Below are 265,633 nucleotides of genomic sequence, written 5' to 3'. Positions count from 1 at the left end.
CACATCATCACCAGAGACATCTCTCTGTTGCCCCAGCTTTACCTCGGGGGATGGATGCCCCTGCAAGCCGCTCTGCCCTCACTGCTGCTCTCATGACACTTCCCTCTCCCTGGCAGTGTGAGGAGGGCTCAGTGGCTTTAGAAAACAAAGGAGCTAGAGCCACAAAAGCCCTGCTACGCTCCCTACCCACACAAGTGTCCATGGAGATCTGCTTCTGTTAGCAAGCCATGGGTTTCCAGTCCTTCTGCTAACAGAGGAAACCTTGCAAAGGTAAAAGAAATACAGCCTGGAGGCTCAGGAGCTGGAGATGAAATAGAAGTCTCCAAACTTTGCTTTTTTTTTTCTTATTTTTTTTTTCCCTGTGGTTGTTGTTTTGTTTTTTGTTTGTTTGACTGCTTGGTTTTGGGTTTTTTTTTTGTTTGGTTGGTTGGTTGGTTGGTTTTGGGTTTTTGTTTGTTTGGGTTTTTTGCTTGGGTTTGGGTTTTGGTGTTTTGTTTTTAGTGTCATTGTCCTTATGCCAGTGTTTTGCTTTCTGCAGGTCTGGCTTCCACCCCAAGGTGTTCAAGAGCAGCACTGTGCCATGGGTCTCCAGGACAGCTGTTTCCCCTCCTGCAGCAAAGATGCTTTCTCAGCAGAGTGGGTGAGCCAGGCTGCAAGCACCCATCCCACCCTCCCTGTGCACGGCTGGGCTGCTGCGCAGGCTGCTGACCCCCTGCTCTCCATTTGACTCACACCAGAGGATGCATCCTCCTCTGCACGTCATGCCTGGAGCTGCTGCTCCTCTCCAGGACGTCTCCCAGCGAGCCAGTCTCCCTCCCCTTGCTTCTTCCCCGAGGCAGCCGTGCTGCATGGCTCCATGCAGACACAGCAGGAGGACAGATCTGAGCAGACAGGAGGAAAATGAACTCCCTTAAACGTGATGGAGGCGACTGCCTGGTTCTGCCAGCCATCGCTCCGCCCTGAACCCAGCTCGTCTTCTGCCCTTTTTATCTCTCCCTAGGTATAAGATGTCCCAAGGTTGAGCCCCAAATCTCTCCTTTGATGCTGCAGCTTGCCCTCTATTCATCTCCTGAAGTCACTTTGGAGCCTAGTTCCATCCCCTCCAAACTGGGTGTCAGCTGCAAATGCAACCACAGTGGAAATTGCACCCTCAAAAAGCTGGGTGCAAGCAGACTTGGAGCTCAGTTGTCATCTCAAGAGCAAACCCTTTAAAAAGTCGTGGCCCAGTGACCAGCTAGTGTTGTCACTGGAAGAGGGATGCACTGCTCACAGAGCCAGCTGGGCTACAGTGGGACTGCATCCAAGGCAGGAAGACAAGCTCAGACAGAGCCCTGCCTCCAAACCCCACGAGGTTTCCTGCGGTGCCAAGGCAGAAGTAGGAGGTGTAGCCAGATGTAAGCCCACAAAACATGGTGCCCAGGCAGACTAGCCTGAGCCATGCTGGCACCATGGTCACAAGGTATGCAAGAGCACACAGCAGAGCACACTGGGACTTGCAGCAGAGACAGACTCTGTGTTTCAGGAAGATCAGTGTCATTTTGGGGTCACTGATGTCGAATGCTGTTATGGCCCTGCTGTCAATAGATGCAAATTCTGTGGTCACTCCTGGTGTTCCTCATTCCCTTCCTGAAACAACTCAACAGGACCATACTTGCCTCTGATGCTTCAGGGCCAGTCCTGCCACCCTGTATGCAAATGACTGGGACTCTCTGGATTCTTTTCCTGCTGCCCCTTTCTTTTGTGCATCTGTCTGCCCTGGCACACTGCCTCTGCCACTGTCAGGGTGGCCACCTCCCTCCTCACTGTCCTGGGAGACGGCCCATGCTGTCCAGATGCGTGGCACCGCTGCAGCAGGGCTGCCTTGCTACCAGGCTTTTCACGAGGAGCTAATTGCAGATGACACTGCCTGAGCGGGAGAGATGTCTCCTGGGTCTCCAAGTCCACGGCAGCATTTGTCCAGGATGGAGAACAAGAGGAGGGAGAGTTGGTACTTGCTGGTAAATGTACTCCAAGACAAGCAACGAGGGAGCAAGGGCTGTGGCATCTTTATTCCCTCTTGACCCATTTAAAGCAAGCACTGGTGACTAAGGAAGCCGTCAGGAGGATAAAAATACCTCCCACATGTTCCCTTGCAGGCCAGGAACAGAAATAGGGGTGCTATCACCTCTCTAGAGAGTGGTTGGGGTCACACAGCATTTTGCAGTCCCAAAGGTGCAGCCCCACAGTGCCCTTCATAGCAAACACAACCACGTCAAGGGTCTCCTGCCACACATGATCCCAAGAGCTGACTCCCTTGAGCCCTCCTTTTCCTTCCTTAGGGATGGAGCAATTGGGAAATTCCCCTCCAAAGCAGCAGCTCCCCCTTACTGCCAGCAAAAGGAGGAAAGCATAGAAGAACGTGCTGCTGGCAGGCCTCAGCCACACAGGTCACCACTCTGCTGCCAGAATGCCTGTCACAACACTGCTCACCCCACTGGGCTGCATCCCTGCATGGGCTGTGGTGGATGGAGGGACAGATGCTGGGGCCCTGCTCACCTCCCTGGCCTGAGCTGCTCCAGGTGCTGCGTTGCCATCTCATGGGAGAACACGCTGAATTTCCTGTGCCTCTGGGCAGAGCTATTTTTAGCCCACTGGTGCCTTTCAGTGAGACACCCTGTGCTCTGCGTGGTGACCTGATCTGGGAGGCAAGTCAGGCCGGCCCAGGTGCACGGGTGCACGATGAAAAACAGTGGTCTGGGACTCATCCTCCCCATTCCCCCAGCACCCACTGGCAGCTGGCTGGGTGGGTGAGCTGGCTGTCAGCCTGTAAGGTGCTGGCAGTGGGATGTGCCATGGAGTGATGATCATAGGTCCCACACTTCAGCTGAGAGCTGCTGTGGAAAAGGCGGTTGCTGGCCGTGCGGTGAGGTGGCTCAAAACATGCAAAGCTTGCTGCTGGATTGCTTCACAGCCCTTGACTAACTGCTGGGTTGGATCTGGGGACCAAAAGGGTATCCCCAATGCTGCATTGCCGAGGAGACTTGTCTGGACAAATAAAACCCTTCCAAACAACTCAGTTATGAGCAGGGCACTATGCCCACCACTCCCAGACAGGAGTCTGCTCCCTCCCTGTCCCACCATGCCTGGCGAGGAAAGGCAGCTCTGCACTGGCAGCAGAGCAAAGACTGGGCTGGTGTGCAGACCCGATTCTGCCTTCCTGGCCCCTCTGTGTTGGCTTTTGCATTTGGAGTGAGCTTAGCAGACCAAAGCTTTGCAAGCAAGATGATGGAGATCACCAGCTGCAACTGGTTCCTGGTAGTTTATTTGCTCTTCAGGTCATGCAGCAGCTTTATTAAACCTTAAAAAACATCTTTTGCAACCAGACACAGTATTGAATGAACCTGGTTTCTTAGCAAAGCAGAGGGTCTTAAACCAAGCAAGAGGCTAGCAGTTGCTCCAGCCACTTAACAGCAACTAGAAGTAGTTCAGGGAGGAGAAAAAGCCTGTGAAAGAGGAAGCTGTGGCCTTTGGACAGGCTGCCCAGGCTTATGGATGGCAGCAGATCTCCTGGCATGGGGTAGTGCAGAGACATGTCACAGGCAGACATCAGCCACTGGTGGGTGCAGAGCCCAGTGGCCAGGCATGGGAACAAGGGCTGGCAGAGTACTGGGCATGGTCTCTGAGAGACCTGAGTTCAAGAAGAAGACACTCAGCCCTTGCAGGGGTTTCTTAATAATCTGTCCATAAAAGAGCTGAGGGCTCACAGGGCAAAGGGGTGAGTTACAGCAAGGAGCTGGCAAGCTAATGCTCTCCCCTCATTCCCTCTTGGCACAGGCTCCCTGCCAGGAATGGAGAAGGTTTGTAAAGCAGAGAGCAAACAAGACTCTCCTGCCTACAGCTTTCATGGACCAATATATCTCCGAAATCTGAGTGAGTGCTAGCAGGAGGCTGAATGTCAAGGCAGAGGTTTATGGATGCTGGCTGGTTGCACAGTGTGCTGAGCAGGCACCACCAGGAACCCAAATATTGCTGTCCCTGAAGGACTTGCTCACTTAATATATCCACCCAGATGTAAAAGCAGACTGTGTAAGGCAATGCCTTAACGCTAGTGAGGGTGTAAGTTGGTCTCCTGGAGTGTCAGAGTTATTGGGAGAAGCAGTATATGCTGAAACAGGCAGTCCTGCTTACTAAATCTGTAATTCCAGCTCGGGTTATATTTTTGTCTTTCTAATAATAAGTGCAAATATAGTAAGCATGAATCACAGGCTGCAGGCTGCAGGGTTGGGTTTTTTGGTGTGTTTCCCCCCCCCCCCCCCTTCCTTCTCCACAAATCCATCATGTGGGGAAGAGAGGATGGCACAAAAAAGGACCTTAGACCCGGGGGGCAGATCCTGTCCCAAGTAAGACTAAACTCATCCCTTTTGCACCTCTGTGCAGTGTTGATCCCAGCCAGGAGCCTGTGGTCCCTCCCACTCTGATCGCCTCCACAGTTTCATCTCACCAGCAAAACACTCCTGCCCAGGGACGTTTCCTTTCCAGACCATTTCCAAACGAATGGACCTGCCCTATCCCTGTCTGCACCCCATAGCTCATACACCCCCACATCTGGGTGGGTGGACACCGCTGGATTTGCCTGCTGGGTTGTTTTTTTTTCTCCTCTCTTTGTTGCAAGGACCTTTTGCAAATGTTAATGCTTTCCTTTTGCTGGAGAGCTCTCCGGCTGATCTGCCAGAACACATTTCACACGCTTCTCCTAAAATTATGCCCTTTGCTTTTCCCGGCGTTCAAGCTGAAGCGGCGCCCAGCGTGCCGGCGGCATGCGGGGACTGCAGCTCGCTGGCTGCGTGCGGCTCCGGGGGCGGCGGAGCGAGGGGTTAAGCGCTGCCCAAGTGAGCATTTGTTGGCTGGTGGCTCCCAGGGCAGAGGAACGGCAAGGTGGGAGGGCTGGGAAATGCAGAGCTGGGCAGATGTGGGGTGGCAGCAGGGGACTGTGCTAGACCTCATGAGTGCACTTAATGGGGAGAGGAGAATGGATCAGAGCATCCCTTGAAGCAAGACACGTTTCAGTACTTCCTTAGCCATGGTGCACATAAACCCGAGTCAATCACAAGTTAGACACGAGCATTTTCACTGTGGATAACTCCGGATTTAGGCTGAAAGCAGAAGCTGAGCTAAAGATAAGCATCTCTTAAGACCTCTCAGGCCAATGGTCCCCCTCATTCCAGGTGCACATTCGGGGTGCACATGCTTCTTGCACAGCCCCTAGCCATCACCTGCATTGCCACTGACACTGAGCCAGAAGCAGGGGCACAGGAGTCCCTACAGCTGAAGGAGCAGAGACACTTGGCTGTGGTGCAAGAAGCGACAGGTGGAGGGAAGGTCACACAGAAAGTGACCCCCAGGAGCAAGGGGTTCTCTCCTGAGCGTGGAGCCGTGCTCAGCTGGTTGAGGCAGACATCCACCGTCACAGGAAGGTGTTTAGGAGGCTCTTTCACTGCTGCCCCCCTATGGTCTCTCAACATCAGAGCTGGGATGGGGCTTGGGTGAGCAGGAGAGTGCTGAGGAAAGATTAGTATTGCTCCCAAGGAGCTGACCTGACACACATCCTACTGCTCTCAAGAGCTTTGGAAAGGGCTCTCAGCAGACCCCTGGCACAATGTGCCCAGGCACGTGGGCATCCTTGTATCCCCCAAGTCCCCTCTATCCCCTGCACCTCTGCAGGTACTACATCCCCTGCACCCTTCACCTGCTACCACATCTCTGCATTCTCTACATCTTTCTCATCCCTCACATCCTTTCACCCCCTGCATCTCACCACTGTCACCCTCCTACATCTCCACATTCCCCTACTCCGAGTGTGTGTAGGTTACGAGGAGCTTACAGCTCCCCCCAAACAACCCTAAACTGTAAAGGAGCATGGTCAGGGTTTACCCTGCAGTGGCAGGACTACCTCAAACATCCCCATCGGGAAGTGCCACCAGGGAACGCAGATGCAGCCGTGCCACTGGATGTCCCCAGCCGACGCTGGCAGTAAGCTATCACCTCTGTGGTTACAGCTGATTAAATAAATCTTAACTGACTCACTGGGGAATTCTAGTTAGTTATTTATATTTTAATACCTCAGGGTGTCACTACAGGGCACGAAGTTTGCTTCACTGAGTTTGTTTCCCCATTTCCTTGCAGAGATAAATAATTGAGGACCTGAACAGCAAACCAGAAACCCAGAGAGGCTGTTACTGGGAATATGTTGGGAAGCATCATCCCAGCAGAGTTTGTAGATTTCATTTTGATATTAGGAGTGGGGGGAGCAGAGACAAGAAGGAATTTGTCAGGAAGGGATTGAGGGGGGCTGGGGTTGTGGGAGAGTCTCTGTGAGTGGCGACAAACCTGCCCTTTCCTCTCATCTCTCTCACCCTAATGCACTGGTCCAGTCCTTTCTGCTGTTCTCCAATGGGATTGACCAGCATCAAAACGATGTTTTCTCTAGTTTGGAATGGGAAGTGCCTTCAGCATCTCCCTCTTGAAATGAGCCAGGACCACCCTCAGAGGAGGGCAGTGACGGCCATGAGAGGCCAGCGAGAGTGTCTAGCCGTGGCTGTCCCTCTTGTGCCCATCCTGTGTCCCTGTTCTGCTCCTATCCAGAACGGGGACTAGGTCCACTCCATGAGTGCTGTGGTCCTTGGTGGGCACCCTGCAGGATGCTCGTGGAAGATGAACATCTCAGCAAGGGGAAGCAGCATTAAAAAAAAAAAAAAGAGAAAAAATACTCAAATATTTGCATTTATCCTATACACCAAAGTCCTGTGTTTAAAGCACCTGCTTTGAACTTAACCTAACATCATGAAGGAAATAAAAGCCTTGTAAATTCTGACCAAAAATTACCAAAGGGTTAGAATTGCATGGGGTTTTGGAGGAAGATGATGCTCTTCTGCATGTCACCCCTGCTGTAAACTCCTGTTTAAATTGCTGCCTGAACTTGGCCTCAGCCACAGCTATTGGCTGGAGGTGCCTTCATCCTGGAGGTTTGCTGCTCCTCAAATCAGAAAGCAGCATCTGGGTAGTAAGACCCAGTGAGACTGCAGCCCTCATAGGGAAGGAAATGAGAAAGACATCTGCATCATCGAAACCTTTCGGGATGTGTTGGAGGGAAAGGATGGGGAAATCTCCTGAAAAATCCCACCTGCTCTTCCCTGCCTGCAGCCCTCCTCCAAACATGCCTCCCAGGACTGTCATCCAACCCCCCACACTCACCCATCGATCTGGGCTCAGAATAGCTCCTGCCAGCAGTCAGTGAGCCATAGCCAGCCGACACCAGAGATGCTGGATGAAGGACATGGGCCCTCGCTCCCATGGCACCCCACTGCCAGTGACTCCCTTCTCCCTGCACCCTTTCAGCTGCAACACAGGCTCCCAGCACAGCCCCACACTCAGGTAAAGGGGGAGAGGGGGAAACGGGAAACAACATAAAGTAAGTGGAAGAGGGGAGGATGCAACACAGGCTTGTAGCTGGGTGGGGTGTGCCATGTGCTCCAGCTCCTGCACCAGCCACCTGCCTGACCCATTCTTTTTCAGAGGGGTCCAAAACTGAACCCTCACTTCTGGGCATCTTCCACATCCCATGTCTGCTTCCACAGCCCTTTGGGAATGGTGCAGTGGGGCAGCCAGTCTCCAGGCAGGAGGATATCCCTGCATCCCTCAGAGGTGTCCCCGGTGGTGGTGGGGGAGTCAGTCCCTATCACGGCAGAGTCTTGACAGGAGTACAGAGGCTCTCCCTGTGCAATCTGCCTGTCACCACCAATCACTTCAGGTGTCAGATGGGGTTTGTGTCACTTGGCAGGGCTCTCCTTGCCTCGCCTTGCTAGCTAGGACTGGGATGAAGAGTGGATTTTAAGTGACCCCATTTGCTGGGGGCGAGAGGAAGTCCCCTTGGAAGCCCAGGGAACATGCAAGTTTGCCCTGCCCCTGCCTTGGAGCCTGTTCTTGGAGCACTTTCTGAGCAGGGCCAGGCTGATGCCATGGCATAGGGCTCAGCATCCTTTTCCTCGAGGCTGAGCATCCTCTGCCCTGGCATATCTCTGTCCCTGCCTCCCTGGGTGTGATGTGGAACAAAGGCCCTGGCACCCTGAGAACATTTGGGGCAGCTTCTGGGGACAGGAAGGGGGTTTCCCTCACCATCTCTGTGTTCTTCTCTAGTCCCAGGTGCAGCCTGGGAGGTGGCTTCAGAGGCAGGTGTACTTGCCCTGAGCCTTGGTGAGGGGCCTGGGTGAAAGGGTTTGGAGTGGTTTGGCTGCAGGTAGGGTTTCTCCAGAGGTGAAGCTGAGAGCATTGTAGTCCTTGTCTGACTGCTTTGGTTCCCGAGGTCAGGTTTTGGGTGCTCCCCTATAAATGTGGAGGTTGTGGCTTTGCTCCATGCTGCCAGGGAGAGCGTGAGGCTGTCCCTTGGCCAGCTCTTTCTGCCAGAGGAGCTGCTGCCTGCTCACCACAGCTCCTCAGGCAGTTTTTTTGTCTTTCCCCTTACCCACCCTGGGAAACCACTCGCCGAGCACACCCATCAGCACGGGGAGCAGAAGGGGTGGCCCCAGGGGAGAGCATCGGCCCATGAAGGCAATGAGGAACCCCCCCCCTCCACCTCAGGCAGCCAGTTGGGCATCATGGCCCTTATCACCGCTCCCCCAGCACCTTAAAACACCTGGAGATGTTGGGAGAGGAGGCAGCCAGTGCCACATCTCAGCATCTGCCTGGTGTGCCCATGGACCCAAGCCATCTTGACACTAAAGGAAGGGAAGGGAGGCTGATGGAAGCAGAGTGGCTTTTTTCCCCCTTCCCTTTTCTTTCTTTCTTTCTTCTTTCTTTCTTTCTTTCTTTTTTTTTTTTTAATTTTAATCTCTCCTTAAGTGCTAACACCATCTGGCTCTCCCAACTCTGTCAGTGCTTCCAGTCCTCAGGCAGCTTTGCTCTTCCTAATTACTGTCATTAGGCAGTGGGTAGCGATTAGGGAGGGCTGCTGATGAGCGATATCAGGAAGGCCGTGGACTCTGACAGCCTCATGCAGGGGGCTGGGTGGGCTCTTCTCCGCAGCCTGGGGCCTTTTGCAGCCGGGTAGCTTGGCAGGTGTTAGGGCAGCTCGCTTTGTGGTAGAGAACGACAGCGACGGGACGGAGAAGGGAGGTGCTGGCTGGCAGGTCTGAGTCCCGGTGCAGCCTGGATGCGGGGCTGCTTCGGGGAGCAGGATGGTGCTCAGTGCTGCTAGGGGAAGGAGCAGCAGCTTGCTGTGTCCTGTTCTGCCTCTGGCCGTCCCAACACTCCGTGTGGTTCTGCCCGCAGCTGTCCAGGCGCCAGTGACCGCCTCTCCTGGCCAGCCGAGAGGCGACGTGCTGCATGGCTAGACGGAGTCAGGCCTAGCTGTGACCCCTCTGTTTGACCAAAGCGGGGCTGGACACCAGCCTGCACGGCCCTCCTGGGCTTGCCTTGCGGCATGGCATTCACCCTGCCGCGCATCTCCCCTGCGGCGCTGCAGCCACGCAGGCGGTGTGCGGTGTCAGTGCCACCTCGTGGCTGGCACCCTGGACCTGCTGCCCTCTCGTTCTCACCCGTGGCTGCCGGCGGTGACCTCGGAGCTTGCAGGGGCTCCCACTCTGGCTGGCACCGGGAAATGAGTGGTGGAGGTTTCCTCCGGGATGGGAGGACATCTGTGCCCCGCGGGTGGGTGAGGAGGTGGCCATGCAGCCCCAGACTTACTGCAGCAAGTGGGGGAAATAGGTCCCCATGGGGCGTTTGCCTTCCAAATACTGCTTTGTGCATGGGATAAAAGGTGTCTACCTTACTCTGCCTGCCTGGCCTGGTTTGAGGTCCATCACCCCCAGAAAGACCATGGAGAGGCAAGATGGGTCCATGGGGGTGCTCTGGGCTGAAGTAGCTGGGCCCATGTGTGAACTATCAGGAGACTAAACTGATATACTCACCAACAATGGAGGGAGAGAGGGGAAAGGGCCCAGGTGGAAGAAACCCAAGAACTGTGGAGGCCAGGGAGCTTGTGAGATTGAGGAGGATTTGGCAGGTGTGACCAGTGGCTGCAGAAGAAGACTTTCAGCCAGGGTACACCCTGTCCCTGCCCTCCCTGTTCCACCTCATTCCTTTGGCCAGCTGGCTCCTGCCTTTAGGAATGGGGATGAAAACCACCCTTCATCCCTAGGAGCACCAAGGCTTCCATCCTTTACCACCAGCGTGGCTGGTGGGACTGGGCAGGAGCTCAAATACCCGCGTTACAGTGGAGTCAGGGGACCTGAAATGGCTAGGCATAGGCCTGAGGTGATTTTGCAGCAAGAAGAGTTTTAGCCCTGGCTCCTTCCTCCTGCCCTAGGATTCCTTCAGACTTTTTCCTGGTTCTCTCCAAAACCTCATGGCCTGTGGCCAGGTGAAGCCTGACCTCACCACCCTTTCTAAGGTGGGTACCAGGCTAAGGAGGAAGCAGAGCTCATGACCTGCACGGGAAAGTGAGAAACTACTGTGGAAAGTCAAGGAGGGATCACACACACACACAAAACCACTTGCCCCACTCATTGTCCTGTCAGTCAGCTCTCACAGGGAAATGGAGGTAGCCAGGTTTGGCTGGTCCCCAGCCATGCTGGTAAAGCTGGTGCAGAGGGAGCCTCTCTGGCTCAAGGCTGTATGCTCTGCACCACTGTGCCAGGGATACCCAAAGCCAGAGGAACGGGGATCAGGAATGTGCCTCCTCATTCAGAGCTCCGAGTGTGCAGCACTGGTAATGGGGTACTTTTATTCTTTAATTTTTACAACCACATTTTTAATCTCCATTCCCTCTTCTCTATGCAGATAGGATGAGTAGCCCTCTGCCCTGTACATGAGGATGAAGAAGCACACACAAGACAGGGCTGCAAATCCCTCCTGGGCCCAGGGCAGCTGGCCAAGCTGGAGGGCACAACTGCCCTGCCATGGCTGGCAGTTAGGCAGGCAGGATGCAGGGAAGATGCCCTGTATGCCACAACAGAGAGGAGACCCAAGGGGCACTCACTGGCTGAGGAATCCAACGTGGATCAAAATGTTGCTTCTGCAAACTGCAGATGCTGGCAGTGCCCTACAGAGGAGATGCCTGGCTGAAGCTCTAGCAGAAATGAGAGCAGAAGATCTTTCCCAAGCAGAAAGAGGGGCTTTTCCAACGGGATTTATATGGGAATTTCTTTTTCAAATTGCCACTGGTGGGTGGCACATCTGCAGGGCTGAGCTGTGGCAGTCGCCGGGCAGGAAGCAAGAGATGCTCTTGACAGTCCTGCTCCATCTCCCTCTCGCCCCAGTTTCCCATGAAGCAGGCCGCTCTGCCTCCCACGAGCAGCCCTTCTTCTAGCATCAAAACATTCCCCAGCTTGGCTTCAGCTCATTTCCCCACTCCAGATGCACAAAGGCTTCTGGAAGTCACTTCACACGGCCAGGTGCAGAACATGGGGATGAGGAGATCCTGTGAGGGTACCCTCCCTGTGATGTGCAGCACTGCTGCTGCAGATAACTGTCAGCCCCATGCTGAAACCTGCATGGTTCCTGCCAGTAAGCCATGGGTCTGGAACACCTGGAAACAGTCACTCCACTATCCTCAGCCCTAAGGCTGAAACAGGAGACCTTTCCATTCTGGGTCATGCAGAGCTTCAGATGGATAGAGGTTCACCTCTGCCAGAGCATTTAGATCTAGGAGACAGACCATGGTGAGGAATTTGGGCTTTGGCATCTGTGGCAGTACCTGTAGCTCCTGTTATGGGATGGGTGCCGTGAGTCTGACACAGGCAGAATATAAGGAGAGTCACTCTTTAACAGCAGTGTCTGGTCCTGCAGCCCTAGAAGAGAGCTCAGGCTTGGGCAAGGAGTCACTCACCTTCCTATCACGAGGGAAATCCCCTCCACACAGTGCCACCAGGTGACCCTACAGTGAGCTGTGGCCCTCAGTTGCCCACTAACACTTGGCAGCAGTGCTTCCACACCTTGCTTGACCACCTCTGCTCAGTCCCCTAAAGCCTCCATCTCAGCAGAGGAGTAGACTGAGGCTGCCACCGAGATGGTGCCTCATGCAAATAATGCCCCCCTCAAAGGCACTTTTAATTTCCTAATCATCCCCTCAAAGCCAGCAGAGATTCTGATCCAAGACACTGGCCTGGCTTTGTTCAGCAAGGGGAACTGGCTGCTGTAGTTGCTCAGGAACAGCAGCCCCATGATAAGGAGTCCATTTTTGAAGCAGTAAAGCTACTTGTGGGTGGGTGAACAAAAGCACCAACAGAGAAATGCCTCGGACCAGAAAAGGATGGCCAGCTCACACTCAGGCAAAGCCTTGGGGACACATAAATCAAGTCATCCTGCCTACGCTCACAGCACTCCCTGCCTGGTTTTGTGCCACCTGGAAACATCCATCCCAAGTGACATGTATTTCTGCAGCCACAGCAAGCTGGAGTGATGCTTGTCCAGGGCCATAACGACAAGCTCACAGAGCTCCTCTAGACCAGCAGTCTCTGTTGCCTGCTCCTGGTACTGCCTGACTTCAGAAGGTCAGAGAAAAAGAGAGATTTTCTTTTCCCCTGTCCTGCTCCCTGCTTTGAGGACTGACTTGTTTCTTGTTCCTGGGGCACCTGCTGAGAAAAGGGTTCCCACGAGCCCAGAGGAAGCAGAGATCTGGCTATGACATCATGCAGAAGATGGGGGGGTAGGACTGTAAATGGAGCAGATGCTGGATGTGTCTTGCTCCATATGGCCTCAGCCCTCCTTTTATTGGAGTAGTGAAAATCAAATTAATGGCAGTGATGTGGCATTTGGTCCTAAGGTAACTGCCCACCTTTCTCTCCATCTTTCCCCTTCTCTTTCTGCCATTCTAGCCCCATGTCCCCAGGAATCATCCATACAGAAACAGACCCATAGTGGCACAATGGCATGGCAGCCTCTGCCACACTCCATCCTCACCAGTCATGGCTTCTCCACCTCCTTCCAATGTGGCAGCTGTTGGCAGTTGGGTGCAACTCAGCATAACTCCTCCAGTGCTTGACAGGCATCATTTGGGACTCAACACAAATGGGAAAGTGAAGAAAGACACTCATCTTAAAAGGCTGATCTTGCTCAAGGCAAAGCCAGTCCTCAGCTCACATCTGTTCGAGGTTTTTCCCACTGTGAGGACAGGCTCTGGGTAGAGTGCTCTAACCCCGTTCCCCCACCCTCAGGTTCTCTGTTCTCAGGCACAGTTCTGGGTGGTTTTGGTCGTGACCAGGACCGTGGCACCCAGCTCAGTGGCAGGCAGTGGGAAGCCGTGGTGGCACTCCTCGTGCCGGGGGTACGCAGCGGAGAGCAGGACGACGTCACCGTTGGCATCACCCTGGCAGCATGGGCTCTGCTTCGCCGGGGCTTTTCTGGGTGGCTCCATCATCTTCAGGCCTTCATTGAGATGTGGATACGGAGTTGGTGTCAAGGTGATATCTCCCTCCACCATGGCAGGGTCCTGGTAGCTTGGACTAGGCAGAGTGCTGGTGGCATCCATGTTTCCTGGAAGAGGATAACAGGGTTCACAGAGTTGAGCCATGTGGGTTCCAGGGAGATGGTCCTGTCTCTGAGGACACACAGAGGGGAAGATAGAGGTGGATCAGATGAAGCCTTCAAGGTCTCCAAACACCTCTCCTGCTGGAGCCCATCCTGCTTACAACTGATGAGTTTTCCACCCCTGATAAAACAGTAGGGAAAGGCAGGAACTCACAGTTGCATTTTGAACCCTGCCAGCAGCAGATCAGCCTTTGGTGGCTCACTCTCCCTGACCGCCTCTCACTTAAAAATAGACTTGTTTATGTGCCCTGAGCACGGGCACGAGCTGCCGGATCCAGCCTCCTGCTGCCTTCCCAGGGTGGGCAGAGACAGGGGCACGGGGCAGAGGGGCAGACAAGGGGTGCCTCTGATGCTCTCCATCATGGCTGGGCCTCTCTAGCCACTGGATTTCTCCCTCCTGTTCTGTTCTTGGTAATTTTCCCAGGCATGTGAGTCATGTGCTGTCACAGCCATGCTCCCTTTAGTGGAAAGGCCCCAGGTAATGTCCCCTCAGGTCTGAGTCACCCAGCCGGCACTGCTGGCAGCATGCAAACAAGCTGGGGTGTGAGTGTGCCCCTGGCCCCACTGCCCCCTGAGGGTGCCAACTTGGGCAGTCATGGGTGCCAGCATTCCCAAACCGAGGTCCCAGAAAGGCATAACCCCTGCTCAAGGACAGGGAGGGGTGAAGCCAGGCAACACCATTTCTGAGAAGAGTGGCCAGAACTGAATCAGTGCTAGGATAAGGGTCCCCAGAGGAAGAAACGGCCTCCTGGGCACCAGCTGATGCCCCAATGAGATGGGCCATCATGGGGAACCATGGCTGTACCCGACCAGGAAAGGCTCAGCCCCATCCCTCACCATTCCAGTCCTATTTTTGATGCCTCTGGGGACAAACCTGTGCAGAGCTCCAGTGTCCTGCTAATGAGGCTGGGGCCCTAACACCACTGAAGTCTTTGTGGCATGCATTAGTCAGCACCAGGCATCTCAAGTGCTAGGCCATGAACACTGATCTCCATTTGCTGCTCCTTATGGAAAGCCTCCCTCTAAAGCTATCCCCAGATGTCCAACTGTCACCTCTGCAGCCCCTGCTCTCTCTGTGGAGCTATGGAGAGAAAGGCTCTTTGGCAGTGCTTTGCACATGTTCCCCATGGAGATAGGACAGTGTCAGCAGATGCTTTAAGCAAGTGAAGGCAGAGGAAGACCCAGCAAATGGAGGAATGGTTCAACAAAGGCACACTGGCAGTCACGTGCAGCTGTGGGCTCCCAGGGGATGCAGGACACCATCACTCAGGGAGCTTGGCTGCCCAAGATGATCTGGGGTGCCCATGGAACACCTTGTTGATACGGAGGCACTGCCATCAACAGCAAAGCAATGTGCATCCAAGGAGCCAACAGCAAGTGATCCCATCTGCCTTGGAGTGTTGTAACAGAGAGAGAGGTCCCTTACCTTTGGCCTCCTCGTCCACTGCTTTCCTCTTCCTTCTCTGCTTCCGTGCCTTGCAGGCCAGGAAGACCCAGAGAGCAGCCAGAGCCAGGATGATCACCACTGCCACTGGGATCCCGATGACCAGGACAGTGTTGGGCAGGTCCACTGAGGGGAGGGTGGGCACCAAAGTAGAGGTGGGCACTGTGCAGGTAGGCTTTGCTGTGGGGCAATATGCGGCAGTGTCAGGAGAGGGAGAGCTGGCATGAGGGAAGGACGGCAGCAGTGTCACCCACCCATCTAGCCTCAGGACTGCAGTGGTAGAGAAGGAGAGTGGCTCTTCACCACTGCCTGCCCACCCCTAGCAATGAACTGTCACTGCTTGCTGGGACCCCCAACCCACCTGCTGCCATTCTCATGGTCACCCCTGGGGCAGGTTGTGACACCCACACTGGGCTGGATCATTCCTCCTCTCCCCAGACTGCAGCAGGAACTGGTTGCCTTCTCCCTCTCCTCCACCCGATCCTCCAGATAAAGACAGCACTCTGTGCTCCATAACCACCCTCACTGACACCACTGAGGCAAAGACAGCACTCTGTGCTCCATAACCACCCTCACTCACACCACTGAGGCACAGACAGCACTCTGTGCTCCATAACCACCCTCACTCACACCACTGAGGCACAGACAGCACTCTGTGCTCCATAACCACCCTCACTGACACCACTGAGGCACAGACAGCACTCTGTGCTCCATAACCACCCTCACTGACACCACTGAGGCACAGACAGCACTCTGTGCTCCATAACCACCCTCACTGACACCAGTGAGGCACAGACAGCACTCTGTGCTCCATAACCACCCTCACTGACACCACTGAGGCACAGACAGCACTCTGTGCTCCATAACCACCCTCACTCACACCACTGAGGCACAGACAGCACTCTGTGCTCCATAGCCACCCTCACTCACACCACTGAGGCACAGACAGCACTCTGTGCTCCATAACCACCCTCACTGACACCAGTGAGGCACAGACAGCACTCTGTGCTCCATAACCACCCTCACTGACACCAGTGAGGCACAGACAGCACTCTGTGCTCCATAACCACCCTCACTGACACCACTGAGGCACAGACAGCACTCTGTGCTCCATAACCACCCTCACTGACACCAGTGAGGCACAGACAGCACTCTGTGCTCCATAACCACCCTCACTGACACCAGTGAGGCACAGACAGCACTCTGTGCTCCATAGCCACCCTCACTGACACCAGTGAGGCACAGACAGCACTCTGTGCTCCATAACCACCCTCACTCACACCACTGAGGCAAAGACAGCACTCTGTGCTCCATAGCCACCCTCACTGACACCAGTGAGGCACAGACAGCACTCTGTGCTCCATAACCACCCTCACTGACACCAGTGAGGCACAGACAGCACTCTGTGCTCCATAACCACCCTCACTCACACCAGTGAGGCACAGACAGCACTCTGTGCTCCATAACCACCCTCACTGACACCAGTGAGGCACAGACAGCACTCTGTGCTCCATAACCACCCTCACTCACACCACTGAGGCACAGACAGCACTCTGTGCTCCATAACCACCCTCACTCACACCACTGAGGCAAAGACAGCACTCTGTGCTCCATAACCACCCTCACTGACACCAGTGAGGCACAGACAGCACTCTGTGCTCCATAGCCACCCTCACTCACACCACTGAGGCACAGACAGCACTCTGTGCTCCATAACCACCCTCACTCACACCACTGAGGCACAGACAGCACTCTGTGCTCCATAGCCACCCTCACTGACACCAGTGAGGCACAGACAGCACTCTGTGCTCCATAACCACCCTCACTCACACCGGCAGGAGAAGGTCTCCTACACCTCCCTCCCCTGAGGTGCCCACAGTCCCCTTGGCCCACCACCATCCAACCCCAGGGAGCTGGCTCCTGGCCATCCTTCTCCCCTTACTTGTGTTATCCTTGAACAGTTCAGAGCACTCCACGCAGGACCTGGTGAGGAGGTCGAAGCACTGGGAGGAGAGGCAGGAGAAGGGAGCCGCAGCCTTTCCTGGCGGGGGCATGGCGGCGCGGGAGTGAGATTGGTGCTCCCGCATGGCGCAGGGGCCAAGGGCCGCCCGAGTGTGAAATGGCAGCGCCCTGGGGCCCGTGGCAGAGGGAGATGCAGCCTGGCAAGCTGCGTTGTGTCCCCTGGGGCCTGTGAGAGCTGTGCTTGCCCCGGGGCGGATCTTCGCCGGGGAGGAGGAGAGTGAGCACCCGAGCGCTACCCCTGCCTGAGCACCGCGCTCTCGAAACACCTCTCCCCGCCAGAGTGTGCCTCCGAACCCCCGCGGCCCTGGGGTGCCGCAGCCATGCAGCACCCTGTGCCCAGCGGCCTGACACCCGGCCCCACGGTGTCACCTCTTGGGCCCTCATCCTTCCCCAGCCCACCTCCGCATTGACCCTAACCCAGCCGTGTCCCAGCCTGCAGCCGCCTTTGCCGGCTGGTGGAAAGCCTCCTTGGCATCCTTTACTGCCTACAGGAGTCTGTCCTGTGCCCAGATCTCCACAGCCCCCTACCCCAGCGCCAGGGATTTGGCTTGAATGGAAATGGCAGAAAGGGACTGGAGGAGAAGAGTGCAGGAGCACCAAGGCGTCACCTTCTGTAAGCTGCCACTGTCCCCAGGACACGGCCTGTTAGTGGCTGCTGCACAGGAAAGCCACCCGTTGTGTGCCTTCCATCACTCTGCTCTCCCCATCCTCTCTGTCCTCTGCCTGCGCCTGTGACAAGGAAACTCCTAACCCATGGCACCAGGTCTCCTTCTCTTCAGTTCAGATCTGGCTACACAGTAGCTGCGGGGACCATGGGCAAAGCAGGTCACACCAAGAAAGTCTGATCCCTGTTAGATGGGACTAAATAAGCCTTAATAGTCTTAGATGCTTCTGATCATCAGCAGGAAAAATATCTTTTCCCACCAATATCCACATGGCAAAGCCCAGTGTTTGATTCCAGTGCTGTATGTGGCTCTTCTCTGTCCTTACCAAAAAAACCCTTATGTCACCTTTTTTTCCACCTCATAGAAAAGAAAGGGACCAGTCACAGCATGCCTTGGCCACAGGAGCCCTAAGAAGATGTCACTGCAGTAGTCCTTTCCTCACAGCAGCTATAGTCTCCAATCTCTTTCTAGTCAGGTCTCTGCCACTCACTGTCCTAGACTGAGGCTAGGAGAAGAGGAGAGCCAAAGGATGCTCTGGCTTGAGGTGACAGAGTTGTCCTCACTGGGCAACCAAGCTCCTCTGAGATAGGCCAGAGAGCCTGGTCCTTAGATGTGCCTTCCCCTCTCCAGTGGCTTTTGTGCAAGCTGAGTCCACAGCTTCTGCAGCCCACCCCCCTGAAGCCCCAAGAGGTGGGATGCAGTCACCAGCTCCCTGTGCTGGATGTCAGCCCAAGCACACCTCTCCAGTACCCCCACACCTCACAGGGTAGGAGCTGCTCTACAACAAGGCCCTCCCAACACTACAGCCACATTTTTTCCCACTGCCAGCAGCATCCCCAAGGTTGCACAAGGACAATGCCAAAGCAGTCCCAGCATGTCTCAGTCCTCCCTACCGGGCACTGCTGGGCTGTGGGTGAGTGAAAGTTGCGACCAAAACCAGTCGCTGCCCGCCAGCTCCACGCCTGCAGTGATTTCACTTCCCTTCCCAGCCAGTGTGCCCAGCCACTTGCTCCCTCGACCCTCACACACGTGCACAGGTGCCTGGCTGCTGGGCAGCACCTGCCTGGCTATGCTGCCAGTGACAGACATATCAAGCCCAAGGAGCCCGTGGGCTCCACTGAGGATCTGTGAGAGCGTGGCCACCATTTCTGTTCCTGTGACTCAATTATTCCCCCTCTATCTGAGTCAAAATAAAACTCTCTGAGTGAGCAAGGGCATGCCAAGTACTTTCCTCTCTTGATGTGGCCCCAAGCTTCAAAGCCATGAGAAGCGTGGCCGGCTTGGCAGTGGTCAGCTGCACTCCCCACTGTACAGGTACCTGCCAGAGGACATCTCTCTGTGTCCCATCTCACCCAAACCCCTGCCTCTTGTCCACCCAGGGTGAGGAGCATGGCTGTAGTACAAGCACAGGATCAGGAAGGGCTGTGCATCCAGTGCTAGTGTGTGCTGGCAGCTTCTCTGGGGCGAGAGAATGCCACAGCAGGGAGGGCTGAGACGTCAGGTGAAAAGCTCAGTTTCACTTCAGGCCACATCTGAGCTCCATGACAGAGAGCTCCAGAGAGACAAGGACACCTGGAGTGCTCACATTCCCAGCAGGCAGTTCACAGAAGTGTAAGGGTAGGGACTAGGAAGCAGAAAGCATCCTGTTTTGTGAGCTAGTGAGGCTGGAGCCATGCACAGAGGCAGAGGACCCCCACAAGACAGCCAGTGTTCTGCCAGGATACCTGCCTCTGAAACACCTCCCTGCTCCAAAGGCTTTGCCGTTCCTCCTGCCCCGAGGTGTTTCCATCTGCTGATCTTTCTCCCAAAGGGGGATGCTCCTCTTGCTCTCCTCCCTGAAATCCTCCTTGCTGTGCTGCTCCTGCGTCAGCCATCTCTTGGCAACCTCCATCCCCTATTCCCATGGGTCCTACTGTAGCACGGTCACCCTTCCCCCCTGCTTCCCCTCATCCCTCTCTACTTGGCTTAATGCAGGGGGAGGGAATGGGTCCTGGCATCTGCTGTACCCCACTGAACAGGTTAACTCTGTGACCCCTCCAGTCAAGTGCAGTCAAGTAAATGCACCAGGGAAAGCCCAAACCAAGGTACCGACATTTGCTTTTGAGACAGAGTGAGGCTTACAACAGAACTCAGTAGCTTATGGCTCCTGTTTTAGTATATGGAGTGAAATTCTGAAGCTTTGAATACATGGCAGGGAGCCCAGGGACAGCAACAACAATGTCCTGCAAACAAAGTCCTCCCAAGTCTTGTTATGTGGAAGGCCATTGCAGCCTCACTGCCACACCTGATCTTACTTTATTCCCTCTCATTTTCTAACCCTTTTTTATCCTCATCTACAGCTTCTCCATGTCCCCTTCCCGGCCTGCCTGCTTCCTCCTGTGCCAAGAAAACAATGTTTGAATTCACACATGATAATGCTTACTCATGGAGAAAATCACCGCTGACTTCCCCAGTGGCACTCACACGTGTGCCTGCTCACCAGCGTGGCCCAGGCTGCCCACTCGGCTTGGGGCATCAGCTGTCCCACTCTTCATCTCCCCATCTTTGCCTCCCCTGCCCTTTGTAACAGCTGTCAGTCGTTTTTGGAGCAGAAAAAGTTAAAGCTCGGTGAATAGTTTGAACTGTTTGCATCCAAGAGCTAAATATGCTGGATAATAGCACAAATACATAATTAAAGAGCAGAAGAAATGACTCACTGGATAAGGAAATGTACTTCTCTTATCTCCTCTGCAGAGAAAGAAGAGCCCCAGGAGCCTGGGACTCCAGCTAAGTAAGTGCTTCTATTAAACAAATAAACCAGCAAAGACACCAAAAGAACTACTTAAACATTGTGTATTAATCCCAGAGCTGGAGAGCTCCATTTCCAGTGCTCCAGCTGTGCGCTGGGAGGGCTGGCGCTGGCTAAGGGCAGCTGCTGGCATCTCCGTGGCAGACAAAGCAGCAGCGGTGACCCCCGGAGCACGGCGGAACGGTGCTGCCTTGCGAGCGGCGGTGCACACATGAGTGACTGGGCTGGTGTGAGCCGTTCCTCCGGCGCCAGGGGTGGGCGAGGTGACTCAGGCACACACTTGCAGAGCCGCCGTAGCAGAAAATACCCACCCAAAGTGCACCCTGTGCTCGTGAACGCCGGAAACCCAAAGGCTCACCGAGCAAAGCAGCCTCGGCTACCGCCGGACAGCCTCTGCGAGGATGCACCCAACGCCCCGGGAGCGCCTTGGCACAGCCCAGTGTCTGCCCTTCCAGAGCTGCCACTGGAAGGCCTTTGCTGGAGCCGACCCTTGTGGAACACAAACCCTATGAGGAGAGGCTGAGGGAGCTGGGGGTGTGCAGACTGGAGAAGAGGAGGCTCAATGATGACTTCATTGCTGTCTACAGCTACCTGAAGGGAAGCTGTAGCCAGGTTGGGGTTGGTCTCTTTTCCCAGGCAACCAGCAACAGAACAAGGGGACACAGTCTCAAGTTGTGCCAGGGGTGGTCTAGGCTGGATGTTAGGAGGAAGTTCTTCAGAGAGAGAGTGATTGGCATTGGACTGGGCTGCCCAGGGAGGTGGTGGAGTCACCATCCCTGGAGGTGTTCAAGAAGAGACTGGATGAAGCACTTAGTGCCATGGTCTAGTTGACTGGATAGGGCTGGGGGATAGGTTGGCCTGGATGATCTTGGAGATCTCTTCCAACCTGGTTGATTCTATGACCTCAAAGTTAGGCACCTCTGCCCCTTCCCAACACCCTTGTGCTGGATGGTGGGATGCAGCCCTTCCCAAAAGGTCCCACTATGGCTCTCAGGAGCCAGTTTTTCAGGATTCCTGCACAAACCTCATCCTTGGGATTCACTGGAATGCCCCAGCCCTGCTTTGTGCTCTGCCTTCTCAAAGACAGATAGGCCTAGGGACAAAATGGGAGAAGACTTTAGGAGTAACAGTGAAAAACAAAGGCTTCCAGGGATTCACCATCACTTTAAACCCCAGACCCCTCTGCAGGTGCTGTGCTTTTCACCATGAGTTTTGGTGGCACTGCTTAACTACCTGCACAGGGAGTTTGGTGTGGGCTGGTGCCAGCGTGGCACTGGCTCTGCTGAACATCAGTCGTCTGCTTTCTGTTTATTTCGTGTGTACCTGGAGTTGTGCTTGTCCATGAAGTTAGGGAAGAACAAGCAGGTGTCCTTGGCTCCCTCTGAAAGCAAGCTTGGACCTCTCCAGGGGTAATGCTGAGCACACAAACCAGGCTCCGACATTTGGCTACCCTTTGAAAACCCTTTCAGGGTTACAAAGTGGTGGGTCAGCACTGCTTGGGCTCAAGCTCCCTTTGCCCATCCCTTATCTTTTCTGCAGAGAGCCTGGGCAGGACAAAGCAGAACAGCATGGAAGATGTGTGGGAAACTCCCCCATCTCTGAATGTGTCCTGATAGAGCTGGGCCCTTGGCCTCTCCCAGCAAGAGCAGGCAGTAGAGGAGAACAAGGGCTGTTTGCAGTCAGTGTGCTGCCTGCTTTTGCCACTCTGCAGAGTGTAGTGGGACTCTTAGCAAGGCTTGGGCCCCTAGACACTGCCCCAGGCTTTCACAAGCCTCACCATGTCATGAACGACACAGCAATAGATGAGGTCATCTCTCTGTCTAGCCATCCCTTTGAAAAAACAGTAAGAACATCCTCCCACCCGTTCTGCCTGAAGCAGAACTGAGGGTGAGTGGGAGCTTCCCCTGCCCTGCTTGAGTGGCTTCACTTGGGGGAAGCCAAGCACTTCCCCTCCATCTTTACCTGCAGCTGCTCATAGGGAGCATCCATATGCCCTAGAAGGGCCAGCACCAAAACAGAAACCAATGGCTGAGGGTGATGTGCTGCCACACCATAAACCTCTGAGTAAGTAGGTCCAGGTATGTGTACACCAGGGCAGAAACCTCCCTGCCCCTTGCCATGAGGTCTCCAGCAGACAAGGCCAAAATTGAAGGCTGATGAAGGCAAGCAGCTGTCCTCCATTGAGCCTTCACTTTTTGTAGATTGCTCCAGCAGCAAGGGACAGGAAATCACTTTGGTCAGCTTGGAAGTCAAAACTAAACTGAGCCACCCCAACTGCATGCTGCATAGCGCGTGGCAGGAGAGCTGCAGCTCCAGCTCGCACATGAGAACGGCTTGGTGAATATATTTGAGCAGGAGGCAACCTGAGAAAGCACAGAGGTGCTTGCAGGTGATTCCAGCACAGAAGAAAATCTAGTTCTCCTGACTGCATGGACTTACTGCAATTACTCTGCTGCCTGCTGTACAACTCCCCACCACCACCACTTCCCTGTGCAAAATAACACCTCACTGCCCTCCGCAGACTGCAGACCAAACCCAGCACAGCTGCTCCACAGCCACAGAAAACATCTCAACAGAAATCCACAAAACCAGCAGTGTGCCTGGTTAACTTTGAGCAGAGCTCAAATAAGGCACAGAGCGCACCAAAAAATCACCTAGAACTCCTGCAGAACCTGCAGATTGCAAGAGCTTAAGCAGGACTAAGGTTCCAGGAGCCTGCACGGTTGCCAGAACTACACATTGCTCTTAGAAGTGGCTACCTGAGCTGGCCTTTGTAGGTGACCTGTTTTCCTCACTAGGAGCCTCCAACCACCCTAGGCATGGACAGAGACAGGGCCACGTCCCTCACCCCCACTGCCAGGGAACTCAGACTTTTCCTTTCATCACTGCTGGATGAGCACCTGAGCCAAGAGAGAGCAGGGATTTTGACTGCAGGCTGCTGGCCCCTAGGATGCCAAAATCAAGCTGGTTTCAGCCCCACAGCACTGAGAAGGGACTGCAGTGCTGCAGGAGGAATGAGTGGCACGTGTTTAGACATGAGTGGAGCCCCACTCTGGGATGAGAAGCAAAGAAGTGTGTTTCCACTGAGCTGAAGCGGGTCCCGTGGCCGGCTGGATGCCTCCGGCAGCGAGCTCGTCACTACCATGCTGTCGGCTGCGAGGCTCTGGCTGACAGCCTCCCCTCTCCTCCCTCCCCAGCTTAAGCACCTCTGTGCCAACAGCATTTCATTAGTCTGCGATGGCATTGCCATACTCGCTAGTCCCTCCACTACACTGTTCTCCAGCTTCTCATGGACCTTTAGGTACCAGCATGGTATAAAAAGGCTGAAGTGATTTCATTTAATGGGCTTGAATGCAGAATAACGTTATGAATTTCAAAAGCCACATTAGGGATGCAGCACAGGAGAGAGCTGACAGGCAGATTTGGCCTGTGCACCTCCTCTGCTGGACAGCATCTGGGTGTGATGCCTTGGCTGTCCTGCCAAAGCCCAGAGAAGCAACGGAGGAGTGATGTGTTGGTTAGGAGAGGAGAGAAAGGGGAGGATGCAGGGCTGAGAAGATGGAGAGGGACTGCCAGTAGCCCTGTAGCATGCTCACAAATCAAATGGACCTGTAGACAAAGCCCATCAATTCCCTTTCAAAGGGATGGTCCTACCCCTAACTTTTAGGACATCCCTCTGTAACAGCCCCAACAAATCCCAAGCTTTTAGGGCCCTAAAAGCTCTGGCTGGGAGGACAAGTTGCACTGGCACAGGCTGCCACAGGAAGGGAGATGCTGCAGGTGCAGTGAATGGTTCTGCCAAGGCAGACAGACACAATCCCCTGCTCTAACATTTCTCTCTCCATTTCCCATCTCAGAGCACCCACAGGGGAGGTCTTGCTTTCTGTCACAGCCCACCACAAAGGCTGCACACTCACCTGCAAGGAACATCCACCAGCCAGCATGGCTCCCTGGTTTGCACTCATCTTCCCCTTTCACATTGCAGCCACAGCACCGTGGAGGGCCAGACCATCAGAGGATGCTTCCGAGGGACCGTGCAGCAGCCTAGCATTTCCTATCACCCAAGCTAAGAACTGCACATTAGAGGCTGAGGGCAGATACAGCTTCATACCCTCTAATAATCTTGTCTCTAAGCTAGATAACCAGGACTGTAAATCCCTGGTGATAATCACAGCCACCATGCCTGCAAGCTCTCCTCCAACCCATTCATTTGGCTTGATGATGCTTTAAAGAGACATCTAATGAGGATAATCTGATTCAAATCCCCTCTGCTTTTGGGCAGCAGAGCAATTCAGTCCCCCTCAAACTCCTTCTTCCTCCATGACTGTCTTTATTTCCCCTTCTCATATGAATCACTCTGGGATTTCCTTTGCTTTCACATTACTGTTTTGATTCTTTGATGTGACCACTGCAATCAAGATTTTGCTCCCTTTAGGACCTAATTAGTATGAAATCAAACTTGCTTTTTACTCATAGTCTCATAAACAGATGCTGGCCTATGCTCAGCTCTCACTTCGGGTGCAGGGAACATTGCAGCCTGCTTTAAAAAATTCCCTCTTTACCTGATTCAATCAGAACCACTTACGGGAGATAGGCACACATTTCAGGCTTGGCAAAAGAGCCAAGCTTTGGGAAGCAGGGAAGGTCTCAATCACACTCAGCTTTCGGCGCAGAGCAGATGGTGAACAGACCGACTATATAATTTATAGGGCACCATCACTATGTATTAGTCCCATGCAGAGGCTGAGCTGAGCCAAACGACGGCCCAGGCGCAGAGCGGGGACTTGCGCAGGTGATGATGCTCCACGTGCACCCCAGGCAGGAGGCAAGGGCCAGGTCCTGAGGAAAGCACACGCTTCGTGTTTCATCTCCTTCATCACGCAGAGCAGAGGACACAGTGCAGCAGCCCTCGCCCCAGAGGGGCTTTCTCTTCCCCGCAGGCTGGGCAAACTCTTCCTAGCCCACGAACTTGTGCTGGAACTAGGTCAGTGTTATGCAACATCTGTGCGCAAGCAACTCCCCTTCCCTGGGAGCAGCTCACACACTGGCACAGAGGATGCCAGGGCAGCATAAGGCCAGGTGTTGGGGTTTGTTTGGACTTCTTCAGGGTCACTGCACTGGCACAGCCTGGCGTGCAGCTCACGGGGGTCCTGAAGCTCAAGGTAGCCATGCACCGCCACCGCAGCTCTATTTCTGTGGTGCGTGGATCTCTCTGCCCCTGCCTTTCACCCAGACACACACTTACTGCTTATCACAGCCAAGCTGTGACAGTGTAAAGAACACACGGGTAAGAAAAGGAGGCAGAATTGCTCAGGACAGCCAAGTTGGGTTATAAATGAGTAACAGGACTGAAAAGACCAAAAGGGAAAATCAGGTAGTAAAAATACTCTCTGTAGACCAATGTGAAGGCAGCTCCAGCCCCACTTTTAAGGTAACAGAGCTTTCAGCCTTCTGCACAGATAAAAAGCCCTGGAGACAAGCATGCAAGACCAAGCCTGTAGAGGTGACCAGTGTGCAGGCACAGATTGGCACTGCGTTGTCCCAGGGCTTCCAGAGCCTTTGATTCTCTGCTGTTCAACACAACAGCACAAGGCACTGAGTCACCCCTCAGTCCCACGGCAGAATGAGGATTAATTAGTGGATGTTGGCACATTGCTTTGAAGAAAGGTGCTCCGCTGCAGCACAAGTCACAGGTTGTTAGATATCAAGCTGAGTCAAACACAGTCCTGGCTTCACTTCTGCCACCTCTGGAAGAGCAAGAAAACAGAACACAGCACTGTGGGATGAAGAATGCTCACACTGGGGCAATGCCAATGCTGCTGTCGAACCTAGGAGAGTGGCCAGCACAGAGGTTCAGGAGAGATTTGGACTGACCAGTGCAGACAGCAGTAGTGTGTCAAGGACTGCTGACCCTCAGCAAACACCCAAGGGGTTTTGCCAACCCAAGAACTGTGACACCATCGCCAGTGTGGAAGGAGGAAGGCATGCCCAGCTGCAGCACAGCACCAGCACCCATCACTACAGGGGGGGCACGGGGTGGGACCAAAGAGCTTCTATGGAAAGACAAAAAAATATTCCATGATGCCAGAAAATGGGAAGAAACCTCCTTAGCGTTTTTACCACTAGCTGAGTTTTGTAGCTCTTTCCAAGGGCTCACCGGTGTGCCTCTGCCTTGATACTGCATGTGCACCACTCTAGAGCTTCAGCTGGTCTTGGCACAGGTTACTGTAGCGCAGGGAAGGCGGCAGGAGCCCGGACTGAGCCCTGCAGGCCAGGTTTCCCAAAAGGAGGTGGCTGCTTTGTTTTTGTCCTCGCCCCACCTCGGTGCCCCTTCCCGTGACGCGCAGCGCCCGCAGGGCCCTCGCCGCCAGCCCCGCGCTGCACCTGGGCCGGCCGCGGGACGAAGGCTGCGCGGGCGTAAAGCACAGGCTCCGTCACGCCCCGACGGCTTCCCGGCGAGGCAGGCTGCAGGCACGCCGCTTCTCCTGGCTCCCCCACAGCACCCCACCACAGAGAGCTCGGGGGGGGCAAGGGACATCAGCGTGGTGGCACATGGCAGCTCCTGCAGGAGCCTGTGGCAAGAGAAACGTGTCCCGGTGCGGGCCAGGAGCCTGCGCTGCTCAGCTGCCAAGGAGTCAGAGCAAGTCACATCACTCCCAAGTCCCCTGTGCCCAGCCTCTCTCTCACGCTGGTTCTTCACAGCCAAGACAGCCTCTCCTGTGCAGAGCCGACCCGAGGGGATGCCTTCCTGCCCTCGTCATATTAATATTAAACAGTGGGGAAGAGATCCAGAGACTTTGATTTCTCCCACAGGCTAATTCAAGGATAATTGAACTGTGCAGGGAATTTCAGCATTTCAGAGGCTGGTTTTGTTCCAGTTCACAACAAAACTCAATCTTGCCACAATGCCTTCCTTACGAGAAGGATCACAACCCAGTTTTAAGCAGCCTTCCTCACTGCCTGCCCGCAGCAGAGTCAGGCAGGTAAGCAGCAGAAAATGTGGCCAATCTCAGGAGATAACCAGGGGGCAGGCCCCACCAAAACCCTCCTTCCCCAGGAACTGAGGTCTAAGAAAAACAAACCAAACACACACAAACACCCCCCACAGCTCTAATTAGGAAAAAGTTTATTCTGAACATTTCCATTCAATTCCGAATTCGTGTCCCCAAAGTGACATCAGTTTGCCCTCATCACACCCCTCCAGTGGAGGCAGCTCCTGCTGCAAAGGCAACTGAGGCACAGTGCATTTTAACACACATGCTCAGGGTCACACAAGAAATCAGCCACACAGGCAAAACGAGCCCAGCATTTCTGGCTCCCAGCTCTGGGATGTGCCAGCTACTGCCTTCCCCTGCATATAAATCACTTTTTCTCCACCAGTGAAGGACAGCTGGTCACTGAATGGGAAGTGGCAGTTGTTCAGCTGCCCACAGCAACACTGCACATGAGCTCAGGGTGGGAAGTGGAGAACACTCAGTGTGCAGAGGAGACTGCCAGGGGATCTGGGCCAGCTGAACAGAAAGAGCAGCTGGAATGTGGCCAGAGCAAAGCCCAGTGCTCCTGCAAAATCAAGACAAGTTAAAAACCCCACAGAAGAAAGCAGCTCCTTTGCTTTTACCAGTAGAGCAGGTACTTCAGCCACAGCTCCGCAGGGCAGCCCCCAGCAGCAGCAGTCCCTTCTTCTCCATTGCTCCTGTGGATAGCAGTCACAAGAGCTACTATGCAGCTGTTAAAAGCATGACTGCCACCGCTGAACTAACCCAGCCAGCCCCTCTGAACCACAGATCTTGGCAAGTACAGATATCCTTCTAACCAGTCTCCAAAGCTAATATTAGAGATGGCCTTGAATGTAAACCTCTACTACTAGTTTCAAGATTTGGAGGAACAAATAAAACCCCAGGGCTGGGTTTAGCTCTGATCTTTGTTGCAAGGCAGAGAGACCTTTTCACTATAGGGACCATACCAGTACACAGACTTTTCTCTCCTGTTAGCATAGACTAAGTTATCACACTTAAAAATTTGGTATGACAAAACCAGCAAAACACGCCCCAAACCCTTCCCTTGGAAAACCTGGACTGGCAGACAGCCATAATCCCAACAGGTAATGCCAAGCAAGCTGATCTGTGCTGAAATGTCTCACAGATCAGCTTCACAAGCAGCTCAGCTAGCAGGCTAAGGATACAAACATTTTTTATGTGACTGGGCTGTATGTAAAACCCCACAGGTCAATCTGCTGTAGCAGAAGAGCCCTTACTACAGCCTCTTTCAGTTCCACTCAAAAAACCCCACTGCATGACCAAAGCTCACATCAGTGCAATTGGTACAAAGTCTTCTACACCAATCAAATCACTTTTACACTAATTTTGCTGACACAGATGACAAACAAAAGCATGTCCACAAACTGAAGAAGTCAGACCAGCAACACTCCTGGGGTATTTCTGCCACAGAGTGAGGGATCTGGATTTGTAAATCTCCACAGGGAGAGTCTGCTGAGGCAACAGAGCTTGGAAGAGAAAGCACACAGCTCCAAAATATTTCAGCTAGGTTCGATTCCAGTCAGCTTAGCAAGCTCTCTTGCAACATCTCAACCCAATGGAACCCAAGTCACTAGCTTTAATTCAGCTCCAGGCCTTCCATGTCTCTGATCCCAATCCAAGTACTACTTTCACAAGACCTTTATCAAACATCAGCCCTGGCTACTCCATCCAGACAAAAGACATCCTCAGCTGCCTCGTCTTCTCTGGTAGGGGCAGAGTTATGGGCTGTCTAAACTAATAGCTGACAGTTCCTAGAGGTATTTACATAGCTGAAGCTGTAGCTTTAGATGTGTCCCAACTACTTTCAGTTGTTAAACATGATGGACCCAAGACACAGTGTCATATTCTTAGATACGCTCCACTTCCCCTGCCAGTTCTAGTGAAGACTTTTTCTTAAGAGTAAGAAAAATATTAGCCTCGAGGTGAAGAGAGATTCTGCTCTTAAGGAACTAGATTCTATTTTGTACCAGCTGGGATTTGGCCACCTGTAGGAAGTACAAACAGCATCTTTCTTCTTTGAAAGTAGTAGAAGGAAATACTGTATCTGAAACATAGCACTGGGGGAAAAAAAAACCCACACCACACCAACCCACCCTCAGTGTTTGAAGGTGCCAGAACGGACAGTGGCACGTGTGGGTTGCTACAGAGAATTCTGGGTGAATGAAAGGAAGTTTCATTTTCACTAGTTCAGAAAGCACAGCAAAAATCACTCTTGAGACCAAAGGGATTTTACCAGAGTCCAAACATTATCTGAGACTAGCAGAGAGCAGCAGAGGAAGTGTCTCCTTACCTCAGAGCAGTTGTGGAGGACATGAAAGACTGGTTCATTTCATGCCGCAGCCCTTCCTTCCCTCCCCCAGACTGCACCTGCACATCAAGAGCAAATCGAAACCAGTCTATTCTAAACCTTGGTCTCGTTTATTTTTGAGGGACCCAAAGCGAGAGCGAGGCTGAGGCAGCACAGCCAACAGAGAAACTTGCTTCTCAGCATGGTTGCCCCTCTCTGCTGGCAAAGCCCTGGCTACTGTCTTCAGGATCATAAAGCTAGCTGAAAGTAGGACATGCCCATTAAGCTTCCAATCCTCCTTACACGTCCATAAGAGTTTGCACATGTCTTTCTCCTTTGGGTTTTAGCCAGCCCAGCCCTTTTGGGCACCATAACACAGCTGAATGGTTTAGCTCCTTTTGTTCTAGCTGACAAACAACCTAGCCCTCCCCCGCCAGCAACAATACAACTGGAGCTGGGATTTGTGTGTCCTCTGAGCAAGGATACAGGCTTTGTGCCTTGCTGAGCTGTCTTTGCAAGGACTGCCAGCACACAGCTGACTGAGCCTGCAGTGCTGCTTTCTGCTCTTTCCTGCTCAGACAGATGTCAGAAACAAGCTAAGCAAAGCAGCACGAGCAGCTAGAGCTCTGCACCAAGGAACAGTAAAGCACACTATTAGGGATTAAATAAATTAAACCAGAGGGGAGCTTAACACATTCTTGCTAAGCATCATTTCTACCTGGCACACCATTCTGACGTGAGAAACGTCCCAGTTTCAGGCAACGCTGTTCTGGAAGGTGATTCAACTCAGCATACAAAGATTGCATATGGAAAGGTTTTGCCACCACCACGTGGCTGAAACCATGACTGCAGCTCCCCAGCTAACTGGGAAGTTCAAACTGCCACCAAGGACCAGCCTCGCTGCCAGGGTAAACTGAGGCAGGCATTCGTAGGTTTAAGAACTTGTGCCACCTACCAAGACAAAAAGCATACACCTAATTGTTAAAAACAGTACACATTATTAACTTACAACTCCAAAACAACACTACTGACTTGCAGAAGGATAAAGGTATGAACTACTGCTGAGAAGAATCTGTCAGTAAAGGAATTAAAGACAGCATACACTCAACCTGGAGGAGACAACAGATGTTTTCTCTATGTGTAGTCCAGTCTGCTGTTTCATCTCTGGTTAGCCCTGGGGGGCTGGGCTGACAGACTAGGGTTGCTTTTTATCCTGGGCTTGACAGATGGAGCTGTTTTTCTTTAAATATCTAAAAGGAAGCTGAAGTGCTAGATAACCTTCTTTAGTCCCTTCCTCCCCAGTTAGGTATTCAGGCTTGGAAATTCTGAGCCCTTTACTGGGCAGATGCTCACACAGCTGGATCATTAACTGCCAGTTGCAGCCTGTCTTGAAGCTGCAGGACAGCCTTCCTTCTCCATTCTTCTCTTGGTAGGGAGACAAAACTTGGCAGCAAGGCTTCACATTAGTCCAAGGTGTATTTCAGCTGAAGGAAAGCATAAGCCTGCTGCCTCTACTCTAGTACTCCAGTGACTTTGGAACTGTGAATGTGACATCTGGGCTAATGGCCTGTTCTGATGTTCTCAGTAGAGCACAACTCCCAGCTGCTGGCAAACTGAGTGAAACTCCCACCTGAACACGAAATGGGACTCAGATGCAGTATTGAAAAGGAATGCCTGGTTCAAACTGCCCACCACCCCTCAGCATCTATACATTATCCATTAAACTTCTCCTGAGCGATTAGCAGCAGCTCTGGATGAGCAGTTATGACAAACCAGGCAACAAAAACTTCCCAAAGCAGTTCCAACTGCAGCAGCTTGAATGCCCAAAGTGAGAAAACTGATGAATGTGGCTGAAATCTCACAATGAGAAACTAGTCATCAGCAGAGTTTCTCATCAGCGAGCCAAAGCACAAGGCAGAAACTCCTGGTACATGACCAGCACAGATCTGTAACATCCGGAGAAGTCGCTGAGCAGTGGCAACTCGTATCCCATCCAACTGGAAACAGAATGGAGAAAGTATTCCATCAATAGGAGAAAAACTGTGCTAAGCTGTGGTGAAAGGAGCAACTGGAGCAGGCATTAAGTACAGTTCAGAATGCTACAGAAAATCCTAAGGAAGCCAATTTACTCCTCCCCAACGTTAGGGAAGGTACAGCATTGTCAGCTAAAAATCCCTGAAGGGGCTGCCAAAGGCACAGATATTACCTGCTGGCAGGGAAGCAGTCTCCAAGGGTGGGATGATGAGTACACGGAAAAGTGAAGTGTGCTACTGCTGAATGCCAAACTCTCCCTCCAGCTTTCCAGACCATGCAGGTAATTGGAAAAGAGTGCCACATCAGATGGCAAGACAGTCTGTGAAGCAGCAAAGTCTGGCAATCAGGAAGCATTAGCGGGGCAGTCATATGACAAATAGCACAGGGGCTCCCAGGAAGAGAAAATGCCTCAAGGAACAAGTAGATCAAGGCTTTGTCTATCAGAAATGTCTTTGTTAATTCAGCCTTGGCTTCCCGAGGAAGCACAGGAAGCAGCCATGTAATCCAGAACACTCGTTTCAAGATAGGCTCTTGCACCTCTGCTTGTTCTTTAGAAGGGGTCTGGTCTCTGACACTTATGCAGGACAGCAGTTAATGTATGCATATTTATTGCTAATGTAATGGTGTTCCTAAGGATCAGAGAACAGTTGAAAGAGAAGGCTCCAAGAAGCCCTTATTGTGGGCCTTACAGTATCTGAAGGGGGCCTACAAGAAAACTGGTGAGGGACTTTTTAGGGTGTCAGGTAGTGATAGGGTTAAGGGGAATGGAGCAAAACTAGGAGTAGACTCAGACTGGCTGTTAGGAAAAAGTTCTTCACCGTGAGGGCGGCGAGACACTGGAACAGGTTGCCCAAGGAGGTAGTGGAAGCCTCATCTCTGGAGGTTTTTAAGGCCAGGCTGGGTGGGGCTCTGATCTAGTATGAGGTGTCCCTGCCCATGGCAGGGGGGTTGGAACTGGATGATCTTTGAGGTCCCTTCCAACCCTGACAGATCTGATTCTGTGAATTCACAAATTCCTTGAGATACCAAAGAAGCACCTTACCTCCAGCTCACAGAACAGCACAGGACTGCAGTAGACTTCACCCAGTTTCCAGATGGCATTCAGCTCTACACTGCAGTAATTCACCCTGCCAACTAGAAAAAAAGTTTTCCCACATTACAAGCCTCATAATCAATAATCAGTGGAGAAAAGTACCAGCAAAAAATCCACATCTGCAGAATGATCCAGAGCTAACCTTAAGAGTACTACAGAAGGTAAGGCAACAGTGAGCAGCACAAACAGAATGGTGCAAGGTTTGTGACAGAATTGAAAGAGAAGTCTTTCATAATACTGACAGCAAGAATTGTATTGCCACATTGCTAAGCAGTGCAACACTAGCATTTTGGATAAGGGACCAGTACACCATCAGCTTGGGTAGAATCTTCCAGACTAATCAAAGTCCTCCTGGCTCATGTGATATCACAGGGTGGTCATACTTATGAGGAATTTACTCTATCAAGAGAGCTATAGCACAAAACAATGCTAAGACTCCTTCTCATGCCAGAATCAGGCCCTCTGGTATCCAAATTCCAGGGACACAGCAACTCTGTACCAACACTAGAGCAGTACAGCCTGATCCTTCTAGTTCCACAGATCTGAAGTGGGATGGGTACACAGGAAAGCATCCTTCTGCTCAAGGCAGGGGGAAGAAAGATAGAGCAGAGACACAACCAGGCCAGGCAGCACACAGCAGGGATACCAGTCTTATGTTAAAACTATACTTAATAGTTTAGCAGCTCAGCCATTTAGAGTCATTTCATTACCACTCTATCATATGCTTCTCACTGCTCATTAAGGTTATCATTAAGACAGATCTGCAAGAGCAAATAGAACAGACTTCTGCAGTGCCACAGGAAAAGGCATTAAAAAAAATCAATACACAAATCACATTTAGGAACTAGGGACAGAGAAATGATGCCTGGCTGGCAAAAACAAAGAGGAGAAAGCAAGTGACTGTGAAAGAATTGTACTTTATCTAGGAAAACAATAAAGAAAAGCAGATGAGGTCAGATAGAATTTAAACAAAGCTTCCAACAAAGCCACTGCTTTCCTTTAAGTCATTGTCCTGTTTTCAGGAAAGCAACAGTGAGTCGTGCTGCTCGGAGAGGAGGAAGAGGGATGATGCTGTACGTACCCCCGGTGACAAGGAAGCATACTTTCCCCAAGAAGAAGCTGGCATCCACATGATCTAGGCAAGCTTCAACGTTCTTCAAGCTGCCAGAAAAGCACAGACAACCCAGTTGGATGAGGAAGTAAACCCAGTGCAGCATTAAGGACAAAAGGAATAACTTTCAGAAGCACAGTTTGGACACCAATGATGTTAACGTCTGCTGCTCTGTGAGCTGGCAGGTTTATAATCTATGCTAAAAGCATGGCATCAGAGACCTCTGTAATACCCACAGCTGTTTAATAATCCATAATGAATCTTTTCTACCCCACTCAACAGCTAGACTTAGTTAGAACAGTGTCCTCCATGACTTGCAGACACCAAGAGTCCAAATTCATTACCATCCAACAAGACTTCAGCACCACTTTGGCTCTTTCAGAAGAGCTAGCCCACACATTTCTGCAGCACCATCTGTGCTGTAAGTATGCAGCTGGGCCTGTCATTTTTGGTAAATGAGAGCCCAGGATCATCAGTTACAAGTTAAGCAAGTAAAGAAAAAATGCTGACTTGTGTGCATCAGCAAGTCTTCACTTATGGCCTGAGGACACAAATATCATTCCTACGAAGATGAGAAAAGGGATCAATGCCTGCAGACCTTTCTCTTTTGCCTAGGCACACCAGTAGTGCTGATCCCACTTGACCAGCAGGATCAGTGAACTGGGGGCAGATGCAGCAACTGGATGGTTATCAGATATTACTTCCTAGTGCATGTCAGCCAAACGCTTATTACAGAATTTAACAGCACCAAAACTCAGTTCATACCATCCCAAATCCAGGAATAAATTCTCCCATAAGCTGCTGTGGCAGCTTAGTGTCTAACAGGCATGTTATTGGACAGAGTGGTTCAGTTCTAATCCATTGCTGGAAGTCAGAAAACCTCTGTGGGTATTACTGGGCTATTCCATCCCAACAAGATTTGTGTTTGAAATTCACAATTCAGCAATTCTGACACAGTAAAAAAAAAAAGGGAAATCAAAATGCAGATTTAGCCAGCGACCCTAGGAAGAACATTACTTTCCCCTCTCATTTTCACCCTTCTTTTACCTGTATTTGCTCTTGATGTCACACATAAACACAATCAGATCTATCCTGGGCCGAAGGTGATCCCTCTCTGAAGGCAAGGGGAGCGATGTAGCAAGGTGACTGAAAGGTAATAAGTTTGCCAGTTGAATCAAACAGCTCGGCAAAGGAGTATCTACTTCACCATAGCCACTGCAGTTCACTGCCTAGCAAGTTACCAGGAAGCCCATCAATTACTAAACATGTAGGCACTGAAGAGGCACTGTGATTCTTTAATTGGCATTCTCATAGCTTAAGCCTACTCATAGCTGCTGACAGCCACAACAATACTTGCTAGACAAGGCTGGTAATGGGAAGCTTATTAGAGCATAACAAGATTCACAGAAACATTTTCTCTGCACAGATCTGTGTGGCACTCATGTTAGTTAATTGTCAAGAGTTAGCTAATTGTTCAGAGTCCTTTCTGAAGAGGTGAGTCCCAGTGCTTTACTGGTTGTGGTGGGTTAGGAACTCCCTCCTTTCTGTTGGAATTTACCAGACCAGCTCAGACAGCTTGGAAGTAAGATAAAGCTACATTTACAGCAAAGCAAAATTTACAAGCATCTATACACAATGTATTTACAATTATGTACAAATTGAAAATACAGAAATCCAAACTCCCTCCTGGACAGAGAAACTGCCCAGAAGGGCCTTAAAGCCACCTTCTCTCACTCCTCCTCTTTCCCAGACGGCAAAGCAAACCAACCAGCAAAGCTTACTTGATCTCTGTTAGCAGAAGATATTAGAGCAGAGCAAAGGAGAAGTGAAAGGATGAAGTGTCCTGGAGCAAAGAGAGTCAAATTATTTACATTTTGGGTTTTGACACCTCTCAGCAAACCAGTGAATGATATGGACTTTATCATTATTTTATTTTTACAACCAATGATCTAATTTCTCTCATTAAGATATTCCAATTAGCCCTGGACCAGCACATTGGTATGTTCTGTGGGCAGGTTTCAGCACTTTCCTGTCACAGTCCAGACACTGCTCACACAGGAGAGGCTGCCTTCTCAGGTGTCCATGTTACAGGTTTGTTGCACCAGAAACTTATTACTGTAGCTTTATAGGCTCATGGAATTGTTTTGGTTGGAAAAGACCTCTAAGATTGAGTCCAGCCATCACCCTAACACCGCCACAGCCATTAAACCATGTCCCGAAGTGCCATGTCCACATGTTTCTTGAATACCTCGGGGGATGGTGACTCCACCTCCCTGGGCAGCCTGTTCCAATACCTCACCACTCTTGGAAGAAACATTTGTTTTTCCAAATACCCAATCTAAACCTCCCCTGGCACAGTTTCAGACCATTTCTTCTTGTCCTATCACCCAATACTAGAGAGAAGAGACTGAACTGAACCTCACTAGAACCTACTGCCATGTAGTTGTGAGAGCAATGAGGTCTCCTCTCAGCCTCCTCTTCTCCAGACTAAACCATCCTACTTCCCTCACGTGCACTTCACAAGACTTATTTTCTAGACTCTTCACCAGCTTTGCTGCCCTTCTATGGACATGCTCCAGCAACTCAGTGTCTTTCTTGTAGTGAGGGGCCCTCAGTCAGGGTTGGAAGGGACCTCAAGGATCATCTAGTTCCAACCCCCCTGCCCTAGATCAGGCTGCCCACAGCCTCATCCAGCCTGGCCTTAAACACCTCCACTGGGACCTCAACCACCTCTCCCTGGGCAGTTCCAGGCTCTCACCACTCTCATGGTGAAGAACTTCCTCCTTACATCCAGCCTGAACCTACCCATCTCCAGCTTTGCTCCATTCCCCCTAGTTCTGTCACTCCCTGATATCCTGAAAAGTCCTTCCCCAGACAAGATACCATATTTCCTGGTAATGTGTATGGTCCCAAAGCAATACAAAAAACTGCCATGGACTACTTCTTCCCTACTGATACTTATCATGGTCTGTAGCACAAGCACAAGTTTCCATGGTTTGGGGCAGATACCCAGCTGTAGTACCAGTAGCCACCCAGTTACAGCAATCCACATCTCAGCAAAGGCTGCAGGAAAATTGAGTAGTCAATTGTATAAGCTAGCACAAACATCCAAGATGATGGCATGAGAGCAGAGATAATCAGAGTAGTAAAACTGCTCTAATTGGCTAGCAGAGCATTAGCTTGGGTTTGCCTTTACTGCGCAGCCCTGGATAACAGCAGCAAAATAACACAAACACCTTCTGAAGAGCTGACTAAACTCATTTGATCTTGGCAGGAGAGCTGTCAAGGACATTATATTGTAAAAAATTAGTTAATCAAGCTTAAGACAGGACTTGTCATACAGCTAAAGTTAAAATTCCAAATGCCTCTTAATAGCTGGAGGAGGAAAACCACATGCATGGACACAAACCATGTGGTGGTTTGGCTGTTACCTGCCCCCCACGTACTTTGGAAATCACCCAGACTAGACTCAGTCGGCTCTGGAAATTTGAATGAAGCTTATATTTACAGCTAGCACAATATACAAGCAGATATTTACAGTATATACAGTTATATACAGAAATATACAAGGTAAAAGGTAATACAGAAACACAACAGCCCTCCCAGAAACCAGAGTCCCCAGGAGGGGCTCCCAATCACCCTTCCACCTTCTCCCACGGCTCAACCTTACCCCAGACATTGCCTTGTGCCCCAAGGAAGAGGGGAGGGTCGGCCAGGGGGGTTGGGAAGCAAAGTGGATTAATCAGAGAGACGGAGGGTGAGGTTAGAGAGAAAAATGCAGCCCAGAGCTCAGGCAGAGAGCATCAGCTTTATCTATGTTTGGATTCTTGCTCTTATACCTCTCAGCAAGCCTATGAGTGAAGTAGACATCACTACTGTTTCTCTTTCACAGTCTGTGATCTAATCCTTCTCACCAAAGCATTCTAGCTAGCTTCAAACTAGCACAAACCAGAAAGCAGCTATGAAGAGCACCAAAAGCCACAGACAGCTTCCAGGAAAATCTGTTGGCTTACAAGCAATTGCAAGCATTGTAGTTGTTCCCTTTTGTCCCAGGATGTTTAATTCCTGTGTATATTTGCCTGCCAGGACAAGGACAAGCTGTTCTTCTCTTACACCTTGAAATTTAGTAATCGAGCATTTGTGCAACACCCGAAGGGCACAGCGAACATGAGAAGTGTGATAATTACTTTCACCCCCATTTCTCATCGCGGCCAAACTGCTTGCCCCGAAGGCAGGGCGGCTTGCCCCTGCAGCCGGCGGCCGCAGCGGCGCAGGCAGCGCCCACCGGAGCCAGCTCTATAGCTCCAGCTGCCGCCGCTCGGGGGAAGCTGCGCTCCCGAGCCGTGGCGGTGAGCGCATTTCTGCGGCGGAAACCTCCCGAGCTCACGCCACAGCCGCTGCTTTGGCTCCATCTCATGGGCAAAGCAGCCGAGGGCCTCTCTGCCATCCCACCGCAAGCCTGCAGCCGGCGCATCTCCCTCTCCATCACTCACATATTGATCTTGAAGTTCTTCTTCTCTTGAAGGATCGCCTTTGCCAGCTTCTCCTGCAAGCCTTCGTCCGAACCCACCAGCTGCGGGAACGAAAGGGAAAAACCCGGTCACGGCCGCTCCGGAGAGGGCGTTCAGGCAGGGGCCGCTCCACAGCCCGGGGCTCGCTGCCGAGGACTCGGTGTCCGAGGCGGGGCCAGCCAGGCAGCCCGTCCCCGCCGGTAAACGCGGCCAGCGCGGCCATAGCCCCCGAGACGCGCTCTGCGGCACGGAGAGTGAGGGACATGCGGGCACCCACTGGAAGATCAAACCCTAGAAAGCGAAGGCGAGGCCGGCGCAAGGCAGGGCTCGGCCGTGCTCACCAGGATGGTGGCGGTGTTCAGCGCCGGGAGCTTGTCGAAGGGCCGCAGCAGCGCCATCCGCGCAGCCCCCGCGGCCGCCCGCCCGCCCGCCGCCGTTCAAACCGCCGCCGTTCAAACCGCCGCCGCTGCGCCGCGTCGCGCTGACGTCGGGCGCCAGGGGAGGGCGCTGAGTGGGGACGCGGCGGCTGGGCGGGGCTAGAGGCGAGGGCGTGGTCGCCGGGAGGCGGGCCTTGGGCGCGCGTGCGTGCTGCGGGGCCCGAGCGGGGGCGCGCTGCTGGGGCGCGTCCGGGGCACGGCGGTGGCTGCGGCGGGGTGCATGCCCCTTACTCTGCAGCCCTAGGGTACCGCAACGCCTGGCTGAGCACCAACAGCCACGCCACTGGTTGCTTACTACTGAAAAGCCCTGCAAAGCAACGGAGACCCAGCGGCGTCGTGCCCCCGGGGGCTCATTTGTGCCAGGAGCATTTAACAGTGGCTGCAGCCCGTGTTTGCGGGTTGCAAAGTTGTGTGACGGGGGCAGGGTGCTGGCATAACCTTGGCTGTCAAGGGGAATGATGGACAGCGCTAAGCTCCCAAGACACAAAGTCCACATTTCTAGGGCTGGGCTGCTCACCTGGTTCACGCAGTGAGCTGGTATCCATCAGTTTGTCCTAGCCTGAGCAGTCATAGAAATGCTGGGGTTGGAAAAGCCCTGTAAGGTCATCGAGTCCAACCACAAATCATCGAGGTTAACAATACCAGAGGCTCCAGTAAAATTGCACTATTACTTACATCACAGTGTATCATGTGAATGAATCATAGAATCAACCAGGTTGGAAGAAACCTCCAACCTATCCCCCAGCCCTATCCAATCAACCAGTCCATGGCACTAAGTGCCTCATCCAGTCTTTTCTTGAACACCTCCAGGGACAGTGACTCCACCACCTCCCTGGGCAGCCCATTCCAATGCCAGTCACTTTCTGTGAAGAACTTCCTCCTAACATCCAGCCTAGACCTCCCCTGGCACAACTTGAGACTCTGTCCCCTTGTTCTGTTGCTGGTTGTCTGGGAGAAGAGACCAACCCCACCTGGCTACAGCCTCCCTACAGGTAGTTGTAGACAGCAATGAGCTCTGCCCTGAGCCTCCTCTTCTGCAGGCTGCACACCCCCAGCTCCCTCAGCCTCTCCTCACAGGGCTGTGCTCCAGGACCCTCTCCAGCTTTTTCGCCCTTCTCTGGACATGTTCCAGTATCTCAACATCTCTCTTGAAGAGCCCAGAACTGGACACAGCACTCAAGATGTGTCCTGACCAGTGCTGAGTACAGGGGAAGAACAACCTCACTTGTCCTACTGGCCACACTGTTCGTGATACAGGCCAGGATGCCACTGGTTTAGGATAGAGTCCAAACATTAACCCAACGAGACCATGTCTGCTGCTAAACCATGTCCCTCAACACCACATCTACACATCCTTTAAAATGCCTCCATAGATGGTGACTCAACCACTTCCCTGGGCAGCCTGTTCCAGGGCTTGACAGTCCTTTCAGTGAAGGAATTGTTCTTCATGTCCAACCTGAAACTCTCCTGGCACAACTTGAGGCCATTTCCTGTTGTCCAGTCTCTTGTTGCTTGGGAGAGGAGACTGATCCCCACCTCACTCCAACCTCCTTTAAGGTAGTTTTGAGAGCCAAAAGGCCTTCTTTCATCCTCCTGCAGGATAAACAACCCCTTGTATGTTAACAAAGCTAAAACACGTTCATGCTGTAAAGACTGCTTGGATACAAAAAGAAAGGGAATTTCCCTACAGTGTGTAGCAGCAGTGCTTGACTTTGCACACCAAATTGTTCTCTGTGACGTTTTGTGGCAGCTGCAGCATTCCCAACCTCCATCCTCCCCTTTCCTGGGCACCTTTTCCTCTGCTCCGCTGTCCATGATACAGGCAAGAAGGAGCCCATGCAGCAGCACTGCAGTAAGAGAGGTAAGCTAAGATTTTAAGGTCAGTGGGAGGATGACATGCAGTGATGCAAAGCCCTCAGCAGTCCAGTGTCCCTCTGTGGCCAGTGGCTCACCTTGATGGACCTCCCGCTCCTGATTTTGGCTCCAAATTGGTGTCGCCTGCCTGCTCAGTTGCCTGCTGGAGCTGGCTCTCCCTGCCTTTTCAGCCAGGGCACCTCCAAGTGCCAGGAGATGTGCCGGGGGGCGGGAATAAGGTCGTGGGAGGATGGAGACACGTCTGCCTTTCTGCAGCCAGCCAGAGAGGGAAGGCGGAGGGGTGAGGGGGGCGGCGGTTAATGTAAGCTGACATCACGTAGCCATCGTGGCTTTTTTGATCTTGACAAAGGCAGACGGTTTCGCTCGTTGCCAGCATCAGACAAATTACAGGTGAAGCAGAAGAGATTACAGGATATTTCTGGTTGTCGAGTTCGGCAGGGGGAAGGGAGGACGAATCCAGGGCAGACGTGCCCTACAAATGGCAGGCAGGCAGATGCAATAAACAAGAGCCAGCTCCTGAATTAGGGGGGCATGAAAAGCTTTTGGGTTGCCAAGGATGTAGAACTATGCTAAAAGCTGCAGCACCCACCTAAAAGGTGTTCATCCTATTGCATCTCCCTGCTACTCCCCACTGCCTGCTTTCCAGCTCTGCAGAAAGACCTGGGTGGGGACATGCTCACTGTCCTCTCTGCCAACACAGGCTTCTGCTGACACCGGTGCCTGATGAGGTTCAGGATGTCTAGATGAGCTACCACTGAGCCCACAGTTATTTTTACTTGTCCCCAGAAAGTTTCTTGACTGTCCCCTGGCAGACTTCCCTCTGCAGGGCTGACCCTCACCTTCCTATGAGGACACAGACATTCACCCTGCTCCCTCCTCTGCATGTCCCACTCTCACTATGCTCTTTCACCAGAGGGACAACTCGCCCTTAGTTCCTTACTAATGAAGCACTCTTGAGTGTGGATGCCCCACAGGAAGCTGACTTGAAAGGGGGCAGTGGTAGTGCTGATGGTCCTTGCCTAAAAGTTCAGGCTTTGGCACAGCCAATTTCCTCCTGGGGTGCAAAGCCATTTCTCGACAGCAGGCACAGCAAACTGCACCAGGCAGATTCCCTTTGCTTACCTTCCTCTTTGAAGCACAGTCAGGGATGCTCTGCAGGGGATGCAAAGCCTGCAGAACAAACTCTGTGGGGAGCTAGGGAGTGAACAGAAGTTGCTGTCCTACACCATCATTGGCCAAGAAGTGTAAATCAGATCTAATGTCAAAGTGTATTTAAAATTGTTTTTTCATGGTAGACGATGACATAAGGAGGTGGAGACTCAGGCTGGCGATGTGCCTGCAGCTCTTGTCTAGATGTGTAGCTCTGCAAGGAGAGGAGAGAGATGATATATGGTTGGCATTGGAGGCTGGGGTGTATTTTACATATCACTGCATGGCTGTGTCAGGCTTCTTCACCTCTCTCTGCCCTGTCTGCAGCTGAGGTGTTTCCATGCAGTTCAGCTGTACGTGGCACATCGATGCCTGGAGATGTCTCAATGCCACAGCTCTGCCTGGAAACCAAAGGATGTGACAGTACCTGAGAGCTCTGTCACAGGCAGCAAGCAGCTGCCACAGCATCAGAGGCAAGGAGGTCTGCAAGCATGTCCCAGCTCCAACAGCACGAAGCCCAGTGCTCATTTCCTGTTGTCTTCAAGGGAGCTACAGACTCACCTAGGGGGTTCTGCTTGAAGCAAGTGAGGTTGCAGAAAAAGGTGATTCTTACTCCTCACTGTGTCTTCTCCATGACTGCGTGGCAGGGGAGGGAGCCAGGGTTAATAAATGACCCTGTGAGAAACAACTTTTGCTGTTCTGGGGTTTTGGCTGCGTGAGCAGCATGCTAGCATTAAGTCTGAGCTTAACCCTGGGAAGAAATTGCAGCTTGATGGACACACACTGGCTCTGGTGTCCCCCTGGGGTGACCTCTGGCAAGAGAGCTAGCTGGGCAAGATCTTAGGCATTTCAGCATGATGTCTTTCAAGGATGCTTGGCTCCACAGGTCCTATTAGGGTCATCTGTGGCTCTGGTTCTAACCTGGAGAAAGGAATGGTCTCCCTTGTGCCAGCCACTACTTGTATCCCTCTTGTTTTCCTTCGCAGAGGGATTAGTGAAGTAGATTACCATGCTGATGGTCAGGGTGAGCATCATGGCTGAACTCCAGTAAGGTTAAATTAAGGTGTGATTGCAGGCCTCTCTCTGGAGACACGTGACAATCATCTAGAGTGCCCACCTTGCTGTAGCAAACCAAGCAGCAGAAAGATAATCCTAATGGATTTGATCCTCCATGCAGATACTCTGCTCGGTTCAGGGGGATTGCAAACCTATACTCAGTGCTTGTAAGCAATTAGAAAGCTTCATCAAGCAGAAGCAGCTTGGGAGGACAAAAGCAAAATGAGGAGGAAATCATGGATCATGCCAACCAGGTCCCATGGCTCCCAGTACAGCTCTGTCTCTCCATTGATGGATGAAAACTCAATGCAGACCAGGTGACAGATCCCTTGGGTGCATTGCCTTTGGAGCCAGCAAGCACACGTGGGCTCTGTTAACATCCACAGGTTGGCTTGGGGAGGGAGAAAATCCATTTGTGCCTGAAACCTGATCTACTGGGAAGTGAAACCTTGCAACTCTCAACTCCTGGGGCATGTAGTGGGCATAAATTCTGGGCTCAGATAATTTGGTGGATATTTTTGGTCCTGCAAAACTTGACAGCAACACCCTACAGCATACCTGGTCTGGAGGAGGGACTAAGTGGGCAGAGCTGGAGAGTGCAGGCAGGAGAACAGGCAGCTTTTGGGGCTGGAACCAGTTGTTTGATTGATTTCATTATAGCATTTTTGTGTTAAATGACTTCTGGGTCATGGTAAACATGGTAAACCCAGACACTTTGGTTGTTCCTATTCCTATCCTGCTGAAAAGCTGGAAAGGATTTAACAAAACCACTTCTAGCAGCAGCAATGTCAGAGTGAGGTATGGAGCTAGGAAATGAGGCATTTCATGGAAAGCAGAAGTGTTACTTCAGACAGCAATGTTTTTCTGCCTTCTGCTGTAAGATACTTTTGGTCAGAGTTGTGATTGCTTTATTTTTGCACAGAATCCTTAAAGGGAATATTAATTTCCCTCCTTCTTCCACCTCTCCCTCTCTGTGCTCCATCCCACTGCTGACAAGCCACTAGCTCCCAGCTGGGCACACCACCAAATCCGTGGAGCCTTAAAATCCCATAACTCAGCCCTCGCTCACACACGTCTCCCCCAGCATTTTTCCTCCTCCACAGCCCTATTCTGCCTTCTCAGCCTGGCAGAGAACAAGTCCTCCAGCGCTGCAGCCCAGACTGCAGATGATGCAGGAGGAGGGAGAGCATCCCTCGGCCCCCTTTCCCGTGGCTCTCGCCCGGGTACCATGTGCGGCTGAGCTCGGGAGGTTCGTTGCCATAACAACTGCTGCTAAAATTGGTTGCAGCCCTCCCTCCTTTGGGGGGGACGCTGCTGGTAGGGTGCCCTGGGGGGGCCGGGAGGGGGCTGAGGCTGCCGGGAAGGCGATGGGGGAAGCCCCCAGGAGCCCCGGTGGGAAATGAGGCCAGGCTGCCGGCTGCGTGTCATCCCTGCCCAGTCCCGCCGGCCGCGGCTGCTGCCGCCACCCCTCCCTCCCACCCCGTGCCTGTCGCCTCTCACTGTCGCCCTGCTTTCCCAGAGCAGAGTCCCTTCTCCTCGACACTGCCTGGCTTGGAAAGGAGTCTGACTCATCCCGGCTGGGCCTCGGCAGATGCCGGAGGGAACAGCCTCGTCCCAGTGCCCTGTGCCTGTGGAAGGAGGTAGGTGGCAGGTAGTGGGTGCTTGTCAGGGATGTAACGCATGGGAGCAGGGTCGTGTCCAGGCCCCCAGCCATCGGCAGCTCCTTGCCCCAAGCTGCAAACTGTCCTGGAGTGCCCAGTCCCTGGGGGGGAGGGATCTTCTGCGGTTGGGGTAAGCCCATGGCTGGTAATGCAGCAGTCTAGTTTGTGCTCTTGACCATGTACATGGGAGGATTCACCCCCCAAAGTCACCTGTTCCCTGACACTCTGCACGGTTACCACTTCTGCCTGCTCACCCCTGCCTGTCCCTGTCTCCTGCAGACCCCCTTTCTCCGTGCAGTTTCTGCCCTGTCACTTGGAGCATGCTCCCCTGGGTGCCCATCACAAGTGTAGCCATGGCTTCTTGGGGAGCAGTGGGAGGTAGCACCAGGGATCTAGAGGTGACATTGAAGGGGAGCAGCTGGAGTGACGTGTGTAAGATGGGTTTAAAAGGGGGCAGTTGGCTTACCTCTAGGAGATGCTGTCTCAGCTGAAAGACCTGGGACTCCTTTGTGTCTTTGAGGAGACGCAGATGTCCCATTGCAAAATGAAGTGCTGACATCAGCTGGCCCAGCAAGGGTTAAGGCATGTTTAATATCTGCAGAGCTGCTCCAGAAAGCTGGGATCTTTGAATGAAACTCTCTCTTCTCAGCATTTGCAGCCAAAATCTGCTCACCCAACTGATGACCTACCACCAGGCTGGCCCTGCAGAGGGTTGGTGGAGGGCTCTGACACCTCCCTCAGTGCTTGGCTTGGCCATAGCAAGGTCCCTTTGTTGAGGGGCAGGGATGGGTGAGCAGTGGGGGGATGCAGCCTGAGGTAAAGGCTGCATAGCAAGTAGACTGAAGAATAGATTGCTGGCAAGGAGCTAGGGAATGCTGGCTCTGGAGCCACTGAGAAAGAATAAATGGCCAAATCTGTAGGACTGCTTTTTATTGTGGTGCCTTCTGGATGGCAGCTTCACTCCCAGGTTTGGAAAGCAGAAGATCAAGGAAAGGAATGAGATTGATAGTTTTCCTCCTGCCACTCCAGGGAGTCCAAGCCAGTGTCACCTTCCCAGGCTCCCTAACCATTCCCTTTGTTGTGACCAGCTGGGGACAGTATCCGCTGCTGGGGGGAGGGTCTGCAGTAGCCTTCACCCCACAGCCTGGCTCTGGCAGCAGCTGGGGGAGTGCACAGGAGCTACTTCTGCAGAGCATGTAGGAAAGCTGTGCTGAGTGGCCTCGGGTTAAATCTGGTTAAATCTCAGATCCAGTTTCTGTCAGGGAGGGGAATTTGTGCCTAATTCTCTCCAAGGTCCCTCAGGATGAGTTGAGCAAGGGAAACCCCACAGTGGGATCCCTGTTCCCCACAACATGTCTATGACATTACTGTGGGCTAAGGCAAGAGGGTTCCTTCCAAGTTATTTGCCTGTGGAAGACAGAGATATCCATGAAGAGGCAGGAGCAGCACTCAGACTGCCCCATAGATCGTGGCCAAATGATGGCCAATGCTGAGCTTCCTGGTCCCATTGCTCTTGATCAGCTAGAGGCAAAAAGGGGATTTGACTCACTGAGAAGGAGACAAAGTCCTTCAGGACTTAGCAATGGTAGGGTCAGCACCACAGGTAGCAAAAACAAGGATGCATGCCAAAGATCATGGTTGGTGGAGGCAAAATCCACTGAGGTCATGCACTGCCATGCAAGGAGAACAGATAAACACCAACATTCCTGCCAGCACCTGGGAAGAAGTCAGGTGTTTCCTCCCATGCTGGCTGGGTTTTGCTTATGTTAACAGGAATTTCAGATCTAACCCTGTGACAAAAAGAAGGATGTTATTATTCACAGGGTAGAGAAGAACCTCATACTTCATGCTACTAGTTTCAAGTGGAGCAGACAGGGATGTGCTCTCCTGCTGTGAGAGGCATCCAGCAGATAAATGCTGCTGGGCACGTTGCAATCAAAAAATAGTGTGGGAAAGAGTAACAGCCTTATGGGCCAGGGGCAGGGAAGAGGATGGAGATGATCCCAAGCCCTCCTGTTCCACACAAAGGAGATGGGGAGCATGGTTATTGCTAGAGGGGTGACTTGCAGGGCAGCTGCAGGTGGCAGCTTTCAGGTGTCTGGAAGAACAGGAGCTCAACACAGACACAGCCCTGCCCTTACTCCATTGCCGCTGAAGTCAAGGGGCACTTCATCACCCCCACACAGGGGCAAAGAATTTGGAAAGCCTCCCTTCAGGGCTGCTTTTTTGCTCCATTATGCTTTTCCAAGCCTGAGGGCACCCAAAGCCTGTTACAAGGAGCATGCTTACTATGCAGAACCAGCACCCCTGGTGCTTGGGTGAGGCCATGGCTGTATTGGGAGGGTGGGTTTTTTTCTATGAGGGTTGCCTCTCAATCTCCTTTTCTGCCCCTTCATGACCCATATCCTTGTGGATAATTCATAAGAGTGGGCAGCTGGGAGCCAGATAAGTTGGACACTGCTGTGGGTTGCAATGTGTGTTGCTTCCTCCCTCCCAAAGGATGAGGATAAGAGATAAGCACAAACATGGCACCATTACAGCAATTAAATGCCCCCAGGTCAAGAATGTATGCCCTGAGCACAGCATCTGCAGGGCCAGGATGCCAGCAGGTTGTGAGGCTGGAACTCCATCTGTCCATCCCTTTTGAAATCCTCATCCCTGCTGGGCAGGCAGGGAGATGCCCACTCCTTCCTGCTCACTCATGTTGAGTGCTGTCTTGGCAGAAATTGTGTGGCACTTTGCTTTGTGTTCCCCAGGGTGGCTCTGCTGTGGACTCAGCACTCCAGGCTTGGGTGGCAAGGGGCTTCTGGCAAGACATATCAGCTGCTCCTGGTAAGCTGCTCTGAACCAAGGACCACAAGGTCCCTGAGCCCTGGCAAAGCAGGACACTAAATAGGGATTCAGCAAGTGAGGGCTCGGCCCTGAGCTAGACCTGCTCAGACTGGGAATACAAAGCGTTTGTGGCATGTCAGGGGAAGCAGAAGAGGAGCAGCAGCTGTGCTTACCTGCTGCCTGCCTTTAGTTAGTTGCTGGAGTGGGTCTGGGGGTGCAGACTCACCTCCCTTTGTGGGGAGAGAGCATGCCTGCCATGCAGTGAGGGGGGTCCCAGTGATGAGCCAAAGGGACTGCTCTCTCCCCAAGGCTGAGACGCTTTGCTGTGCAACCAAGTACAACCTGGGATGCAGCAGAGCTGGGTGCTGCTGATGAGGAAGGTACCTCATAATGAACCTCTGATGAGGTGTTTCTGGTGTCCTCACTGCACAAGTGTTCTCTTTTCTCTGGCAGCCATGCTTCACTTCTTGGATTGGTTTGTGCCAGTGTATCTGATGATCTCCATTCTCATCCTGGTGGGCTTTGGAGCTTGCATTTACTACTTTGAGCCAGGACTCCAGGAAGCCCATAAGTGGCGAACCCAGAGACCGATCATGGAGCGAGACCTTCGGAAGACGCTAATGATTCGGGACAACTTGGCCTTTGGGGTGCCTGAGGTATGACATACTGCCCATCAAGGCCAGAAGAGCCTCTCCTGGGTGGGCAAAAGTCCACGGGGCAACAGTCCTGCCCTGCATAAGCTGGGCTGATCATCACTTCGCTCTTAGCTGATCTTTTTGCCCCTTTGCTTCTTAGGCAAGATTTGTGTGACACTGTAGACCTGGGGCTTCCCTTGTACTCACAGCCCTTCACCCAGCCAAGGACTTCTACACCTCCCCATGGCCAAGACTGATGAATCACTTAAATGAAAAGTCCCTTGTTAATGAGGAACTTGAGCTTGAGCTGCCTGGCACCTTGACAGGACCTTCAGTAGGAAAGGTCTCCGCAAGGATGCCAGGCTTGCAAAGGGATACAGAGCCTTTTATTCCCATTCATTTGGTTAAATCTAACCCAGAGTGGAAGTCCAGAGGGTATTTCAGGGGAAATAAATTGCATTTCAACCCAGATCATTACTTCAGTTGAGCATGTCACAGCACCCACCCTTGGTGCTGGGATGGTAACCTTGCTGAGGCTCTGTGCAGAGGGGCCAAGGGCTCAGCAAGCTCCACAGACTGAATGCCTTCATCCCTGATGAAGGCTCACTGCTTCTCTGTGTCTGTTTGGGAGATGGAGAAGATCCGTTCCAGATGTACCACATGCTAATTAAAGATCTTTACTAAAGAGATCCAAGTCCTGTGTCAAGCTGGGAATATTTTGCAGCTCTCCATGAAGGGGTGCTGCCAGACTTATCACATAAGCCTCTCCTGATCTGCCTGACCTTCTGCTCGTCTGTTGCAGAGTGAGATGGCACAGTCTGGGAGGTAGCTTGCAAGTGTTCAGTCCTCTGCAGGGTCCTATGGATGGTATGGGTGGGCTCTCCCTGAACTGTCATCCCAGTGAAAGCTGTGGAGCATCCCTTGCCCTTCTTTCCCTGCATGTCTTTGAGAACAGACACTGGGGCTGGCAGCAAGGTGGGCCTGTTACAGCACCTCTGCTTTCTGGACTAAAGCCATATAACGTGGGTCTGGCACAACCCCCATCTTTATAGACTACCTGCACTTTCTGCACTCCCTCAAGGCCGATTGGCTACCAAAGTGCTGTGTAAAGGTGTGATGCTAGGGCCAAAAGGGAGAGACATCTTCTCCCTCCCTGCCAACCCAGTGCAGTGCCCAGTGTGTGCAGAGAGGCTTGGCCAAGCTTTGCACCTGTGGCAGGAGGTTGTGTCAAGGAGCAGAGTACACTGGGCTGATTTTACCAAATGATGCTCCATGGGTAATTCTCTGGTGATTAATTTCTAGCTCTAAGAGTTTTGGCTGAGGATGTCTTGTAAATATGCTGGGTCTTTCTGGGACATTTCACCAGATTGCAGTTCTGTCACCATTATCTTCCACACCAAACCCAGGCATGCTAACAGGAGCTTTATGCCTCTCTTTCAACCAGGGGAGTAGTCAAGATGCCTTAAATTCAGCCAAAACCCAGAGATTGTGAAGTGAGTAACCTAACTGGGGAGTCTCACTCAGGTAGGAAATACAGTAAGTGGGATTAGTCCCATGCCCAAAGTTACACTCACCCTGGCAAGCGAAGGCTCAGACTGAAAGGGCAGCCTGAATCAGGTGAATCCCATTTATTTTTGTGCCTTGATGACTTGGGCTGTGAAAGGGAAATGCTGTGGGGCTGGGCTGCACAGTCTGATGTCCAGGGAAGGGTGACAAAGCTGGTGAAAGGCCTGGAACACAAACCCTATGAGGAAAGGCCGAGGGATCTGGGGTTCTTTAGCCTGCAGAAGAGGAGGCTCAGGAGTGACCTCATTGCTGTCTACAACTATCAGAAGGGAGGCTGTAGCCAGATGGAGGTTGGTCCCTTCTGCCAGGCAACCAGCAACAGAACAAGGGGACACAGTCTCAAGGTGTGCCAGGGGAGGTCTAGGCTGGATGTTAGGAGGAAGTTCTTCACAGAGAGAGTCATTGGCACTGGAATGGGCTGCCCAGCAAGGTGGTGGAGTGTTCCAGAAAAGAGCGGATGAGGCACTTAGTGCCATGGCCTGGTTGATTGGGTAGGGCTGGGTGATAGGTTGGACTGGATGAGCTTGGAGGTCTTTTCCAACCTGGTTGACTCTATGATTCTATGTGCCACCCTTGGCTGCATGGCTCACATTTGGAATAACACAGCCATATTTCCAAGTGCCAGCTTGGAATCTTGCTTCCTCACCTCACCTCCCTTGTAACTGGGACTGCACTGTAACCAAACCCCATCTATGCCACGGGGCAGCAATAAAAACCTTGGTACTGGAGCTGAGAGGCTTGGAGCAGTCAGGGACAGGTTAGACTACTACCCCTATGGAAAGGGAAGCTGAAACTTGAACCTCCCCCAAACCCACTTTCACCTGCTGAGTCAAAGGAGGAGAGAGAAAACCACAAGCCTGGTAAATATGAAAGGCTCAGTCTGCCACCACTGCTCTCTGGCCAAATGGCATCCATGGTGTGTACGATTGGGCTCCCCTTGCCCCTTTGTTCTCCTCCTTGTGCTGTCCTGCCTGTTTTCACCTCTGCTCTCCCCACAACTCATCACAGAAACAAACAAAAAGAAGACAACAAAGAGGCCAGGGCTGAACTAGAGAGAAACTAGTCATTAGTTTCCTCTGGCTTATGCTTCATGCCATTTATTCCTGATGCAATCAGGATTAAGCCAGGTATTGTCCATGGCTATGAAGAACTTTATTGCCAACAGTGTCAAAATCCTTCCTAGTGAAATAAACAGGTGACAAAGTGTATGGCTGATGCTTTATTTTCCTGTTGCCCCTTCTGGAAGGTGCATCCCTCCAGGTCTGGGCAGGCAGAAAGGACCAGTGGGAAGCAAGGTATCCTTTGAAACAGGATGGATCTTTATCTACCTGCTTTCTGTGCTGGCTACACCACAGGGATGTCTGGGACTAATTAAGCAAAAGGCAAATGCTGCCTGAAAGCTGAGACCTTTCTCCTCTGTGGGACCTGTGCAGCCAGAGAGACCTCAGGGGAAAGGGAAGTATTCATAGATACTGAATTAAACCATGTAAAGCATCAGAGAAGGTGCTGCACAGGTGATAGAAATACTGCATGCTATCATGTTGGTCTTTTTCACCTTCTCTGTACTCTTGTGTTTAAGGAAGCAGAGAAGTTACGTTGCCCTGAGCCCTGCCTTCCCCAGGCACTCCTCATGGCTCACAGGATGGTGGTTCCCCCCTCCACCCCTCATCCCTGGCCTCCCAAAGGCAGGCAAAGTTCCCCCCTGCTGTGCTGCAGGTGTTACGAGTGCCTGGGTCTCCTCTTTGCTCTCATTTTCGCACCAAACCAAAAGTGCTCTCATCTCACCCCACTCAAACATATTTCTCCCCTCCTCCTTAGTTAGTGTGTTGCACTTTGAAGTGCCTTTTATAGTGAGGGAGGTGTAGAGCATCAAGCTGCCTCTCTCTAATGGATGTCCTCCTGACCCTGAAAATGCCTTAAGGCTGGCAACGTGAGGAGAGGATCGAATTAACAAAGAAGTAAAAGAAAAGCAGAATAAGGGAAGAAAGCATTAACCTGGACAAGCACTCAACAAGCAAACAGTGACTTACTCAGTGGGGTATAAATTGTTGGATCTGGAATTTGCCATTTGGAGGGGGAAAATGGGGGTGAAACAATAAAAAAAATAAGAGAGAGAAAGAGAAAACCTTTACAAAACCCAGAGATTGCCTTCTTTTTTGTTTTGAATTGCACCGATTTTCCTCAGGAGCAGAGGGCGTTGGCCTGACCTGGTGGGTCTGTTCTCCACCCCCTCTGCCTCCTACCGTGGGAGCGGGGCAGGGGGCTGCAGCGTGGGGCTGCCCTTGGCATGGGGTTGCCCCATGCGTGCGGCTGCTGGCGGCAGCGGCCGAGAAGGCACCGGGGCAGGGGGCAGGAGCAGCCATGGCGCCAGGCGTGGGAGCGCGCTGGGCAAGCCACAAGCAGCTCATTGTCCCGGCCAGAGGTGGGTTGGCTGTCCCGGCGGGGCTGCTGGCGGGGGCAAGGGCCCCTGGACAACAGCGGTTCCGGGGAGCGCTGCGGCCCGGGACGCCCCGGTCCCGGCAGAGGGAAAGGGCTCGGACCGCTGTGGCCTGGCCCAGCACCGCCTGCCCCCTGCCCTCACGGCTCCGCTTCCAGCCTGCTGCCCCCCGCCATGGACGAGGACGTCCCCACTCGCCGCAGCCGCCTGCCCGTCCCGGGTGGTCCCACCAGCCCCAGCCGCATCCCGGCCCCGCCGCCGCGACGGGACAGCCTCCTCGGAGCCCCCTCCACCCCCACGAAGCGGAGCTGCCTCTCGGTCACCCTGCGCCGGGGCTGTGGGGGTCCCCCGTGGGAGCGGCTACGGGGCCCGGCCCTCGTCACCCTCGTGCCCCCTCGGCCCCGGCCGCTGGCAGCTGAGGGGCCCCAGCGATGTGGCAGCCCTGGTGGGGCCGAGGCTGCCCTGGCAGTGAGGATGGGAGTGCCCAGCTCCCCGCCACGCTCCGGTGGGTCTCCGCTGCGGGGATGGGCTGGGCTGGGGAGAAGGAGGCACCGAGGAGTCCCTCTTCGGGGTCTCCATGGGGCCCTCTGGAGGCGGTGCTGTGACCCGGGGCAGGATGAGGGCTTTCTGCCCTTTGCCTGCACCAGGGGTGTGGGTGGGCAAAGACATGTGGGAGGCGCGGGGTGAGCCCGAGTGGGGTGAGCCTGGTGCCCAACGGGGAACGGGCAGCTGTGGGCACCATCTCAGGAGATAGTGCAGGTGCTGGGATGCCAGTCTGTCTGTTTGCCAGGAGACAACCAGTCTGTTGAACACAGCCTAGCTTGAGAAACGGCCAGCAGTGATTTCTTAGCTGTTCCATAACCCACAGAAGGTGCTGTTTCCTCAGGTGCTGCCTAAAGAGGTGCCCAAACCCCTTGCCTAGTCTGGCAGAGGTCTCGCAGCCCAGCCCCACCAAAGGGGCTGGTGTGTGCCGGAGGTACCCTTGGGGACCCATAGTCCACTGAGCCGACAGTCAGAGCAGTGCCATCACAGCATGGTGGGGCACGGTGCCTTCTGCAAATGTAGGAGGAAAGTGTGAGACTGGAACAGGTTGCCCAGGGAGGTGGTGGAAGCCTCATCCCTGGAAGTCTTTAAGGCCAGACTGGATGTGGCTCTGGGCAACCTGATCTAGTGTGAAGTGTCTCTGCCCGTGGCAGGGGGTTGGAACTAGGTGATGCTTGAGGTCCCTTCTAGCCCTGACAGTTCTGTGATTCTGTGAAAGACAGAGGAAGGAAAGCTCATGCCCCACCAAAGGTGTCAGCAGCTGGGAGCATCTACAGTGCTCTCCAGCTGCGGGCACATCCACCAGACACAGGCAGGTGGGTGCTGCCGGGCACATACAGCTGCCAAGGACACACAGGGGTATGACATGCATACCCCAACATGTGCCCCCGGGGGGCACCCAGCTGAGCACAGGCGTGTGTACACGCACAGAGAGGGGACCAAGCTCGCCCTGCCGCTGCGCCGCAGGCTGGCGGCCGGGAGTCGCCGTGCCAGAGGAGAAAAGGTTTCTCACGCCTCCGCAAGTGGAGCTGAAGGGCACATTGCTTTTGACAAGCCAAAATAGTCCACATTTCCTCCCCCCAGGAAAGCAGCAGGAGGCCTTGCAGCCCCCCCCCCCCCCAGCCCCATGGATATCGAGGGAGAATGGATATCGAGGGAGAAGGAGCACCCTTCCTCAGCTCTGCTGGGGTGAAGCTGTGAGGGATTAAATCTCTCTCCCTAACCAAGCAGAGATGCTGAAAATGATGGGGAATTGGGAGAGGAAAGACCAAGAAAAGGCCTGTGTGGGTGTGTAAGTGGGGGCCCTCTGGGACAAGGTGGGGGCTCGTTGGCAGTGACCTCTGCCTGCCCACAGCCGTGCCTCCCTAGGCAAGGGGATTGGCGGGGGCCTGCGAGGGAGCCGGGGGAGGGAGCGGGGGGAGATTTTGCAGCGATGTTTAATATTCAGGTCACATGACAATGGCAGAAGGAGCAGCAGCAGCATCCCCGCTCCGCTGAAATAGCCTCTGGAGAAGGAGGGGAAGGAGACAAGGGGAGAAGAGGACACAGGGAAGAAAGAGAGAGGTTAAAGCAGAGCCTCATAGCCCATTGTGCCGCACCGGCAGCAGGCTAGGAAAGTAGGGGGAGACCCACCCCCTTGAGAGAGGATTCGGAGACAAAGGAAGCTTCATGTTCAAAGGTAGGATGCTCTGGGCTTGGCAGGGCTGGGCGATGCCGGACGGATGCTGATGGGGATTTTGTGCAGGCGCCTTCTGCAGTGTCCCCACGCTGCTCAGCGCTGGCCACGGGGCTGGCTTTGTCTTTCCTCTTTTTCGGTGGTAGCAGTCTGCCATGAAGGAGAACCAGCAGGGCTGGTTGCGGTGCTGATGTGGAGTAGCTGGCGCCAGGGGCTGGTCTGAAAGAGAGAGATAATCTCAGCTGGTCCAGGGCTGGGGAAAGCCCACAAGCTGCTCAGCGACTGGTTTGTCCCTTGCCAGTGACAGGCAGTTGCTGCGGGGGAAGCGGGGATGTCCTGTGCTGCTCCCAGGGCATCTGTGCAGGAGCCAGCAGTTAGGCAGGCAGGGGAAGAGGCACGGGTACCCTGCTCCAGGGATGCTCAGCGTCTTCTCGCCTTAGGATACAGCTGTGCTGCCCAGGCAGAGAGCTGGGGTATGGGTTAAGGACTGCACGGCCCAGGAGAGGCACCAAGGGTACAGCAGAGGCTGAGGAGAGCATGTAACTCTGCGGTGGCTGGGCGGGGGATGTGTCCAGCCCATTCACCTCCAGCTCCTGCATCTCCAGAGAGGCTTCAGCACATGCTGCCCTAGATTTCACTGCAGCCTCGGCAGAGCCAGGCTTCTGCCCAAGTCCTCTGCAGAGCACTGAGGGGAAGGAAGGTTGCTGCTGAGAAGCTTGAGGCAGCCCAAAAGGCTGGAGTGGGTTTCCCTGCCTCATTTTGAATGCCTGATGACTTTCAGGCCAGGCAAAAAGTTCTGGTAAGAATAGGGGCTCTGTTCTGCACCCTGAGGTCAGGTGGTGCATCTGGCACTGCTTGGACTTTGACTCAGACACCTGAGAGATATGACCTGGGGTCATCATGGGAGCTGATGGGGAGAAGAGATTTTTCCAGTGGAGAGATACTCAACTCAGGAGCTCTGCAGATCTGAAGGAGGAGCAGATCCCAAAGGCTGCAAGCTTGATTTCCTTCCTAGGGATCTGGCTTCATTGTCAGAGGGTCCACTCTTGCTGGCTACTTTCACATTCTGGACCTGTACCTCCTTGTTCCATATCTGCAAGGAGTAGGATCATGGGTCTGGGTCCACACAGGTGGAACAGGCTGAGGTGAGATATGTATGTGAGCCACGCATGTCTCACCTGCCTCCAGCCAGAGCAAGACAGCCTTGTGCCACACAGGAGGAGACCCACAGCAAGACTGTCCATGTTTTATGTGGGGGGTTAAACAGCTTTTCCTTGCTGGAAGCTGGGTTGTGGTGAGTGACTGCAGCCCTCCCTCTTGCCATTCAGACAAAGGATGGGAAGGCAGGGGGAGGGGATGTGACTGTATCTGGGTTATCGGGACAGAGGAGATGCTAATCCCCACTACCTGAGCCCTTAAAGACCTGCAAGGCCACCTCTGTCCCCAGCTGGCTGTTGTGAATGTCAGAGTCAGGCAGACATGAAGGTTGTGCTGCAGTAGTGGTGTCCACTGGTGGCCACGTATGCCAGCCTCCCAGGGAGAGGTTTTGAGGTGGATCAGTGGGTGTCAGAAGCAGGAGCTAGATGAGACCACTGGGACCTCTCCCATCACTGGTTGCCCCTCTGGCCCTGCCTGCCAGATGCCACTTCACTCCCTGCTCCAGAGCTGAGTTTAGCATCTTCTGTGGCCAGTCTGGGCCCCCTCCCACAGGGAAGCAGCCAGCAGTCACCCTCTCAAATGAGTTTCACTTAGCACAGAGAAGAAAGCAGCAGGGGAAAGGGTGGCAATGCAAAGAGCGGATGTAAGTGGTTAACCTTGGCTAACCCTCTGCTCATTATCAGCTGTCTCTGCCGTAGTGCCCTGCCATGTATTCATTACAGGGCACAGCTGGAGGGGCTATGGGATGTGCCCAGGATGCATAATGCCACCCCTTGACCAGAGTCAGAGTACTAATGAGGCTTCCTGGCAGCATTAGCATTACTGCATGTAAAACAGAGCCATTCTTAGGAGGCAGGGTAGCCACTTTTCACATCTCAAAGTGCCTCTCCTAGCTCTGGCCCTGGTTTTGCACACCCTGACCCAGGCTGGGTCCTTGGGTTTCTCTTCTGGAGTCATCAGATGGAAAATCACATGCAGAAGGCTGAACCCTTGGGTACTTTGCATAATGGAACTTCCCTTACTAGGGCTGTATGGGAGGATAAGAGGGCTTGGAGCACCTACCCTATGGGGACAGGCTGTGAGAGTTTGGACTGTTCAGCCTGGAGAAGGCTCTGAGGAGACCTTATAGCTGGAGGAGGGACTTGTTATGAGGGCTTGCAGTGATGAGCAGGGATGGGTTGAAGCTTGAGGAGGGAAGATTTAGACAGGATATTAGGAAAAATTTTTTTACAGTGAGGATGGTGAGACATTGGAACAGGTTGCCCAGGGAGGTCATGGATGCAATCTCTTTGGAGGTGTTCAAGGCCAGGTTGGATGAGGCCTTGAGCAGCTTGGTCTAGTGGAAGGTGTCCCTGCATATGGTGGGAGGACTGGAACTGGATGATCTTTACAGACCCTTCCAACTCGAACCATTCAGTGAATCTATGTATCTTTGAAGGCACCCCACAAAGACAGAAAGAAAAGAGAGGCTGTGTACCCTGAGATCTTGAATGTCCAAAATCAAAATGCCCAGGGTGACATCACTGATACAAAATCCAGGAAACATTTAAGAAGACTTCTGGAGATCTTATCTCCTGGCCTCAGGGCTTTTTATAGGTTCTCAGGAACCTGACTGAAATATCTGCTTCAACCAGTACAAGCTCCTGGCTCCAGCTGTGAAGCCTGCAAAGGGATGGCCATGTACTGCAAAATCCACAGCAGAGGTAGCAACATCTGCTGGCTCTGGGCAAAGTGTCCCTTGGTAAGATTGAGGGATGAATTATGAATCTCACTTGGAGCCTTGATGTTAGCTGACAGCAACTGCCCTCCTTCCTCCTCCTTGTGTAAGAACAAGCTGTTGAAGGAATAAAAAAGAGGTCAACAGACATCCTGAGGACAAGCTACTGCCTGGGCAGCAAAAGAGTTGCAAGTCACATAGCCCAGGTCCTGCACCCATCCCATGCAGCTGCTCAGATGGGATTTCTTCCCACCTTGACCTGTTCCCTGTCCACCTGTGGGAAGGTGGAGGATGATGCAGCAGGATGAGGGGCATGGTACAGTCATGCAGCTGTATTACAGGTGGTATAGGGCAGCCCAGGAGAGGATGAGAGAAGGGAAGGGTGCAGGAGAGCTGACTGGCTTGGTCCTTCATGCTGTGCCAGAGAGATGGGCTTTTCTGGCTGACAGCAGCTTTGAGAAAGGTGGAAGGAGACAACAGGAGCCCCAGGGGATGCTCTGTCATCAGGAAAGGCAGAGAGTAGCTGTGGCAGGTGTAAGAGCGGATTGCAGCTGAGATGTGCTCAGCTCGGCAGGCTGCCTTCTCCAGCAGCTGCCCGGCAGCATGAGGTGCTCTGCATTGCCAGCATGGCTCAGGCCAACAGTCTGTCTTGTGCTCTGATGCCCACAGGGTGCTGCTCAGTGCTTCAGGAGAGAGTGATGATAGCTCTGAGTGCCCTTGCCCAGTGAGAGAGAGCAAATGCAGGAGCCATCCTCTGGCAGACTGCTCCTCTACGGGCAAGGTGGAAAGGAGGTGGTAGAGGACCCTTCAGACGCTACCCACAGAGCTGTGCATGGGTGGCTGTGTTACCATCCTGTCACAAGGAGGGAAGATCTCTTCTCCCATTTTAACATGCAAGCCTTCTCAAGCTGTGTAAAATGAGTGGGTGGAGGCACTCTTCTCCCTGCCAAGGGTAGCTCTTCCACAATGTCTGTCCTCAGCCCACTATGGCTGTGTAGAGCAGCCCATGTCCCTGCACAGGAGCTTTGATGCAGGAGTGGTAGACAGGATCACCAGCCAGCCATACGGCCTGTTGCAGCTGGCCTCTGTCCTTGAATAAAACCTCTCCCCAGCCCTGGTGTCTCCCTGGCCTGTCTCAGCTGTCATGAGGACCCTTGACTGGAGCTGCCAGTGACTTCAGTTTGGTGACCTCTGAGTTGCCTTCCTCCCCAAGAGACATGTGTCACCTACCTACCAAATAGCAACCGCCTGCCTGGCTGCTCACATCCTCCTCTGCAGCCACTGGGTTCTGCTGAGAGGAGCAAAAAAACTCTGCCAAAATGATGGAAAGGGATAATTTAGTGTGAGATGCTTGGACTGAAGTGGCATCCAAAACAAGAGGAGTGCTTACCAAGCAAATATAGATGCTGTCCCTGTCCTGGAAAAATAACCATCTAATGAGACAAAGCATGAGGGCGTCAAGTGATTAGAGTGGGAGAGGCTGAAGTTTGCAGCTGCCTTGTAGATGAAAGGTATTTGATTCCCATCCCCTTCATCTTCCTTACTAGATTCATCCCTCATGCCTTCCTTCCCCAACAATTACAGCTTTTCTTCTGTGCCCTGTTCTTTTCCCAGCCTCCAGCTTCCTCCCAGCGGGTAGGAGCTGCTCACTAATGAGACAAGCGATGGAGATAAATGGATGAGGGCTGCCCTAGGCAGAGTGTGCCATCACCCAAAGACTCAGGGAGGCTGCAAAGCCTGCAGTGCCTTTCTTTGTGCCTGTTGGTTTTACATGAAGTGTTGAGGGGGAGGAGAGGAGGGAAAGGTACAGATGATTAGTTTCTTGATCACGATGATTAGGTTCTTGAGCGTGACAAAAATCATTGACCTGTGGGTGGGAGGCAAGTGTGGAGGTTGTAGCACCACTGCCTTCCTCTGAGAAGCTCAGCCTGCAGAGTATGGCCAGTAACAGAGCCACTGCCAGCAAGGGCCAGGCTTCCAAATCCTCTTCATAAATCCCAAACTCTGTTTCAATGCCAGAACTTGACCCCTGGTAATTTTCAGAGGTCTGTTCCATTGTAAATTTTATGCTACACTTGGGGGGTTCAAACACCTCCCAGGGAGGTGGTGGAGTCACTGTCCCTGGGGGTGTTCAAGAAAAGACTGGATGAGACACTTAGTGCCATGGTCTGGTTGACTGGATAGGGCTGGGTGATAGGTTGGACTGGATAATCTTGGAGGTCTCTTCCAACCTGGTTGATTCTATGATTTTATGATTCTGTGATTCAGTGATCCTGGTGAGAACTGGGAGACAAACCCAAGGAGACATGCACAGAGCTTTGGGCACTTGGAGCCCAGCCAGCTTCACTGGGCCTGCTCCTGCTGTTTGGCTCTGGCCCATCTGTTGCACTCAACAAACTTCACTTCTATACCTCCTCATCTGGAGTGATGCATAGAAAAGTGTGCTGGAAACTCAAGCACATGTTGTTCCATGAAAAGCCTTACTGCTAAAGACTTGCCCTCAGTCATCCTCAGTGGCCCTGGAAATGGATGTGCAAAGTTGCTCTCAGCGCCTCTGGCAGGTGGGGAGGGAGGTCCTTGTTACGTATCAGTGATGATATTCTTTAATCTTTCTTCCTGTGCAGGGCCAGTGGAGAGCAAAACTGAAGCAGCCATGTCTGAGCTGGTGCCAGAGTCACGACAGAAGCCAGTTGTGCCAATGAAACCCATGGGCATTAACGCTAACTTGCTGGGCTACATTGGGATCGACACCATCATCGAGCAGATGCGCAAGAAAACCATGAAGACAGGTTTCGACTTCAACATCATGGTTGTAGGTAGGCAGGGACCAGCTGAGGTACTGGAAACCATGGCCAGGGACTGTCCTGTGAGGTCAGATGGGAAATCTTTGCAGGGAGGGCATAAAGAAACAGACAGTTCTTGCTCTGGGGGGAAGGAGAGCCTGTACAAGGCAAGAAGACATCTACAGCCCCTTTCCCTGTCAGCCTAGCTCCACCTCCGGGGACTGCTGACACTGCTGGGCTGTGGCAGCACTCACAAGCTTCCTCTTCGTGATTCCCAGGTCAGAGTGGGCTGGGGAAGTCGACGCTGGTGAACACCCTCTTCAAGTCCCAGGTGAGCCGCAAATCTTCGGGCTGGAACCGGGAGGAGAAGATCCCCAAGACAGTGGAGATCAAAGCCATTGGGCACGGTAAGAGCCAGGCTGCTGGGAAGGAGGCAGTGCTGACACTTCAGCACAGTCTTGCAGCAGACCCCAGTAGTCTATGCAAGCAGTTCTTTGGTGTTAAGTACCCTTTCTCCACGGGAAGCTAAAGGACAAGTGCCAGTTTTAGATGGCCTCAGATCCAGACAAAGCCTTTCTTAAACAGCAATGCCACTGATGCCACAGCCAAAAGTGAGGGGTGGAAAAAAGAGTTATGGATACTTCTTTTGCCAAGACATTAGTCCACAGGTGTGGATTAAGCCTTGCTGTAAGTCATTCCCACCTGCAGATGCTTAATACTCCATACAAAGTGCATTGGTGGGTTCCCTCCTAGGCCTAGTAGAGCACATTGCTTCATGCCAATGCATCAGCAGAGTTTCTGCAGTGGTGTACAACACTGAACATTATCTCAGATTCAGGATGATGTGTTCCAGGCAAGGACAACCTGTGTAGGGTAAGCACTGCCTTTGGGCCACAGACTGAACACAAATCCATTTTCCTGTGGCAGATTGGTAGAAGGTGGCTTTTGTGCAAACATCACCAAAACTTGGAGTCAGAAATGCAACAGGGGGTCACAACCTGTCCAGGAAGGACACTGAGATGCTTGAGCGTGTCCAGAGAAGGGCGACGAGGCTGGTGAGAGGCCTCGAGCACAAGCCCTACGAGGAGAGGCTTAGGGAGCTGGGGTTGTTTAGCCTGGAGAAGAGGAGGCTCAGGGGTGACCTTATTGCTGTGTACAACTACCTGAGGGGTGGTTGTGGCCAGGAGGAGGTTGCTCTCTTCTCTCAGGTGGCCAGCACCAGAACAAGAGGACACAGCCTCAGGCTGCGCCAGGGGAAATTTCGGCTCGAGGTGAGGAGAAAGTTCTTCACTGAGAGAGTCATTGGACACTGGAATGGGCTGCCCGGGGAGGTGGTGGAGTCGTCGTCCCTGGGGCAGTTCAAGGCAAGGTTGGATGTGGCACTTGGTGCCATGGTCTAGCCTTGGGCACTGTGGTAAAGGGTTGGACTTGATGATCTGTGAGGTCTCTTCCAGCCTTGGTGATACTGTGATACTGTGATACAACTGTTGAGGCATGACCTAGCATGGCCTGGTCATGCTTACTGGGCAGGCGTGATGGCACAGTGACGTGATGGCACAGGACACAGAGATGTGTTTCCTGACAGAGCAGATCCCTAGGGAGATGTGTGACTGTTTGTAATTTCTTTCCCAGTCATTGAAGAAGGAGGTGTCAAAATGAAGCTGACAGTGATTGACACGCCAGGGTTTGGGGACCAGATCAACAACGAGAACTGGTGAGTTTCACACGGTCCAGGCCTTGTGCCCTGGAAAGGCATGGAGTTAAAAGGGTGTGTGGAATGACTCATCTGCTTGGCCTGGACCTTAGTCTGGCATCCTGTTGCATTCAAGGGGCTGATAATGGGGATGTGAGATTGTGAGCACCATGGGTATGTGCTCTTTGAGGAGTTGGCACACATTACATGGTGAGTGCCTCTTTCTGTGCCCAGTTACAGAAACTCTTGAACATCTCTGCTGACAGTGAGGTGCCTCTGCTGGATGTTTTTCGTGCCTGAGCCTGCTTTGCTGCTGTCAGAGCTGGGAACACTGTATGTAGGAACATGAGGAGATTTGTACCTGTCTATTCATTTCTCTCTCCCACTTTCACAGCTGGGAGCCTATTGAGAAATACATCAATGAGCAGTATGAAAAATTTTTGAAAGAGGAGGTGAATATTGCAAGGAAGAAACGAATTCCAGACACACGAGTGCACTGCTGCCTCTACTTCATCTCCCCCACAGGCCACTCGTACGTACACGTCCCTCATCCTTCCTCAAGCCCTTGTTGCCTCTGTGCCAGATATATACCTTCTGCTGCCCCGTCTCAGCCACAGACAGTGGGGTCCTGCCTGCAGCCTGACCACTGCTGAGCTTAACTTTAGGTGCTGTGGGGCTTGAAAGGGTCTAGGATAACAAGGGAAGGAGAAACACCACTGTGGTTTTTGGGAGAGGGCAGGATGGATAGGAAGAAGGAGGTCAGAGCACGGCAGCAGCAATTGGGGTTCGTACAATGGAGGTTTCATTGATGATGTGGTGCTGAGAGTCACTAGCATGAAAGGCAAGGTGGATAAATTGACCCCTTCCACATTCATTGTTCCTTCTTGGGATGCAGCCTGCGACCTTTGGACCTGGAGTTCATGAAACATCTCAGCAAGGTAGTGAATATCATCCCAGTTATTGCCAAGGCTGACACCATGACCTTGGAGGAGAAGACCGAATTCAAACAAAGAGTGAGTATCAACTCTTCTGTGTGGGATCCTTCCCTGCCCCAGCTTGGAGGTGGGGGAAACAAGCAGTGTCCTTCCTCCTGGCATTGCAGTGCAGTCCCCAGGGCACGCAGAGTACAGCAGTGGGGTGGTGGGCAAGCCCTGGAGTTGCAGATGTCTGTGGCTCTGAGGGCATGTGCTGGAGGGGAAAGAAATGTCTGCATCCCTGTGACATCTCTGTCACTGGAACTGCAGAGCCAGACATGCAACCAGGATTGGGGAAGAAAGACTCAGCATTGCTGCTGTGTTTCCTCACTTCACTGAACACTTCCCTAGGGATAATACCTCCAGCCTCTTCTCACTGGAAAAATGTCCCAGATGTGTTTGCCCTGCCATCCTGCCTACCTTTCCTTTAGGTCTGTGTTGCTTTGCACTCCAAAATGTCTCTCTGACCAGGTGCGCAAAGAGCTTGAAGTAAATGGGATTGAGTTTTACCCCCAGAAAGAATTTGATGAGGACTTGGAGGATAAAACAGAGAACGACAAAATCAGGGTAGGAAACATTTTATTGTGGGTGGGGAAGTGGGGATGAGGGCTGGTCATATTTAACAGATGTAAACCAGATGTGTCACTAGAAGGTTTTAAGTGTGTCATGGCCCCTGACTGAAAGATACCATGCATAAAAGGGATCATCATTTCCCCTCCTCAGCTTCATTTGTCCCTGTTGTTACTGCAGGGTGATATGAAGGCTGAGGGAGGAAGCATTGTGTGTCACCTCCTCTTGCTGAATGCCGTTTGGCCAGCACTAAGGAACAGGAGGGCCTGGTGTGTGGCTGATCATAGGGTCATAAAATCACTGAATGATAGGGGTTGAAAGAGACCTCTGGAGATCATCAGTCAAACTCTCCTGCTAGTGCAGGTATGCCTAGATCAGGTTGCACAGGAACTTGTCCAGACAGGTTGTGAAAGTTTCTAGAGAAGCAGACTCCACAGCCTCTCTGGCAGCCTCTTCTAGTGCTCTGTTGCCCTCAAAGTAAAGAAGCTTCTCTGTAAGTTCAAGTGAAACCTCTTGTGTTCTAGTTTGTATCCATTGCCCCTTGTCCTGTCAGAGGGCACCAATGAAGAGCCCAGCCCCATGGCCTCCACCCTTTAGATATTTATGTGCATTTATAAGATCCTACTTATGGATAGCAGGGTATCCCTGTGCTTAGAGATACCTCAGGTCCCCAGCAGCCTCACCTACTGTCTCACTCCTACTCCATTTCTGGCCCTTCTCAATACAATCATTTTGGCCATTACCTTTGTTGCATGTTCATGTGTCTTGTCAGGACAGATTATTTGAAATCCTCTTCTTCTGCTGGTGAAGAGTTACAAAAACCTGATGAGAAATACACACCACACACTATCAATATGAGCAGCCCTGGACTGACAAAATCTCTCCAGGTTATGCCAAGCTTCTTCTCTGGTCATCCCCCTCTTCAGAAATGCTGGAAATAAGTACAGAAAAACTCTGTCCCCAGCTCCAGAGCCCTTAGCACTGCTGCAAGCTACCTGTTAAGCTTAGGGGATGAAAGGACACCTGTAAGACAAGAACCAAAAATGCTAGGGATAGCACAAATGGATGGAGAGTTCAGCTCTGGAGAATCTCTTGCCTTGGAGAAGGCCTTCTGTTTGGTGAGCTGAGGGGAGGGAAGGTGGATGAGGAGTAGTGATGGTGCTGATCTCCAGAATGGGTTCAATAGGTCTCTCCACATGTCTCTTCCCAGCAGGAAAGCATGCCCTTTGCTGTAGTGGGCAGTGACAAGGAGTACCAAGTGAATGGCAAAAGAGTCCTGGGCAGGAAAACACCCTGGGGAATCATTGAAGGTAAAAAAACCTCTTACTTCTGGAAGCTGAAAGTATCTCTGCAGGCCCCAGTAATAGACAAGGGTCTGGATAACACCTCCCATGGCTACCTTCCCATCCCTTTTGCAATGAGCTTTTTGAAACCAAACAGGAGGAGGATTCTCAAATAGCTGTGCTGGGAGGAAACTGCTGTGGTGAATGCAGTACCATTTCCACCAAGTGGCAGAAGCTGGAGCCACTCTGAACACCACAGTGTATGAAGCTGAGCTCCTGATGTTGCCTTTGTTTTCAAACGTTGTTTCGGCATGACTCAGGACCTGTCAGTGTGAGAGGTCTTCTTAATGCCTGATGGTGTGGCATTCAGACAACTGCCTGTCCTTTCTGAAGTGTGCAGGCTCTGCCCACCTGCAGCCTGCCCCATGGCAATGACCTTCCCATGCTCTGCAACAACAAAGAGGTTCTTGAGGAAAATCAAACATAACTACCACTTGCTTTCTTTTCAGTGGAAAACCTCACTCACTGTGAATTTGCCCTGCTTCGAGATTTTGTCATCAGGTAAGGCCATGCTCATGCACCAGTTTGCTCTTGGTGAGGAGAGAGTCTCTGTGAGACCCTCTTAGAGTGAAATAGCCCCTATGGAAAGGAGGATAGAGTACACTTCAAGCAGTGAAAGCTTCTATGGTGGAGTTGAGGTAAGATGTACCCTGCTAGAGTGCTTTAGTGCCTTGCTTATGACCTCACCTGTCAAGTAGCTGCTGGTTGTCATGTATGAACTGGACACCTGGAGAAAGCAGGGTACTACCACCTTCCTTATATCCTATTATGGATATTAGGTGACAACAACTTCTGTTTGTTGCTGCCAACAGGTCTGTTCTGGAGCAGTGATAGGTAGCCAGTGATAGCTGTATCCTAGACCACGTTTCCTGACAAGCTGAGAGACATGCTGGAACATATGACCTGAAAGTCAAAAAGCTCCATATGTCATTCAGCATTCATTGTGCTTATTTCTACTCTATTTCATGAAGTTGTCTCACCGTAGGTGGTATCTGCCCTAAATTCTGTAGCAAAGCTACAGAACTGTAGCTTTCTTCTTTTTGATGTTGTTTTAAAACTGTATTGTGTTTATGGGGAACAGAGCTGACCCTGGATCAGGGTCTGCTCTGTTCCCCATAAACACAATACAGTTTTAAAACAACATCAAAAAGAAGATAAGGGAAACACTTCAAAGGCAGAACCTTGTGGTGCAATCCACCTGTAGGTATGATGGTACTGAGACTCTTGGACAGGTACAATGCTTTGACATCACCACACTGCCCTCTTTTTGTTCTGTGATACCTTCTGCAGCAGGTGCTTTCCCAAAGTCTTCCAGTAAAAACATCTTAACCAAATGACCATCACAGAGCATGCAGCAATCCAGTCCCAGGACCTTTCTATGAACGTTAGGGGCAATGCTCACAGCAGTGTTCTGCAGGTTATGGTCTGCAGTGGCCCTGCCACACTTTCCTGATGCTTTCTTGTCTCACCACCGCTTCAGGTGAGATAAACCCATGTCTGCTCTGACATACGAGGATGGCCAATAGCTGTCCCAGTGGCACAGGGATGAGAGGGGCAGGAGAGACAGGAATTTTAGACCACATCCTGTGTCCTGCCTATGGATCCTTGAATGCTGATGCTCCAGCTGTCAGCTGTGTATGGTGGTACCCGTGTATAGGTGCAGAAAGAGGGGTATGCCTGTTAGCTAGACTGACTGGAGAGATCTTCCATTTATCTCAGGGAATAAAATGATCACCAGAAGATCAATACTGACTGCCCTGGTATTAGTTATTGTAATTCCTTCACTTTGCTCCCTGCAGGACCCACCTTCAGGACCTAAAAGAAGTGACTCACAACATCCACTATGAGACCTACAGGGCCAAGCGGCTGAATGACAATGGAGGGCTGCCCCCCATGGCTGTGGAGACAGAGGAAAACCACGAAAGTAACCTGTGAATGACCCCTCCCCCACTGTCACACGGTGTCTTCTGGATACAGCAGCCCACCCCTGCTACTCCTGACTCTATCTTGGACCTGTCTCTGGAGCATGTGGTGCATCCTCCGCGTGAGTGAGAGGATGGGAGTGTGAGTGTGTATGTGAGTGCCTGCCTGTGTGCCAGAGAGGGGCCAGAGGTGTCTCCCACGTCCTTCCCAGAGTGTCCTCCTTCCTGGTTTGTTTTTTGCACAGTGGACTGTCCATCGTCTTCCTTTCTCTCGTGTCTGTGTCTCAGCTGTGTGTCTTGCCTGGGGGAAACAGGGACTGGGGGGAGGGTTTTCTGGGAGCAGGAGGGCTTTGGAGGTGGAAGGTATGGGGCATGGTATGGTGCTGTTTTTATCACGTGGAGACATGGCAAGGAGAGACTCCAGGAGAAATGGTGGAGTCAGTGCATGCAGTGTCTTAAAGTGATGGGAGCAGGTTCCTCTGGGGTGCTAGGTGGGTGGGAAGGCAGATGATGGGTCTGAGGACATGGTGGCTCAGCATTTTATTCCCATCCTTGCTGCAGCTTCCCAAGGGGAAATGTTAGCTTGTAAGTGCATAGATGGGAGGCTGACATGTTTTGTGGTTCAGAGGAAGTGACCAGTGGGAGGAGACAGAACTAGTTCTTGGGCTGTAGCATCTAACTGAGAAGCATCAAAGTACTTGGGAAAAGTGAAAGAAACAAGTCCCAAAGCAGAAGAAAGTGCTCCTGCTGCAGAGGGTGCCTTTGCCCCGTCCGGCGCTCGTATCGACAGCCACGCTCCAGTGTCATGGGCTTTTGATCCTGTGCAGATCAGACCAGGCTGTCCTGAGGTCATCCCACCTCATCCCTCATTGCAGTGGTCTCTCTCCAATAGCACTGAGCAGGTCCCAGCCAAACCTCTCTCCCATAATATGGCCCTCTGCTGTGGGAGCGCTGGGAAGACACTGTCACAGACAGTCCCTGTCAGGAGGTCTACTAGGGACAGCCCTGCTCAGCATAGGGGCTTGGGGATCATGGAGGAGTGTGAAGAGATGTGGATTGAGAAGCAGTGGACCAGGATGTCTCCCTGGTCTCCAGTGATGGTGGGAGCACAAGAGATACACCCTCCTCCTCCTCACTGAAATGATTGCATTTGGTACTCCAGCAGTCTCAGCTGCTTCTCTGCCTTCCTACTGCTCTCCCAGCTTCCATGTACTCCTCTCCTATGCTTTTGTCCTCATTCCTTTTTATCTTCCTTCATTTATTTCCCCATCTCACTTTCTCTGTCTCTCTTTTCCCGAAGTACTTGAATCTCTACCAGGCTGTTTTCTCCTTCTTCCAGCTCTCACACCTCCTCTATCAATGTGCTTTTGTTGTGTCCAGTTGATAAGTTGTCATTTTACCTTCCCCTGGAAGGGGCAAGGAGTGCAGGTAAAGATACAGGAGCGAAAAGAGGCACTGCTTTACCGAAGACTGAATGCTCATGTCTAGTCAGTATCAGCTCTCTCCCACATGTCCCTGAGCCAGGCAGAAAGCATCCAGTGCTGTTTGGACAGAAAAAATGAGAGGAGAAAATCATAGATGTCCTGAGTTAGGTAGTCTTTGCCTGTCACCTAGCATGTCACACATTTGGCAGGGGCTGACACTTCGGAACAGCCAAAATGCACATGCAAAACACAACGGCATGGGTTGACAGCACTGTGAGTCAGGGGAAGAGCTGTGGGTTTGGGATGAGAGGAAGAGGTCCCAGTGTGAGAGCAGCAGGGTAAAACTCAAGCCAAGCCTGAGGTTTGTTGACAAAACTCTACAGAGGCCAGGGCTGGGAAGAGGATGCTCCAAGCCTTAGCAAAAATGTCTACAAGCTTATGTCCATTTCGTGGTGCTGTCACTGCAAAGCAAAGGTCTCTTCACTCCTGCTCCCCCTTGTCTGCACAAGTCAGCCATTCTCAGCACCATTAGAACGTGAGGGCCATGCTGGCCCTTTGCAGTCTTTCCACCACTCACATTCCCAGTCCTGGTGTTCCTGTGTGCAGTGTGTATACGTAGCCTTCCATCCACCTTCCCACCTGCTCCAGGCCTCCTTGGCCCCATGGAGAACAGAAGCCACACCTCTGGTGCCAGCATCCATACCACAGGCTCTGCAGAAACTACCCTGCTACACTGCTACCTATCCTGCCACCCACACTGGCCACACACAGTTCAGTGCAGGGTCAAAACCTCCTCCCAGTTTACCTCCACCAGCCAGCCAGGAGCGAAGGTGTCCCCAGCATCACCAGCTGCCAGAAGCATCCTCTCAGCCTACTCTACTGCGACTGCTCCTGCCTAGCCTCCACATAATGTTTTAAAACCAGTGCAATACAAAAGACTGTCCCAGGACTCCTCTTCTTCACTGTGCTAAAGCATGAAGCCATGCTCCATCGTCTTTACCTGGGGTGTGTGGAGGTGTTCCCTGTTCTTGCTTTCTCACGCAGCTTGTGACCACTCTAGAGGAATTCTTTCCACTCTGCAGCATCACCCAGGGCTGCAGTATGGTTATTTCTACTTTTAAGCTTGGAGAGCAAACACTACCCTTCTTCATGAAAGCAAAGCAGATGCCACACAACAGAAGAGAGAGAATTACCTTTGCCTGTAATGTGGATGGCAAGGACATGGCTGTGTTTCACCCTATAGGTTTAGGAATTTTGTTTATTTGTAGTAAGGTGATTTTAAAGCCCTGCTCTGCAATTCCTGTCAGATCATGGACTACTTCTAAAGGATCCATAAAAGCTCACCAAGAAAAGCAAGCTCAGGTATTCCTCACTGCCATCTGCTCATACAGACATCCCGTTGGTATCAGTGCATCTACCAGAAAGTTGACAAATATCAAACATAAGAAATGTCCTGCACAACAGTTGGGGGAAAGCCTGAATGGATCCTAGCTCTCATGTGCTACCAGCCGAGTCCCAGGATGACCACAGCAAGTCTGATGTGTCCCCCACCATCATTTGAACACTATCACAGAGGAGCAGACTCCAAACTTTATACCCACACGGTGCAGAGACTCACAGGCTCTTTGCTGCACAAGCCATTCACCAGGTCATTGTGGCAGTGTATGGTGAATGCCAACTTTATTTAACGTGGAAAAAAAATTCCGTTGAGGCTAAGACAGTGAAGTGTGGCCATGCTGTGAGCTGAGAGCAAGAAGTGCAAGCAGCGCTGCGTGTAGACGCTAGTACTTGTGGTTAGTTGTGAGAACGAGTTAGTTACGGTTCAATGCGGTTTACAAGCCGGCGTCGCGGGGAAAGGGCTGGCCAAGATATGCTACCAACACCTGTCTCACACCGGCAGAGGTCTCGGAAACACGAAGCGGTGCTGCGAAGGCTCTGCAAACAGAGGCCAGCAGAAACCGCGCTTCAGCCAAGCACCGGAGCGGGAGGGTCACGGAAAGCGTCGTGCCCGGCCGCCTCGGGCCCAACTACGAGCCGGCTGCAGCCAGAGATGGAGCCGCCCAGCGGGCGTCAGGCGGCAGCAGCAGCCTCAGCGCTGCCCCGCGGCCCGCCAGAGCACGATGCGGGGCAGTGGGGCAGACAGTGCTGCTGCAGCGTCCCGCCACAGCATGATGCGGGGCAGTGGGGCAGACAGTGCCGCTGCAGCGTCCCGCCAGAGCATGATGCGGGGCGGGTGGGCAGACAATGCCGCTGCAGCGTCCCGCCAGAGCACGCTGCGGGGCAGTGGGGCGGGCAGTGTCGCTGTACCGTCCCGCCAGAGCACGCTGCGGGGCAGTGGGGCGGGCAGTGTCGCTGTACCGTGCCGCCAGAGCACGCTGCGGGGCAGTGGGGCGGGCAGTGTCGCTGTACCGTGCCGCTGTACCGTGCCGCCATAGCACGCTGCGGGGCAGTGGGGCAGGCAGTGCCACTGTACCGTGCCGCTGTACCGTGCCGCCAGAGCACGCTGCGGGGCAGTGGGGCAGGCAGTGCCACTGTACCGTCCCGCCAGAGCACGCTGCGGGGCAGTGGGGCGGGTGGGCAGACAATGCCGCTGTACCGTGCCGCCAGAGCACGCTGCGGGGCAGTGGGGCGGGCAGTGGGGCAGGCAGTGCCGCTGTACCGTCCCGCCAGAGCACGCTGCGGGGCAGTGGGGCGGGCAGTGGGGCAGGCAGTGCCGCTGTACCGTCCCGCCAGAGCACGCTGCGGGGCAGTGGGGCGGGCAGTGCCGCTGTACCGTGCCGCCCTCCAACGCCATTAAACTCCGTGTCGCCGACAACCGCAAGTGCCAGCTTCTTTTTGCGTGCGTCACTTCCGCCTGCGTCGCCGGGGCGGGGCGCGCCGGGGCGCGGTGCGTGGCGCGTGGCGCGGTGGTGACGCCACAGGCCCGGTGGTGACGCCAGAGGCTCGGTGGCGGCGGTGGCGCAGGATGGCGCTGAACAGGAGTCACTCCGGCGAGGGCTGTGTCGTCGTTCCCCATGGCGAGAGGTACCGGGGGGCGGCTGCAGAGCCGCGGGCGCCTGTGGGGCGGGGGTGTCCTCCTCATCCTCTCATCCCGACCCGGCTGTGGGCCGTGTGGGAGCGGACGGGGACAGGCGGTGGGGAGCCGTCAGGGCTGTCCCGCCCTCATCGCCGGAGCGCGGCCGTCCTCAGTCCCGTCCGGCGGGCGGCCCCGGTGAGGAGGGAGATGCCCTCACCCTTGACGGATAAAGAATTGGCTTTTTTTTTTAATCGCCTGCAATTAATGACACCAGAGAGGCAGAGATCATTCCAGGTTGGAGTCTTAATCGCTCGGAGTAGGGAAAACTTGTCGTTAGAGGGGACGTGTGAGGAGAGCGATCCCTTCCGCGGCGCGGGAAGAGACCCTCTCATCATCGGGGTGCAGCCAGCTGCTGCATGCCTGCCCTCACCCCTAATGGAGATGGACAGACCAGCTTGACAGGCTTGGGCTGCGCTTTGGTCGTTTGGGCACTCCCAGCATCCTGGCCGTGGCTTAGAAACCAGAGGCCTGGTAAAGGATCATCAAGTTTGGGTTTCGGTGGTGAAACCCAGGGAAAATACACTCCGAAAATATGCACCAAGTAGTGTTGAGTTCATAACCGATTGCTGATTCATCAGTCAGGGAAGACCTGTCTGGTGAAAGGCCTGAAGCACAAACCCTATGAGGAGAGGCTGAGGGAGCTGGGGGTGTGCAGCCTGGAGAAGAGGAGGCTCAGGGCAGACCTCATTGCTGTCTACAGCTACCTGAAGGGAGGCTGTAGCCAGGTGGGATTGGTCTCTTCTCCCAGACAACCAGCAACAGAGCAAGGGGACACAGTCTCAAGTTGCACCGGGGGAAGTACAGGCTGGATGTTAGGAGGAAGTTGTTGCCAGAGAGAATGATTGGCATTGGAATGGGCTGCCCAGGGAGGTGGTGGAGGCACCATCCCTGGAGGTGTTGAAGAAAAGCCTGGATGAAGCACTTAGTGCCATGGTGTGGTTGACTTAATAGGGCTGGGTGCTAGGTTGGCCTGGATGATCTCGGAGGTCTCTTCCAACCTGGTTAATTCTATGATTTGAGAGCTTTCGCTTGGTTCAAAGGTCTGTGTGTGACCTCAAGCCATTCTTCGAGGTGCTGCTTAGTCACAGGTGGATGCAGCGTGGTCTCTGTGGTGCACAGCTGTGCCGGAGCAGCCCTGGCGAGGCATACAGGTGCAAACCAGCTCAGCAGCTTCGTTGCACCCAGTGGTGGTGGCTGCGTATTGCTTGTTTGTGTGAGTAGCTGTGAAGGAATAAACATTGAAATGACTATGTATAAATTCTTCAGGGTGAGGCAAACTAATGTGAAACATTGCCCGAGGACATGAGGATGTGTTCTGGTAAGACCCAGGCTGTCAAAGAGATGATTTTTATTCAGCTTAGAAGAAATGTTTCCTCTTTGCATCTTGGAAGTAGGAAGAGCTTTGGTGTCTTATCATTCTGACCCTCCTCACCAGTCTGAGAAGCTGCATTTGGCTCTGCTATGAAATAATGTCCCAGTAGAATTTCTTGGGTCAGGTTGTTTGTGTTTTTCTTGGTAAAGGTAAGACTTTTTAATGGCCTCCTCTTCGGATAGCTGCATTTTGCAGATGCGTGGATACTGTTAGGTGTTTCTCTTCCCTAAAGAGCACACAACTTGAAGCTACAGTGCATTTGTTTCACTATATGATGACCCTGCTGATTCTCCCCTTCCCCTAGAAATTTTGCAGTTTCCTGACTTGTAGACTGTACTGATCAGAAATCATAAAGGATTGCTTTAGGTCTGGCCTCTTGAGGCTTGTGTTAGGTTAGGATTCTGTGGTTTATTTTTCTATGCTCTTGAACCATAAAACTCCTCAGATTCTTCTGCCTCCGTAACACATTGCAAGCTTCTCACCCTCAAGACTTTCTTTATTCTGCAACTTTTCTTGCTGGGTGGAATGTTTAGGATCTGCCCTGAGGATTCAGTGGTGTGCTTTCCCAAGTTGACTCTCTGGGGTTTTTTTTTCCTGAAATTATATTTTATTTTTCAGGCACCCCATGCCCCTCTCACTCTGCAGTGTTCAAAGTTCTTGTCTTGCTCTGTGTCACTGACAAACGTTGCTAATCTTCCCTTAGATAGCCAACAATAATAACCTTATTGTTGACATCACTGGCTCCTTGTTTTGTTCCTTAGCATGGTGCTGTTTATTACAGATATTTCTGAAGCAAGGTCAGCAGTGAGGGTATTAGTGAAGCAACTTCCTCAGTTTGCACAGTGGGTGCAGTGTTACAGCAATGCTGTTTTCACGTGGCCAGCCCTAGATTTGAGCAGGGATTTGCAGAGAGAGCCTTGCCCTGAGGTGATACCTTGGCTTCAGAGAGATGGTTTCACCTCAGCCCTTTCTGTGCCCTAGCCTTTAAGCTGAGCCTCTTCCCATGCAGAGAGGAGGAGTCCTGGGCCTGATGGCTTTGGAGGGAGAAAAAGAAACTGTCATTTAAAGGTACTCTTTGTGAAGGAGGAGCAGGGGTTGTCACAGGTAAGAGGGTGAATTCTTCCACATAAATCACCCCTCTGTGTTCAAAGGAAAAACAGCAGGGCCCATGTCAGAGCTGTGCCTTTTGGGATAATATTTGGGATTTTTGGTGTGCTGTCTCCCTTCCTCTGTGGTGGGTGTGTGTTAGAGCTGTGGCTGAGCTTGTCTCCAATTTGTCTGATTTCCTCCTGTAGTGTTCTCAAACAATGTAAGGATGTGGAGCTCTCCTTCAGTGACATGACAGGCAAGCCTGAAGCTTTCAAAGGCACCAAGAAAGGGATGCTGTACCTCACCCCTTACAGAGTAAGTGTGATGCCAGCAGGGCTTAATCATTCTTGTAGAATCTTGCAGACTTCAGACCTGAAACCTAGTTGTTGTATAGAAGATTTTTTTTGTTATGGGAGGAAGCACTGAGCATTCTAGGTGAGAGAAGGGAAGGTGGAAATAGGCTAGCTCGTGCCTGTGTCATGATCCAGATTCCTTACACGGGCACATACAGTCCTGGACATCATTGCCTAGAGTGTATATTTCATACAATGTGTCAGTCATTATTGCTTTCTTTGAAAACTCACAGCTTATCCCTAAAAAGCAGACCAAGTAGAACTCTGTAAATCTATTTTGCAACACAGCTGTGTCAGGCAAGTGAGCTGAGTGCCATCGAATCTGTTTAGGATCCTGGAGTATCAAAGCTGTGAAGCAACAAACTGATACTAGCAGTTAAGTTACCCTCTTTATGGATGCTGCTGCAACTAGAAGTCCGTGGTCACCCTTTGTATCTAATTTGGGTAATTCAGAGGTGTTCCCTTCTGTCTTGCAGATGATCTTTGTGTCAAAGGGCAAGGACCCGATGCTGTCTTTCATGATGCCCTTTTATTTGGTGAAAGGATGCTCAATCGAGCAGCCTGTTTTCTCTGCCAATTACATCAAAGGGCAAATTCAGGCTGAGGCAGGAGGTAAGTGCCTGTGCTGTGTAGACTGAACTCTTCCCAAGTGTCACAAGTCCTTTTGGGCTGAACTTTTGGTAGATGACTCATGGACAGTGTAGCTAACATGTCTGTGCTGAGGTAACCTGTGTCTTCTGAACTTCGAGGCACTGCTGCTGCATTGCTTTCTCCCCCCACAACTACTAACTAACTTTCACAGGATGGCTGTTTAGTTCTGTGACTTCTGTCTTGCTGTGTATGTCCTGTGTATGTGATTTCTGTGTGTGCTTGTTTTCTTCTGCTGTTGACCTGAAAGTGAGGGTGAGTGACCAGGTCACCAGTCCTTGTTCTTAGTGGGCTTCCTGGAGGTTAGTAGGCATTTACCAACTTGAGTACATCTGGGGTGCTGCTGTATGTCATTGGTTTAGCTTTCTTCTCATTCGGATGCTGATACTCTCCTAAGACTTACAGTCACAGTCATGACCAAACATGGGGAATTGCAGAAGATAAACAGGGATTAAAAAGAAGGCTTCTGGTTTAAATTTCTTTCCTCTTCAGCCCTTGAATTAGCTTATGTGCATTTTGAAGGCATCTAGAGAGCTTATGCTGTTGCTTTCCTTTCATAACAATGTTTGAAAGTGACTGGGTCCTCTGGGGGTTGTGAATCAGCCCTTTTTCTTAGGCTGAAATCACATCAAGACAATGGTTTGAAAGAGCTGCATCTCCAGGGAGATAACTTGAACCATCATGGATTGTTCTGTTATATTTCTGTACTTGACTTTTGCTTCATCCCTAACAGACTATTTCTGCTTTTACTAACTTCATTGTTAGACAAGGAAGAAAAAATTTATTTTATGAAATCTTTTGTTTAGATGATGTCTTTTTTGGTAGTTTTAGTTTAAAAAAACCCCTCAAAGCACTCAAAATAACCCCCCAAAATAAAAAAGCACTCTTACTTACATTGCATTATCATTCCCTACTTGAGTTGTTTTTTTTTCCCCTGAAAAATTGCTAAGCATTTTTAATCTGTCTGAGCTGCTGTGGGTCAAAGAGATTAAAATTGTTGCATTTGATTGATTTAAATCCTAGCTTGAGTTGCAGATCCTGATCTGTAGTCTACCAAGGTCAGCAATAAAACTTTGAGGGCTTTCAGTTGAAATCCTCAGTGAATTAATTGCTCTTTCTTTACACTGTATTCACTATTAGGTTCTGCTGAACCTTTCAGGAAAGCACAAAACAATATCTAGAGCAGGCTGCTTCTAGATAACTGTAGTGAGTATTGTCCTTTAAATGATACAGAAATAAGTTCCTGATCTTCTCAAGGTACTGTTTTGAAGGACATCTGATAGCAACACATGACTCTTTCTCCCTGACAATAGGACACAAAACAGTTTTGAACTCAAAAAGAGAAGTTCTGTTTTGCTGTCTTAACTACTACTGAGGAGGTTAATGGTCTGTTTCAGTTTTAATGTTTTCTCTTCTAGGTGGCTGGGAAGGGCAAGGGACATTTAAACTGACTTTCAACAGTGGAGGAGCCATTGAATTTGGACAGCTGATGTTCAAAGCTGCCTCTAATGGTAAGGGATCTTCAGAGCCTGCAGATCCCCCATGGTTGGCTGAGCTGGTTAAGAATGCTCTTTGTGAACTTCATAGGAAGAAGGGTACCTCCTGCACAGCAATGTATTTTTCTCTTTCCAGAGGAAGTTTTGTTTTCCCTTCTGATTGTTTTTCTTTATTTCATCTTAGTGCTTTATGCACTCAGAATGTCTGAGATTTGAGCTGAGGTGGACCACTTTTTTCTACAAACCCTTATTCCTTCTGGAACAAAGTTAAAATATATGATGGTGAAAAGTTGTTTCACTTACCTGCCCTGAGCTCAGTTCTCCAATAGTAGTGTAAGGTGGAAGAAATTCATACGCACATTTGAAGAGGGGGGAAAAAACAACTTCTGTTGTATTAAAAGCTATTAAATGGGGGGAAATGTACTCTTTTTTTTTCTGCTAAGAAAGTTTTCCTTTTAATGACTACACATTTGAAAATTTACTGCTTTTTTGTTATAAGAAGAAAATTTATGAAGAGGTTAAAACTCACCATCCTTATACTTGCTTTAGAATGGTCTTTTCTTCCAGCAGTGGGAGCTCTGTGATGAGCTCAGTGGTACCTGAGAACTGGTATTTTTGTATGTGGTTTCCCTTAACACCCAGTATCACAGTATCACCAAGGTTGGAAGAGACCTCATAGATCATCAAGTCCAACCCTTCACCACAGAGCTCAAGGCTAGACCATGGCACCAAGTGCCACGTCCAATCCTGCCTTGAACAGCTCCAGGGACGGCGACTCCACCACCTCCCTGGGCAGCCCATTCCAGTGTCCAATGACTCTCTCAGTGAAGAACTTTCTCCTCACCTCCAGCCTAAATTTCCCCTGGTGCAGCCTGAGGCTGTGTCCTCTTGTTCTGGTGCTGGCCACCTGAGAGAAGAGAGCAACCTCCCCCTGGCCACAACCTCCCCTCAGGTAGTTGTAGACAGCAATAAGGTCACCCCTGAGCCTCCTCTTCTCCAGGCTAACCAATCCCAGCTCCCTCAGCCTCTCCTCGTAGGGCTTGTGCTCAAGGCCTCTCCCCAGCCTCGTCGCCCTTCTCTGGTCATGCTCAAGCATCTCAATGTCCCTCCTAAACTGGGGGGCCCAGAACTGAACACAGTACCCTGTGAACTTGCAGTGAGGAGACTGATTTTCAAGTGCAGTGTCCTGTGCCAGGACTGTATAGTGAATTTAGATGAAGGGAAACAGTGCTGCATGAACAGCATTGTTTTCCTTTTATTCTTACATTTAATTGTAACAAAAAGATGTCTGGCTTACTAAACATGTGCTGCTTAGCTTCCAGTGGTGTTCCTCTCCAGAACCCTGGCTATGGCTATACACCTGTGCCCGGAGGGTATGCACCCACCCCGCCTGCTTCTGGGGGCTACTCGCCTGCAATGGGGGGCTATGCTGCTCCTCCACCACCAAACGGACCATATCCTTACACACCACCTCCAGTGAATGCCTATGGACCTGCTCCACAGCCCATGGGATATCCATATGCCCAGACTCCAGGTATGGAAATTGTGGAATGGTGATTGGCAGGCTATGTTTGGTGTTAGTTGTAAAGAAATCACAGTTGTGCTGTGGGGTTCCTGTAGTTTTGTCTCATCAAGGGTCCTTGTCCCTGCACAAATCTGTTGCATGCCATTGGTCACGCTTGTATGTCCTTGTAGTTGCAGCTGGATGGGAGGTGAAAATGCAGCTCGTGCTGCTGCTTGGCAGAGAATTGTTTCCTGCTGGCATGGTGGGCATTAGCAAAATGTCAAATCCCTGCCAAGCCTGCAGGGTTTTCTCACTGCTGCTTCTGTTCAGGGCTAAGTGGGCTTGTGAGCTCTCTTCCCCTCTGCCCTGTTGCTGCAATCTAAAGCATCAATCGGATGTTGTCTCTTTCAGGTATTTACCCACCACTTCCAAACATGAACCCTGTGTATGTGCCACCTCCTCCCCCCTACTCTGGGCCATCTCCTGCAGGACCCTCAGCCCCATCAACTCTCCCCGGATGGGCAAATTCTGGGATGCCAGGTAAATAGGACCAGGAAACTTACAGGGTCTGCATGTGAAAGTGTGCTTGTGGACTTGGTCTGTGGGTGGCATTGTGGGCACAGAGTGGGGTGGGGAAGCTGTTACTGCTGAAGATGAAAGTCATTTTGATCTTGTGATACTATTATTTGTAATAATGGAGCATGGAAGGAGCTGCTCAGCTGTGCACTGCACAGCTTGTGGTCATCTCTAGCCAGCTTGCAGCTTTCCTGAGCTGCTCTGAATTAAAACCCAGCCTGCTGTAGTTCCTGTTGGATCTTTGGACCTTTGTTGCCTCCTGAAAAGAGCTCTTGAGTGGAAAGCAAGCTCTGTGATTGGGCCACTGCCTAAGTCATGTAAGATTACTTCTTTTCTTTCTTCTCTAGGGGGCAGTAAGGCCATGGAAGCTGCGTCCAGCGCGTATTACAACCCTGCCAACCCACACAATGTGTACATGCCCATGGTAAGTACCGAGGCTGCGGCCACCTGGGCCTGCTCCCTTTTCTGTGACTTGCAGAGACGTTGGTTTGCTCTCCTAGCAAAGTTCAGAGTTGTCTTCGTGTGGCATGGAACATGCACAGCAAGACTCTGTTTTCTTGGGAGGGAGGCAGGGATGTTGGTCCCATGAGGAAAGCTTGTTAAATCCTTAATTAGGAAAGGAGGAGGTTCATCCAGTAACAGCCATTCAGGGCTTATCTTAATCTTAAAAGTGTAACAGATTTGCATGGACACAGAGGACACATAGAGCTCTCTGCTTCTGTGGAGCCTGGATGTGGGGAGAGTTAAACAAGAGCAGGTTGCTCTTAATGCTGAGAGCAGAGCATGTGGATTTCTTCTTATTTTCATTTGTTTCTGGGCTGCATGGAGACAAGGAGATCTCTTGACCAGTCAGTGGCAGCCATCAGGTAGGCTGTAGCTTACATCTGGTATGTTACAGCCAGTCTTCCTGTGCCCATCACTGTCTTCTGTAGCCCTGTGGTGGGCTGGAGAGACATGGATCAGCAAAGCTGGCTCTCTGTCCAGAGGCTTGCTTTCTGCTGGATTAGAGCTATGAGCATCAACAGAGACAAAGCCCTGGCCATGAAGGGAGGATGGTGATTAAAGCAGAGTAAATGGTCTATTTACAATAGGCTATTTGTTACCTGGTTTTGAGGGGACCTTCACTAGAAACATTGTGGGAGGCACCATATATCATGGAGCATAACTGATACTAGAGAGGAAGGGTGTGATGAAGTGACAGCTTGAAACACAGCACCTGGCTTTGTCTGTAGCTCACTGAAGAGCCCTTATTTCTTGTAAGCCAAACTGAGGAAGGGCTTATCATAAAATAAACAGGGTTGTTGACTCTACTGTGTCTCCTTCCAGGATCAGCCACCTCCTTATACGCCTCCTGAGGATAAGAAGAATAACTAACAGATGGAAATTGCAAACGGCCTCCTCTACTCTCTCTCCCTGGAGCAACTTGGCTGTTGCTACATGTCGGCTTAGCGTATCTCTAGGTCTCTGTATAGATAACATATATGTAGTGCTGGGCAGCTGAGCACCTGCCCTTCTTAAGCATTAAGTCAGTGGCACAACAAGGCAGAACAACAGCACTTTCCTGCTTATTTATCTCCTGGGGCCACAGCACTAACCTTTTGCTCTGCCATTGGCTTGAGGAGAGAGATGGACAACTTCTTAAATCACCAGTAGACCACATCACTGATTTAGAACTAAAATATGAAGGCTCTGGGATCTTGGAGAAAATCTACTTGCAATGTCAAACTTTTTACTTCCCCTGAAGCACCATTCAAGGGGAAAGGTATAGAGAGCCATGAGGTTCCTTGCATACATCCTTGGGTGCCCCAGAAAGATGTTAAATTTCCTTAAATTCTGGTACATCTCAGTGTGAGATGGGACTTTGGGAATCCTATATTGTGCTGGAGGCATGTTTCATGTTCTGCACTGATAGTCATGGTGTGACAAATTTGGAAAGTGCACCCTAGGAGACACTGAAGCACTTTGCTGTGCAGGACAGAAGGGGCTGAGCCCCAGTCAGTCTGCCTTTGTAGACATTAGAAAAGCAAGCAAAGGTGTGCCACAGGGCAGTGAGCAAATCTGGCAGGCACGCAAATCAGTCTTCCTTTTCCCTGTCCTAGAAGCAGGCCCCATACCTGTGCAGTGATCCTGTGTCAAGCAGCCATTCTTCAAGCACAATGGAGCCAAGTGCTGCACGGGAGGCTGCTTTCCTGGGAGCAAAATGTATAACGTTAGGAAGGTGACCTGGCACTAGCCTTGTCAGGAGATGTGTCCCACAGCCCTGCCGCCCTCTGCTGAGCAGCCTTGTGCCACATGCTAGCTCACAGAGGAAAAGCAGCCTTCATCTCTTCCCTGGGCTGCTGCAGCCAGCATCTGCACACCCACATGCCAGTGGCATGGGAGGGCAGGCACTGCCATACCGGAGCTGGGCTGCTTGGTGCAGTGCCCTCTCAGCTAGAAACCACTGTCTGGTGTGGGTGTTACTCAGTTAGCTCTCTTGCAGAGTGGCTGCTCAGCCACAACTTCCTTAGGACATAGTGCCATCAAACCTGCTCTGAAGAGGGTCTTTCCAGTCTGGTGGAGACCCTTGTGGTTATTTGCATATGGGGTGTTTGTTACAGCCTTCCTACCTTCACAGTGAAGGGGAAGGAGTGTTTTCCTTCTTCCCTGTGTGCCAGGGCTTTCTTCTAAGTCAGGCTTGCATGGCTCGCAAGTGTGAATTCCTAAGGCAGCCCTCCACGGGGGAAGTAAATTTCCTTATCTATAAACACTTTCTGAGTTAGAGATATTCTAATAACTCTGTATTTAAAAAAAATATTGAGGATGAATGTTTGTAACCTTTTGAATTGCACTTTAATACAGGAGTATTGATACCTTTAGCTGCCTGCTCACTTGTGTGTGTTGTGCTGGCCTCTGTTCTGGCCTACTGCCCAGAAGGCTGGAACAAAGGACAGCCATGGTGGGCTCTTGGCCTGGCTGTAAGCCAGTTCTCTCCCTCTGATGCATGGCTAACCTGGATTTGGAATCAAGTAACTAGGATAAGAGAAGACAGAGCTCATCCTCTTGGTGCAGGGGACGGACAGATGGGTTTGTGCCTTTGCTCTTCCCCAGATACCTGGATCTGGGATGCGTGCATGTCCATAGAGCAGGCACAACACTGCATTTACCAGAGGCCATGTCCCCAGCCTACTATTCACTTCCTAACACCTCTCCTGTGTACATTTACTGCCAGAAGGAAGGTTTGACTTTAAAAGGAACTCCTTGCTAGCCATTTTCTTTCCAGTGAGGGAAAAATAAGTGCCATTTTCCTTCAACATATACGTACCCGTGGACTGGAAAATCCATTTCTCCTTTTGCCAAAGAAAGCTGTTGACCTGCTGAACATGATGTAGTCTGCTGTAGGTCTGCTCTGCACCAGTCCAATCTGACTTGAAACCAGTTCTGCTTCTTAGCATAGTTGTTCATGTTTCTACATTAACCAAGGAGCTATAGCAACACCGAAAAAACATGAGGCAGAGAGCCTGTGGTCTGCTTCCCCTTTATTTCAGTTAATTTGTACCAATCTTCCCAAGGGTGAAGCCAGCTCCTGCATACAAACATGAAGTGCACTTGTCCTCTTGTTAGCACTGCAAGCACTATGTTCAGTATCTTGCTGCTGCACTCAGAGGAATCAGCCATTTGGTACTGCAGAAACCAGAGGGGAGCCCTTCAGCAGCTGAATAGAAAGGGAAAACTGCCTCTTATTTTTTTCCTACCTAAAATGTCATTTTCCAGTCCGGGCTGCAGTCTTAAGAGACCATTTTCATCAATGCTGCACCCCTCTGGGGCAATATGAACAGGCCCTGTCTTTCCTAAAACTCCTCCACAAGATGTGTGCTGTATGAAGGTGAAGTAGTTGAGTGGGTTAGTCTGTCCTGCCACTCCAGTTTATTAGTGCAGGCTCCTCATCTTGATGGAGCTGTGGATGTAGCTGTTCTTGAGTAGGAACCATTCCCTGAGAAACCTTGAGTATTCCTCCTGCTAGAGCAAGAACAGGGCATGGGACAATCACAAAGGGCTTTACAATCACCAAGTAAGTGTACTCTCTACCCCCTTAGGAGTTGGGTAACACAAATTCCTGTTGTAAACAGACCGAGTAGACATCAACAAGCCAGTACCAGAGGAAATGGTCACTTGCCAGTGCTGCTGGAACACCAGTGAAAGGCACTTGTGAAGAGCAGTGTGCCACAGGGTTTGGTGCTCACCCAGACACTGAGCCACGTCCCTCTCACAGGAGGACTGTGTGGAAATCCTTGCTTGCGGCCTGATGTCCAGCAACATGCCAGGGCCTCTCTGGATGTGCTGTGGGGTAGAGATACCACATCACCACCCCTGAGGGGTTAATAACGACCGTGAAATTGTCTCCTGTCTTTAAGCCACTGATGATCTTCCCACTGTACACATCTTGTACCTAGAAGAGAGAGAGAGTGGCGGCCAGGAGTTTCACAGACCTTTCATCTTGAGCTCCAACTGTGGTCACTGGCATGGCATGGTGGGACAAGGCACAGCAGTGGCCAAGAGCGGGTCAACCCTCTAAGCAGCTGCTCCTTAGTGCTCGAGGCAGGGAGTAGGAGCCCTTTGCCCCCTAAAAATGGAAAGGAGGGATCTGGGTGGCACAGGGCTGTCTCACCAGGCAGTGTTCAGTGATGCTTACCTCATACGTGGCATCCTCGGGGAACTGGAGCTTGGCCAGGCTGGTGGTGTAGAAGAAAGGCATGTCTGTCCTCCGGCTGAAGAAGACGAGGGCGCTGGCGGCCTGCGACAGTGGGCGCAGGAACACCTCAATGTGTGATTTCTCCTGGAGGTAGGGAGGGCTGGATGAGGCAGAGCTGCTGGGGCCAGAACTGCTCTGTAACGTCTGACTTTGCCGCGTGGCATTGCTGTGCCAGCAGGTCCCCAGCTCCCACAGCTTCCCTGGTCGTGTTTCTCTGCATCACTTCCCTCTCTGTCCTTATCATGATGCCCCATCCTGCTCCTGCTTGCCCTCCCAGATGCTTCCATCTCCCCCCTAACCTTGACAATCCTGCGCCCTTGGATTCCCAGAGGGTCCTGGTTGATCCGGATCATCAGGCGGTTCTGCAGGATCTCCTTGGCACCCGGGGAGATGGTGCGGAGATCGGTGGACATGAGAAGTGGGGCTGCCATCACTGTCCACAATGCCATCTGGGAGCGAGACTGCTCATAGCTGAGGCCAAAGTTTCCAATGATCAGCTGGAATGGTGAAGGTGGAAAGATGAGAGAAGCAGAAAAGAGTTAGAAACTTGTCACCCTTTGTGATGCTGGAGTCTACTGAGAGGAAGCACACGCACACTTTCACTTCCCCTTGAGCAGCCTACCACCACCAGGACATCTCATTCCTGCTGGGTGCTGAGCCCTCACCACCCACTGCTCAAATGCACTCATGAACAGCCTTTGTTTCACCACTCCTGCTGCGCAGGGAAGGACAAGGGCTCTTGGACAAGAGGACAGGTACGCTGCAGTGGTGAAAGTGTCATTGTAATCAGCAGATTCCCACAGTGTAGCCAAGGGCAACGCAAGCTTTGTCTCTCTGCAGCTACAGGTTGCCTGCTCCTGGCACTCTTCCTTTGACCTGCCTGTAGAAGGAGATCCCTTGTCCAGGTTCATTGCACCCACCACCCAGCCGCACCATGTCTGGGTCGTTCCAGTGGCCAGGTCCAGCTACTGGCTGCAGCACGTCCTGGTTTGCAAAGAACCAGTCCAGGATGGAAAGTACACTGTCCCAGGAGTCCTCAATGTCATCGTAGTTACGCCAGAGGTTGCAGATCTCTGCCAGGATGGTGTAGTTCACCTGGAAAGGAGCAGAGATTCAGACAAGGGAGAAAAAAAGAGGTCTGCAAGGTTGGGGAGAAGGGACAGCCAGACTTGTTGACAAAAAGTGTGTGAAAGGTGGAGCTGGAGAACATCATGTAATGAAGGATGAGAAAGTCCTATCTCAATGTGACTGAGCATGTCCCAGTGTAGTAGGATGTCTGACAAAACAATCACAGAGGCCATGGGGAAATATGGTCAGCTGCAAGAACAAAGGCAGCTTGGAACTGACTCAGAAGGTGCAAGAAAAATGAAATAAATGCAATTAATTCTCAAGACACATTAAAAGAAAGAACATCCTATTTCAAGCACTTAAATCAGACAGAGCCTGCCTCAGACACCCTGCTAAGTGGGGTGAGAGGGCATGCCCCAGAGCCTTCTTCCTTCAAACTTGCATCACCTAGCCATGCTGGGAACCTTAAGTGTCTCCACGTGCCTGGCAGGGAGGCCATGTCTGCTTTGGAGGCCTGCAGCTCCATACTACCAGGGGTAGATCAATAAGCAAGGTGGGAAACAGCCACCAGAGAGGACAACTCTCACCTTGGGCGGGAGGCCCCCCTGATATGCTGGCCAGCTGCACGAGTAGACAATGGGGCGGCCTGTAGCATTCAAGGCCTTCGCCATTTCTGGGTAGCCTTAGGGAGAGAAGATGACAACTGGTGAAGAGCACAGCAGGCAGCAGCCTGCGTCTCAGCCAGGGTGAACCCCAAGCCAGCCTGGTATTCTGTTTTCCCCAGCTCTAGGGCACCCAAATTCCTTTGTCTTTGCCCAACAACTGTACCAGGAGATGCGAGGGAGGAACTGGCTGGCCAAGCATTTCTGTGGACAGCCAAGCACCTATCCCAACCGAGGGCAAAACCACCAGTCAGGGAGCCTTTACCCTCTGCCTGCTCCTCTGCTGACGAGTAACACCCATCCAGTTTCAGCATGTCCACACCCCATTCAGCAAAGGTCTGGGCGTCCAGCTTCACACGGTCCAACGTGGTGCCTGGGTATCCCCCACAGGTGAGGGTGCCCAGGTCGCCATAAATGCCCAGCTTCAGGCCCCGGGCATGAACCTGTGAGGAGAAGACTGCTGCAAGGAGGGGACGAGAGGGAGTCCAGGGTGTCTCTCAGAGGGATTAAGCTCCTCCATCCCCTTCCAGCTCTCTTGCCATGGTGGCATGGGGACACAGAGATCCTAACTATCCCCAGCAGGCACTCACATAGTCAGCCAGAGCCTTAATCCCGCTGGGAAACCTCTCAGGGTCAGAAAGCAGCCGTCCCGACGCATCCCGATGCTTGGCAGACCAACAGTCGTCAATGTTGATGTACTGGTAGCCCAGCTCCCTCCAGCCATCCTCTGCCAGGCGGTCTGCCATCTCGAAGAAGAGCTTCTCGCTGCAGGTTGTGGGGATGTGGCACACACTGACTTCCATGCTCCTCCAGCTGAGGTAGCCAGTAGGACTTTGGGGGTAACTGGGTCTCTGGAGGGTCAGTCACCACAGAGCTGGCCTAGGCTACACGGGAAGGTCTCCAGGGCTCCCGTTTAAACCCTGCCCGCGTCACGTTCACGGATCTCACCGGGGGGAAGTGTTTCCCCAACATCCCACAAAGCCTGTCCACATCCTTTAATGCTGAGGAATCTCCAGCCCCACACCTGAGCCTCCAGCTCCCGTACACCGTTCCCCGAGATGCTGCTGCAGCACGGCTGGCCCCAGGGACACAGACCCGGCCTGACGTCCGACCCCAGCCGTTCATCTGCCCTTTCCTGCCCTGTCACCGCCCCGTCCGCCCTCTCGGGGCAGACTCTTGACACCAGCCTGGCCTTGCAGAGCAGGCTGCCTACGCTAACGGACATACCGGACAAGCCGTCCCTGGCAGGGACCCCCGAGAGGATGGGCCTACTCCCGCCGCTCCCTGCCCCACTGACCTGATGCAGTTGTGGGGGTCCTGCTGGCAGTTCACGTTGCAGCGGAACCTCTCCCAGGCCAGCCAGCCCATGGGGGGGGTGAGCGCCAGCCCGTTGTCCAGCGCCACGGAGGGCAGGGCCAGGGTCAAGGCCAAGGCGAAGGCCAACTCGCTTAGCATCACCGAGCCCATCGCTATTACCGCCGGAATACAGAAGGCCTCTTCCCGGGTCCGGCCCAGCCCTGCTCACATGATTCAGCCCGCATGACCTGACCGCCCGCCTGCCTCCCTGCTCGCCTCCCTGCCTCCTCCCTCCACCCAAGCCGGCGCGGCACCGCGTGGTGTTATGCCCAGCCCGGCTGCGCCTCGCAGCCGCCGCTCTTCGCCGGTACCGCAGCCCTTTGCTGCTGCACCCTGCGGCCGTGCTACCCCTTTGGTAACGCCTTCCTGCGCTGTTGGACACTATCAGTGCTGCACCACACTGCTGCCGCACCCCATCGCTGGCACTCCATCAGCACTGCGCCCGGTCGCTAATGCACCCCACGGCTGTCGCACCCCACCGACACTGGCGCCCCGCTGCTGCCGCACCGCACAGCGGCCCCCCTCCGCTACAGTTACGCTAGAAGGAGGAGAACAGGGACTTTATGTCTCCGAGGGGGGTGTCGGGCGGAGTGACGAGGACTCCAAAACAGCAGGTCGGAGCACGCTCCGCAGCTCCACGCCGCCGGCGGGGCGGTGCTGCCGGCGGGGCGGGACGGCCCCGGCGGCCGCGGGACCACTCCCCCGCTCAGCTCCGGACGGCCTCCAGCCTCTTCTCGCCTCCCACCTCCCCGCCGCGCCTGGTGCACCGCTGACCAGGAAAGGCCTGAGGTGAGCCGAGCCAGAGTCCTGCGTCCCGCCGCCGGGGCGAGGCGCTGGGCAAGGGCTAGGGGGGCGGTGGGGGTCGGGTGTGAGCGGGCAGCGGGAGTGAGCCGGGACCGCAGGAGTCCGCGGGCACACGGCAGACAGACGGAAGGACACGCACGGAGGCACACACAAAGACACACAGCTCTCCTCACGCACACAAAGACACGGCCTCCACACTGCCCTCCACGCGGGACCCCCAGAGTCCCCTCAGGCCAGGGCTGGCCCCGGCCCGAATGTGCTGGGCTGGAGGTTCTTCAGGGAGCCGCGCCAAGGGCAGAGCACGCCCCAGGGCCGTAGCGATTCCTCAGACTGACGACATCGTCTGCTTTCCAAGTAGAGTCCGTGCCCCCTTGTCTTCAGCCCAGCTCCACAAAGCCCCGATGGTGGAGGAGGGCCCCAGGAGGCATACTGGAGATGGTTGAGCAGTGGGGAACTTCCCCCGCCCGGCCCTAGCCAGAGGGTGGTGGCTGTGGTTTGTTTTCTGCATATTCCTTCTCTGCAGAGCATCAGCGGTTGGACATCCATTTGCAGCTGTGGCATGACAAAGGCTGCGCTCGCCCTGCCCTTAGGTGGGACCTGCTGCTGTGCGGAGTCGCCTGCCGCAGGGTCTCCACGGGCGGTGCAGCAGTGGGCTTCGACAAACCCTCTGGGTTTTAGTAAAGCCAAAACAATCCTACAGGAGCCAAAAACCAAACCCGCAGAAGTGCTGGCCTGATCTGGGCTGGGGCTCAGGCTTTGAGGCCAATCCAGGTGCCCCCAGTTTTGCCAGCTTGGTTTCTAGAGCCACCCGCCTGCGTGCCCACCCCTGTCCGCTCCTGTGAGCCGAGGGCCCTGGCTTTCTAGGCTGGGAGTGACCCAGCTCTTTGCTTTTTCAGTCTCAGGTTGTTCTGGTTTGTGACCTCCCTCTTCAACCCGGGATGGGACTTGGCATAGCGAAGCTTTGGAGGTCCTCAGCAAGGCAGCAGATTGCCCAAGGAAGACAGCAAGGACTTGTGGTGTGACCCGCACAGCCGGTATGGCACCTCACCCCCTGCTGCTGGTGAACCTGCTGGGTTGGGGTACTGCTGCCAGAAGAGCTGGTGGGGACAGGTGGTACCGTGTGGAGACGAGGAGTGGGGAGAGAGTGTTGAAACAGAGGTCCCAGAGCCCTTGGGTCTGAAAATGCACTCCTTATTCTGCCCTATAATAGAGAAGGGAGTAAAATGAATGCCTCACAGGCACAGATGCAGATTTCTTTAATGTGCCCCATAAAAAGCAGCCAAGTAGGTCACCTGTGGAACAAGAAAAGAAGCAGCAGTGGCGGTGTCCCCAGAGAAGGCAGATGTGTCTGTGGTGGAGCTCTAGTGAGGGCCTCCTTTCTGCAGCAGTGAGGAGGCAGATCATCATTTGCAGGGGTACTCTCTGGGTTAGACACTGTCCTGTGGTATTGGCTGCTGGCACTGGGGCTTCTTTTTCCCCCATCACTGGCTCTGGGCAGGATCAGACTTCTCCTGGTGGGGTGGGTGAGATGTTCCTCACTCCAAGCCAAGTTCTTACCCTCTCTTCCTCTGCTCCTAGGCAAGGCGATGAAGCTGAACGAGCGGAGCGTGGCCCACTATGCCACCTGCGACTCACCCGCTGACCATGCCGGCTTCCTTCGCAAGCGAGTGGAGCGGCACCACCACCATGCCCACCACCACACCACCTCCTACCAGCGCTGCTGGTTTGTCCTCAAGGGCAATCTCCTCTTCTACTTTGAGGAGCGTGAGAGCCGAGAGCCTGTGGGGCTGGTGGTGCTGGAGGGCTGCACCGTGGAGCTGTGTGAGGCTGCTGAGGAGTTCGCCTTTGCCATCCGCTTTGATGATGCTGGTGCCAGGGCTTATGTGCTGGTGGCTGATGGGCAGGCTGCCATGGAGGCTTGGGTGAAGGCACTGTCAAGGGCCAGCTTCGACTACATGCGGCTGGTGGTGAGGGAGCTTGAGAAGCAGCTGAAGGAGGCCTGCAAGAGCTTGGCCGCTTGCCGTAAGTCTCCACAGAGGTCCTCCTCCTCTGGCAGGAAGAGGCATCTCACCAACCCTGCCTTGCTGCCTCTCCAGGAGAAACCCATAATCCTGGAGAATGGTTACTCCATGTGGAGTAGTAGTGGTGGTGGTGGCACCCCTGGGGGGGCTGCCTGCCCTGACCGTGATGGGGGATATGTGAAGCCCCCACCCCTCCCTCCACGCCGGCGCTCGGCCGCTGGCAGCACCACAGGGTCTCCAACGCCTGGCTTCTCACCAGCCATGCCAGAGAGCCCAGTATCACCTGAGACAGCCTGCTTCTCCAAGCTGCACAGCTGGTATGGGCAAGAGATCACGGTGCTGAGACGAGAGTGGCAGGAGAGGCAGAAGAGAGGACACCCATGACAGGGTGTGGGGCATGAGCCGCTGGCCAGCCAATGCCCATGTGGAAGAGTGAAGCACAGGGGCAAAGGATGTCGCTTGCCTCCTGCCCTGGTCAGTGGCTGAGTCTGTGGTACAGGTGCACATCATAGGGCAGTTCTTGCTCTGGGTACATCAGTGCCCACCTGTCCTTCACCACTCTTTCTTAGTTTTGCTTCTCAGTGGGGGAGTTTGCACAGCTCAGCATTTATTATTGGCTGTAGTCATGCACCCAAGCCCTTCTGCTTTTGCTTTTTCGCCATAGATACAGCTGGGCTCTTAAAAATACCTCCAACAGGCCACTGGCCCTTGGCAGGTGCCTCCAGCCTTGTACCTCTCTCACCACAGGACACATGTGAGCCACCCTGGCTGTGGCTGGCCCAGCAGCCAGGGTAACAACAACAGGACTCTTGTGCTGGTTTTGCTTATTTTTTTTTTTTACTTTCATCTGCACGTACCCTTCTCCTTGGTAAACCCTTCAGGACGTGGGTTTCACAGGCTTGCATCCGTTTGGGCACCTGAGCTCAGCCGTGAGGCTGAAATGGAGACACTTAAGCCTCGTGTGAAGTAACGGCAAGGACCAGGAGCTCCCCAGAGTTGATCTGGACTATACTGAGTGGTAGCCAAGCCTGTTAATATCTCTAGCTCAAGCCTTCAGTCTTCCAAAACAGGGATGCTAAAGCCTCTTTGCCAGGCCGGGGTGAATTTCTCAGCTCCTGCAAACTGCCATATAGGGCTTGGCTGTCTCACTGGGCAGTGTGCCCAAGACAGCATCCAGAGCTGCATGCTCACAGGGCCTTTTTTGCTGTTGTGGCCCTGCCCAGCTCCTGACAGGGATGTGCTGTTGAAGAGGGGCTGTGGAGGAGTGGGGAGGACAAGAGGGCTGGTCCCAGGAGAAATGAAGATGTAGGAGTGAGTTGCAGGCAGCATGGACTGCCTGTCAGCAGTGTCTGGGCTTGCATCTGGCATCAAAGCCATATCATTGCCCTCTACCAAAGCCAGTGTCTGATCTGCTGGCATTTCTCTCCAATTTAGTGTCAGCATCTTTCCGGCTGATCTCCATTAGCAGGTCCCCTCCCCACAGCAGGCAGGGAGGCCTGTGGGGAGGCATGCCTGTTGCCTTGCTACAGAAACAGACTTGTCCTTCATTAGGTCAAAAGCCTGGGCCACTAGGCAGATGGTACACTTGTGGGTGCCGGAACATCTTGGCAATGGGATTTATAAACTTCTCCCTTACCATCTTGGCAAGGGCTGTTTTTCAGAGCTGAAAAAATATGTGGAACAGTCCTGTGCTTCCTATCTAACAGTGTTAAACCTGGTTTTATTGCTCTGTTTTATTAAGGAGCCTTGCCAGGAGAACAAGAGGCCATTTCAGGTCATGACTGGTAGGAACCTTTTTGCCTTTCTGGAGTTAAATGCATTCAGCTTAATATTTTGCAATAGCTAGTAGAGATTGCCAATGCAGAAATCAAATTACTTCCATTAACTCTTTGTGCCTTTGAAAATGTATCTCTGGTAGTTTGGGATGATGAGCATCCAGCCTCCTGCCTAATTAAGCTTCAGTGGTATATTAGTATTAGAGAAGTCTTGAATCACGTCTTACAAACACGACTTTGGGCAGTGGGGGTGTTGCTTTCACATGCAAGTGGTACAATCTAGTCCTCTCCAGTTTGTGCCTGCAGTCCTTCACAATAAGGACCTTTGAGTTTGGGAGGATTATGTTTCTTCTGCTTTTTAAATTAAAACAGGTCAGAAAAAAAACAGGAGCAGGTGGCCATGAGCCAGTGCCCAGACTCCTTCAGCAGCACAGCTGGCTGGACATGTGGGCCAGCTCTGCCTTACTAACTTCCACTTGAGAATTTCAGTGCTGCAGCATTCCCAGCTGGGAACCTGTCCTTTTCCCCCTGCTGAGGCAGCAGGAGAGGGTGACACTACTTGGTGCTTCTTTGCTCTGCGTGAGTATTTTGTGGCCAGGGTCAGATTTGACAAGCATTTTTTTCTGTGATTTGGGTTGCTGTGTTTTGGGGTTTTTTTATGTAATAGAGAGGAATATTCTTGACATCTCAGACTTGCATGAGGCAGTTTGAGGGTAAAGATTTAACTTCCAATATAAATCAAAATGTAGTGGCAGTTCCTCCGTGAGACCCAAGAATTGGAGTGACTTGAAAGGGAAAATAAATTAGCAAAGCCAGTTGTGTCAGAAGTGGAACTGAAACAGCATTATTCATTTAAGGGCAGTTTTCACTTTTAAGAAGCTTAGTTTGTTTTAATAAGCCAGGATTGTGCTAGTAACACTACTAAAGAGCTTATATTTAATGCTTTAATCTGTCCCATTCAAATGACACAATTTCCATGCTACCTGCTTTTGCATTAGCACATAACCCAGCTAAATCCTAAATCCTGCAGATGAGGAGCTGTGCTCTGTTTTCTGTCTTGATCGCATTTGGAGTAATTTTGTGTTTTATTCTGCAGCATGGAGGAGAAAATGGCTGAATCCTGAACAGTATTTGTGCTTGACTCAGCTGTCCAGGCCTTGGTTCTTTGCTAGGTCTCCAAAACGCTGCATGACTTTGGATGCGATTGCTCAGAGCTTCCTCATTATTGTGCTCACATAGCAAGAATGGTCCTTTTTTTGAGCAAAGAGAGGCAAAACTGGAACCATGGCCAAATTTGTGTGGGAGTGCAGGTTTTTTAATGACCGCCACTGCTTGCTTCATTCATTAGACAGGAAGCACCTCTGTGTTCCAACACCTCCTTTGAGGTGGAGGCCATCAAACCAGCTCAGATGATGATCAGTTGTGTTGGCAGCACCTTTGAAGCAGCCCGTGGGCAGAAGGTTGGGATTTCATCTTCCTGAGGTTGCACCAGCAGCCGGCTAATGGGGCATCCTGTCTGTCTTCTCTGCAGGCAGAGAGAATTACAGGAACAGCAGAAAGTTCTCACTGCACATTGTCCCTGACAGCAAAATAACACTAATTGCCACACACTGCTTTTCTCCAGTCGTTCAGGTTTGGACTGTTTCCTTTGCTTTCCCTTATTTTTTTAAAAATAGAAAATGTCTGGGCAGCACAAAACAGGTTCCCCAGCCAAGGGGGGACTGAACGCTAAAGCTGAACGGCTAATTTAGTACTCAAGTGGCTAATTTAGTACTGAAGCCAAATCCTTTTCTAAGAGTTTTCTTTAGCACAATAATGCAAAGTCGTGAGTGAAAAATGCTTGAAATTGAAGACTGAAAGAAAGGAGGTTCTGATGTGCCTTTGTAAGCTGTGCCAAGAAGGGCTCCCAGTCCTGTTAAAGCAGTTGATGAAGTTCAGTTTTTCTGAGGCTACGGCTTCAGATTCATGCTTATAATATGTTGTTTTATTTCTGCACGTTTACCTCTTTATAAAACAACTGTAGTGATGTTTTCTGATGAATTCAGGTCCTAGTGATGAGAGTAACCTGAAGGGTTTAGCCCTTGTCTCATCTAGTCCTTGGGTGGATATTCACGACCATGATCAGATGTATTCTGTTACGACAGGTCCAGCATTACTAGTTTAGGGGCAGGTAACCCCCGAATCTTACCCCTCTCTACGGTCTTTACAGAGAAACTTAAAATAACCCCGGCTGAGGTACAGGGGCAACACGTGGAGCTCCCGTGCCGGGGGCATCTTGCGGAGCAGCACCGAATGTGCTTTTCCAGCCGCACAATGACAGGGCAACACCGCGAGCAGCCTGCGGGAACGCTCCTGCTCCTCCAAGTGCTTCTATTTTAGGCAGACGTGTTCTTTCTTAGACAGGCGGGTTTGCGTGTGCCGCGGTTTTACATACGGAACTTGTATGATGCATTTGAAGGCATCGTTAGCGCCTTTATTGTATGCCGTGACACCGAATAAAACCGTGGCGATTTGTAGCCCGTGTGCTGCCCGCGGAGCTGCGAAGCCCTGACACATGCGGGACTGTCCGCGGACGTGGCCATTCTCGCCCTGCCCGGCTATAGGGCCACCCCTCCCCGTTTTCCTCTGCCGAGCCTTAACTTGCTCTCGGCGGGAGGTAACCCAAGCCCACCCGGTTCCCCGCTCCCCTCGGCCGGAGCGCGGCGGGGCGCGGCCCGGACCCGCCCCAGTCATGAGCAATGGCCCCTCAGGGCTCGCGAGAGCCAGAGGCTCCGCCTCCCCGGTGACGTCTCGGTCCGGCCGCTACGGGAATCCGGAGAGGAGTAAGAGGAGGGAAGATGGCAGCGGCAGGCGGGCGGCTGCTGGCGGCGGCTGCGGCTTATTCAGGGCGGGCGGCTTGGGGTGGGCCGCGCCGCTCCCCGGCCGTGCCTTTTCTGCCCTCCCGGAGCGCTACCGTCACCCGCAGCGGTGCCATTTTGCCCAAGCCGGTTAAGGTGAGTAAGGGGCGAGCGGTGGGGAGCAGTAGCCAATTGCGGCGTAACGGACAGCAGCTGTGGCCAATCAGTGGGGGTGCATCTGCTGAGGGCGGGGCTGTAGGAGTGAGTGACAGCTAAGGAGCCGAGGGGCCGCGGGGAGGAAGGAGCGGCCCTGAGGGGTCGGTTGCGGGCAGTGCGTTGTTACCTGCCGAGCCGGTGGCCCCGGGATTGAGCTGTGCGCCGTAAGGAGGAGATAAACACCGGCTGCACACAGCCGTTTCTCACCGGCAACCGCTTTCCGTTCTAAAGCCACCAGTGAGCCCTGTCCCGAGCTCCCCGCGGCCCTGCTCTCTGGGTGCTGAGATGGCAGTGATGGGGGCGGTTGGCTCTGAAGACAGCTCACTCTGCTTCTCGTTGCTCCCGGGCTTCCTGCGCCCCTGCGGAGACGGGGATGCGTAGGTTCAGATAAAGTTCAACCTGCTGGCAAAGATCAGTCTTTCCCATCGACGCCTTGCAGACACCCTTTGGCCTCCTCAGAGTGTTCAGCGTGGTGATCCCCTTCCTGTACGTCGGGACTCAGATCAGCAAGAACTTCGCAGCCCTACTTGAAGAACATGATATCTTTGTCCCAGAGGATGACGACGACGATGATTAAAGGGTATGTCATGAACATCATCCGCAGTCTATTTATTTGACCTTCAGATTGGGAAATAGAGGCAGCAACACCTTTAAAGATGCAGTTAAACACAGGGAAGATGCAGCATTGTCTCTGTCTGCAAACCTTTCTGCTTTTCTACCGTACAAGGTATCTGGACGTGACATCTCCACAACATACATTTGATAGAGATTGAAATAAACCGATGGAAATTTAGATCTTGTGATTTCAGTCAAAAATAGACTGTGATCAGTGAGGGTCTGTACTGACATTATTTAGTCTGCTCTCTACATCTACTTGAAAGGAGGTTCCAGTGGTAGGACATGAGGAAACAGCTTAAAGTTGTGTCAGAGGACATTTAATTTGGCTATTAGAAAAAAAGATCTTCACTGAAAGGGTTGTCAGGCATTGAAAGGCTGCCCCAGGAAGTGGTGGAGCCACCACCCTCAAAGGCGTTTGAAAGATGTGGCAGATGTAGTGCTTAGGGGCATGGTTCAGTGGTGGTCTTGGTATTGGTACCTAAGTATTAGGTTAAGGGTTGGACTTGATCTTAAAGGTCTTTTCCAACCTAAACAATTCTGTGATTCTTTTCAACACACTTCCGTGTTTAACAGGCTACTGCTCACAGGATGACTATTTTAAAAGAGAATCACTTGCCATATAAAACTCTTGTAACAGAGGTGAACAATTGAAGAGAATTCCTGAACTCACCAGAACAAAGTATCCAGTGTCATTATAATACAGATCTCTGGAGTAGTTGGAGCATTCACACTCATTGGATAAAGGAAAAGCAGAAATCATTCACTTCTATCTGCAGTACACTGCGTTGCTTTGCACCATTCTTGTTTGGCTTGCTGTTGTGCAAAGATTTTGAGTTTGTGTGTATTTGCTTCTTTACAGAACAAAGAAGCTGTTTCAAAGAAGTTGTTGTAAATAGTGTTGCTTTATAACCAGTTTGGTGGATATATTCCTTTTGATAAAGGGATTTTCCAGCATGCACAGTGCAACTAAACCCAAGAAACGTAAGAGGCTGTAGAGACTGCAGTGGCCTATTGGAACCTCCTCTTAATGTATACCCCCACTGTGTGTGGTTTTGGTGGAGAGAGTGTGAGCTGGAGCTGTGTATCTGAAAAGTTGTTATTCTATTTGCAGAACTGTAACAGAAGAACAAGAGGGAGAAAACCATTGACAAATGGTTCCAAGATCTGTCACCTCTGTTCTGTCCTTCCTGAATGCGACCGGGGGCTCTGTATCCCCTTTGCCAGTGAGTGTCCTGCGCATGTCTGCATGGCAGAAATCAGTAGATCAAGGCTGAAGGAAGTGCTTGACAGGCCCTGCATCCTTGCACACACACGTGTTCACCTCATCAAAGACTGCTTGGGATTCCTTTTATTGGCCAGATGGGAAACACTTGATTAAAGATGAAGCGATTGAGATGGATGACCTTGGTCTTCTATTGTCATAGATTATGTGCCTGTGTCTGAGCAATTCTGTCTTAACCTTTCTCCTCCATATGCCTGTTCCAGTAAGGAGGTTTTCTTCGTATTTATTTCCTCTTATGAGGCCATCCTGCAATTCAGGACTAATCTACAGCACACGACAGGAATCCTAGAGGAAGCAGGAGCCCCACAGCACAGCCTCATTAAAAGAACGGGGTGCATACTGCCACTGCAATTTACAACCTATCAAGTGCTGTCTGATGGAGACTCTGTCATTAATTCCACCTCTCTGAGGATTAAATCCAAAGTAGTATCATCACAGAGTTAAAAGTTTTGAGTAGCTCTGGTGAAAGGTCAAGATCTTGAGTGGCAAACTAACTTGCTGATGCTTTTTATAGCATTTCATCTCTGAACACTCTGGCTCCAAGTACCCAGTATTTCCTGGGTAGTCCAGTACTTCCTCTTAGTTGAGCCCAAATATAGTCTCTTAACTGTGTGAACTTCAGCTCTTCATAGAAGTGTTTACTATAGCATTTTCATTTTTGCATAATGGACTTCAGAGGTTTGTTTTTACTGCTAGGGCTTGCATGGACTATCTTATAATCAGACTAGATGTTTTCTCAAATGCCTTGCAAGGTTAGTTAACTTTATTTTTGTAAACCAGTAGTGCCCCTGTGTCTCTGTCATAGTTCCTGGTCACTGGTTCTGGCCTCTTTACAGGCCACTTTGCCTTCAGTACATGTAAGTGTGAAAATGTTGTGTTTTTTTAATGCAGGCTATGTAGTTCAAACAGCCACATTTGCTCCCTTACTATTTGGCACTGCTTTTGATACTTGCTGTGTTAACTCTCCATCGTAGCTAGCAAGAGAAAAGGGAGCCTGTAACCTGAGTAACCCCAAGTGCTGTAGCTGAGCACAGCTGACAGGTTCTCAAGTCATTTGCTATCTTGAGTTGCCCCCTCCTTCTCCAAAGCTGCCTGAGAAGTGGTTGTTTCAATTCATCTGCTCTTGGGAGCCAAACATGTCCCTGCTCCCATTTTCTACAACAGCTTCCTTACCATGGCTTTAATTCACCATCTCTCCTGGCCCTGTCCTTAAAAACACCCCACTCCTGAAGCTCCTAATGGATGCAGATGGACAGATTCCTGAGGAGTACTGCTTTACAGTCTTTGTATGGGGAAGAAAAGTCCTACATTTAGGCAAGGGTGAACAAAAAAGTTTGCAAGTGCTATGAAGATTCAGTGCTGATCACACATGGGAGAGCACTAAATTGCCTGCTGAAAACTCATTCTGGCTGGTGAAAGAACAAAATTTCCTTACACTTCTCAAAAGGGACCTCATAATTCCTGATTCATTTAAGGAGCTGATGGTAGGACACCATGTTCTGTTAAGTATTGGAAGCTCTTGCAGAACCTCCCTGTTCAGACAACTGCACAAACCCCTATTTTTCCAGCTAATTTCATTTTACAGCAGGAAAATTCACTCTGCTGGTCTTTTTATTGTACAAAGGGCTTTATTTGCCTATTAGATTTTAGGCCATTCCTCACAAGGAAGTAAACAGTGTCCAAATGAAAATCACCAGGTCAACAAAGTCTCAGCATAAAACTGCAAAACACTGCAAGAATACAGATAGGCCTCAAGTACAAGAATATCTGTACAACTAAACTCTTTTTTTCTGAAGGCCTGGTCTTTGTTCCTCAGAGCCAACACCTGCACACAGGGCTTCAGGCTACGCTGAAAGCCCCACAGCTAGGTTGTGCTGTGGTTATTCAGCAGATGCTCCTGGGCGAGTGATGGCACAAACTCCATCCACTGAAAGCACACATTGGCAAAGCTGGGAAATCACAGCTCTTTGTACAGATCACAATGGCTTGCACATGCTCTGGATTCACAGTAATCAGGCTCCTAATATGCTTTCTGTTTTCTTTTTTCCTGCTGTATAGAGCTTTATTTGTGATACAGAGGAGGCAGACACAGAGTCAATCTCTCAGGGGTCGTGGCCTGCATAGAATTTGGACAGAAAGTCATTAGGTCTTGGGGTTTCCGTCTCATGGAAATACCTCATGACGTGAGTCCTCTGCTTCCACACATTTATGGTTTCTTGAAGTTCCATTTTCCCCTGCACACAGACAAAAGAATTTTAGACTGGTTCCAAGTTACACTCCAAGTCTAAGTATACAGCACTACAAAAGGTATTTGAATGAACTTAGAAATGCCCTTAAGACAGCTGCATCAAATATTCTCTACTCCTAAAGGCTGTTTCAATCACCTATACTGTGACACAAATATATATACACTGTTCCTGCCTTATGACTTTATTGCTTCATGTCCTGTATTAAGTCATTTGTCTCTACAACAGTTTCTCAGCCCTGTGAAAATAGGCAAGGCACCCTTCTTCTTTCTTGCACCCTGCTTTGTTTCTCTTGTGACCAGCACCCACATAATATGCCTAACATCTATTTATTTATTTATTTACTAGCAGCAAGCTACCTGTTAAACCAAGTAAAACTGAGTGCTTTGCAGCAATAGCACTACCATGGAGATATTAAACACAGACTTCCTCATGACTCCAGTCTATCAGTTATTGTTCTGGTTTCAGAGGACGGCAGCATGGGGCAAAATGAGACTTCCTGAGATTGTCACCTAGGACACGTTGCCTAGGAATTCTCTTTCCAAATGTTTTTCATCGTGTAAAGACAGAGTCACTCTTTTCTTGAAAGGCATGAAATGTAACAGGTGAACAGGGCACTCCTTGCTTGGAAACTTTCTAACGCAGGAGAATTGCAAAGGTTTGTTACTGTTGCTCAGAGCCATTCTGCAGCCTTGCCCTACTCTAGGTATGCTGATTATTGCTTTCAGACAGGTCTCAGGGCTGAGACAGAACGAGATGTATTGCAAAGGTGAGGTTTCACCACCCAAAGCCAGCTTCCCACCAAATTCTGCAACTTTAGTTTTCTTCACCAATTCTGAAACTTAATCTGAGGAAGGACTGTAGGGAGTAGAAAGTGCATTTTTAACGGTAAATTACCTAGCTGCATGTTTTTGCCCTTTCTTTGACCCTGTTTTCTTAAAAAGCCTCACAACAAACTTATTTCAACTATCATTTTGTTTGCCATACACTTCATCTTTTAAACATCTGCAAACCAGAACAGCCAGTACAGTCAGTGACAGAAATCCACATTCTAACAACTCTAACTTACATGAGTCAAGACCCTGCTCCTCTGTGTGCCAGCCTTATCAACACATTTCTTGACAGAAGTAAACCAGTCTGGGTTGCAAGAGACAGCTCCACAGCACAAGCTGAAACTAATCCATCCCTCTCCTTCACCTCACCATCAATTATCCACTCACACATTCTCTACAGCTTCAGCTTTACTGGAAGAATGGTGGGGCACTTAAACAGGCTACCCAGGGAGACAGTGATGGTGTTAGCATCCTTGGAGGTCTTTGAGGGCAGGGTGTAGTGGTCATGGAGATACCGGGTAGAAGTTTGCACATGATAATCTTAGAGGTCTTTTCCAACCTTAATGATTCAACAAATCCACCAATAACTTGTTTGTACCTTAATAACCAGCATGTCTATCACCCGTGGATCCGTAATGTGGGCGTTCTTCATGAACATCTCCCGCACCTTGTTACGCCCCTGTTTCACTGTGATGTCCAGCTGGTACAGATGTACTACAAAAAAAGCCAGAACACAGATTTCATCTACACTGCTTCTCATTTTTTCCACTGACAACGTGCAGTTCAACCCCACAGCACACTACGCGGTCATTTGCCCTCGCAGTGTCTATCAGCTTCACTAACAAAGCAAATAACCAATGCAGCCAGGGGACCACTCCCAGCGCAGCTTTAAGGAAGCAGGCAACCATGCCACACACACTCATTCTGGAAAATTAAACGTAGATTTCTCTTTTGCTTAGCCGGAACGGAGAAAGGGCAAGCAAAGCATGAGCAGAGGCCAGCGAGCCTGTGTTGCACTGGGGAGCGTCCGAGAGGCCGCAGTCTCGCCGCCGCTGCAAGGCCTTGAACACCTGCGTTCGCCTGCCTTAAAGGCAGAAGGCCACGGCGGGGAAAGGCCGCGAAGAAAGCCGAGACAAGACCCGTTGCTCCCCGAAGCAAGCGGCACCCCGGGACAAGCCCTCCCCGCTCCAGCGGCCGCGGGGTGGCCGCCACGACCTTGAGCCTGGCTGCCCCTGCGCATGCGCGCGGCCGGCCCCGCGCCCCTCACCCGTGTTGGGCACCTCGCGGTACCAGGCTCGGTACAGCTCTCTCACTCGCCGCTTCGCCTCGCCCAGGTCCCGGCTGAAGATCGGCTTCACGGCGGCTGTCACCGCTCCTTTGCCTGCTACCGCCATCTTCTCACAGCCACCGCCTCCGCGGCAAGCCCTCCCCTCCGCTCCGCGCCTCGCGTCCCGCCCCACCGCCAGCGGGGGTGACGGGCACGGGCACGGCACCACTCTATTGGCCGGGAGTGCTGCCACTCCGCTCCTCGACCTATCAAATAGCGGCTACCCTGGGACCTCCCATCGGATTGGTGGAGAGAAGCACCAATCGCCGCTGGATCGGGAGGAGGAGCAGTCCGGGGGCGTTCTGTGTGCGGGGCTGCTCCGCCCGGGGCGGGCCGGGCCGGCGGACAGGGGTGACCCGATGAGTCCGAGGTTCACAGGGAAAGCTGAACTAAGTGTGCGAGGTACGGGACCGATACAAGGACGGGTGGCTTTAATTCCGCTGGTTACACCGAGCTGTGGCTTTCAGGGGGCACGGCCTCCTTACAGGCTTCGTGGAGCACAGGCGTGCAGGCCCTGAGTGAGCCCCACCTAGGCCTGGCGCTTCCGAGTCACTGCAGGGGCAGGCCCCGAGGCGCTGCGTGGCCAAAGGCCTCGTTTTCGCAGCAGGCCCCTGCTGTGACTGCGCCTGGCGTTACCCTCACACCAGCTGCGCCGCTTGGCTTCAGTGGGCAGTTTTGGCTTGGAGAACTTGCTCTCTCCCTCCCAGTTACCAGTGCTAAATCTCTATTTTGCAATTATCTGGGTGTGTTCCCATTTGCTTCCCAAACGACACGTCAGTTTATTGGTTGCCTTTCAATGCATACTAAAAAAGACAATCCTTACTCTAGAAATACCCAGGCTTTTTATCCAAACACATGGGTGCCAGGATCCTCACTGGTCAGAATTTAGTTCACTGAAAGCTTTGTAAAAACACTCACCTATGTGCTGGTCATTGTAAACTCAAGACATGCTTAACCACGGCACAGTAATGTGCCCTTGTGGCCAAGAAGGCCAGTGGGATCCTGGGGCGTATTAGGAAGAGTGTGTCCAGCAGATCAAGGGAGGTTCTCCTCTCCCTCTGCTCTGCCCTGGTGAGACCTCATCTTGAATACTGTGTTTAGTTTTGGGCTCCCCAGTTTAAGAGGGTCAGAGATCTGCTGGAGAGAGTCCAGCGGAGAGCTATAAGGATTAGACGGGATTTGATAACGTTTTAAAGTATCTGAAGGCTGTCCAGGAAAGGGAGGGGACAGGCTCTGCTCACTTGCTCCCTGGGATAGGACAAGGAGCAATGGGTGTAAGTTGCAGCAAAAGAGGTTCCACCTCAACACAAGGGGGAACTTCTTTGCTGTAAGAGTCACAGAGCACTGGAACAGGCTTCCCAGAAAGGTTGTGGGGTCTCCTTCTCTGGAGACTTTCAAGGCCTGTCTGGATGTGTTCCTCTGTGATCTGTGTTAGATAGTATTGTCCTAATCTATCAGGGAGGTTGGACTTGATCTCCTTGGGACCCTTCCAACCCCTAACATCCTGTGATGCTGACTTCAGTGTTACCAAAGCAACCAGAAAAATAACATTGAAAGTGTCTTGAAAGAAACCAGTTGGATGCTGGCTGTAAGGATAGAAACGTCAAGTGAGTAAGACTTGACAGCTCAGGCCTGTAAGACAGCCAGAAAGAGGAGAGTACAAGAAAGACTTTTCAGATCACTTTTATTCTTTCAGGTTATTCTGTAGGTGAAAAGCATAAATGTGCAGTTCCCACTGAATTAAAAACAAATCTTAAGAGTATTAAGTATTTGCATAATTCAATAGCTTGCATAGCTTCCAAAATTAGAATGGTAGATGTGAGTGTGTGCACAGGCATGCAGTCACTTGCAGGGATTTCTTTTTCTTGTGATTAGCTGTAGAAGCTCCTTTATGCTATGGTCTTGTCATCCATGTGGTCAAAAGCTACAGGTAATCTACACATGAACATAGCTTAACACTTTGCAAAAGAAATTCTCAGGAATATTCACTCTCCAGCCCTAACACCAGAGGTGCTTGAAACCTGAAGCTGAGCCAAGTGAAAACCTCAAGTACTGACACCTCAAGTACTGGTTTGCATTTTGGGACCCTCACTATAAGACATTGAGGGGCTGGAGCGGGTCCGGAGGACAATGAAACTGATGAAGGGTCTGGAGAACAGGGCTGAGGGAGTATTATTGTTCAATATCCCAACCATCTGGGATTGTTCGTCCTGGAGATAGGAGGCCGAAGAGAGAGAGACCTTCTCATTCCAGAGTGGAGGTTGGAGCAAGGTCAGAAGTGGTCTCTGCTCCCTAGTAACAAGTGATAGGACAAGAGGAAATGGCCTCAAGTTGCACCAGGGAAGGTTTAGGTTGAATGTTAGAATAAGCTTCACTGGAAGGGTTCTCAAACACTGGCACAGGCTGCCCAGGGAGGAGTTTGAATCCCCATCCCTGGAGGTGTTTTGAGGCAGAGATGTTGTGTGAGGGCCATGGTTTAGCACCAGCCTTGGTGGAGTTGAGAGTGGTTGGACTGGATGATCTTAAATGTCTTCTAACTGAAATGGTCCTATGCTTCCTATGCTTTTAAAGGGAGCTTGGAAATCTACAGCCATACAGTTTCAAACTGTAACTCCATCCCTTAGTGAGTTCCAGTCCTGCCCAAGAGCTGCATTTATGTCATGCTGAAAAGTGCAAAGCGGGTTTTAGAAGCTAGTTAGAGGGGATGGTAAATCTAAGCCCCAGGATTTCTCTTGAAGTGTATTTACAGGAGTTTCAGTCTTTCACAAGTGACCTGCTTCTGTAGCTGAAACACCACCTGATCACAGAATCACAGGGGCTGGAAGGGACCTTGAAAGCTCATCCAGCCCAACCTCCCCTTCAGAGCAGGAGCACTTACAGCAGATCACAAAGGAATGCGTCCAAGCGGGTTTTGAATATCTCCAGAGAGTGAGAGGCACCACATGGCAGCCTGTTCCTGTGCAATACGTGTGCAAGAGCAGGGAGTTCTCGCTCTCTGCAGGAGACAAGATGCATTGGATGGCCAGATTTTTCAGCAGCACTGCTCTGAAACTGCCTTTAAATGTCACTTTGTGGTCAGAGCTGAAACTCTGACTGTGCCCCTCAATTTGGCAAATGCCAAATCAGCCAAATAGCCCTAGACTGTTTTTTCAGAAGCTGAGCCAGAGCTGGGTTCCCCTGGGCAGCAGGCAGAGGCACAAACTGCTATGGGATGGCTCTGCATGGGAGGCAAAGCATGACTGGATGTGCAGTGGGTCTAAAAACGAAGACAGTGGAGAGGTCCAGCAGTACCTCACAGGTTTTCTTCTGAGTTTTTTTTTTTTCCCTTCTAGAATTGGCAGGACTGATGGGTTGTCTTTTATCCAGGATACTCTTGGACTTAATTAAACTAATTCAGGGCTGACAAATCTTCCAGTATCTCTGTGCTCAGTGGACTGCTGGGACAGGTGAGACGTCCCCAGTGCCACAGAGATGGCTGACTAGGCATTTATGTAGTCACACACATGACCATCATTTGTGGCTTGTTATGGCTGGCTGATTCAAGGTTGGTATTAAGCTAAACTAAATATTGGACCAGATCCTTACTTTACAAAGCTGGGAGCATCTACAGAGACTTGAGAAGTCGTGAGTGGAACCTAGCATGATCCTGTCTAGATCTGCAACATTTGTGATGCATTTGCTTTGATGATAATCTGCAAGTGAGAGTGGTGTGCCCTTATCTTGGAACAGCTTGCACAAGGTATGGGTGTGGGGAGTTTGTGAGGGCAAAGCGACCATCCTCTCGTGGCCTGGGCTGGTCCTTGGGGAGCACAAAAGTGAATTTCTGTAGGAGAGAGGTAAAGAAAAGAAAGAGCTCCATTCTGGCCAGCTGTTCCCCCAGGCAGACACGGCGACCTGCAAGAGGGAGGAGAAAGCATTTGTGAAAGAGGACATTAAATCACGCTGGAGTCACTCTGAGGAAATGAGCCCCTCCTGCTGTGCCTCTGACTTGCAGCTGGATCCTCCCCTCAGATTTACCTGCTGAGAAAGGCAGGAAGGCCTCTCGTTTCACAAACTGCCCATTGGCATCCAGAAAGTGTTCAGGGTAAAACTCATTTGGCTTCTCCCAGACTGTCGCATCCTTCAGCACGGAAGACAGGTTGGTGATGATCGTTGTCCCCTGCACTCTCCCAGAAGAGGAAACAACTTCCATGAGAACAACAGCATTACCTTGGCACAGTGGATCAGTGCTGGTCCTGCATTAGGACCCCATCTTTGTCTACCATTAAATAGTAACCATCCTTTGGTGCTTCAGAGTAAGGCACTGAGCTCTTCTGCTGTACTTTTCTCAAACCAGAGGTAAAATAGGACTCCTTTCAAGTGGTGCATGATGCCTGCCCTATGCTCTGAGGTATCTGAACTGTTGCAATTTGTATCCTTAAAAAGGCCATTGCATGCAAGTGCCAATTTCCTGGTTACACAATGGAAAGATCCTCTGCTTTACAGACCCTTCTGGACTTGTTTTACAGCTAGAGAAAATAAAAATGAGAGCCATAGGACACTCCAAAGCTTTCCCACTCCACATGTTAATGGTCTAAGCTAAAGGAGGTATCAAAAGGCTAAATAAATATCCAGGCTTGCATTGCTACCAGTGCTGCCAGGGCAGCTGCCAGTCACAGTGGCATTGGACTGAATGCCAGTGGCATCTGAATAGCTTCAAAGATGAAAGGGTTGACTGCTGTGATCTTAGTCAAGCCAGTAAGCTGGTGTGATGTGGCTTCAGAGAGCCTGTTAGGCTCCACTGCTTTCTCCTGCTACACAGTGGATGTAACAGCTCATCAAGACAGAAGCAGACTTCTGCGCTGAGCTGCCACTGCAGTTGGGTTCCCAAATAACCAGCACAAACCTAGAGCACAAAGGTCTGCTGGGATTTAGCATTGCAAAATGTTCTGCTCCAGTGTGGTTAGCCACACAGGGAGAGGATGCTGCATTGCCTGTGTGGCCACAGTCACCTTGGGAATGAAGAAGCCTTGCAGCTCTGTGTCCCGGTACGTCATGTGAGGTACTCCAGCAGGAACAATGTCTCCAAAGCGTTGCACTTCATGGATCACAGCATTGGTATAGGGCATGTTCACTTGGTCTGCCATGGTGGGCTGTCTTTCTCTGCCAATCACCTTATCAATCTCATCTTGGACCTTACCTGAAAGTTAAGGAGTTAGAGCATCCTTAAATAGACAGCAGGGGCTGGCACAAGCTGTAGGAAGGCTGGCAGCCTGAAACTAAACACTGGGTGAGAGCAGGACAGGCAGTTAGAGAAAGGAACAGGAACCAGAGATTAAAAGGTACCTGGGCATGCAGCATTAGAGAGTTAGAACAGATTAGCATCTATTTCAAATACTTGAAAGGGGGTACTCTGGCCACTGAAACTCCCTAAGTGTCTTTCAAAATGATGGTGAGACCAGACTTGCTCTTTCAACTCCAGCATTTTTATCAGAGCTTCCCCCATTGCCACTGGTCCCTGCCAGAACAGCTGTGTTTGGGAAGTGTTTCATGTGATTTCTGGAGACCAGCAATCACCAAAGCTGTTCCTCATTGCAAAAGCCCCAAACTATAAAAAGGTGTTCAATCTCACTGCAGAAAAATGAGGGTTGAAGATGCTTTGCTGACTTACTCTGTATTTTTGGATGTAAAAGCATGTACAGAATTGCCCATCGGAGAGTGGTAGAGGTGGTCTCAGAACCAGCTGTAAACAAGTCTGCGGTCACCAGACGAAGGTTTTCGTGACTGAAGCCATTCTCTTCAGCATCCTTACCCTGTGGACAGCAAACAAGTGGGTGATGGGAACTGGGTGATTGCTGAGTGAGAAGACTGTTGTTCCAAAGCAGTACTGAGAAGCACTAGAGCCATTCTTATTGACCAAAAAGTTCACTGGGAGAGCAGCTCAAAAGATAGGCAATGGTCTGTGTATGACTGATGTACTTCAGTTCCCACCAGTATCCTGAGTGGTGAACACTACACCTGCCTTCAGGACAGAAGTGAGCAGCTTGTGCTCTGACCTCAAACAGATAGCAGACCTCTGCCACTTGCTGTAGAATCCTCTCCAGAGAAGGTGGAGCGCAGTTGCTCGGGTTTGAGCAGCTCGTGAAACCCACACAGCAGACGAGGCAGCACTGATGTGGCAAATACAGAAGCAAAGTATTATGAGGGGGTCATCTGTAGATGTGCACTACAGATTCTCACTGCTTCTGCCTTGCTGTTTTTTTTACAATTACAAATCAGGGTATCATTGCTGGCTACTAAATCTGCAGCACCAATTTCAGCAGAACTGGTCTCTCATCCAAATGTTAATTGAGCACAGACTTGTTAGCACATGAGATATGACAAGCTCTCTGCAGGAACTCATCTGCTTGTCTTTTCTAATCCTCTTTATACTTTCCTTTCTGAGGGACTAGCTTCTGTTAAGTTATTCTGTGTATTTTGATGCTGCTGTAATAAGGATAGCAATTCATAAGGCTCAACTCTTATGCAATAAAAGATCTCTGGCAAGGCAGCTATGGGGCTGACCTGATCAAAGTTAACCTGGTCGAGGGGTTTATCAGACTGGCTTATCAGAAAACTTTTTAAATAGAAGAGAGATATGAACCATGCAGCATAGTCAGGTTCACATCCACCCCCACATAGTACTGCTCAGCACAGAGCAACAAAGGTCACATTACTGTGCCCATGTGGGTGGGGAGAGGTGTAATGCATGGGCTGGATGTGCCCAGCACCCACAGCATGGCAGAGTTAATTCTGCAGAGCAGCTGTGTGGCATGAGGACTTGGATGGCAGAAGAAATTCACAGCCACCATTTGCTGCTTTGCTCATCTTGCACCTGAAATGCAGTGAATCCCTGAGCAGAAGCATATGGTGGATGGATGGCTGGTTTTATAATGACCATGTGCCTGACTGAATCAAAGCAAAGACTCCTTTACTTCGGTGAGGTTCAGATTTAGGCCTTCATCTGATCTGTAGGAAACTGGTTCTTAGCAGCAATTTCAAAGACACGTCCTGGAGAAGAAGCTGTCTTTCCAAGTCATAAGTTGGTTTAAACACAGGCTCTGGACTGGACAACGATACTGACTAGCTTGTCTGTTGCTGCAGTTTTGTGACTGGTTTTGAGACATCGACCATAAAGGCAGTGACATACACAGAATCATAGAGAATGGTAGGGGTTGGAAGGGACCTCTGAAGATCATCCAGCCCAACTCTACTGGTAGAGCAGGGTCATCTAGAGTAAATCACAAAGGAACGTGTCCAGGCACGTTTTTAATTCCTCCAGAGATGGAGACTCCACAACCTCTCTGAGAAGCTTGGTCCAGTGCTCTGACACCCTCAAAGCAAAGATTTTCTGGTTTGCATTTACATGGAACCTCCTTTGTTCCACTTTGTGTCCATTGCTCTTGTCCTGCCACTGGACACCACCAAGAAGAGTCTGCCCCGATCCTCTCAACACTTGCCCTTTAGATGTTGATAAGCACTGACAAGATCCAAGATCATCAATTCCAGCTGTCAACCCAACACCACCATGGCCACTAAACCCCCTGAGGTCCATGGTCTCTGTAGCCAATGTGGACATTCAAAGTGAGACTCATTGCAGTAGTTTCAAGTCCCATGGCCTTGCAGGTCCAGATGGGAGGAAGGTGCTGGGACCAGGAGCAGCCTCAAAGCTCTTGCTTTCTGCCAGCTCTCAGCACCATTTGCTAGCAAAGCTTAAAGTGAAGTTCATTAGAAGTAAACTTTGACACCAAAACCATCTACAGCAATAGACCATGCAATGAGGTGCAGTCAGGCTAATTGCTTGTTGACTTGCATGTGGACTTGTCCACTGGCACAGGCTTAGAAATATTAGAGAATTCTCCATCATTGCCTTTTAAATGCCTGCCAAATAGTCTAGGCTGGAAAGAAGGGAGTTGCTAGGCTGAGAGCATGGGAACAATAACCTTAGCAGGTAAGATGATTTCCTAAGACAATAAAGATGGTTACAGTATGAAGTTAACACATTTCTTCTCCAGATAAGAGCATAAAAGGAAAAAGTAGGAAATTAATAAGAGGTTTTGTATAGCTTTTTGAGGAAAGTCAGCTTCTGTCAACAAGCTTAAACAGAAACATTACCCCTGGACACAAGGCTCTGCTGGTATCATCCTACCTTCATTTCCTTTAAAAACACGTCCGTGAAATCTCTAGTGTGATCAGGATCCCAGGTCTTCATGTGCTTAGTTATGAGCACGTCTATGTAGTCCATGAATGCCTTTTGTGCTCCAAAGAGTTTCTTTGTCACTCCAGGGATGCGCAACAAAACGGGCACCACGTTAAGAAACTGAGATGTCATAACCAGAGAGAGACAGAGAGAGAAAATACTACGTGATGCAAAAAGCAAAAGTCATGACAACACAATGCTTTCAGAGGCAGCTGCCTACAGAACAAGTTATGCTCCTGGTTTACCTGAGCCAGGAATCCAGTTTCTTCATTCAAGGAGTTTTCAAACATGTCTAACAGCTTCTTGAACATCTCATCGCCGTAGTCAAAACGGTCTCCGAAGACGGTGGTGCAGATCACGTTGCAGACTGCATTGTTTACCAAAAACCGCAATATGAAAGGACGACCTGAAAACAGAAAGGGAGACCAGGCAATGGAGCTGAGCACTGCCCAGCTGTGGGCACTCAGGTGTCAGCAAGGAGAATACACAAATGCCTGCTTGATGCCTGTAAAAGTCCCCAAAGCACCCAAAGTACAAATGCATAGTACTAGCACGTGAAGATCTTATCTTCTGCTACTATTTGGTTGCTCCTCACCTTGAGTACTGTGTCCAGTTCTGGGCTCCTCAATTCAAGAGAGATATTGAGATACTGGAACATGTCCAGAGAAGGGCAACAAGGCTGTTGAAGGGCCTGGAACACATACCCTATGAGGAGAGGCTGAGGGAGCTGGGGTTGTTTAGCCTAGAGAAGAGGAGGCTCAGGGGTGACCTCATTGCTGTCTACAACTACCTGAAGGGAGGCTGTAGCCAGGTGGGGGTTGGTCTCTTCTACCAGGCAACCAGCAACAGAACAAGGGGACACAGTCTCAAGTTGTGCCAGAGGAAGTATAGGCTGGATGTTAGGAGGAAGTTCTTCCCAGAGAGAGTGATTGGCATTGGAATGGGCTGCCCAGGGAGGTGGTGGAGTCACCACCCCTGGAGGTGTTCAAGAAAAGCCTGGATGAGGCACTTAGTGCCATGGTCAAGTTGACTGTCTAGGGCTGGGTGCTAGGTTGGATTGGATGATCTTGGAGGTCTCTTGCAACCTGCTTGATTCTGTGATTCCTCAAAGGAGAAATCTCCCCAGAAAAGCAGAGCTGCAGGGCTGTTCTGTGACTTGACAGATAACACTTTGCTTCATGATTCTCTGCCTAGATGCCAGGCTGTGAAAACTCTTAAGCTGCACTTTAGTTGCATGTGATAATATCATTATGTTCTACTAAGCTTCATAAAGGTAATGGTTACCCAGCTCTGGGAATAATTCTGTTTCAGTTCTTTATTTCTATTATTTCATGGAACCTGTTTATTTCACAGAATGGTAGGTATTAAAAGGGACCTCTAGAGACCCTGGAGTCCAACCCCCCTGCCAAAGCAGGGTCACCTAGGGCAGATCACACAGGAAGGCGTCCAGACAGGTCGTGAAAGTCTAGAACAGGAGACTCCACAACATCTCTGGGCAGCCTCTTCCAATGCTCTGTCAGCCTCACAGTGAAGGCATATTACCTTGTGTTGAGGAGGACCTTCCTGTGTTCCAGTTTGTATCTGTTGCCCCTTGTCCTATCATGGAATACCATTTAAAAGAGCCTGGCTCCATCTTCTTGACACCCTTCAGGTATTCATAAACATTAATAAGATCTCATCTCAGCCTTCTCTTTTCCATCCTCTTAGCCCTCCCTTGGACACTGTCTACTATATGCCTGTGCCTGTTGTACTGGGGAGCCCAGAACTGGACACAACACTGCAGATTCACAAGGGCAGAGTAGAGGGGCATGAGAACCTCCCTTGACCTGCTGGCCATGCTCAATTTAAAGCACCCCAGGATACCACTGGCCTTCCTGGCCACAAGGGGACATTGCTGTCCCACAGATAATTTATCATACCTCTGGACTCTAAGCTCCTTCTCCAGGGAGCTGCTTTCCAGCATACGGACTACAAACACAGCTTAGGAAGAGAGCACTGCATGCACACCAGCGTGTCTGTGGTATTGCTGCTCTCTCTGCATCACTGTGTTGCCTTTTTCTAGCATTACCCCATCCTTCTGGACCGTGACAAACCTTCTTCAGCGTTGACTGCAGAGCACAGAAATCTTGCTTCCTCCAGCACTCGCTCCTCCAAGGTTTTCTTTCCCATTCCAAAGTTCCTCAAAGTAGTAAGCGTGAATCTCCTTTGCTCCTTCCAGATGTGTCCATATCTTGCCATAACAACCCCTAAAATTATGTATGAGCAAGAAATGTCAGCAGCTCTTTACTGTCCATCAAGCAAAGTTCACTGGAAAACAGCAAATGTGAGTTTGGAGTTACAGGTCTGTGTGGATGGGTGGAAGACTCTGATCTTGTGCAATCTCTTCATACAGCACTTCTGAAAACAGATTACTGCACCTTTAATGCCTGTGCATGGCCGCTGGTTGTGGAGGGGGAATTCAGTGAGAGCAACAAGTGCTGCTAAGGATAAAGGAATCACCCAAACCATTCAGCATTGCTCCCTTAGCTTCGGTGAACTGGGCAGCAGCTTGTGCCACAGCACAGGAGCTGAGGATGAGAGATGTGGGTTGGATGCTGACAGATGCTCTGTCTTGGAAGGGAGTTCTCTTTTGCATGTGTGTTTTGACTACAACATGTACATAGTATGTGAGCATAAGCACACATCACTGGGTGTCAGGAGCTACCAGCTCCAGTGCTGGCAGGAAAGCTGTACCACTGACTGTCCTAACAGTGCTGAAGAGGTGTGTGCTAACACCTGCAGCTGTACTACAACACCAAAAGGAGCCCCATGAAATACTGGAACATGTCCAGAGAAGGGCGACAAAGCTGGTGAGAGGCCTGGAACACAAGGCCTATGAGGAGAGGCTGAGGGAGCTGGGGTTGTTTAGCCTAGAGAAGAGGAGACTCAGAGGTGACCTCATTCTTGTCTATAACTACCTGAAGGGAGGCTGTAGCCAGGTGAGGTTGGTCTTTTCTGCCAGGCACCCAGCAACAGAACAAGGGGACACAGTCTCAAGTTGTGCTGGATGGTAGGAGGAAGTTGTTGCCAGAGAGAGTGATTGGCATTGGAATGGGCTGCCCAGGGAGGTGGTGGAGTCACCATCCCTGGAGGTGTTCAAGACTGGATAAGGCACTTAGTGCCATGGTCTAGTTGCTTGGACAGGGCTGGGTGATAGGTTGGAGGTCTCCTGCAAGCTGCTTGATTCTGTGATTCTATGAAAACTGATTTTATCACCACCAAAGGGCAGCAGACATACAGGGAGACAGGAGAAGGTGGCAGTGTACTGAGAAAACCCTTCTGTCTACCCAGTCCTCCTAGTGCCAGCGAGGACTGTGCACTCCCCAGGGACTTGCCTTGGTATTTTTTGCTGTAGCCCATGTGGTCATACATGGGGAAGTGTGGCCGGTCAGCAAAGTCCTCGGATTTGTGCACCAGGGCTTCCTTCACCGTTTTGTACCCGTTCAGCACCACCACGTTGGTCCAGCAGTTCTGCAGGGTGTAGATGTCTCCATACTTCTTGCGAAGCTGCCAAGGTGAAAAAAAGCACATCCCTGAAAACCAGCTGAATGGAATGTCCAAAATGTCACCAAATCCTTCCTTGGGGCCTCTGCTTTTGAATGATTTTTGAGGTGCTTTTATTAGGAAACCTTCAGCTCACCTTGGATCTTTATCTTTACAGCACAACAGCTCGCAGCAGTGCCAAACAGCAGCTGAAGAAGGGCTCGATGGTCTGTGAGTGGAAAGATTTAGGGTACAGCCATCCCAGACAAACTGTTGCCAAGACCGTTGTGTAAGGATTTGGGATTTTGTCTGACAACACAAGGTCAGGACCTTTGGGGGGATTTTCAAAGGCTGCATGCTTAGCAACAAATTATTTCCTGCTATGTTTATTTCCATCTGAAAGCCTAGACAAGTTTTGAGCTAGTCTGCTTCTGCTAGAAGGAAATATTGATGATAAGGTAGTGTGTAATTACTTTTTAATATGCATTTGTTCCTAAAGATCTATCCAGAGCCCAGCTCCCAGAAACACAGATGGAAGAGGCAAGTCCACACAGGAGTTTCATAGAATCATTAAGGTTGGAAAAGACCTTTAAGATCATTGACTCCAACCATAACCTAACTATACTATATCCTCATGTGCCACATCTACACACTTTTTTGAACACCTCCAGGGACAGTGACTCCACCACCTCCCAAGGCAGCCTCCTCTAATGCCTCACCACTCCTTCAGCTAAGACATTTTCCCTGATATCATAGAATCATAGAATCAACCTGGTTGGAAAAGACCTCCAAGATCATCCAGTCCAACCTATCCCCCAGCCCTATCCAGTCAACGAGACCATGGCACTAAGTGCCTCAGCCAGGCTTTGCTTGAACACCTCCAGGGACGGTGCCAATATCCAGTCCAATATCCAAACCTCCCCTGGCACAACTTGAGCCCATTTCCTCTCATCCTATCTCTAGTTACTTGTGAGAAGAGACCAACACCAGCCTCACTACAACCTCCTCTCAGGTAGTTGTGGAGAGCACTTTCTCTGTATCTGGTAAGACTGCTTAGTGGCACACCCCCTCCATCTGTGGTTATCTCTGAGAGACATAATGCTGATGCAGGATAACTGTTCAGGTAAGAAGCCTGTCAGCAATGAACTCATCATGGCAGCTTGCCACAGAGGTTGTTTCCCCCAGGTAAACAAGGCCTTTGACAGGACATAGATTCCCGGGGAGGCAGCTTGAAGCTGCCATGTAAATCAATAACACTGAACAAAGTACTCAGGAGCATGTTTTCAGAAGAGTGTGGTAGTAGCAATGCCCCACAGACTCTGCTCTGCTTTCTTTTTTTCTGTCTTTCTTGGTTGGTTTTGTTTTACAAAGTTAACTGCCTTCATTTCTGCTCTGTAGTGACAAAAGGAACTGAAGTACTTAAGACTCTGTTTGCAGTGGGTTTGGAAAGGGAATTAGCACTTCACTGGCACTAGAAATGCATCATTACAAGTGATTACTGGTCAAGATTGTGGTTAACATGACTCTGACATGATGTGATTTGGAAATGGCAATCTTCTGGAATGTATGTGAGCAAATAACACAAAAGCTATATTTAGTCTCTGCACTTGGCAGATTTTGGACAGGCAGCTGAGCAGTGGCATCTCCTAGAGAAAAGGCCCTTAGAGTTTGCAGACTGAAGAACAAACCCCTGTGATATATCTGCTGCAAGCTGTGCTGTGCATTCCCTTTGAGAGAAGCTAAACCCTGACTTTGAGTGGGAAAGCTACTGAGATTTTGGGCACTGCTGCTGGGGCAAAGCCTGCCAACTGATCCCCTTAACTGAAACTGTCACATGCCTGGAGGCATGCTTCATTAACTCCAGGGAAGTCTGACGTGCCTGCAGCCACATCCCCAGCACACAGATGCCTGCTTGTCTTCCCCTATTTGTATCTTTCTGTTCCCTCGTCCCCGCACCTGTCCACAAGTTGATGGCAACTCTCCAGCAGGTCAAGCATCACTCATCAACTCCCGTGTTGCTCAGGCAGAGGTCAGGAGAAGGAGGCTGACAAGTGTTGGGGCACAGTTGTCTATCTGTATGGAACAGCTCAGTGTCCCAAGGCAGTGACTTGCTGTGACAGTTTGGGTGTTCCCTGCCCCTCCACTCTTATGAAATCACCCAGACTAGGCTCAGCTGAGCTGGAAATTAGGATGGAGCTTTATGTTTACAGCTTAGCAAATATACAAGCAGATATTTACAATCTGTGCAGCCACAGACAGAAACATACGAGTTAAAAAGTAACACAGAAACACAACAGCCCTCCCAGAAACCAGTCCCCAGGAGGGGCTCCCAGCCACCCTTCCACCCCTCTACCTTATCTCAGACTTTGCCTTACAGTCAAGGTGAGTTTGGAGAATTGGCCAAGGGGTTAGGAAGCAGATGGATTAGTTACACAGACAGAAGGTTAGAGAGAGAAGGGAGGCAGCCAAAGCCAGAGAGCAAACTGTGTTATCTGTATTTATGTTCTTGTATCTCAGCAAGCCTATGAGTAAAGTAGGTGTCAGCATTGTTTCCTTTTCACAGCCTATCCAGTTCTCACTAGAATATCCCAGCGAGGCTCAAACTAGCACACTTGCTTACTCCTGGGCTATGGAGAAGGCTTTGGCTTTGTGCAAGGGCAGATCATGCCATGGCATCCCTGACCTTCCAAGGTCACATCAGGAGCACTTCCCAAGGGGACCAGCACTCACCTGGTTAAAGGAGATGTGAGGTTTGCTGAAGTCAACATGCAGCATGGTCCCAATGAATGGCAGTGAAACTGGTCCTGGTGGGTAATGGCTCCACTTCTTTCTGCGCTTCAGGAAGTCAAGAAGTAAAGCAAAGACTGTAACAAAAACTCCCACTACAGAGATATTGTTCCAGCAGGATAATAGTTGGGACCCCAGCCACAGGAGCAGTGACATTTTGTAGCCTGTCTACTCCTCGGTGTGCTTGTCCTCTGTTCACTTCACTTCCTTCCCCAGGCACCTGTCCTTTTTTGCCTTGCTTTCCTCCCCACACACTTCCACACACTCTCTGCAGCTCCTGGCCTCTGACTGTGAGCCTTAGCTCAGACCCAAAGCTCCTCCTCTGCTCAGCCTTGTGGGAGTGTTGATGAGGTTCATCCCTCCTCTTCCTTCTCTTCTCCAAAGCTAGAGCTCAGAGGCCTGTTGCTTCCTCCACATGGTGGCAGCTCCTGCACTAGTACATTCTATGAGGCAGTGCTGCATGAGGTCCCACAGCCAAACTGGAATTGCAACTTGCTTCATTCTCATGGGGTGATTGTGAAAGAGTTTGTATAAACCTGTGTCACCTTATTCTTTGTCCAGACAAGTCATGGGAGAAGCAGCTCCTGAATGCAGATCATCCAGCTTTCTGTTTGCAGGGATGAGGATTTGTTCCATTGGCCCTTAAGAAAGCTCAGGTTAGGTTAAGCTTTCCCTTACAGAAAGCACTTGTCACAGAAAGCAGCCTAAAATGGTGATCTGAGGCTTTCAAAGTCATGGGAATAATAATCTTGTGATCTAACTCCAAATATCAATCAGTGCAGTGACTTTGGTGTTTGCAGAACACAGCTCAGCTATAGGGGAGAAAGCACAACTATTGCAAGGAGCCTCCAATTCCAGCCTTTGGGGCAGCAGTGGTGCAAAGGCAATTATGGAGATAGCCCAGGTATTTCCTAAAGCTGCTCAGCTCTGTGCTCCTGGCGCCTCTGCCATCAGAGATCAATAAAGCTCCCTCTTGCCACACTTAGTTGGAGCTAAAGAGAAGCAGTAAACCCATCACGGTTTGATCTGTGATCTCAGCGTGATCAGAGAAGAGCTCCTTATGGAGCAATTGCTGCAACGATGATGGAAAGCTCAGGCTGCAAAGCTGTGCTCCTGCAAAGAATTGTGCAGTTGGCTCTGGAGTGTAACCAAGGCCCTGAAATGCCCAAAAGAGCACCTAAACACTCACTGTCTCTGTGCAGAGGGCCCCTCCCGGGAGTCTGCAGCATGATCCTGCAGGCCCCTCGTGAAAGCATCCTGACTCAGGGTGTATCTCAGGTGCCTGTAAACAAGCATGCAGCATGGACCTACCAGCCCCCACACAACTGCACAGTCAGGGTTCCTTTGGGGTTACAGAGACATGGCAGGATGGTTCATGTGACCAGAGAGCTGCCACAGGTGGACATAGCCTGTTCAGGAAAGATAGGCAAGAGAGAGGAATGGCGGTGCTTTATGCAGAGGAGAGCTCAGGGGTTTGCCTTGGGACAGACAATGAGCCAGCTGAGTGCTGGTGGGCAAGGAGAAGAGGGCAAAGCACCACAGGCCATGTTGTGCTAGGCACTCACTACAGACCAGCTGATCCAGGACAGCAAGTCATTGGGGCAGCCACGGAGCAGCAGGCATTAGAACTGCCTCATGGGTGTACTTCATTATATGATTTGGTACAGTCCAGGTGGTTTCTAGAATGTGCTGAAGACAATTTCTTGACACAGGTGATCAGGGAGACAACCTGGGACAATAGTTTGCCCCCAAAAATTGCTCCAGGACGTGAAGGTCAAATATAAGTTTGCTACAGTCATCGTGAACAGCTAAATCTTGCCAGAAGGCAGCAGGGCAAACAAAATTCCTGCCTGTGGATGGAGAGAGACTGCTTACAAATGGCTGTAGTGATAGAGGGGCAGTGGTTTCAAGCTAGAGAAGAGCAGATTTAGATTGGATGTTAGGAATAAGTTCTTTACTATGAGGGTAGTGGAACACGAACAGGTTGTCTGGGGAGGTGGTTGAGGCCCATCCCTGGAGATAGTCAAGGTGAGGCTCCACAGAGCTCCGGGCAACCTGATCTAGTTGAGGATGTCCCTACTGACTGCAGGGGGCTTGGGCTAGATCACCTTCCAACCCAAGCCATTCTATGATTCTTTGCACTCAGGAGAGCAGTGTTCACCTCATTCAAGGATCTGCTTGGTAGCAGCCCAAAGGAATCTGCCCTGGAGAGCAAAGGGCCGCAGGAGAACTGCTTATTCATCACCAGCAGCCTTCCCAAACTGTGAGCAGTGCATGCCTTTTATTGCCTTGAATTTGGCAATGCTTTTAGCACTGTCTCCTGCTATATCCTTGTAGCTAAATCAGTAAGCTAGACTAGCAAGGTAGACAATCAAGTGGGTGGATGATTGTTAAGATCATGGGGCTGAGTTTGGGGTGAGTGGTACAGAGTCCAGCTGCTGACTAATGACTGGTGATGTCCCTTAGGTAGTCGTACTGGGTCTGATAAAATCGGCCATATTTACTGATGACCTGCATGGTGGGGCAGAGAGCACACAGCTCTACTCTGAGGCCTTAGAAGACAACTGTGACAAGTCAGTTAGTTGAGCACAGACTAAGTAGGAGATGACTAAATGGTGGTCAAGGACTTCCTCTCACACTAAGTGTTCGTGACCCATGCACTTACATGACAAGGGAAAAGATGTGCAATATGGTCCCCAGGATGTCAGTGAACATGTCCTGATCACCCTACTGGTAAAAAAAGATGTTACCCTGCCCATTTCATGTTGAGCTTCACCTTTAGGAACTCCACCTGAAAAATATCCACCTGGCTTCTATCAGTTTTGCTCATCTTGTCTAGAGCCAGAGGCTTTCAGACTGCCATCGCTCACCTCTGGGGTGTAAGAAGGATGCTTGCTTGGGATCTAGGAAGCAGATTTACTTTTCATGAACATCACTCTGGAAGGCCATCAGAAGAGTAACTCCAGCTGCTCTTCTTCCCGTGGCTCAGCGTTGACATGAGGCAACAAAACTGCTACATGAGAAAGGCACCAGATACTTTAAAAAATACTACATGCCCACCCCCCTAAAAGTACACCCTTCCAAAAGGTCTCTGGCTCCATGCTCCTTTCCTCCACGCTCTTCAGGCTGCAAACCAGAGAGCTCCTCCACTTCTGGCTCGTGGCATGGACTGCAGAGGACTGGAGCTTAGGGAATTTCAAAGGCAGGGTTTTCAAAGCAAACACAGAAACAGCAGACAACAAATCTTCTGAGAGAAAGAGGAAAGAGTAATTATCTGTCTGAAGAATGAAAGATGTTCATTTGCATTTCTTCTCAGTAAAGCAATATTTTGTATGATTTTCAAGTCAGGGGAGAAAAACCTCCAGATCCCTATATATTAGTTTTACTTAGCCGCAGCCCTGCTGCGTGTCTTTGTGTACAGTCAATGAAGAGGTGAGTTAAGTGAAGTTGCAGAGGTTGCATGTGGCCATCTGCAGTGCAAACAGAAAAGCAGCTTTAAGCAAAAGCTCATTGTTTTTCGAAACAGAGCACTCAAGGTACCTGGCACCTTCTTCTGGACACCCACCCTTCAGGTGTTTCATTGACAGATCATTGAGTCCAATCTAACACCTTCTAATTAACTAAACCATGGCACTCAATGATCTCGAAGGTCTTTTCCAGCCTAGTTAATTCTGTGCTTGTGTGTGATTCTGTGAAATACCTGAAGGGTGAGTGTGCAGAAGAAGGTGCCAGCGGTACCCTGAGTGCTCTGTTTTGCAAAACAATGAGCTTTTGCTTAAAGCTGCTTTTCTGTTTGCACTGCAGCTGCATGATCTGCATTCAGGAGCTGCTTCTCCAGCCTCCTTTTAAACACCTCCAGGGATGGTGGCTCCACCACCTCCCCGGGCAGCCCATTCCAATGCCAATCACTCTTTCTGTGAAAGACTTCTTCCTAATGTCCAGCCTAAACCTGTCCTGGCACAGTTTGAAAATGTCTCCTCTTGTTCTGTCCCTGGGTGCCTGGGAGAAAAGACCAACCCCACAACCTCCTTTCCGGTAGTTGCAGAGAGCAATGAGGTCTGCCCTGAGCCTCCTCTTCTCCAGGCTGAACACCCCCAGCTCCCTCAGCCTCCTGTCACAGGGCTGTGCTCCAGACCCTCACCAGCCTTGGTGCCCTTCTCTGGACACATTCAAACACCTCAACATCTTTCTGAAATTGAGGGGCCCAATAGACATTAATAAGATCTCATCTCAGCCTTCTCTCTTCCAGACTAAATAGTCCCATGTGCCTTATCCTCACAGCCTCCACTGGACACTTTCTGCTATATCCCTGTCCCTCTTAAACTGGGGAGCCTGAAACACGAAGGTCACAGGTTAGTGCCTGTTCATGGAAGCTGCTTCTTAGTAGTTACCCACGTCACATACTTATTCCTTCACAGAGGTGCTGTGAAAGCTTTCAGTGGCCAAAGAAATCCTCTTCTTTCTCTCCCCTTTTGCTTTATTGCTGTAGCCAGCCAGGAGGCCCTGGTCACATAATGTGAACCTCTCTTTGAGCTTTCAGAAGTCTTTAATCCACATCCCAGCAGGCTGACTGATTTCCCCCATCAGATGGGTCCAAATGTCAGCAATGTTTCATTCTGGAGGCACAAAGCCTCTTGGAGCAGCGCAAATGGTCAGTGTGAAGCCTGCTGTTCTCATTTCCTGGCTGTCCACCTCCCAGGCCACCTTTCCTCTTCAACGGCCTCTCCTGAGCCAAAAAAACCCCATGAACTCCCACTCAGTCCCAGACAGTTTTGTTCCTTCATCCCTCCCACTCCTTTTCTCAGGCCACTGTCTCTCTTTCGCCTGTTTAGCCTTCCTTGGGCGGCTCCTCCTCACCACCATTTCAGTGCTGGAAGAGGGCAAGAGGAGCGTGGAGGAGACCTGCTTCACACTTGTCATTTACCCTTGCCAGCCTCCAGCAGACAGCAGCAACCACCACCTGCTCTGCTCAGACATCTCTGGGGGATTTTAGCTGACAAACTGAGAGCTCTATCAGCTGGGTTTCCAAGAGCACCTAACACAGCCAAGTTTGAGCACAGTTTTAGAGAGCTGCTGCAATGTGTCTTCCTAACAGAAAGCCTCCTGCTGCCAAGTTTTGCACGTAGGGCTTCAAAGCATTAAACTGAGAAAGGAAAATATCACCAGAAATTTTTCTAAGGGGTTAGGAGAGGGTCAGATAAACAATGGATTTCTAAGAGCCCTGTCAGCCATTAGAAAGGGATTAAAACATTTTTGGCTGAACGTTCCTAAACACATTTACCCTGCGGGCACAACCCCGACCGAGGAAATTTTAAGCCTTGGCCAGTTCATTGTGGCTTTTTTGGCCTTCAGATGGGGTTTTGTGCATTGAAAGTACTTCTCTAGCCTTAAGATGGACTCTGCTAGCAGCTTGTTTATAATAAAGCAGTCGGCAGAGCTGAAATAGCCAAGTCTTTCATAGTTACTGTTACTATGACTTGCTGCCAGCTTTCCCACATTGCACAGAAATCTGTTCTTCAGGCTTTTCTTCTTTAAATTCCCCTTGGCTTCCTACCCTTTCCCTTATATCAATTACAGCAGCTCGCTTGTTACAAAAAAGAGAGTCTTAGTTGGACTTTGCTTCTTTCACCCATCCCATCCCATTCCATCCCATCCTCTTACTGTTCACTTGTACTTAATGCACTTGTTGAAAGCAAGGTGGGTATTGGGGCTCCTCTTTCACACCAGAGAAACAACTCTGTGCCGGTGCTCTGTGACCCTGAGGAGCCAGGCTTTGGTGATTGATGCAAATGCCTTGACTGTTTGAACTGTGTAGTCACTGCAGGCCTCAACATCCAGATGATCAAAGCATGAGATGAAGTTACTCCCAGAGAAGCCTTGGATACTAAAGGCAGACTGAAAAGCCAAAATTGTCAGAGCAGAATGGCTTTATCTTGAATTGATACTTCTCAGCAGCTTGAGGTGATAACTGAATTGAGCTCATACCTAAACATAATGCTGCCCACTGAGGGCTTCACCGGTTCAGCAACTGGTGGGGTTTAAGGATACCTGTACTTACCTGATTTGTAAGTGCATAAAGATATGGCTGGATCTAGGAGTACAAAGGGTTCAGTAGCTGGGGAAAAAGCTGGCATTCATTGACCAGCTTGCATGATGTTGGGTGGGAGTAATAAAACCTGCAGCTAAAGTATGTGACGAGCTTAGGTTAATCTTCTTATCTGTTGTTAGAGCAGAAATCAGAACAAGCTGGCTTGGTTTTAATCTCCAAACTCAACTTCTGATTCTCCTGTAGGCCTTCATTCCTCAGGCTAAAACATTCTCACTGTTACTGCAACCGGTGTTAGCCAAACAGAGCTCAGCTGTGCAATTGCTAACCCCAGCATGGAGAGGTAGCAAATCAGCGTGTCATCTCACATGGGCCATGGCACCAGCACTGGTCTAAAATGCCTCCTGAAGATACTGTTAAACCTCTGTGATGTGGCTGGGCTCTGGGAGGATGCCTGCTCGTTCAGAAAATGACTGGAAGCAGTTGCCTTGACTCACACTCTTCTGCGAAGCTGTCAGAAAAATATGGCTCACGCCCCCGACACCATAGGCTGTTGATGTGTCTCAGCTGCTGGTTTTGGTTTCTTGTTCTTCAAGCTTCTCAAGAGTTGTGAATATATTGCTCTTCTTCTGGTTTTTGGTTTAGTACTGATCCCATGGGCTGTTCTGTAACAAAGGCATCCAGGAGACTTTTGGACAGAGGTACTGTCTAAAATCTTGGGGCTTGGGTTTGTTTCTCTCCCTAAGATATGCACTTAAGCCATGGTTTTAAATTAGAACAGGATAGATTTAGGGTAGATGTAAGGAGGAAGTTTTTCACAGTGAGGGTAGTGAAATGCTGGAACAGGTTGCCCAGAGATGTGGCAGAAGCTACATTCCTGGAGACATTCAGGGTCAAATTTGAAGTGGCCTTGAGCAGCCTGATCTAGTTGAAGATTTCCCTGCTCATTGCAAGGGTGTTGAACAAGATGACCCTCGAGGGTCCCTTCCTACTCAATGCCTTCTATGACTCGGTAATTTAAATCCACATGGGGAAACTCCTCCTGTTTTCCCTCTGAAAATAATGAGGTGATCAAATCTGAGGTTTGGATGCCAAGCAGACAAAAGCAGCATCTTGGTTTAGTTTCTGCCACTGATTTGCCCTGTGAGTTAGAGGGGAGCACTCAGCCAGCTGGAAGCTGTTTCCTCACTTATGAAATGTATCATGGGGCTGTTTACCCAGGTGTGATAAAGCATCTGGCACAAAGTACATTAATGAGGACTGATAGGGTAATTATTACAAAACACAGAGGTGGGTTGCCACAGATCTCAAAATGGAAGCTAAAAAAGATAAAAAGTTAGTTTGAAGACTCCTTCTTGTTCCAGAAAGAGAAAAAAAATCTAACTACAGTCTCTCTTCTGGCACAGAAGGTATTTCACAGGGAACATTTTGCTGCTGCTTCCATGTGTTGGAAGGATAGTTGAGGATCCTCTGTTTTCATAGCTAGGTTCTCAGTTCAGTTATTTATGAATAAAAATTAAAAGGAAAGGTGATCTGGCTAAAAAGAGAATGCATTTTCCTCCTGTGCTTATGTCACTCAGGAGTGGAGGGAATAACCTCGGGTGATGCAGAGAAGTTAAATTTCAGTTTTCAGAGATAATTCTCTCTCTTTTCACTCCAAGCTCCTCATCCTGTTTCTGATGGCCCCTGAGCAGCCCAGGAAAGCATTAAAAACTCTGTGTGTGTGTGTGTGTGTGTGTTCAGCACATCTCAGAAAGATTAGTTACTTCTAAAACATACATGCTGTTAATATTTCCTAAGAGCCAATAAAGGGAGAAGTGACTTATCTCTGTCGCCATCACCTTCCTCCCAGCTTGGTGGCTGTGATAGCTGCAATGGTGAGAGTAAAAATCCTTTTATCCCGGTAAAGTGGCACAGTTTCTGCTTTGCCCATTGAAGTGCACACTCAGTAATGTCACAGTGCTTATTCTGGTGCGTGCTGTTAGCTGCTGCCTCACTGAAGTGACACACTCCCACACGGCGAGCATGTGCCGGCGCTCCGCTCAGGAGCCCTTCTCGCCACCGCCTTTGCACGGCTGCTTTGTGTGGAGAAGCTTGCATTAGCTGACCTCTCAGTCTTCTCTTCTCCAGACTGAACAGCCCCAAGCCTCTCAGCCTTTCCCCTTCCAGTCCCTTAGTCACCCTTGGAGCCTCCATTGGGCACTCTCTAGTGTATCACTGTCCCTCTTCAACTGGGGAGCCCAGAACTGGACACAATACCGTGTACAGCTGCCAGCGTACGATAAGGTGCACAAACATTGGCCTCTCAAACACTGTCGTCTTGTGTGTGTGCCTTTGGTTAGGTCTGGTACACCCACTGGGGCCATACCTAGTTTGGGGCCCTGCTGTGCTAGTCTCTACAGAAGGACAATAGCAGGTGTCTGCACCCCAGGACTTAAACTAAGACTAAACTGAAGAAGAACTAAAACACAGGACACCAAGCACAAGTAAATGCCTGAGCAAACTGAGCCCAGTGACTTCCACCAGCCCAGGCTCAGACTGCCAACATGAGGTGTGCAGTCCACCCTCTGTGGCACTAGTGGAAATGTAGTGGGCAGAAGTGACACTGCTGTTTCCTCAGGTTTAAAGCACAGTGAACGCAGGCTCAGTGCATTTCCATGAACTTGGATGGTTGCTGTAGCTATTGATCAACCTCAGACAGCACCAGGTACAGGCAGTCTGCTGGGGCTGTGCCTCTCAGGCAGTGGGAAGTACCTGCTGGATGGGCACTCACAGATGTGTGTGAGTTGCATGGCAGAGATGGCGCCAGGGACATGGTTCCCACTGCCACAGTACAAGTGACATGATCCCACCTAGCACCCACAGGGGTCACAGAATCATAGAATAGAGGTTGGAAAGGACCTCTGGAGATCATCTAATCCAACCCCCCCTGCCAAAGCAAGGTCACCCAGGGCAGATCATGCAGGAATGCATCCAGGTGGGTTTTCAAAGGCTGCAGATGAGACCCCACAACCTCTCTGGGCAGCCTGTTCCAGTGCTCCATCACCCTCACAGTATACATTTCCCTCATGTTGATGTGGAACCTCAGTGTCCTGACCTGAAGGTTCTCCATGCCTGCAACAGCCAACAGCAGGCTGCAGTCAGCTCCTTCTCCAGACACTAAACCCCACAAGGCTTCTGGCTATCTGTGAAAACCAAAAGACAGCTTTGCCTTTTCTCACTAACAAGCCAGCACAAATCCCAAGAAACTCAATGCTCCTCTCTTACTTCCAGGCCCTTGAGGAGCTTTAAGTGGCAGGAATTAAGAGAGAGAAAAATTAGTGGATGACAGAGAAATCTAAGGAGAGAAGGGAAGCAACAGAAAAGACACCATGGTCTGGAAAGCAGACTGTTACTGGCCAAGGGACGTGTGCCAGCAGGCCAGGCTTAACCACCATAGAAAATATAACTGGTGCTCACTGGGTACAAACTGCTGATTGTGCTGTCCAGCCATTAATGATCTCCTGAATCCTGCCCTTTGTTCATCACTCCATTAAGGCAGCAGCAGCAGCAGATGAGCTGAGCTACTTACAGGGATTCTGTCAGGCAACGCTTTCAATGTTTTTTTTTTTTGCTGCTAAATATCCTTAGCAGCATAAATAAACCACACATTTGTCCCAGCACTTTTTTTTTTTTTGCACACATTGTTATTAACCCACTTTAAAGGACAATACTCAAATACACAGTTTTGATGCTCTAAACCCTCTGTTAATCATTTGTGAGAGCACGGTGTGCATGCAGCCGGAGTACAGAGCTTATGATTTTGCTGTTTTCATGAATAACACAGTGTCAGGCTCTCATTAGCAATTTTTCATGGGTTTATCTGCACTTTTCCTGTCAGCATACACAATGGCTGGAATACAAGTCAGCACTTACAAGGCTTCATGTGTGCTGGAAAGGCAGAAGGTTGTTGTGTTGTTACTAGAATGCCGAAACAGGTTGCTTATGTTTGATTTCTGTGTGGTGCTCCCAATAGTAGTTTATGCTTCACAAATCCAAATGTGCATTGGAAATCAGAATGTGTATTTTTACATAGAGTTGAATTATATATTAAAATATTATTAATAGGAACCCCATTAATAACTGTTCTGATTTGAAACATTGGCTCAGTCATGCCTAAAGCTTGATTAATAACAGTGGGAACATATGGAGCGAAACAGAAATTAGTAATGATGAAAATGCAGATCTCGCTATGGAGTGCTTAGCTGCTACCTTTGGTGCTCCATCCCAGATGATCTGTAGCTCACTTTTGCCAATTGCAGCACGTTCCCATAGTAACTGCACATAACAAACTTACTTTTCCATGCTTGGTTTTGTGTTTTCTACAGCTACGTCATTGTGGTTTTGTCTTAACAAAACCAAACCTACTCCTGCGCTTCTACCCGAGAGGTATCCAGGAGCAGTGATCTTTCCATGGCAAGGAGGAAGGAACAGAGGTGGTGGCTACAGGGGGAAATGTTAAAGGAGAATGTTTTTTCTGTGATTTTTAAGCTGGCCAAAAGGCTGAATGGATGGCTAAAGAGGCGACTGCAGGTTGTAAGCGGGAGAGAAAGGACGTGGGAGGTGTCGGTGCTTCCAGCGGGCTGACCCTGCTGCCCTCTTCCTGGCAGCAAAACACTGAGCTCCTCGACTTAACCTCTCCGGCTGCAGATAACACAGGGTTTAATGTTCTGCCTCATCTGCTCTGCCTCTGCCCTGCAGATTACAAAAAGCGGTTTCTCATCAGCCTGCAAATGCGAACTGTACTCAAACAGACCTCAGCCGAGCCCCCTCTGTGTTTCTCCACCGGAGCCAGCGGAGCAGCCGCAGGGCTCACCGAGAGCAGGGCAACCACTTGCTGCAAAAGGCCTTTGGATGGTTCCCAGCGCCTCACTCTCTGCCTTCCAGCTTAATCCGGGATGGGATTTTTGGAGCACGAATTCAGAGAGCCTTAAGGTGGCAGCAGCAGACAGCCCTCACGGCTGGCACCCCGCAGCGCAGCTCGGCTGGGTGATCGGCAGCACCAGAGGGACCACAGGCTGGAAGGCAGCAGTCACTGCAGAGCCGGCAGAGAAGGGAACGTGGTGAGGTCAGGGCTATCAGAAGAAAAGGTAAGTAAGGTCCTTCACACCCAGCAGGACAGGGTGAATTTTGCACAACAAAACATTAGGTAAGCAGGGACCTGCGGTGTCTGCCCCAAGTTGAGATGGATCTCCAGTCTGAGGAGTGCCCATGAGATGGAAAGCTACTGCTGCCTGACATGCTCCAGAGTGTGGGTGGCCTGGGGTTTGAGTCCTTCTTCCCTCAAGCAAACTAGGCTTGACTGAAGTCAGGCTAAGACCTCTGGTCTGCAGAGTATCAAATCGAATGTCAGGTTTGCTAGAAAGCAGAAGAGTGAGCAGGGGAACAAGTGGGGAGTTTCAACTAGAAAGAAGGTTCAATTAGCACAAGTAAGGCTTTGAAGAGAGAAGCTCTGATAACTCTTCCAAAGGCTTCATGCCAGCAGTGGTTAACTCCCCTTTGATCCTGGCTGGGGAGGAAGGGATCATGGCAGTTCCCTGCAGGAACAGGGTCCAGAATAACCACGCTCTGCTGCTGCAACTCCTTGAGCTTCCCTGGGCAGCCACATCAAAGCTCTGCAGGTGTGTTGGATCTGGGGTTTAAAACCACTGCCAACTATTTTCAGGTATGCATGCAGCCTGCCTGCCCTCATTTCTTGTATCACCATGAACTGCCACAGTTCAAGCAGTAGAGTCAGATTCTTCTCTGAACTGTATGGCAGCAGGGCAAGTGGCAAGGAACAAGCTGCAGCAATGGGAGTTGTGCCTACAAGCAAGGAGGAAGTGCTGCTCCAGGAGAAGGGCTTAGCACAGGAACAGTTACTCACTGAAGATGTGGAGTCTCCACCCTGAAGGTTTGCAAAACTTGACTGTCCAAGGCCTGGAACAACCTGGTGTAGTTCAAAGGATTTCCTTCAGTGAGCCAGAAAGTTGGACCAGAGACCTTGCAAGGTTCCTTCCAATTTTTTCTATAACAGGGTTTCCAGATAGCTTTTATATTTTAAAGTGGATGACAGGTAAAAGTTCACTTGGGTCCTTGAGTAAGAGTCATGGTTGCTGGACCAGTATCACACACAGAAGTTAAGTTCTTATTAACCTCTTGATTTAGAGCAGGTACACATTTGAGAACATCACTGACTTCCTCAGTTGTGCTAAAAAAAAGACCAAAGCCGAAGACATCTGGAATAAATTTGCTAATTCTACTAAAAAGAGAAGAAGAGGGCAGAATTTTGGGGCTCTGACCTGCCCAGACGATGAGGACATTTGATAGGCCAAAAACCATTTTGAGAAGTTGCTGAAATGTACTGCAACAGCCACCAGATTGCAGGGGAGCAACCTATGGGCGAGCCTGGAGGCTTTCTGTGCCAGCTGATGAACAGAAATCAGCTACAAATGCCGTTGGTTGCACCTCAGGGTGAGAGGGAGGGCTTGGAAATGTGACGTCCTGCATCCTAAATCCTTTAGGCTGCAACTCCAAAACACAACCTTGGAATGACTCTTAGATGAATTGTGAAAAGCAGGATGGTTTACCTGCAAGCCAGACAGCTACTGTGCAACACACAGAGTAGCTGAGAGTCATGTAAAAGAGAACTGTAGTGATGGAGTCTTCAAAAAGGCTCCCACAGTCAATGGAAATGATACTGAAATGTCTCTGCCTGTTAATAGCTGTTAGGAACTCTCAGGTGCTTTTTGACTCATAGTGGCACAAGGCTTTTCAGACTGACCTGGGATCCTGGTTTGCTCTGGGAATTATCACAGCCAGGCTGCAGTACAAATCAAGCTTAAACACTGGCTGTCAGTTGAGGCAAAGAAGAGAAAGCAAAGAGGAGAGAGGAGTTAGCTTTTTCTCTGGCCCCTATCACGAGCTGCCACGGTCTGTGGCCGTTGGAAGCTTATTTCATGGATGAACACTTAGGAAGTTGTGGCCTGCAGATGCAAAGCCTGCTTACTGCAAGGAAGGATTTTATTCTTTCATGAATGGTGCCTGTTTGCATGGTGCAGAGGTGAGCATTCTGTTCTTTGAGACTCTGAATCATGACATTTGCTTTAGTGCCCCCTGAACTCATCACATATTTAGCTGTGGCTTTTATTACCCCCAGCCAATGCCATGCAAGCTGGTCAATGAACACCAACGTTTTCCCTGGCTACTGAACCCTTTGTACTCCTAGATCCAGCCATATCTACTTGATTTGTAAGTGCATAAAAGAAGTAGAGGTATCTTTAAACCCCACAAATCAATACATTCTTAATGCATCAGCAAAAAAAATGAAGGTCAGAGGGCTGCTGCAAGCAGACAGATAAAAGATTGTTCACACAAGTCCTTTCTCTTGCATTATGAAGGACAAGAAAGTTCAACCACACCCTCACTGAACACTTGACTGCAAACTGGGAAGGGCTAAGTTTTGATCAGCTGCTTTCAAAGTTCAACTGAGCCCAAGAAATGCTGAAACTAAGGAGTCTCTGCAGAAATGGTAAAAGCTGCACAAACTTCTTGTGTCTCCCTGTCTCAAGAAACTCATTTAGCTCAGATAATACCCTAGAATATGGACATCAGCCTTTGTGTTCCACAGCTTCTGTGGGTTGCTGTTGGCTGGAGGTAGAAAAGCAGGATGAAGTATGTGTGCTTAGAAGAGTGACCACTTGGCCCAGTGGAGCTAGACAACGTTCCCTTTTTAAGCACAGCAGAGACTGTCCTCTACTTGGAACAACTGCCTGGATGCAAAACAGTTGTTCTAGGTTGAGAAGTTGATTTCAGGGCCTGTTGCCATGTAGTATTAAAAGGCAGGCACGGAATGAGTCTGATATGGTACCTGGATGGTTCTCCCAAAACTCTTACACATCCAGTTCCACACAGAAAACGTCAGCAAGAGTAGCCACCTCCAGTGGGGAGGACTTCAGGCCTTTTAAGTGCCTTTCCAGTGGTCTTAACTCTTTCCTATCTTCACAGTCCCTAAAACAAGCACTGTTCTTTCTCCAGAGCTCTTTCACATGATTAGGCCACTTGTAGAAGGTTTTCTCACCCCTTCATATTTTTGAGAGGAACTTTGGACCATAAAGCTGCAGTTCTGACCCTTGGCTCTGGGGTGAATCCACCAAAAATGAGTGAAGAGCAGTGTCTGAGGATAATGGGTCATGTTTCAAAGTGGGATTCATCCCACTTATTGGCAGAATCAGTTTGCAGGACTAGCCTGAGTGCCTCTTCCAAGCACTTTTAGCATGTCCAGGGCAACTGCTACACTCAAGACAGCACAGATAATGCCTGATGCAGTATTATTGGGCGTGACAGCTTAGAAAGTCTATATTCAACTCAGCCTCAAAATGCTCTCCCTGTGCTTGCACTGGTTTAAAGTGCTACCCTCCCTTATGTACCCTCTTAACTACGGTTCATATTGTGCACTAAAAGAGCTCACGTAGCAGCTGTCATTGAATTGTCTAGATCTTGACAAACTAACTGTGAAAAAGCCTCACCAAAGATGCTTTTCTTTAGCTTGGCATTAGGTGCACTGCTTGAACTAGATATATGATGTTCTTTGACAGCTGCTGTGCCCTAAACTCTTTTGTCTTTCTGGAACTTCAATAGTTACACATCATCACTTTGCCCAATCCAAACATTCAGGAACACCTCAGTCCCCACTCTCACCTAATACACAGATTAGCAAGGAAGGTCACCATCTTCTGCAGCTGTAGCTGGGACTGAGCAGTGTGCCCTGTCTTGCACAATCTCATTTTTAAACTCCACAGTAGTCTGTGCCTTGGATTTCCAAGTGTGGATTTCACATGCAGTACCAATTCATGACAACTACATCAATCAGCAGCTCTCGGTATGGACATATGCTTGCTGTACACATCCCAGGGCCTCCACCAGTTCCTGAAGGAGGAAATCCTTTACCCCTGTCGCCAGATGAACACCCATCAGCTCGTATCATCCAGACATCCTCTGCACGTTGGATCCACTACATATCCTTTACAGAAAAACGTTGCTGAAAAAAAACCAAAGACGATGTTGACTCACTCAGGTTGGCTGCTGGAGCTCCCCTTGCAAGCAGCAGCCGTGCGCTGGAAGCGCTGTTAACTCATCGTGCGCATTTCCCAGCCCCCTGGTGTCATTCAGAGATCCTGCTGGGAGACAGCGTGGTGAAACACTCTGAAAATGAGCTGCCACATCCAAGCTCTCCCTCGTTCATTCCTCATACAAACAGGTTAATTCCCAAGTGGCAGACCACTCATTTTTCTTCTTCGCACCATCTCAGTGTTTTGCTTTTCTGCTGCAGGTCATTTCTGCTTGAAAAAAAACAGATTTTAAAATCCTTTGAGTTTGGAGTATCCACTGTCAGGCTGTGAGCTGCCTTTGCAGGATGGAGCTGGCAAATGCTTTGTACAATGACTTTCAGAATCCACTCAGGTGCTTTTTATCTTCTGAGCCCAAAGAAAAGTTTATTTCCAACTGGGTTTTATGATTGCTCTGCATGTCCAGGTTTTCCCAAGAAGCCATTACACATTGTTTTTAGATTCCTCCTGGCTTGGAGAACTGTGGTAGCTCTGATTTCAGCAAAGACTTGACCAATGAAGATGACCAACTCGCAAGACTATAGAGCCAGACGCTCTAGTAGAGAGCACAGCTCTTACCTGCAACAACAGCACTGATGAGGGGGCAAGCAGCAGTTGAAGGGTCTTAAGTACTCTCCACTGAGAAGTCATTTATTTATTTAGTTGGTTTACATGACTCTCACCCTTTTCCAACCATAGTGCACTAGGAGCCATTAATCTCCACCATGCTACGAGCTCCCTCCGAGACTCCCTCCCAGCTACCCAAAATCCTTCTCCCTCTGCTGCACACCACCACCCTGAAGAGCCACAAGTATCAAATTCAGCAGTTTCACCACAGTCCAAAGTTGATTCTTCACCAAGGTAAACGAATTCAATAATATTTTCTAGAACAGGTAGAATAGAACAGACACTAGGAAAAAAAAAAACATTTTTATTCAGTTGAAAAGAAGTCATTTACTCAATCACATTAACTAGGCTAAAAATGACTTTTTTTCTGACTACACCAGCAGTTAAATATTTTCAGCACCAATTCAGGACACATTAGTGACATTTATCACAACAGGTCTATTTCTTAATGTAGAAGGACATACTAACTTCAGTAGCTGCTACTGGGAAAGGAGTTAGCAGAAGACTGCCCTTTCTTTCCAAATACTTAGCAGTGAGAGTAGCAACTTCTAGAAATAAATAACTGCCAAATTATCTCCCAAATCTTTAAATTGATCTTTTAAAAATAGAGTTAAAATAGATATCTTAATATGAGCTATCATAGATTTCTTATGTGCTGAATACTCCAAAATGCAAGTAGTTGAGCAAGCATCCAGTACATAACTTCTTTTAAAATAGTTCTTCCCTCCCCACAATATCAACCCCATTTTGTTTCATCCACGTCATGCTGGTTAGATCCTTATCTCTAGTGACTTCTCAGTCAACACCACACTGTTTGGTATCACCAGGACAGGCTACTATCCTGCGAGCAAAAGAAGTCAGTGACCTGGTGAAAGGCCACCAAGTGGCACGATCAGAAAACTCATCCAGTCATTGGCTCACTGAACACCAAACAAACCCTAAGCTTTAGGTTTTTAAAACCTCTCAAGGTCCTTCCTCTTGCTGGGCCAGTTCAGAAGGTCATCACTGAAGGCAGAACTGATGAAGGCAAAGAAATGAAAAAGCAGCAGATACTACTGTCTCTCTGTCCTTTTAAACAAATCAAGTTCACACACACAAAAAAAAAAGGAGACAAGGTTAAAATGAAGTTTATTAGGGTTTTTTTTTGTTTTTTTAAGCTTTTTTTATATAAAACTGTTTGTGAAACAGCTATTTTATTCCCATGGCAGAGTGACCCCTGAAAGATGCACTAACCCCTTTCTTAAGGCCTTAAGAAAAAAAAATAATAATGTGATTTCATTTGTTGTTGCTGTTGTTGTTCCTTAAACCCAAATGTTTAAAATGACATAATTTACAAAAAATAAACTAAAATGAAAACAAAACCAAGGAAAAAAAAACCAACCAAACCAAACACCCAAACAAAAAAAGCACCCCAAATAACCATATAGTGTAGGCTGTTATGCTGACATTCCCTCTTCCTTCTTTAGGAAAAGCAACACAGAAAATGAAAAGAGGGCTCTGTGGGTTCTCCTGATCAGTTTGGAGATACATTGACTCTACCGACATTCAGGCTTCCCTTCCAGTTCCCTGGTTCGGCAGGTAAATCATTACCTTCCCCTTCCCTGCCTTCAAAACTGAAAGCAGATCCTTGGAATGATTTGGGGGTGCCACAAAAGGCAGATGCTCCTTTCCCTTGTGCGGTACAGATGTTCCCACACGAAAAAGGTGGACGGGATCTAGCAAGCAGCAGCTACCTCTTACTTCATGAGTCTCATGAGCTAAGAGTCTTAAGATGATTTGCAAAGCTTCTGCTATTGATACAGAGTGTTTCTCAAAAATGGTTAACATCCCTACCCCACTTGCACAAGGACTGACACTCAATCACCTGCAGTGATCTAAAAGCTTTCCTCCCACGCTCTACAAACAATTTAAGATGATGATTTTTATGTGCCTTTTAAAATTGAGCTTCCTTGGATGTTCTGAGAAAGAAAGCAAGAGGAAGGGAGACAAGTTCTGTTTGGTGTACTCCCAGTTCTGTTGTTCTTTCCCACAAAATGTTAGGCCTCATGAGCCTTGCTTTGTTTCTGGATTTGAGATTTGCTTCAGCTACAGTTTTCTGTTTTAATTTATCTGGGGTTTGTTGATTTTCCTCAAAAGCATCCAAAGGGATATAGCGCACCTTTCATTTAAAACAAAGTCTTTCAAGACTAAAAAATAGATCTTTATATATATATATATTTATCCCTCCCTCTTTAATTCCCCCCACTTGTTTCCTTTTTCCCCCTCCCCTTCCCACTGTCACTATGGAGATTGTGTCCATGGAAACAGCTGGTTCAGACTCCTTGGTCAGATTCTGTGATGTCATCAGTCTTGAGTGTGATGTAAGAATTTATGAAGGAAGTGCTGGCATTGGCAGGCACGTCGAGAGGGGGCATGGCTGCACAGTGGGACAGATTCCATTCAGTCACGAATGTCCACCGCTTTTTATCTCAACAGCCTTACCTGAAAAACAGTGTGAAACAAACAGTAAGACTGGGGTGGCTCCTTCCCTCCCTCTGCCAACACCTCCCACCTGGCTTCAGAACAACCCACTCGGCAGCCTACCACAGCAGCACCACCAAGAGCTCTTGAGTTGTGTGAACTGGAAACAGACGGCAGCACAACGGCGAGTTGCTCACACAAGCTAATCCAGTGGTTAAAACGCTTTCATTTACAACCAGCAGAAAATTAAACGAGCCCAGTTACAGAGGAGGTCCAAGGTGACAGAACCTGTGCCACAAGGGCACAGCACTCGTAGAGAACAGCTACCTCCTGCAGCCATAAATGAGCTTCTTCACCTCACATTCTCTCCTCATCTTGACTAAAGAAACTGGAAGTTGGGTCCAAGCACATTCACATGCGATGACAGATTCTGTGATGCCAATACTGCTGCCCCTCAGGGCCTGGTCCCAAGCATCTCAGGTCACCAAGCTACCATCAGTGAATATGTAAAGGGTAGTGAAGGTGGTATAAGAATTACAGGAGTTGAGCTGCAGGAAACAGACTTAAGAGATGGCTGGACTTCAGCAGCTAAATTCAGCTGCAGTTAAGCTAACAGGAGGGTGGGTAGCATTGCTTTCTTTTGCCCTTTTTTCCCTCTGAGTGCCAGTTAATTGAAGGACTAAGCCTGTGATGTCTTTCAAGAGACATGTAGAAATGTCCAAGTGCATGGCATGTTTGTTTTCCCCAGCACTGAGGCAAGAAAATGAACTCGAGGAGTTTGCTAAGCTGGTGGAGCTCAGTTCAAAAGAAAAACTGCAGGCAAAGTTAAAATTTCATTTCTCTAAGATACAGGCACAGCTGAGAAAGCAAAGCTTGAAATATATTCCCTCCTTCCCTTCTCCCATAACACAAGTGACCCCAGAAGCAAGTTGTTTATTTAGTAAGGTTACTTATTTCAGGGTAACTTAAGAGAAGTGCTTCCCTCCCCACCAGCTAGTGAGCTTAGGAAAAGGAAAACCTCACAACATAAGCGACGCATATGGGAAGTGGTTAGCGGCATCAGAAGCGTGCCTGGGAATGCAGTAACACCCATGTTCATTCAGAGCTGGCAATTAGGCTCCAGGAACCCCAACAAAGTGTGACACAGAAGTCAATGCTGTTCTGATTATCAGCACACCAATTAGATTACATCCCAGCAAGCCTACCTCTAGGCTGCAAATATCCCCTGTAGGGGGGTGCCAGGCTAAGACTGCAGAAAGAATCAGGCGAGTAGGTATGAAAAACACATGGGTAAGCCACAGAGCTACAGCTACAGAAGAAAGGAAGGAGGTTCCTAGAGAGTTCAGGCAGCTGACCTTTGTGGTATTCACTGCTGTGCAACTGTGAGCCCTTGCTGAAGGAGTGTCAAGGCTGTGTTGCTGTTTCTGGCTCCTGTACAACTGCAGCTTGCCCATGCCTGGAATCTGTCCAGAGCATTAGGCACTAGCTCAGAGAAGAAACAGGCTCAGTGCACAGAGAGAGTCCTTGCCCATTCCTGGACAAGATCCAGAGCACCAGACTCACTCACAGTCACTCTCCAGATCTGGATTTGATCCAAATGTTCTAGAGGCAACTGGCTCAGGGAGAAAGAAGCAACAGAGACAGAATACACTGACTTGTCTGGATGATATCCAACAGGGAGGATTTCTCTTAACTTGCTGGGCCTAGGAGTGAACCAGGACTAGAACAGCCCAATATAATCCAACAGCTGAGCACCCATCCCATCTTACACTAAAGGCTAGCAGAAAGGCAGCTCCTCTACTTATCAGGACTGCTACACAATTCCAGTAAACATCTTTAATCAGTACAGTAAAGCATCAGTATACTTTTAGGTTGGTTTGGGGGCTGGGGTGGGGTTTTTCTGTTAAGTAATTGCATCTTTTAGATTTGCATAGTCTTTGAGATGGAAGGTCAGGTTGGAGAACTTGATTTTTGAAGACATCAAAAAAGGAAGACTAAATAGAACTTCAGATAAGACTATTACTTAAGGGAAACATAGATTTGGAAAGAAATGATGCCCTAGACCACTAGAGCAGAGTGAACATGGTGCAGAGATTCCACAGCCTGCAATGTTTTAAGCCAAGACGTTCCTATGATAGGTAAGAAAAGAGTTTGCACTAGAAAATAATGCAGGAAACAAAGTTGTGTAAAGGTCTTTGGGATACAGGACCTTAAAGAAGCAGCCCCAAAGAATCACTGGGAAAACGTCTCTCCTATTAAAGAGTGGCAACAGACACCTGGTCTGTGAGACTATCCTGTTTCAACATTCTGAGTTGTATTGCCTTTTACACTTTAAGCAAAAGACAAAAGCTTAAAAGAATCCAAATGACCTTTACTGTGGAAGGAAAGTTACTCAAACAATGAACTTTAAATGCTGTTTGCATGGTAACTGTTTTAACAACACCCCAAAGCCAAGAAAGAATGTTCTTAAAAATGAAAAATCACAGGACACAGCAGAGCTAAACCAAGCCAGGAGTCAGTCTACAAAGTGTTTATATGAAACACTACCTCTCTTCTGCTACTGCACTAAACCCCAGAATTCTCTGATTAACCTCTCACCCTTCACAAATACACCATGAGAAGTACTTCACAACTAACTTGAGAAACAGGTAAGATTTAAGGTAGGGGAGGTGCTTGAGAAGCAGGAGTATGGCAGTGAGGGAAGGGGACCGTTATTATCAGCTCAGAAAACAGCCAAGGAAGGACAACTTCAACAGCATCATAGCAAGAAAGGCAGAGGAACAACAATAAGAAATACAACCGAGCAGTGACATCAAAGCAAAAGACCTTCTTGGGCTGCACTTTAGGGGAAAAGGTACCAGCAACGGTGTTCATTTGAAACCAAACACTGACTTCGTTTGGACATCCCTGTTGCCTTCAAATGGCAATGCACTTGGTGGAAATAAGAAATTCCAATCTCATCCTTTCCCCTGGGTGCTAATTTCCAACTCTGAGCCCAGGCACACAGTGAACCAGATCAGGAAAAGGCTCCACCTCAGATGCTGACATGACAAAATGCAGCTTCTAACAAACTGAATTGCCCACCGAGTTCACACGTGGCTGTATGAATGTCAGGGCTGTAGGGAGGAGGCAGGAAGGAAGAGCAGCAGCTAAGTTGGATTGCGAGAGCACAACTGCAGCTTTCCACAGCACTGCTGCATTATGGCAGCTACAGTCCACCCTGGATCCAGGAGGAGGAGAGGTGAGAGACCAGAGTAAGAGTCACAAACTCAGAAAGGTGTAGCCACTTGTGTATATAGTGCCACTTTCTACCACCCACACCTGGCTTGCACAACAAGAGGAAAATCCTCTTCTGAAATTAATGTAATGGACTCTTGGTAAGATTAATTTACTTACCCCTGTATTTAAATTTCCAGAAAACAGGGGAATCAAGATTAATCTTGATCTCATCAGCACTGTTAATTCTTCCTCACACACAAAAATTAAGCTACTTTGATAAATTTATTCACTTATAAGGAATCTTACTGTTAACTGCCCTAAGACTTACAGAAAAGAACCACAACTCAGAGCCATATGGACATGATCACAGCGATATGAAAGGAGATTTCTGCCACTGGTTTAGCTGAGAGGGCAATCAGACAGGTGCAACAGCTAACAAGTTTTGCCTTTCCCCACGAGCAGAAGGAATTGTTCCAGAAATACAAAAAGGTGAAGTCACTAGCCTGAAGAGCATGGTAGCAGGAGGGGAAAAAAGTCATTACACATTGTCTGAATATACACAAGAGCCCCTTGATTTCTCACAGAAGTGGCGAAGGCACTGGAGACAATGAGCCACGCAAGGCAGGTGGAAACTGGAAGCTCTCCCCAACTCACCTGTGCTTGCTTTTATTTCCATTCCCAGGAGTACACTTCCCCCCTCACCCCCGCTCCGACTGCTCTGTGCTGAGGCTGCCTTTCACCATCTTGTTCTGCAAGGAGGGAAGAGAGCAAGGAAGGAGGGGCTGACGAACCAGCAAGCCAAAAGGAGGAGGGAAAAGAAAAAAAAAGGAGAAGAGGAAGACAGGGATAGGGAAAGTAAACATACAGAAAGCAAGAGAGAGAAAGAGAAGTCAGTATTGGAACCAGACACAGATTTTTCAGACAGATTTCCCCATGACAAAAGCAGGCAATTCAGCAAAAGTAAAGAGTCTGGGATACAAAAGCCTGGTTAATTTTAAGGAGCACAGAATTTAACACAGAGAACAAGCTGAGAAACTTCACTTAAAATTGCCCCACGGATGGCTTAAGACAATCCAAGAGTGCAGTGCCACCAGAAGGTGAGGTATCCCATCCCCTCAGCGCCTGGGCCCATGCTGCGTGGTGAGCACGCAGCTGGCCGGGTTGGCGAGAGGACACAAACTCTCTCAGAGATGATTTGCTTTCAGACTGCCTTTTCTCTCTAATAAAAGCTGCTCTTTTGCAAAAGTAGCACATTCAGGGCATGGATGGTTGAAGCATCAATGCTGACAGAAGGAAATGGGAAAGCTCACTGGGGAGCACAGGGAAAGGCAGGACCAGTCCCTCTGGACTTGGCTTGCTTGTGCTTGAAGTGTCAAGCACAGTTAATGAGGCAAGAAGCACCTTTGCTCTCCGGGAGCCACTTACGATGATGAGGTGTATTTACCTATGTGAGGCACGGGCTGGAAAGGGATGAGAATCGCTCTACTGGGGGACTTAGGGTTAGTGGATTTATAAAGTTAGTTCTTCCACTCATTTTAATTACTGAACAGCAGAATGAGGTATTAGACAGCTACTAATGTGAAACTGCTGTTACCTAAAAGCATAGTTTTAAATCTAATGTCTAAAAATCTTCCTCTCAATTGATCATGTTCATACTATGCAAAGAATTGACACAATTTGTTATCCAGTCGTTCCAGAGAGATGGCTTTCAACCTCCCTGTTCCTGCCTCACAACTGGCTGGAAGTCCCTACAGTGGAAGAAGTAGGGTGATCCTAGATTCTGCTCTGCAGAAGGATTTGGAACAAACCAGCAACGATTAATGGACCGTGGGGCAAGGGCAGAGTCATAACCAAGCAAAGAAAACTCTGCTTGACTTCTAACAAATGATTCATCCCTTTAATAAGCAAAAGCCAACAAACTTCAGTTTGTTGGTGAAGTTTCAGGCTGTTGGTGTTGAATTGGATACAACACAGACAATAATCTGCAGTGGGACAGTTTTTAAATGAAATTCAAACCTGTATTGCCTCAGGAAATCTCTTTATCAACTTAATTGGATGTTCCCTCCCCTCCTGCCTTCCAAGATTGCTTTAGAAATCAGTATCTTCTCTGAGACACTGGCTTCTGCAAAAGGGCTCTTTGCTTTCACTGCTTGATCACCATCACTGCAAGTACTCATGAACAGCAAAGTGACCCCAACCAGCTATGAAAAACTTTAACACTGCATTTCCCCTACAATCCTTCAGGCAATGAGCAGCAACATTAAAATAGTCTCCAAAGATGTAACTTTCCAGTTGCCTTGGGTCAAGTACCCAAAGTCGGACAGAGGGTGGCACTTAGGTAGTGGCATTCCACAGTAAAAAGGAGCCCACCCTTCCCACTTTTTGTTTGGCAAGATCTGCAGGTTTGTAGCAAGAATGCATCACATTTGAGCTGGCTGAACGTTTTCAACATTATTGTGAAGAATAATTGTGCAGAATAATTGATTTTCTCTTACAGGATGAAAAGTAGGCCAGTTCTAAGTAACAGCCTGAGTGTCCCCAGAATCTTCCAGCACATTTTAAGTACATATATATAAATACATCACATTGTGGTAGAACATCCAGAAAGGAACATGAGACTAATTCTTGAATGTTTACAAAAGACAGATTAAAGATAATCTGTGAAGACAAAAGACCACCAGATGTCAGTCTAAATCTAGGCAGAGAAGAGATCTGCAGGCAACAACTAAATGGAGACTAATCCCTGCTGGAAAGCAACCCAATTCCTCCCTATTACCATTTACTTTCCAACAGAAACCATCCCTCTCTTGCACAATTTCTGTTGTATGCAACTGGCCACAAGAAAAGCCATTTTTCTGGATACTGCTGAGCATTCAAAACTGGTGGACTGGTATCCAAAGCCTTCTGGAGATGTATCCTCCCCTATAGGCTGGGAGACAGGCCCCCAACACTGTAGCACATTGTTTAATCTGCACAAGAGTAGGTAATGTCTATCTTGTCTCCTCTTTCCATGCAGACAGCTTTTAGCACTACTGTGTGTGCAGGCTCCGGAGACATTCAATACGTCCAAAACCCCAGGCAGAAGCAGCATGCTCAATTCATCACCTAAATCTGAAAATGATGGTAGTTTTTTTGTTTGCTTTCAAAGGTTCAAAGATCCTACAGAACAACGAAACAGATATACTGAGAGGCAGGACTCATTGTGTTGCTACCACTGAATGAGAACAAGGCTGAAGTTTCAGGTTCATCACTATGTAGGTTCATGACATGGTTTAACTGCTTCCAAGAACTGGCTGGAACTCTTTCATGAGCCATTTTAATTTGTCCTTGCATCCTCAGTAAATCCAAGGAGAAATCCCACTGCCCATTTCAATGTAGCACTCAGAAACAGTGAGCAATGTACTGATTGTATCACAGAAGACAGGAAATGAAGCTGGGCTTTCAAAAGAGTCATCAAGCATCTAAAGAACAACTGAACAGATAGGGCAAAACATTATTAATCTTCTTCAGCTCTCTGTATTCTTCTCAAGTTTTCCCCCAGAATGTACCACAAGCACACATGACAGAAGAATTTATCTGAAATCAACTCTGACTACAGATGGTGTCCAGGTGTAAAATTACTAATCCAAACGTAGATACCAGAAGAGGGCAGCAAGAAACAGATTTAATACAGGAAAAGATTCTTACCTTGTGCTTGGGGCACCTCACTGAGAAATTCTCTTCGTTTAGTAAACAATCTAGAGGAGGAGAAGATAGCAACTTATTACTTCTTAAAATGACACCCAACATGAGTAATGTATTACAAGTGTTCATCTCACCTGACAGGTATAATTTTTTCATTCTGAGATCTCTTACATGGACACTATCTAATTAGCAGGTCCACCATTTCCACACTCAAAATGTTAGCAGATGAAACAAACACCACAAGTGACAACATGGTTGGATTAACAAGCCAGGGTGAAGCATCCACAGTCTCCCTGCCCCTCTGTGTAGAGTAAGAATCACAAAGGCGAGTCCACAAATCCTAGGATCCCAAACTCCTTCAGCTATTCCAGCCTTCCTTGCTACAATACAAGGACACAGTCATCTAATCTGAACAGATGATACCTGCTTTATTCTTCACAGTGAAATTGCTGCCCTTCATACTTACCCCAAGGCCCTGACGTCAGGGGGAACAGGAGGTGAGTGTGTCGCTAGGTAAGGGTGTATGTAACAGTTGATTTGCAACCCCTAAGCCTGATGATCAGTTGGCACTTTGACACCATGTCTAAGTAGTAAGTCAGGACACTCAGTTTGTTCCTAAACCTGCTTCCATGACTCAGATATATGAAACTCCTATGATCTTAGAAATATTTTAATTAATGACTTAAACCTATTACAGAAAGTGGAGCACATACACAGAACTGCTTATTTAGGACTGAATTCAGCAATACTGTCATTGGAGAGTGTTTCTTTAGTGACACTGCAACCATAAGTGTTTCTTTCCCTCTCAGACTGTGCAGACTCAGCAGCTCTTGGAACTTCAGTGCTATGCTCACAGCAGTAGCACCATCCACCAGCTCTCTGCCTTCCTTCTGTACCCTTCAGATAGTCCACATTTCACTCTCAGAGCCATGTGAAAAAGCAGCACTCTCTTGAGAGGATTCAGTTGTCTTCCCTGGACACTGCAAACTGCAGGGCCCCCTCTCAACCTGCCCAAACTTCTGACAACTGTACTTTGTGATTTACTCATGCACCAAAGACAGGCTGTCCACACCAGTAGGACAGAGCATTGCCATCACCATCGGTGCAACCAACGCTGTGAGAATTCAGCAAGGTCCTCATGACCCCCTGTCTGCTGCAACCCATCCAAATAGCTAGCAAGTGAAGAAACACACTGGTAAATAAAATGTGCTAATTTAAAACACTCTTAAGTACGTAGCATAACCAGCGCTACCTGCTGTTTCAATCTGCTGGAAGAGTTTAGCAGACAGCAGGAGACTGCAACTAAAGCTTGAGGGAAAAGCTTTCTAGACACCCAAGCTTTGGCAAGAGCATCCCTCTGCTATGAAACGCTTATGTTTCAACATGAATGCCTCTGGCCTGAATCAAAGAGAAGCAGCATGCAATAGGCTGTTACTTGAGAGATTTTAGCAAAGGGGAGTAAAATCCTTAAGCTTGCCACAGATACCAATTCCAAATGCAATATTAGCAAGTAACAGGCAAGAAGTAAAATACTGCCTCATCATAAAGGCAGGAATTGCACATTTAGACTACAGCATGAATTATCACTGCATAATACAGCAATCATCAAAAATATACCAAGCAATCATCAAAACCACACACAGTATGTTAGAACAGAATGGAGTTTTCTTCCTTCTTGGAAACTCAGCACTGGTAATGAATGCACTTTTCTAGCTAGTACATCAGAAAGGACAAGGATCAAGATGAATTGTCAGAAACCTTGTACCTTGAGCCTGATCTGCACATGGAGCTCCATTTCTTACCAAGGTTGGAATTTTTTGTGGCTAATACTACCCAAAAAATGGCATTTTTTGTTTGTTTGTTTCTATTAAAGGACAACTAGGAAAAAAATCATCAGCTCACTGCAGAAAATCAGTTGAATACCAATCAGGCAAAAATTGTTCATCATTACAAAGCTGGCCTGGATTTCAGTTAGCAGTTCCAAGCACTCTATGCCACAGATTACAATTCATCATGAAGACACCAGACACATAGCTGTGATCAGCTCGTTGTGGCAGAAAGGGAAAAAGAACCGAGACTTGTCCTTGTTTATACATATTTTTCTCCATAAAGTAGTCAGGGAAAACCTAAACCATTTTTAATAGAAGCAATTATTCTTCTGTAAGCTTCACACTTAGTCTCGCCCTCTGTGTTCTGCCTGTTACTCATCTTTAACGATGCTTGTGAAGACACAGGATTTCTGTGCTCTGAAAATGCATTTTATTTTGCTGCTAGTCTTTTCCCACTTTGCAGTCAAAAATCTTTTGTATGTGAAACTGCCTACGGTACACGTTGTGGGGACAAGTGTGCTCCAACAATCAGGATCTGACTCCAGGTGGGGAGGAACAAGCAGAGGGAGAGGATACAAAATTTCAGAAAACAAAGATCCTGTTTCCATGGCGACGTCCGTAGGACTAAGTTATCTTGAGACATCAGAGGCTCTTCATAAATTTGGACAGATGAAAGCCAAACACAGACAGTATTATCCACAGTCATTTCTCTATAAAAATTACTTAAGTGGCACTACTGATCTTGACTTTTATGCAAATGGCTAAGCGGAGTCCAGCTCTTTTGCACCCCATATTGCCAAAGATTCCCTTCTGTGAAAGGAGATGAAAAGGAAAGCTGAATTAGGCTACAGAAAAACATCCATATGTACTAACTGGCAGCTGACGAAGCCACGTGCCTCACATAGCAGCCCATTAGCAACAGCGGTGCAAAACCTGGCTCCTCACCAGGGCAGGATTGGAAATGGACCATGGGAGCAGAAGCCAGAGCACAGAAAGTGCTACAGGGCCAGCCTTCAGTGCTGCAACTAACCCAAGCCATTTTGAGATACTCCACCCTCCAGGCTTTTCCAGAAAACACACTGCCTTTCAAACAAGGCACAGCAAATGACAGGCTGCTAACGTCCAGCCTACACCAAAGCAAAGGTAAAAACAGGCTTCGGCTCACTGTGCAAGTGCCTAGGAGGCATGACAGGCACGCTTCATCTCAACTAAGGCACAGCCACTTCCAGCGATGCCACACTAATTCAGACACCACATGGTTATATCTTGATATACCTTAAAAAACACTCCAGCAAATGTTGTCTGGTTGGTTGTGATTTGGTTTTTTTAAGGTACAAACTGAGTACATATTCCAAAAGCCTGAGAGCCCTTGTAAATGTCAATACAAACTTCTGAGGATTCAGGACAGATCTGTCCTAGATCCTCAATAAAGCAAGGTGGCACCATCCTTCAAAGCAGGATGGTTGACTTCAAATGGAACTACCACAGAGCTCAAGGAACTTGAGAAATAGCTGCATCTGATTCACTACAGGAAAGACAGCAGCACTGCATAACCAATAAAAAGGGTTTATAGGCAGCCAGCAGGCTGAGGAAAGAGAGAAGAATGCTGATTCGTTTCTCAAGGAAGCCTTCATTTTCTGCTTGGGTATAAATGAAAATCAAGTCCTGTTCCATATAGCTTATTTCTTTTATACAGATTTATTGGAAGAGTGGCTATAGATTAAGACAGCTTGATTACACCCACGGATAAAACCAACTGCAAACAAAAGTCTTTTACTGCCATACCATCAGGCTGAAATTCTGAATGCTAAGAATCTGCTTCAAGCTGGGCTCTTTCATTTGCTAAAGCAGCCTAACTATTTCCTTAAAACTCTTTAAGAAAGACAAAAGTTATTCTGCCCATATTTTTCCTCTGAAAATCTCTATCAGACTTTGATTTTCAGTAGGGCCTAAAGCTTACCTATGGCGTGTCCTTACCAGCTTACCACAAAAATCAGCAAATAGAACTCTCTGAAGGGAAGATTAATGTAGATTTAATCTGCACATCCTCAGGAGAGGCATCTTAGATTTTAGTATTTGGTTCTTTTGAAAATTCCACCACGTAAACTTTTGTTTGAGGGTTAGCAGCTCTTTCCAGTAAATTAATCTCTGGCCTCAGATTTAAGTGCCAGATCCAAAAGCACAGAAGCTGTTAGGGGACATTTCTAAGGCTTGGGGTAGCATAAGGGAATAAAGTGACCATTTCAAAACTGCAAAATGGGAAACACTGTTCCAGAAGTGAAAATATTATCATGAAAGGTGATCTGGAACTGAAGAAAACGTGGAGTCTAGCAGGATGAGGAGATCAGTGCTAGCAGAGATGAGGAGCAGGGAACTAAGGATCAGTGTGAGCAGGAAGCTAAGTCTGAACCAATACTGATTATGTCAGATGTCTGGAAAGTGAGAACAAGTGGGACAAGGCACAGAAAGATGAAATAGAAGATCAAAGATGATATACAAGAATAAATGAGGACTAGCACTGTTTAAGCGTGATAAGGAGCTAAGTTAGGAGAACCAAACAGGAGCCCAGAGAGAAGAAATAAACCAAAAGCAAGAAAGCAGAAGAGAAGGTCTTTTAGAGTAGTGAGGAGGAGGCCAGAATGACAGCTAAAAAACTGGTACAAAGGACAAGTTAGAAAGGAGCAGAGAGAATTGGGTCCTTACAAAGACACCTGAAGAAGAAATTTGAGAAGAGGAACCTGAGATCAGCTAGATAGAGAGAGTGTGTAGCTGGTATGGAGAGGCGGAGTGGAGAACAGATCAGACAGCACAAGCTGACAAGGAAAACTGAAGAAATGAGAATGCATAAAGAAACCAAGAGAAGTCTTTGTTCTCACTAACCCATGTTTCCTGGAGTAAAACCAGAGAGTTCCTGGTTTTACTAACTTCCTCCACTCTTACTTAAATGTTTGAGAAACTTGCAGTCCAAGTACCCCATCTCCACCCAGCTCCTGAAATTTATTACTGCTGTATTAATCAAAAGGAGGGAAATTATCTTGGAATGGTGCACACTGACAGATGGCCACATGACAACATGATGCCTCATAACAAAATTAAAAGAAATTGAAGTAAGCAAAGCCTTGGAACTTAAACATGAAAAAGCTAATATAAAAACCCTCAAAAGTTGCAAAGTCAAGACAAATGCAAGGAAAAGCTGGATTTAGTGTAGCCCACTTCTATATATTATATGGTAAACATATTCTATTGCATTTCATATAGATCAATTAGAATCATAGAATAAACCAGGTTGGAAGAGACCTCCAAGATCATCCAGTCTAACCTATCCCCCAGCCCTAGCCAGTCAACTAGACCATGGCACTAAGTGCCTCATCCAGGCTTTTCTTGAACACCTCCAGGGATGGTGCCTCCACCACCTCCCTGGGCAGCCCATTCCAATGCCAATCACTCTCTCTGGCAAGAACTTCCTCCTAACATCCAGCCTATGCTTCCCCTGCACAACTTGAGACTGTGTCCCCTTGTTCTGTTGCTGGTTGCCTGGGAGAAGAGGCCACCCCCCACCTGGCTACAATGTCCCTTCAGGTAGTTGTAGACAGCAATGAGGTCACCCCTGAGCCTCCTCTTCTCCAGGCTAAACACCCCCAGCTCCCTCAGCCTCTCCTCATAGGGTTTGTGTTCCAGGCCCCTCACCAGCTTTGTTGCCCTTCTCTGGACACATTCCAGCACCTCAACATCTCTCTTGAATTGAGGACCCCAGAACTGGACACAGCACTCAAGATGTGGCCTGACCAGTGCTGAGTACAGGGGCAGAATAACCTCCCTTGTCCTACTGGCCACACTGTTCCTGATGCAGGCCAGGATGCCATTGGCTCTCTTGGCCAAATTAGTATGACTATATAGTAGTTTTTATACAGGACACTTCTGTTTGTGACACAGAGCTTCTCTTGGGAATCAGCCATGATTGCTCAGTGTATTTGTCACCTGAAGGATCCTATTGCATTTGCTGAAGTGGAGCAGAGTTAATGAGGGAAGGTGTATCTGGAGAGAAAGCAGACTATACCTTGATTCTGATGCCTGTATTTAGAGCATATTGTATGCAGTATTTTCTATCTAGTAACAGAAGAATTCAGATTAAGCACCCTAAACTATTGGGAAATTTCACTATAACTGATTTTGTTGTGGTTGTGGGTTTGTTTTTTTTCATAGTGTTTAAAAAGGGCAGGTCACAAAACAGAAACAAGTTACTAAACAGAGTATGAAGGTAGATCTGATGATTCTGTCTTTGAAATGTACTGTAAAAATGTTAGTGTTCATGAAGCTCTTAGAGATGAGCACCACAGAAAATTTCACGGTTCCACTTTTCTGGAACAAGCTGCCCAGAGAGGTTGTGCAGTCTCCTTCTCTACAGACCTTCAAAAGCTGCCTGGATATATTCCTGTGTGACCTGCCCTAAGTGGTCCTGCTTTGCAGGGATACTGGACTCTACGATCTCTGTAGGTCTCCTCCAATCCCTAGCATTCTGTGACTGAAAACTGAGATGGAACCACTGACTGTTAAGTAAGACACAGAATCAGTGAGGACATCCATTCTACAGGCTGAGGTAGGGTCTTATGGAAAAATATGTCAGCCCTTAATTAGGCAATTACTATCTTATAAGATGCATTTAGAAGCAACCAAAATTAAATTCACGTGGACATCCTTATTTCTGGAGGGTTTTTTGAGTGGGTGATTTTTGTAATCTGAGCAATGTTTCCTTGACATCTTATTTAATGTAAAATCAAGGATTCTCCATCTCTGCTGTGGCACCAGTGATATTCCACTACAACATTAATTCCATGTAAAACATTTCTATTAGAATAAAAGAGTGTTCCAGCAGGGCAGGATTTCACAGCAAGAGGTGCACTGCATATCTACATCAAACACTGGAGTATTTGAAACCCAGCACAAAATAAATGGTGAAACAAGTGGGCTGCTGTGGAAGTGGGCTAACAAATAGGAAGTCAGCAATTATTTGCCAGTCAAGAGTTATAATCTTGTATCCCTACCTGCTTGTTACCAGGCTAGGTTTTATATGACAAAAAGGAGTTGCAGAGGACTGAATAGCAGGACATTATTCATTCTGAGCTGGGATTTTTTTTAACCCAAGAACAAAATTTATGTCTATGAAAAACTTTAACTACTGTACATGAAATGCCCACTCACAACCCAGGCTCACAGCTGTAGATTATGCCATTAAGCTGTCCAGTGATGAAAATATGACCTACTCAAGAGACTGGCTGAAACGCTTAGAGAGGGCAAAGAAAGAAGGTTGTGCCACAAGTGGTACTAACAATTCTAAAAACACTTTGCACTTGAAATTTTTACTATGACTATCCATAGCAGCACAGCCCTGCAAGAGGCACCTCTATCACAGAATCAAACAGGTTGGAAGAGACCTCCAAGATCATCCAATCCGACCTACACCCAGCCCTATCAATCAACTAGACCACGGCACTAAGTGCCCTATCCAGTTTTTTGACCTTCAGGGACAGCAACTTCACCACCTCCCTGGGCGGCCCATTCCAATGGCAAATCACCCTCTCTGTGAAGAACTTCCTAACATCCAGCCTGTACCTCCCCCAGAATAACTCAAGACTGTGTCCCCTTGTTCTGTTGCTGGTTGCCTGGGAAAAGAGACCAACCCCACCTGGCTACAGCCTCCCTTCAGGTAGTTGTAGACAGCAATGAGGTCACCCCTGAGCCTCCTCTTCTCCAGGCTGCACACCCCCAGCTCCCTCAGCCTCTCCTCATAGGGTTTGTGTTCCAGGCCCCTCACCAGCTTCGTCACCCTTCTCTGGGCACGTTCCAGCACCTCAACATCTCTCTTGAATTGAGGAGCCCAGAACTGGACACAGTACTCAAGGTGTGCCCTGACCAGTGCTGAGTACAGGGGAAGAATAGTAACTCTTTTAACAAAGCATTTCTATTTTTTGCAAGAAAGAGTGGTCAGTCCTCATATCTGAGCTGAATTTCACTCAACATAGCTTCATTCCCCAAAATCAGGCCTTTCCTGCATTTTCAGGTAGATTTTCTTCATTACAAGTTCCAGCTTGTCCCGATGTATTATCATACACTGTTTATCTGATGCCAATTCTCACCTTTTATATGAATGTATCCTCACAGCAGGTGAAAGAGGGAACACATTTGTAAAGTACCTCAGAATTATTTAGTGTCACATGTATAAACATGAATGAGAGTTAGCATGTCATCTGTTATTACCTGCATCGATGGCACATGGGTAATGGTATCGGAAGGAGCAGCCTTTGTTGTAGCAGCCTAAGGTGGCTCCTGGTTCCTGGCAATGGGAACATTTCTGAAAGGGAAACCAAGAAATGGGAATGAAGACTGCAATCATCTTCTCAAATATCTGTATTTTCCTGCACATTTTATCAACCACATTCCAGCACAAGTATCTCAAGCATCACAATGTTAGACTGTATCTTTCCACACCATACAAATGTTGAGTAACCAATGTTAAGTTCTGTCAAACAACAAACTTTTCAGCTGTGCTAACCAGGCAAGAGATACCAAATATTCAGAAAGAACTTGAAACACTTCTCGGATCCATTTCACTGACCCTTGTTTTAGCACCTGACAATGACATCATTGTTAAAAACTGGAGGAAAAGAGCTTTTTTGAATCTACAGCTGCTTTAAGATGAGAATTAGCATGACAAGAAATGATTTAGAAGACACCATTAGTGTAAAAGTAATTTAGTTACATCATCTTCATTATCACTAACAGTCCAAGATCAAGGCCAAGTTGAACATTTTTTTCCCACAGGTGATCAAAAAAGGTTTATCATCTAGAGCAGAAAAAGATACTAGCAAAGAAAAATACCTCACCATCATGGAAATGGCACATGTCCAAAAGAAGTGCCTGCAGTCTCATATATTTATTTTCAAAGTAGTTAAGACTCATCTGATGCCCGTGTTCAATTTTCATTACTTAAATCCTATTATCTCAAATGGTCAATGATTTATTTAACCATATTAACAGACAGATGTGAATGCAGCAGAATGAAAGCCACTCACCAATTTACTCCATCCTGAAGGACTTAAGGAATGACCTAAAGAAAGAGAGCTGCAGTGCACCCCATTCAGACAGCAATTTTGTTTCTGGGATGTATACTGTAACTAATCTAAGATTTTGATGAAAGCTGATTTCTGACAGGTTGGCTTCTTTCCCTTTTAACAAGAAAACAAGCCACATCAGGTAAAGAATCCACCAAAGGCTAAAAGTGTACTACTATTTGAAATTAGAACATGGACTACTTGCAGAAAGAAACAACCTACGGTATTTTGAGTGAAGAAACATAGGAATCCAGGTTTTGTTGATAAACACAACCAACACCACAATAAGGCCATACTTGTAACTGGAACAATTTGCTGCCAGTCTGGACTATGAGAAGTTGCCTTTGGTCACAGATTGCACAGAGAGAGATGATGACATGATCTAAAAGTCCCCTTTTCCTGTTGGAAAAGCTAGTGTCAAACTACACGTGCTCTATTAACACTACCAGCAAGCTGCACCTGTGCAGCAAACACAACAGATGTGGCTTTAAGCAGCAGTGCACCTGGCACTGCACAAAAGCACGTGTTTTTTTTCAGTGTATGGCAAGGCTCATATGCCATGGTGGCCACATCAGCTAGACCTCACTTCCTCACATCCCTAACATAGATGGTGCAGTGGGGAGGTCTGCAGAACAGATGCAGCCAGAGAACAGCCACAGTGAAGTTCCTCATGCTGCACAGTGAACAGGGTTTGATTAGAGTGTTTCTAAAAACACTGACAGCTACTGCTCTTCCTACTATTCCATGCTATGCTGAGATGCCTATAGTTTCTATTTAAATGGCTGAATTAGGATGAAAGCAAAACTATCCCCAGTCACAAACCAGGTGGCCCTCCTCAAATCAAAGGAGATAAAACTATCAGAAAAGCCTGTATATGTCATGAGAACTGACATCTCTCAACATCTACAACTGCAGTCTTGAATACTGCCTTCTCTTCACAGTTATGCCAAAGCATCCCGGGCCTGATCTTGGGTGCTTCCTGTTAAATTCTGTCTTCTAAGCAGAGAATGTGTATCATGACAAGCCACCACACTATTTATGATGTGAGGGAAGTGTCCTCCAGGCCTGGTGAGAGACATCCAAGCAGCTTATTTCTGCCTGTCAGAGCAGGAATGCTAGTCTCCAATGATGAAAAATTCTAACCCAATATCTAACCGCACACCTGGCTGTAGGGCCCTCTAGCCAAACTGCAGTGTAAGTCACTCTCTCATGGGAGTAAAACTGTGCTTTGTGTACAGAAAATGCCTTTTTTTGGCTACAAAATAAACCCTAGAAGAATACAATGTACTAGCAATAGTCCCAGATTCACCTATGCCAAACTGTAGCTTGAGGTGCTCTGAACAACAGCTCTTTACCTATGTGCTTTATTCTTGCCTTTACACATGGCTGACTGAGATAAATTATTCTAACAGGACAGAACACAAATTGACTATTCTTTTTGAACACAGATATGAATTTCTAGTTTTGTTCCTCAGAGGCATTCCATCCTCCCCACTTTACCTCCTCTTTGAAGTACCATCACACTGTTGAAACAGAAGAGGTCATTCTTCCCTGGAACATTGCGTCCTGTCCTGTACAGAGCACTCAAGAAGACCATAAGAGCTACAGTGGCAGAGATTAAACCACAGCTCTGTGAAATATTTCTAAACATTAAAAAGGCACAGCTTAAAAGAGTGTGCTGTGTGACAACTGAAAACAAGAAGACCCCCAGCAAAATTTTTGATACTTTTCCAAATGTCTTTGAGCTTATTCTTTGCTGTATCTAATGTGGTTCATCTCACTATTCTGAAACTCGCAGCTGAAAGACTACAGGCATTTTGACAAATTCTGAGTGTGCCTGTAGTGCTCAGCTGAGAATGGGCATGGAATACTTTCAAATCGGTTGTAGTTAGGACTGATTAGATGGGAAAAGTGGGTAGTTAAGATGCCAGAGCATGAGCATCCAGCCTTCATTTCCCTTTTTTCAGTCTGCCAGACCAACAAGATTATTACCAAGGTTACCTGCAGCTACGCCCACAACAGTAATTCCCCAGTGGACTACTATACCATTGACTGCTCAAGGCAGAGATCATCTGCTGCTGCTGGCTCCCCTGCTGCTGAACAAGTCTCCATTCTGGCAGATGCTTCTGCTTTTCACAAGCCACTGACAGTCTAATGGCCCCATTTCTTCTACCTCCTGGGACCCCCGACCATCTGCTTCTTTCAGGGGAAGCTGAGGGAACCACATACACAATAACTACTCTCTTCTTTCGAGTTCTTCCTTCTTGACACACCACAGAGTGACTGAACAAAGCAGACACCCTACAAAGGCACATGGCTCTGAAACAACTTGGGAGTCTATTGCTTAATCTTTGAAAACAGCTATCATGTAATGCCACGTGGTTTCCAAATATATCTAAGTGTTTCTAGAAAAACAGAATAAAAGAGATTAAAACATTTCTGCATGGTCTCAGGTCTCCATTTGCAAGCTATCACAGCTGTGCCTTTAAAAAGACACATAGTCCTTGTTGGTACTTTATGTGGCTTTTGGTAGGACTCTTATCTTAGGTATGTATGTTTCAATAGGAAATAGAAGATGTACACTACAGTTAGAAAATATTCTAAAACAAACAAACAAAAAAAATCTCAGAGCTTCATACAGGAAATTTGTGGACTTGGCTTAATGACCACTAACTGCTCTCTTTGGTCCAGGAGCAAATTTCCATCCAAACTGTACCATCCCGCAGCTATTCACCAGCAGATGGTAGCAGCCTGCTTGTCACTTGTAAAGGAATTATAGCATTCTTAGCCAGGGAAACAGCACTTGGGCTCTCAAGGGAAGAGAAATTCCTTTTGCTCAAGTAAGCAGCCTGCTTAACCTCCCCTGCTTGAAAGAGCTGAAGGCTGGTACTTGGAGTGTGCTCCCAATGGGAGGTGCCAGTGGATAGTAATCATTGCCAGGCATCTAATCAATTCCTGGCTTAAATTAAAGAAAAAAAGGGAAAAGGGGGGAAAAAAAAAGAAAAAAGGGAAAAAAAAGACCACACAGCTAAGATTGATTCAGAGGTCCTATCTCCACAATTCATCTCTGGCCACAAGGCACATATATCTCACTTAGAATAGGCTGTGAGACTGAAAAGTGCCGTTTAGAAGAGACGCTCCATCCCTTGAACTAAATTATCAATAGTATTAAAGCCAGACACATTGTCTCTACCTCTCTATGCTATTAGCAGCCCATTTCTTTCTTGCTACAGCTCATCATTCTCTGTCTACCAAAATGAAGTGACACCCAACCTGGAAGTGTGAAGAGGTGGGAGACAGCTACCGCAGCAGCAGCAGAGCTGGCCTCATTCATTCAAAATACTACACCATCCACTGGGTCTATTTATTTTGCTTGAAAATTTGGGTTGTTTCCCCTACCTCACTGCATTATTTTGTTAGTACAAAACTCTTATGCTCTAATCATAATAAAAAGGGCTGTGTATTTTGGGTACCTTTTTTTTTTTCCTCCCTCAGATTTGCATCCAACTCCACATTGGTGTTATTACATAAACATCTTGAGCTACCTACCTTCCTCCTCTCAACCAAGCACAAGCTCCAGGCTGGTGAAGAAGCAAGCCCCAAGCTGCTCAAGTAAAACAAATACCTTAACTTTTCTTTTTGGCTTTGCACTGAGAGAGATAATGTCTTTGTTTAGGAGTACAAGAATCTCACAGTGGACAGGAGTAGGATGGAAGCTGCCCAACTAACTTCCTTCTAGGAAGCAAAAGGAACAGTTGCTTAGAAGCTGAAATGAATTGCTTCTGCCTAATACTAACAGAAGGTATTTTGAGGTAATTCCTTCACTACCTTCTTGTGGAACAATGACCAGAGTAGTTTAAAAGCAAGAGCATTCACAAGTGATGCAAGTGTATCATATTTTCTATTATCCACAATCTTGTCTATTATCTATAGAGTCTTTTCTTACTGGTCAGTTGTTTCCTTCAGTTTGCTCACCCGTACCCCACACTCAGGCCTCATTTTAACTTCCTCCCTTCCAAGCACATTTTTCCTTTGCTGTTTTCCTCCCTTTCCCAGAAAGCTCAGGAAGTTTTCTTGTTTTTTCCATTCTTGCCCAGCAGCATCAAGAATGCATCAACAGAATAAAACTGAAATTAACAACTGAGAGTTACTAACAACAGGAAAAAAAATTAGGTGTGGCAATTATTGTACAGGTACAAGCCTTCATTTCACATGTTACATGCATTTTTCATACCCTCTCCTTCACCTGTTTAAATTACAAGCTTTAAGGAAAATAATTGCTTCTGTATAATTGCACAGCACAAATGCAGATGTAAGATAATGAGGATTTCAGAGTCAGCTGCAATATTAGGAAGGAGTGCCTTCTGACTATTTCTGATTAAACAGTTGGCAGGCTAGGCAGAGGCTCATATTTAATATCCAGGCAAAAGGGCAACAGAAGCGGCAGGCAGCCGCATTCTCTTTTCCTGGAAAGTGGGATGCAGAGAGGCAACTCAAGCCAACAAGCCACAAGAAAAACTAAAAATAAGAAAAAAAAATTAATTGCACTCTTTTCTCTAGGAGAAAGGGATAAGTGATTTTGGAGGACTGCAGCAAAAAGGGATTGAGATAAAAAAAAAGCAGAGTGGGCAGCCATTTTTAGCAAACAGGAGAGGAAACAGCACTTTCACTGATTCACAGACACTGCACAATGTAAGTTGCCCAAAAAACAGGCAATATCAGAGAATATCAGAGAAATCAACCCCAGAACTAAAAAAAAATAGACATTCTTTAAACCTGCATTATTAGGAAGTACCTTTGCTAATGATGATATACTCCTGTAGCAAGCAAATCAAAGAGTAAAAGAGAATAGTCACTGAAACAAAATTGTGCAGCTATCTTCAAGTCAAGAAGCTACAGATGAATTTAGATTTCAAGACTTCAGCAAACAGACAAATCAATGATCTGGAAGATGCCATGCTAATAAAACTGCATTAGGAAGTACAGTAAAAAGGCAGAACTGCAGCGCTGCACGGGCTGCTGAAGCACAAAGGGAAGCTGCAGCTCAAAATGGATGGCACAGGAGAAAAACAACCAGAAGAAATACAAGAACTGAAAAAATGTCTTTAAAAAAGGAAAATCCTCTTCAATGCATACCAAACTGGTTGAAGTACAACAATAGCACCTGAAACGAAGAACAATGCATTCTATTTCCATCAATTTCAAGCAAAGAGAGAAAATAACAAGTATAGAAATAAATGGTTTGTTTCGACAAGGAATGGTTTGCTAGCAAAAATTTCTAAGGTCCTGTGCAGACACTTTAAGGTATTCAACTACACTTAGAGACTCTTGAAAAAAGGAGAGTGAACAATAAACTGTAAAAACTTGTGAAGTCTGTAAAATTATCCAAGAAGTCACATCTCAAACTGTTCAGACAGATACAAAAACATCTCACAGTTCTGGCTACCTATAAAAGTGCAGATGTTGTTAATGCAAAGTGATACACAAAGGGAAAATACTTCCACCTATGCAGATATGTTATGGCAGACTCCAAAGCAGCATTTAATACCCATGGGTAGGTATGGGTAGTAATCCATATGCAGTCCACTCAAACTGCAAAAAGAAGACAGTCAAAACATAGCAAGTTATACTGAAAAGAAATTGATAATAAAACCTAAATCTTCATTATGTCTGTCTGCCACTCTTGCAGTATCCTAACAGCTTCATGTTTTTCTGGTCACACTCTTATTAAAAGAATGTAACAAATCAGGAAAAATCCAGACCGACCACAAAAAGCAGAAATGTAAAGAGCTTCTCTATGAGAAAAGACTAAGTACTTTGGAAATGAAGTAACTGAAGGTGTACTGAGATCTGCAAAATCTAAGAAGGAAGAACAAAAAACATGGTTAAATTTAGAATATAGCTGTTTTGTTCCACACAACAAATAAGTAAACTATAAAAGTTATTGTCAAAAGAATGCTGCAGTGGCCAAAAGATGAGCGAGTTCAAAAGCAGGTTAGACAAATTCATCAAGGACAAGTATGCCACTGCCTGTTAAGCAGTGATGAGAGACTGCTCTAAAGCTACAACTGCTGAAAGAAGGGAGAAAATATGCAAATACTACTCTGTATATGCCTGGTTTACTACATATCTCCAAAGATAACTGCTCCTTGATGGAGACGGGACGCTACAACGAAACATGCCTGCCTGGAATGTCAGTTCTTTTGTAGATCCAGAGATTTGGCTGTGTAATTCCACCACAACCAAATCCTCCTCATGATTATAAAAAAGAATGTAGGTACCCAGAAGTTATACTGTGAGGTTACAAGTTTTCAGGCTTACCTCCATAGCAGGAAGGCTGAGCTAAATTGTAACTCTAGATAAAGGGTTGAAAATTGATCTAAGCTATAAATTCATGTTCACTACTCCATACAAGCCCAAGTGTTTCAATCACTTGGTGGAGTGATCAAAGGCTTACATGTGCATGAACACACTCTAGGAGACAAGACTGGCAAAGAGATGAGAAAGTCATAGAGGAGGATGAACTCTCCCCAGCTCTCAAACAATGGGATGATAAAAACCCCACGTGAAATAAGAACCTAGCATAATTGAACTAAAATGGAAATGAGATACTTCAAGAGTAAGCTGGATGTTAATTTTGCTAAGTCTGTTTTAGTTAACAAAAAAAAGTAACTGTAAATGGTAGTAAAAAAAGTTTAATTTCCAATTAAGTACACATCTTTGCAGCTATTTAGTATTTTAAAGGGATACAAAAATAATACATAGAGTACCAAGTGGAAGAAGACAAGAAGTGTGTAAATCTTTTCTTTCTTGACAAAGAACTACGCTGAATGAGAGGAACATTGTAAACAACTGCTAAGAAGCATGGTGATTTGAATTTGCTAAAGTATGCAAGTCTAGCAAAAAAAAAATACAGTTCATATTATCTTGGCTATTCATTTGGGTAATTAAATGTGCAACAATAAGTACAATTTAGTTACTGAAAGGTCTGAAAGATAGAAGAGCAGACTTAAAAGAGGCAAAAGAAATTCAAATTTCAAGCAGTGATTATGTGATAAGGACATACAGAGTTGTGGAAACAGCATAGTCAGCAAGAGAGCATTTATTCCTTTTGGACGTTCTACCAGTATTAGATTTATTTCCCTACCATCTTGGGTACTGATTTACAGGACACATACAAATGTATGCTGAATTTCTATTTAGCACAAGTGCAGTTTGAGACACCACCCTGCAGTAACCTTAAAACAAAGGAAAGCCACCACCACACACACACACAAAAAGGGTTTATAAAAATTGAAGTTACCAAAAGCTCTCCCCTGCAAAGTAATACAGAATCACAGTGGTAGGGGGTTGGAAGGGACCTCGAGAGATCATCCAGTCCAACTCTCCTGACACAGCAGGATCACCTAGGGCAGGCTGCACAGGAACACATTCAGATGGGTTTTGAAAGTCTCTAGAGAAGGAGACTCCACAACCTCTCTGGGCAGCCTGTTTAAGTTCTCTGTCATCCCTCAATGTAAAGAAGTTTCTTCTCATGTTGAGGTAGAACCTCCTGTGTTCTAGCTTGTTGTTCCTCCTCTTGTTCCCTGTCCTATCACTGGGCATCACTGAAAAGAGACTGGCACCTTTATCTGAGGAGTGATTGTCAAGATGTTTACAGACACAGTTTGATATATGTTTGAATATCAATAACTAGAGTGACACAGAAAAGGAAAAAAATGACATAAACCAAGAAAATGCAATAAACTCAAATAATGGAATTTGTTTTTAAGAGGCAGAGTGTATTACAGAACCATTTTTTCCCCTAGTAAAAAAGGAGTTGATGTTTAGTATTTACTAAAAGGCTCAGAAGAAGGTCTAGATGATAAAGGACACAGTTGTTTGAAACAAAACCTCTGTAAAGGCTTAAAATGAAGGAAATACATTCAAACAAGGCAAACGGAAAGATCTTGACAAGATACTAGATCCCTAGGCAACCTGGCAGGAAAAGGGTGCAGCACAAATCCACCCCTGCCAGTAATTCCAAGACCTGTAACACTGAACAGAAATAAGCCATTTATCATTATTTGTAATAATCTGTGCAATCCCTTGTCATAAACACAGCCTTACTGTGCAAGGCACTTCAGCGGTACAGAAAAAAGCGTTGGTGGATGCAAAGGGAAGGAACAAGAGCAGTGAGACTGAGCCAGCAGTGTTGGGCACAGTCCATCACAGCAGAAGGCTACATATATCCAAATCGTTCCATAGAAATCCCGGACAAAAAGGGCTTTGAAGAAATGAAGGAAAACAAAGGTAAACATGCAGGGTTTTGAAAGTGAGGCACTTCATGTAGGAAATTATAAAACTGGCCAGGATGCCCTGACTGGAAGTACATTTTAAGTTCCTGAGACCGAGAGAAGAAAAAGCAGGATGAGGGCAGACAAAACCCACGATGAGTTACTTGTGTGAAGTGTAAGAAGAGAGGAAGCAGGTAGATTCATGTGAAAGAGGTAGGTATGTGAAAATGACAGTTTAGAAAAAAATTCTGCTAACAGTATTCCAAATAGATTTTGCTCATTAATAAGAATACTAGTTCTTAAATTAAGGTCTAAAGAGCTGCTTCCTATTGTATGGTCAAAATACATTCCGCGGTAAGTAAGGATAGATAAAAAAGGTACAATCTCTATCGCACTGGAAAACCAGTAACTTGTCTCTCCAGAAAAAAAGACAGTACATAAAAATGCTGCTCAATACTGTTAATGACAACGAGAAAATAGTTCCTCCAGAAGATCACTGAAGCAGTAGTTGGCACCAGAACTGTAATAGTAGTAGTAAAGCATACAAGAGTATTCCTAAGGTCACTGGTGACTGTTGCTTCCACCCAGGAAAGTAAATAAAGATGAGCAACAAGAGTCAAGGTGCAATACTTGTGTAAGTAGCAATGTGCACAGGTCAGTACATCTCTCTTTAGTGATGAGATGTCAAGTAGCACTTCTGTGTTTAAAAACAAAACCAAAATAAACAACACCCCTCCCCCAAACAAACAAAAATATTGGAAGGAAGAAACAAGCTCATGATCTGCAACAATAAATAATCAGAGTTGAGGAAAACTAAATAAATTAGTAACACACATTGATGAAATTACCTTAGATACAAGGAGGTACTCTGCTGTAAAATAATGTCTGCTGGCCAAAAATCTGAATGGGTTTAAAGAGGAGTATGTTATTTCATTATTCAATAATCATCAGGAAAAAAACACCTACAAATCATAATGATATATGTACTGCTTAAACTGTCCGTTACAATAATAGATACTTTTCATCATTTCTAAATTGAAATTTATTCCAAAATATCTAGGGTCAGTAGGCTTGCCACAGACACACACCACGTGAGAATTTCCTATAAGGTAGTAGCAGCTCAGAAATGGCAGCAAATATAAATAGAAGTCCAAGGCTGGACGACATTCCAGCTGGATATTACAAAGTAGCAGAGGTAGCAACGGTAGTTTCCCGAAAGGACAGACTTAGTGCGGCTCTCTTGAGGAAAGAACTTCCTCTGTCTAAGGATGAACAAACTCTTTCCAGATCCGAAGGGACAAAAACCCAGTGAAGATCTTTTGGGCTCAGAATGCTGCAGAATCAGGATAAAGGCAATGATGTTATCTACCTATTTGCAAGGCACATCGTCAGTTTTTCTAAATCTAGGTCAATTTATACTAAGATATAAATGGACTGGTATGAGCTATACACTACTAGAAATAAAAGTCACTGTGCAAGATGAAAGAGAAATGTCAACCTTTTCTCAGAGGTAGAAAGTGAAGCTATACAGGCATTTTGGTTTGTTTTTCATGGGTTTTCACATAAGCACATCCTCTTCTCACTTCTGACTCCTCCACATTCTAAAGGTTCTAGCCCAAAAGCAAATGTATAAGTCAGCAGTAAAGTCACCTTTGTTGACAGAACTTCGAAGACTCAAAAATTCTTCTTTCATTACCTTGAAGCTATTTCTCCAGAAAACAGAACTTACTGGTAAATATTCCACATTTCTGTTCCCCAGGAATTGCCTGTGCAGATTTCTGCTTAGAGGAATAGTACCGTGTGGCATCACTAAAGAACTCTTATCCTCCCCGAAGACAACATGTGGTGCTTCAAAGGAGTAATTAAGTCTAGGAGTTAAGACTGCATTAAAATCTTGTAAAATAGTTTTATGTACCTATCATGTGGATATTGGATTTTTTCTACTCTAGCCTAAACAATTTCCTAAACCATACAACTCTTGGTTTTCTAGAAAGCATTGGTTGTGCACTGTGTCAACCTTGAAATTTTAGTGACTCCATTTAAGTTGGAAGAGACATTTCCCTAGAAAAGACTTAATAAAATAAAATAATGGAATTTACATATGACACCAGAGCACTCAAGTTGGGATTTTCAACATTTTAACTGTCTAGCAGAGAAAGCTCACATCAAGTGAAGATGCAACAAAACATTTTTATTCTCTTACGTGGACCAAACTCTGAATAACTTTAAACTTAGCTTCCTCCCACTGCATTCATGCACCTAAAGCATGAGATCTTGTTATCAGTTTCCTAATCTTCCAATTCAATTAAGAACATCTGACAATTTAAACACATTGTACTTTCCATTTGCAAAGTACCTACCAATTTGTCTTAGTGGTCACAAATAAGTGATTTCAAAACCTATCTTACAGAATAATTAATTCAACTGTCAAAGGTCACATAGGGAATTTTTGACAGTGCAGGCACAAAGTTGGAGAAGTTCACAGTTCTCAAACCTCAAGATATGAAGCTACCTTTCTCTTTCACATTCCCACTTCTCCACACTTCCCCCTCTCCCCCTTTCCCTTTTTCTTTCCTATTTCTTTTCAAGTTTCACATTGAGCAGATGTAGCCTTTAAAGAAACTTCCCCATTTCAGAGATTCATGCCAGGATAGTCTCTTCCTTTTTCCCTTCCATTAGCAATAAGCTTTCTACAGCATCCTTTGATCATCAATAACTTTCTGAAATTTAGCAGGTGTTGAGTTTTCTGTAAGAATAAATGAGTCAGAGATGCAAGAAATGCTGCAATTAGCAGCAGTATAGTGCAAAAGTACCATCAAAAAACACTTTTTGTGAGAAAAGGTAACCTATGAGAAAAAAAACATATAGCTGAGTTAGAACTAAGGGTCGAGGCATAAATGAAAACAACAAAGTAGCTAGAAACAAAAAAAATACAGGAAAAACCCAAACAATAAGGAAGTAAAGACTGCATAACCAGTCTTTAACATCAATCTTTAATATTTTCTCAAACTGAAGGAAAACTTAGGGCACAGACAACAACTGGCTGGTTGAAGCAAGACATAAGTGTATTTATACTACAATGGGTTGTGCAGCCAGACCTCAGGAAGACACATGCAATCTATTTTTACCACTGGTTTCTCAGGTATGACAAACAGCACAGCTGCAGCACACAGAGCCCTGGGTGGGCTTTGCAACTCACCGCAGTCTTTGTCTTGAGTAGGATTGGTATTATACGTTAAGTCCTACACTGTTACGTCTACTCCTGCCAACAGCTCAGCAAGTCTGCAGACAACTTAAGTAGATCTACATGACTGAAGTCACACCCTGAGCACTACTAGAATTTATCAAAAGAACTGCAGCTATTTTAGTCCTTTTAACTGAAGAAAAATGACTGCTTTAGGTTACTCCAGCTGGCAAATTAGGCCAGAGAATGGGAGGAAGCACCCAGTCTCCAGTGTTTCCAGATCATGGAATAAGGAAAGTCCTACATTTTCACATGTTTAGGAACCTAGGTGGTTGTGCTTGACTCCCATAATAAATGCTGCAAAGCCATGCACATTTAAGACAAAATTTAAAGTCAACAGAAAGTACATTTTATTTGTTTGTGTAACTAGTAGTATCACACTGGAAAAGTTTACCATCTGAAGTCATGATCCTGATCAGCCCACTCGCCTCCAGACTATTTTAAGACATCAGTTTGTACTTGCACAACCTGCTGCCCTCCTCCATTCCTACCCGGGGCATTTCTCCTCCTGTCAGTACTGACACTAAGAATCAAGAAAGCTGGTCCAGCCAAAAATTTAGTTTGATAAAATGAAGAGGACAGGATGAGGGGCAAAGCAGGGAGAATTTGCTGGCCAGATCAGCTCCCTGACTTGGTTCACCCAGACAGCAGTAACACTGGCAGAAGGGGAGGTGTAGGGGAGAAGAATGGCTTCTAACAACCAAAACTTAGCCTAGATGAAATTACCACCATATTTCATCTTCACAACAGACTCCTCAGTGGAGCAGAAGTGGTTTACAAGGGACACTCTTCACTCCTTTGTACCTTTAACAGCAAAGAAGCCTTGACCTTTTGCTATATTCCTAGTTCCCTCTACCTTCATCTTTTTCCACTTGCTACCTCATCTATTTCTCTTCCCCTAGCCCTTGCCCTGCACTTGTCTTTCCCCTAATTTACCCCACTGTGGCACAAAGCAATCAAGGACACTATCATAGCAGAAAAGGGAATTTCATCAAGTTGAGGGAGGGAGTCTAAAAAAAAAAAAAAATTAGTTGTGGCAAGTAGTGAGATAGGACTACAAAAAACAGCATTATGGTGCCAGCAATGTGGAATTTCCAATGGCCCTTAGAGGGAAATGATTGTTTTTGATAGCTCCCTACACGAGGGGCTAATCTACAGCCAGCCTCTGCGCCCTATGTTCAAGCTGTATTGTTTCAGCCATTTGCTCCATTTCCCACCCCGACCCTCCTCCCTAGCTCAACACTGCAGCAGGAACAAGCTGCTGAGGGCAACTTACATCAGAATTCCCATCCCCATATTCCCCAAACAATTTTGTGCCCACATCTCCAGCTATATACCTTCTCAACATGGCTCAGGCCACTTATGCTCACTCCTAGCTTTAGCAATACAAGACTGCTGTTAAATGCTAATTGCTTACTAATGAAAACTAATCATCATGCAATTAAACTTTAATCAGGAAGCAGCTGGCTGAGATCCAATCCGTAACAATGAAGGTTCATTAATAACTTTTTTCCAAAGTGCTCTAGCCATGAAGATTATCCTGTACTTCACACAGAGTCCAGCTAAGTGCATGAAATCGTTTGAAAAATATTTCCTCTGCCAAGAAAGAAAGAAAAACTACCCAGAACACAACAGTCTAAGAGTAGCATAGTTTAGACTAGCTCAAAAAGCATGGTTTTAAGATTCAGAGAACCCAAATTTCCTTCTCAGCTTCTTCCATAATCTCAGGCACACCGTGCAGCACAGACAGAACCTCTTTTATCCAGCTCTTGCCTCTTCAGAGTAACAGTTTTCAAGGCAAAAAAGCTGAGTTTTAATTTTGCTGTAGTTTCTAAAATTATTACAAGAATAACTCATCATACTTCAGTTTTATTTTTATTCATCTTTCTAAATCTAGGGAATTAATCTAACCTCTTTCAGAACATATTTCTCTAATTAAAAAAAGATATGGAGGTTATGTAATAGGCTTATAATGGGCAGCAAATGAAATTTTACTTTTGAAAAGAAAAAAAAAAGTTTAAAACCTGCTTTCTATTCTCTTTTACTAGACCAGCACATCACCACCAGTAAGTGTCTCAGTTTTGCCTGCACCATTCCTACACCCCAGTCTGGCTATGGGCACAAATCCCTACACTTACATATAGCTTTTATCAACTTGACTTGCACTGTGGTGTTTGAAGAGCTTTTCCTTTAGTTATGAATGGTGGAACATTACTATAGCTGAAGTATTATTTTTGCTTATTCAGTGATCAAAGGATTGAGGAAAACATTTATTTTTAAAATAAGATAGGGAAACTATTTTTTTTTAATTTAGAAAGTCTTACAAAAGATAGAATTCTAATAATCCATGCAATATAATATAACAAAGCAGGGAATTCCTACTCCTTCTCAATTCTTTGCTTGCTCAGTTTGGTAAGAAGGTTCTTTTTTACCTAATCACGGGAAATATTTTACAGTTGGGCTACAACTAAGCAGACATGCAAATACAGAGCATTATAAATTCAGAGGTGTGGAGCACAATAAACTTCTGAAATTCTTGAGTATCCCTTCAACACTTGTTAGTAGCATTCTTCTAATGAACTTAAGGGGACAGAGCTTAACTAAATACCATCTAGAATTAGTCTAAATTAAAAGAAGTTGTTCCAGTTTAAGTTAGCAAAATTTAAACAGCACAACAATCCAACCTTTTTGCCAGCACAGCTTAAAAAGATTCAAGCTAAAATGACACATAAATGGATTGCATTCACCAGCTACTGAGAATTTAGCAAGAGTTTGGCATCACTACAGCAACAGGCAACAAAATCCTTACAAAAAGGATTGTGTGAGCTTGTGGATAGCCCAAAAGTTCTAAAGCTCTGTTTAGAAATCTCCTGTGCAGAGAAGGTGCTATTCACATCTGGAAGAGCTTCTTAGAAATTAAAATTCCTTAAATGCATTTTAAAACTAAAATTGTGCATAGATTTCGAGGATCTCTGATGCTTTATAGAAAGGCCACAACTGTGGAATGAGTGAGCCCCTTTTTACATGCAACTTTCCAGTGCTCCTGGCTGTAACTAAAGTGGTTAAACATCCTATTCTTTCCCAACACACTATTGTTAGTAAATCTATTTTCTGCTTTCCTCCCTCCACATGCTAGACAAACAGGAAAATATCAAACCATGTCGAAGCACAGACATAATGTCCATACTTCAGGATAAGCTAATGACAAAGGAATTTGCTAGTAAAAATGCACAAAAATTACTTCCCTGCCTACCCTTTGTCTTTTCTCTGGCCCCATAGCAGGAGACTGATACTGGAGAAGTCTTTCCTCTTTTCCCAGTAACATCTTTGAGATCTCAAACTAACTGTACTCCCTGTCATCTTGAGGCCCCATTCCTGGAGGCATTCAAGGTCAAACTGGATGGGGCCTCCTGAGCACCCTCATCTAGTTGGAGATGTCCTTTATCACTGTATGGAGTCCCTTCCAACCTGATGCATTCTGTTAGTCAGTGATTTGCACTCCATGACCACCAATATTTTGCGTGACTTCCACCTGATTTCTGCTCACAACAAAGCCAAGGAAAGCCAGCTTCATTTCACAGATGTAATTAATGCTGCCAGTCACTCCAGATACTGAAATACTCATCAGAAACGTGTATCTGGATACTGCTTGCTCACCTCTTCAGCATTTGAAGATTGTGATACCAATATAAAGAACTGCTGTGAGCTACAATGAGCTGTAGCACTGGTCAATCACACCTCCAGGTCCCTACCAGAGGAAGGCAATGAACTGAGATACAACAGGGGCTCCTACCAGGTTCTCATCTCTGTGGTGGCACACTCTTACAGACCAGGAGTCATGACAACAGAGAGTTTCAGTAGCACAGCAGATGGCAATGCCTTACTGAGAAAACAGAATTTGAAGTTCATTATTCAGCCTGTCTTTCAGAATTCCTTCTCCACCCAAAATTTCATGCTTATTTTTGTAATACTGTGGAAGAATAATAAAGATGCTGCCATTTCCTGATGAAAGAAAATGAATATCCAACTAATTCTAAGGACAGTCCTGCCTTCAAGAAAAGAGCACACATCCAGCTCGGACAACTAGGTGTTTGGACACAACCATTTTAAACATAATTGTAGAAGATACCTCAAGTTTTTGTGGTGGTGCTCACTTGAGGGGTTAAAGCATACTAAAAGCTGTTGTCAGAGACAAAAATAAGCACTGTTCTCAATATACCTCTTTTATAACCACTGCTAATAGGCAGGTTTTAGATTCTTTACTGGTTTTCCTTTCACCACAGTGAAAAATTAACAAGCTCCAGTGCCATTTCTTCCTCCTCTGGAAATTCATCCCCACTACTGCACGTCTAAGAAATACAAGTTTTCTTTCCTGTGTTTGTCAGGCATGTGGTCTTTGAAGCAGCAGATTATTATTTCAGCTGAACTCTGACCTGATGCAGAACTTCACTTAAGGGGCTTTTGTAGACAAAAAAAAAAGTCATGTTCTGCACATTTTTCTTTTCTGAAAACAAGGATAATGACTAAAAGGTCAGCATTCATCTCCCAACACTTAGAAAGAGCAGCACTGTGGGCCTAAAACATTTCAAGTGGTAGATGTGCAGAGTTTTTGTGATATGACTAACTTGATCTAATGGTTTTAATTACCAGTGGAAAGGGCTCTACCTGTCAGATGCAGCAAATGCGGTTCAAAGAGTAAGTGGATTCAGATGGCTGATCTGGAAACAAAGACACCCCACTTCAAGCAAGTCTTCTGATGGATTAGCTAGCTGAAAAATCAACCCACTGTGCAAAATGCACAGTTGGTAAAGCTAGCACAAGAGAAACAGTGGGAATAAACAGCTTGCAAAGAGGCTAAAGTAGAACCACCCCTCTTGACTGAAACTATCCTAGCCTGGCTTAGAGATAAAGCATACCTGAGCCACAGCAGACATGCTGAATAAACCCACACCTTTAGATTCATGGCCCTACACTGCTTGGGTTTCTTGGGCTATAAACTGCTTTGCTTTGTTTTGCCAGAGGTAGCTATAACCTCCTATGAGTTTTTCAGTTCACACTGATACCTCAGCTTAGGCATTTGATTAGCCACACAGTTACCAACCTTTTAAAAGCAATTATCTACAGTGTGAGGAACATTTTTGTTAGGCTTTGATTTCCCAAATCAGAGGATGCAAATAGCTTCTCTCAAGACACATTTCTCTAGCCAATTTACAACTTGGGTCCAGATCAGTAAACAAAGGAAAATGTTTCTATGAAAGCAACAGAGTAAAAAAAAGAGAGAGATAGGCAATCCTTATTTCCTCTGTGGTACAGATTTTCACAGATATGACACTGTGAGAGATCAACCAGCAGGAGTCTTAAGTAGTCAAAAACAACTTTAGGTAGAACCATGAAAACAGGATAGCGTCAACAAACCTATCCCCAGCCCTACAAAGTAACAAAGGCACACTCTAAACGAGCCATTGCTCAACAGTAATGAGAACTTCAAATACTGAAGCATCCATTTGCAAAGAGAGAGACAAGCATTTAAGTTCTGAACTTCTGTGAGCACATATGCAGATTTCAGAACTTCCTCCAAAGTCAGATTGATCTTCTTAACAGGCTTGTTCTACCTATCCTAATGCACATAGATTTCTCCTCTGTGGGTAAGCAACAGGCTTTAAAAGAATCCATGCAGTTGGACAGACCCAGATTGGTGAGAGAAAGCCCAGAATCACCTTCTGTTATACAATCATAGAACCAACCAGGCTGGAAGAGACCTCCAATATCATCCAGTCCGACCTATCACCCAGCCCTGTCCAATCAACTAGACCATGGCACTAAGTGCCTCATAGAATCATAGAATCATTCATCCAGGCTTTTCTTGAACACCTCCAGGGATGGTGACTTCACCTCCCTGGGCAGCCCATTCCAATGCCAATCACTCTCTCTGGCAAGAACTTCCTCCTAACATCCAGCCTATACCTCCCCAGGCACGACTTGAAACTGTGTCCCCTTGTTTCTGTTACTGTAGATCACAGGCGGATTTCACCACTTGCTACTCTGAAATTCTGACTGAAAGCCAAGACGATCCTTTAATTTCATTAAGAAGCAACACACAAAGTGCGTTGAAAGGACTCTTTCCATGTATAAGGAGTTAAATACTTCTTAAGTGGGAAATGAAGCAAAGACTTATGAGGAAAACATTAAATTCTTTAGACCTTTTAAAAGAGATATTTAAAAGGGGGATAAACAAGTTTTCCTTCCATAGAGCACTATCAGCAGAAACAAAAGCTAGATTTACCTTCCTCAGTTCTGAAAAGGATGAGGAAGAATGAAAAGACAACCCAAAAAGGCTGCAAATAACACCTGTGCTAGGCCAGAGCCTCTTCCACAGGAAAAAAACAGTTTTATAAAAAAGTTTCAGAGAACAGAATAACACCTCCCAGTGAACAGACTTTTAGAAAACAGTAGTAAAACTATCTTCTCTGCACAAAGAATTTTCTCTGCATTGTTCTCTTCACTTACAGTTGCTTAAATCTAACACTGAGAACAAAAGACCATTGATTCTTCTGAACATTAAATCTGCTGACGACTACCAAAGTGACTTTATAATTCTGCCAGTTTCAAAGGTAGCCAAGATTTCATCTTGCATGAAAATTTTCCTATGAATAGGAAAACAAAGAGAAGATAAACAAGGTAAGAAAAGGTTTCCTTAAAAGGTATTTATACCGAACCACAAGCAACTGTTAGTTTTGCAAGTCTGTAAATGCAAATAAATGGTTGACATGATTGTATTAAGAAAGACCAAAAATTTTCAGGAGGAAGAATATGGATTTTAGAACCAGTAGCAGAAATCTCCTAGTATTGTAAGACAAAAAATTTACCCCAAAACACTTAGAAGCAGTTTTACCTAGCTGAAAACTGTGTGTCTGGCCACCTCCAGTACTTGAACGAAAGCATGCATAGGCAACAGGATCACTGAGCACTAGGGAGATGGCATTTTTTCAGTTCAAGATTTCATTAGCCTTAGAAAGAAAAAAGTCACCCTCAAGGAAGCCAGTCAGGGCCCTTACTGTGGTTTACAAAGCTATCCAAGACAGAAAGACTACTTAGCAGGTAGGACCACCTGCTGAGGTATCCAATTTGAACCTCAAAACAAGGAAGATGAAGCCATTCTGCATCCAAAACAGCCTAATTAGCCTGAAGCTATTTGTGTTTTCAGAACCAAGAAGTCTTCTAAGAGTGTCTGGAGCTGCCTTTTTGACTTCAAGGAGAGCGGATTCCAGCATTTCAGAAAACAGATGGATTCCTGCTTATAAGATAATACAGTCACATAATCTTCTAGAGTTTTCCTTGAGACTGACTATGGCACTGTTCTTAAAAAAAATGCAGTAAGACATAAACATTTATTCATATAAAGTAACTGAAAACTTATGGCGAGAAAAATACTTCAAATTCCCTCTCGATTCTAGAGGGCAAAGAAGCAGAACTGTTTGAAAGGGAAAAAAAAATCCATGCGACAAAAACACTCAAACAGGTGAGTTTGTGCAAGAAGAAATGCAGGGCAGGTTACTCAGGTTACCTGTACATCACAGTTCAATGGTTTATGGTCTTTATGACTACAAGTTTCTTATTTCTGTACTAGGATGCTGCCTAAGCAACAACAGAAGCAGATCTCTAAAGGAAATATTTCAAGTCAGTGGTATGGATTCAGTTAAAATTTAGTGCACATTTGCCCTTTGTGGGCATTATGAGCAGTTTAAGTAGATTTTGAATTATGGCAGTATTTCATTTGAACAGAATGTGTTACATACATGAATTATTCACATCCAGGCTCATGACCCTTCATATGCCATAAGCTAACGTCTTTCCTTACCCTAGACCAAACTGAAGACCTAGGTTCCTGTATGCCTGTACACACATCTGTCTATTCACTCCTGCTAGCGAGTAGCTATATGGTTTGCACATCTGCTTTTCCAGGACACTAACACAGACAAACTGCACATTAGAGAGAAGAAAAAGAAAAGGCACTTGCAAAGCAAGGAAGAGATAAAGACTAAGTGTACGCGACAAGCAGGAAATTGGCTGGCTGAGCCAGAAGGCTTTCCTCAGGCACTAGGGCAAAAAAGTCTAGTTCAACAGAGCCTTTCCACTGCCTGGGGATGGCTTCTGGCAGGTACACCTCTGAATACCCTGACTGCCCTCTTTGTGTTACATGTAACCCGCTCCGAGTTGAGGGGAAGAGGATATTCTGCTTCCAGAGAAGAATACAGCACTACAATTTGCTACCACAGGATTACAAGGTGAAGGAAAAGTAATGCTAGGAGAGAATCTATGCTGTTATCTGTGACAGGTGAATGAAAAAGATGGATTACTCTTATGGATGTCATGCAGAAGCAGCCAATACTAAGCCAGGCCACCTGTTACTGTGTTTGAGGCATAACAAAACTAAGCATAGACAAGAAAATGCTCTCTGCCTTTGGAAGTTGAATTTTACAACCAGATTAAATATGGACCCAGAGTGAACAGCGGAGAGCACTCAAAAGCTGTGTATTACTTCTCACACACAGAAAGTAAGCAGTATTTCTTACAGCCTTAAATAGGAAGGATTAAGGAGAAATAATCTGAAAATCAAGCAAGACTGTGAATCTGAGTGACAGAAAAATCAGGACATGATGGCAGATTACAGATTAAGGATAATTTAAATTAAAAGCTACATTTTGAAGTAAGAATCTGAGAACCTGACATGAATTCAAGAATAATTTAAATTTGTGGTAGAAGAACATGAACTTGGAGCAGAAAGCAAGCTCTACAAGGCTCTGGAAAAAAAGGTGAATTAAATTACCAAAAGCTCCCCAAAGGCAACATATTCCAGGGTAAAGGGAATGAAAGTACAAGCAGAACTTCAGTGAACCACACACAAAAAGCTGGGAGTAACAAACAATAGCCTCTGCCAAAAAAAAAAGTGTGAAGAAAGGAAGTAATCAAAAAAAGGACACAGATGGGAAGAGAAGGTGGAACGAGACTTCAAGAGCAGCACAGCTGGTAGTGACAAATGTAGCTGACAGGGAAAGGAAAAGAGAGTACTGGGTCTGAACCTTAACTAGGAAGAGATAACTGTAAACACTGATTACAATTGTAGAGCACAATTGAAGCCATAGTGGAGGACAAGAGCAGCAGGCAATGCATTCAAAGAATTTTGAGATTAAAAAAAAGATGGAAAAAGAAAATCAAGAGGCAGTTGCAAAAGCAAGAGAGGTCACAGACATTTTGTATGCTTCTTTAAAAAAAGAACAACAAACCCCAGTAAACACTCATGTCTACAGCTACCATAAGGGAAAAGAAAAGCTAGAAGTCGAGCCAAGTGAAAAGAGGCAGTGGGAAAGGACAGACACGAGGTTTAAGGGAGGTAAGCAGATGTTCTCATACGAGGCTGTAAATGTGGATGAAAGGGTTGAGGAAAAAAATAGATAAATTCTATTTATGAAAAGAAGGTGATCATAACAGCTGGAAGAAAGTGAAAAAAAGGGAAGAGTAATCAGTCATAAAGTCATCAAGATCCAATGCAGAGAAAGACCTTGGTGACAAACAACGAGCAAAACTCAAAAACATGTGCTCCTATCAGTGTAGTGTTTTTCTGCTGGGCATACCCCTGCTGTAGGTACATGAATACAAAAAGGAATGCTGGAGCACAACTCAAGCAGTTCAAGAACATGCAGAGAAGACATTTGCTACTGGAAGAATAAGGATCATATGAAAGACACACCCTGAAAACAGGCAAAAGGAATAAATCGGCAATCAAAATTCAAAATACTGGTGAACACCACACACGAAAGCATGGCCACACTGTGAGTAGAATGATGGTGGAGATCCTGAAAGAAAGCTTGCAATTATCAGATAAGAGAAATTCAGCAGTTGCATCAGAACAAGCATGCAGGCACGGCTCGATGAAAACCAAATGAAATTAACTGACTTTGTTTAATGAGAGGCTAGAAACAAGAATGCAGGCCAAATCAAGTTAGGGCAAAGAAGCATGTAATTACTGTCAAAGAACAGTGAGTGAAAATGCAGAACAAGCCAGGAATCAAATCTGAAGAGAAAAGCTCATGGGGAGGAAATGAGTGCACTGTATATAATAATACAGAGCAAAGAGAAGATAAAAATGGGATTCTCATTCTCTCTAGAAAAGAAAGAATCTGAAAGCAACAGGAAAATGTAGTCTAGTGCCTCTCTCATGGTCTGGTCTAGGACAAGAAGCATAATGTAACCATAAATAAAGGGATGCAACATACTGATGATATCAAAACCCATACAACTATGGTTTTAAAATGTCAGCTTCTGTCTTGAGAATCAAGAAGATTGAATATCTCCATCCACATCCAGGTGGTTGTGAATACAGTTCTCCCTTTGTCCCTGTGCTTTGATCTTGCATATTTCTTCTCACTCACTGTATAGTTGCACTTTCTTCGAAGTCAGTACGGTCTGTGATATAATTAACATTGAACTGACCAATTCTAATTTCACTTAAACCATACCGACCTCTGTGTGATTCTACCTTATTTGATAAGCACTGCAAATTGTCCTACAGTCTGTAATATGTCACAGAATAACTTAGGGTAGAATGGATTCCTGCTGAAAGCAAAGCCAACTTTGAAGCTGTATCTAACTTCAGAGTCCCATCTGTGCATCTCCAAGAATTGCTACTCCACAGCTTCTGTCATTCCTCCTTCCTCCATCTCCTGTTTGACCATCCTTGCTGTGAATGTTTTTTTTATGATACTGAACTAGAATCTCTTAGCTGCAATTTGTGGCTGTTGCCACTTGTCCTTTCATTTTAAGATTCCAAGAAGAGCCCTAAACCCCGGAAATATTTAAAAGGATAGAGAGGAGAGAAAAAGATCACTGTAGTCATGAGAAAGGCATTGGACATCCAGAACTTTTAGCAAGTAATGAGTATCCAGCCTTTTTTTATGCCTGATCAAGTGTGGCAGAGATCTAAACAAAGTCATCAAAAAGCCACCACTAGAGATGTAAGATGAAAAGTGATGGCTTAAGACAAATCAAGGGTGAAATGGCATTCCAAATGGCATACATATTGCAAATGAAATTCTGGATAGCAAGGTTAGGTACTCACCATCTCTTTCGCAATCTCCACAGCTTCCTGCAGCCCATAGAGCCTGCCACAGACCAGGTAGATCCCATTGGCCCAGAGAATACAACCCTCATGGACCCAAAATTCATTGCTGTCAAGAGGTAGTTCAGGAATTTGTAACTCCAGCTCAGTGCCACCTTCTGAAGTGGGCATAGAGGGTTTTGAGTCCAAAGGAGTCTTTTCACCACCACTGCCACCATCAGTGGTTGCTTTTTTACAAGAAGCTCCCCTTGAAAGTGACCGAGAGGCTCCACTACAGTCCTCAGAGCGGTGCCGCCTCTTAAAGCGGGGATGAGCAGCTAGGCTTCTTTGTTCCTTCTGCTGTTGCTGTTCCTCCTCCTCTTCCGTATCCGTCTTGGAACCATTAGAAGCACTTTTGTGCCGTACCTTGACCTTACTCTGCACTTCTGTGGCCCTCTTTGGAGGTGGGTTCTTGGGTAAGGTGGCTGCATAATCCTGGGGGTAGAAAGGACCAAAGAGGTCACCCATGTTACGATAGCTGGCCCATTTGCCACACAGGCAGCAAACCAGATGCCCTAAGACAGAAGACTCTGTTACTACAGGGCCCTGCAGCATGAAAGTTGAAGTGGGCAGCGCTTTGCTTTCTGCATTGCTAGGAGGGGGTGTTGAAGACCTCTGTCCTTTCCGACCCCTCACCAGTTTGTTCTGCTCCTCTTCCTCCGCATTAATGATTGTGCACACTGCGCCTAATTCACACTTGTTTACCACATGAATATAAGGGAAAAAGGACTTATTCTTGGAGTCAGTTTTATCTACAGACTGAGTGGCGTATTTAAGCTTGATCTCTGGTTCTTGAGGTTCCACAATTGGAGCAGCCCTTCTAGGCTTCCGCTTCCGTGGCTGTGCTGCAGGTTTTCTCCTCTCTCTCCTTTGCCTCTTCGGCTTTGGCTCACCACCACCTACCCCTTCTGAAGGCTGTGATGGTACTGGTGGGGGTGGTGGTGGTGGTGGCAGTTGCTGCTGTTGCTGCTGCTGCTGTTGCTGCTTCTTCTGCTTGTTCACACTTCCAATTGGCCTCCCCTTTTTCTTTCCAGAGGGAAAATATCCTTTTGGAGGGAAGCCGTCTGGCTTGGGTGAAATATTTGTTACATCTCCATCTTTTTCCTCAGACTTTGGATTTGGTTCAGAAGTAAACACACTGGAAGGAGAAACTGTTTTTGAGTCCGAAAAGGTTAGAGATGCAGCTCCGCTTACAGATCCATCAGACCTTCCCTGACCTCCTGATTTCTGAGAAGGTGGTGGTGCTGCACTGGATCCTGTTCCTTCTTTACCAACACTGGCAGTTTCAGGGACCTCTTTTTTGGTTTTATCATCCTCATTGCTTTGCCACTCCTCAGAAGATCTTGGAAGAGTTATTTCACCAGCTGCATCCTGGCTGGCTGGTCCCACTTGATCAGACATTTCTCCTTTTCTCTTCTCAGCCTCTGGTCCATGACCAGCCGCATTTCCTCCTTCGGGTCCACTCTTAAGAGACAAGATGTCATCAAGAGTGACAGTATCTGCACCAGTTTCAGCACTGTTGGTGGAAGCACTTCTCCGAATATTGGGAGATGTGATTTTTTGAACAATAGCTTCCAGTTTTAATCCTCGCCCCTTTCTTGGGGGCAGTATTTTGGTCTTAGCCGGGCTTGTGAGGGAAACAGCAGGACAATTCCTACTATCAGGGCTTGGCAGGTTCTTGAAGGAATCTCCCTTTGCAACTGACTTGCTAACATCCTGGCTTTGAGATGAATGGGCATAGGAGTTGTATGTTTTATCAACTCCTTCTTTTGCTGAAGCCATCAATCGCCCTTTATCTTCACTGCCACTGTTTTTCATATCCTGTGGCTGTCTTTTGGTAGGGATAGGAGAGATGAAAGAACGGACTCTCCTCCTCATAATTAATGGATTTTGAGGAGATGGATCTTCCTGGCCAGGGAGCCTGAGCATAGTGTTACTGGGCTTGGGCAAATCTGTGGATTCCTCTCGGCGATGCCCATCGCTTTCTGGAGGACAAAATCTTTTTTGGTTGGCTGCTCCAAGAGGGCCACTGCTTTTGGCAGGAGAAGTCTGTCGAGAGAGGTCCCAACCAGACTCATGATGCTGCAACTTCTGGTTGCCGTGCTTTAGTTCGGCGCATTTGCTCTGAGCGCTGTCGCTCCCCATAACGCAGCGCCCAGCTTCCTGACTTCCAGTATCGTGATAAGAGCTCCCCTGAAGGTACATCATTCCATCTTTGTCATTTTTTAAGGGACTCCTTACTCTATCCAGAAATTGTTGTTGTCTTGGGCTCTTCCTTGCTCCTTCTTGCCTGTGCTGAGCTGCAGCAATCACACCCTGAGCAGCCCAATCCTTGTATTCTTCTTGCTGTTGCTGGTATATCTGCCTCTTATAATGGTACTGGGAATTCAAACTCTGGTTAGGGTCACCATAAGCATGAGACCTAGCATTTGTGTGATATGCTGAAGCCAAAGATGGGCCTTCTGAATTTTGAGGGTAAGCAGAATGCAAGGAAGCCCTATTAACTCTTTCAGATAGTGTCATGTGTGGATTCATGTGATGCAGATCTGCCCCTGGGCCTCTGCTTCTGCCTGGTGACATTTTCAGCTTATCAGCAAGATCGTGATATTGAGAAGGTGATTTGCCTCTGCTGCTTCCAGTTCTGCCAGGTGCTCGTCTCATCTGTGTCGACCTGCTGTCCTGCTGGGGAATGTAGTCTGCACCAGCATCAGAGACTGCAGCTCCAGGGCTTGCATTGCCTCTGAAAGATTCATGCTTGATGCCAGCAGGATGACAATGGTCTCCTGTTTTTTTATTATTGAGACTAGCTGAGCTCTTTGCCTGTTCAAAATCCTCTTCTTTTATTTGCCCACTGTGAGCTTTCATTTTTGTTTCCATGGATACTAAACCCCCAGGGAGTATTACTGACTGACTCAAGCCAGGGGCAAGACGTTCACTCCTTCCACTTCTGGCCTCGGGACCCATGTGGCCCATTGGGTGAGGGCCAGGATCTCTGACAAGTTGCCTTAATGGAGATATGTCACAGATTACTGATCTCCTCTCTGAGAGTGTCCCTGCTTCATGGGCAGAAGACTGCGACTCCATATCAAACTTCCTGGCAAGAGGGTAATCAGCCAGATTTATCTGCTTCATGTCAGGAGCTGCACTGCTAGACTTCCTATCCCAGGGACCCCAGTGAGGCCCTTCCAGAAGAGACCCCATGCTTTTATTTAATAAGCTTCTATTGGTCAGTTCATTGGTTTGACTAATTAAGATATTTGGCCTCATGGCTCCCTCCAAACTCCCAGCCATCCCAGAATGTTCCTGTGCATTCCTAGAATACCTTCTGTCTGGGTGATGGTGGTATCCCTGTAAGACCTCCTGTAGGAGGCTAGGAAACTTCTCATTGCGGCCTTTGCGCTCACTGTGCCCTGGAAAATCTCCTTTCTCTTGACCAGGATACTGTGGAAAGCCACCAATATTCCTCTGTATACCAGCTGCTATATTATCCTTGTAACTGTATCTTACACTGCCAGGAGATTTGGAAGGTTCTGTTCTGGTAGGAAAATTTGGCCCAACTGCATGAGCAGGCTGGCTGTTGCCCTCTCCATTATGGTTAGTGTTATCTCCACTTTTGCTTCCTTTACTTCCTCCTTGAGTTTCTGGCTGTGTCCCTGCATGTCCAACTTCTTTTGCTGCACTAGCACTAGCTGGTGCCTGACTGGCTGTGGAAGCATCATCTTGTGCAGGTTTATCTTGCCCACCTGACTTTTCTACTCTTCCTGCCATGGCTTCCCGGGAGACAATCACCCCAACTGCCTTTTCATTCACTTTGGGGGCATTTTCCACAGCCACTACAGCCTCCTTCCCATCAGGAGATGCCACATCTTCCCTAGCTGCAGGGCTGCTGCTGAGTTTTGATGGCTCATTCTGAGAGCCTTGTGCTGGTGAGGAGTTGGATCTCTCTACATTACCCCCTTTGTAAGTGGTGTCTGAGCTAGTGCTCTGGCCACTCAGTTGTCTTACCCTCTCCCCATGATCCTCTGAACTACTGGAACAACCACCATCAAGGGACTCTGCCAAAGGAGATTTGAGTTGCTCCTCTGCCTGGGAACCTTCTGAGTTGGTGCAGCTGTCACCCTTCTTTGAAGATGATGACCTTTTGGAACTTTTTTTCTGAGGTGCCAAGGCATCCGAGAGCAACATGTGCTGGACTGTGTTGGGTAGATTGGCCACTTGAGAACTTAGGGCACTCAGGCTGCTGAGCCCTGGATCCGTGAGCCTTTTTTCCTGCAGTCCTTCCAGCCCAAACCCCTTGAATCCCCCTGCATGGGCATTGGGGCTTGGCATCATGGATGGTGTAGGACTAAGCTGAGGCATCATCTGCAGGATTCGGTTTCTAGAACCCATGGACATGTTGCCTTGCCCACACTGGATATTCTCCCCACCTGGCATGAGTGGAGAAGGGGTAGAGCTGCAGCTTGGAGACTGGACCACAGATGCAGCAGGAGATGGATTAGAGATTGGACTGAAGTTTTGATGGAACTGCATTGGTGACCTTACAGGAACTTCAGTTTGGCTGTACTGTCCCACTTGACTTTGAAGAGAGAGCTTGGTGGCAGCATTTGAATACTGCATTACGTGCTGAGGTGGATGCTGTTGCTGCTGCCCCTGTTGCCCACTTTGGGGCAGCTTAGATTGCTCAAAGCTTTTCATTGGTTGATTCTGAAAGCTGTAGTTTGACTGGGTCCCATATGCCTGTGCATTGGAACCCACAGCATGGCCTTCATACTGGGACCCAGAATTCACGCTGTAGCTTCCATCGTAATTCTGTCCTGACTGGCCAAAACGCTGTGGGGAAGGAAAAGAGGAGGAGGAGGACGACGAAGGTGGCTGATAGTGTTGGCTGAACTGGCCCACTCGTAACTGGTACCCAGAAGCAGAGGAAGGCAGGGTGGATGGACGCTGCATTGGCTGCAAATGTGAGGTGCTAGAAGCAGACTGGCTGGAAGCTTGGGGTAAAGGCTGATGAGACTGATAGATTTGCTGTCTCAGCTGCTGCACCTGCTGCTGCTGGCTAGAAGTCTGCTGCTGATACTGAGCACTCCCTGGAGAAAAAGGACCAGTATAATCCTGCTGATAGTGGGATACACCCCCAAGGGATGAGTGTTGTGTTTGAAACTGGCCCACATGTCCCTCACTCCCATACTGACTCCCAAAGCTACTCCCTTGAGGGGGCCCATAGCTCTGAACTGGTCCAGAGGGCCTGCGCTGAGGTGGCTGCTGCCCTCCTGATGCCACTGGATCTTTGTTGGCAGCCATATAGTAAAACTCTCCTGCTTCTTTTCTGAAACCTTGGTAGCTCTGATGGCCAGAGCTCTCACCAGGCATTGCTGTAGAGGCTCCTGCTGCTCCACGACGTCCACTGCCAGCACCTCCTCCAAAGCTCTGGAACATCTGGGCCTGCTGGCGGGGGCTGAACTCTTCCAGTCGGGATGAACCGTGCACTTCCTGCGGGTAGCTCTGCTGGTTTCCGTGGTAACTACTTTGCTCCCGAAAGGACTGCATGCTGTTCAGCAGCAGAGCAGCAGCTCAAAAGCCCTCCTAAATGGGGAGAAAAAGAGAAAAAAGGGTATAGCAACCACATCTCCCAGTCACACCAATGCTCAATTTCACTGCTTTAATAGCAATTAACATTTAGTATTTGTCTCCTACTTCCTGGTACATCACCTTGCATCTCCTTGCAACTTTGCAACCTTCTTGGTAGAGTAGCCCACTACAAGTGTGAGCACATTTTCAGCAGTACAATTTCCCTGCAGCCATTTACTAAGTGTTTATGTGCCCCTGAAGAAATAAAGCAATATTTTGCAAAACAAAGGAGAACAATCTTTAGCCTTCAACTATTCTCTATGGCTAATAACAGCAGTAATCAAGTATCATCCTACTGTGTTTAAGGATGTAACAATAAGAACCCTGAAACAGTCTTAAATCACATTTGTATCTACTGTAGGAAAGACACCTGAAGCCCACATTTCACTCTGAGAAAGATCTCCATTAGAAAACACTCAAGATACAACTAACCCAAGCTCACACCAACATACGCCAATGAAAAGCACCTACAGGAACTTCTGAAAGAACTGGCAGCAGCACTAAAAGACATCTGTTTCATGCTCTGTTCCTGACTGCTCCAGTGACACCTCTAGGTGAAAGCCAACACAGGAAGACAACTCATGGTGGTTTTTTTTCCTGTTTGCTTTGTTTTAAAAGATGGAAAGTCAGAACAAATAAACTGTTTGAGCAAAACGGTCTACAACTTCATTTCAGACTTTCATATTACCTTGACTGAAGCTTAACTGAAAATATTTGTCAGCTAGAACATGTATTTTGGAATACCACATACAATCATCTATAATTTACATAACCAACTGTTATGGAAATGCATTTCAGGAAGGTCTCTTAGGTACTTTAATCTATTATTCAGTGTATGGAATCATGACTCATCCTCAAGGACTGGACCACAGCTGCACAACTGACTGGGGACCCTGGTCATTCCCTCTGTAATGGCCTGACACATCACTAGATGCATTAAGGAAAGTATGATAATGAACAAGTGCATGCATATAGGCTGTCTCTGTTATTATTTAAATAATCATATTAATTACAAAAGCATTTCATTTCTGAAACACCTTGTGGTTTTCTCTTACTGAAACCAATCTGGATAAAGCCACCCAGAGATTCTTTTTTTCCTTTAAACAAATGTTAACACAATGCTTACACATTTCCAGGAAACAGAACTTTGACTCCTCAGATTGGAGACTTCCTGGAAGATTTGCCTGCATTAAGTCTCTCTCATTTGGTCACGTCTTGTGCTTGCCACATCTAACTGAACCCACTCAGAGCTGAAGTGTAGTTTACACTGAAAAGTTTTGTTCAGGTAGAAGAGTCCCAAGAAAACAGGCATACAAATGAGGAGGTGCAGGCAATGTACTCTTTCCCATCTGCCTTGCAAGGTTTATTTTTCTAATTAATATGTATGTTTTCCACTGAAGGCTCTGACTACCCTGAGGGTCTCTAAGAAGGGTACCCTGGTTATATCCGAGTTTCTAGTCTGTTTGTGTGCTGGCCACAAGACACACACAAAAAAAAACACTGAAATGCATGCCTTCAAAATCTCTCTGCTAACTCAAAGGCATCTTTGTGCCACAGCCCTAGCTCATGCAAGTTGATGGTCCACAAGAATGTTACCAAGACACATACCAGAATCAGAATGAAACTTTCAAACTGGTAATACTTCTAGTTCTGTCTCTCCCTTTCTAGGAGGTCAATTTTACTGCTGGTTTAATTTTATACTCCAATATTTTTAGTGGCACACTGTAAGAAATATCTTTTCTGATGAACTTCCACTATTTTTGCATTTTAATGATGACATATATCACATGAATAACATTTCTGTTTATGCCACACCATGCTAATCTGTCTAATTTGGGCTTCTTCTGTATAGAACTATTATTTCTCTCCATTATTCTCTTTGATGCTTCATCACCTTTAAGCTCCTGCCCTCAAAACAGGAATACCTATTGCAGCCTTCTTTCTTCCTTTTTGTACCATTTGTTGTTAAGGTGAAAAATGGGACCAAGGAGGAAAGAAAACATTAATAGAGATGGAAGGAAATTATCAAACTAAAAGACAGGAGAACATCTACTCCAACTGGCAAATGTTAGAAAGCAGCTCCTTGAGATAAGCAGTTTGGGGCTCTGCAATCAGCAGCACTCAGGTGCTGTGAAGACTGTGTGCACACCCTCTCAGTCATGTGCTTTTGAATGGTCTTCTCCGGAAAGCAATACTTCCATTCCCAGGACAGGGTCAGTCTCATGGAATTTCAATCTAACTTTTAAGTATGATATTAGTAAAGTTTATTTTGCATAGTCTGAACAAGGTCTCAGGAAGTCTCTTCTACATTGTATACCAAAATTTCATCAGCAATGATAATTTTTATGTAATGCTAGCAAAGGCTGGAAAGCTGCAAGCATATTAACAATGCTGTGAAACATTCTTAAGACTTCCTCACTATTAAAAAAAAAAAAGAGTCATTTTCATTACACAACAGAAGCAGCACAAGATGCTGTAAAATAATTTTAGGAACAGAAATTCAGTAAAGGTCAACAGAAGGCACTAATTCTTACCCTAATCTCATGCAATCACCTATTATTTAGTCTAGAAGATATAGGATGATTTAGTCTAGAAGATATAGAACCTAACTCAATGTTTTTCTTCTTCCATTATTATTTTTTATTATTTAAATCTTGGATTTTACCCTTGCAAATAAGTAGAAGTTTTCATCAGGAGAACTCAAATAATCTGTGCCCTGAGTAAATGCTGTTTTCCTGTCTTCCACAAAACACTTGCTTTAAGTATGCCACAAGTAGCTTAACTCAAGTAACACAACCAGTACAATAGCAGCAAATAAAAAAGGGCATTTCATTAATAATGGGAGTAACATAGGAGGTGCTTCAATCCATTACATCACTGATAATTTCAAACATATAGCACATTTCCTCTCATTAATATATTATACAGGACTATTATAATTACTGTTGTAATAATCTTTCTTATTAACAGTGCTGTGAAGTGCTTAGATCTAAGTGCTATGTGTTTTCAGCAAAACCACTGAGTACAATTCCAAGTGTAAGTCTTGTTAATAAAATACATGCAGGCAGATGAGGCCTTCAAAGTCTACGTAGATCCACAAGGAAAAAAAATTTAAATATCAAAATTTTACTGAAAGAAAACACTTTCAGTGTTTAAAGAAAACACTTACAGCTGGTACATACTCCTCCACATGCAGGAACTCAAGAGAATGAAACACCAGCTGCCAACAACTGCATAAAACTCAATCAAGATGGTACACATCCATAGTCCCATTGCCAGCAGAAGGTGCAAAGTCCTACTCCAGAAAAGTGCTCTGGTACAGCCACAAATTACACACATTTACAACATTTTCCATCGCACCACACCAACATCCAAAGCCTTGCCCATTTATTTAAAAGAGAAGGTAAGATGAAGCCACAGCTTTCACCACTCCAGTGTTACACCTACACTCTCACTACCTGTGCATCCAGCTCTCTCAATAAAGCTTGATGATTCTCAAGTATTTATAGCCTGTAGCTGTAAAGCCATCTAAGCATATCCAGCCAGACATTACAGTGACTCCACTCACTAGGCTAAGCACTTTCACTCTGCCCCTATACATTTGTTTCTTCTCCAATAGCTCAGTAATCAAAAGCTGCCTTCCACCTGGTAGGAACAAAGAAGTCTAGTACCAAGCTTGCACAGCTGATAAAGAAACAGCCTCACTTATAAAATCACTGCACATAAACCATGAAGAACAGTAGGTCTTCTTATCTGTATCTCAGATGTATTTGTGAAACATCTAAAGTTCTATCAGGCAGTCTTTCAACCTATCTTCTCCATGTGAACTTATTTTTAAAACACATCCACAATGTAGATTTTTGTCTCCTTTTTAATCATCCAAACAGCCTTGTAGAACTTTGTTAACAGAGGGGTTGCTCAAAATATGGAATTACTGCATTGTGAGCCTACTGTGAGCAAGATTATCAAATGGTAGGCAACAGTATTGAGCATCTTTCAAGAGTTCCTGCACATATGTGAGATTGCCCCCGACCACTGGTGACTAACAGGGTTCATCAGTACTCCCACACCAAGATTACTGTGTGAAAGAATCTTCTGCAACATTGTGCTAGGTTTTTTCAATCCATATAATCTTTAAAACTTTTCTGTCCTGATTATCAGAGACTGGACAAATACAGGACAGCTGTCCAGGTCTTCTCCCATAACACCAATGCCAGTATACTTGTCTATCACTATGGACAGCACAAACCAAGTGAACTAGAATCCAAATGGTAAGCCTACAAAGGAGCAAATAAAGCCAGCATCACTTAATTCTGTAGGATGTAAGTGAGGTCTTTCTGCCTCATTAAATTTTCTTTAGATTTGGGTTGACTACTGCGACCCATCTGCGCAGAGAAGTCTCAGGCAGAAGTCAAATGCAATATATTTTCAGTGATCTGTCAAAGACCTCTCACTTCCTAGCATGCTTATCAGGAAAGAAAGTGTATTTACAGGCAAGTGACAAACAATAAGATAGCATTTTCCATAATCAAAAAATGTACACAATCAAGTGGGGGTTTCATAGTGTCCAGGCTTCTGATTAAAATAGACTTACTTGTTAAATGCTATGCAAATAACAAGAGATACACATACATCTCCACAGTCATTTCTAGAAACAGCCCCTGCAAAATAAAAATTACCATTTTGTTCCTTCCTCACTCCATGTTCTTAAAGTTGCAGGCTCATTCACAACCAAAAAAAATCCACCAAGTCAGAATTTGAGTATGAAAAACTCGGTGACACAATTTGCAAGTAAACGATCCTCAGGATCTGAATTACTCTGAAATAAAGACAAAAAACCCCACAAGTACTGAGTATCTATTCTGTTGCCAAAGCCAAGTTGCTAATCCTTATTTCTGTAGGTACACAGTTATGACTTGCACCCACAAGCAATGGGAGGGAATAAACTGATCTTGTATTCAGTTTCGGAACATCAGCATGTTTGCTGCTTTTAAGAAAAGGTGAATCAGCTATGCCACAAGTAGATGAACTTAAGGATCAAACCTAAGACTACGTTTAATGGAGCAACAACTCTAACTTATTTCTTCTACATTTGAGAAAATGGAAGCCAGTTCTAGTTTCCAGTCTTAGGTGGGACATGGAAACCAAGATCATTAGCACTTCAAAAGTTCACCAGTTTGTCCAAGCAATAATACTCACTTCTCATTTCCTTCAAAAAGTTGTGGTTACCCTGAATGGTAAACATATCGTCTTTATACCCTGCTATAAAGCTGTTTCAGAACCTGCCCCACGAAAAGTTATTCTTGCATGCTACTAGAACATGGGAAACTCTAACGCTGTCTTTTCACCACTGCACTTGTAGAGAAAACCAGTCAAATCTGGCTCTCACCAAGCCATCATAATTTATTTATTTATATAATTATTTATTAAGGCTTTAAAAAGCCTTACTACACCAATCAAACAGGACACAATTAGTTTCTACTGAGAGTTCCAGAACCAGCTGAAGCAGAGAAACTGAAGAATAATACTGGACCTGACAAAAAAGCACAACCAATCACTGAATTTTGTCCTGCCCAATGAAAAATTTAATCAAAAGATTTCTCAAATGAAGGTTGGCCAAGTGGATTGTGACTGGTTTCCATCAACTCAGAGAGTGCTGCCTTTATCAAAATGTCTGTGCAGCTTTTTAGCAAGTCAGTATGTATGAGCTTAAATGCAAACAATTAAGGAACTGGTTCTCACACAATGGGTGAAGAACAGATGAGCATGGCAGAAGGAACACAGCGAGCTTTGTCAGCTGAGAGAGGAGAATGCTTTGGGTGTTATAGTGCAAGATAAGATCTGCATTCACTTCTCATTTCAAGTATTTTCCCTAAGTGGTCACAGAAGACTTTACTAAGCCTGAGTCACTGCATCTTCCAATATCACAAGGGAGTCGTTAACAGACATATCTGGAGTGTTCTACTGTTCTAATAACTGCCATCCTACAAACAAATAACAAAAAAAACCCAAACCACAGTATTTTGCATGCAGTTGTTATTTGACTGCCGATTGCTTTCCCTACTCTCAGCTTTTTTTCCTAAGTTTCTTTTGAGGGAAGGGGGTTAAAAAAAGGCTAACACCAAATTAAATACCCTTTTTTTTTTGCACCTGCAAATTTTCCTTCCTATGCAAACAGAGAAAACACCACCTCCAGTACAGCTCTGTACATTGAGTGTATTGTTGAATTTATATTCTTTAACATGAAGAAGTCTGACAAGAACAACATTTTCTAACTAGGTGGTACTAAAGTTATGGTACTATGAAAACAGGTATTTCTAGAAACACAACTAATGATTAAAGTTCAAGAGAATTTGACCTGATTTTATATATCAGATTTTGTTATTATGTCATTAGTTCTTGATCTCAATTAACATCACAGATGCACTTTTTCTTTTAAATTCAATTGACTGCTGAAAGTTACCTACTTTTTACAGATAATTTAACAAGAAATTATTCAAATCAGATTTCATCTTATGTCAAAGATTAAAACAAAAAAAAATGGTTTCATATATAGTCAGCTGAAGAGGTCCAGCCTCCTCCACAGTGCTAACACAGCCATTCATGCAGCAAGCCAGATCAGGGAAGTGATATGGTCAAGAAACAATTCTGCAAGGGAGAGAAGCCATTGCTGAACTGACAGATCCATTCACTGTATCATTACACAAACATCTGTACCAGCAAAACGGACACAGCAGGAACTGCTTAAGTGGCAAGGCTACTGAAGTGCACTTGAAATCAGAAGTTCACATTTAAAAGGCTCTTCATCTTTACACAACAGTCAAACAACCCTTTCCACTATGGAAATGAAAATAATGCTGAACCTTCAGCTCACTTTTCTTTAAGCTGTAGATCAGCTGATTGTACATCCTAACCCAATTCACCAGTCCTCCAAAAGGTTTGGCAACTTAGTATGTGCCTCTTACTGCAAATTCAATTCTGTCCACATCTCAAATGTCTCCAAATATCACGTCTGCTTCAGGAATTCAGCAAAATTCAAGGAACCATTTCAAGGACATCTTCCGATCTGCTCTTTGCCTCCTCAGACATAAGACAAGAGGTTCAAAGGCATCACAACTCTCACCAAATCTTCACCTTCTGGTTACAAAACTGAAGACAGTGAAAAGGAGCTAAAATTTTAGTTGCAAGAGGCAAGCAGGAAAGCTTGAGCAGGATCATCTGTCCAAGTTCCCACTTTCACTGCAGAAATGAATCCAGTACCAAAACCACTCAGAACTATATAGCAGCAAAAAAACCCTAACATTATTTTTAAATTATTTTTTAACATTTCTTCAGCCTAAGTAGTAGCCCCTACATCTAAAGTCTTAAATGCATTTTCTCAAATTATGACAAGTTGCTAAGATGAATACTTAAGTCATATTAAATATTACCTGTAACACACCTCTGTCTTTTCTATTCAATGTAGTCTATACTCTTAAATCTTTTAAACCTGTACAGTGTCTGGCGCAATGAACTTGTAACTGAGACTCTTGGGAACTCCTCAGGGTAAATTAAGTAAACTAACCAAAATCTGTATCAGTCATGTGCAAGCACTATTATGGTACAGGTTACGTACTGTAGTATGTATACAAAAAATAAATCCATTTATTAATTACCACTTTGTTACATTATATACAATAATATGAAAATCAGGTAAAAATGTAATCTCAATCTTCTTAAACGAACAAATTAAAGAACCAATTTCCAACTGCAGAAAAAGTCCAAAGTTCTTACACAGGATTTTTGTTCCTTTAAGATAAGAAGTTCAGCTATGCACTGTACCAAGTGTCACTATCCAAGGTTACCATTCCTCTTATCAATTTAATACTTCATCCCACTAAAGCAACACAGACTTCAAAGCATTTTGGGTGTCAAAGGTCTGAAAATATTCTTGCTATGTAAAATTTGAAGAAAAAAACACAATCATTGCCATACGATATTTACTTACAAAATGTTTAGTGGAAATAAGGCTTTTCTCTAAGCAAGAGGTAGATGAACTCCCTCCCCCCCAAAAAATCCAAATTGGTATTGTTTTTTTATAATTTTCACACTAAAACCCCCAAACCTTTTATTTCCTTGTCTCCTACACCCTATATCCTCTAAACTTCACTTTCTTTGTTTCTCCACAGCATCTGCTTTATATAGAAACAAAAAAAATCAAAGCAGAACCACTCCTACAATTTACATGTTGTTTCCTGAGACTAACAAGAGACTAAGACTACAGCCACGATTATAGAAGACAAGAGAAACAGTTCAGATTAATATAAAATAATGGCCTATGTTTAAATGATTTAACAAAAAAAATACTTCAGTGGCAGCACTAATTTTAAAGAGTTCCCCCCCCTTCCTACCTTCCTACATCTGTGAGACTCTTTCCCACCACAGCACTACAAGTTTTCTTTGGATTTTTCAGATTGGACCAGCTTCTTGAACCATCTCATTATGCATTCCAGCTGTAGTTAAAAAGGCATAACCAACAGATGACAAAAACAAGGCAGCACACCGCAGTGCTGGAGCAGTTAAAAACTCCTAAATTCTTAATTTTTTAAAAAATCTGTATCATTATGCCATAGTCTAAAGCATTTAAATTGATTGCCTCTCACCAGCTCCCCCACAGAGCAAACAAAAGCCTTCCAGAAGGTCTCCTCTTTTATGTCAACTTTATGCATAAAAAGTGATTACATTTCTAATACATGTCAGTTAAGTGTCTGAAGTTATGCGGCATAAACTCAAGCCACTGTAACCAACAAACAAGATATGGTACCATCACTTTAAATTGCAGACATTTAATTCCACACTTCAAAGTTCTGCTGCATCAGCCAAAGGCACAACGAGTTTCAACAGTAGTCAGATCACACCACAGTCACAAAATTAACTCTAAAGAGCATAAGTAGTTCACAGAAATGAACAAGCAACAGCAGATCTCACAACTAGGGTCTAAGGCCACCTTCTCCCTCAGGAGATTTCAGCATCACCACAGTGACAGCGTGAGGCAGTTGTTTGAGGCTGTTGACGGAGACACTTGAAAGGTGATGAACAAAGCTTCTGCTTCATGTACTACACACCATACTCTAGAGCAAGAGTCCTCAAACCTTTTAAGCAGGGGGCCGGTTCGCTTTCCCTGAGCCACTGTCGGGGGACAGACTATAGTTTGGTTCCAGCTCAGCAGTGTCAGGGGCCGGACCGTATTTTGGTTCCAGCGAGTGCTTAGGAGGTGTGGAAGCCGGCGAGTGGATTAAGCGGCAGGAAGTGGCTGGTTTCCCCCCGGCGGAGGGGGGGACGGGGGGGTTCTGTAAATACCAGCGGGCCGGATTGAGGACCCTGGGGGCTGTATCCGGCCCGTGGGCCATAGTTTGAGGACCCCTGCTCTAGAGCATACACCCTGAAGAAAATCAGCAGATGAGAACAAAGGAGGATGATGAGTTCAGCACCTGAGAAGAATGAATACCTCTATAAACACAGATTAGTGGAGGGTATCAAATATGCTGCACTTTGAGCATAATTTTTGGAAATGCTAGAGTTAAGATTTCAAAGCAAGACAGAGGGAGCTTTAGATGCTCCACTGCTCTAGGAATCAGCCCCATCATTCTGTTAAGAGTTCCCACAGTCCCTTTACTAAGGAGAAGAGAAAAAACAAAACCAGAAGACTCCACTGTTCTTCTCCATCCTGCCTCCCCCTCAAGGAGCCTAATAAAGACTGATGATATAGTATACATAACCATTCCATAATGCCAATGTATTCCTAGAGTTCTATCACAAGAACATAATGAATAGGAGATGCTGTTTCCTCTCCTGCTCTAAAACATTCAGGTAAAAAAAAAGTTTGCTATTTTGCTTCAACTAGAAAGACAACAACAAATAGAAGTTACTGACTTTTGAGAATTGCTCCGAATTTACTTCTATGTGTTTTGTTAAGGAACTGGGCAAAAGGATCTTATTTTTTTACTTATTTCAGCAGGTGAAGTACAAGAGAAGCTAATCAGGACAAATTTCACAGAATCACAGGGTATCAGGGGTTAGAAGGGTCCCAAAGATATCATCGAGTCCAATTGCCCTGCAAGAGCAGGACCATACCATGAGTAAACACAGCCTAACAAAGTCTTCATAAACACTATAGTTCCACAGACAAGCAAGTAAGTTTATTTCCCAGTTCCTCCTCCTGTCCACGTTTAGGAGCCTCCCGACCCTGTTTCTTGTTGAGCTAGGAGGTGCGCCTTCCCTGGTGAGCTTGATCCAGTCACTCAGGTCATCTTTTCCCACCAAGTTCTATAGGCTTTTGATGAAGCTGCAGAGCATATACATGGTTGACCCCTTCTCCTCCTTTTTCCACTCGGAACAGCTTTATTATATCTACACACTCCTTTGGTTTTTCACAAATTGCACTATTCAAAATCATACAGAGAACTATTTCTGCAAGGTGAGGAGATACGGAATCAAACAAAATCAACACAAGGCTGCAAGAAAACTCTCACGTTCAAAAAAATGTACTCAGCTAAGCAATCATAGAGAAATAAAATACTCCTATCTCTGATAACTGAAATATGAGAAGATACCAAATGTAGATGAGTACCCCCGAGGAGAAGGGGAAAAGAATAGAGGGCAAGAACCCACACCCTGCTTACTGAGTCAGAAGCGCAGAGATGCAGAACTTTACACTGGAGTGGACCTCCCTGGGTCATCCACCAAAGCCAGCCAATTCCTATCACAGATGCTGACCTAACAATTCTGTGTCAGTCAAGCTCTCTTTATGCACTCTCACAGTAAAAGGAGACTAAGAAAAGGAAAATAAGGATGTTTTCCTTTTTACAATGCACTGATTTGGAGGGAAGGGGCTAAGGATAGAACAGCTGAAGGTTTTTTTCATGCAAAACAAGTAGCACTGCTTTGGAGCAATAACTACAACTCTGCTATCTCTGCTATCCATCAGTACAAAGAGAATCTGCCATTCACTCAGCAATGCCTCCATGACACAAAGACAATCCGCTACCACCTTCTGTAATTATTTTGCCCAACTCATCTAATTCACTGCCTGCTAAGTGTCTATCATACATATCAAGACCTATCGGGAAGATCATTTTTATGTAGCAATATGCACAAGGGTGTAGTCAGGATCAAGAACATCAGAAAAATCTGATGACCACATCTCATGCAATTATTTTGGAGAAGGGAGAAAAGGGACACACACACACAGAGGCACGAAGAGAGGAAAAAATACAGTGACAAACCAAAATGTACACCATATAACAGAACATTTAGGTTGGAAAAGACCTGTAAGATCACCCAGTCTAACCATAAACCTAACACTGCCAAGTCCACCACTGAACAGTGTCCCTAAGCTACTTGTCTTAATGCTGTCTTCAGGGACAGTGACTCAACCACTTCCCTAGGGAGCCTGCTCCAACACCTGGCAACCCTTCAGTGATGAAATTTTCCCTCGAGTCCTATCTAAAACTCCTCAGGCACAATGTGAGGCCACTTCCTCTTGTCCTGCCACTTGTTGTTTTGGTGAAGAGACCTTACCTTGATACAGCCTCCTTTCACAAGGTTGCAGAGAGCAAGGCAGTCTCCCCTCAACCTCCTTTTCTCCAGACTAAAACACCTCCAGTTCCCTCAACTGCCCCTTATTTTAGGTTCTCTAGATCCTTCGCCAGCTTCACTGCCTTTCTCTGGATATGCTCCAGCATCTCAACATCCCTTCTATAGTGAGGGGCCCAAAACTCAACCCAATATTCAAGTGCTGGCCTCACTAATGCTGAGTACAGGGGGACAATCACTCTCCTAGTTCTGCTGGCCACATTTTTTCTGCTATAGGCCAGGATGCTGTCGGCTGACTTAGCCACCTGAGCATACTGCTGGCTCATACTCAGCCAGCTGTCAACCAATACCCACAAGTCCTCTTCTGCTGGGCAGCTTTCCAGCTACTCCTCACCGAGCCTGTAGTGCTGCATGGGGTTGTTGTGAGCCAGCTGCAGGCCTTGGCACTTGGCCTTGCTGAACCTCACTCTGTTGGCTCTAGCCCACACATCCAGTCTGTCCAAATCTCTCTGCTAGGATTCTCCATCTTTCACAACAGTTCCTGCCCAACTCAGAATTCTCTGCAAATTTACAGGAGATGCACTTAATCCCCTCGTCCAGATCACTGATGAAGACATCATCTGATTGTCCCATACATTCCATATGATGGCACTCAGATAATCTGTTCCATAACCTTCACTGGCACTGAGGTCAGGCTGTCAGACCTGTAGTTCTCTGGATCCTCCTTCTGGCCCTTCTTGTAGATGGGAATCACATTTGCTGCCATTCAGTCAACTGGGACCTCTCTTGTCAGCCAGGATGCTGGTAAATGATGAGAAGTAGCTTGGCAAGCACTTCAGTCTGCTCATTCTGTACCTTTGAGTGAATCCCATCCAGCCCCATGGAACTTTGTGTATCTAAGTGATGTAGTAGGGGATTAACCATTTCCCCTTGGGTTATGAGGGCTTTGTTCTGCTCCCCATCCCTGTGTTCCAGCTCAGGTGGATGGGTACTCAGAGAACAACTCGTCTTACTATTAAAGACTGAAGTAAAGAAAGCATTAAGTACCTCGGTTTTGTCTTCATCTTTTGTCACTGTGTTTCCTTCCCCCCATGCCCATAAAGGATGGAGATTCTCCTTAGCTCTCCTTTTGTTGCTGATGTATTTATAGAAACTTTTTTTCATTGTCTTTTATGGCAGTAGCCAGATTAAATTCTAGCTGGGCTTTGGCCCTTCTAATTTTCTCTCTGAATAACCTCATGACATCCTAGTAGTCCTTCTGAGTTGCTGGATCCTTCCTCCAAGGGCCATAAATTCTCCTTTCTTTCCCAAATTCCCAAAGTTCACTGTTCAGACAGGCTGATTTTCTTACTCACTGGCTTATCTCTCAGCACATGGGAACAGCCTGCATCCTGCACCTTTATGAGTTCCTTCTTGAAGAACAACCAGCTGTTCTGGACTCCTTGGCCCTTCAGGACTGCCTCTCAAGGGACTCTGTCAACTAGTCTCCTACACAGACCCAAGTTTGCTCTCCAGGAGTCCAATCTGGCAATTCTGCTGACTCCCCTCTCCCCATGTTACTTCTTCATAAACTGAAAACTCTATCGTTTTGAGATTGCTGTGCCCAAGATTGCTTCCAATATCACAACATCCACAAATCCTTCTCTATTCATGAAAACAGGTCCAGCAGGGCACCTTCTTACTTGGCTCAGTCACCAGCTGTATCAGAAAGTTACCTTCTGCGTCCTAGACTGTCTCTTCATTGCAGACAGTATTTCCAGCAGACAATATAATGCTAATCACACCACACCACCTTGATCAGGTAACAATTTATGACGGTTAAATCTTTAAAGTCTCACATGCAGTGTTCCAAATATTCCAGAACTTCTACTCAGGGGAGACATTGTTGGACAAACTAAATCTCACAGAAATTCAAGTGTGTCTAGGCATGCGATCAAAGGAAACTGCAAACTGCACATACTGAATTGGAAACTGATTAACAACATTTCATTATGGTGTACAATAGTTTATTCCTTTAAGTTCTGGCAGGTGTGACAGCACATATTTCTCTTTCAGCTAGTAAGTTCTAGGTGTGTATTTCATAGTCATTAGTGATGTTGTATATGGAACAAGCCATCCATAATCAGCTCTGTTAATATCAGGTCTCTAGTTCAGTTAAAACCTAGTACCCAAGAGAGAATTTGCAACACATTTTCACAGCAAAAGTGGTATGAAGAATACTATCAATAAGCTACATTAAAGCTTCTAGCATAGCAGCTCTCCACACAATTTCTAGCCAAGAACTGAGCTCTTATCAGAGCTCATCAGAGAGTTCTGTTTATCACTTGCAATTTACTAGCAATTAGATGACTGAATTCCTACCAGCAAAATATTCGAAAATAAATCATCATATTCTGACACAGAAAGCACAATTATTCCATATGCAGTTACTGGCACGAGTTTAGACACTCTGCATGCTCATAAGAAAAAAAAATAAATTATTTAAAATTAAAAAAAAACCACCTTTTCCTAGCTTTTTGAGTTTTTGCTGTATCACAACACAGACAAGAAATAATGGGCTGCTCAAATGGAGAGCAGATCAAATCTCAAAGGGACTCAAGCCAGGGCTGTCAGACAACCTGGTAATGCTTTTTCCACTCTTCCAATATTATCACCAGTCACAAACACCATGGCAAAAAGAAGAGATACAAAGAACATTGAGAAAAGCACATGCACATTCACTGTCATTAGGTCAAGCTGACAGTAGGATGTCTGTGCTTTCTTCTACCACTTCTTAACTCTCTTCTTGAGGAATCACTAGACAAGAGGTAGGGGAAAACATGAGTTTTACTGCAACATGAATGCTTCGTTGTATCCAGGTCAAAACTGGAAGTTTGACTGTTCATGCTGTTCACAAATGTAACACAAAGAAGTTCAGAAGTTGGCAAAATGCAATTCTAACTCTGTCTTTATCCTTCAAAGGGAAAACAAGCAGCATATCAGACTCTAGAACGTCCTGAGCTGGCCTCATCCTTCAAGGAAGCCAAAGAAAATTTACTTTTAATTACACATCACCCTCAACTTCTGAGTCTTTAGGTCGAGCTTTCCTACCCCCCCCCTTTTTTTTTTTTTTACAATGAAAATAAACTCATGTACATGAACAGTGAAGAAAATAATGCTTTTACAAGTGTCCCAAAGCGAAACAATGCCTAACTTAGGGGTCAGTAGTAGTGGAAAGGCTCAGCTTAGGAAATCAAGGAACAGTATAGCTAGACACTAGTGTGACCTGTGGTGCTGAATACAGCTCTAAGATAGAATCTTCCACATTTCCAGCCAGTCAAGACTGAAGTCTGGGAGGTGGCCCAGGTCAGAAGAGTAACAATGCCAACTTTCTCTTTTTCAAATAAAGGCAAGCTTACTAGAAAGAGAACCACACTTTAGGATTCCCTTGCCAGAGTACAACAGCCTCTCCTGCATCATTTTAGAGAAGTAAAAATCTGCTTAGTGTCTGCATCCTCTCTCAGTAGCACTAAACAGTGTCCTACATAGCATACCAATACCAGTGGAAGTAGTTAAAAATATTTAATAATTTTTATTTTAGGAGGCAAAAAGCTATGACAGAAACTAATTTTGGTTTGTTTTTGAGGGAGAACTCCCCAAAAACAAGTCAAGAAAAAACACCTTTTGCCATCAAAGTGCAATTTCATTACTTGATTGGGAAGAGTAGGTCTCAATTCAGTTACGACCAACAACTCAGCACGTTAGTCAGGTCTGCAGAAACTGCTGTACATCATCTTTCCTGTCTTGGAGGCCACTCACAGAAGTAAGACACACAAATTCTCACACAGTTAAAGTAGACATTGACACCTGAGAAGCTTGCCTAGGCATTGACATCGGAGAAGCTAGCCTTGCCAAAACTGTTTCTAAGTCTTTCAAAGTTCTAAGAACTCCAGTTTCAAAAAACATTAGTCTGCTATCTTTCAGAAGTATAAAATACAATTAAAAAGGACATGAAAAAATGAATATATGTTTTAGTTAAGAAGCTACCCCACCCAAATGGAGATACAGCTATAAACTCTTAAATATACCTTTATCTCAAATTATAGAGAAGCCAAGCAAGCATTAAAGCATATTATGCATTATGCCCTCATTCCAGATAGCAACCTGCCAAGCTGCTACAATAGTAACAGGAATTGTTTAGTACAATTCCTATGAAGGGACACTTCCAAGAGCAGAATTACTGCCATTTTGCTGAGCTTCAAGGGTGGTTTAGTTTAAGATGACCTAAAAAGGAAGGGAGAGAGGGAGTATGAAATAATTTTCAACATTGTACCAAGAGCCCAAAAGGACTTTCTTGCACACATTTCCACAACAGGTAGAGGGGGAAAAATTATCTTCAAACCTATATATTTCACCTCATTTCCCCACACACTTTATACTTAGACAAAATCAAGTTAGCAATGTTTTTACTAATATATTTTTACTTATTTAGTCTGACTATCCTTTAAAATGTAGTAACTAAGAGGACATTATCTGCTTAATTTTTCAACTGAAGGTTAAGGAAACTTCTGATAGCAAGAAGTCTCCTTTACAACAAACAGGCTTGCTGTTTTATTTGAATAACTTTTGGATTTCATTCATGCACGATAGAAACAGATTTACATCAATAAAGATTTACCTCAAGCCTTATGAAGCATTAGCAACTAAGAAAAATATAAAAATAAGTAAGAAAAAATCCTGACCTTCCTGTTAAAGACATTCACAACCAACCGCTTTCATACAGGAAACCATGGTTAACCAGTCCCAGACTGCAAAGGTGTATTAAAATATACATTTAAGCAAAAATGCACATTTCATCAATTCCAAAGCCTCTGAAGTATGGTTTTGAGATCAAAACCTGAACTGTATCAAAATACACACTACTCTACTACAAATGACACTAACAGATTTAAAATCAAGTGATCTGAAGAATACCAAACTTACAAGATCCAAGAACCTCCCCTAGGTATTTAAGTCTATTAACACAAAGCCCAAAAGCATTAGCTTGTCTGAGGTCATTCCCAAAGCCAGAAGCAGTAAGAAAATGCAAAACCAGAAGCAAGACTTTTTTGAAATATAAAAGTACTGCCATAATCCCACTCAGAAGGCAAAATAGTTTGCTTGCTGATTTAACCAGAGAACACAAAAATATGCATTTCATGTGCCATCAACTCACAGAAATGAAGTATTATTCTTCTCTCAAGACATTAACAAAGTTTAAGATATAGATGTCTAAACTAATAAACAGTTTTCATTTTTTCTTAAATAGGCATTCTTTCTGCAGTGTACAAATGCAGCTACCTTTTTCAGTACGCTACCTGAACCTAACGCAGACAACAGATAAAAAGTACAACTTCAAGCAACTCAAGATGAAATGAACTAATATAGTATGTAGGTTTAAGAAAACAACCTCTCCACAAACAACCAAGCACACACACCCCCATAACATTTCAGTCAAATGAAAACTCAAAAGTAACAACACTAAGAAGTGCTTATCACACACACTTGCCAGATGGACTCAGCTATGCTATATCCTTCTATAAACCTCAGAAACCAGATATGCAGTCTGGAAAAAATAGCAGTCTAGAAAAGAGGTGTGGGGGGGGGAAATCCAGCTCTTCTTTAATGGAGTTCAGCTAATATGCTACAAACCTAACCCAGAGGCTACTGCATCTCCACCATTCAGTCACTTTATTGTTCTACAAAGACTGCGTAAAGGTGAGCCAACTGCTATATGCATGCTTAGCAATCAAGAACCATGGTAAAAACCAACAGTCCAAAGAATCGCCCATAGATGGAATTAACAGATGGCAACAAGCGACACAGACATGAATAGCTTTCAAAATGCTAATCTAAACATAGATAGCACTGAAATTGATCCTCAACCCCCCTCACAGGTATCTCTCTTATTTTGTCTTTTGTTTTCAAAGTAGGAGTAAAAAAATCCTGGAATGGCACAGGAAGCAACGCTGCAATTCATCCGAACTGTCTGCCCTCTTAATGAAGCAGGGCATGCTATAGATAAGACAGTTACAGACAAGAAATACACGGTTTTGATGGTGCCAAATGTGTCCACAGTGACAACCACTTGTTGAATCATAGCTAAACATGCTCCTATTTTCAACTTAATAACAGAGTCTCATTCTCATTAGACAGCTCTGATACAGAGATTAAAATATTTAGGTTACATAACTTTCTCTTATTCCTTCCTTGAAGGTAAGAAAAAATAACTTCCAACTGTAGCTCTAAACACAATTTCCAGTAGACTAAGCAGCATTAACAGAAGACAACCTGAATCTCACACCAGCCCAAACACACAATATTACGATATTTCTGCAAATTAACACTGCCAGTAGGTTAGCCATCCAGAAAATAAACAACATTACCAACCTCAAGCACTCACAATACAGCCTGCCCATCTCCTGCAAATCGTGTATGGGATGCACCCATCTTCTCCGACATTCTTAACCATTCATGCCTTTAAAGGAAGCACTAGTCCCCACATCCCCGTAAAAACTTCACAAGTCCTGCAAAAGACCATCCTTCTGGGACAGGAAAACAGGTGGGTACCTCAGCACGGAGCAGAAGGGCCTCTTTAAACATACATAACCATACTTTTTGTTTTAAAGAGAAACAAAAACAAACTCAGGCGGAGGGATTAAACATGCCAAGAAAACTTCTCAAGAGCCTTTTCACAGGACTTCGTCGCACTGAACCCTCATCCTCCAACTCACCGATGAAACACCCCCCACATCCCCTCCCAGGCAACCTTCCGCACTACCGAGGGGGCCTCAGCCTCACCAGCACGATCTGGCGGGCCCGACCGGGAGCTCTCCCTATCCAGGCCTCTCGCACACGCCGGCACGTCCCGGCCTGGCCCGGCTCGACCCGACCGAACCCTACCCTACCCTGCCCTGCCCGAGCGCGGGTGCCCCTTACCTGAGACCCTCCCTCCCCACACCCTGGCCCCCGCCGCCGCTGCCTTCCCGGTGCCCCAGCCGCCGCGCGGGGGGCAGGCGGGGCGGGGGCGGCTCAGCAGCGCGGGCGGCGGGGCGCTGCTGCGGGCCGGGAGGGCGGCGGGGGCCCGGGGGCGTCCCGCTCCATTCTCCCCTCACACACACACACACACAGAGGAAATAACACGGGGTCAGCTGACCCCCAGCAGCCAATGGCGGCGGGGTGGGGAGCAGCGCGCGCTAGCGGGAACGGCGCGAGGCAGCGGGGCCCGGGCGGGCGGGGGAGCGGCGGAGGGAGGGAGGGGGAGCGCCGCGCGCGCGCCCGAGCCCGCGAGCGTGTGCGCCTGACTGCCTGCGCGCGCGCGGCTCCCGCGCGCGGCTCCCTCGCGCACCCCGTCCGGCCCCGCCCCGCCCCTCCCGTCCCGCCGCGCGCCGGCTTAAAGGGGCCGCGCGCCAGCGCCTCCGCGCCGGAGGGGACCGGGGAAGAGGCGACAGCGGCAAGGCGCTCCCGTGGGCTGGCGAGCGGCCGTCGCCCGGGGGGAGCTGGTTTTAAACCGGAGCAGGATAGGTTTAAGTTAGATATGCGGCAGTTCTTTGCAACTGCGCGACTGCCACTCTCCAGCCTCTTCACCCGTCTCGTCGGGTACCGAGCTCCCCGCCCGGCTGCTCTTCAGGGCGAAGGCGACGCAGCCGCCGCTGGGTGCGGGAAGTCAGCGCATCCCACCAGAGGCAAAGCAGGGCTGGGAGCAGGGCCCCCTTCCGCCTTTCTCAGGGAAAGGACTGGGGCAGTTTCCATTTCGGTCTTCCCATGAATCAATACTTGCTTCTCCACACCCCCCGAGTTATTTTAAGAATCGAATTTAATCTGTTCGGCCACTCCTCGCCGCCCAAACTCCCTGGCAGGAGGCAAGCAGCCGCTGCCAGCCCGGGACGGTTCTGGGGGAGGCTAGGAAGGCTCTTTACTGACCGGCCTGGAGCCCTGCAGCACATCCTGAGCCGGCAGTCAGGCCGCACGCCGGGACTAGGCAGGCCCCGAACCAGCGATGCCTTGGCGGAGCCGCGGGGAGCTCGGGACACAACATGGAGGCTGAGGGAAGCTCGGTTCGCGGTGCCCGGTGCGGGGTACCGGCGGTGCTCGGGCTCGTCTCCCCGCCGCAGCACGCCCGGCTGGGCCCGACAGGACAGCCCCTGCGCTTTTTTTCTTAAGAACAGGCAGCAGTCTTTGGGTTTAATTTGGGAGAGTGAGGGGGCAAGGAGCCTGGTGGAGGGGGCAACTTGAGAGCAAGAATGCAGCACCTGTCAATTCATCATCTCCTTCACTTAAGCCTGCATGCCAGCAAAGGCAGCTCTACATGACACTACAGTTTCCTCCATCTGCCACTCAGAGCATTTCACGTGAAAAGGCAGGAGGCTGGCAGCCTGAGAAGCTTTAAGTGCTGGGCAGAGAAAGCCTAAGCATCATTCACTGAGCAGATATGACAGTTTCCAATAACCACCCTGTTTACCAAGCTTTGTTCCCCAGATCTGCAAGCCTTTCTCTGAAAGCAGGCCCCTGCTTACAGCTCAGCCCAAAAAGCAAAGGACTGTTTAGGACCGTGTTGTAAGAAAAGGCAGTCGACAACTGTGCTGATGGCTCCCCACAGGTAACTCGGTCTTTGTGAAAAATAAATACAAACCACTGCATCTTGTAGCACACATTATATGTCACAAATAATTTGGAGACTGGCTGAAAACACATCCAGGTAAGACTGCAACGATGGCAATAGTCGGGGGCGGAGGGAATGGTGCAGATAACCATTAGACGTGCTCCTACCATTTGTCTTTCAAGTTAACGATTTGTGGGTGCTGGGAACTTCCAAACTGCCTGCCAGCCGATTGTGCAACGGCCAGAAAGTACCTGTCTGCTCCTCTGCTCCTCTTTGGACTCAACAGGTGATGGCTCCTTTTGGGGGCAAGCCTTCTGCTGTGATCCATGCCTTCTCTCCTCTAGATGAGATTACTGCGAAGTGCTCTGCACAGGCTAGCTGGGAATTGCAGCTGGAGCACACGGCGGCTGCCTTCCTGCGTGCTCTCCCAGCATATGCCCCTGCTCTCCTCAACGCTTGCTGCCCATTCACAAAGGCATGCAGGAGGTGGAGGTCATCGCTTCCCTCGCCTAGAGAAGAGACTCCAACAGCACATTCACTGTCACAAACCCTGAGGTTGCTCTAGTCACAAACAGCTTTAATCTTGTTGACTGCCACGGCATGCTAAGAGATTGGTTGGAGCAGCATTTCCTCTGGGGATCCAGAGCTGTGATAAAAGCTGTAGTGGGGTGGTGGAACTTGATAAGGTTTTTATAATTTGATTTTTCTATTATATGTTTTCTTATTTTGAAGCAAAATGTCAGTTGAGGTCAATCCTTTATGTAGATTTATAGGGTAAGAGTCTTTAGAGCACTCTATGTTAAGTTAGTCTTACCTTATCTACCTTAACATAAACCCCTTTTGTGTATACAAATACATGAGAACATAGTTTGTTTATATATAACCTTGTTGAAGTATTATTTTACCTAATGTCCAAAATTAATTTGCAGCATAAATAGAAAAGGTTATGTAAAATGCTCAAAAAGGCAGTACAAACCTACAAGGACAACTGACATTCACAAATCAGATATTTCTCAAAGGACCAAAAATAAGTGAATCTATATACTTAAATACCTGTACCTCTAGTCTGCTGCACAGCAGTAGCATTTCCTACCTCTGCTAATGATGGCCTATGGGTATTACATGGGAAGTAATCCTTGATATCGATACAGGCTGGAGGATGATGAGATCAAGAGCAGCCCTGCAGAAAAGGACTTAGGAGTCCTGGTGAATGAGAGGCTGGACATAAGCCAACTAAAAGCATTTGAAGCCCAGAAGGCAAATCACATCCTGCGTTGCATCAAAAGAAGCATGGCCAGCAGACAGAGAGAGGTGATTCTGCCACTCTACTCTGGTGAGACCTCACCTGGAGTACTGTGTCTGGCTATAGGACACCGAAAACAAGAGGGACATAGACCTGCTGAAGTGGGCACAGAGGAGGGCCACAAAGATCAGAGGGCTGCAGCACCTCTCTTAACAAAGACGGGCTGTGAGAATTTGGGCTGTTTGAGCCTGGAGAAAGCTCTGGGGAGACGTTATAACTACATTTCAGTATCTGAAGAGGACCTACAGAAAGGCTGGGGAGGGACTGTTTAGAAGGCCTTGTATTAACAGGACAAGGGGCAATGGTTTGAAATTGGAGCAGGGTAGATTTAGGTTGTACATAAAGAGGAAGTTCTTGATGTGCCCTGAGCAGTCTGATCTAGTTGGAGGTGTCCCTGCTGACTGCAGGAGAGTTGGACAAGACAACCATTGAGGGTCCCTTCCAATCCAATGCAATTTGTGAATATGTGAAAGCACAATAGGAGTTGCTTTTTAAAGTATGTAAAGGCTCAAAACTATACAACTGATTTAAAAAGGATCAAATGAAGTTTTTAAAAGACAAAATAAAGTTTTAAAAACTCTCATGATGTGAAGACAGGCAACTGCCACACTGTTTGTCAGCTGCTGCACTTCAGCAGGTATCCCTGGTAATACACAGAATCCAAAGTTCCCCAAACTACAGTAGTTAAATAGCATAAAAGCAGAGACACCATATCCTTTACAGCTTTTGAAGTGATGTATCAGGCTTTAACATACAACCTCACCGAGCTTAATGGAGAATTCAATTATCTCAGAAACTAATTTTTGGCTGTCTGCAGACTCTGAATGAAAAACTGCTGTCATTAGTATACCTTGTTCATATCACAGAGTTTTTCTTTGCCACGGAACATTTCACTTTCTTCCCAGAAAAAAAAAAAAGGAAGAAATTCAAGCCCCTGACCTGGGCATTCAGTGATATAACTATTTGACCACCATCAGTTACACACACAAAAATCATCATAAATAAAACATTGTCAGGACTAATGAAGAAAGCTACTCCTTTATGCTATTAGGGCTCTAATCTTGCAAACACCAGATCAGGGCAGGAATCTAATATCCATGCAAGCAGTTCTAGGTTAGGATACAGTCATCAGTATCTATACTACTGTTACACTTGCAAGTTATGAGCAAATCATCCTTCAATTCTGAGAAAAGAAAAAAAAAAAAAAGAGATTACCAAGGATTTCAGACCAGAAATGGTTATCTATCAAAATAAATCCTTAAAGGATCAATCTTTAAATCATTCCATCGAACTAAACAGGCCTGCATGTAAATTTCCAGCAAACACACTCCATCATCAAAAAGCAAGTACTATGAATTCGGCAGATGTGCTATACCACTGTCATAAGAAAGATTGAAGTCTCTGCTTTCTGTGCAAGAAAATCAGCTCAGCAGTAATTGTACAGAAGCCACTATGGTACTACCACAACAGAAACCTTCTCAATCCTACCCATGTCCTCTCAGACACCCTTCCCCCACTTCCTAATCGAAGTGCTTCTAAGAATAGAGGCACAAACAAGGCAGAGACAGGCAGGAAAATGGCCTCAAGACTTGGCATCATCCTCTGTAATGGATGGATGGGAGATTCTGGGCAACTAAGTCCCCTAAGTAGCCCTTGGGGTTAGTGCTATTGCTCCTACCAGTGTTGCTGTCACAGCACACATGAAAGCAACACTCCCTCTCCTGCATATAAACTCTGCAATGGCAGAAGTGAAAAAAAAAAAGCTTTTCTTTCTCCTCTTGTGCCTTAATGCAAGGCTTACCTTGCACATCCCTTTGTCCGCTCCCACAGATCACAGACATAAAAGGTCCTCCTGACCACAAGGGGACTGACAAATAGTCTCCTTCTGTCTTTGAGGTCACCACTTCTGATCTAGCTGTAATTCAGTAATTACTCAGTTTGCGAGGCTCTACAGAAGCATACATTAGCAGCTTGTGGGGGGCAGAAATGGAAGCATGACACTGTTCCTGACCTCAACCACCTCTCATCTCCACACACCCTCTGAGCTCACTCTGCCTAGAATGGGGAAGAACAGAAAGTAATGCAGCTTGGGGGATCAAGAAGAAATTTGCAGGCAGCATATGCTGGGAAGATTCTGAGTGCCCCAGTGTATGTCAGAAGAAAGATAATTTCTGAATGCAGCTGTTGGGGTCCTCTGAGAGATGTCTTCTTCTTTACAAAAGATTTCCTTGCTGATGAAAAGCACTGAACTAGCAGCACCAGGAGGCTGAAGTCTCCACAGAGTCAGGCATGCAGATTTCCCACAGGCGCGGCATCTGTCCCCTCCAAGTATTACCCTCATCCTAATCCTTTCCCCTGTTACACAATTTCATGTCATGCACAGGCTTACCACTGCACTTTTATGGCTTTTATCTAGAGGCACTTAGATGCTATGGGAATGGGCATTAGAGACTAGCTTGAAGATAGATAACACAAAAGATGACAGCAAGATCTGGCACCTACAGGTCACACAACCAGGGACTGAAACTTATATTCACGGTGGGACAGCTACATCTTTAAGCAAGTGTAAAGCAAAGGCAGCTAGCCTGTTTCTCTTTCTCCAAGAAAGACATCAGCATGGTTGCATTCATTAGCATTTCCTACGTCTCTTCCTATCTAGCCCCAGGATTTCCTGTACCTTCCTCCTATTTCTTTTACACTTACCTCAGATGAAGTGTTACATATGACCCTACAGAAGGGAGAAACAGTATCAGATGTCTCCCAAGGAACTGCAGCAAAGACAGAGGGCTCCCCTCTCATTAATTCACCAATATTGAACTTTCCCCCTTAAGACAGCCAAAGGATCTGTCTGCTTCCTGGGAGGTATTTTGGACGAGCAGATTCTCAGCACATTGACTGTCATAGCTTGGGTGCATCACTTGGAAGTGGCTCTCCTCCAGACACAAGAAGAATCTCTGTAAGCCACAGTCTAAGTCCCACAGCCCTCCTGCAACAGAGCAACAACTGGATTGAATGACTCTGAGACATCTCAAAGGCAGGAAAATGATAAAACAGCTGAAGTTAGGTATAATAAATCATAGAAGCAGAAAAATTATAGCACCTAAATGTAAGACCATTCTGCTCCATCTTTTAATACCGCAACACTTCTGTCCTCTCATCTGCCTGTTATAAAGAGCTGATCAGTGAAAACGAGATCTATGTACCTTAAGATCTGCTCAGCTTCTGCTCATTCCTTTTACCTCCTGGTAAAAAGCTGCTTCTAGCAGAATTAGAATTAGTTGCTGTAAAAATGATTGTGATGCTGCAGAAAAAGAACCTGAACCTAGTTAAAAAAAAACAAACAAAAACAAAACCAACAAACAACAGAAGCTGGACTTTTGAGGAAAAGCCAATTGCATTTCCATGCATATGTCCAAAGTAATACAGGTGGAAATTAAAATAGAAAGCCACACAAATACGATTCTCTTGCAAGACTGTCTCCAACAAGGCAGAAAAGGCCATCGATAAATCTTCATTATCTCAATTGCTAAACATATCTAAATAAAAGGAGAAATTCAAATATTAGAAGAATTCATCTTTTTAAATGGTCTTACATAAAACAAACTCTGCCTTGCCCAAACCTGTTTTACAGAAAAGGATTTAATTTTTTTTTCTTTGACTTCTGTTGGCCTTTCACAGAGGTTTCATTTTGCTAGTAGTTTTTTTCCCCTCTGCCTACAGGGAGGTGGGAATTTCCAGACTTAGCAAGATTAAATCCCCATGACATATAGCCCCAAATTTTAGAGGCAACTAAGATTTTGATTCTTACTCTGTTCCCTGTTGGTTTCCTCCCTGATGCATGCAATAGCTGCTTTGAATCTCAGCTGTTCCAACAGGAGTGGAAAAAAAAAGGTCCCCAAAGGAACAGCATCAGTTCTCCCAGTCACCTTGCTGCTACTGCACTCCCAGAATTCAGGCGCATGAGAAAGGGTCACAGAAGCAAGAGACCAAAGCAGAGGGTATCCAAACAGACCAAAACTAAGAGGTCTTCTACATGCATCTGTACTGCGTAGTAGTTGTCTAAGGATCCACTGAAGATAGATGTTGCATGAAATCTCATTAACTTCTTGTCACAGAAACTGACTTCTGCTTTTTCTGTCACGTACAGTGATGTTCTCCAGTCCTGATTCATCAGAGAGATTGGTTTATTAAAAAACATTTTTAAAGTTCCACCACAGCTTACTTATGTATCTCCTACTGCTAACAAAACCTGAGAATGCCCCCAACTTCAAACACAGGAGACTCGTAAAATACATTAGATGCTCGAGCCTTCTAATTGTACATTTCAAAGGATATTAATTGATGCCTCGTTTCAGTGCCCTGCATCACTCTGAAGTCACACTTAAATCTAAGTCAGGATTGGGTACAAGAAAACATATCTAGCTTATGGCTTTAAACACAAGTGAAGGAAAGAAGCACATTTTTATTCACATCACCTAACCCAAATGATGACAATGCTTTAAAAGCTATCAGATGACAGAGGTAACCATCTTGGGTTAAGAAAATCAGCATTTAACTTTGTAAATACTGGACAGACCTATCTCTAGAAAATCCAAGGCACTCAATAAAATCTTAACAACTTGCTTCTTTTTCAGGATTTGAGGGACTCTTCCAGTTACCAATTAAAGTTCAGGTTCAAACTAATGAATCCTCTGCTTGTATACTGGGGCTTTGACCATCCCTCTCGAAGAGGTTATCTTCTGCAGCAGGGAATCCTGCTGGCTCACACATTTGTCCTGAGAAGTGATTTTAGGACTGAAGGCTTCCCAATTAACTTTTCTGTAAATGTGCTCAGAGTAATTAGACCTTAACAAAATGCTGTCGGTTCTATCATGGCTCTGGAAATAAGGTAGGCAGTTATTCTTAGGACATCACCAGTGAGCACAGAAACAAGAACAGAGGCCTCAATGAGCACAATTCATGTCAACCTCCCAACAAAACGTGTCTTCACTTGTTTTATCAAGTTTTAGAAAGAGCCCAAACTCATAAGTAAGAAAAAAAGGTATCCTAACTCAGAACTGCAGCATTTGGGGGCTGGAAGCAGGGGCAGCAGTCCTCACTTGGGGTGGTTCCTCAGTAATCCTGGGTGAACCCAGGTCTAATGTTCCTTACCTCTGTGGAGAGCAAGCATTTCACCAGAAGTGAAATTTCATACTCCCAGTTCAGAGATCTACCTATGAAGGCCAAGCCTTTCCACAGCAGGGAGCACGAGGTGACAGGAGGGATGACTACTCTCCTCCTGAACTACCAATGCTTCAGACTCTTACAGTGATTCATTCCATAGGCTGAAGATCAAGGTGTTGTCTTACTCCTAATATTGATGAAAAAGGGTAGTCACCCTATTTGTAATCAGCTAGCATTAGGTTATCTTGAGAAATAGCAAGTCAGCAGCTAGCCTCAGGTGGTAAGTAGGGGGTTCCTTAACAGTCCCCTTCACTGAGATTGAACAGAAGCTTAGGGGGAAAAAAAGGAAAAAAAAGCAGTGATGGTTACAAGGAAAAGTGCATATTGTATCAGAAAGGGGGTGGGGGGCAAAGCAATTAACACTTTGAGCTTGCTCCCCTTCACCACTAACTGAAAATCCTCCTCTGATACAAACATTGCCTGCCTACAGCTTTTTGAGAGACCCTTGCACATCCTCACTGATTACTTCCACTACTCAGGGAGACAGACTGTCCTTTACCCTAAATGCTTTTATCCTCTTGATGAGGTCTCTTACCCAGCTGGATCCTGCCTCCTTCTCCCACTGCAATCTCTGAGTCTGAGAGAAGACACCTGGGGACCTTCCACTTTGCTTAGGAAAGAGATTTAATCTTTTCATATCCTAGCATGGAGCTGAAATGATGCATGCTTTCCCCCTCCCTGAACACCTATGGTTACAGTCCTGGGTGACAGATATCTCCAGCTGAAGAGAAATCAAAGGAAAGGGTTTTCTCCACTGTTTCCTGCACTTTCAGGAGTCAATTAAAAGCAGGTGTAGATAAAGAACTGAGGAAGACCCCATAGGGGACAATCCAGCTGTACCCAGACAAGATGATGAGGCTTAAAATCTCCTTTATATCTAATCTTGGCTAAACCACATCCTCGATGTCCTCTGCCCTTAGTTTTGCAGTGCATATCTTGCTCATCACCCCCTACCTGCCTGGCTCACATGTCACATCCAGTTCCACCTGGTTGCCCCCACTTCTTCTCTCCCTAGGACTAGAGGTCCCCAGAGGTCCAAAGGAGAACCTCTTGATGGGTCATTTGGCTTAACCCTCCAAGGGGGCTTCGAGGTGATTCCAAGCTTCACTTCCCAGTCAAACCTGCAAGCTGCAGACAGCACTCAGCAGAGATAATGATTTTTATCTTCAAAGCGCTTTACAAACTAACAAATGCTTACTTCCCCTCTGGAGAAGAAAGTGGGAAAAAAACCCAAAACATCACCATCATCATGATGGAGCAGAGATGCAAATAACACCGTAAGCCCTTTCATGTCTAAGCAGGGGCAGAGGAGAGCAATCCTGCTGTGCAGCAGGGCTTTGAGTTTGAGGGGGGAGGGGGAGATGTGTTGTGGTGGTTTTGACTTTTATACCGAAGACCTGGATTCAAATCTTGTTTCCACTATCTATGGACAGTACAGCAAGACAGAGGTTCTCAACCCATGGCCAGCAGGTCTGTTCCCTGAGGGCCGTGGAATAGGGGGTTTGAGATTCATGCAGCAGTATATTTTTGTCTTCCAAGAACCCTCTTGCCTGTTCAGACTGCAAAAGTGCTGCACAATTAATTATACATCTGTGCTACAAAAGATCAGCTCTATAACTGCAGGGGGTGCTATTCATCAGCCTTGAAATGCATTGGCAGAAGACAGCCAGGGTCCAGTAGTTGAAATAAGGAAATAAATAACTACAAGAGGAGGATGCGCTCTGGGTCGTTAGGAGTGAAGTGCAGCGGCGGGACCCAAGTGACCTGGGAGCAGAGAGGAGCCCAGCGCTGGAGCTGGTCGGGATGTGGCGCTTTGCCCAGGAGCTTCGCGACCCACAGCAGCGAAGAAGCCACCGGTCAGCGGGGTGAGGTGCGTAGGCAGAGCGCTGGCGGCAAGACGCCTGCCTGACACCTGCGTGCACTTTTCCTTCCTCAGCCCTCCCCTTTCGAGGAGGCAACAAAACACCACAATCCCAGCAGCAAGAGTCCAGTCCGAAGCGGCTTCACCTCAGAGGCAAATTCAGGAAGACCTCCTTTCCATCATCCCTTTCTTCTGAAGCCCCCTCCCCTCCCCTTTCCTGGAGTGGGTATTTAGCAAGTACAAATACACCACAACATTAGGCATCCTTCCACTGTCACTCTCCACTACCCTTCCTCCTCCAGACACACACACTAACACAAAATGACGGCTTCCTCAACAGACTGAATGAGCAAAGACCTCGCGCTGATCTTTAATTGTCGACGCTTTACTCTCTCACTCCAGTCATATTATATCACAAAACTCAAAGCAGCCCACCCACTGCCCCCCATCTTTGTCCAAAATCTCAACTGAACGTTAAATTTGGTACAGGGAGGGGGGAAAAAATGCTGGAGAAGGGAGGGGCAAGCTAAATCCCCCTTTTCCTCCTCCCCTTTTTTATTTTTCTTTCTTTTTTTTTTCGGTTGGTCTTTGCTGGTGCATCCACACTGCTATTGTGCGGATGGCAGTTAAAAAAAAGGGGGGGAGAGGGGCAAAAAAACCCCAACCAACTCTCCCCCTCCCAAAAAAAAAACCAAACCAACAATATGGAGACATCAAAGAAGAAATCAGATCTCACAGCCCTTGAGAATATGACCCTGAGGCCCTGCCCTTCTCCCTCTTGCTGTACCCACGCATGACGGGGAAATGGCAGGCCCCCACCCCATCCACCCCCGTGATACTCTCAACCTGCAGAGCGAGAAAAACAAACAACAACAAAAAAAAGCCCAAACCAACAAACGCATCCAACACTAAAACAAAATAAAAACCCCCAAATCATCGTCGACGAGAGATACAAGGGGAAGGCTGGGGGGGGGGAGCCACCCCCGCACATGCATAAACCCCATAACCCATTTATGTCGGTCTCGGAGCAGGAGCCAGACTGCAGCGAGCAGCCAACAGCTGGGGCCTTTGAAAAGGGACACGGCGAGCGGCTGCCCGTGGCTCCGGCTGCCCCCCCGCCGCCACACGCCGCCCCGCCGCCCTCCGGCCCAGCCCGCGCCGCCCACCCCCCACGCGTCCCTCGCCGCGGGCACCCCGGGCGGGCACGGCGGCGTCACTGGGGCGGGTGACAGGCGCAGGGCGCCGCAGACACACGGCCGCCGCCGCACGCGTGGTCGGCGAGAGCTGGCCTCTGCAGGGCAATTTTCCACTCTCAACTTTCGGCGAGAGGAGGAAGAGGGAGATAAAGCCCATTTACTGTACCTTTCTGGCATCTTTCTCAGCTTTCCCTGCTGCTTCTCCCCACCCCCTTCCGATTTATCTCAGCTACTGGTTTTATAAACCGAGAGGGTGGAGGGGGGGAAGGGGGGGGAGGGAGGGAAGAGGTGGGGGCTTTTTTTTTTTTCCTCTTCTCTCAGCCCCGTCTGCACCTTCTGCCTGAGCCCGCCGTGAAGTCACAAGGCTGAGTCTCTGACATCACAGAGAGCCCACAAACGCCGGATTGTGACTTCACTGCAGGGTAGAATAGGGAGGAATAGGAGAGGGGAGGGGAAAAGGCTCTTATTCAAACACATATCTGCAGTAGTAACAAAGGGAACTCAGGAAATGGCTGGCCAAGAAAATGGCTTTTCCTTTTTTTATATAAAACATACCCTCTTTTCTTGTTGTGGCTTTTTTGCCCCTTAATAAAGTTTGTGACCACGACAGAAACACCTTTTAAAAGCGGTCTGGGCAGAGAGACAGCAAGCGCCAGCCCAGGCGCCGTCCTCCAGCACAACTCAGGCTCCTGCAGCCCTTTTGGGACAGAGCCATTCGCCGCCGCCGCGCTGGACCCGCGGGGCTGGAGCGAGAGGAGGAGCTGGGGTGCAAATCGAGGGGCATTGGTGGCCACGGGAGAGGCTCGGGGCGGGGGGAGTGGGTTACGGAAGAGGGGGACTGCGGAGAAAGGAGCCAAACAGGAGGATGCTGCAGGTCATGCCTGGGATGTGCCACGGAGGTAGGCACTGAGAGCCACCGGGCAAGCGGTGGGGCCACCATGCGACCGAAGCTTGGTGGCAGAGGTCTGGGAGCCACGGGCTGGGCTGAGGCAAGGTTGAGCAATGGGCATCTGAGTCTTTTTTTCCCCAGCTGCAGATCCAAACCCACTTTTAAACTCTAACTGAAGTAAAAGAGGTATTAAAGGTCAGTGTTAAGGTAACAGATTTGTATGTGAGGCCTAAGTAAGGCAACAGGGTTAAAGGGTGAGGCTTTCAGTTTCCTAGCTTGTTTTTAAGTTTTAGGTGCCCTGGGGAAGGGCAGGGAGGCTGGGGTAGGTGACAGAAAGGCCAGGAGACTTTCAGGTGCTCCCAGTACAAGGCAATGCTTGGATCTTGCTCTGGGAGCAAAAGCTTGTGAAACAGACTTCTATGGTCATTTCTGAAATAAACCCTAAAAGACACAGAAAAAAACCCTAAGTAGCTATTGACTTAGACCTGGAAATTTTAAGGTTTGGGTTTTTTTTTTAATTGTTGATTCAGTTGAAGGTTTGTTTTTTTTTTAAAAACATCAGTTTTGAAAAATGTAACACAACCTCAAACATATTGGTAAATAAGCCATTTAAAAAAAAAAATCTGTTAAAATGGAATTTCTGGGGTTTTTTATCCTTTTGAAGCAAGGCAGCTCAAACACTTGCACTGTGCTAATCATGCCTGAAGGCCAGGAATTCAGAGGGATAAGCCAAGGGCACGGTCACAGCCAAGTGAAATAGTAAAAAAAAAAAACCCAACCTAAAAAAAACTAAACAGTGCTAATTGCAGACAACGTTGCATTTATAAAGTTATTTGAACTGCAGAGCCAAAGGGGAAACAGCTTGTGCTCCTCACAGTGTGTCCACTCCTCCCTCTAGTCCCTGCCCTCACTGAGACCTGCAAAGCATTCCCCACCGACACGCCGACCTGGAAGGGAGGAGAAAACAGCACTGCCATCGCAGCCTGCCCTTCCTGCAACCTGCCAGTGCAGCAGGAGGGAAATCTGTACGTGGAGAGAGCGAGAAGTGAAGAGGAAACAATCCAGATCCCTGCCACGAACTGACTGGCAGGTATATTGCCAGCTTGCTGCTGCTGGACAGCAGGAGCACCCCACAAGTGCCCAGAGTGCCCCAGAGGGCTAGCAGCATGCACAGTGGCGCCAGGAGTGGGCAGGGCCAAAAGGTGCTTGTTAGAAACTTTTGTACCTCAGCAGCATTTCATGCTTCCAGCATAAAACCCAAGTGGCTCTTCCAGGTGGGAGCTCCTCCAGGCTGAAGCTTACATTCCTGCATTGACTTTGAGTCCAGCACTTTGGGGCACAGCTGCAGCCCTGGCATGGCCATGGCATCAGGTAAGATTTGCTCTGTCGTTTTACAGCTTCTCTGTGCCAGTCCAGCAATAAACCAGGCTGCGATGGAAAAAAATAAACTCTCCTGCCTCCATTTGTGTGAGGGAGGGAAAAGGTACAAATGGCAAGCAGAGAAGTCCCCATCCAATCTCATATCCTTCTGCAAGCCTTGCTCCTTTTTTGGCCACAACTTTGCTACCTTATTTATACTACCTGAATCTCCTTTAATCTTAACTGTTTTTCCCCCCATCTTGCTGACTACATGAGAGAAACCTCCACATTTATCCCACTTCTCTCTTGGGGGATCTCATTTAACCTGCCCATGGTAGGGAGGCAACATGGCTACCAGCATGTCAGGATGCCAGCAAGGCAAGGAGGTGAAGTGGGGAGAGAGGGAGGCATAAGAATTTGTTGGGAAGTGGAATAAAGCAATGGGGAAGAGGAAGGAATCTAGCACGCACACATCGACTAGCACAGGCTTGCTCCAACCTGGCCCACAACACAATTACCTGACTTGGAGGCCAGCCAAGGCTCACAGGCTAAGTCCCTCTGCACTCGTGCAAAGTGCTGTCAGAGCTGCTGGGACCACAAACAGGACTTCAGCAGCGCATCTCATCCAAAAAGGAGGAGGAAGAAAAAAAGGAAGAACGAAAGAGGGCAGGGACTGAATGGGCTTTTTTTTTCCACACAACTGCGATTGTTTTGTTGATGCGGAAAGGTAATTAAAAAAAGTTCTGATTTCAAACGTGCCACAGAATTCCCAGAGCCCGGAGGCTGCTGCTTAGAGGCAGATTAATCACACTGAATTCTCCATCTAGATATTGCATGCACTCCAAACTCCCACCGCTAATAGCTCTAATATTCTCCTCAGCGTGTGCATGCTGCTGGTGTTATGTTCCAGGAATATTAATTCCCCAACTCAAGCTCCTTTCGCTTGCGCATGTACCCTAAAGGCTTGCTGCTGGGCATCGGGAGATTATGGAAAAGAGAAAACAGGACTAGAGGAGAACTGAGGTGCAAAGGTACTGGCTGGAACTCCTCAAGGAAAGTCATTAATGTTCTTTGGAATAGCAAGCCATCCAAATAAAATCTACCTGAAGGCCAAGTTCTTTAAACAAAGACAGCCAACTACACACATGCAAGATGGTTGAAATTGAAATGAGCTCCCAGTGCTGGGTTTGTGTTACTTGCTCCTGCCATCCTGAGACTTGGCCAAAATTTCAGTCCTATTAATTGTGAACTCTGAACTAAAGGGTTTGTGTCTTCTGCTGGTGTCTTCCCCCCAGCCCCCTTTACATCCAAATGAGGTTGCACACATCTGAACTCTTGCTGCCATGCACTAGTGATAGGGAAAATACAGCAGGTTGTAGTGCAAGGACCCAAAGAGCAAGTAGCACTTTACATGGTGAGCTCCTTCTACCCCTAGCAAAAACAACAGGCCAGTAGGTTCATGGCCTTGTCCAAAGTCTTGCTGCATGTCAAGGACCAGAAGGCATATCCCCAGGATCCTTGCACCACATGGAAAACAGAAATAGGGAGGACAAAGGCAGGAGAGAAATGTGTAATTTTCCTTTGAATTCAAGCAACTGCCATTCCTAGTGAGCAGTTCAATGTGTGTGTGATCTGTATCTATGGCCGAAAGGCCAGCTGCAAAGCTTTAAAACCAATGCGCACTTGAAAAGTACCATTTAAGATGCCTATGATGTAATTTTCAAAGCTGCTAAATGCCTAAAGCTCCTAGTGCCATTCAGCAAAGACTGCGGGCAGTCACCAGGTTAAAACAGTTCCCTGAAACCAGCTACACCAGGACTCTGGCAACCACCATGCAGAAGACACCTCTAAATGGGATGGTGCTGGTCATGCTTCCATTTTAGTAAGACTACTTTCATGACAAGAAGCATGATTTTCTTTGTCAAGCAGTCAAAATATGTATCTCTATGTTATTTAAATCAGAATGCCTATGTTGGTGCTAGAAAATAAAAGGGAGTTTGCCCATTTTATTGCAGGCATGTCTGATAAGCGCACCGGCATGGTACTCGAGCCATGGGTTTATTTGGATGGGTCTGCACCAGCCTATCAGCTGTTTCCACAGCTCAGAACACCTTACCTACCTAGCCTCTGGACTAAAACCTCTAACACCAGATATACACAGGGACAGGTGGTGGCCTTCTCCACAATCACGGCAGGTAAAACAGAAAAGTCAGCATTCTAAGGGCTAAATACTTTGCAGGAGTCTGGTGGTGGTAGGAGAGAGATGCATTAGAACAGAGACATTTCTGAAGCCTCCTCTGTTTGCTATACATCATGCAGGTCTACGATCACACATGTGCCTTGAACTTTCAGCCGATTCCTTAGCCTTGGCTCCTGCTGCAGGGAGGAGGACAGGACGCCTGCATAAGGCCCTTGGGGCTTAGTTCTGCTGTACTGGAAGTCATGGACTTCCTTTGCTGTGATAAACCGAGATAGCATTCTTTGTAGCTTAGGTGCAAATCTGTGATCCTCTTTCTCTCTTTGTATACAAAGAATGAGACTGATAGCAAAGCTGACATCTAAATCCCCACTATTGCACATCTGAGATGGCCCTGGTTGGTTGGGGTTTTTCTTGTTTTTGTTTTCCAAACTCAATCGTAGAAGGGAGAAAGACAGAAGGATTTCAACCCTTGCCAAACCGTGCTGCCAGCCCCTTCAGTTACAGATCTATGAACTCTTACATGGGATGAGGGCTCTTTGCATTTATCTCCCTGTGCGGCATATGTCCTCAGCCCTTCGCACACATGTTTTGCCCTCTGAAAGGAAAAAGAGGGGGGTAAGGAGAGAGAGTGCAAGCATGAGAGGAGAGTGCAAGCATGAGCAAGAATGCTGTCTGCAGATGTCAATCAGGACTTCAGTCTAGGTCTAACATGCCAGTCCTGCAAAAGGAGGATACATGAATTTTCTAGTTGGATAGTCAGTGTCATCAAACAAGAAAATTGTGAGGTTTCCATTGTAATGCAGTCTCACATTCAGTAAAAGGCCCTTGCTACATGGAGATGATGTGGGACTGAGGAGCCTATTCCTAGCACCCTAAAAATTAAAATTTCACTACAAATACCCTAAAGAAATGGTCAAAAATAGTACAGCATTTCAGACCAATTGTGTAGAGCATGGTAATATTGGCAAGGGGGAAGTGATTGTAGGTAGAATACTGTCAGGTCTGGGGAAAGATTTCTCTGCATTTAAAAAAAAATTACATGAAGGAAAATATTCTTGGGAATGAAAAGTCTAATGATTACATGTACATAGAGAGTGTCATCTCTATCTTGGCGTTTAGCAGAAATCAACTCCCCCGTGCCAACACCCTCCCCTCCAGCCACCCACCCTGATATTCTTCTTCACCACTTCCCACCCATTAACCCAGTACCTGCAGTGCAGTGTTCAAGTGGGACTGGCGGAGCTGCTGCCGCTGTCATCTCCTCGGAGCTGGCAGTCACCTGCCAATCTCGCCCCCACTTCCTCCTCCCTCCTGCTCCCCCCCACCCCTCGTCAGTGCCGCTTTTCCCTAGGGATAGATCACTCTGGCCCCCCCTCCCCCCCAGCAGCCTGACAAATAACTACTGTTAACTCAATAATATCCCCCTCCAAGGGTTTTTAATTACTAGCCGTCCGCAGGGCGTGAGACCTGCACGTACAGAGAGAACCGGGCCAGAGAAGGAGGCTAGCAACAGGGGGTCGGAGAGTTTGGGCTGGTGCAAGCTTCACGCCTTGCCCTCCATCCACATGGCAGGGCTGGCATAGGCAACCTGCAAAGCAGCCCCCGCAGGATGCTGCCGCCCAGGCAGCGCAGCAGGCACGGGGTGGGTAACGTGCCGCTGTATTTGGGGAGTGGGCGGGGGGAATTTGGTCCTGCAGCGGCTGATGCAGAAAGCTGCTCTGCAGGACAAGGGGAGGCTCTGCTACACCTGCTGAAGAAGCACCATCCAGGACAGTGCTTGTTTATCCGGCATTTTAAATCGAAAACACAAAAAAGTGGGGGAGGGGAGAGGGGAAGAAAATCAGGTGCATTTCTGTTTATATCTCTTTACCAAATACATCTCTCTTTTTCAGATATGAAAGGTCTCTTCTTTTTTTTTTCTTTGCAAGACAATAGTCTTATTTTGCCATGTTTTTCCCCCTGAAAATTCATGGATCTGTGGCTTGAAAGGCTTTTGCTTAGCCTTGTATTAAACGGACACAGCTTACTGAACTTTCAAACAAGCTCTCGACCCAGTATGTGTTTGTGCACACCCATTTACACTTCACTGATTTTTAACAGGTCTGAATAAGGCTTATTTTTTAAATAATCAGTTAATGAAGTTTTATCTGAATAGTCATAAGCCTATTGAGGCTTGAGTTGTCCATCGAATCCCCCCTTCCCCCAGAGGTTAAACAAGACCAGAAATCCCTTTGTACTTGAAATAACATGCTGAGAAGAAAGAAGCAAAGAAGGATAAAAAAGCCCAAGCCCCACATTTGGTCCTTTTTAAATCACAAAAAGAAAAGGGGCATAAACGCAAATCTTTCTTTTTTTTTTCCCTTTTCCCCCTCTTCTCCTTGCCCTCCTTTGTAGGTCACCTTTACTACGAAGACACTGATGCTTCAAATCTTCATTTGCTTAAATCAAGACAGTACATTCAACACCCCAGTCAGTAACTGCTGCACCCAAGGCAGGCAGTGAAGAGGAAGGAGCATCCATCCCAGCATCTCAGCACTGGAGAAAGGAGGGACCTGTGTGGCACAAGGACTAAGTCCTTCAAGGAAGAAGTGAGGCAGAGGGAGCTTCCCTGGGAAGGTGCAGGCACTTTTGGAGGAGGACAAGTCTGAGGGCACAGCACTAAACACACTGGGCTTGGGTGAAAGCGGAGCAGGCAGACATGTTGTGCTGAGGGATGGCCCAGCACTGGCCTCTGCACCCCAGAATGGGCCAAGGGCAGCATTCAAGGGAAAGAGTGTGGCAGCCAGGGCCCAGGAGCCCTTTGGCAGCCGCCCCTCTACCCCAAGGGAGCATCCTGGCAGGCGAGAACGCTCCTGGCTCCCCTGAAATCTGAAATAAACAGCAGCCTTCCCAATGCTTCATTAAACTAACACAGCTTCCCGCCATTGCCCCGGCAACCGACACAGGCCTCCTGTTTGCCAGCTGGGGGAATTAAATGCAGCCTGGCAGCCAGCCCCCAGATCCTCCGCAGGCTCCCCTTACATTGTCAGAAAGCCTCCCCAGGCAGGGGAGGGACCAAGGCGACCCCAAGGTGCTGCCTGAGATGGAGGGAGTCCTGCTCGCCTCCAGTCTGGCAAGCTGTAGTCCCCAGGCACTCCCCCACTGCCACCAGTGCTGGTGCTGCTGGGCAACGCAAAGCTGGAGGACTTGCCAAAAGGATCCCTGGGGACTGGAAAGAAACTAAATATCCTCCTGAATGGTCCAAAGGCACAAAGGTGGACGCTGCTCCCCATTACAGCATCACCTTTGTCCAGATGTGATCAATAGTTCACATTAATTAGCAACGCGCTCCTCTTGTTGCCCATCTGCCAGCCAAGTGAGCAAGTGATACCCTCCTGTCCCTGTTTTTCTTCTTTTCCCTTAAATCACGTATGCAGCCAAGTAAGCCTCAGCCCAAGCCTCCTGCTCCCACTGCCCACAGTGGATGTGAAAGAGGTGACAGAGGACAAGCTGCCCTGTCCTTTATTGCTTGCCCTTAGAGAAAGTCATCTCAGAAGAGCTCCAAATGAAAACATCGATGTTGTACTAGCCCTGAACGCATGGACCCCTTTGCCTGCTCCCGGTCTCTTCATTCAAAATGGGTAAACATAGCCCCTCCAGGCAAGGGGCAGAGATGTCCCTCCACACAGTCTCAGCAGAGGAGCTCATTATACTGCCCAAATCCCCAAATTAGATCCACTGGGCTGGTGTGGGTGCAGCGTGCCAGCTGCTTCCAGCACTTTCCTGCTGCCACCACCCCAGGCCACTGACTCCACAAAGGAAGCTCGCCAATTTGGTGAGGAGAGGAAAACACCTTGCTTCACAACAGCAATGAATAAAGGGGCACTATTCACTGGCTCAGGCATCCGCATCTGTTTTGTCCTGTTTTCCATGACTACTGGCTGTGAGCAGAGGTCTCACGGGGAGAAGCATTAAGTATTTATTCCAGCTCTCAGTTTTGTCAGCTTCTGATGCCACCAACACGTTTCAATTCTACTTGGAAAACTACATCACCTTTTTTTTTTCCTAAAATCCAAGGTTCCCAAAACTACCTTTCAAAGGTACTTCCAACTTCATCAGCTGTACCTCAGCTTTCCTGTATCTCTGCAGCACACATTTCGCAATGAACTTAACTTTGTCCAGAGAGACACACCCCAGACCAGCAGCTCTGCCTCTAAACAACTTGTGTGCTCTGCTTTTATTTTCTGATGATATTTAGCTTTGTGAAATATTACTTAGCTACACTTAGCAGCAATAAAGGGAAAAAAAAAGAGGGGGGGAAGATAAAAGAAATTAGTACATTGCAAATCCTGGCTGCTACTCTGCATTGCACAAGGAAGCAGCACATGGAAAACATGGAGCTGTTTCCAACACTCTCTAGCCATCTTGCAGGGATGAACATAGAGGCAGCACATGCGAGCAACTTGGAAAAATTAGCCAGGAGATCCCACCTCTGTGACAGAAGACAGCATTGATAAAATCTTAAACAGAGGGAAATAAGAAGCAAGAAAATATAATCAAGTACCGCCCTTCAGTCCAAAGCTCCCCAAAAGAACTGTTACAGATCACGAAAGAGGAGGAGTCTTCAAGGTTAAGGGGAAGAAGTATGGACACCTTGACAACATCCACTGTAAAGGATAGCGACAGGGGGAAGCATATTGCCTTAGCTTTGATGTGGGATGCAGAGAAAAGGAGACACTTTCAGCTACTTGCAGAAGAAACTGTGAGAGGAAATTGCAAGGGGAAGCTGTGCAAGTAGACCACCACAGGTAATGGCCATTAGGCTAGGAAGCCTGCTCAAAAGTCGCAAGCCTGCCAGGGGTCCTGGTTTAACCATGAGTCTCCTACTTCGGAAGTTTCTGATATTGGAATCTTCTGGTTCTTTACCTGTGCAGGACTTGGATCTCTCAAAAAATTGCACTTAAAAACCCCATGCTTCTAAATCTAAGGCTTTTCTTCAAACCACTAAGAAGTCAAATCCTGGAGACTTAAAAATCAAACTCGTTCCCCCAAAGAGAGACCAATTTATATTTAAATCTTGTTTCTTTTCAGGGAATGGAGGGAGAGGAGCCTGACAAGTCCTGAGGCAAAGAGACACCTGCACCAATCTGGAGTGCTCTGTGCCCTGTCCCCACCTCTCCAACTGGGAAGCACTCAGAGCCTGCTGTTGCCAAACCCATTTTCGTTTTTTCCATGCACCTTGCTAATGAAACTTTCAATCAGGCCTGCCTCACCTCCCACCCGGACTAGTTCAGCTCCCTGCTTTCACATTTTTTTTCATTCATCCCCAGACCCAGGAGATTTAAGTTTCTTGAGTCTCAAGGCTCCCAGAGGATGAGGTGGGTAAGGAGTGGAGGACGAGTGAGTGCAGAGCCATTTCTTGGCTCAGGTGGAACACGGTCCCCCTCTGCCTGTCCTCCTCTGGGGCAGGATTTCAGAATCAGAAAAGATTGCTGTCAGTGAGCCAAAGGCGCACAGGGGTAGGGGAGGTGCTGGTCTCCGTGTGTGCACCGCGTCCTCCTTCCTCACTGCTGCCATACATGATTAATCATCCCTGAGACACGCCTGCTGCTTCCCTCTGGCTCTCCAGCAGCCCCAGCGGCGGCAGCAGCCGAGAGCAGAGAGACCTCCTCAGGTCCCCGGCCCCGGCCCCGCCAGCATCTCCCCGCGGGGACCTCTGCCCCGCGCGCTCGTCCCGCCCGCACGCGCCGCTCCCGCCTCGCGGCCTGGCAGCTAATCGCTTCCCCTCCCCCCACCTCCAGCCTCGGCTCCTCTTCCGCCCCTCCCCCACTCCCCGTCCATCTGTGTCTAATTGCATTTCATCTGTAGTCATTCTCTGGAAAACTCACCGGGAAGGTGTCCAGGAGACCAGCGCAGGCTTAAACACGCGCTTGACACGGGCAGCCGGGGGAGGCCGCCGGCTCTGCCAGGGCGGGTCGGGGCCCGAGGGTCCTGGGCCTCTCTGCAGCCCACCCCTCGCCTCCCTGCTTCCAGCCTGAGGAGAGGATGGGCTGCGCCTGCCCTTGCCCTTGGGCAGGGGGCTGGCAGCTGGGGAGAGGCAGCAGGCAGCCAGGAAATGCTGCCGGGAGCCGGCGGAGTAGAGGTGAAGCTGCTCAGCTGCCAGCCTGTGCTCCACCGCGGCAAACCCTTGCTCGCCTTCCCGCACCGAGCACCGGCAGCCTGCTGGTGGGCTCTGCCAAGGCCGTTGCTGGGAAAAGCAGAGGAAAGGCAGCATCCCACTGGCACCACCTTGCAGCCGGCAGGATCCAGGGGCTCCCCTTGCTTCTGGCTCTGGGATGTTGCCTCTTCACCATAATGCTGCTTTCCACATGCATTACCACCTCGTCCCCACAGCACGCTTAAGCCAGCCAGGTCCCAGCTGTGTCTGATGTGGTGCTCACAGCCAAGCCGGCCACACAGCTCCTCAGTCTCACCTCATCACCTTGCTGCTGCTCTGACCCCACATGACCTCCTGTAAAATATAAACATTACCCAAGGGCTTGCTCACCCTGGGAAGGGGGCAATAAACTGGGCTCAGAATGGACAGCACACCCGGCACTGCACACCCACTCACGCCACAGCCGCTCTTACTCGATCAACACCATTGGAGCAAGCAGCTCAGCTCTTAATTGGGTATGAAAAATGCCCACACAAAATAGTCCAGAACAGCTAGGGAGCCATAAACTCACACTCCAGCTTACTGCACGCCAACTTCCCTGTATAAACAAGTGTAAGTGCACAGTGGTTTTACACTGCGAGCAGAGTTTCCTCCTGGAGAGGCGAGCCCCCAGCATGCACTATTTAAAGTTTGAGAGCTTGGGTAGAAGACCTAATCTTTATCCTGGAAAAGAGAAGACTGAGAAAGGATGTTATAAGTGCATTTAAACATCCAAAGAATGGAGGTCGTGAGGATGGGGCTGGGCTCTTTTCTGTGGTGCCCACTGATAGGAAAGGGGGCAACAATTACAAACTAGAACATTGGAGGTTTCACTTGGGCTTAAGGAGAAAATTCTTTAATGGCAATGGAGCACTGGAACAGGCTGCCCATAGAGGTTGTGGAGTCTCCTTCTCTGAGGATTTTCAAACCCCACCTGGACACATTCCTGTGCAACCTAATTTAGGTGAACCTGTGCTACCAAAGGGGTTGAAACAGATGATCTCTGGAGGTCCCTTCAAGCCCCTACCATTCTGTGATTCTGTGATCTACCACCCAGAGGCTGGGCATAGATCTCAAGTTCATTTTGCATAGGCTGGAGGCTCCTGACTTCACGCAGTCACTGCTGGATAACACAAAGCTATGGGCTAATGTGTGGCTGGCTGAAAAGCCAACCTGGCTCTCAATGAGGGAAAGGGTCTCCCTGCAAAAAGCCAATCTTCCAGCTGTAGGAAGGTCTGAACTACTAACCCATGTACCACCACTTCAAGCCTTCTCCATTTGCTGCCATAAGGCAGCTGTGACAAGGGTGAAAATTTCCTTCAGCAGGCCAGTAACTTAGACCCAGACAAATCTTTTCCATTTTTTTTAATCCAACCAGCCAACAGGTCTGCAGGCAGATTTGCTTGCATCCAGGCAACCATTAAGGGAAGAGTGATTAAAACCAGGGGCTCCCCAGGTGCTTCCTTTCACTTGCCCTCCACTGACAGTGGCTACTCACCAAAATTAATCTGAGACATGAAAACACAGAAGCAAGCGACTGAGTTACCATGACTAACAAGTTACTGTTTGCTTGCTGACTCACAGTAACCCTGAACTAACCAACATCCTGATAGCATAAGCAAACATTTTACTACTTTACTGCAATGGAGAAGGACCACAGATTCAAACTACTACAGCCCAGATGACAACTTATAACCTTGTCGTGTTAAATCAACTTGCTGGCAATTGCCTGTTCATACATTTTGCTCTGCCAAGATCAGACTGAGTCAAACCTTTTGGTTCCGCCAAATGCCACAAGCCAAATGCATTTCCACAGTACAATTGCAATGCTGTTTGTGGTGAAGATGGAAAAAATCCACATTTTTCTCCTTCTAAGCTCCTTCTCAAGACAATTATTCTAATTAAAAATGCCACATTGAAGCTGTTCATCTCCAGAAGCAGATTCAACACAAACACATATAAATAAATCTTTAAATAAGCACAAAAGTCATCCTCATTCTTCCTGATTCTTCCTGGGTATTGGACAACAAACTGAGAATCCCAGAAATCTGGGTTCTGGTTACCAGTTTTGATGCAGACCCTCTGCACCATCTCAAACCACACAATGCAGTTCTTTATGAAGCTATAAAATGGGGACGGCACTAGTTTTGACACAAAGGAAAGTAGAATAGCTGCATCGATGCTTGCAAAAAGCTCTATACAGAAGACAAAGGTGGTATAAATAGCTGAATATAAATATACACAACAGATTTACCACTGCCCCAGAACCCTGACTTTGAAAGGGAAGTCTACAGAGAAGAGTATTTTCCTGATGTTTACCCATTTAATGAAAACAAGTACCTGTGAGAGAACAGACAGCACTCCATCTGCGGATGAATTTTATCTGCTTTCAGTGCTAGTTCAGAGCCAGCACACGCTGGGAGTAAACACAGTCCGTTACAAAACAACCATTTGTGACAAACGAGAGCAACACATGGACCGGGAACCACTGAACAGGTCCCCCATGGGTGTCAACATCATGGAAACTACCATCACCTTTCCAAACTCTTGCACAGGTCAGGAACTGGGCAAGGTACAGAAACTTACCTCTCCTCCTGTTGCTAGAGGCACTCTGCTCCCTGTCAACACATGTCGTCCAAGCTGGCAGAGGAAGTTTTCACTGTTATTGTCTAAACTGTATTGTTACAGTGCAAGGACTGTCAACCCTGTCTCTTTCATCAGCACAGAGTTCTCCTTATCAGAGAAGAGAAGCACAAAAGGCAGAGAGAATTACATACACACGAGCAGTGTTTCTCCGATGCTCAGCATAAAAATCTAATCAAAATTGTACCAGAATGGTGATGTGAAAAGCACCCTGCCAAGTCAGTAATAAATACAAAATTCATATCTTACATTTCCACAATATATCACCTCTCATCCCGCAGTACTTTACGCAATGTTGGGACTCGGATGAATCCCCAAATCAGAACAGATTTGTACTGGAATCTAACATTTTTGTTGGCTCCGCATTCATTCAAATTACAGCCTTAAGTGAGAGCAGGATAACAGGCACTTAAAATGGCCCCTTGAATGCAGCAGCAGCCATTTTAAACGGGGCCCAGTGCCTCCTGCCCACCACACTCGTGCCATGAAGAGTGTCCCCAACCCTTCCTCTGTCCCACTCACTCCCCAAGCCCTGCACTGAGGCCTGTTGCCTCTCTTCGTCTACCCTGTGGCAGAAGAAACACAGAGTGGTATTTTCAGAGCGCATAAATAGCTGGTTCAGCCTAGTAGGCCTCACGGATGATAGCAATGATGGTACCAACTCTAACTGCAAACTGTCTAATTCTGGAGATTGCAGACACTGAGACCTGAGCAAGCCTCACCACAAAAGACAATAAATCCCTACTGAGCAATACCACTCACGGCACAGATTTTATACACGACATCTGCAGAGATCAAGAACTATGCATCACGCAGCTAGTAACAGAGTAGCAGCTTCTCCTTTTTGTAAGGATGTCATAAATTCGGAGAAATGTAGAGGTAACAAGGAGTGAGAAGTCATAGTTTATCTCCCTGTTGGTCATTATCCTAATACACACCATCAAATCTTTCCTGACAGACGCATTTGCCAACAACTCTGATGGGAACATTCAGTATCTCATCCTATTGATATGCCTGCATGACAAACCTGCCCATTTCTGGCCCAAAGAATTCACCTTCTGAAAGGCAGAGGCATAAAAGGTAAGAGGTGTCAGAAAACACTGAGGAACACTAGAAGTGTTAATAGCATTAGATACCTTAAGACAGAAGTACTGGTTGTAGTCCAGGTTTTCACAGCTGCTCTGGAGCCACAAGTGGTAGCTGTTCAGTTCTCCTAAATGTGATGTTGCCTCTAATGAGCCACAGATCTCACACTCTTCTGCTTCTTCACTAGTGGTAACACATCTAACTAGGGAAGGCAGCAGTGAAATGCATTGCAAGGTTTCCCTTTTGTCAGTAAGGTTTTGGAGATCTTCCTATTTTTCATATTCATATCTACTGACTTCTCAATGGTACACCCTGCAAACCAAGGATTTGAGGAAGAAAAAACCCTTGGAAGTCAGAACGATGTGAATGATTTAAGCAGTCCATCCATAGGTGAAAAAGGAGCTATCAATGCCTGCAGATGCATCCAAAGGAGGTGCATGATAAAGGTAAAAATCTTCTGCAGTTCCAAGTGTATTTATCTGCATCTACACTGAGGAAATCAGGACAGCTACTCCATTCCTGGCAGCAGAAACAGAGCTGCAGCACACTCAAGAATCAACTCCTGATATTAAAAAAAACCCAACCACCACCACCAATGCCCCACAATATCATTTAGCTTTACAATGAGATGATAAACTATGTATCGTTTGTCTTCTTCCTAGTACAGATAAGGCTCTAGAATAACATCACCCAAACTGTGGCTCACAGGTCACTGCTGGTCTTGAAGTATAATAGGTGGTCTGTGCAGCACACTATCTGCAAACAACAGTCAGTGAGCCATGGCACCTAATAAAAATCTCTATTCATTGCCCTGTGTCATTTTCCCATTACAAACACTGAATGTTTTTATGCCTATATGACAGATAAGCATTTACATCTAAATGTAAAACATCACCCAGGGTGCATCTCTTTTGACCAAAGAGAAGAGGCAGGATGAGATCCTTTCTGAGAGAGGCAGCCACCGCAAGTGAAACATCAGCATTTTCTGCTGACAGTCATTGTAGTGATGCAGCTACAGGAGATGCAGGATGCATTGGTGGGCAGTCTGCTGGAGAAGACACTTGTTACAGAACTATTTTTATGTACAGGTGGGCGCTGCTGCAAGCAAATAGCTGTGCCTGCTGCATGTGCTTGCAGTATTAGCAATCTCTAGAGATGACAAGCTTCAAATTGTTTCAGTTGCAACCACACCTGAAAGCTGGTATTTCATTCTGGGCTAAACCTGCTCAGAAAGTCACAACAAACTGGAAGGTTTCAGTAGAGTAACGAGCACCTTGCCAAGAAACCAACCAGAAAACCATTTACGGACACAAGGACTAAAGCCGAGAACTTGCTAAGCAATGGCAGATGAGTTGGGAACTAAACACTCTACAAACCTCTGACAGGCACAAATGAAAAAGAGAATCCATTCAGAGGTATCTGGACTACGCTCAGGTCCAGTGGAAAGTGAGAAAGGAAAAAGATGGGCTTGCTGCTGCACGGGGAAAAAAGAGGACAAATCACCTTAACAGAGAGGCATATGGCCTCGTCTTCTCAGGAAAACATTGGAAATGCAATCACTTGGGACAGCTAAAACTAAATTGAACACAAACACCAGAAAATGTGCAGAAGGAAAGTACTGCATCTACTGTGTTTCGGTCATGTGTAGAGCTGGTTTTTCAGATCAGTGGGGTGGGCCTTTTTCCTTGTTGCTGGCTAAAGGATATTAAATTCCACACCTGAACAGCAACTTACTCCTCATTTCCACCTGGCCATTGTCTACTCAGGCTCCAAGGTGTCACAGTCCCAGTCCCACAGGAGTGTGACACACCTACCCCTACAGTACAATACAAGAGGCTTCAGGTAGACAAATGACCATGCTGAAACAGGCTGGTTGTCTGTTTTGCTGAAAATGTCTTGGCTTCAACAAGGAATATTTTCAGTAAAGAAGGTCTTTGTTAAAGATTCACCACACTGACCCTTTTAATTAATGTTTTAAATGTTCACATGCATAGATTAATTCACACCTCCCACCTGTCCTTCAGCAATGTCAGAAAAGACCAGAGTTTACATTCTTGGCAATTCAAAGATAAAAGAGAAAATAAACCCAAATCATCCAGGAAACGACAAATCAAAAATATTATAGCGACTAAATTAGAAGAAAGGACCAAGACTAAACCTACCAGGTCTTTTCTCCATCTCCAGAAAGAAGAAATGGTGTCCAAGCCGAGCTGTTTAGAGTCTCTCCTCTCACATGCAATACTGCAGCTGTAAGATGAATTAGAGGAGCAACTCGGGCAACTGGGGCATCACTGGGCACTAGCAGAGAAGACCTGAGCCCTGCAAACTGGACACGGGACTGAAAGGCCTCACCCCACAGCTCTGCACCCCCATGCAGACAACACAGAGAGGGCAGGTGTGGGGTGGGGGGATCCGAGCTGCCTTAGCACCTGGCGAGAGGGCTGGGATGCCTGTGCTGTGGGCAGGGTGAACTCGGTGGAGCCCTGCGCCGGGCAGGTAGCGGGGGTGGCTGGGCTATTTGCATATGTTAATTGCAGCGTCAAGGTGTTTGCGCCTGCCTCGCTCACTTCTTCAGGGGGAAGCAGCGGCGGGATGCGACTCTACCTGTGCCGTGCTGGTGACGTCACAGGCAGCTATTTCCAGCCCAGTTGCCATGGAAACCACCAGGCCTCAGCACCAGTTAGCGGTTCAATATATAATTTACTTATTCTTTTTCACCTAAGTGATTAGGACTCAAAATACAGAAGCATCTCACAGACCCTCAAATCCTCTGATCATTTCACAGGAATTTCTTGAAGGCAAAACCCAGTCTGAAATACTGAGCTCTGCACTCCCCAGGGAAAAACCCCAGGCAAATAAAAGCCTAAACCAAGAAAAATATTCAGTCCTCTTCCCTCAGGTCCCCTACACTTCCAAGTTTCAAGGGAGACAAACGCTGCAGCTCCTGGAAGATTTCACAAGACTGTCACTGTCTGAAGGAGATGAGCTGATGGCGAAGCAGGAGATAAAAGCCTAACGCAGAAGCCGCTGTGTCTGGTGGGGCCCTCGGTCCATCCCACTCAGGATGCCACGTTCTGCAACCAGTCACTGACTGACACTGCTTACAGCACCAGCTACCTGCCATGTGCCATGCTGATGCTGATGGGTGGCAGCAGGACCTCCAGAAAGTCTCATTGGGCTCCTACAGACAACCACCATTCATTAAGGAATGGTCTCTCCTTATTAATTGTAGCAGAAGCGTGAGTGCTGCTAGTCAAGGGAACACCAACCTGGGCCCTGGGGAATGCAGCTGCTCTATCTTCACCTCCTCTTACAACCTGGGAGTGCAGCAATTGCCTTTATTTTCCACAACTTTTTTAACTAGTGCTGCAGTCAGCGGTGAGATGATTCCTCTACTTTTCCTCTGCCTAATTAATCACTGCAGAACCTTATGCAAGACCCAAGGTTATGCCTCAACACACTGGTCCAGTGAGAGAAAACACACAACATTTTTACTGGGAGAACTCTCGAGGGATTCATTTATCTTCACGTAGCTTCTAAGCACCAGTCTTAACATGTCTCGTTGTGCTTCATTATGTTTTAAACTGGTATCTTTCAAAAACTGGAAGTTTTAAAGATTGATTTTGAAAACCAGCTGCTTTGTGGCTGAACCACGTGCTCCAGCAGAACAATAGGAACAGCAGCACTGCCAACCCTCTTTCAATCCAGCATGGGCCAACCTCCTCTGCTTTCTCCAAACAAGTCGCTGCAAACCATCCCCACTGTGTCCCTTCTCCTCACCACTCCTGCCTCACATGCAGAGCTAGCAGTAGGGAAAAAACCCAGACAAGAGGCAGCATTAGGACCCAAACAAACAAAACCAGAGGCATTATTTGGCACGGAGTTAAGTCAGGCTCATTATTCTCTGAAAAGAAAAGAGTCCGTATGTAAGAATCTTTATGTAGTTACTTTCTGTTGATGTTCTTAAGTGTTTTATATGTTAGAAATTCTCATCTACAACACAGAGCAAACTAGCAGGGGACCAAGCCAAGTCATTAACTCTTTGAGAGTTCAAGGTGCTATTTTCTAGGGAAAGGAGGGTGCTATCCTACACCAGTATGAGCTCAATTTTAGAGGTCTTCCTACCCCAAACTATTTAATACAATAGAGTGGTCAGATGCTTATAAAAAAGAAGAATGAATCGTTATGCCCCAAGTTAGAAATATGCCTCAAAAGTAAAAATCAAGCAAATGCTATCCATAAAGCTAACTGACCTGAACAAATCCTTTTCCTTATTCCCTCCCCTTTCTTTCTTCCAACTCCTTAACTCAACCCACCTTTCTCCAAACCACTGCTTTCATTTGTGCTTCACTTCCTTTCCATCTTTGATCTGCAGCATCTCCTTTCCTCTCATCTTTGCATAATCTTTCACATTCTTCAAAGCTTATCACTGGCTTCCCTCTGGTACCCCTTGGTCTGAACTTCCTCTTCCTTTTCTTCTGTTGCTATTACAGGTCCCCCTCATACTCTCACCCTAATTCTACTTGCTCACAGGGTGCATCCTTCCTTCTCTAAAAACTAGTATCTTGAGCATGTTCCACCAAGACAAACGATATGAAACAGCTACAAAACCTTTGAGAGTTTACCAGGAGCTACCCTGATTTCAAAGCTAATGCAAATAAAACATAAATTATAAGTGACTGAGCAAACACCACACACAAAGTCAGTAGCACTGACCGGAATAAAACATGGAATCAGGCCAACATGTACTTGGGTCCTTTCATCATCAGAACCGGATTGCGACATCGACAAATTCAATCAGATTTATGCCAGAAACAGCCACTGAAAAACATAATGTTATTTGCCTGCACGTCAAGAAGTGTGATTAAAAATATTATTAAATATTTCTGTTTGGGGGGTGGGGAAATTGAAAAAATACAAACCAAGACACGACAACAAAACAACAAGAAACCCACCCCCAACAGCAGGAACAACCCAACCAAAGTATGTATTTAAACTCCTTTGATACAGCAGCTCACTTCACACAAAGAATGAGGCAAGAAAAACGTAAAGCAGTGACTTTAACAATTGGAAGATGACTGATACACTGCATGGAGTGGACAGCTGACTTAAGAGTCATTGCTAGGGCTACTACCTTCGTTCTCTGTGCAGCCTACAGTGGTCTGGCATGTCTCAACAGTTGAAACAAAAAAAAAGGAGCTGCTGATTTCATAGAGAAGTAGCCTAAGAGGCTGTTTGGAGAATGAAGTCAACTACATATGGTTCTATTTATTTGTTTGTTTTGGGGTGGGGAGAGGGAGTCAGTGGCAAGTTCTCAGCCCTAACAACCAGCTCACAATAAAAGCCCATGAAGTCGAGAGCTCCTCACGGAAAAGAAACACTCTTTAAGTTTATATTTTTTACATAAATGGCAACATATTTGCAAGATTCCAAAACTCAGGCAGTATCCAGCTTGAATGATTAAAGAACATTTCTCCTTGAGGCCACCATTTGAAACCAGCCCAGATGAACTGCAATCCAAAACTGCCTGTGGATAGCAGGTCACCAGAGTTTAAACAAAATCTCCCACTGTGTATGGAGGTGATACAAAACAGGTACACTGGACAGGTCATGTTCTAATGCACACTTAGACCTCTACACCAGAAACCAAACACAGCTGCATTTGAATGCATGAACAAAGTCTTACGCATTTTCTTTTAGAGGCAAAAAAAACAACCCCCAAACCATCCCCCTCGGAAACACTGCACAAAAATATCTCCTTCTCTGTGCTTTATGAATGAGAATTCACATAGAAAAAAGGCAGGAAACGAGGCAAGGCTGCTTTTTCTCTCATTCTCTATATTGTGACCACAACACATACATTTCCAAGCAGAAGAATGTAACCACACGGTCGTACATAGCTGCGTCTCATCTGAGTGCTGGTCACTTGGGAAAACTTTGAAATTCAAGAATTCTGCAACTCTGATCCTACAACTATTACCAGTTGGGAGCTAACATACATTTCTTTTTTTGTTCATCCTGAAGCTTTGAATTCTAATTTGCTCATTAGCCTAATAAATATCTCATCGTTGTGTGGCCCGTAACAGCAGAAACAGCAGTTATTGTAACAGCTCCCCACTGCAGCGGAGGAAGCTCGCCTGACCTCAGCATCCCTTAGCACCTTAAACAAACACGGATTCAGTACAGCTGTGATCCTCACGGAGCTTTCCTGCTAACCCAGGCACAGCAAAGCAAGAGGTGTGACTCTCCTCTCCCCAGAGCATGTGCAGGCTCTTCTCCAGTCACAGGAGAAATATCCCATCCCCAGAGGTTTTCTCCATCTGCTCCAGGATGAAAAAAAAATAACAACCTATGGCAGAGGGACAACACGTGCTGCAAAAATGCTTCACTAGCTCAAGTGCTTTGGTTGTGCTGAGCATTTCAGTTGTGACCAACATAATTTCCTGCCGTTCCACTTCTCCCAGGTTGCCTCTACATCTGTCCTGAATCTGTGTGGAACTCCTGTTTATACTTGATCCAGAGCCTGGCAAACATTTCCTTTTAGACTGGAAGGATAAGAAAAGCAAGAAGTATTAACAGTTAACAAATTTATTTCTTTTTCTTTTCTTTCTTTTTTAAAATCTCCTCAATGCACAGAAAAATGACCCCAAAATAATGAGTCTAGTTTTGTTTGGGTTCTTTTCTTTTTGTAAAAAAAAGAAGAAGCTGAGATTGTGATTCTGATTCTCTTGAAACCTCCCCTGGATCATTCCCAAAACATATGCGTGATGAGAAGAGCAATGACTCTCCCAAATGTATTAATAGGGTAATTTTGGGACCCCCTCCAAGATCTCTCTCCATCTGTCTATGTCCTGCCCAGCAATTCACTGGGTGCCTCAAATCTCTAACTCCACTGTATTCTCCAGCCCCAGAATCAGCTCCAGTCTGTTCCACATTAATTCAGCCATATCCCAACACAGAGAAACACCTCTGCTCTTCCTGGAGTTGTCTCCTTCCACTGACCAATACTTGAGAAATTCTCCAGTTTTCAGATCCCAAACCCAGGTGATCTCCAGGACATAAAGGTGCAGAACTCACTGCTTGCAAAAGCAAGAGGAACAATCCTACAATGCAGACTTTCATCTTCTGCAAAACCAGGCATCAATCCCCAAAGCGGAGGAATCAAGTTCCACCTCCTGTCTACACTGGCTCACCCTAACTCTAGTAGCCCACTTCTCCCATTTCTCTTCAGGGTTACTTTTCAAGCAAGGCTGAACCTTCTGGCCTTGTCATCTGACGTAATTCAGCCCCGCTGGAATCCCATCATTTGCCTGTACAAAATATTGACAGAATTAGCACTCAGACCCCAGACCACCAACTGCCCCTATGCATAGAAGACTTAAGTACTGAAGTGTATGCTCAGAGGAGGTGGCAGAATCTCTTCTGCCTGCAGCAGGTGAGAGATGGACCTGTAATTTTCCTGGAAATCCAGCTTTTTCCTTTAACATTCTGATTTACAGCGCAATCAATAGGGTTCTGCCCACTGCTGCCACCCCCTTTAGTTTCAGAATTGATGGGCGGCAGCGCTTCAGTGCTGTTGTGTTACTGACAAGCTGTGAAATGCCACCAAGGCGAGTGCTTGGCTGAGTCACACGTGGTCTGCACAACTGGGCTGCAAAGCTCTGTAAGGACCTGGCCATGCCAAGGCAGCCCACTCCCTCCCATCAGCAGCCCTTGCCAATGCCCTTTCTTGCCCCACCGAGGTTTTACCAGCAGATATTAATATCTTAGGTCTCTCTTCCTCTCAGACATGTACACACTCACAAGCATGTCGTATCTGATCATTTCTCAGCCTGTGATACCTTCATCACACCCTTGTGAAGCCGGGAAATGCTATTAATTACAGTATCACAGTATCACAGTATCACCAAGGTTGGAAGAGACCTCACAGATCATCAAGTCCAACCCTTTACCACAGTGCCCAAGGCTAGACCATGGCACCAAGTGCCACATCCAACCTTGCCTTGAACTGCCCCAGGGACGACGACTCCACCACCTCCCCGGGCAGCCCATTCCAGTGTCCAATGACTCTGTCAGTGAAGAACTTTCTCCTCACCTCGAGCCGAAATTTCCCCTGGCGCAGCCTGAGGCTGTGTCCTCTCGTTCTGGAGCTGGCCACCTGAGAGAAGAGAGCAACCTCCTCCTGGCCACAACCACCCTTCAGGTAGTTGTAGACAGCAATGAGGTCTCCCCTGAGCCTCCTCTTCTCCAGGCTAAACAACCCCAGCTCCCTCAGCCTCTCCTCATAGGGCTTGTGCTCAGGGCCTCTCCCCAGCCTCGTGGCCCTTCTCTGGACACGCTCGAGCATCTCAGTGTCCTTCCTAAACTGGGGGGCCCAGAACTGAACGCAGTACTCGAGGTGTGGTCTGACCAGTGCAGAGTACAGGGGCAGAATGACCTCCCTGCTCCTGCTGACCACACCATTCCTGATGCAGGCCAGGATGCCACTGGCTCTCTTGGCCACCTGGGCACACTGCTGGCTCATGTTCAGGCAGGTATCAGTCAGTACCCCCAGATCCCTCTCTGTTTGGCTGCTCTCCAGCCACTCCGACCCCAGCCTGTATCTCTGCATGGGGTTGTTGTGGCCAAAGTGCAGCACCCTGCACTTCGAGCTATTGAATGCCATCCCATTGGCCTCTGCCCATCTGTCCAGGTGGTCAAGGTCCCGCTGCAGAGCCCTTCTGCCCTCCAACTCAGTCACATATGCCCCCAGCTTAGTGTCATCTGCAAACTTGCTGATGACTGACTCGATGCCCTCATCCAGATCATCTATGAAGATGTTAAAGAGGATGGGGCCAATGGGATGGCATTCAATAGCCATTCAATTGGGGCTAACAGAAGAGAGTAAAGACGAGAGGCAGACAGGTTTGCCAAATAAGCTGAAAACAAGTTGTCGGCTAACAAGTTGAGACAATCCAAGTCCTTACTTATGTTGAGAAGGGGCAAACAAGCCTCTCCTGCCTCTTCCCTCCTGCTTTCTCAGCACATTCTTCAACTAGATCTGGCTGAAAAAGGTTACTTTACCACAGCACGTTTGTAGAACTAACAAGTGATACAGGAGGCAACTGTGTCCATTCTGTTTGGCAGCCACGCTGATCCATAGCTACTTCAGCCCACCACAAAGTCATGCCCTTAAAAACACTCTGACACCCACAATCCAACCCCCAATTATTGCCTCATCTCTGAGCTGTAGAATTCAACTCCAAATTGTGATAGGTACAGTTTAGGTGCTTCCACTCAGGATCTTCAATCTACTTCCCTTTCCCCAGCTGACTCAGAAGGAGTTCAAGCCTAATTCCTGCTTTCCTCGTCACATGTCTGTGGCCAGTGCCCTTCAGTGCATCATCTTCTGGAGATGCAGAGAGGCTAAACAACACTGTCAGCAGAGGCAGGCTTGGGTTTGAAGCACTGTATGTTGAGTCCTTGTCCAGCACCTTCCCTCTAGTGTTAGGCATACCTGTCTTCCTTTCCCTGAGCTGCACATATTGTAAATGATACCACATCCACGGCACTGCCAGTACCACTTAATACAAACCTGCAGCTTGACAAGTGATTACTTACTGCACCATATCCACACGTATCTAGATCCTAACTTGCCACCCAGTGCTGCCCTTTCACCCTCCAACATCTTTTGAAGGCATTTTCCAGGAAAAAAGTATCAGATGCCAGCTTTAAAGTCACAGAGATGTGAGGATGCCTTAATTACACCGCAGCAGATCACACAGCTTTCATAAAACAAAACAAGCTTCTCCTCTGCCTCCCCACAGAAGGGCCCAAGGCACAGCTGGATCCTGGCTGCTGGTGACAAAGCTGGTTTCTGAAGCCACTGGTGCTCATTCCTTCCCTTCTGCTGTCCCCAGGCATGACTGGGAAGCAGGATCTGTTTCCGTAAGGGCAACCACCAACCAAACACTTTGCCTGCCACCTCAGGCACAAAGCTGTGCTCCAGCTCAGAGGAGGGCCTTCAAGCTGGCAGACACAGGGATGTTCTGGGCAGCCAGACAACACTGCATTCCTCATCCCCATGAAACTCATATGAAATGCTGCTTCTTAGACAGATAGCTTTATTACTGTTTAAACTAACACTTTCCAAAAGAGAAAAAAACCCCCACATTTCATCAATAATCCCAACTGGCTCAGGTGCTCATATCTACAATGGAAGGAGAAGAGAAACCCTAAAAGACACAAGAAAGAGGAAAGTGTTTTCAGATGAACTGAGCATCATGAAAGAGAACCAAGAAAACACAGGTGGTCAGCAGGTCTCTTCCAGAGCCATATAGTTGTACTGGAGTGTTTTGTACTAGAGGGTAGACTTTATAGCAAGCCAGAGAAGAAGCTGCTCTCTCTAAAGGAGTGCAAGGTATGGGGTGAAGAGAAGGGAAACTAAAAGAACAGGTAAGCTAAGGCTGTTCAAGCAGCTGAAATGCTGTGACTGGGACCAGTGGCCAATCAGCTATAAAAGACATTGGCTGGATGTACAGATAAGCACAGAGAGGTGCCTCACTGTCATCTCCAAGTACCTACAGTTCTGGCAGGAGACTCCTTAGATACTTGGGCATGAAGGACAAAGCAAAATTTCTTAGGTGTAGGCACCACCCAAAAGGAGGCCTTGCCAAATTACAACCTCAAGAGCCACAAGATAGAAGCACATGGAGTTGCTCTGACAGTCCAGAAAAAGTCCTGGCCAATATCTTAATTCAGTTAGATTTTTCTAACCATAGTGAAAACATCCACAATGGTGTCAGAGAGGAAATCATTTACAAACTAGCACAGCCTCTCACATTTCAAATATATGAAAGCCATCTGACAGTCATAAAGCAGCGGCTGGTCTCTCAGGGTCATCGCTCTAACTACCCACAGTGGAGTGGAGAGTCTGCAAAGACTTTCCAACCAACACTCCAGCGTCACAGCCAGCTCCAGCATCCAAGATAACATAGCAGACCAAATGGGTCGGTAGTCCAAGCAGCATGGTGGTGTGCATCTGGTCCCTGATGGTACCATGGGCACAAAGCAAAACCCAAGCTTCTTCAAGTTCCACTGGGATACCTAAGGACCCTCCCCATCACTGGAAAGTTGTAGGTGATGAATGGGAACCTGGTTAAAACAGATACTTTTACCACTGGCAAGAACCCCAAAAGGTTCCCCTGAACAAGAAACTTCATCACTAGTCTGTCATCTTTACTCTTACTATAAAGGAGAGTTTTGGATTAGGACTGGAAGCAGAGGAGGTAACTCTGCTAATTGCTCTTTTTGACAGCTAATGAAAATAATATGCCATTGCCAGCTCTTTTATATTGGTCAGCTGCCTGCAATTAGTCAACATCAGTCAACCACAGAAGCAAAAGAGATTGGACATGAAGGACACCAAGTCATTGTCACCATGCACAAGACCCTAGATGGCAAAGCTACCTGTTTTCTTTACATTCCAGGATGTAGCTCACATTACAGCTTTTGATAAGCAGTTCGGTGTCTTCAGACAGTAGTCAGGCTGGAGAGGAGCTACAAGTATCCCCTGGCATCCAGTTTTGGAATTCTAACTCAAGTGATTCATTTAGGCTCCTTTCCAGACCAGGTCAGAAAGGAGAACCAACAGCACCTCACCAACAATAAAGCAGAAACACATCAACCATGACAGGACAGTCCCCCCAACCAGATGTGATGGTGAGAGCCTCAGAAGGACTGCTGACAACGGAGACGATTCCCACAGCAAGCATTTCACTCAATTTTGCACATCATTTCAGATTACCTAATGGAACCAAGATAATAATGAAAAATCCAGTTCTGTGGGATATAACATTGCAGATTGGGCTACCTCAGTGCACTGACCTGCAACCTAGCCCTCAGATACAGAAAAGTCCTATGAGACTTAGGAATAACCTGCAAGAACCAGGAGAGAAGGTGCCTCTTCCCAGTAAGGCTTACAGAGCGGATTCCTCTCTGGCTGAAACATGGCAAACAACAAAACCTTGGGGGAGGGGAGTAAGGAGGAGAACTGAAATGTAAGGCTACGTCTAAGCTAAAGCTCTTCTATGTAAACAAGAAAAACAGCAGTAAGACATTTCTGCTGTACAAAACCCAGCATGGACCATCCCCACCTGAACAGCCCATCCACAGGGTCTAATCAACAACTGCAAGGGACAGGCCAGATGGGTAAAATGGACAAAAAGAGAGGGGCTCTGCAAAGTCCCTGCAGCCTCCACTCTCCCAGGGCAGGAGTGGAAAGTCATGGCTCCAAAAAACTAATGGAAAAAGGGGAGATGGTTGGGGTGAGAGGAAGAGATCAGACTCTATTTTAGATTCTGAGAGCTGAAAGAGAATAAAAAGCCAGCTGAAGCCTGGCAATCCGCTCAGCTAAAACCCTATGTGCAGACACAGAACAATGCTGATTTTACACTAGAAACCAGGAGAGGAGGTGGAGGGAGGATGCAGGACAGTGCTGTGTTTCTACATTAGGATTTTTAAGCACACTGCAGGATTTCTGTCTCAGAGCACTCATTGAGTTACATCAGACTGTAATGGCCTGTTGATTTTGAGAGATTATGGCAGCACTGCTGATGCAGGGGAGAGGAGATGGAAGAAAAGAGATGTGATGTTTCAGCCAGTGTGCGCACACATTTCAGGTGATTACCTACACTCCTGTGTGAGAGAGACATCGGATTCACAGCTGGACCAAGACGGGACCATGCACAGGACGCTGCTAGTAATCTAGGCTGGCACGGAAGGTGATTTTGGTCAGTCCCTGATCCACAGTTCATTCTCCCAGGGCAGCAGATGCCAAAAGCAGTTTTTCTGCAGGGGAGTCCCATCCAGGGCTGGAAGGACCAGAGCCACACAATGTGGCATGGCCAGCTTAATGGAGGAAGTGAATCCCATGTGTTCAAGGCGGGCGGCATGTTCCTGAGATGGATTCAGTCTCACTCTGCCAGGCTGACAACTTTGCCTGCCTGCCTGCCTGCCTTTCTCTCTCTCCTGTATTTCACAGAGATGGTATCCTTTCCTTTTCCTTTCTTTGCTCCCGGGCACAAGCAATCAAGAACAAAGGATGAAAGAAAAATGCAGTGGGGGGGAGCGAGGCGGGGGAGGGACATTTGAGAGTTAGGGAGCAATCTTTAGCGGAGAGAAGAGAATTAAAAAAAGAAGGAAGAAAGGAGATGGAGAGGCTTGGAAAAAGCACAATATGCAAATGAGGCAGAACAAAAAATCAGAGCTGGAAAAAATAAAATTAAAATCACACCAAACAAACCCACCTCTCCATAAGCTTTCTGTCTCTCAAACAGGGGAATGCCATTAAGGTGAGGTGCTCCCATAGCCGCCTACTTTCTCCAGCAAACACCCATGGCTCACTGCAGGCAGGCAATCTGCCCTCTGGGGCATAGCAAAGGAAGGGAAGAGGGAAGAGCAAAGAGATTATGGAGCAGTGAAAATCCTTGTTTTCTCTCTGAGGTAGGGAGCTGTGGGGCAAACAGAACCAGCCAGGTGCTTCTAACATGATGTTTGTCAAACAATCTGATTTCAAGCTTCACTGGAGTAGTCCCTCAGCAGCTGCTTTAATCTACCGCAGCACTTCTCCCCCACGGCAGGCTGCATTCCCCTTGTCCCTCCTCCACTCTTCCACCAGGACAGAGGTCCCCCAGGAAAAGAAACCTCCACCCTGGCTGCCAGCAGGTTGCCTCAAGCCTGAACCACCTCAGGCCACACCACAAGCTAAACAAGATCAGGCTTGAACTAGAGCTTTCCAAAAGGCATCCAGCTGTAGAAGGAAAAGTGGGATTTTGCCTCTGCAGATGACATACTACTCTCAGTGCAGAGCCCTCAGACTGCTCAGAGGTGGGTGTCACCAAAGGTGGCCTCTTCCCTCTGGACTGTGGAATAAATAACTCATCCATCAGTTTATTCATTAGTGACACTGTAGCTAGTGGTGTGTTATGACCCACCATAGTGCACTTACCCTTCTACTCATCATCATTTATTTCTTTCAAGGTAAGGCAAAACATCACTATGTGCTCCTCAGCTGGGAACAATGCAAGGTGTAAAAAAGAACTAGGAAGCAGCAGGATTCCTGGCTTTTAACCAGCTCTGGGGCTGACTCACCTGAAATGCTACTTTTTAGTGCCAGTAGTGCTCTTCCTTCACGTAAAGCGCAGCTCCTTTGCCCCAGCTTTATCTTCTCTTTCCTGCCCATGTTTCTACACCAAATATTACAGAATTACAGAATGCCAGGATGGGAGGGACCACAAGGATCATCTGGTCCAACCTTCCCAGGTGATAGTGTAGTCTAAAACGATGTGGCCCAGCACCCTGCCAGGCTGGGCCTTGAAACTGTCCAATGTAAGGGAATCTACTACTTCCCTTGAGAGCTGATTCCAATGTCTAACTGATCTCACAGTGAAAAATTTTCTCCTGAATTCCAATGGGAATCTGTCCAGTAGTAACTTGTACCCACTGCAACCTTGTCTTTTCCATGGGACTCCTTGTGAAAAGGGAGTCTCCACTGTCCCGGTAGCCACCCTTTATGGATGTGGTAATAAGGTCTCCCCTAAGCCTCCTCTTCTCAAGGCTGAACAAATTCAGTTCCCTCAGCCCTTTCTCCCCTCAGCCTTTCCTCCTCTCCATTAGTAGCTGTTTGTCCAATTCTGCCTGCAAACATCTGAAGCCAGGGACTGTAAGTTATGTGTTAAGCCTTTACCAAAAAAGCCCCATTTTTAAAGCTTATCAATAACACAAAAATGGGTTATTACTTTTACCTACTACTAAGGAACATCATTTAACTTAGCAACTACTAACTGCCTAGAAGCAGTAGTCACAGCTGTGTCACAAGGACTAGTTAAAAAACAATTTTAAGGAGGTGATGGATTCCACAGCAAGGGTGATGTAGGCACTGGTGGGGCAAAGAAAAGCCAAGCTGAAGCCTTGCACTGTATTTTACACAGGACTGTGAATATCCAGATAAAGCAGATATGGAAAGGTGCATGTTTTCCCCTTAGACAACTTACTGAGTGCTCAGTAAGTTGTCTAAGGGGAAAAGAGCAGAAGAACAAAAACACAGGGGTGCGTAGGGGAGAAAAGGACAACAAGTTTTAGCAGATGGGTAGCCACAACCTTCTCCAAGCCCGCTGGATCGGCTGCAGGCACCAGCTGCATTTCCCAGGAGCTCCCTTGCTCCCAAGTACAACTCCCTCACCCGAGAGACCCACGGGGAGGCAGAGTGAGAAGATGTATGATGTCTCAGTTCGCATCTTAGCCGGGTCTGTGTCCCCATCAGTAAGAAGCGACACCAAAACTGACACTAATTGGTTCTCTTGTTGTCATGCTGCAGAGGTGACAAGGACCACATGGGCACAGACAAGAAGCTTCCCTCTTCCCGGTCCCCTCAGGTCACAGCTAGGTACCCTGGTAGGAGAGTGTGTGTGCCTTGCTGGTATTGCCATGATGTGTGTGATGCCTGCTCAGTGAATAAAGAGCATCACTATCTGGAGCTGTCGAGCCTGCGTCACTCACTGCAAGAAGAGGGGGGGCGAGACAACTACCAGCTTAAACCAGATTTTACTGGTAGGAGCACCACCACAATCCAGGCTCTCGGGGACTTTACAAGAGAACCTGAAACGTTACCAGCTGCAGTTGCAGCCTCCATACCCTCCTTCAGACTGGAAAAACAACAATTAGCACACGTGTGCGTTAGTGCATGCAAGTGTTTGCATGAGCCTGCCGTGCAAACAAATACAGTAAAGAGAGCAAGGAAGAAAAGAGATTGCTGTTTGGAGCTCAAAGAAGCTGTTTGTAAAAATCAGTGTGCAAGTGAGAATGCAAACAGAGGCAAGAATTTCTTTCATCTTTCTGGGAGGGGGCAGGAAATTAAACACACACACCTCCCTCCAAGCAATGCTCAGGAAGAATTATGCTGCTCATGATAAATGCACTTTTCTGGTCCTGTGAAAAATCTGACATAATGAAAGTACCTTGAATGCAATTACTGGCACTTGTTTAGCATGGCAGGGCATTGCACTGCCACTGGGCTCACTCCTCTCTGCTCCCAATTAGCATGCCAAGTACTCCAGCCACACACATGGGCTCACGGGTCAGGGATTGGCGCAGAGGAGCAGCAACCAGCTACCTGCCCTCCAATGAGGAAGCGAGCAGTGTGCTGGAAAGCTCCGGCTTCCTTCATTTTACATCCTCCCATCCCTATCACACTCTTTTCCTCCACTCCTCCAGGGTCTCTGGAGGCAGTGATAAAAACCGCAAACTCTCCCCCTCCTCTCTCAGCTGGTCTCATTCACGGCTCATGGCAGACCCAGTTTCCTCTGGGGACTCACTAATGAAGACGGCCAACGTTAATCTCTTTCCCCCTCCCCGACGGGTCGATTTATAGTTCCACGGAGAGTCCTGGATTGCAGCCAGAGGGCCTGACACATTCTTCTTGTTCCAAGACTGAAGGGGGGGGGAAGAGACAGGCCTGCGTGCACACAGACACTGAAGACACACACGCGCAGTTGTGATTTGGATTGAGCTGGAAGATGCAGCTGCAAAACCTGTTTACCTGTTCCAAAACAGCAGCTGAAGGGAAGGAACAGTAACCAACAGAGCTTTTGTGTATTGTGTGTATACTCCAAACACCTTTGTGTTTCCATAGCACCTCTTTCAGCCCAAAGACCCCAAATCACAGGGATCACTCCCTCATCACCAGGATGAAATAAAGCACCAGTTGTGTGCCAGCAGCATTACCGTGAGTCATTAGGAGGAAGCTAATGATAACTTCTGCAGGATAAAAGGCAAGGGGAGGAGAAGGGGAAAATTTTGACTGACAGAAAGTAATGAACTGGAATCTGGCCAGGACACTGAGGTTACTGTCCACTCATCTCAAGAAAAGTGTGCTGGGATCTTTAACAATCAATTGATCGAGGCCTTGGCTCTACCTCTCATCCATAAGAGGTTGCAGCAGTGCTGCATCTTTTCCAAGAGCGATGTCAGTGCACAGGCTCAGGAGTGGCTCAGAGTGAAAAGCGCTCCTCTGCTACTCCCCACCTGCCTTTCTATGGCACTGCCCACACCGAAACTCCTCAGACCTGTCACTCCCATGGCTGCCCCTTCAAAGGAAACTGGAGAGAGGGAAGGACTGGGACATTTTTTTACAACTGAGCTATAAAGGAGTAAATGTTTCTTTCCACCATTTAATTTTCTGCCTGTTTGGCAGTCACTGCTGCAGCCTCGCTGCATCCCCTAACTTCACTTGCTTGTTTAGCCTGGCTCCCTGTCCGCACACCGGCCTCGCCCGCGATGACAGCACCGCTCTGCTAATAGGGTCAGTCAGTGAGCTACTGCTGCAGAGCCGCAGGGGAGCACAAAACACTGCCTTTATTCCTGTAAGACCTATACATTACCTCCTCACCCCCGCCCCCTCAGGAACCAAGTGGTGGATTTAAAAGGAGCACTGTCAAGTCATTTAGGCCCATTATTTTGCACTAGAAGAAATGGCCTTTACAAAGCTCAATGGAAGCACACTTTCATTCCATCTTTAAGTAATCTTGAAGGTTTCAATTGCAGGGCTGCAAACCACAATGCAAAAAAGCACAGACAAATAGATCAGATCAGATATGAGACTGCCCAGACACAGAGTTCTACTTGCCAAGCTGACTGCAGAGCAAAAATAGAAATAAAAGCTGCACGTAATTATAGTATTTTACATTTCCACTGCACTTTCCATCCTGAAAGATCCCCAAGTGCACACACACGTGCATGCATGTGCATACAGAGAGGTAGGACGTTGGGAAAATTCACTTGCTTGTGAAAGAGACCAAGAAATCTCGTGGTCCAGTAATCACAGCTTGTACTGAACCAAAGCCTTCATTAACAAACACACACGCACATGCAGGCTGGTAGAAAACCATTATAATGTGAAACAAGACTAAGCCAAGCCACAGCAATCTGCAGATCAGTGGCTCCAGCACTTCTGCTGTTGCTCAGCCTTTCCCCCAAAACAGAAGATTAGAAACAGATCTTTTATTAGCTCTCGCCCTCTGTTCCCCAGCGAAGCCCAAGGTGCCAATTCCACTTTGCTACCGCAGGGCAGGGGCAGCTCTGCAGCTGTCAATCCCCAGTCTTCCGCTCTCCTGCTGCTGAGAGCTTCACAGCCTGTAAGCATGCACATCCTCCAGCCCTGTGGGCTGCAACAGTCCCATTTTGCAGAGCGCAGAGCATTTGAAGAGGGGAACCAAAGCCAGGGACAGTGCTCTCAGCACAGTGCATCTCCTTTCCTGCTGCAAAAGAGCCGGTGTCATGTACAAAGGCCCGTTTCTCTACTCGCATGCCACCCAGGATGTTCGCAGCAAAGATGAAAAGGGTCAGGAAAAAAGGAGTGCTGGATGATAAGCAGGAGCAGTAACGAGACACTCTGGCAGAAGCCTCCAACCTTCTCAGGAGGCTGGGAGGCAGGGGAGAAAAGAGCAGGCGCTAGCTTAAGCTTCAGCCTGGGATGCTGGGTCACTCCCTTCTCACTCCCACATATCTGTGGCAAGTCAGTTTTGTCTTCCACATATTAAATATCTCATAGCAGTCTTAAACTCCCATCTGAGCACACAGGCGTTTCAATGTTGACTTGTGGCCAAGCATATGAAGAATGGGGGTAGGAAGTTCAAGAGGAGACAGAGAAGGCAGCGTCTCTGAGGGCACTACAAAAAGGAACTGATAGTCAGGAGGAGGGAAGGAAACAGTCTGAAGCTGTGAAATGAAACAACAGCTGGCTAGATAGAGCTGGGATTATTTCTTCCTTTTCTTTTTAAAATGAAAAGCAGAAATCTCACCAACAATACAATGTAATCAACTGCAGTACGCAACTATCCGTTTAGAGAGGAGCCTCTCTCCTAGCAGCCTTACCCTTACACTAGCATGAGGCTGAGATCTGCTTTTGATGCCCCTCAGAAGAATCCCTTCACTCAGCAACATGTTGCAGTCATGGCTGAGGCTCAGTGAACAGCCAGCATGTGCCCCTCTCAGCAGAGATTTTGGGGAAGAGATTTTGTCAAGGACACTGCAGCAACATTCTTCTCTATACTTAGGGAAACAGCTATGAGATTGTTAATGTCCAGAGAGGACTCCAGGTTTTAATAAGGTCACATCTGAAAGAGCCCCAGATAATAAGCTGCATGGAAGTCAATTTATCGACCTCAGCACACTGGGCTAAGTCAAGCCTGCTGGGATTCCAAGTTGTGGTTGCTGGGCATGCAGGTAACTCATACCTGAGATACTGGAGGCCATTTTCTCTGGCTACAAATGGGAGACCAATGTGATTCCTTACATTTCATTTAGTTTAATAGGCCAGTGCATTATTCAGGAACTGAGAGGATTTTTATTTTGACAATGTCACTTTAACAACAAATAGCTGGCTGCTCAGCTCCCTGAGCAGGCAGACAGCAGGTGCTCAGCTGGCTGATTTAGCAGCCACCAGGAGCTGTTGGGTGCAATTCACAGGCTGCAATTCCCTGCTCCTTTCAGTGGGACTGCATATTCCCAGAGAGGGGGAAGGGTTAACTCAAGTGAGAGAGAAGGCATGAGGACAAGCTTGGGGTGAAAGATTATTAATGAATAAACCTCACTGCCACTTCACTGGGACACCTGCATCCATCTCCAATGGACACCTATGTCAGCTGCCTCCCCCCAGCCTTGTGTGCTCCCCATCCTGTGTAAGAGAACTAAACACCACAGTCAGGAGAGTCCTTTCCCCTCCCAGAACTAACATGCCTGCTTTTTCACTGCATGCAACATCAGCAAGATAATCCACGGTCTTCTGAGACCCTCCCCAGTGGCTTCCTTTTATGAAATCAAATCAGTGAATTCAGCACTGCCTTAGTAAACAACTAGAAAGCAAGAAAACCACAGCCTTGTGCCTACAGAAAAGCAGGGCTATGGCAATGCATCTTAGCAGAGGGGGTGGTACATCAAATGGCTTGTGGCATGAGATTGCTAGGGATGACCTTAAAACAATCTTTTCAATTAAAAATAGACAGATGCATGTGACTTTGGGGTTTGTTTCAGTTTGGGGATTTCATTTGATTTTTAAAAACATACTACATAAAGACCAGCAAAAAATCTGGCCCTTTCCTTTACCTCCTCCATCTTCCCCACCTAGCAATGAAAAGATTTTTCTGGACTGAAAGACTACGACAACCAGAGGACCGAGAAGATTCAGTCCTCCTGAACAGTGAGAAACTAAAAGACGTGATGCTAAAAGGGAAGAGGATTTTACTCAGTCCACCCAAAATTCTAGTGGGCCTTTCCTTGCCTTTGCTACTGTCTATACCAAGACATATTTATTCCTTTTTTTTTAACCTGAAGACAAACAGCAGACTCAAACCCCTCCTACCTCCAATTAAGTATTAGAACTCACAGAAACATCCGTCATACCTCAGCAGCAGTCCTCTAAGCCCTCCCCCCCCAAAAGATTAAAACACAGAGCACACATTACTCTTTATTGCAGCCTTAGATATATCAGGCTTGATGACAGTACCATTTTTTAAACCCACCATGGCGAGGTGGAGGGGGGAGATGAATTGGTCCGAGTTTGGTGTAAAACAAACACTCCCTTTGGGTCATCTTTTAAAACTAATCTAGACAGGACATTAAAAAGGACGCTTAAGGAGACAAACAAAATCTTTCAGTTGTTTTAGAAGCGTACTATCAGCAGAAGAGGCCTGAGTAAAAATAATACTATATGGCTGTGCTAGCTGACTGTTATTGTTGGCTGCTCCGGCGAAGTAGGGCTTCTACAACCCAAATGTACAGGACTAGGAGCCTGGTGGGTCTCTGGTTTTGATTCTGTGCCAATTCGCATTCAGTCGTGCTCTGAGATAAGTCATGATGCCGTCAGCAACTTCAGCCCAGCTGGAAAACTGGGTTAAGAAAGCAGTGGACGCTTAGCGACGACTAGGGCCTGCCTGCTCAGGGAGAGGCAAGCTGAAGCACTTTAAAACAGACGGGTAAATGGCATTCAACCCCTCTGTGGACAGATTTACATAGAACACAAATGTGTCCCTGATTTGCCTGCTTCACTACTAAACCGATTTTTACTAAATCAGCTGAAAGTTAATTTAAATCTAAAGAAGGGTATGGTCAGATCAGCCAAGCAATCCAGTCAGCGTGGGCTAACAAGTTGCCATCCTCTCACTCAGACACTGCTAACTCGCTGGATGTGCTTCCAGTTTTCTGTAATGCAAAGAAACTTACAGCATCCCCAGAGGAAAACTCCCACAAACTGTTTTTATGCTGCATAAAAACCAGAGGGGACAGTTTAGCTGGGAGTCAGCAATCTGGTACCTTGGCAGGGGCAGGCTGCAAAGGATGTCCCTAGAGTTGCCAGTCTAGCACCATTCCTCAGCTCCAAAATTAAACAGATAGACAAACATTTAATTAACAATAACGACAACAAAAAAAAAGGAAAGAAATACAGCTTTGATCCTGCTGGGATGTTGATGTTGCCACCAAGAAGGGGCATTCATTTGAGGCAGGACATGCCCCAGCTCCACAGTCACTTGACAGAAACAAGAAGCCAGGCAGGGGCTGTTGGCAACTGTACTCCAGGACTGGGCAAGGACTCAAGAAAATGACTGCCTAACCTCCTCCCAGCAGTGACCCCAGCTATACACCTTCCTCAAGAGATGCTGGCATGCCTTTATGGCTTTGACAAGAAGATGTCTCTCAGGTTCAGGCTTTCTCACTTGGAGAAAGAACCCAAAAGTACATGAGCTTAACATTCACTGGACAAACCCCCTCTGCACAGACAAGGTAAGCAGAGTTCGCTGCTGAACACAGAAGAAATACACACAGTTGGCACAGTACCTGTTTCCTGAGGAATAAAAAGTTGCTGGCACCAGAGAAAACACTGTTTTAGTGTCTACCTGATTTTCTGCCCTTCCTGCCTCAGGGTAACATCATCCTCAATTGGGATTTTGTATGAATTAGAGTGCAAGAATGGAAGAGACACACCACTGCTCCCCTAAGCCTCCTGCATTGGGAGCCAGCTGAGGATGGGCTCAGTCCATTGTACCTGTTCACATCACAACCCCCTCCAGCCAACCTGTCCATGTCTCACCAGGGACATCCCCTCCCAGCTGTTCTAGCTAATCGGCATGCAACAGTGCCAGGGCTCCTTGCTGCCTCCTGTCTCCCCCTCTTATCAGGGATATGCAGCATTAATCCTTTGCCAGCAGCTCTCGCTCTCCTCCTGAATGCTCCTCCTCACGGCTTCATCAAGCACATCTCTGCTCCAACCTGCTGACCTGCACCGCAGCCCCGACCAGGCTCCTGGCCCCCAGGACCCACAGCTGCCCCAGACCAGCTGCCCACAAGTCCCAGCAGCATTCTGCATGTCTTTGGAATAGGAAAGCAGCAGCAACCCCCATTGCTGTGAGGAGCCGGTTCAGACCACCAGCCTTATCCTGCCTGCGGCTTAACTGGCATGTTAAGGCTGGAAGGGGAAAAATTCTTAGTGCCCTCCCCCTACCTCCCCACACCCCCCTTCGCAACCCTGCCAGCTCCCTTCCCAGCTTGCCACTGTAGTAAACCCTTTTGTTTCCCATCAGAAATACAGCAATTATTTCAGAAAAATCTCTCCCCTCACCACTGGCAGAAATACCACAGTCTGAGACAGTAGCTCTCTTGATGATCACAGTGGAATATTCCAGAAAATAAGGAAGATTTGGGGAGGGGGAAGGGAGGAGGTATCTGGGATCCAATCTTCTTCCTCTCCTTGCCAAACCCCCTCCATCTCCAGCAGATTTCATTTGTTTCATACAAAATTTCTGTGAAATTTTCAACCAAGCCTCTCTCCCTCTCTCCCATTTCCACCGCCGGCAAAGCTCAGCCAAAGGTGCACAAGAATAACTTGCTGCTCCACTTTTCTTGCAGGCTGGACAAATAAGGCTTCAGCTAGCCACATGCAAGCCATTAAAAATATATTAACATACCCAGCAGGGTCTGTCACTTTTTCTTCCCCCCCTCCTCCCCTTTTCTTAGACAGAGAGAAGGAAGAAATCTTGCCACAGTAACAAGAGGTTTTCATCAAGTCTCATTACCTCAAGCACAGCCGCACACCACAGCCCCCACAGAGAACAGCCTTCGGTTCCCGCTGTCATTAAAGGAACAAAGATCTTAAACAAAAATTAAACCCAGGACAGCATGAAGTTGGGAGCACACAAATGGATAAGGCAGGGAAGGGTGCGTGAAAGCCAAGTGAAAGCGCAGAAGCAGAGCCACCAGGGCTCTGCTCTAGTGGCTGGGGAGGGATGGGGCAGGTTAAACGTGTCCCATCGAGCAGGGCAGGGGCAGGTGTTGTCAAAGGTTCAAACTATCACCCGCAGGTATGCTGCATTTCCCAGAAGCTCAGTGACACTGCAGCGTCCGAGGACGTTAGCAAGGCTCAGTGTAAAACCACACCAGCAATTCTAATAAGCAAGAAGCTTTTCCCAAGTCTGAGATGCTGCACAACACAGATGATTTTGCACACTTTGACAAACGTCCATTTTTATTCCAGGGGCTCCTTGACCCTTCCCAAAGGCATCGTGGTCCACATTTCCCAAAGCAGCTGCACAGAGCATCTTAACCTGCAGCAGCTGCTCTAAGCCAGAAGCAGGTGGTGGCTGGTGTTACTAGTTGGGGAGGAGGGTGTGAAGGGCAGGAGGCAGCAACTCTACATTTAAACAAGTGATTTCTATACCAGGGGGGCATTAGTCAAAGTGCTATCAAGTCACAGTGTCCTTAAACTGCAGTTTCTCAAGTATTTCTTTGGGCAAATTGCTGGGTTAAGCAGCTTTCCTCTCCAACTTGGCTACTTTAATCCAGATCAATTTCCTGATCAAGTTCAGTGCGCAGCAGCACGTTCAGCTGCACTGGCACAGCTGAACAAGCAGCTCAGGAGAAGCAGCAGGGACTGCTGAAAACAAGGCTTGTAAAACTACACCCTCAGATTCAACAGGCATGGCACTCAGCCCCAGGAGAGCAAGATGCTGCTTGCAAGCCTCATGAAAACAAAGATAAAGGAAGGGGGATACTTATTGCATGGCTAACTGCAAAGAGATGACCTGAGCCAAGCAACACGTAAAAAAAAATAATCTGGTGACAGTGTGGCCATGTTTTATGCACCTCTAGATGAGATATAAGTTTTATTTCTCCCACGGGAATGGAGGAGAGCTAAAAGCTTTCCCTTGTGAAATCCGGCAGTACAGCCAGGAAAGGCAAAACTAAGCAGAACCAATGATAGTAAAGCACCAATGAATGGTGGACAATGACCTCTGAGGAAGAAGGAGGAGGACAAGAACAAGAACCCACAGTAAGGAGTGGAAACTGTTCTGGGACACCACAGAAATAACTCCCTTGCAGAGCAGTGAGGAGCAGAAGGAGGGCAGGATATTGACTATATGACACAGGAGCAGGATGGGGATGTAGAGAGCTCCACTCTGGGCAGAGGAGGGGATCTCAAGATACAGCAAGGAAGCTACTTCAGATCTCTGTGTCACAACCATTCTGGGTCATTACCCAAACAGCTCACACATGCTCTGGTTCTGAAGTAATTACACTCATTCTTTAACAAAACATCACATAATGAGGTCTACAGATGCCAAAGAAGGTAATAGGAGAGTAAGCAAAATATCTGACCATAGCAGGAACAGATCATGAAATAGCACTGATTTCAATACTGAAATTGCACAAGTCAAAGATCTTTTTGCCTCTGTAGCACTGAAACTTGCTCTACTCATCCTGCCTTGGAAAGGGAACACAAGGAAATGAGGAGGTTCAGCACATGACAACAGAGAGAAGAGACTTCTGGCCTTTCAGTATTCGAAGGGGGCCTACAAAAAAAGATGGGAAGGACTTTTCAGGAAATCAGAGAGTGACAGGACTAGGGGGAATGGAGCAAAGCTGGAAATGTGTAGGTTCAGGCTGGACATGAGGAGGAAGTTCTTTGCCGTGAGAGTGGTGAGATCCTGGAATGGGTTGCTCAGGGAGGTGGTTGAGGCCCCCTCTCTGGAGATGTTTAAGGCCAGGCTGGATGGGGCTCTGGCCAGCCTGATCTAGGGTAGTTCCAACCCCCATGGCAGGGAGGTTGGAACTAGATGATCCTTGTGGTCCCTTCCAACCCTGACTGATTCTATGATTCCATGATTCTATGACTATACTGCATGCCAGGGCTGTGACACAGTGGGTGCACAGTCTTCTCCCCAGGAGAACCACCAGCCAGCCACAACCACGTGGCAGGGAACTGCAGTCGGCCACGGGAGAGAGCTATCCTTTGAGAAGAAAGCAAGGCAGGCTCTTTCTCCATACCTGTCAGATATGCTGTGCAGAGTCTTCACCATGGAGTCTCATGGCTGGTATTTCCACAGCCTCATAAACAGCTTGTCTGGGTTGCTCTTCCTAGCTGCTTCAACGTGGGACAAACTTTGTTGAGTAAAAGAAATCCAGTCTTACTTGTGACAGGAAAATAATTAGGTGAGGTGATAGTGCAGTAACAGGTGCCTTGGACTTGGCTCTATCCAAGGCAGAGATGCACATGAATGCCACTTCAGCTTGTATCTGCTCATTTGCCAGCAGTCTGGATTCCTGAAAACCTACTCAAGTGACCATCTCATCTCAACTGCAACACAGGCTCTTAATATGGGTGCCCAGCTCCCTACTTCTGCACTGGCCTCCAGCAGCAACACTAAGGAGAGGAGAGTCCATCTGTCTGCAGCTGAAACAGGCCTGCAATAAAAGCCAGAAGAGAAGCTGGAAGCTGCCTCAAGGCAGCACATGCCAGGAATGCACTTGTATTGATACAGGCCAAGGTCATCCCAGGAACCAGGAGTTTCACACCCATGATTAAAGCATAACCAAGAAATGCTTCCTGACAGTCAAGTCTATCAGGCTGTGGGTTTAGATCTCACTTTAATGTTTCATTGCTTCTCTTTAAACATCTCCTCTTTAATTTTTTTGAATGGGGAAAACATCAGCTTGGTTTTGAACTATGCAGGTCAGGACCACATATTATGTCCCACACCTATCTCCTTTTTGGGTTTTTTAGTCTTGTTGGGGTATTTTGTTGTTGTTCAGAGATGGAGTGGAGGGGAAGGAGGTGGTAAGAACATCAAAAAGTCAAAAATTAACGTCTCAACTTGTAATGCACATCCCCCTCTCCCACAACAGTGGTTGCAGAAGCTACCCACGGCTGACACTACTCCTGAAGCTCCATATGGTTCTGCTTCCCTTCATTCTTCCTCAGCCTGACAAACTTTGGCACAGCTCAGGTTTTCCTGGTTCTTAGGAAACAGGAGACATTCCAGCAATTCCAGCTTCTCCTTTTTCTTCTGCTTTTACAAAGCTCCCACGGTGCCATCTATGAAAACTCTATTGTAATGGCAAAGCATAAAAGCAAATTTGTCTGAGTGTCACTGGTGCTGTAGGATTTTTCATGTTGCAATAGTGTTAACCATTGCTTTACACTGCAGCAAAGCTGAAGGACCTCAGCAACATCAGGGTCCCTCAGGCTCAGCATAACATACACATACAGCAAGAACTGTCTGTGCCTGCCTCACAGGCTAATAAAGTTATTTTATTTTAGGTAGAAAGGCTTCAAAATGGAGTGTCATTTTAAAGCATCCACCAGTTGACAACCATCTGCACAATTATCACAAACCACTCAAAGAAAGCTTCCAGTACACCCGGGAAGTATCTGTGTACACAGTAAGTACCCTGCATGCACCATAACTCAGCAAGTGCTTTTTGCAGCTCCCTTCTACTCAGTCATGAAGGATATAGATCATTACAGCCTCCAGCTATAGAGCTTTAGCTCACAGAGCAGCAGCTCACACTTTTAGCTCTGGAGATCCCCAGTTCAATCTGCTGCATGTCAGCCAAGAGGGCAGCTGTCATATAATTACAGCCACAACTTTGCATGTGAAAAAGTAGGGAGAGGGAACAGAAATCTTATTATAGAATTCTGGTTGCAACCTGCTGAAGAGCTTCCTATTTAAAGTAACTTCTTGTAAAGAGGAGGGAGGTGGGGGGAGGGGAAAGGAAAAAGACAGAAAGTAAAAAGTAAAAGGAAAAAAAAACCAAAACCAAAGTAGAGTCTTCCCAATTCTGTTTTGCAGAAGAAATCAGTGCTGCTTTGCAAAAAGTGTCGTGTTACAAATGCATGTGTACAGTCAACAAAGCGGGCAAGTGCAGAGACAGGAGTAAGGTTCCAGCCCCCGTCTCACTAAAAATTAAACAGAAAACAGAAAAAGAAAAATAAATCTTCACTGCTGCAAGCAAGACGTCTGAAGTCCAACAAGGCATCTTAGTTCCCTTCTGAACTACAACCATTTGCCAGCAGCCAAACCAACCATTTGGCTGCACTATGGAAGTATTAAAATTGAAGTACAAGAAATCTCAGCTCCACTTGCTCTCTCCAAACTGCACAGACCAGCTCTGAAGGAGACTTAACAAAACAGAACCTGGGAGAAGAGTATGTTTGGACCACAAAGGTACAAACCACGGCAAAAAATTCTGTCTCCAATGTAAAGACCTTTTAATGAGTGCAACGCAAGAAAACGATTAATGGTTTCTCTTATCTGCTCGTTTTCCTGTAGATCCTCCTGCACACACAGAGCAACTTTGGAGCCAAACATTTTTCCAAGCCAAGACGTTCAAAACCAGAATGTGAAACAATGTAATCTAGTTTTCCCCCAACAATTATTCTAAGCATTCCTCTTTTCTTAATAAATCTATTTGAAGTTTAAGACACGGATTCAATTCTTTGCAGAACGTTGTCCTTTTCTAGATAGTGCTATCCATCCACGACCCAGCAGCACAGAACCTGTAGGTCCCCCATTGCCTGGGGTGAAAGAACCACTTTGGATCGTGAGCAACAAATAGGAGGTAACACTTCAATTGCCTGCAAACTACTCATCCGCTTGCTAAATACCACTCAAAGTAGACCAATTTGATTCAAACAGTTCAGTACCTGCCTGCAAGAACACACTCAGTGAAACACCTCAAGTTCAAACACGCTGCACTGATGGCCCTTCAAAACTCCCTGAAAAACAGTGCTGTGCTTCCAACAGGATTTGAAGTTCCTAGCAGCCAAGATGGATGACTGCTAACATCTAGCACAACGCTGCAGCAGTTAACTCCAGAATCCACTAACAGTTTGTATTTAAACCAGCTACATTCTCTAGTGACATCCTCTCACCTGCCTCATTTCTGAAGACCCATTTCATTTGTCTCAGAGAGTCTTCTGCTCCTCACCTAAAGCAAAACCTATTCAGGAAACACACAAACGACCTGACCATCTCCCTCCCTTTAGAAGAGGGTGAGGAAGAGAATCAAGGACACGAAGCCCGGTTTTGCAGAAAGCAATGTGCAGCTGCAGCAGCAGAGAAACATCTGGAGTTGATTACACACGTGCAGCAAAACCCTGGCTGGGCTCATCCCACAGGAGGGACCCATAAAAGGTTTACCTCTCCCTCACCTATTGCAGCCAGGCAGAGCTCACAAACATCTGAGCCACACTTGCTGTGGACAGCCAGTGAAAGCAGTAAAAACCCTGTGCAGAGAGGACTGAAATGAGACTCTATTATGCTATTTTCTGGTATTATTTCTGTAAATTTAGCACTGCTAAAAGGTTCCAGATAGACATTCTCTGGAGACAAAAATCCTTTCCCTACCCTGAGAAGGTATGCAGAGAGAACTGCAGCAAAACACATACGTGCTTTTCTCATCTCTCCTAGCCTGCTGAGGCTGAAATGACTGACAAAGGTCCAAAATGAGGGACACACATAAATTATTAATATTGCACTAGCAGTCTCGCTGTTGCTGTGACAGTCTAAAGACTTGAGAGAGGCAGGCTCTGCAGGGAAATATTACTTCAAAATCACTCATTCAGGTAACTTACATACTGAGGAGACAAGAATCATTCTGCAGCATGCTCTGTCAAACCCCTCAGCTTTAAGACCCTTTGTTTCTAAAGCAAAAGCAATTTTAACAGGAACAGAAAATCAACACGAAGCACAGGGAGCTTCACATTTCAAGTGAGCAACACTGAACAGCATTACTTCCGGACAGAAACTCCGTAACACACATCTTCTCATGCCTGACCTGGAAAGTCCATCCCAGTTCTCAGCACCAGATAAGTGTATTGTCTCTACAGCCTCTATGCTGAAGCAGCCAAGTAGCATACCAGTGAGAGCATAATGGGCAGCCGTTCACCAGCAAGTGGAAGGGAGCCAGCAAACTACTTCTGTTTTCTGCTCGGGCTGCAACCTGTGCTTTAAGCTCCTGATTCACATTCTCCCCAGCCTTTTATTTCATTCCAAGTCTCATACTGTACCTCCTGCCACAGCAGCTATGCACCCCTAAGTAGCACACAAAGAGATGGTACTCACTACTGATCTACTTGCTTCCTCTGCCCTACTGCAGAGGAACAGTTTATGTAGGGGTATTAGTCTGTTTTACATTAATTTCTAGAACTGGGACAAACAACTTGAACTTTGACACTTCTGAAAAGAGCTCAATTATTTTCATCTTCTTTAGTAACTGGAATAGATTTACTTTTCATTTAAAACACAGAATTTCCCTCCCAACATATGTTAAGTAGTTACTGAAATGTTTTCTTTACCCAAAGCCCTGCAAGGCTCCAAGATTATTAATAACATTTTGAATATAAAGAAGCACGACATTGTTCCATACCAATAAAAAAAACCCCAAACCAGTACATTTTTCATACAATAAATATTTTTTAAACTATTACTTTATATTAAGAATTCTTGAATTTAAAAACTAAAAGGTTTCAAATAGCTCTAGATACTGATGGGGGCAAAGAAAAAGAAAAACAGGCCCTACCCCCAGCTGGATGGCATTCCTCTCTTTGGATGCAATGTGGTAACATTTGATTGATGCATCTGATCCATTCCAAAACTCCAGGCGATGCTTTAATCATCAATGGGCAGAATCCTATTAATTTTCAGGGAAAAAAAAAAAGAAAAAATAGAAAAACAGAGTAGAACATGGAGGCAGGATACTGAGCACCTGGTGTTTGTCTCACAGAGCCAACTGATTTAGCTAGGTGCATAATGATCAACAGATTAAAAATGGAGTTGATAGCAGAAACTTCCATCTAAACCCCTTCCTCCCCTCCACCCTATTTCTGCTATCTCAGCCAACCCAGTGTCCCAGTGCAACCTGAAACAGTAGTCCCATACTAAAGGAAATTAAACAGGAATAAGGAAAAGATTGGGAAGAGATACACCAGGGTTAGGAGAGGCAGCACGAAGAGCCCCCTTGGAATGCAACCAACGTGTCCTCGCTACAGCAGAAAACAGGAGATCAGGCATGCATGAGGAGGTGGCAAGAGGGGTGTGAGAAGATGAAGGTTCAAGTGGTCCCTGAACTCCAGGGGTAAGAAATGGCAGCAGGCAGAGTACAGGAGTGAGCCCTAGCATGCACAACAAGCTCAGCTTTCAGAAGCAGCAACGCACCAGGTGACCTGCTAGCTTGGTGTCTGCTGTGACAGGCATTTTCACTACCGACAGGCATGGCATGAGAAATACAGTGTGAACCTTCCACGTTAAACAAGGCTTCCCAGACTGCCTATAAATTTATTTTGCTATTGGCCAAGCCCAGATCCACTAGGATTAACCACTTCTGCTCTGGAAAAAGTCCCTTCTTACAGTCTTGCACCAAACAGCTGCTGCTGTTTCATTACAGCATTGATGAGCACTCCAAGTCCTCAGGACCCACCAACATAAGAGGCAGCAAAATCCCAAGGGAAATTTTCACCCATTCTAGCAGCGGCCAGAAGGCAAGCACTGTCAGTGTGACCCTTCCAGCTGGCCAGCTGACAAGACAGACCAACCCACATCCCAGTCAAACAACTTGGAGCTGGGCACCTCGCCACTAGAAGTGGAAACCTGGCCCAATGGTCAGTAGGACAGCAGGGAAATACTGCTGGTCTAGCTGGCTGCCTGCCTGCCTGCCTGTTTGGGAACCCAAGCTGCACAAAGGTCTCTGGGCACCCAGTCAGTCAGACGGTTGTTTCTTACATCTGCTCTGTGTTCCCAGGTCTTGGGAGGATTAACAGCAGAGAAGAGCTGGATAAGGAAAAGCAGAGAACACAAGAACAAGCTGATACACTGCAAAGGAAAGGGAGCAGCAGGCTGAAGATGGGATCTTACAGCAGGGGAGATGGTTGGTACAGTGTGGAGCAGGAGCTGAGGGAAAAAAAGAGGGGGCTGTCAGCAGAAGGCAGGCAGGTAAAGGCATGCCACACAGAGCATGGCAAGTAGGGAATGCTGCTAGGCTCTTACACTGGCCCCTAAAGGTTCTACCACTGACTGTAGGGTTCAGCAACAAGCAAGATCTGCCACAAGCCTGCCCACCCAACAGCTTCAGGTAGTCATTTAAGGTATTTCAGGTCCAGGCCATTAATACCCTGAAGAGAAGGACACAGACCTTGAATTCAACCTGACAGAGCGACGTGGAGCTTGCACAACGAGAGAAGGACACGCTCCCGGCCCTGGCCGTGTGTGCACAGCTGCAGCCTGCGCGTCCCTTAGGCTCCTCAGCCAAGCGGCTGCACCCCCCAGCAGACTGCCTTTGTAACCAACCCCCACAGCCCATCGGGGGGGCTGAACCCTGGACCAGCAGCAGTGAAAGCGCAAACCTCCACCTCGCGCTCTAAATAATTAAACTCTGTGGGAGCAGCAGCAGGCTCATAAAACTCTTACACAGACCAAGCCAGTCATTAATGGGGGTCAAAGATGAACGCTCAATTTTTTTTAAGTGTGCTTTGATGCGTGGGGAGAGTGGTGAGAGGAGATCTTCATTACTCTCTCTGGTACCTGATGAATTTTTCCCTTCCTAACTATCAACACCTCCTATTTCCACCCGAACCCCATACTGCTGGCAATCATCTGGACAGCCAGAGACAATTAGAAGGTGTGTTTGGATGACATCTGTGCTAGCTGGTCACCTGTAGGTAGGGAAACAAGTAGCCTCACTGATCAAAGCCAGGCTCTAGCAGAGGCTCAGGCACTGCTTGTGACAAGGTTTGGTTTTCACGTGGATGCCGCTGGGTGGAATTCCAGGGCCAGCATGATGCTGAAAGTCATGCAAACCACAACCTCACACACCGTCTTCCCTACAGCAAGGCACACAGCAGAGCACAAGCCAGTAAAATCTGTCAGGATTATTAGCTTGGGCTCAGAGCCAGAGCTGAGAGCTGCCACAAGGGCAGGGAGGCTGCCTGCAGCCCTGCAGGTCAGCGGGAAGGAAGTGGAAGTCTCCCGACAGGCAAGGAGAGGCAGCAAGCAAGAAAGGCAAGACACAGCTGAGAACAGGTCCCAGAAGCACCAGTCTGACCTGCCCCTTCTGGCCCTGAACTACACACACACACACAAGCTTCTCTACTACCATGCTTGCAGACATTTTAAGCAGAGCTCCGCTTTTCCTGCTCTCTTCACGTTCCCCAGTCCACACCAGTTCCTTAGGCTTTATATCAACGAAAGCCTCTGGTGGAGAGAAGGGAAAGCAGGTTTCCTGGGGAAGGGGCCACCAAATTGACAAAGAAAACTCCTCCAGCAGCACAGAGGGATGCTGGATGCTCTGTCAGCAGTGCCAGTTCCAGTCTGCACTAGGCAAGTCCTTGTCAGCCTGCTTTCTTCAGGAGAGAAAGAGGCCAAAGGAGAGGCCAAAGACTGGAAATGGCTTCAGGATCTCTGCCACTGTGCTGAGAAAGTGGCTGGTGTTGCAAACCCAGGTTTTATTTATTATTTATAAGTAGTACTGACAGATGCCCCTTTTTTCAGGCCCAGAGAAAGCCCAATATTTGCCATTTTAGAGGGAAGAGCTTTTACATGCAACACCAGCCCTCATCCTTCCCAGCACGGCAAAAGCAGCAGCTCCTACTTCCATTATTCTTGGAAATCAGAAGGAAAATAGATGGGAAAAATAGCTCAAGCCTCAGCACCTCTTCCCTCCCACCATCTGGCAGGGCAGAAGTGCTCTAGAGGGCACACATTCCAGGAGGTTGAGCCATCCCACATGGGCAGGCTCAAAATGGCAGACAGCAATTAATAGGATAATTAGAAAGTACTACAGAAACCACATCATCCAAACAAGCAGCTTCTATTGCAAGAAACTGTTCTTTGGCATGGTTAGATCTATCACCCTCTATATGCTGGGTTGTGGTGGTGCCTCAGGACCCTGCTGCTATTCTCTGTTTGCAGTCAGATTTCAACCTGTCCTTCTACTTTAATGCATAAAAAGCAGAGTTAATCAGGGTTCACTCTCTTTCTGCTTAACGTCTCCACTTCTCAACCATGCTCTGCACTGCTTCAACTGATGTTCAACTAACACTAGTCAGGAGCACACAGTAAAACAAAAAAAAAAACAACAAAAGAAACCCCACACACAATAAACAAATGACATTAATTTTAGTCTTTCTTTCTATCTATTATGTCTAAAATTCCTTCTACACTTGAGCTTTGCACACAAGTCAGGAAATCCCCATTTCCCTTGCTATACCACACCCAGCTCATGTACAAGTTCCCTTCTCCAAACTGCTCCTCCAGTGGTATCTGGGTAATTAATTATAGCACAGATCTATCAGGCTTGCCTCTTTCTGGGACAGCTTTTTAAAACATTTCCTGGCTGGGAACCTTCACAGAAGGATGTCTTCTGCTGGCACTGCAACAGCCCCTATTTGTTAATCTATTTGAAATGACCATCACAAGCTCTTCATCCTCATCTAGTCCCAGCACTGTTTAATTACTGCAGTCCTACATGGGAACTCTACCATTCCCTCAACATTTACAGTCTGAGAACAAACAGGGCCCTGGAACATGAGATTTAACAAGGTCAAGTGCAGGGTTCTGCACTTTGGCCACAACAACCCAAATCAGCGCTACAGGCTGGGGACGGAGTGGCTGGAGAGAAAAGGACCTGGGGGTACTGGTAGATAGTAGCTGAACATGAGCCAGCAGTGTGCCCAGGTAGCCAAGAGAGACAATGGCATCCTGGACTGTATCAAGAACAGTGTGGCCAGCAGGACAAGGGAGGTTATTCTTCCCCATTCAACACTGGTCAGGCCACACCTTGAGTACTGTGTCCAGTTCTGGGCCCCTCAATTCAAGAGAGATGTTGAGGTGCTGGAATGTGTCCAGAGAAAGATGACAAAGCTGGTGAGGGGGCTGGAACACAAACCTGTGAGGAGAGGCTGAGGGAGCTGGGGGTGTTAGCCTGGAGGAGGCTCAAGGGTGACCTCATTGCTGTCTACGACTACCTGAAGGGAGGTTGTAGCCAGGTGGGGGTTCATCTCTTCTGCCAGGCAACCAGCAACAGAACAAGGGGACACAGTCTCAAGTTGTGCCAGGGGAGGTCTAGGCTGGATGTTAGGAGGAAGTTCTTCACAGAGTGATTGGCATTGCAATGGGCTGCCCAGGGAGGTGGTGGAGTCACTGTGCCTGGAGGTGTTCAAGAAAAGACTGGATGAGGCACTTTGTGCCATGGTCTAGTTGATTGGAGAGGGCTGGGTGCTAGGTCGGACTGGATGATCTTGGAGGCCTCTTCCAACCTGGTTGATTCTATGATGCTAACATCTGCCTCTTTCACTGTATTCCTTTGCACTCCACAGAGCAACTGGAGCTGCAATACCTGGATCTCTGTTACAGCCACAAACACATGAGCAGAGAAGACCCCAGACTGGGCAGATTGCATGAAAATTCAGCTAGGAGATCCAGAAAAAGACTGGCTTCCAGGAACACACACCATCACGAGCCAGGTTAAGCAGTGAAGAAGAGTCACCCCTTAGATGCACAGCGAAGATTTGCCACAACAACAAGATTTTTAAAAATCAGCACTTGGAGGAGATGAAATGTAGGTGGAAGGCAAATGTGCCAGGATATGCATCTCTACTCAGGGGGAGCAAAAAAGAGGGAGACTGCAGAGATGAAACCCCAGCCGGCCCCTGCATCTGTACACATCCCCCAGCTAACACTCACTACATCAATCAGAACAATGGCAGCTCCAGAGAAGACCCCAATTATCCAGCTCCTTCACTAATATCTTCCCCAGAGGCTGCATGCATGTGCAAGGGGATGGAAGAAAAACATACTTCTCAATGAGATTACTTCAAGCATTTTCTATATTGCTCCTTCTCTTAACAATGTGTCTTTTAAAAAAATATATATTGCAGCTGGCTCCTGAGTGCGTCAGACTTTTTAAAAGACATATCCTTGAAAACAAAGACACTTTGTGCTCAGCAGATCCAGTGGTACCATTATTTAGTATCAATACACTGGTTCTTCCCTTTCTTCACTCCATCCTTGGAACACAAATCCACTCTAACAGCCACCCAGTGTATAATCTTACCATGCAAAGCAACACAACCCTACAATAATCTTTCTCTTGCCATAATGCCTTCACATACCAAAGAGAAGAATTTAAGCTTAAATGCTTAAAAATAAGCACCCAAGCAACAGCAGTACAGCATGAGACAAATCTCTAACAACTCTCAAGTTGGAGCAAATTCCCTCATCTCTTCATCTCTCCCTACCATTTCCCTTGTTTGAAAATGGCTGCACAAACATTTCTAACTTGTGCACCACACCAATCGCAACCTGCCTCTCCCACAGGTACAGCTCCTCAGTCGGTCCACATATGCAAAGGCTCCCTGCATCCAGCTGCCTCTGGCACACTACTCCTCGCTGACATCATCTTCACCTTCATGCTGTATAAAATTCACCAGACACAGTATCTTTTCCTTTAGCCATAAAGCAGTCACTGCAAGCCAACAGACGCCTCCATCTCGTCTCCCAAATGCACACTCTGACCTGCACTGTGCCCCTGCTAAGTAGACACTTGGGCATGCATCTCGTTAGGTGACACATCACCCTCCCCTGCAGACAGCAGGGGCTAAGGCAGATACACCGATCCATCAGCGACAAAGCCGAGGCAGAAGTACTGTAAACACCAGGCAGCAGAAGCAAAGTTCGCCTTGGCCAGTTTCCATGGAGTCTGAGCTTCTGCACACTCCTGGTTTCACCGCATCCCTGAAGCAAGACAGCACCGTTCTGCAATACCACAGCAGCATCCCAGGAGGCCTTCCCAATTTCTGTTAGTGCCTGAAAACTAGTTAGGCAGCAGCACCTGGAACAACTCCAAGTCGCAGTTCAGAGATGGAGAGACTTCCTCCTGGTGCTGTGGTACCCAACTTCAGGCCTGGCTCACTAAAAAATTCTCTGGACATTTCCCTGCCCTTGCCATTTATCCCAGGCTTCAGGGACCTCCTGGTCCCACCAGCTCCAAGTCCTCAGTCCAAAGAGCCACCACTGGCATGTCTGAGGAAGGCCTTTCACAGAACAAGCCTACAGCTAGGCAGTATCTCAGGCCTCTCCCAGGGAAGTGTTACAGCTACTATTTTCGAGCTCTTTAATAGTAATATATGAGTCTAATAATAATACCACTACTAATTCCAAGGCTTATTGCACTGTGCTGTTAGCAACAGGCTCTCAGGAACTAGGTATCTCACTTACTGCAGATACGGTGAAATTCAACCTTTTTCCCTTTTTTTCCCTTTTTTTGAAAGCACTGTTTGGGAATGGAGTCAGCATCAGGAGGCACACAATTGTATCTTGGGGGAAGAAAAAGAGGAGCAGAGGGGAAGGGAGGGACCTGAAAATGAAGGCTGAGGTTAAGGTTTCACATTACAGCTCAACCAGGCTAATAGTTCACTGCTGCCAAAAAAGGGGGGGCCCACTTCCACCTTTCTTTCATTCCCTACCTTACACTGCTGGCAAAACAAATCGCACCCCTCCTGTGTGCAGCTCTGATGCTAGTCTAGATCGGGAGAGCAGGTTCAACCCTCTGTTCCAGAAGAAAGCTCTTTTTTTTTTGAGCAAGTTAGCTATCCAAAAGCTGAACAAGCCCTGTTCAGCAGCAGAGTGGGCACGAGGCAAGGAATACATCCAAAGAGCCACAAGCAAGGCATGACCACCCTTCTTAGAAAGGGCAAGTGGCTAGATTAGTTCAGCCACAACAAGAAAATCCATCCTTAGCCACGTGAAATCACGGTTTCACCCAGCAGGTAAACCAATCAGCACAAAAGGGCCAGCTAAAAAGCCTGCAATAGAGGTGGTTTGCTAATAATCTTAAACAAAGGAGTTTTACCTATTATTAGGCACTAGTTACCAACAGCATCTCTGAACTGGATGATGAAGGCAGCCATACAGGTAAAGAATGACACTGACTGTGAGCAGACCCAAACCAGACAGAAGTATGCAAGCACTGCAGGATTTCCAGTAGCAGTTGTGCCTGTTTCCAAACTGCACTCTGTTCTTGTCAAACAAGATGGCTGCCTTCACCACTATGCTCAGAAATGTCTGTTATCATCACCAACTTAACAATCAGTTTCAGAGTGCTCTTGATAAAGCATCTTTCTTTCCCCATCAGCTTCTATATCATCAAATGAACAAAAATAACGCAGTTCTTTCAATTAAAAAAAAAAGAAGCCCATATTACTCCACTGTCTTTATTCTTCTCCACCTCCTCTGCTCAATTACTAAAAGCAATTTACAGACAATAAATGTAACTTCACAGCTGCCTGTATGAAGTATTCTCTTCATTTTATAGATGAGGTTACAGGCTATACAGAAATTAATATCAGCGAGGTCTACTTCAAAGCTGGATAAGCAGGAGGCACAGATGAACTCTTAAGGAATACAGATCATGCCTGCACTCTAGTAAAAGCAGTAATAAAGAATTAAGGATGTTACCAGTTGGATATAAATTGCTTGAAAGTATCTGCTATGTACAGTAACAAACAAAAGCTTGAGGTTTCGCTCGGTTTTATTCCATTAGGACAACATCATGAAATTTCAGATTTAGCGCTTAGCATCCCAGACACCAAACATGCTCACTTTAGTAGTACACACATGCTTAAGTGCTAACCTCACAGACTTAAAGAGGATATTCCCAATCAGTGCATGAACACTAGGAAGCTGCAGCCAGGAACTCTGTACATCATTTTAACTGATGAAGATAAGTCAGCCAGGAGAGAGTCCAATGTTTTCTGCCATAGCCTCATGGGCTTTGGCAAGGCTAGGAGGAGCAAGAACCTACATCTGTTACTAAGCTCACCAGCGGTGACTTTGAAAAAGCACTGAGAGTAGCAACACTAAAGGGAATAAAAAAAGTGCAGTTTTGTGCAGGCACTCTTCTGATGATAACTGCTCCTTAAGGCTTAATAAAAATGCACAGCCAACTTTTCTTCCACACATTAGCAGAGATCAGAAATAGCACCTGAGCCTCGTTCTACCACTCAGCAGGTCCAGCTTCTTCTAGGAAGCAAACAGCACTGACACACATGTACTCCAAAGGCTGAGTCATCTGAACAGTCCCTTCAAAGGAAAATAATCCTATTAAGAACTGAGGGGTTGGCACTGAAGACAAAAAGGAATTATAATTTTGGAAACCCTTAATTGCACTGGTTCCACTCCATCCATTTGCTACCAAACCTAACACCTCTAGGTTCATACATTTACTACACTCCCCCATCTATCCCCAGTATCTTTTCCTGACACGTTCCCCCTTTAGCCAACAACTGCCTGTCAGCCTGCATGTTTCCTTACTTCTAGCACAAACTAGGATTTGTAGAACCACAGCACTAATTTACAATTAAGACCTTAATTTCTAGCCTGCATACAGATACAAGGCATGCTTAAACCAACAGGGTGTTGTAGGCTTCTCTGCTGGGACTAGCTAAAAACCAAATGCCACATTGTGCGCACATCAGAAAACAAACTGGCCTCAAGGTGGACCAAGAAGCCAAACACAACACATAGGATTTGGACTTGCAAAAATCTCTCATCTGTAGAGAGCTGATAAACACAACATTTCTTGTTGCACTGCCATTTGCTGCATTTTCACTGCAGCAGGTACAGATGTTTGTGCCCACTGACAGCTGTGTCTTCTTCATCTAGGACTGCAACAGCATCAAACCTCACACTAGCCCCAAAAATGGCTCAGCAGATGTAGCTGCTGCAGAAAGTGCCTGCCTCTGCAAACAGCAGTCCATGAAAACACAACTTATGTCCTCCTTTCCAGGCAAGGTCTGGGGCATTTTGACCAGCCCATCAAGCCCCAAAGCTTCCTGACAGCTGTACAACAACAGCAGCAGGACAGAGGTGGTTGGGCTTGAACTGGTAGTCCTGCAGTATAAACTGGCACACCAATGTCACCAGCGATGCTACGGGAATCTATAATTTCATTCCTACCATAACACCTGTCCAGTGTCCCCCACCTGCTCCACCTGTGGACAGGCTGCAGCACTCCCACCTCTCCTACACTCTTCCAAATGGCAAAGTCTGAGAAGAAAAACAGTTGCTCAGGATGAGAATTTTATTTTTTACATTGGTAGACCTGTTGTGGAGGCTGATCCACTGATATTTTTCTAATATAAGGAACATGTAAGATGACTAGAATTTGATAGCTGCTTTTTAATTAAATTGAAATAAGTAAATCACAGCCTGTTGCCATGGAGAATGAACAGACATAGCCTCTTGACTCCAGGGCAGGATCAAGCAGGAGAGGCAAACAAGGCTGTGAAATTAAAAACACCTATTTTAAAGCAAATGGTCTTGATAATTAGCAAAAAACGTGGCATAGAAAAATAATATAACCATATGGCAGGAAGCAGTTTTCAAGGTGAACTATAAAGCTGTTTTAAATAAATGAATAAACTGGTGGAGCTGCTGGGTCACCAGCAGAATCATATATGCAGGATTAAACATGATTTAAAAATATACCAAAAAAACCTGCAATTAGCTTTTCCTTCATTTTCCTGCCTATAGGCTGCATCTGTGACTGTTCTTATTTTTAAGGACTTGTTTCAAGTGATTAGCATTCACATCTATTTGCAGTTACCACAGAGCCGTCAGACTCAACGTTTGCAAAAAGCCTTGGTTCTTGCTTCAGGGTGAACTGCAAGCTTATGGGATATAAAACCTTTCCTCTTCTACTCAGTGTCATTACACAACCTTGGCCAGGTCACTGGACACGAACACCCATTCCTGAATATGTGCATCCTTGTTACGGCTTCAAAGACAAAGTGACTTTGGAGGAAATTTGCCCTCTGCACACCACATATGCAGCGCTGTGCTGCATCTCTCAAGCACAGCTTAGAGAACCAAAAGGCAGTGCTGGTCTGTCAGGGGGAGCAGCACAGCCTTCAGCACAAGTTTGGTTGATGGACAAGAGCTCTGCACACCCCCTGCCCAGAGCAGGGTTTCTCCAGAGCACTGGGAATCAAATTATTCCCTTCCTTCTTGCATCCATCCTCACCTGCTACCTCTGTCAGCAAAGACTGCCCAGAAAGATAGGACAGGATAGTTTATGTTGCTCCTATACCGTGTCTGTAGAGAGGGTGCTGCTGTATGGCAATATTCAGATCCAAAAAGGGCAGCAGCAAGGGAACTCCTTTATCACCCAGCCAAAGTAAATCTGTGCAGGACAGTCTTAAAATTTCCAGTGAGCAAGAGGTCAAAGTGCATCAGATTTGCAATAGCTTAAAAATACTTGAAATAAATCACATCCAATGACTCAGTTTCAAAAATGTCCTGTACATTGTTTGGAAAGGAAGGGACAGATGAACTAACTCTCACTGCAAACCTTCCATCCACTCTAGGGGAGAAGCCAACCTTTTCTCCTGTTTTGTGAAAACACAAGTTGTCAGCCACAGCCATTAGTCTTCCATGGCAGTTAATGACCCATATGAAACAAACTGTCAGGGTCCCAGTCCAGGCCCTCATGACACAGCTGGTTAGATTGAAAATCAGTCATACTCTCAGCTCGTATCAGCAGAAGGTGAGTGGACTACTGACAAGATTTCTTCTGTTCCCCATCACGACCAAGAAGCACTTCAAAGGAGGGGAATAAGGAAAGGAATCTTGGGAAAGGGAAGAGTTGGGGAAAATGAGAAGTTAACATCAGTATTGCCTTCTTTCATAGTTCTGCCCTATTTCAGAGCATTTGCTGCACTAACTGAAGTTACCCTACATAAGATTTCTGGTGTCCATTTAAAATAAACTCCAAGTCCAAGACTGCATGAGGGTATGCATAACTCCCAAATCTGGTTCACCCCAGGTGACACCAACAAGGACCACAATGATACTCCTTAAAAATGCTGGGGTGGGGGCAGCATGAATGGGCTAACTTGTAGCCTTTGAACAGTTGAAGCTGACACCAGTACCTGCCCAATCTCCTTGCTCATGCACCTCCTTTCTTTCCAAAGCCTGCAGCAAGAGCTGCTGGGAAACATCTCAGGAGTATTAGCTGCGCTGGAAGGTGCAGCTACACACCCTTGACTTCCCCTCTCTCCACTGATTTCTTGGAGTACAACTGAGTTCCTACTGCTTGAACCATAATACTACACCTCCACCTGAATACAACGGCTTTGCCAGGGCTGTTTCTGTCCTCACAGATAATTGGGCACCCAGAGGGCTGCAGGTGGTTTGTTTCTCCTCACCTTGTAGCTTTACTGATGTTTAATTTTGACCTAGAGAGACTTAACACAATTATGAAAACCAGCCTAGCACCTCCCTCTGAAAGGCAGCTGTGGTTTATTCTCCATTCCTGCAAGCCAAGATAATCACACACGGGAAGACTCCTTCCCAGAGACACTCCCAGTTGAACAGAGCCAGAGTTAACAGGCGCCTGCATCAAGACTCAAGCCAGGCAGCCACTTGGTGTATGAAGGAAGACGCTAGCTGTTCCCAGCAGCAGATTTTCGTATCACAGCAGAAAGTTGTGAGCCAAAAAAAAAGTTTTTTTTAAAAAAAAAGGAAAAGAAAGAAAAAATGACCTAACACTGTTACCTTCAGCAGCATCACACCATGCCATACACAGAAAGAGTGGCCAAGACCCCTGCTCAGGCTGTCCAGTCCCTGTTTGCATCACTCATGGTCTCCACTTGCTCGCTCTTCCCCGACCTCCAGCCTGCCTCCATGCCACAACACCTCCCTGCAGGCCAGGAACCAGGACCTCCCTCTCCTGCCCACAAACTTCTCCTGACCTCTACACCCCCAGCACCACACTGACCACCCACCAGCAGCAGGGAAGGCCCTTTCGAAACAAGACGAGGCTTCAGACGCTAGCCTCGGCAGGGCGTTTTTCACCCGGCGGCAGGTCTCACCACACCGCTGCGGCCTGGACTCCCCCGGGAGCTTCCGGCCGTAAGCCTCCGTGGCTGCTCCAGGAGCGTGTGGCACATGTGCCACTGTCAACAACTTCCAGTCATGATCCCTGTGGGCATGTGCCACATGCTGCCTACCACCGCAAGCAGTAATCCGGTTTGGAAAAGGCAGCTCGTAAAGGGGATGGCGCTTCAACGCAAGAAAGATCACCTTCATCTTCTTCTGAACAGCCAGAAAGGTGCATAAAGGGGAAGGAAGCACGGACGAAGGGGGGGAAGGCAATGCACAGAACCACATGGTGTTAGCTCTTCGCTCGCCATAGAAAGAAAATGATCTGAAGGCACTGGAGGGAACGACGGCTGCACATGGAAAGCCGGACAGAAACCCACGCCAGGGGACGAGCGGCTGCCTGAGGGAGACATCAGCGCTTCCCCCGGCTTCCAGCAGCCCCAGAGAGACCACCCTACCACCGGCAGGCCCGGTTGCCGGACCTCTGTGCACCGGCGTGGACTTGCCTGTCCGTTCACCGGCGGGGACGACGGCTGAGGGACCGAAGGGCGGCAGGTTCCACCCCCCTGCCCCGGCAGCGCCTCAGCCCCGGAGGGCGCGGGGAGAACTCTGATTACAGCCCGCTTGAAAACAAACAAAATCCCCGTCCCACCGGGGATGGGGAGATGCAAAACACGAGACGTTTGTGAAGTCACCTCAGAATGAACTTGGGGAAGAAAGAGAACAGTGGGGGTGCCAGCCCCTCCGGGACGCCCCCTCAGGGTGAGACCCCTGCCCTGCCCCGCCCCTCCCGCGGGGTCGGAGGCGACCTCAGGCGCCAGGTGAAGCAGGCGGGCGGGCAGCGCCGTGACGGCCGCCGCTTACCTGTGGGGGCCGGCCCTCAGGGTCCCATGGCAGCCCCGCCCCGTCCCGTCCCGCGGCGGGCACCGGGGCTCCCGAGTCTTTGTTGCGCGGAGGGGAGCGGGTACGGATCCTGTCAGCTCATGTGACGCGGCGGGCTCGGTCTCCGGGGCTGTTTCTTGGTGTTTTTTCCTTCTGTCTCACGCCTCTCTCCTGCCCGCCCTCCGCCGGCGCACAGGGCAGGCCCGCAGCCGGGCGCGGGTCTCAGGCCCGACTGGCTGCTGGCAGAACGGCGGCGGCGGCAGCGGGGGAGGAGGAGGAGCCGCCGGCGGGGCGGGCCCCCTCGGCAGGGCCGGGCGTGGAGGAGGGCTCTGGCATCTCACAGCGCTGCCTAGAGGGGGAGGCGGCGAGGGAAGGCGCTGCCTCGGGGCCTCGTTCACCGCCGTGTGTCGTCGTGCCCACCCCTGGCTCCCGCTCTCGGCCGCCTTTCCTGGGAGGAGGCGGCGCCAGGGGCTCGCCCTCACCCGAAGGCCTCGCGGGGCGGGCGAACCTGTGCCGGGCCCGGCAGCTGCCGCTCCGGGGAGGCCCCGCACGGCAAAGCAGCCGCGGTGGGCGTCAGGGCAGGCAGTAGCTTTTCTAGAGGAGCAGCCTCCGGCCGCCTTACGGCCACGGGTGTGCTGCGGGGCCGCAGAAGGGTCAGGTAGGCAGAGGCTTCGCCGGCCTCCTTTAGCGTGGCGTCGGAGTGGATAAAGCGGACACCTGAGCTGTGGGTTTGCTCCCCTGATTCAGGCTCTGTTGCTGCACTTGAGGCCCTGATGCATAGGCCTGGGCCTGCCGCAGCAGTCTGGAAAGTAAATTAAAATATAATTAATGTGCATTCCAGTTGGAGCTTGCCATAAGAAAGGAAACCCCCTCGTTTTCTCTAGAAGAGATGGGAGAAATCGCAGCACCGAGTTAGATAAGCACCCCGCCTGTGAGAGCGCTGAGCAGGCAAACCGTCAGACAGGCTGGCTGCTCCAGCAAGCAGACTGCAACACTGCCCTAGAAGAATCCCCTGTGACCCCGGGCGTCCAGCAGCCAGGCACTTCCCAGCCCACAGCCAGGGTCTTAACAGCTTCCACAGGATTTTTTAACAGTTGTGGGTTTTTTTTATTTTTCTTTAAATTTTCGTATCTACATCATGCAGCAAGCATCCAGCTCCCTTCTTCAGACAGCATTTACTCTTCTCCTTTTGTTTGCCAAGCTTGAAGTAGGGGGCAGAGAGATTACCTTTCTGCAGCTCTTTAATGTCCCGATATGCCATTTTTCTTCACAAGTCACGTCTGAAAAACATTACAGCACCAATCCAGGCCGTATGTAGGAAATAGAGATGGCATTTCTATCAGAAATGCAGACAGATCAAAAAACACTCAGACTCCCTCATCAAATAAAACTGCAAATTCAATGAGCAGCTTCCTTGCTGCTCTAGTCAGTCCCAAGACTGCTCCTGCACTGGCATCAGCTTTCTAGACACTACAATTGACATTAAAAAATGGTACCCTGCAAGCTAGCACATACACAAGAACCTACAGACCATAAAGCTTCGTCTATAAAGCGGAGGCAG

At 47.7% G+C, this 265,633-nt stretch overlaps 12 protein-coding genes and 1 long non-coding RNA gene across 24 annotated transcripts; 7 read left to right on the top strand and 6 right to left on the bottom strand.

The window, feature by feature from the left end:
• Positions 1-13,198: 13,198 nt before the first annotated feature.
• Positions 13,199-17,091, bottom strand: TNFRSF13C (TNF receptor superfamily member 13C). The gene is made up of 3 exons (XM_064154791.1): positions 16,947-17,091; positions 14,987-15,184; positions 13,199-13,506 (listed from the first exon to the last, which is right to left on the bottom strand). Exons 1-3 carry the CDS (start codon positions 17,089-17,091, stop codon positions 13,199-13,201), a joined length of 651 nt encoding a protein of 216 aa, XP_064010861.1.
• A 10,497-nt stretch (positions 17,092-27,588) lies between these two features.
• On the bottom strand, positions 27,589-45,364 carry CENPM (centromere protein M). Of its 2 annotated transcripts, none has more exons than XM_064155129.1 (6): positions 45,197-45,364; positions 38,535-38,614; positions 35,089-35,187; positions 34,012-34,091; positions 32,880-32,971; positions 27,589-31,800 (listed from the first exon to the last, which is right to left on the bottom strand). In XM_064155129.1, the coding sequence occupies exons 1-6, from the start codon at positions 45,287-45,289 to the stop codon at positions 31,675-31,677; spliced, it is 570 nt and encodes a 189-aa protein (XP_064011199.1). In that variant the 5' UTR covers positions 45,290-45,364; the 3' UTR covers positions 27,589-31,674. The 2 variants fall into 2 exon arrangements, with proteins under 2 accessions (XP_064011199.1, XP_064011200.1); XM_064155130.1 differs by lacking the exon at positions 45,197-45,364 and adding an exon at positions 38,894-39,001.
• On the top strand, positions 44,407-48,891 carry SMIM45 (small integral membrane protein 45). Of its 2 annotated transcripts, XR_010304990.1 has the most exons (3): positions 44,407-44,709; positions 47,487-47,562; positions 48,016-48,100. XR_010304990.1 is itself a non-coding variant. In XM_064155131.1 (2 exons), the coding sequence occupies exons 1-2, from the start codon at positions 44,661-44,663 to the stop codon at positions 48,222-48,224; spliced, it is 258 nt and encodes an 85-aa protein (XP_064011201.1). In that variant the 5' UTR covers positions 44,407-44,660; the 3' UTR covers positions 48,225-48,891. The 2 variants fall into 2 exon arrangements, 1 of the variants encoding a protein (XP_064011201.1); XM_064155131.1 differs by lacking the exon at positions 47,487-47,562 and having other exon boundaries at positions 48,016-48,891.
• A 5,309-nt stretch (positions 48,892-54,200) lies between these two features.
• Positions 54,201-66,847, top strand: SEPTIN3 (septin 3). 2 transcript variants are annotated; one of them, XM_064155126.1, is made up of 10 exons: positions 54,201-54,421; positions 59,918-60,109; positions 60,355-60,483; positions 61,709-61,790; positions 62,164-62,301; positions 62,665-62,782; positions 63,215-63,310; positions 64,527-64,623; positions 65,106-65,157; positions 66,456-66,847. In XM_064155126.1, the coding sequence occupies exons 1-10, from the start codon at positions 54,412-54,414 to the stop codon at positions 66,589-66,591; spliced, it is 1,050 nt and encodes a 349-aa protein (XP_064011196.1). In that variant the 5' UTR covers positions 54,201-54,411; the 3' UTR covers positions 66,592-66,847. The 2 variants fall into 2 exon arrangements, with proteins under 2 accessions (XP_064011196.1, XP_064011195.1); XM_064155125.1 differs by having other exon boundaries at positions 64,524-64,623.
• A 2,980-nt stretch (positions 66,848-69,827) lies between these two features.
• Positions 69,828-70,823, top strand: LOC135181769 (uncharacterized). The gene is made up of 2 exons (XM_064155127.1): positions 69,828-70,707; positions 70,759-70,823. Exons 1-2 carry the CDS (start codon positions 69,828-69,830, stop codon positions 70,797-70,799), a joined length of 921 nt encoding a protein of 306 aa, XP_064011197.1. The 3' UTR covers positions 70,800-70,823.
• Positions 70,824-70,908: 85 nt separating this feature from the next.
• On the top strand, positions 70,909-80,974 carry WBP2NL (WBP2 N-terminal like). The gene is made up of 8 exons (XM_064155128.1): positions 70,909-71,026; positions 73,746-73,854; positions 74,369-74,504; positions 75,959-76,051; positions 77,352-77,570; positions 77,952-78,080; positions 78,464-78,540; positions 79,443-80,974. The coding sequence occupies exons 1-8, from the start codon at positions 70,968-70,970 to the stop codon at positions 79,488-79,490; spliced, it is 870 nt and encodes a 289-aa protein (XP_064011198.1). The 5' UTR covers positions 70,909-70,967; the 3' UTR covers positions 79,491-80,974.
• A 643-nt stretch (positions 80,975-81,617) lies between these two features.
• NAGA (alpha-N-acetylgalactosaminidase) lies at positions 81,618-86,129 on the bottom strand. 2 transcript variants are annotated; one of them, XM_064155124.1, is made up of 9 exons: positions 85,876-86,129; positions 85,169-85,343; positions 84,844-85,021; positions 84,504-84,598; positions 83,782-83,943; positions 83,148-83,345; positions 82,789-82,932; positions 82,340-82,545; positions 81,618-82,112 (listed from the first exon to the last, which is right to left on the bottom strand). In XM_064155124.1, exons 1-8 carry the CDS (start codon positions 86,043-86,045, stop codon positions 82,363-82,365), a joined length of 1,305 nt encoding a protein of 434 aa, XP_064011194.1. In that variant the 5' UTR covers positions 86,046-86,129; the 3' UTR covers positions 81,618-82,112; positions 82,340-82,362. The 2 variants fall into 2 exon arrangements, with proteins under 2 accessions (XP_064011194.1, XP_064011193.1); XM_064155123.1 differs by having other exon boundaries at positions 81,618-82,545.
• Positions 86,130-86,284: 155 nt separating this feature from the next.
• PHETA2 (PH domain containing endocytic trafficking adaptor 2) lies at positions 86,285-93,050 on the top strand. Of its 3 annotated transcripts, XM_064155118.1 has the most exons (5): positions 86,285-86,723; positions 87,635-87,772; positions 88,317-88,760; positions 90,501-90,543; positions 91,631-93,050. In XM_064155118.1, the coding sequence occupies exons 3-5, from the start codon at positions 88,325-88,327 to the stop codon at positions 91,656-91,658; spliced, it is 507 nt and encodes a 168-aa protein (XP_064011188.1). In that variant the 5' UTR covers positions 86,285-86,723; positions 87,635-87,772; positions 88,317-88,324; the 3' UTR covers positions 91,659-93,050. The 3 variants fall into 3 exon arrangements, 2 of the variants coding, with proteins under 2 accessions (XP_064011188.1, XP_064011187.1); XR_010304988.1 differs by having other exon boundaries at positions 88,317-90,543; XM_064155117.1 differs by having other exon boundaries at positions 88,317-93,050.
• Positions 93,051-93,285: 235 nt separating this feature from the next.
• Positions 93,286-95,604, top strand: SMDT1 (single-pass membrane protein with aspartate rich tail 1). The gene is made up of 3 exons (XM_064155120.1): positions 93,286-93,527; positions 94,027-94,167; positions 95,317-95,604. The coding sequence occupies exons 1-2, from the start codon at positions 93,372-93,374 to the stop codon at positions 94,162-94,164; spliced, it is 294 nt and encodes a 97-aa protein (XP_064011190.1). The 5' UTR covers positions 93,286-93,371; the 3' UTR covers positions 94,165-94,167; positions 95,317-95,604.
• Positions 95,605-97,095: 1,491 nt separating this feature from the next.
• NDUFA6 (NADH:ubiquinone oxidoreductase subunit A6) lies at positions 97,096-100,054 on the bottom strand. The gene is made up of 3 exons (XM_064155119.1): positions 99,834-100,054; positions 99,165-99,280; positions 97,096-97,721 (listed from the first exon to the last, which is right to left on the bottom strand). Exons 1-3 carry the CDS (start codon positions 99,958-99,960, stop codon positions 97,590-97,592), a joined length of 375 nt encoding a protein of 124 aa, XP_064011189.1. The 5' UTR covers positions 99,961-100,054; the 3' UTR covers positions 97,096-97,589.
• A 31-nt stretch (positions 100,055-100,085) lies between these two features.
• LOC135181766 (uncharacterized) lies at positions 100,086-125,757 on the top strand. Its single transcript, XR_010304989.1, has 3 exons — positions 100,086-100,295; positions 111,812-111,955; positions 124,834-125,757. It is a non-coding gene; the product is annotated as an uncharacterized LOC135181766 (long non-coding RNA).
• Positions 102,895-114,794, bottom strand: LOC135181765 (cytochrome P450 2D14). The gene is made up of 9 exons (XM_064155122.1): positions 114,364-114,794; positions 111,486-111,657; positions 110,205-110,357; positions 108,357-108,517; positions 108,061-108,231; positions 105,544-105,685; positions 104,885-105,072; positions 103,911-104,052; positions 102,895-103,787 (listed from the first exon to the last, which is right to left on the bottom strand). Exons 1-9 carry the CDS (start codon positions 114,574-114,576, stop codon positions 103,609-103,611), a joined length of 1,521 nt encoding a protein of 506 aa, XP_064011192.1. The 5' UTR covers positions 114,577-114,794; the 3' UTR covers positions 102,895-103,608.
• A 4,749-nt stretch (positions 125,758-130,506) lies between the features above and the next one.
• On the bottom strand, positions 130,507-264,139 carry TCF20 (transcription factor 20). 6 transcript variants are annotated; one of them, XM_064155111.1, is made up of 7 exons: positions 264,055-264,139; positions 250,838-250,948; positions 171,156-176,777; positions 147,666-147,759; positions 139,585-139,634; positions 136,552-136,679; positions 130,507-132,699 (listed from the first exon to the last, which is right to left on the bottom strand). In XM_064155111.1, exons 3-6 carry the CDS (start codon positions 176,739-176,741, stop codon positions 136,596-136,598), a joined length of 5,814 nt encoding a protein of 1,937 aa, XP_064011181.1. In that variant the 5' UTR covers positions 176,742-176,777; positions 250,838-250,948; positions 264,055-264,139; the 3' UTR covers positions 130,507-132,699; positions 136,552-136,595. The 6 variants fall into 6 exon arrangements, with proteins under 6 accessions (XP_064011181.1, XP_064011184.1, XP_064011182.1 ...); XM_064155114.1 differs by having other exon boundaries at positions 136,552-136,646; XM_064155112.1 differs by lacking the exon at positions 264,055-264,139 and adding an exon at positions 253,406-253,485.
• Positions 264,140-265,633: the final 1,494 nt, after the last annotated feature.

This window comes from Pogoniulus pusillus, chromosome 15 (assembly GCF_015220805.1).
Source record: "Pogoniulus pusillus isolate bPogPus1 chromosome 15, bPogPus1.pri, whole genome shotgun sequence".
Classification (NCBI taxonomy): Eukaryota; Metazoa; Chordata; class Aves; order Piciformes; family Lybiidae; genus Pogoniulus; species Pogoniulus pusillus.
This window is presented reverse-complemented; position numbering and strand designations above follow the sequence as displayed.

Coding starts and splice junctions, on each gene's coding strand:
- TNFRSF13C (XM_064154791.1), bottom strand. CDS start 17,091: ATGCGGGAGCACCAATCTCACTCCCGCGCCGCCATGCCCCCGCCAGGA. Junction 15,185..16,946: donor ACTGTTCAAGGATAACACAA/GTAAGGGGAGAA, acceptor ATTGCCCCACAG/CAAAGCCTACCTGCACAGTG. Junction 13,507..14,986: donor AGTGGACGAGGAGGCCAAAG/GTAAGGGACCTC, acceptor ATCCTCTTCCAG/GAAACATGGATGCCACCAGC.
- SMIM45 (XM_064155131.1), top strand. CDS start 44,661: ATGCCGGAGGGAACAGCCTCGTCCCAGTGCCCTGTGCCTGTGGAAGGA. Junction 44,710..48,015: donor CCCTGTGCCTGTGGAAGGAG/GTAGGTGGCAGG, acceptor TTTCTCTGGCAG/CCATGCTTCACTTCTTGGAT.
- CENPM (XM_064155129.1), bottom strand. CDS start 45,289: ATGTCAGCACTTCATTTTGCAATGGGACATCTGCGTCTCCTCAAAGAC. Junction 34,092..35,088: donor GACATCAAGAGCAAATACAG/GTAAAAGAAGGG, acceptor CTTTTCTGGCAG/CTTGAAGAACGTTGAAGCTT. Junction 32,972..34,011: donor ATGCTTCCTTGTCACCGGGG/GTACGTACAGCA, acceptor CTTTTTTTCTAG/TTGGCAGGGTGAATTACTGC.
- SEPTIN3 (XM_064155125.1), top strand. Junction 61,791..62,163: donor CAGATCAACAACGAGAACTG/GTGAGTTTCACA, acceptor CCACTTTCACAG/CTGGGAGCCTATTGAGAAAT. Junction 62,302..62,664: donor ATCTCCCCCACAGGCCACTC/GTACGTACACGT, acceptor CTTGGGATGCAG/CCTGCGACCTTTGGACCTGG.
- LOC135181769 (XM_064155127.1), top strand. CDS start 69,828: ATGCGGTTTACAAGCCGGCGTCGCGGGGAAAGGGCTGGCCAAGATATG. Junction 70,708..70,758: donor AGTGGGGCGGGCAGTGGGGC/AGGCAGTGCCGC, acceptor GGGCAGTGGGGC/GGGCAGTGCCGCTGTACCGT.
- WBP2NL (XM_064155128.1), top strand. CDS start 70,968: ATGGCGCTGAACAGGAGTCACTCCGGCGAGGGCTGTGTCGTCGTTCCC. Junction 71,027..73,745: donor GTCGTTCCCCATGGCGAGAG/GTACCGGGGGGC, acceptor TTCCTCCTGTAG/TGTTCTCAAACAATGTAAGG. Junction 73,855..74,368: donor TGTACCTCACCCCTTACAGA/GTAAGTGTGATG, acceptor TCTGTCTTGCAG/ATGATCTTTGTGTCAAAGGG.
- NAGA (XM_064155123.1), bottom strand. CDS start 86,045: ATGGGCTCGGTGATGCTAAGCGAGTTGGCCTTCGCCTTGGCCTTGACC. Junction 85,022..85,168: donor TTAAGGCTCTGGCTGACTAT/GTGAGTGCCTGC, acceptor TTCTCCTCACAG/GTTCATGCCCGGGGCCTGAA. Junction 84,599..84,843: donor AGCAGAGGAGCAGGCAGAGG/GTAAAGGCTCCC, acceptor TCTCTCCCTAAG/GCTACCCAGAAATGGCGAAG.
- PHETA2 (XM_064155117.1), top strand. CDS start 88,325: ATGAAGCTGAACGAGCGGAGCGTGGCCCACTATGCCACCTGCGACTCA.
- SMDT1 (XM_064155120.1), top strand. CDS start 93,372: ATGGCAGCGGCAGGCGGGCGGCTGCTGGCGGCGGCTGCGGCTTATTCA. Junction 93,528..94,026: donor TTTTGCCCAAGCCGGTTAAG/GTGAGTAAGGGG, acceptor GACGCCTTGCAG/ACACCCTTTGGCCTCCTCAG.
- NDUFA6 (XM_064155119.1), bottom strand. CDS start 99,960: ATGGCGGTAGCAGGCAAAGGAGCGGTGACAGCCGCCGTGAAGCCGATC. Junction 99,281..99,833: donor CCGCGAGGTGCCCAACACGG/GTGAGGGGCGCG, acceptor CTTTTTTTGTAG/TACATCTGTACCAGCTGGAC. Junction 97,722..99,164: donor TAGACATGCTGGTTATTAAG/GTACAAACAAGT, acceptor GTCTGTGTGCAG/GGGAAAATGGAACTTCAAGA.
- LOC135181765 (XM_064155122.1), bottom strand. CDS start 114,576: ATGTCACTGCTCCTGTGGCTGGGGTCCCAACTATTATCCTGCTGGAAC. Junction 108,518..110,204: donor TGCAGTCAACGCTGAAGAAG/GTTTGTCACGGT, acceptor TTCTGTTTTCAG/GTCGTCCTTTCATATTGCGG. Junction 103,788..103,910: donor CTTCCTGCCTTTCTCAGCAG/GTAAATCTGAGG, acceptor TCCCTCTTGCAG/GTCGCCGTGTCTGCCTGGGG.
- TCF20 (XM_064155111.1), bottom strand. CDS start 176,741: ATGCAGTCCTTTCGGGAGCAAAGTAGTTACCACGGAAACCAGCAGAGC. Junction 147,760..171,155: donor TGGAGATTGCGAAAGAGATG/GTGAGTACCTAA, acceptor TTTCCCTTTCAG/AAATGTTCCCATTGCCAGGA. Junction 139,635..147,665: donor CCCATGTGCCATCGATGCAG/GTAATAACAGAT, acceptor CTCCTCCTCTAG/ATTGTTTACTAAACGAAGAG.